This window comes from Saccostrea echinata, unplaced genomic scaffold (assembly GCF_033153115.1).
Source record: "Saccostrea echinata isolate AGI-Se365-2 ecotype Australia unplaced genomic scaffold, CSIRO_AGI_Sech_v1 ptg000013l, whole genome shotgun sequence".
NCBI classification, from domain to species: domain Eukaryota; kingdom Metazoa; phylum Mollusca; class Bivalvia; order Ostreida; family Ostreidae; genus Saccostrea; species Saccostrea echinata.
Window position 1 is genome coordinate 5,921,523 of NW_026889762.1, and position 288,358 is coordinate 6,209,880.

Genomic DNA, 288,358 nt, shown 5'->3' on the forward strand with positions numbered 1-288,358 from the left:
TAAAAAATAACTTGCATGGTAAGAAATATAAGACTCGGAAAAATCTTGTAGATTACGTGAACAAACCGCTAGGGAGCATGTCACGTGACCGCCTTGATCACGTGATTCGCGCATGGGCAGAACAATGGCAGATGTGCATTAAAATCGGAGAGGACTATTTTAAAAAATAATGAACACTGAAACCTCATTTTATTTCTTTTAAGGAAGTAATTCAATTAGTTCGCGAACTTTCCGATCACCCCTCGTATTGTCGTTCTGTACATATTGTCGTCGGCGACAATATGTACCTACCCTTCCTGCACACATTGTCGTGCATCGGTACATTTTGTCGCAGGAGACAATATGTACCGAGACGAGCCTTTTCTTCCTCTTGCATAATGGACGACAAAATGTACAGTAACACATCGGCACATTTTGTCGTCGGCGACAATATGTACTGTGATCATTTGCATATTTTGTCGCCGATATATTGCATTGAAGAATATTTACTACAGTCGTGAGAGAGAGAGAGAGAGAGAGAGAGAGATTGACACACAGACAGACAGACAGAAGGATAGACAAAGTGTATTGCAGATAAATAAGTAAACAAGTAGTATTTAGATAGCATAACTCTCAATACTGTAGGGAGAAAAAAGGTTTTGGTCAGAAAATTGTGTCCAGGATTGGTATACATCACTATGATATGTCAAGATACCATATTTCTTGATATATATGATAAATAAGCCTATTCTTTTTTCTCCTTTTTTTTTAATTGAAATTGAAATATTTTTTTTAGTTCAGTAGTAATGATTTTCTGGATATTATTTTTAGCGTATTCTTATACATGTGCTGATATAATTAGTGGTTGAGTTGACATTATTAGCTCACCTGAGCCTTTCTGATCACATTTTGTCCGTCGTCCATTTGTCCGTCCGTCTGTAAACTTTTCACATTTTCAGCTTTTTCTCAAAAACTAGTTCGTCAATTTCAACCAAACTTGCCACAAAACATTCGCGGATAAAGTGGAATCAAGTTTGTTCAAATAAGGCCCATGCCCTCTTTCAAGGGAAGTATAGATAAAAATTAGAGATTTTTAAAAATCTTCTCAAGAACCACTGTGTCAGAAAAATTGAAACTTACGTGTAAGCTTCATTATTAGGTGTTGATTCAGTTTTGATTCAATTTTATTCAGATCATGTCCCCAGGGGGGAAAGGGTGGGGCTACAATAGGTAATCAAAGTTTTTCATAGAATATATAGAAAAAAAACTACTGGGTCAGAAAAGATGATACTTATGTGAATGTTTCATTACATACTGTATGTTAAATTTAGTGTGTGTTGACACGAAAAAGACGCTCACTACTCAAAGGCTCTGAGTGCCGAGTACAGGTCTAGATTTGCAGCCCTCCACCGGCAAGTGGCGGAGTCTCTATATGAGTGAAAAATTCTGAAGAAGGACGTTAAACTACAAACAAACAAACAAAACCATAATCAATTATGTTAAAATCATGACCCCAAAAGGTAGGTTGGGGCCACAATAGGTGATTTTACCTAGAAATATATAAAGAAAATCTTTAAAAACCATCTGAAGAACCAAAGGCGGATCTAGTACCGGTGCACCCCCTTCGTTTGATTTTATGGTGGTGGTGGTGGGGGGGGGGGGCTTTTGTAAAGTCTGATTGTTTAATTGTATATATTCTCAGTTTAATCCACAGGTAAAGTTTCAAAATGAAATAATTAGATTAAAATATACAGTAACACACCTTCAAACACATTTGACATTTATTTAAAATACAAAAATTCTGAACCGCGCTTCCTCCCCCTTCTGAAATTTCTAGATCCACCATTGAGAACAGCAGTAGGCCCGTGATTAGTAATGTTTATATTGAAGCATCCTCGGGTAGTGTATATTCTAGTACACGTATCTTAAAATCATGACCCAAAGGGGGTAATGTGGGGTCACATTAGGCGATCAAAGTTTTACATAGGAATATGTAGGAGAATTCTTTAAATATCTTCTCAAAAAACAGGAAAGCAATGATTAGTAATACATGGAAGCATTGCCATGCATTGCCATAAAGGACGACAATATGTGCAGTGAATGTAGGTACATTGTCACCGGCGACAATATGAACTGGATGACAAAATGTACCGTCACAATCAGGCTGCATGAAATGGCATACGAGACATGTCAGTGTGATTCACACATGAAACAATTACTTTCGCAAAACTACCAGAAAACAACAACAAAAAAATCATTAAGCAACAATATCTATGAGGCGACGATATGTACAGTGAGCGTTAAGTACATAATGTTGCCAGCGACAATATGTACAAAACGACAATATATACCGTCATAAACCCCTATACTTCATTTGGCGAAGTGCATTTCTATTATGAAGATGTATTCCAGATATTGGGCAAAATATAAAGAGGAAGACCTGAACACTTTGTCAGAATGGATTTAGTGTTTTGAAAATACATTTAAGAATCCAGCCTTCCGTTTTCGCTAAATCGGAAGTGAAGAAATGCTAAGAAAGACTACATAAACATTTTATTATGGTTCAAGAAGTCAAGGCTTGTAACAATATCGTCTATGTTTGTAAGGCATATAATTATAGCTGTGTTTTAAAAGAAATTGGTTTTAGTTCTACATTTGAAAATCCAACTTATACTCACAGTTCACTTTCCAAGAATAAAACTCTTCAAACTCACATTTCAGTCCAATACTTTTATCAGTCAAGTCAACGGATCAAGGCCAAACCCTACCTCTACTCTGCACAAAAAAATAATTGCTGAAAAGGAGAAATTTCTGTCGAACTGCCGCCAAAATATGGCTGAAACACCACCGCCTCGGCGTAAAACAACAGATAATCAATCAATTAATAATGAGTCGAAATGTCCAACTGCATATTCTATAAATTGTATCAATCAAATGTGGATTATCAAAAACTTAATTGAACTTTTAGAAGTTTTAAAATTACGTTTTTCGTCCAAAAGGCTGTAACTTCAAAACGGATGACGTTTCAACATTCTATACAACCAATCTTCATGATAAATTGAAAACTAAGTTTTCTGATATCATAGCAACTTCTTCTTCAATTAAAATAAAACTCAGAAATTTCCATATCTTGTGAATGGTCATCAAAAAATAACAACATGAGTTTGTGAATCTCATGGTAGCTTATGGTGAAGGTTAAAGTTTCTCAATTGCAAGTCAAACTCCAAGGTCTAGTCAAGAGATCAAAAATATTGTTACCCAAAGAAAGGTCTTGTCTGAGGGAATTAGCTGTGAAATATGAAAACCCAAGCATCACTATTGAAAATTATGGTGAATGTTAAAGTTTTTTGAAAAGTAAGTCAAACATCAAGATCAAATGGTCAAAATTAATGGTGCTCAAGGCAAGGTCTTGTCATAAGAAATACACATGTGAAACATGAATTCCCTTACTAAGCATCAATAGTTCAAAAGTTATAACCAAGGTTAAGTGTTTTGAAAGTAGGTAAAATAGAATATGTGGAGATAACGAACAGTATTCGAGCTCAAAAATGCATTAAATATTACAAAATAGGAGCAAAACTGAAAGGTCAAGACGAAATGTCAAAAATATTGGTATTCAAGGAAATGTCTTGTCACAAAAATACGCCTGTTATATATGAAAGTCCTAGCACCAACTGTTTAAAAGTTAAGGCCAAAGTTAAAGTTTTTTAAATGTTGGTCAAACTCCAAGATTCAGGTCAAAGATCAAAACTGTCGATACTGTCGGTACTTAAGGGAAAGTCTTGTCACAGGGAACACAATGTGAAATATGAAAGTCCTAATAATAACCATTTAACAGTTATTGCGGTTAAAGTTTTTTAACAAGTCGGTCAAACTCCAAGGTTAAGACCATACATATTTATACTGAAGGAAAGGTCTTATCACAAGGGGTACACGTGTAAAGTATGAAAGCCTTAGCACCAACTGTTAAAAGTTATTGCAAAGGTTAAAGTTTGGTAAAATTTTTACAAAAGTGGTCAAACTCAAAAGTCAAGGTTAAGAGGTCAAACATGTTGGTTTTCAAAGAAAAGTTTTGTCACAAGGAATACATATGTGAAATATGAAGGCTATAGGTCGAATTAATTAAAAGTTATTGGCAAGATGAAAGTTTTTGTGGACAAACAGACAGACATACAGACAGCTAGACAGATGGATGCACAGGGTAAAAGATATATTCATAGGGCGTTTATATCTCTCAGTTGATTCGATACGTATGCTCTACATATGAAAAATTTATAAAACGAGGTACGTTATTGAAAAAAACAAGTTGATGAAACAAGAATATCAGCAGTCTCATTTAAAATCTTCATTTCGTAATTTTTTGGTCGTTCCAATGAGCTTATCAGCAAATACAATTTTTCATCAAGTCAAAAGCTGATTTTTTTTTTATTCTAATTGTTAGGGTATTATGTACACACTGAATTGTCGATGTATTTTTCCGTTTTTCCCGATCATGAGAAGGAGCACACGGCGGGTGTGACCGGTCGGCAGGGGATGCTCACTCCTCCATGGCACTTGGTCTCACCTCTGTTGTCTCGGAGGTGCGTGTTTAATCTGCTCCTATTTTGTTGTGTTTGGTGGACTTTTGAGCTCAAATACTGTTCGTTATCTCCTCATATTTCATTCCCCCAACCTTCAATAATAGAGTTATAAAAATATTTGTTATAACTAAGGCTTGACAAAATTGTCAATAATTCATATTCGAATATTCGGTAGGAGTATTCGAATATTTTCGAATATTCGATAAAATAAATAAATTCTATTTTATTGATCGTCTTACTGGTGACTAAAATGATAAGGCCTTCAAATGTGTTCTGCGCAGGATTAACAATTATCGGTCGCAGAAGAATTACCTTAATTGATATGATATTTGATAACAAAAACAAACACCTTGAAAGGCAATTTCGTTTCCCGATAATGATTTTTAATTAGATACATGAACATCTAAACAAGAAATACTTGCATTTATTATTTTAATTTATTAAATCGAGCACTTACAACAATACAAACTGATTATTGTTAAACAATTAATTCAAAAATTAATAAAATAAATTTATTTTAATAGATATTCCCCTCACGCATTTAAGATACTATAATAGGAATGTATATTTGTTTTACTACACCTGCTTCTGCAATTCTACATGTATTTCTAATTGTATTGCAAGACTGACAGGATTTTATTACAAAGGTATCAGAAAACCGTTCTGGATATACCACAATGTGTGTTCACACGTATCTATTACTATCCACCTTAAAATATCGTCAAACGTTTGATTTCGAGGGTATTACTTCTGAAACATCCAACACAAAGTAAAAATAAATCAAAATTGAGCTTGATTAATTCAATACTTTTCTAAAAAATGACTTTCCATATTTATTTCTTTTATGTAAGCTTAGAAAACTGAATATTCGAATCATAAATTCATGTTCGAATATCAACTCATCGAATGAATATTCGAATGTTTGAATATTCGTTGACATCCCTAGTTATTATGGAATGCAAAAATGCATATGAAAGTTTAGCATCATGTTTTGTTTATTATAAGAATGCAAATATCTCAAATTTGGTGTATTGTTGCAAATAGTTATAAGAATAATTTTAAGCATGTCCTGATTTATTTTGCACTCTTATCTGAATAGAATGAAATTTCAAGAAACATTGTTTACATGAATGTATTTAATATTGTTCACTTTACGACTGTTGTGCTCAGCCACGAAGAGGTTGTCCCTGGTGTCTACACATAAACCCCATGGGAAGCCTATACCACAGTTATCAATGTAACGGAGGAACTGTCCGTCTTGATCTAGGATGTGAATACAATTGTTAGTAAAGTCTGCTGTCAGGATCTGACTCCGGCTGTCTGTTGTGATGCCGACTGGATCAAATGATCCCTTGGTAGTAGAGGGATGACCAATGTATCTAAATTGGAGTTTTCCTGTCTGCTTAACCACCACTACTGCTTTGGCTTTATAGTCAGCCACACAGATATCCAGGTTCCTGTTCTCACTGATGAATTTAAGATCACCAGATGAAAACAGAGGTTCACCTTCACTATCAAACTGAAGGGTTTGTATTTCTGTGGACCCAGAGTAACGGACAACTTTTGACTGTTTCTCATCATCACTGTCCATGGTAACCAGGAGGTCACCAGAGGAGGTACTACAGACATAGAAAGGTTTCCACCCCTGTAGTATGATCACTTCCTGTATCTGTTCATTCTTAACTAAGTTTACAGTTCTTGTATCAGGGTCACTATAAACTAGATCTCCACACCTGGTCACTGCTATGTCACATGGTATGTTCCTAGATTTGGTTTGGAATGACTTCAGTAGTTTGCCCTGGAGGTTGTAGAGATTCATGATTTTGTCTTCTCTACATGTCCAGATTTCTTCATCACTGAGACAGGCAACCCTGTATAGATATTTATAACCAGTGTCTATGGTGGTGATGGGCTCTGGTTCATCAAGCAGTGGATCATATGGAGGATAGGATACAGCTTCTGGTGTCACCAATGTGTAGTCATGATCTTCTGTTGTAATGGATAATGGTGATATAGAACCAAATAACTGCAAGAAGTTTTCTTGGCTATGATTTCCGGTAAACACAGGAAACTTTTTTACTTTCAGTTTGGAAGGAAGTTTGGTGAATTTATCTGATTTTATATCATAGAAAAGAGATCTGGTTACTTCTTTAGATTGTAGAATTTCCCCAATTTCTGATATAGATTGTTTTACATCAGCAACAAGTTTCTTTATATTATTTAGATGTTTATTGAGGGCATCTCTGTGTTGGTTTCTCATTTTGTTGATTTCTTCCTTGTTTTTCTCTATAACTTTGTCAATTTCCCTGTGCCATTTTTCTCCATGTTTTGTGACCTTTGATGTAAGTTTCTCATATTTTCTGTCTATTTCAGCTAGCTGGGCTTCTATATCAGTAGAATTTTTTTCAACTCTTGATAAGACTGTTTCTTGCAACCTTTTTCTTTCCTTTTCAATACGTTCTTTCTTGGAGCTCATGATATCCTTTAAACTAGTGAAACGATGTCTCTTATGTTTCTTTGAAGTTGCACATTTGTGACATGTTGGAATTTTGCAATCTTCACAGTACATTTTACAAATCTCTTCAGAATGTTTTAGGCACTGAGGATAAAGAAGTTTAGATCTTCTCAAATCAGAAGGCACCACATCATGTTTTTTTGAGTTATCAGAAATGTGTTCCACCACACAGTCCTTACACAGATTCATTGGACATAAGTTACAGTACATTTGTACAACTCTGTCTTTACAGAGGTCACATTTTATGATGTCCTGGGCACAAAATTTGGGGTCCATTTTATCGGCGTCTTCAAAATTCTGTAAAATTTAGTTATCATAATTGAAACATAATCAAATCTAAAGATGAAAAAAAACATGCACTTTGAAAAAGTATGTAAAAAGGGGGAATGAAATAAGATTTTTACCTGCTAAATCTTTTGTATCAGTGTAACTGCATGAGCATGAAACTGTGACTGCAATGACTATTCAGTTGAGTTAAAACAAATCATATGACCTTTTTTATCACTAGATAAGCCATCGTGTACCCAGCTTACATAAACTTATATTGATATTAAAATGACACGTTGCTTCTGCATTTTATCTATGTTCTACTTCTTAAACTTAATTTGCCAACATGTACATGTAGGTACATCATTTTAGCTGAGTTGTTGATTTGAAATGTACTTTTTAGTATGTTTTTCTATTTAGTATGTATTCAACAAAGACCATGAATTCGCACAATTAAAGATTTTGTAAACAAAATTACATTAAATGCAATTTAATTCATTTTGACCAATATATCGTGCAGTTAATGTATATTGGGTAGATAAAATGAAACGTAAATTTCAATTTTCATTCATTTTTATTGTAATTTCACAAAAAAGTCAAGACTTTAAAAAAATTGCAAGGGTTAATTTTTCAAAAATAAATGTATATTATTTTAACGGAATGGAAGTTTAAAACTTTGAAAATGGTAGAAAATATTAAAACACCAGGCCCCTGGTTCATAATACTTAGATGAGCTCACTTTTGATCCCAATCTCACTTTTACAAAAGAAATTAAAGTGGAAAAGTAATACTGAGATTAAAAGTCAGCTCATCTTAGTTTTACGGCCTCATAGCCAGAACTCTTGTTTACTCAGACTTTGTTTTGACATGAATTCAAACTGAAAGGTTGAATTTAAAATGGTTTGTAACATGGATAACAATTAAGTATACTGATTCATTTTGTGTTGAGCCATATATGAATTATGTGTTATATCTATATGTTGACAGAGACTCGTTACTTTGATACAGTCCCTGAAGCGTTCTACTTTCCCACTTAAAAAGTGAGCGAACGGTGAACGAACGCAGAGCGAACGGTGAGTGAACGCTGAATGCAATTTGGTAAACGGTTGGTAAACAGTGAATGGTGAACGAACGCAAACGCGAGCGCAAAGTGAACGGTGATCTAACGGTGAATGCAAGATGAACGATTTATTCGGATTGTCTCTGATCTTTTCCCTGCGATATATGCATTCTATTTTCAGTACATAAATAAATAAATAAATAAAAAATAAATAAATAAATAAATCTCATGAATAAATGATATTTAAAGTGCCGACATTATATCGCACCACATTGATTTTTTTTGTTCTGAACATTTCCAGAATAAATATATAAAAATAAATAATTAAAAATAATTAAATAAATAAATTAATAGAGGTCCCCGCATTGTTCCTAGAATGATGATTCATGCACATTAAATATGTTTCTTACAGTATTCTCTGCACATATTTATTATGTTTAGTCACAGAAAAGCAATCGCTGTAAGAAACATTGTAATGATATCGAATTCTGTAATTACAATAGGGAAAATTATTCTGTAAAATAGATATGTGTATTCTTATTTGGTCTCTAAATTATACTAAATTTTGTAGAACTATTACAAATTTTAGAAGGGGAAATGTCCAATTTATAGGATAAATTACAAACATACATATATTTCCGTAAAAAGGCGATTCAGTGTGAAATATTAGAAAAAGGGTGTGTTCCCCGAACGTCTACTGGACAAATCTAACATCTAATTATCGCACTCAATTAAGGGGCCCTCTAAGGGGTACAAATAGAGATAATCATTACCTTTATGATCTAACTATATCTGCATTTATTGAAGGAGGAATTCTACACCACATTTTAATTTTTTTGATATTTAAGGCATCTCGTTTGAAACATGGTTTCAGCATTGAAAGATTGATAAAAAAAATGTTTATTATTTTACATTTTCAGAGGAAATTATAAATCTTGGAGATTTTATCAATTTGTAAAAAAAATACAAAAATAATGTGTTTTATTTACATAAATATTTTTTTGAATCAAAAATAAAAATAAAGAGCTTATTTGACTTTTCTTGACCTGTTTTGTTCCGTGCCTTCAATTATTTCAAGTATCTATTCAATAAATATGTCCTCTAGTTCTAGTACACATTTTTATTAGTAAATATTAAATTATTTAATCTAGACTACTTTATTAAATCAAGGTGACACAGGTAAACTCTACCTGGACCCCTTAGAGGACCTCTTAATTGTGTGTGATAATTACATAGTTGTTTTAGCGAGTAGACATTCGGAGAATAAACCAAAAAAAAAAAAATCACAATTAGAAATACTTTGCATAGGTCTATGGATGTGTCCCATAAATATTCATTTGTTCTAATTCCCCTTCCCACAATGCATGTATTGTATCAAACAAGAATTCTGAGTTGTATTTTTTTTTATATCAGGCAGTGTTATTAAACCATTCTTATTAACAAATCCGTTTGTTTGGCAGTCAGTCTTTTATAAAACTTTTTTGGTCTGCTTCAAGTTCACATGAAGTCCACGTGCTTGTCTTGTCAATCAAAATCATATGGCACTGTGTTGCTGTGTAAGTCTCGTCACTCCGAAGACGAAGTCCTAGTACTTCCAAGAAGTTTTATATATTTTCCAGATCATTTCTAGAACAGTATCCATCATTTAAAAAAAAAAAAGAAACTACGTTGTACATAAACACTTTCAATGATTAAGATGCATGAATTTCATACACACTTTATGCCCATTTCAAATACCACTGCAGGCACATGTATTTTGAACTACAATTCCCATATGAAATATATAGAGATAACGAACAGTATTCAAGCTCAAAAATCCATTAAACAATAAAAAATAGGACAGAGCAAACAAGGACCTCCAAAACATCAGAGGTGGGATCAGGTGCCATGGAGGAGTGATCATCCCCTGCTGACTGGTCACACCCGCCGTGTGCTCCTTGTCATAATCGGGAAATAATGGACAATTCAGTGTGTAAATAATGGCCTGACAATGAGTATGAAAAACGTCAGTCAGCATTTGACTCAAAGATTAATTGTATTTGCTGACAAGGTCATTGTATCGAACTTACGAAATGATTACTTTAAACGAGACTGCTGATATTCGTAAAATTCTTAAATAGATGTATGTTTCGAGACTGACATTTTTATGTCATAAAACTCATTGATTTCTTGTTTAATGTTAATTAAATATATACTACAAATATTGCGTAAGTGGCTGATTACAAAGAAAAAAGGGGGGTGGGGGCTCTTTATTATATCGAACGGCAAACATATATAGTTACAGTGTCGAAAAGTATTTTTTTTTTCTCTAATCATAAACTATGACTAAATATAAAGTAGAAAAGCTTATATCCTTTCAGTTCCGCCAAATCTTTGCTTTTTTCGTGTATTACAATTTAATTAATGTTTTTTAACCATGCTTTCTGTGTACATGTACGCCACAAGGTAGATATTTAATCCATAATGATATTTATAATTCTCAAAACTAGCTCTTACACGTATTTCTATAGTAACTGGAAAATGTGTTAGAAATGAATATTTTCGTAATTATGCTGCAGGATGGTTTTTCAATTGACTTGAATTATTATCTTTATCAATGATTTGTCGTCTTTGACATAACAACAAAATGTTGCTGCACCTGAAATATCCGTACATTACTGTATTTTAATTTAATCTTTCAGTATCGTTCTAATTAAAAATACTTACAACATTTATTTTGTATATTAAATTATTAAAAAAAAACATAATATTTAAGTTTATTAAAAAAAACATTTTCATAAAAAAGATGATTTTTTAAACACCATATGTCTTGCATAAATTTTGAAAAATTGTAGATGCTCGCATTCTCATTCTTTCTCCCTTTAATTGATAAGTCCTTTCACATCAGAGTTCCGAATGACAATGAAGACTGAACGATAAGTGAACGCTGAACGCAAGGTAAATACAAGGTGAACGCAAAGTGAACGAACAAAGAGCGCACACTGAACGCTTTGTGATCGGTGAATGCAAGCCCACGATGAACGCTGAACGCAACTGTGAACGGAGAGTGCACGGTGAAGGAACGGTGAACGAACTGGAAAATGGGGAAGTGGAACGTTTCAGGGACTGTATTTGCCCAGATGTGGATTAAACATAAGTTCATATCATGTTTTTCCTTCAACAAATAACAGCTTAAACAGATTAAATTTGCTGACATTAAACATTTTGTTACAAGAACAGGGAAGATGCAAAAGCAGTGCTATCACTTCTCAACAAATAAATAACTCAAGTAAAGCAAACATTCTAAGGAATCCTTATTCCTATTTTTGGAATTTGTGACAGGTGGATGTCTTTGCACCTGAACAGTGTTCAGATTTTGTATACTTGTGTTTATAGTGTAAGTTAAAACGAATGTTAATACCTTTACTCCATGCAAGTGATTCAGCTTTTAAGCAGACCTATACAATCCTTTCTAAAGAGGACTATTTAGTAACTAAATATGAAATAAATCTTGCAGTGGAGAAGATTAAAATTGATAAAAGACATAGCTTTAACTACGGCACCATTCCGTCAAGAAGAAATAAAAATAAAAGAGTTCAGTAGGGTAAATTTTGCACTGTTCTCCTCCAAAACCAAAACTACAAGGTAAAGGAATTCTCAGCCAGAGCTTACTATTTCAGCTATGGAGTACCTTATCACATTGGCCTCATAAATGTTACAACAAGTCGTTTATGATTACTTATTTTGAGAAATAAGCAGACTTGGTTTGATGTGTCTAGTATTAATGGCATTAACATGATGTCTTTGTGGCATTTTTGCTGCAGCACAGTCATTATTTCTTTTATCAAAAGAATTTCGAAATATTGTTTATACTTTTACATTAATTTTTATGTGAATGTATGTAGCCTCAAGATATTAACAATGCTTTCATTCTCAAAAGAGAAAATAATTTATTTTTCACTGTGTAGACATAAATGAGATAACCAAATGTACATATGTACATCCATTCATATTTTGACTCGATAAATTTTAGTGAACACGAAAAAAGTCTCCATAGATTTTTTAACCTCTATTTCTTGATTGGATGTTTTGCTGACTTTAGACGATAAGGACAAACTAATGACAAACGAGATGACCTTAGCTGTTCCATCGTCAGCTTTCCTTATTTATGCAGTAATTTTCCTCTTTCATGATCACCTGCATATGGAGATCATTTCCAACTTATTGGAACTATCAATTCTAAAACCCTGGACAGGCTACTGATAAATAAATTGATGTTAAAGGAATTTCAAAAAGTTCAACATTTCGTAAATTCTATGGTCGTTATATTGACCTTATTAGCAAATTTAACCTATTCATTGGATTGTATTCTGACTGACTTATTAAATTTCAGATCAATTGAAAGACCTTTGATTTTACATTGAAATTGACTATAGATTATTCCGTGTATCTGGTCTTACAAAAGGGTTCAGGATGGCTTCAACCGGTCGACAGGGGATGCATACTTCTCCTAAGTACCTGTTCCACTACTGGAATTTCCAGGGATTTGCATTTTATACCTTGCTCACAGATTTGCATTGTAAGTAGGTTTATGGAGATAGATAATTATTCCTTATCTAAAACTTTTATTTTGTTGGATTTCAGTAATTAATCTGCTAGCTTTTATTTTATTTATTGTTATAATTTTAACCATGGAAGAATGGGATGTGGATTAAAATCAAATTTTAATATTTTTTTTATTTTAAATTTAGCCCGAATCTCTTTTTTCAGAATTGTTTTAGCTGCAAGAAAAGTAGGAAAACAATCAAAACTTATACCATTTGCCCCTTCAAATAGGAAACCATCTGACGTAAGCGGTGGTTTACTACGCATATAAAGGTCTTGTTCACTGGTTTTGAAATAATCTCAAAATAAGCAGCAAGTAAGAAAAAGTCACTTCAAAAGTTGTTTTACATGTTACCCATTAAATAAGAACAGGTATGTTTGATTAAAGTTACTTAAAAATGGTACCTATTTTGTTAAGTTGCAGTAATGTGGAAAAAGTTTTAATGTATTTTCTTCACAACTAAGAAAAAAAACCCCTTTTTTGTATGTAAAAAGGTAATAGTCGATTTAATTGAAACATCTCTCAACAGCATACTTAAAATGGCATCTTATGAAAGAAGGAGTTTGGGAAACACGTCCATTGCTGCCGATTGGAATGTATCAAAACTTTACGAAGAAACGACACATAATGGTATCAGTTCATTTGGGTATTCCTTGCCAATAGGTGAAACTCTTCGGCAAAGCTGGAACGAAACGCAGAACATATCTTCTGAGAACAACTATTATGATATTTATGACACGTATAGCGCTGTATCATTCAAATTCTGTTTGTTTAACACCGATATAAGTGATCTGACATCAGAGATGTTTCATAAATCAATTGTGATACTGGGATTGATAATTGGAATCCTGGGACTCGTAGGAAATTTTGTCACCATCTGCAAAATTTTGTACGATAAAAAGTTCCATACTCCAACATTCGTGGCCATCGGATGCATCGGAATTCCAGATCTCCTCAATATAGCCAGTCTGTTTCTGATCAAACTTTCCAAGCTATTTTTATATCTTTTGGAACTTTATGTTTCATCCGAAAGTGTTGTCAGCTTCATAACTATAAAGTACCTGTACAGTGTATGAGACGATTTTCTATAGTTCAAGTGCACACATTGCGTTCCTTTCTATGATCAGATATTTATTAATAGCTCACCCGTTACAGAGTAAAATACGCCTTACTCCGGCAGTTATCGTGGGATGTTCTTTTATGATTTGGGTTTTTTGTGCACTGTTTTCAGCATTCATATCAATATTGTTATTTGTACCAGATAGAGATTCGATTCATGAACGACACATTGCAATCCTTTTAATAAGAATTACTTTTTCAGGGTTGCCTATTTGTACGATCTTTACTTTACAAATTATGAAGATGAAAGCCTTAAAAAATTCTTCTGCCCCTACCAGCATCAGCAGAAGAATGCACGTTATATTTTCTATTATTTTACTGTTTTTTTTCTGCTCTCAAACCTCATACATTTTATGCTTAATTTTTCCATTAATAATATCAATTTCAGTCGAACAGAGCTTACTAATGAGAATCGCTCATGCATATGAGTTAGAAATGTTTTTTTTTCTTTGGAAACCTGAATTTCTCTTGTAATCCCTATGTATTTTTCTTTTTTGCCTCAACTTTCTTTTCATGCAAATATAGCTGCTCTACTTAAAAAAAGTTCTGGTTACCAATTAGGAATTAAAAAAAAAATTAGAAGCTGGGTTACTTCCCCTCACATGCTAAAGGAATTATCTCAGTTGCCTCAGCAAAATGAGTATAAGTTTTCGAATATAGTGATTAGCTGTAATGAACTTACATGTAGAAGTAGTGAATTTTCACGTACAGTTATCCGTATAAATTTGACAATTGACATACAGTGCATTTTCTATTCTATTTTTTTTCGTTCTGTCATTTTAGTAAAGCAGTTGTTATGCAAACTCATCATTATCGTATGGAAGTTTGCTCGTCAGAATAAAGAGACAGATAAACCGTTAAGCAGTTAAATAGTTATATACATTTTTAATGGATCATTTTCCTTTAACGGGTAAAATTACAATTGTCATTTATATGTTTTGGAACAAGTTTTTCAATTGGAGATATTTTTCAATTTAGAATTGTGCTTAAAATTCATTCATTTTAAAGCGTTTGAAAATAAGGTTCTCCATGTTTTAATGTTTCTTATTTTCTATTTTTTTGCAGATTTTTATTATACATGTGTAAGCTTTCACATTACTTATAACTATTTTTTTTAAACATGTATTCCTGATCATATGATACATGTATATTGTAGAGCAGATTTCTCAGTGCTAGAATTTGACAGAATCTGTCCATACACTGAAAGCAATTGCATTCAAGGAATTGTAGAGGTGCAGGTGTATAGAGGACATAAAACGGTGCATGCGCAAATATATATTTAAAAAAAAAACATATTCAGAAGAGTGCTCCAAAAAATGCATGCGTCGCCTGCTTTATAGAATTATTAAATATGTAAATCTAAGAGTGGTTAGCTTTTTCTTTATTATTAGTATTATTGTTTATATACAAAAAAAAAATTAAAAAAAAAAATAAAAATCTTAGACCTTGATTTTTTGAATGACAATTATCATATAAAACCTGATAATTAAATAAAAATGATTTCCAACTCAAAAAGCTAAAGTGAAAAATGAAAATTAAATTATCTGATATATTTATTTATCTTTTTTAATTCATTCGTGTTTTATCTAACAATACCACAGATAATTAAATAAAAATATAACCCCCAAAGCTAAAATGAACTTTGAAGATAACAAACGGTAATCAAGCTTAAAAGTTCATTGGATCTATACAAATTTGGAGCAGAGCTAACGCGGACCTCTACAATCATCAGAAGTGGGATCAGGTGTCATGGAGGTGTAAGCATCCCTTGCCGCCCAGTCACACACGACTGCTACTTGCCATGATCAGAAAAAACGGAAAAATCCGTTGATAATTCAGTGTAAAAATACTGGCCTAACAATTTGTGTGAAAAACGTCAGTCAATGATTTATGAAAATTGATTGATTAGTGCTTAACACCAAGTCGGCAATATTTCAGCCATATTTCGGCGGAATTTATGAAAATTGAAATCATCAGAAATAATGATTTCTCATTTTATTCATACATGTTCAATCCAAATACCCGGATAGTCAGTCTACGATTTTACTTTTTTTTTAAATACATTGTACCGATCCCGATGTGTTTTCATATTATTTAAATTTCGCTTAATAGTATATATTATACAGTTTCAAAGTACAGTGTCCTAAGCTCGTAAACATGTATTATATATGCTTGTTGTTCTTGAAAATTCACCTATAAAAATTTAAAAGACAAGTTTCAAATTATCCGTTCGAAATATATTTGCAACGTCGATAGAACTGGCACACTAGAATTTTTAAAATAACTGATGATAAACAGAACACATACATGTACCTAATAACAAAGATTTACCTCTAAATAGTCAAAATAACTTGTAAATCAGCTCTGTGAACTATCCTGAAAAGCAAATCATAGGTCAATATCCAAAGTCACGAGTTGGCGATCGTGCAAAGCTGTATATAAGCAAAATATTAAATCCATACCGAGTACAGTTCTCAATATATAAGGTTTGACATGCGGATAGACCGACAGACAGACAGATACCAGGGAAATGTATCCTTATGTATCGCACTGCAGGCCACACAAAATGGATTTGCAGTAGCCCTTGAAAGCCATGTGAACGTCAATGTTTTCAGTACTGTATTATATTAAAAATATAAATTTATCATTCTTTCATCGAAAAAAGTACAAAGAAAATCTTGTTGAAATAACTTAAATAGAGAACTTTTAAAAGCTTAGCGTGTTTATCTATCTTATTTTTTTTTTAAAAATATTGCCCAACACAACAATATCAACAAATCCAGCTAATAACACCATATATAAAGTGTAAGAACTAACAAGAAAACACAAGATAGTGAATTGAATATAAGCACGTAGCTTTGTAAGAAGAACAACAAAAATAAGTAAAAGATTTTTGAATTCTCATAACCATCCCCATTGACAGGACAAAGAGTACGTTTATGAGGAAAAATATCAAATTATTATGAAAAAAATAGATAGCACAAAATTGATGTATAAAGATAAAATTGAGCACGATGTAACAATATTTAGCTTTCTTGGTAAAATAACTTAAAAATGAAGTAACAAACGTCCGTAATTCAAGAGTATCTCTCGTACATTTAAGAATTCTGCTTGAACATCTGCTTCCTTGGTTTTTTTTTGTTTTTTTGTTTGGTTTAAAACAGAGTTATTAACTTTTAAATAATTTAGTCTTTCAAAGCAGAAATGCTATCAACTTCTATTTTAAGCGCTAAATTTATGCTATTTTTTACAAGCCTGATTTAGGATTAACGTTTATAGCGGGGAATCAGATTCATATAATTTTCAACAGTGAAATAATGCAATTTTTAAAGGTAACAATTTTCACTGAGAAAATATGTCAACATTCTCTTTCCTTCATAAAGAAAATAAAGGAAATCGTCTGTAAAGAGAGCTAGAAAAATTCAATTATCCCGACACGGAATGTGACTGCTAAAAGTTTTTCCAAATTATTGTTAAAATCCATGTTTACAACTTTCAATCGCTAAGATATCATCCCTCATACAACCTCAACTTTAACCAAAACCTACAATATTACATTAAAAAGACAGGGCGAAAAGGAAAATAGGATCATTGTAATTAAAAGAAAGTCGAATGTTTGTTGTTTAATTCCACATTGAATATCTTATATGTCTTCAACATCGCATTTTTAAAGAGAGAATTACGCTTTCTACCACTTCTAGGAAGTCGGCAAAAATGCCAACACACTGATAAACTCTTCAGTGGATTGGTGTTTGAAGTAGATGGATGGATGGATTATTAGATGACAGATATATAAAGAGATAGATCAATACATATTGGACTCACGGCGGGTGTGACCAGTCAACAGGGGATGCTTACTGCTCCTAAGCACCAGAATCCTCCTTTGGATTTCCCGGGGTCCGTGTTTATGCCCTGTTCACAAAATTTGATTTGTTTAAAGATTTTTTTGAGATTGATTAACGTTTCTTGAATGATTATTTTGTGTAAAATGATACTCATCTTAAATTTTTCCTATCATCCGAAAAAAAAAAATTGGAACAAAAACCCACTTTTCCCTTAATGATTAAAAGATACGCAGTTAAATTCATTTGTTTTATTTATTTATATAAACATGGCTGAAATGTTACTTTCATAATCATTGAAAAATGGTTAATAATTAAATGATAATAAACCTTTCTCAACATTTCAAAATTCTCCATGTGTTTATCTACTGAGTGGCTTTAAAAATTCGTGTTATTTTAAAGAGGCAGTATTTTTACTTTTCTTACAGACGAAGATTTAAAAAAAAATAATTATAAAATGAGAGGTGTTATATGACACTGGAAATACTTGCCCAACAGAAAACTAACAAGAAGTATCTGATGAGACTGTGGCTCTACTGGTATACTTATAATAAAGAGATATCATTGTGAAGAGTGTTTGGAAAGATTTTTAAAATATTTCCATTTTTTATAATCATGGCAACATCATCTGTTGAAATCAAAAACCGATATAGAGAATAACACAGGAATAAACTCTGCCATTCAGTTAACTGAAAGATGACTGGAAAATTACTGAAAGGTGACTGAATGGCATAGCTCTGCCATTCAGTCACCTTTCCTGACCTTTCAGTGACCATTCAGTTGAATGAAATGCGCAGTTTCGTCCTGTGTAATGTCTCGGTATAGTCTACGTGTACACCAAAAAATTATAAAAATCACACCAAAAGTGTTTGTGGAGCAGCATCCCGGAGGAATTTTAAAGAAACTTCTGTTTTTAGTAACCATCGGAACACCATTTGTCAAATTAAAAAAAAATGTTGGTTACGATTATCTAAGTATAGTCTACTTGTATACAAATCATATCGAAACTAGATAAAAATTGTAGGAGGTATAGCGGTTTTGAAAAAAAATTCAAAAAGTTCAAGTGATCACGGCAATATTGTTCATTGAAATTTGAAATAAAGAAACCGATAAGCATAATTATGTATCTTGGTATCGTGTACTTTTTGAAATCGGACAAAACCTGGAAGGGTTTTATTTGGAATAAATTTCAAAGAAATTTCTAGTTCTAGTAACCATGGCAACATCATATGTCGAAAATGTTACTTTTGTATCCCAGTATAGGCTTATTGTGCACCAGATCGTATTGAATTTGACCAAAACTGAAAGAGGTGTAGATTTATGCATATTATCGGGAGTGTCCTGAAGATGTGCAAAAAGGTTTTAGAATTTAGATTTTCACCGTGAGGGAAAATCGGGGTCAAAAATAAGATTTTTTTAAATAACAAAAACCTGGGTCTCTGAAGTACCTTTATACTTTTAAAGTAGCCCAATCATATTTTGGAGTAAGTCTGGGAGTATCCTGAAGACGTGCACATGCTCAATAAGTTTTGGGACCCCGATTTCTACCCTAAGGGCGATTGGGAGTCAAAAACCAACTGTTTTGTAAATTATAGAATAAATGGGCATCTTCCACTGTTACCCGAATATGAAGGTGAGTACGTTTAAAGGGAAACACCTACGTGCTGGGGTTACTGTCTTATGACAGCATCTAGTTTAAAATTTAATTTTTAATACATAATTAGATTTTTTTCCCATCGATTTTTTTTCTTTCAGTCACAGAACATATTTTTTAAGAAGTCAGCAAAAGTCACAAAAGTTAATATAACTCATATTCTCTAATAAATCAAAAATAAGGGAAGACCACTGATGGTATAGAAAAACCAGTAATAAAATATATTACAACAAGAAATAGATTTGTTTGTTTGTTTTTATATAACGTCTCTCTCAAGAATTTTTTACTCAGATTGAGATGAGACACTACTTGCAATTGCCAGTGGAGGGCTGCAAATTTATACCTACATGTATACTCGGCACTCAGCACCATTGTGCAATGAGGGATCTTTTTCTTGCCAACACCTACTACGACACGGGACCTCACTTTATACAGCCTCATCCGAAAGACCTGTTCCCACGTCCCCCAGTGGATTTGAACCCGCGACGTAAGGACCAACCCACTACTTCGCGACTCTAGAGCAGCCGGTCTAACCATTGCCCCACGCGGACGTCTACAAGATATTGAATTAAAATCAAATCTATTGATAAACAAAAATATATTTTTTTAAATCCCTGTTATCAAATTTCTTTTTACGAGTTACAATGTATCTTTCCTGTTACCCAGGTCTCCAATTCACTGGTAGGACACCGCGTAGGTCATCATATTCCTGTTATTCATTATTGGCAACTGACAATGAACACAACTAAAGTGCAAACTATTTATCAATAATATACAATGAGATGTATATTAATCAGTCTGCAAAATAACTTTTTTCATAACAGACGTATCGCAATAAATTGGATTGATAAACGTGAATGCATAAATAAACAATTTTTTTTTCTCAAATATATATTCGTTATTTACGAATTATTTTAACTGCATACGTTTCCCTTGTCAAGCTGTCATCTCTTAATTTAAAAGCGTTTGCAAGACTTTTCTAAAGGCAGTTCCAGACAAAGCTTCAGGGCAAAAACTATGTAAAACCGGAAGTAAAATTGTTTTTCTCAATATACGTCACAAGCCAGGAGGAAAAGACCCTTAAATCGCTCAGATGGAGAAAACACACCCTATTCATTTTTTTGTATTTTGCATGATGCGAAGCGGTAATATAGGAAGCCATCTTGATTTGGTACACTGTATCAAGCATAAAATATTTTTTCTAGCATTATCTACATTTATTGATTAACGATCATCCGAACCTATAGCTATGTGTAAGCCATGCTGTTAATTTTTTTTTTTAAATCTTCGTAAGTTTGCAAGTTTATTTTCTGTTAACAGGTGTAACAATCTAGAAAACCTATAAAATTGAGTAAATACTCGGCTAAATATTAGCATCACTTGATGAAATTTCTAATAATACTTTTTCGAAGTTTATTTCATATCAGTGGGGCATAAGACCGTAATGTTTACTGAAATACCAAAGAAAATTCTGTTAAAATTGAGATTTAGTTTTTATTTCTTTTTTTGTCGAAAGATAGACATTTTTCTCGGTTTGTTCGCCCATCGTCTGTGTGAAGTACTAAGGATGAAAAAATTATTGTATTGTTTTACAATGTGAAATCGTTTTGACATTAAAATGCGGTTCCAAATTGACTGCTTGGACAAAAAAAAATTATGTAAGATATGAAAGTAACAGAAGCTACAAAAAGGCCTTGTGTTAAATGCAGTCTTCCTTTTTCTCCATCGTTGAACACAAAAGGAAAAAAAGACTATTTTTAGAATTCAAGAGTAGTGATAAATTTTCAAACAGCTAAATTTAAGCTTAGCTAGTGAAACATTTCGATCAATCAACTATCAACGGTTTTGTCTGAGTGATGTTCTCAGATTCAACTACACATTAATTTGTAGTTACTGTAGAAGAAACTTTAAACACTGTTACCGGAACAAGCGAAAGGAATGTATATCACGTGATATTTGCATTAATGTGCATTAGGCTGGGAAAGGTAAATTGAGTACACGCCAGGAAAACATCAACAGTTTATTATAATAGGAAAGGTCGATTGAATTTTTGCTTGCATTAAAAATTTCATTCGAGGGAAGTTTATCCCCCTCCCCCCGTTTACTGATTAAGGTTTTATAGAATACATACAGTGATCACACGAACAGATAGAAAAATAAACTCATTAGCGCCAATATTTTAAGGTCTTTCAAAAGCGGGACGAAGCTAAAAGTCAAAAGAAAGTAAATATAAACAATGTACTTATCTGATAATAAATTAACTTATGTGTCTTTCAAATGATCTTTTTTTTTTGATAAGAGAGGCATTACATAATGAAACATGTATCATGTTCTCTAAATGGATGGGAACCATAACACATTTTTTCACATTTAATATTTTAAATTTACGATGTATTCCCATCTTGTAAACTCAGAATTACGCACATTACACAAGTTTCGATGATTAAGTTCATGCAAAATTTATTATTAATGAGCTCTATAAAATGGCCCTGTCCATATACATCTTCCCAAGTCAAGAATGTCTGATCCACTCCGCTCGACATAAACCCTTGACCGAATATACTGACTTTGACGGGGTTAAAAATGCGTTCTCTGATTGTCCTCATTCGATTTTGCATAAGCCAATCAAAAACATTATTTTATCTAACCTGAAACTAAATCGTAAACAGATAAGCACGCCAGTTTTAATCCCAACGAAAACGTCTTTACTATTAAAAAACCAAGTTAAAGGATTGTCTCAGCTTTGGATTCAAAGTTATGCTGAATTCATAACCGACTTTCAATATTGTTTCGTATTCTCTATTTAAATCGCTTACCCTGATTGGTCAATAGAAGAGTTAAATAGAGTTTAGAATGTGTAATCACACTAGATGGCGCGATAGTAAACCACATCAAAGTCAGTCTATTCGGTCAAAGGTTTGTGTGGATAGGACTTGATCAGAAACCCTTGACTTGAGAAGATGATAATTATAATGCATTCTCCAAGAACATTTTCCTCCGATGGCAAAAGACAAGAAACTCACTCACAAGGTCATATAACAAAGTAGAAAAGAACGATAACCCTGTTCCGGATCTTATTACGTCGGAATCCACAAAACCAGATTTTAGACTTACCTACACTCCTATTCACGCAGACGCTTTGTTTGAGTGGGACAAGGAAGGGTTAATTCGTAGAGAAAATAGAAGAGTAAGACCCTAGCTTCCAGAATCCTTCTCAAAAGAAAAACCCAAGATTCAGAACAATAAAAACTTACAAAGCTTACCAATGATGGTTACCGGTGACAAGAAACGTAGTCATATTAGTCATATTGGTCATTCTGTGTATTCTCCCCCTCCTCCTCCAAATACATCTCTAGGCATGAGGGATCTTTTAACACCACCCAATACGCCACTTGGCCAACGAACTACCCTAGGAACAACCATTGATGAAGACTTAGAGAGTCGAGCAGACTTGGATATCCCTGTTGCCCCAAGAACTGCACCTTCATTTAATTCAAGGACTAATCACTCCTTGTTAAATTCGAAACAAAATTCGGAATTTGAAACTGTCAAATCTATCTCTTATGACGATAAACTAGAGAAGCCAGATCTTGCCCTGGTTTTAGCTGATCCATGCTCTCAAGAAATTTGGGGATCGTTTCACAAACATAAAGCTAAGTTAATAAAAAGTGGAGTAATTTCACTAAATCGATCAAAAACTGTGTACGCTAATCCGATCTCGTCACAGAAAATGTTGACACCAAGAGACCATAAAGCAATAGACGAAGTACAAAAAGCACAGATAGTTGGAAAAGGTATGTTTTTATCAATTACTGTTAACAAGTTTGTTAACCCAAGATTTCTATTACTTTTGTTAACCCAAGATTTCTATTACTTTAGACACCCCGTCATTTCATTTAAAGATATGCGCACATCTCCACATGATAAAGCAAGTAATATATACAGTCAGGGATCTGGAAGTTTGTTTGATAAAGAACTGGATTTTGCTAGAACTTATCTGAATTTTTTTTTTTTGCAATTTCTTTTATCAGGGCGTCTTCTTCTTGAACGCAGTTCCACTCGAATAAGCGTTGGTTTCTCGGACTTCCAAAAACAAAATTCATACCTTCCTGAATATGCCAAACCCAACACTGCTATTGGTGGTACAAGGGAAGTATTCCCGGAAGTAATAGGCTCTGCAAAATCTCGAGCCCGATCCGATATTATAGACTTCGAAAGGAAAGGTGTTCCTAAGTTACCACAAATGACAATAGAGCCAATCAGACAAGACACAGAATCTGAGATAGATATTCCCGATATGCCGCCATCTCCAACTGCATACGAGGGGCTGATTGTTGAAGATGAAACGCCAATGATGCGGATCAGAATCACGACTTCATTAAAACATTAATTATATGTTGTCCAAAAATTCAAACTATATGCGATTTGATTTCATATATTGTGTAATAAAATTCACATTCCACTTTCAAGCATAGCCAGTTTGAAAAAGTATTTGTAAATTATTCTAAACAAAGCAATTTTTCTCTGTTTTCTTTCGTACATTTATAATGAAGATGTAAACATTTTTTGGCAACAATAATGACAGAGAAATACAGAGATGTACATGTACATTGAACTGGTAAATCATGTTTATTTAGAAGGTACTATTAAAACACAACGTTTACCGATGAATGATACGTGCTATCACTTTATGTCAACCCATTCCTTTAATACAAAACTTGATATATATCGTTGATCGTAATTTTCCTCGTATGAGGCAGTTAGTTTAAATGGAAGAAACAAAGGAAAAACGAACCATATGTGTAGACAAAAATTTTCATGACCATGAACGAAGATCATTCAGGCAAATTCAAGGTCACTAGCAGTGTATAATGTGATTAATTATCCAAAACTTTGAGAGAAATAAACAGATGCAGCAATAAAAAATAAATACATGTACAATGGAAGGTTGAGGTCAAATTTGTTCAGCTTGCTCGCAGTAACTTTGGTTTGGATAGAATGTAGACACAATTTACCGAATAATCAAGTCATTTTTATAATCATTTGTCATGAAAAGATGACATTTTGTAAATGTATATATAAAGAAAATTGCTACTATTCCACAGATATCTAGCACAATCTCTTTTAATTAAGTTCATGAAGTCTGTCCGCACTTTGCCTGTGTAAGTTCTGGAATCTACCAGTAGGTCTGATATAGGAGCAGATGTCTAATCATTGAGTTTGTGAGAATGTTGTAATTTTGTAAATAGCCATGTCCAAAAAATTACCCTGGTGTGAAATATTTCATAGGTCAGTCTAAAATATATATGAAATAAGTTACTTGTGTCAAATTTTAAATTACATAAAGACATCCATTAGCAAGATGAAAATTGCCATAATTTTTTCTAAGATCAAGAAGTATGTTAGCATAGTGTACATGGAGAAATATGTGTGTATCATGTCTTGCATATGTATTTATGGTCATACTTATAAAACGCTTGAAGTATTGATGCACAGCCAATCAGTCTTTGGGGACCTAATTAGAAGAAAGAATACTAGCAATGAAGAATACAAGCAATAAGACTGCACTGCAATTTATTTTCAAAGATTGCAATTTATATTCAAAGATTTCAAATCCATTTTGAAAAAAGGATATACACTAGAAAACAATCAAAACCATTGAGCATTTAATGCACGAAACTATTGCCCATAATAAAGTGGATCGTCAAAAATTAAAAATGATGAAAAAAGTATTCAATTTTTTTGGCCCCACAGTTAAACCCTTATAATTAACCCTTGTATAAAGGAGTTGCAAAATATTATGAATATTGGAATCATACAGAGTACTTTTTCACAACCACTATAATGTCTGCATATAATGAATGTACGAAGATAGGTGATCTGATCATTACCTGCAGCTCAAAACTTAAATCAAATGAAATGCAATGAGATTGATTGATTCAGATGTGTACAGGGCTGCACTGTACATTAGGCCTAAAAAAAAATGATGTTTGTTTCCTGTAACATTCCCAAAAAATCAAGGGTCGGTAGGTCGAGATTTTTTTTTGCCTATAAATAATGGGGTCAAATATCCCCGGACTGAATTATCCAGGTGTTATATTTACAGTGGACATCAACATGACTACCTGGCGGCAGAGAAAGAACTGCAAAAAGTTGGGGGGGGGGGGAATTGTTGCATGTTACAATAATGATTGCTCTTTATAATTAAGGTATATGTAAATGTTGACTAAGTTAACATATTTTTTTTATCTCAAATAAAGATACAATTAATATCTTTTGAATAAATGGAATCAGCTGATTGATCAAACCAAAGAGCAAACGCAGATTTGGCAGAAAAAAATCCACCCGGGGGTAATTTGAAAGGGTTGGTCGGGTTATAGGAAACAAACATAATTTTTTTTAGGCCTTACTGGTTTTTACAATTTTGTTAAGTTAGCAGCTTAATTCAGATGACTACTGAGGAAGACTTTTAATGATGTATTTTCAATATATGGCCAAGTATACCCCACCATAAAGCCTTAATCACGGACCAAAAGAGTCACTGATTTCGCATTTATGTTGAATGTTTGTTTGTTTTTTGTTTAACGTCCCTTTCGAGAATTTTTCACTCATATGGAGACGCCACCACTTGCCGATGGAGGGCTGCAAATTTTGACCTATACTCGGCACTCAGGGCTATTGAGCAGTGAGGGATCTTTTTCTTGCCAGCACCTACTGCGACACGGGACCTCAGTTTATACGGTCTCATCCGAAGGACTAACCTCCATGTCCCACAGTGGATTCGAGACTGCGACGTAAGGATCTACATGTACTTACATTGTGACTCTATAGAGCAAACGCTCTAATTACTGCGCCACGCGAGCGACTTTATGCTGAATAATCACAGCCAATTCGTTTGTCGGCAAGTTTAGGTTGAAGGGAGATTAAACAATTATGAAAATTTGTCCTTGTTTCCTTTATTTTACTTTAACTCACATCAATGTATCAAAGTACATTTCTTTTCTTGTTTCAAAGCAAAATTAGTGTACCTTGGGTAGGGCATTCATGTGCAATGGACATATGTTTAATTTATTATTATTATTATTTTTTTTTTTTGCCATTGATTTTTAAATTTCTTTTTATATGTATGGAATATAATGTAATTGTACATAAAAACAAGGATGTGTTATAGCACAGAACCTAGAAAAGTAAAACAACTTTAACACAAAAGCTTTATCATACAAACAAATGGATGAACATTTTACATAATAATTTTTTTTCCTTATTAATGAAAATGATATATCAACCAAATAAAACAAATAAATTTAAAAAAAAACAAGAAAAAAAAAGATAATTACTCAAATAATTCCAATAAGTACAAAAAAAGTTGCTCTGAATATTACAAACGTTCTTAATTATAAAAGTATTCAGTCTTGAATTCCATTATATTTCAAGTTGAAGTCTACACCCTGCATTTCCTACAAATTTTCCTTTACTATTGCTTCTTAATTTGTCAACTATAAAGAAACCTTACAATTCCTAAATACTGAACACCAAAAACAAAATTTTCTTTAGTGTTCTTGCACATTCCCTTCTTACAACTTTAGTTCCTCTGCATTATTTATACATTCTTTGAAAATGACGACATAAAAGCAATCATTTTAAAGGCTCCTAAATTTAGGAAGCCCCGATACTTCATTTGGCTACAGAAGTACATCTCTGTTGTGGAGATGAAAATATAAAGAGGAAGACATGTACACTTTGTCAGAATAGATTAAGTGTTTTAAAAATATATTAAAGAATCGTATTAGAGAGTTAAAATGCAATGTGCGAACCATCTATCCTTCCGTTTTCGCTAAATCAGAAGTGATAAAATACTTAGAAAGACTACATAATAACTATATTTTATTATGGTTCAGGCAGATATGGCTTGTAACAATATTGTCTTTGTTTGTAAGGCTCATAATTATAATGAAATTGGTTTTGATTCTACATCTGGAAATCCAACTTATACTCTGAGTTCACTTTCCAAGAATAAAATTCTTCAAACTCACATTTCAGACTAATACTTTAAACAATCAAGTCAAAGGGTCCAGACCAAACTCTATATCTACTCTGCACCAAAAATGCTAAAAAGGAGGAATTTCTAACTGCCGCCGAAACATGGCTGAAAAACCGCCGACTCGGCGTTAAACAACAGATAATTAATTAATTAATAATCAGTCGTACTGTCCCACAGCATATTCTATAAGTGGCGTCAATCAAATGAGGATTCTCAAAAACTTAAGAGAACCATAAGAATTTTAAAAATTACATTTCCCCCCAAAAGTCAGTAACTTCAAAACGAATGACATTGCAACATTCAATACAACCATTTTTCATGATAAATTGAAAACTAGGTTTGTTGATATCATAGCAAAAGTTTTTTTTTTCAATTAAGGGGGGCGACTGGGGATTTCAATGCGCAATACTTTGCCCAACATAGTAAAATAAAGCGTATTCACTATTTTGAAACAATTATTTTGATATAATTTAAAAAATTAACAAAATTAGGAAATCTCAGGTTAAAAAAACTAATTGCATTTTTAAATAACTGATTTTTCAAATGATGGGTAGATAGACTTTTGCGAGAAGAGCTGACTTTTACAGTTGACATCTTACTTTGACATTTAAACCAGTGTTATGTATGGAGGTACGGAATTGAAAATAGATAAGAAAACATTCATATTGGTTTTAGGTATGGTGTAAAGGGCGCTAACATGATTTACCGGTATACAATCAGCAAATGAGATGATGAGAGGCAGAATAACATAATTTAAAATGTAGTATTCGTGAGGGTTAGTATCTCCTTTCAGTTTCATTTGCCGAAGAAAGTAAATGAGGAAGAAAAAAATTTCGAAAGGAAAACTTGACAGGAGTTGGTCAAGGTGGAAAGGGAGGGGGTTGAGTATAGGGTTGTTGCAGTTCCCTTCCTAGACAACGTAATATGTGCTTTGAAACGGCCTATTATTTCGTTTTAATTAATTGTTCAGCTAAATATTTATATCGCAAAAGAGATTCCGTATATTGTCCTCGCAGGTATGTTAAGGCTTTACTCAGATATCCTACTTGCCTGTACAGTATGACGTCATAGTAAGCTGAATTACGTAAACTTTAGAGATAATGATTCCTTCATATCTATATTCAAAGTTTAATGTCAGGTCCAAGAAGTGAATGGAATCATTCAAAAGCATAATATAAATTTTGTCGTTTTTGGAGGGTATAAATAGCTAAGTATTTATTACGGGGATTAAATACCAAACCCATGACGTCATAACTATTGATCAAATATTTGCCGAGTGAAAATTAAACGTGACGAGAATTCATGTAAACAAATGTATGAAATGGGAGTTTTAAAGCATATACCGTGAATGTAATGTCTGGTTCATAAGGCACTAAATATTAAGATTCAGATACTCTGATTTACACTTATCATGTTTTCTTATAATGAACACAGGCCTTGTTTTGAAATCCCGATCAGCCTTTCCTCTGTCGTTCTATAACAACAAAGATGCAAAGGTTCAACACTACGCCGCATACTTTGAAACATAATTTTTGTTTGTATCGAAAGTATTTTATAGTACTTGGAAAGTACTGCTAGAATCGTGTGGTTAACATGAATTGATGACAATTCCTTGATCGTATGTACAAAATGTGAAAATTTTGGTAAGGTTTCATGCGAATCTTTGGAATATTTATTTCTGTTTCGGAAGAGTAGGATTCTAGCAGCACTTTTCATGGCCCAGTGATGTTTTTACATAATTCTTTTTACAAAAAGAAATAAATTTTCCCCGGGGTAGTGTTGAACTTCTCACTTTTTCGTTAAGGCAATTTTTATATTTATAGCCGTTCACGTGATGACGTAGTAGTGGAGTGCTTCTTTTAGCCTAAGACTCAATGACGTCTATACAATGGATAATAATAATAAATGTTTTATCTATGGCTTTTCCGATTTATCAATGCTACCTTTTACGAAAAAAAATCTAATTTCGCCGAAAAATGATCTGGGTACTGCCTTAATATACCTGCGCTAATGCTAAAGTAAGCCGTCGATTGTAAAAGTCGGTGCTTTTCGCAAAAGTCCAATAGTGAGTTTTTAACGTTATGAAAAACAGAAGTTCTTTAAGAGGGGTCATTAATTATGTCATAAAATAAAAAGTGTAGAATATTAGCTCCTGAAATTTTACACATAGGAAATTGAGAATCTCACAATCACTTTTACTATTTTTTATATAAATCTGTGGTATCTGTCATATTTCGTAGTACTCCATGAAAAAACAAACAAACAAAAAAACAGGAAACATCATGAATTTTGACATTTTGAGATGCTCCCTCTGGAAACCAGACGGTAGAAGTTTGTGTTTCTTGCACAAAATGTACAATATAGTATTACTAATCAAATAATTTAATTGAGCAAAACGTCTATTGTAGCATTTGTATAATTTGCTCCGAATTACGAAAAAATGGTATCTTTCTATATAATCCTATAGTAAATGTACCTGTATTTTGAGATAGTCCCTAAAAAACAACCAGACGGCAGATTTTCCCTAAACTTGGTATGTATACCGTAGACAATGTAAGATACATGTGGTATAAAATTAAAGAGTTTCTCTAAAGTAGTTTTCACACAATAAAACCCCAGTCGGCTCCCTTAAAATAGAACTCAGAAATTTCCATATCTTGTGAATGGTCATCAAAAAATTATTGATAATAAAAAGATGCTGGAGTTCTTCGTTTACAACATCAACCAGGTCTTCAAATTGTGTTTGAAAATCTCATGGGCACTACTTGGGTGTTTTCCTGACTTAAGACGATAAATGCAAACTAACGACTAAATTGTATGACAAACGAGATGACTTCATCTTTTCCATCGTCAGCTTTCCTAATTTATTTAGTAATATTTCTCTTCCATGATCACCTGCATTTGGAGTTCATTTCCAATTTATTCGATACACAGGAGCTTATTCTGGGTACTATCAGTTATTTTCAACCTAGGCAGGCTACTGATGAAAAAATTGATGTTAAAGGGATTTCAACAAGTTCAGCATATTGTAAATTCTATGGTCTTTATAATGACCTTATTAGCAAATACAACCTATCATTGAGTTGTATTCTGACTGACATATTTCATATCAATTGATCAACCTTTGTTTTTATATAAAAATTGACCACAGTTAATTCCGTTTATCTGATCTTACAAAAGGGTTAATGGCTAGTGTAACTGGTCGACAGGTGATGCTTTCCTAAGTACCTGATTCCACTATTGGAATTTCCAGGGATTTTGCGTATAATACCTTACTCACAGATTTGCATTGTAAGTAGGTTTATGGAGATAGATAATTGTTCGTTATCTAAAACTTTTTAATTTTGTTAGATTTCAGTAATTAATCTCCTTTAATTTTATTTATTGTTATAATTTTAACCATGGAAGAATGGGCGGTGGATTAAAATCAAATTTTGATGTTTTTTGTTTAAATATAGCCCGAAACGCTTTTTTCGGAATTGTTTTAGCTGCGAGAAAACTAGGAAAACAATCAAAACTTATATCATTTGCCCCTTTGAATAGGAAACCATCTGACGTAAGCGTTGGTTTACTACGCATATAAAGGTCTTGTTCACTGGTTTTGACATAAACCCAAAATAAGCAGCAAGTAAGAATAAGCCACTTCACAAGTTGTTCTACTTGTTACCCATGCCTTAAATAAGAACAGGTATGTTTAATTATAGTTACTTAAAAATGGTACCTATTTTGTTAAGTTGCAGTAGTGTGAAAAAAGTTTTAATATATTTTCCTTACAAATAATCTATGAAAAAAACTTTTTTATTTTGTATGTGAAAATGTAATAGTCGTTTTAATTGAAACATCTCTCAACAGCATATTTCAAATGGCATCTTATGAAAGGAGTTTGGGAAACACATCCATTGCTGCCGATTGGAATGTATCAAAACTTTACGAAGAAATGTCACAGAATAGTATCAGTTCATCTGGGTATTCCTTGCCAGTGGATGAAACTCTTCGGCAAAGCTGGAACGAAACGCAGAACATATCTGCTGAGAACAACTATTATGATATTTATGACACGCATGACGCTGTATCATTCAAATTTTGTTTGTTTAACACCGATGTAAGTGATCTGACATCAGAGATGTTTCATAAATCAATTGTGATACTGGGATTGATCATTGGAATCCTGGGTCTCGTAGGTAATTTTGTCACCATCTGCAAAATTTTGCACGATAAAAAGTTCCATACTCCAACATTCGTGGCCATCGGATGCCTCGCAATTCCAGATCTCCTCAATATAGCCAGTCTGTTTCTTATCAAACTTACCAAGCTATTTTTATATCTTTTGGAACTTTATGTTTCATCTGAAAGTGCTGTCAGCTTCATAACTATAAAGTTCCTGTATGAGACGATTTTCTATAGTTCAAGTGCACACATTGCGTTCCTTTCTATGATCAGATATTTATTAATAGCTCATCCGCTACAGAGTAAAATACGACTAACTCCGGCAGTTATCGTGGGATGTTCTTTTATGATTTGGGTTTTTTGTGCACTGTTTTCAGCAGTCATATCAATATTGTTATTTGTTCCTGATAGAGATTCGATTCATGAACGACACATTGCGATCCTTTTAATAAGAATTACTTTTTCAGGGTTGCCTATTTGTACAATCTTGACTTTACAAATTTTGAAGATGAAAGCCTTAAGAAAATCTTCTGCCCCTACCAGTATCAGAAGAAGAATGCACGTTATAATTTCTATCATTTTAATGGTTTTTTTCTGCTCTCAAACCTCATACATTTTATGCTTAATTTTTCCATTAATAATATCAATTTCAGCTGAACACAACTTCCTAATGAGAATCGCTTATGCATATGCGTTAGAGATGTTTTTTTTCTTTGGAAACCTGAATTTTTCTTGTAATCCTTATGTCCTTTTCTTTGCTTCAATTTTCTTTTCATGCAACAAACGTAGTCAAATAAATATAAGTAAATAGCTAAATCAATAGTTTTTTTCTAAGATTGTTGTACATGGCATTTTTAAAATATAGGTGCTCTACCGAAAAATGTTCTGGTTACCATTCAGGAATAAAAAAAAAATACAAGATGGGTTAGTTCCCTTTCAGATGCTAAAAGAAGTATTGTCTTAATTGCCTCAGCAAAATGAGCATTAGTTTTCGCATATAGTGTTTAGCTGTAATGAACTTACATGTACAAGTAATACAGTTGCCCGTATAAATTTGACAATTGACATACAGTTTATTTTTTTTCTATTTTTCTCGTTTTGTCCTTTTGGTAAAACAATCGATATGCAAACACATCATTATCGTATGGAAGTTTGCTCGTAAGAGTTTTTTTTTTACAGAATAAAGAGACAAATACATGTACACTGTTAAGCCGTTAAATAGTTATTTGTCCGAAATATCTGACGTTTTCCTGGATTTTCCTGGATTTTTACGATTTTGATATTTTACGTGCCAGGAAAACGTCAGAACCGGCGCCATTACGAAACCTCGCCTTCTCCAACCGGAGTTGATTTTCGATACTTGCAAACCGAATTAAATGCCGAACTCACAATTTGTCGATAACACAATGCTTCTAGTACTCACTAATATTGATGAAATGAATACATCACTCCACATTTCGATACAGGACTTGTAAGATTTTAAAATGCACGAATTGAAAACAAATATCAACAGTCAGATAAAATGTTTTCATCGGATTGTATATTTTATAAACGAACCATAAAAACGATGTTGTTGAGTACTATAAGTGTTGTACTATTGTAAGTTTGACATTCAATTCGGTTCGCAAAAATCGAAAATCAACCCGAGAATGCCGCCTCCGGTTGGAGGCGGCGAATTTCCAGTTTTCTCCAATGGCGCCGGTTCTGACGTTTTCCTGGCGTATAAAATATCAAAATCGCGAAAAAAGCCTGGAAAACTTGAGATATTTCGGACTAAATAGTTATACACATTTTTATGGGATCATTTTCCTTTAACGGGTAAAATTACAATTGTCAATATGTTTCAATTGGAGGTATTTTTCATTGTACAATTTAGAATTGTGCTTAAAATTCATTCATTTTAAAGCCTTTGAATGTAAGGTTTTCCATGTTTTAATGTTTCTTATTATTTCATTTTTTGGAGATTTTTATCATACATGTGTAAGCTATAACATTACTTATAACTATGTTTTTTTTTTTTTACATGTATTGCTGAACATATGATATATTGTAGAGCAGATTTCTCAGTGTTAGAACACTGAAAGTATTTGCATTCATAGAATTTAAAAGGGGAGAGATCAAGGTGCATGCGCAAATATATATTTAAAAAAAAAAACATACTAACTAGAGTGCTCCAAAGAATGCTTGCGTCGCCTGCTTTATAGCATTACTAAATATGTAAATCCAAGAGTGGTTAGCTTTTTCTTTATTATTAGTATAATAGTTTATATATTTGCCAAAATAAAAAAAAATCTTAGACCTTGATTGCTTGAATGACAATTATCATATAAAACCTGATAATTAAATAAAAATGATTTCCAACCCAAAAAGCTAAATTGAAAAATGAAAATTAAATTATCTGATATATTTATTTATCTTTTTTTAATTTATTCGTGTTTAATCCAACAATACCCCAGACAATTAAATAAAAATATGACCCTCCCAAAGCTAAAATGAACTTTAAAGATAACAAACAGAATCAAGCTCAAAAGTTCAGTACAATTGGATCAGTATAATTTTGGAGCAGAGCAAACACGGACTTCTACAATCATCAGAAGTGGGATCAGGTGTCATGGAGGTGTAAGCATCCCCTGCCGACCAGTCACACACGAGTGCTTCTTGTCATGATTAGAAAAACGGAAAAATCCCTTGATAATTCAGTGTGAAAATACTGGCCTAATAATTTGTATGAAAAACGTCAATTAATGATTTATGAAAATTGATTGATTAGTGCTTAACGCCGAGTTGGCAATATTTCAGCCATATTTCGGCGGAATTTATGAAAATTGAAATCATCAGAAATAATAATTTTTCATTTTACTCATACGTGTTTACCGGTAATCAAAATCCTCGGATAGTCAGTCTACGATTTTACTTTTTTTGTATACATGTTCAGATCCAGATGTGTTTTCATACATGTAGTATTTTAATTTCACTTAGTGCATGTATACAGTTTAATTCAAAGTAAAGTGTCCTACGCTGGTAAACACGTATTATATATGCTTGTTGTTCTTGAAAGGTGACCTCTAAAAATTCATAAAATTCAAATTATCCATTCGAAATATATTTGCAAAGAGGGTCAAAGTCGATAGAATGAAATATATGGTGATTACGAACAGTATTCAAGCTCAAAAGTCCATTAAACAATACAAAATAGGAGCAGAGCAAACACGGACCTCCAAAACATCAGAGGTGGTATCAGGTGCAATGGAGGAGTGAGCATTCCCTGCCGACCGGCCGCACCCGCTGTGCTCTTTGTCATGACTGAGGACTGTCACGCTGGTAGTTTAATAATATCGTATGACAAACAGAACACACCCATGTACTTAATAACAAAGATTTACCCCTAAATAGTCAAAATAACCTGTATATCAGTTCTGTAAACTGTTCTGAAAAGATCATAGGTCAAGTTTCAAAGTCACGAGTTGGCCATAGTGCAAAGCTGTATATGAGCAAATATTATATCCATACCGAGTACAGTTCTCAATTATAAGGTTTGACATACGGATAGACGGACAGACAGACAGACAGATGACAGGTAAAGTTATCTTTAAGTATCGCTCTGTTCTGCAGGCCACACAAAATGGATTTGCAGTAGCCATTGAGAGCCATGTAAACAATTTCAATATTTTCAGTACTGTTCTATGTATATATAAAAAATTTATTATTTTTCCTAGAAAAAGAAAGTTCTGTGGAAATAACTAAAATAGAGAACTTTTAAAAGCTTAGCGAGTGTGTCTATATCTTATTTTTAAGAATATTACTCAACATCACAAGAACAAACCCAGCTAATAACACCATATAAGGTGTAAGATAACAAGAAAACTCAATATAGTGAATTGGATATAAGCACTTAGCTTGCAAAGAAGTTCAAAAAAAAAAAAAAATAAATAAAAGATTATCGAATTCTCGTAACTATCCCCATTGACAGGATAAAGAATACGTTTATAAAGAAAAATATCAAATTATTATAAAAAATAGATAGCAAAAAATTGATGTATAAAGGTACAAGTGTTCACGATGTTACAGTATTTAGCTTTCTTGGTAAAATAACTTAAAAATGAAGTAACAAGCGTCCGTAACTCAAGAGTATTTCTCGTACATTTAAGAATTATGCTTGAACATTTGCTTCCTTAGTTTTTCTTTGATTATTTGGTTTAAAACAGAGTTATCATCTTTCAAATAATATGTTCTTTCAAAGCAGAAATGCTATCAACTTCTATTTTAAGTTAAATTTATGCTATTTTTTACATGCCTGATTAATGATTAACGTTAAAAGTGGAGATTTAGATTCACAGCATTTTCAACAGTGAAATAATGCAATTTAATCGTTGAATATTTATGTATTTTTAAAGGAGACAATTTTCACTGTGGAAATGTGTCAACACTATCTTTCCTTCATTAAGAAAATAATGGAAATCGTATGTGTAGATAGCTACAAAAAAAATCAATTATCCCGACACGGAATGAAACTGCTATCAGTTTTTTTTTTTCCAAATTATTGTTAAAATCCATGTTTACAACTTTCAATCGCTCAGATATGATCCCTCACAACAGCTCAACTTTAACTACAACCTACAATATTACATTAAAAAGACAGGTCGAAAAGGAAAATCGGATCATTGTAATTAAAAGAAAGTCTAATGCTTGTTGATTAATTCTATATTGAACATCTTATATGTCTACAACATGGCATTTTTAAAGAGAGAATGATGCTTCCTACCACTTCTAGGAAGACGGAAAAAATGCCGACGAACTGATAAACTCTTCAAGGGATAGGTGCTTGTAGTAGATGGATGGATGGATTATTAGATGGCAGATAGATAATTAGATAGATCAATACATATTTGGCTCACGGCGGGTGTGACCAGTCAACGGGGGATGCTTACTCCTCCTAAGCACCAGAATTCACTTTTGGATTTTCCGGGTGTCCGTGTTTATGCCTTGTTCACAAAATTTGTTTTGTTTAAAGATTTTTTGAGACCGATTAAAGTTCCTTAAATGATTAATTTTTGTAAAACGATACTCCTCTTAAATTTTTCCTATCATGTAAACTTGAAACAAAGACACACTTTACCTTAAAAGATTAAAAGATACGCAGTTAAAATCATTTATTTTATTCATAAAAATATGGCTTAGTTGTTACTTTCATAATCCTTGAAATATGGTTATTAATCATATGATTATAAACCTGATGAAAATTTCATAATTCTTCATGTGTATGTGTTTATTTATTGAGTGGCTTAAAAAATTCGTTCTATTTTAAAAGAGGAGGTATTTTTATTTTTTTTCCGACTTGATTGTTTAAATCTGGTACAAGAAAAGGACCTCATTAAAATAAAAAAGAAATATTTTGATTTTTTTTTTGTATCTTTTCTTTCCTTTGGGGGGGGGGGGGGTTATAAAAAAAATTCTAACTTTGTCATTTACGATGGAAAAAATACAAAAGTTATTTTGAAATTGATTTCAAGGAAAAAAATTCTTTTATCTTTACTAAAATGCATTAACAAAAGGAGCTATGTTCTCACCGCTTTTTCGGTATTATCCTTAAAGGGTGTCTATAAATATAAATGCCCTTGCAAAATATGTTGATCATAATATTAATGTTTCCAAACCGTATGTATGGATACCATAATTTTTAAATTTAAAATCTGCACTTTCAAGAACCATTTATATACTTTTTATCATTTCTGGTCTGTCCCATTGATTCTTTAGAAGAAGACAATTTTAAAGAGTTTTCCCACATAATAACATGTAAAACTCAGTCTGATCCCTTACCAAATCCCTTAAGGTCATGATTTGGCCATAAATTTAACAATGCACAATCTATACAATGTCAAGATGCTTTTTCTTATTTTAATATGCAATCTCCTAGTGGCTCAAGAGGAAGACTTTAAAGAATTTGAAGATTTTCTTCCTTATATATTCCCATGTAAATATCTGATCTCCTATTGTAGACCCCACACCCAATCGATGGCACATGCTTTGAACAATGTAGAAATTACAATAAAGAATTTGCTGAGATAATAACATTCAATCAATTCTTGCCCATTTGTTCCTGAGATTGTTTTAAAATGACCCTCCTCCCGTTTTTGATTATCTATATTTCGAAATTGGGCATGATCTATCATTTGAACCTTTTTTGAATTTCCTTTCCTAAGGATTCTTTATTATAAATACACTTGGCCCATTTGTTATAAAGAATCACACTTTTGTGATAAGTTTGCAGACAGACAGTCGGACAGCTGAACAGAAAGAGACGTACTGTAAAAGTGGTTATTTACACTGGTTGTTAAGTACGCGTTTGTGACTGTCAAACATTACGCGTGGGTGTAATATACGCGGTCGCACAAGTTACCGAGAAAATTTACGCGGCCATCGTTACTAACATCGAGTTGTTCCTCTTTGAAAAGGTCAAGTAGTCTACACACATGAGTAAGAAAAAAATAAATTAGAAATAATTAAAAACAAACAAAACAAAACAAAAAGAATTTATACGGCTGGTCATCGATATGTGCATGTTTCTTGGATTGCTAAATATAACGGCGATCTGGTCAATCAAAAGCGGTGAAGTGTGAACAACTGGTGTACGCTTTATTGTAATTATTTACGCAAGCTCAAACTTCAAAGTGAAATGTACTTACTTGTATCTGCGTGGCGACTGTTGACAATTAATTCAATAGGTATGTTGGTAGTGACTGTGAGCTTGTGTAACATTTTGGACTAATTATTTGAAATTAAGAGGGTCGTACATAAAAAGGAAATGAAAATGAGTGTCGATGTTTATAAGCCTTAATTGCGTGACGTTTCTTTAAAATATTTGACTGTTTAATATGAAGATGCATTTTCATTGCACAATTAAAGAAAAAAAAAGAACGGTTACGTTTTCATCACTGTTTGTGATGTATTTATCTACTTACGCGCGTTCAATACCACGATTAATATACGACTGGTTCGACCGGTCTAACACTATTATAGTAATAGTCTAGAGTGATTCCAGAACTTTGAAATTTTGTGACCATACGCGCGGGGGTATTTTACGCTGTTCTAAGCTTACCGCGTAAGTAGTGTAAATTTCCCCCACGCGTAAATAAGCACTTTTACAGTAAACAGAAGGACGTCAGAAAATGGATTATAAGAAAAATTTACATGAGCTTAAAGCTCAGGTGACATTAAAAAATCAAAAGGAACAAAAATTCACATTTTAATACCAAGTATTTTACATCTTTGCATAATTTACCAAAATTTCAATTAATACGCAAAAGCCTATTTTAAAATATCTAAAACGGGGGGGGGGGGGGGGGGTTTCCAAGGTCACTTTTAGTTGGTTTAGTATATACACTCAATAACTTTCCAAATTCCAGGGGAGGGGGGTCCGGATCCCCCCTCTAAATCCGCACATGCCATATTTGGTAGTAGCCAATTTAAGTGTTGGATTTCATTCCTGAATTATACTCATGAAATTTCATTGGCCAGTAAGTTTGTACCCCCCTCAAGTAAATCTTGTTTAACCGATTTTCCTCCCCACACTGATAGCAATGGGCACGGGCCCATTCCTATCAGTGCGGAAAATTTAACTCTAACAAATTACCAGCTGCCCGTTGTCACCACTTGAAATATCTGCCATTGCTTTTTCATTTTCCTAATAAATTTATAAAACCTGCGTTAATCCTTCTCCTGTGTTAGTATAATAAAAATTGTATTGTATTTAGCGTTGTGAGCAAATGAAACAATATAAGACTGTTAATTTTCATCATAATTAAACAAGATTCCTTTGATGTGTTTTAAAGAAAAGTCTTTGTAAATTAAAAAAAAAATGTTGAGAAATCAATTGATTTTCATTCAAACAAAGCATTACCACCACCACCCTTGCATAAAGGGCAATAATCAGCATTTAAGGAACATAGTATGATCTAATGATTAAGGCTCTGATGCAATTGAACTAACAGTAAACGACAGTAATAAATAATAGTATGATAGAACATGAAGTTTCCAGAACCCCATCTCTCTCCATATTTCTTTCAAATGACTATAAAAAAGTGTGATACAAAACAAGATTTCATTGGATTCATTTTAAACATTTTGAACGGATAATCAAAAGCTAGTACATAATGTATTGATTTCTTACTGTCTTAGCGATTAATATACTTAAAAAATATACATGCATGTATCTACATGTATCTACACATTTCAACAATCTCGCTTTGCATTAGTGAATTCATTTAAATAGGTGTATGTGCACTTTATCTTTAAATCAGTTTCGGTACATCAATAACCCGGATCTATATATAAATACAGAATTTTTTTTGTTTTTGCCTTTGGTAATTACATAAAACATTCGAAATACAAAAAAGATCAGAAGAACATTTGTGCTATATTCTTTATGATGTTTTTTTTTTTTTTTTTGACGAAAATGCATATTTTTGTTGTTTGTCAAAAGGAATATTAATGATGTTTACATCATTTGGGAGGATTTGATTGACTTAATTGATAATATGCTTAGATAAATGATAGTTCGTACAAATACAAAACAACAAACGAATAACCGATACTAAAAAAGTTGCAACTAATTTGTTCACATTCAAACTAGACTTGTTTCACTTTTTGACCATTAACCACTTTAAATGTGCTTAGACACGTATTTGAAGTTAATATTTACTCAAAATTTCTGTATAATTTCATGGCTTATATGTTGCTATAGCATTCATACGAAAATCTGATAAAATATTATTTTATCTGGAAGTTATTGAAACTTCGAATTTCTGGACGCGTTTGATAGACACATCCTTGCACTTTCACAAATTTTAACTTTATCCTTATTACTTTAGAAAAGTAGCAATTTTATTGTAAGTTTATTAATGAAAAATATTAAAACTATAATGCAGAAATTCCAGAGTAGAAATGTAGAAAGTAAAATCCTCTCACCAGTATTGTCAGTCCGTGCTCAGTGGTGTGTGCAGAGGTTAACAATTGAACACACCCGGTGAAACGTAAACATTAACAACAACAGAGCTCGTGCCCTATTTACAAAAACAGTTTACGTTTCACTGGTGGATTCAATTTGTTAAACTCTGTACACAACTACACAACACTGAGCACGGACTGACAATACTTAAGTGAGTGTGTTTTGCTTTCGCACATTTTACTCTGAATTTTCTGGATTATAGATGTAATATTATTCATTAATACACAACAAAATTGCTACTTTTCTTAACTATCAAGGATAAAGTTAAAAATTATGAAAGTGCAAGGATGTGTTAATCAAACGCCTCCCGAAATTCGTAGTTTCAATAATTTCCAGATTAATTAAGTTTTAAATTTTATTTTCGTGTGAAATGCTATAGCAATTAACATATAAGTCGTGATATTATACAGAAAATTTGAGAAAATATAAACTTCAAAACTGTGTCTAAGCACCTTGAATCCTTCACTTGTTAAGTTTTATAGCACCATTGTGCACCTCCTATTTTACTTTTTGATCGAACACATATTTTGGGTTTCCCATGATAGCAAAACATGGACACTGCCATTCTTTCTACATTATTGAAGGGTACCCATCTATTATCCTATACCACTGATTAATGATACTTTCACAGATTCTTTACTTCATAATTACATTGTGCACCTCCTATTTATTTTTTGATCCGACACTTATTTCGGGTCTCCCAAAGCAAAACATGGACTTTGCCATTATAAGCATATGGGAGGCGGGGGTATCATTTTGTGAGCTCAGTGCCCAAAGTACCTCTAGTTTCCTTTGTAATACAAAATGAAATGATTTCGGAAAAAAAATTATTGATCGAAGAATAGGGTAAAACAATTCTAACATTCTAAACAAGGAACTTGACCTCGCAAGATTTTTTTCGTTATTACAAGCATGGGTACGAAAGCCTAGAAGGGATAAGGAAAATTTAAAAAAAGTCGTAATAACGACTTTTTGTCTCGTAATTACCACTTTTTATCTCGTTATTACGACTTTCTTAAGTTGTAATAACGACTTTTTATCTCGTAATAACGACTTCTTATCTCGTTATTATGACTTTCTTAAGTCGTAATAACGACTTTTTATCTCGTTATTACGACTTTCTTAAGTCGTATCGTTCACGGTAGCTAAGTCGGTAGGGTGCTCGCTCCGTGATCGGGAGGTCATAAGTTCGAATCTCGGCCGCGACTGACCCAAGTCGATAAAAAATGGGTAGCAACTGTTCCTTCGCCAAGCCCTCGGCACTTTGAAGTGAAAGTTGCGGGTCCTTCTGATGAGACCTTAAAAACCGAGGCCCCTTGTCACGGCACGATAAAGATTCCTCACTGCTCACTGGCCTTGAGTGCCGAGGAAAGGTCAAAATTTGAAGCCCTTCAACGGTATGTGGCGACGTCTCTATATGAGTGAAAAAATCTCGAATGGACGTAAAACAACAATCAACCAATCAATCAATCATTTAGATTTGCAGCTTTCTATCTATTTAAAACATACCGTAGTACATCAAACAAAGGAATCTATTCGTCTTGTCAAAAAATGTTCCACATTTTGAAACAATCCTATCAGGTTTTGCGTTTATCCTATCATGAAGACCGTTTATCAGATCTTTCGTGTTATGCGTTTATCGTGCTTTGCGTTGTTCGTATTTTCCGTTTATTGTATTTTCCGTTTACGTATCGTGCTTGTATCCTATCGTATCGTGCGTGTCTCCTATCGTATCGTTCATGTACATGTATCCTATCGTATCGTGTATCCTGCAGAGAATAAAGATGCGGGTACTGTATATACATGTAAAAGATGTCAAAATCCATTTACTATAGGATCATCACGTTTTATAATGATTGCTTTTCAATGAAACATAAATCAGTGCAAATATCTGCTCCACGTAAAGATTTGTTTCCATTAATAGCCTCATTTGAAAATTTCTTAAGTACAATATGAATTCGAATTCGTAAACAAACTCCTGACTGTCAACTTAAAGTTATGTTTGCTCAGAGTACGCACGCGTCCCAATTTTCTTTCTTTTTTTCTCTTTTTATTTTTTGGTTGGAGCTTTTTTAAATAAATATTTATTGATGTAGGTGTACATGGACTTTTTAGCATATTTAAATTTGTTGAAATAAATGTCATAGATTGCACTTCTCTCATGTTTATACAACCATTACTTTTAATTTTTATTTTCGTAAGTGTTAATCACAATTTCTCATGACACTTACCTTGTCACAGAGTTCTGTCTCAATCATGTCAATAGTATATGCAGATATTTCCAATCAATCAATTTTACTCATTCTTGAATCAAATACTATCGTGCTGTTAAATTATTGAAACAATTGTTTTAAAGTCCAAATGAGAAATAAAAATCATATTGAAAATGAATAATCAACGTTACAATGAGTTCCTTTGGATTGATTAACGTGTTTTGTTTACCAAATCGACTGACTACAAATTTACATGTATTCATACGTAATCAGAGAAAAACGGAAAAACCCACACAGCTAAACATTTCCTACTGCATTTGTCAAGTACGTAAATTTTACGAAACGTGAATTGTCTATAACGCGGCAGTAAACCATTCATTCGGAGCAGTCGATCGGGAGAAAATCACAAACGCCAAAGTCGACTATTGTGCAGTTCAAAAGTATAATATAGGAACATGTCTACTGACCAGGAGGAAACAGGGCGTAAGTATACTGTATAGCTTATCAATAAGGTTTTTTTTAAGATTCCTTTAAGTGATTGGGCTTCTTTTTGCACCCCGCTTTCGAGATAGCGAGAGGACATTAAATCTCATTCGTCTGTCAGTGTCCGTCTGTCACAAAAATTTAACCTTGGTCATAACTTTTGAATGAGAAGAGATAGGGCTTTCATATTTCACATGTAAATTACTTGTGACCTTTCCAAATATACTATGGATTTTGACCCAGTGACCTTTGACCAACTTTTCAAAACTTTTAACATTACTTTAAATTGGTCATTACTTTTGAAAGAGAAAAAATAGGGCCTTCATATTATACATGTTTATTACCCCTGACAAGACCTTTCTAAACATACTATGATTTTTGACCCCGTGAAGTTTGACCTACTTTTCAAAAATGTTATTTTTTCTTATAACTTTTGATGGAGAAGAAATAGGGCTTTCATATTTGACATGTGCATTGTGACAAGATGTTTCCGAGCATGCTTTTATTTTTGACACCTTGATCTTGACTTCATGTTTGACCTAAGTTTGAAAAATATCAATCATGGTTATTTTTTCTGAATGACATTTAATAGGGCGTTCATATTTAACACAATGGCATCCCATCCACTCAAACACCGAAAGCGGAGGGCCATAATGTCTTTGAATTGTGGGACAATAATTAAATGGGGGACAATAATTAAAACAGCTCTGTGGAGAACTATTGTATTTGATTTAAACAATATTTATTCAAAATAATGAATAAATTGGGCAACAGGCAATGGCTATAAATATCCTCTCTATACAAGAATCAAAGTTACAAAATACTATTGTGTTTGTAAATATAATAATTTTATCAGTTGGTCCGCCTGGAGATCTTGTGATAACATCCATCGGTTTCAGCATCTCATCTAAGATTTATCCTTTTCTTTACTATTCACGATTCCGTACATTGCGCACGTGTCTTATTTGTCTGCCGCCCTAATAACAATGTAAATATAAAGAAAGCAAAATGATTATTAAGAAGTATTTCAAGCGTTTCACAGGAAAATTTAACTCAGTTAAGACATTTCAATGTAAATTAACTGGGGAAAAATGAATTAATTTCTTGTTTTCAATGTGGGACAGATAACAACCCGTTTACACACCAATGATGCATTTAGATTGTAAATTTCCACAAGCTCAAGTGACACATACTTTGCACTGTCCATTTCATTTATTAAAGAAAAAATACATATGTCTATATTTCGACAGCATACATGTACTTCAGCATGTGTACATGTATTCTTATAAACATTTTCAAAATTTATTTAAAAATAAATATTTCTATATGATACATTTAACCAAGGAATGCATGTTGTACACTGTAACAGATTTTTCACTTGTTTCACTTTTTAAATTTATTTTTTTTGTACTATTTCAATTGCATGCCATATACATGTAGTTATATTTATAGAGAGGAACTAGTAAGTTGTAAGAACTTGTTTCCAATCCTTTTGATTTATCCAATAAAATATGTTCAATACAAAACTGTAATATTATATCTTGTCTGAGCTTTTTCAGGCCATGTGTGACAATAATTAAAGAATTTTGAACTGCGCATAAGAAAAAATAAGTCATGCATGGAGGAGACGGAGAGAATCCTTAAATAGTTGTAGATAGGTCGAGACCACTAGATTTTCTGAAGTCAGCATAAATTTGCATGTAAATTAGCTATGTGTTTACTTTACCGACTGTTGAATGAGTCGCAATGCATTATATAATTATGGGCTACTACAAGCTCAGTTGTGTTGAAAATAAAGGGCAACTTGAATTGTTCTTTTGAACCTCATTTTTAATTCTTTTTTGACATTTATGAAAGAAATATTGAAAATGATTATAATCTTTCATTTCTATGCTCACATTTACAAAATTTGCTTTATGAAGCCTTATATCATCTTGACATAAGTACCGGTCCAAAAATATAAAAAAAATAGATAAACCTGAGGTTTTAATGCATTTTATATGTGATTTTATGGCCAGATTAATTTATGTGTGCATTTAGAGGGAATTTGTGGCCTTGTATATTTTATTGAAATATGACACTTTAGTGTCACTATTACTATTCATAGGAAATGGACTAGAAAGAAGAAATTAAAATAAAAAAAATCACTCATCCGGGATTTCCTCACAAAAGCGGGGTGGGTTCATAGGATGAATTGTAGCTTGAAAATGAGGTGGTTGAGCCAGTATCTCTTGCTGTTTAGTGGTATATACAGGTGTTTGTCTGCATTTTATGTGGTAGCGTAGGGCATTAGCACGGCCTGGAAGCTGTTGCGGATCTGGCGAAAAGGTGAAAATAGGCTAAATTTTCATGAAATTTTGAGACTGTCCCTGTGTCATCATTTGGGCTCAATGTGTAAGTTGTACATGTTTTATTCATAAAAGCTTCAAATTCCTCAAGGGACTAGACCATACTATTGTTATATGCAGAGAGAATTTAAATTATTTCAAGTGCATTTTATAAGCAGCTCAATATCAAGGAAAACGTTAGCCAAACGTTCTGATTGAAAAAAAAAAAATCTGCCATCTTCGCAGCTTAGATAACTCGTGCGTTGATTTATATATCTCTGCATATCCCTGCTTCATTGACTTTGTTTCCCTATGTTTGATATGTATATTTGAAGTTTTCTTTGTTGGTGTACTTTATTTCTTCTTTTGGAGACACATAGTTTGCTAAATAAAAAGAATATTTGACAGAGAGGATTTCAGAATTATTTTATTTCAACTAAACAATCAAATGGTTTCGTTTTTCTTAGTCCGTGAATGAACATAGCAGCTGATACTTAAAAAAAATTAATGTAACATGCGTGAAAATCCTTATTTTTCTGCCATGGCTGCAATCGTTTATTCCGATACAAACAAACAAAGACATTTTATTGTTTATATCTATATACATAATTATGAAAGTATTGTGAATAATAACGTAAGTTTTATTGATTGAAAATTACACTTTATGTTAAGAAATCTATACCGGTTGCTTATAAAACGGTTTTAGCAGAGGCCTGTTCAACAGAGCAAACGTTCCTGAGCGCTCGCCAAAGTTCCTTAAGAAATGAATTTAATTTTGGAAAATTCATGAAGACACGAACTACGACTGTTTACGCCGTCATATTTCCTGAGGTGTGTTAGCAAGTCATATATTACATTAACATTATTTTTCTGATGTGTTGCCACAAATATCGCCATTCAGTTGTCATTTTGAAAGAAAAACAAATTGCACTATAGTTCTGTCGTCAAGTACGGTATTAGAACGTAACAATAAAGATACCCATGCTCATTCTTGGTAGTTCATGAGAAAATAAAATTCAGTAAAATACAAGATGGATGTACATATATCAAATTGAAGTCCACTTTGTCAAATAATACAATTATAATGTTCGTTATTTCAACTCACAGCTATTTGCAAATTTCAACCACATAACATGGATTAATTTTCTTTGCATTTCTCGTTCGCATTGTTTCATATCTGTTCGCCAATAATCAAAAAAAGTATTTTGATAAAGTCATAAACTGCCTTTCTCTATATGCTTAAAACTCTTAATTACAGGATAAAATTTGTGATTCATGTCGTCAATTCAAGAGAATGAATTAAAAAAAAAACCACTCTACGCCAGTGGTTTAAATTCAGGTTTATTCAGAGTTGGTCATTGGAGTAACGTTTAAAAAATATGCGGTGAAAATTTGTCATAACAGAGGTTTGGAGACTTTCTCGAAAGCATCAAAGCTTTTCTTTTGTAAATATATCATAAAGCGGAATGAATATTCAAAATTTTGAAAACACATCTGTTAAACCTTTGCGGAGGGGTTTTATGGACTTCTATGTCCCTTGTTCTTGTCCAAAAAATGTTTTATTTTTCGCTGGCATTGAATTGGTTGATAGCGGACTTCCGTGTTATTAAGCTTTGACAATATTCAAGCTAGCTTTTTCTTTACATGCTTAATGTATATCTCTTTAATTTATGTTTTCCATTTGCAAAGGAGGGAATCCTTTGTATCGTTTTTGAAGAAGAATTCAAATTACAAATCTCTTATTTATTTCTAGGTTTGCTTTACTTATAGTCTGTTAAATGCAATTCCTCAGCTCTATATACATTGTACAAAATTCAATTTCAACGCCTCTTAATTTGCTGAAAATGTTAAATTTTCTATCGATCGTCATCACTTCTCCAAAACTTCCACTTTTATATAAACGGACGTAGATCCAATTGCATTATACATGTACATGTAACACTTTCTCTGACTTGACCTGTCTTATCAATATAACACTCGTGTTGATAGGATTGAAAATATTGTTTCCCGCATTTATATACATGTACAATTAAGGAATATTTCAAAATGAGACGAAAGAGTCACCTTAAAAACCCCGGAGGAAGTTAACTTCTGCATATCTATCCTTACTTAAAAGTTTGAATCCTCTTTGTCATTATTCGAACATTTGTTATTATAATTTAGGGTAAGGAAGAAACTATTTCCCCTTACAATTCTTGTAGAGTAAGAAGTTTATATACGGTGTACCTATATAAAAGTTTCACCCACTTTTGTGGTCACATGCCAGCCCATGTGGGCCATGATCAGAACATATATGGATTATACTCTCTCTCTCTCTCTTTCAAATGTCCAGAGTTAAGTCATCTTTAATTCTCTGCACGTTATTTTTATGTAAATGATTTTAGAAATATATAATGAATAATACCTAATTCAAATCTTTTTTAAGCAAAACCGTCATATAACCAGTCAGCATATCCCAATACTCAGCCTCAGCCTCAGTATGGATACGGGAACCAGTACAACCAGTATCCAGGAAGTCAAAATCCGCAGCCAGGTGGCCTTCAGGGCCAGTATTCCGGTCAATTTCAGCAGCACAATGTTGTGGTCTGTCTTTTTCTGGTCTGTCTGTTTGCCTTGGGTTTTATTGCATAGAACACAGATTAAAGCATAAAAATACAATCGGGTTCACCTTAGTCACCTATGTTACATGGTGCCGTGCCTGGTCCGTCGGTCGTAAACGTTAAATCAGCATTTCCTTTCTTCTACTCTTGAATGGCTGAACCAATGTCAACAAAAAGCTGTGCAGTGTATATCGCATTTTGGGGGTAACGGGGAATAAAATCCGCGAATTTCACAGCCGCTGCCTACGTTGACTCCGAGGTGTGGCCAAAACCATCAAAATGAATACAATCTTCAGAATTGATTTTCTTTACTCATAAAACAGGTACATGTAAACTGTTTGTAATATTTATGCAGAAAACAATGAGTCGTTTATTAAACTTGTGAAATTTTTTTACCAATCGGTTCAAAGTTTATCCCCCAGTTTGTGGCTACATGCAAGTTTATCATAGATTTAAAATGCATATGAAATTTAATTAAAATGAAATTTTCTATCTCGAAAGTTCTTCTTATATCCCCTGTATAAATGCATCCCTCTACAAGAGTTATCTTTCCATCTTCAGGAATTATTTTTCTTCAAAATGTTTTTTAAGAGAGAAAATTTTGCCTCTGATACATGATTAATTCCTGTAACAATTAAAAGAATTATTTGTTAAGAGATAGAAATGATTAAATTTATCAAATAAACTGAGTACATATGTTTTAGGTAATCATTATTAAGAAAGTATTAAAAATATTGACGATAGAAAATAGAAATCACGATTTGTAACATAGTTCAGATTTGATTAAATGGACTATATAATGGTCCTCATTATTAAACTCTGGTAGGAAAATTCATTGGATTGCTCGGAAAAATTTCCTTGGAAAGTTATCCTTCTTATTAGAGGGACATTTCACCTTAATCTTTAACGTTCATACAGCTGTAAATGTTGAGACAACAAGTAAGTTGGTTGTTAGTACGGGAATTAATGTCGCAGCTGTTGCAGAAAAAATGCATAACCCGCGTTAGCGGGTTATGTAATTTTATTCTGCAATAGCTGCGACGTTAATTCCCGTACTAATAATCAAAGGAAGATATTTTATTGTTTATATTTATATCTGTAGAAATGATCAATTAAAGTAGGATTAAAAGATTAATTATTATATTATTGATATGTACGTCATTGTACGTTTCATTGATGGAACAGCCACTGATCAAGAAATCTGTACAGGTAATATGTCTAGTGTTGTTCATGAAGTGATAAAATGCAATGGTTTCCTTTAAAAATAAAGGAGAAAATATTCAGTGGATGTAAATACAACTATATAAAAATCTTAAGCTTATCCATTACCATCTAAGTTACATCGATATCATTACAAAGAAGATAAAATTAAAGAAGATGAAATCTTTCACAAATAAAACAATGATTGTGAAAAAAACCCTCAAAATTAATATAACTTTTAGAAGAATTCGTTATTTTTTTTATATACTGAGCTTATATATTTCAACCATAGTGAAAACTAGGGGTAATTGAAATAATCTTTCCGTGTGTTTACCTATATTGTCTGCTATGGAAAGAACTGAATTCTAAAAGACTGGTAAACTATATTATTTGGAGGAAAATAAATGTTGAATGCAGACATAAATGTGTTGTCCTTATTTTCCAACCAGGTTGCCCAGCCCGGGCCTACAATGGTCGTAGCCCAGCCCCCTCAAAAGGACTGGATGGTGCCCGCCATTTTTTCGTGTTTCTTCTTCTGTCCAACTGGGATTTTTGCCATCCTTGCCGCTTATAAAGTAATTACAGTTTTTGCACAATATTCTGAAAATTTATTTTTGTAGGCTGTTTTTGAGAGAGAGAGAGAGAGAGAGATTGTTTAACGCCGACTCGGTTATATTTCGGCGGAGAGAGAGAGAGAGAGAGAGAGAGATTACTATTTTTTTTATAAGCTGTGTTACATGTATCTGTAAAGATATATCTATTTTTCCATTCTCATACATTTCATATTTCTTAACAGGCAAAACACGCAGCTGCTGTCGGTGATGTAGCGGAAGCACATGGACATGTAGGACTCGCGCGCGCACTTGTCATCGCTTCCCTCGTGATCGCAGTTGTTATCGCACTTTCTGTGATACTGGCAGTGGTTCTTTAATTACGTAACTCACATTACTGAAACAATGATACTTTAATCACATGACTTTATAGTGAGGGCTATGTAAATATTAAAATCATGAGTGTGGCATGTTTTATCCAGATCCTGGAATATATTCAAGTTCATGTATGCACTGTATCACCTTTTATTATATAGCTATTAAATAGTCTATAATAAAAAATACAAAAAGTCTGGAGAACTTTTGCGTTCAATATCTTGGGGTTTTATTGAACGCCGAGTTTGTATTTTGTATATGACTCAGAGTATGCTCGAAACATTCCGAATACGGGCGTTCAATATCGAACGCCCGTTGAAAACAAAATGTCTGGTCAACTCTCAAAGGTAAATTTATTATAGGTAGTGGCACCTAGGTAAGTTGTGTTTATTTTCAAACAAAATTGAATTTATTAATTAATAATTTAGTGCGTATAAGCCTCTTTTAAACCTCTGTAAACAAAGCATAACGCTTGGAAGGGTCATTGGAATGATGCGATATTGAACACTTGCAGGACGGACGTTAATTTAAATATGGATACTATAAAAAATACTTTTGAATTTGAGTTGATTAATTTAAAAATGATATAAATTAATGGGATATGTTTTAGCTATATAATAAAGGAGTTATTGAACTTATATTGAAGAATATTGGCACTCGTTGGCTGTACAAATGCACTCACAAGCTTGTGCATTTCAACAACCAACTCGTGCCAATATTCACCAATACATGTATAAGTTCAATAACCCTATAATATGTTGAAAAGTTAAGGAAGTGACATACTCGGGTAATTTCTGAGGGAATTTTTTCATACTCCAAACATAATTTAACTAGCTCACATAGAATGTATGAAAAAAGTTATGGTCATCACATTTTTTCACTAGTGCCACTTAAAGTTGGGGGTACAGTCAGACCAACCCTCAAATGGCAAAATCAGCTTCTGATGATTCATATTAGGCTATGTATAAAACAAAAAAAGAAGGATAAGGAAAGAATTATTTATGATTATTAGACTTGAATGATACTTAAGTATACATAAATTTTTTTTTTTTCAAATGAAAAAAATCAAAAATGTAAAGTTGTATACACTATACTAATGATACAATTTACCTCAGTTGTATATTCCTGAATGTCAATTTTTCACGAGGTAAATGTTTAGTTTCAAATATTTTCAAAAATATTTGGCAAAAATTCAAATCAGCAATATTTATGATAAAACAAATGATTTTATCTTTATTTACATTGAGAAAAATTATATGTCATCATATTCATTTAAAAGTTATGCATGTTTTCACACGAGAGCAGAAATTTGACCTTTTTGCACTAAGATCCCTTTTTTGAATAAATGCAATTTTCAAATAAATGGATTAATAAAATCATTTCTTTAAAAAAAATATTCAAACTTTAATAGAATATTCTACTTCACAATTCACAATTCAAGTTTTTAATAATTGGGTTGCCATGGCAACGTGTTGCACGCTAGACAGGCAAAGAGCACAAACAGCAAAGTATTTGTGACCGAAACTTGGCTTCCATCATTCTTCGTTTTTACTGAAAGTTGTTATAGGTAAGACTAATTTTTGTTATACAGGTATCATCATACTGTCTACATGTGAAGAATAATCCATTATCAAATCTGACTGAACACTAAAATATGGAATTTTACATTAGAATTCAAAATATACCACTCTTCAGGCTTATTACAGACCCAAAATAACATTTACATAGAAGATTTTCTATGGAAATTGAAGAAAGTCTACATATGGAATCGTCTATTTCCTCACTCGACATATTACTCACATGTTATATTATATAGAGAATTTATAGTCATATGGAGCAGCCAATTACTGTACCTGACATAATACTCACAAATAAATACATATACTTGAAAATAAAAGAAAAAAGTCACATTTAGAGCAGTCAGTTTCCGCAGACGACATAACACACACAAATCAAATATACAAAAAAATGAAGGAACAAGATGTGTTTGTGAAACACTGATGCCCCCGTATGGCAGCTTATGGCGAAGGTTAAAGTTTCTTCAAATGCAACTCAAAATCCAGGCCAAAAGATAAGCAATGTTGATACCCAAAGAAAGGTCTTGTCTCAAGGAATACACCTGTGAAATTTGAAAGACCTAGATACAACTGTTCAAAAGTTATGGCGAAGGTTAAAGTTTTTTAAATAAAAGTCAAACGTCAAGGTCAAGGTCAAAGTGGTTGGTGTCCAAAGGAAGATCTTATCACAAGGATTACATTTGTGAAGTATGAAAGCCCTAGCACCAACCATTTAAAAGTTATGGCCAAGTTTAAAGTTTTTCAAAAGTAGGTCAAACTCCTAGGTCAAGGTCAAAGGGTCAAAGTGGTTGGTACCCAAAGGAAGGTCTTGTCACAAGGATTACATATACGAAGTATGAAAGCCCTAGCATCAACCATTCAAAAGTTATGGCCAAGGTTAAAGTTTTTCAAAAGTAGGTCAAACTCCTAGGTCAAGGTCATAAGGTCAAAGTGGTGGTTGATATCCAAAGGAAGGTCTTGTCGCAAGGATTACATTTGTGAAGTATGAAAGCCCTAGCACCAACCATTTTAAAGTTATGGCCAAGTTTAAAGTTTTTCAAAAGTAGGTCAAACTCCTAGGTCAAGGTCAAAGGGTCAAAGTGGTTGGTACCCAAAGGAAGGTCTTGTCACAAGGATTACATATGTGAAGTATGAAAGCCCTAGCATCAACCATTCAAAAGTTATGGCCAAGGTTAAAGTTTTTCAAAGGTAGGTCAAACTCCTAGGTCAAGGTCATAAGGTCAAAGTGGTGGTTGATATCCAAAGGAAGGTCTTGTCACAAGAAATACACATGTGAAGTTTGAAACCCTAAGCACCAACTGTTCAAAAGTTATGGCCAAGGTTAAAGTTTTTCAAAAGTAGGTCAAACTCCAAGGTCAAGGTCAAAAGGTCAAAGTTGTTGGTATCCAAAGGAAGGACTTGTCACAAAGAATACACATGTGAAGTTTGAAACCCCAAGCACCAACTGTTCAGAAGTTATGGCCAAGGTTAAAGTTTCATAAAATTTTGCAAAAGTAGGTCAAACTCCAAGGTCAAGGTCAAAAGGTCAAATATGATGGTACCCAAAGAAAGGTCTTGTCACAAGGAATACACATGTGAAATATGAAAGTCATAGCTCCAACCAGTCAAAAGTTATGGGCAAGGTTAAAGTCTCATAAAATATTGCAAAAGTAGGTCAAACTCCAAGGTCAAGGTCAAAAGGTCAAATATGATGGTACCCAAAGAAAGGTCTTGTCACAAGGAATACACATGTGAAATATGAAAGTCATAGCTCCAACCAATCAAAAGTTATGGGCAAGGTTAAAGTTGACAACAGACAGACAGACAAACAGACAAACAGATAAACGGACAAACAGACAAACAGACAAACGGACAAACAGACAAACAGATAAACAGACAAACAGACAAACAGATAAACAGACAAACAGACAAACAGACAAACAGACAGACAGGACAAAAACAATATACCCCCGGGATCTTTCGATCCGGGGGCATAAAAAATTAACATATGGAGCGGTCAAATACCGCAGACGGCATAACACTCACAAATCAAAATATATACAAAAAAATTGAAGTACAAAAAAAATATAGAGCGGCCAATTACTACACCCGAGAAAATCCAAAAAGGCCCAGTTATTCTGGAGAAGATTTTTAAAGATTTTTTTCAGGTATTCCTCTGTAAAACTTTGATCGTCCACCGTGGCCCCATCCTACCCCTGGGGGTTATCATTTTAATAAACATGACTCTACACTACCTGAGGATATTTCAAGATAAGTTTCACCTGGTCCAATTGTTTTTGAAAAGAAGATTATTCAAAAGATGCCATTAATTTTTCACTTATTCTTAATTATCTCCCATTGGAGGTAGGCGTGGCCCTCTCATTTGAACAAACATGAATAATCTTTTTTAATTACCCAGGGATACTTTGTAGCAAGTTTGTTTGAAGTTGGCCCATTTGTTCTCGAGAAGAAGTCGAAAATGTGAAAAGTTTACGTACGACGCACACCCGCACGACGACAGACGAAAACAGATAGCAGTAGGTTACCTGAGTGACTCAAGTAACCTAAAAACAAACCGAGAGACCCATGAGCAACATTGCTCATATGAGTCACTATAGCCCTTCTTTTCCCCATCATCAGATTTTCTCCCTATATTATCTTATGTAAGATTTTATCACATATTGTGGCCCCACAATACTCCCAGCAGTCATAAATTGAACAAATTCTTTCTAGACTACCTGAATATGCTTCCATATAGATATGACTTAGACATGTATATTTGTTGTTCTTTTAGTAGACTTAAAAAATCCTATATACTTTGATTGCCCATTGTGGCCTCCATCATTATTTGAACAAACTTGAACATACAATACCCGAGGATGCTGAATTTTATTCTAATGCAAAACTTTGATCGCTAATTATGGCCCCATTCTACCCGGGGGCATCAAGATTGATGATATTCAAGATTGAACAAACATGAATCAGTCATAGGTTTGGTATTCTTTTAGAAGACTTAAAAAAAATCATATATACTTTGATAGCCCAGTGTGGCCCCCATCATTATTTGAACAAACTTGAACATACAATACCCGAGGATGCCGAATTTTTCCCCTTTGCATTCTTATGCAGAACTATTATCGCATATTGTGCCCCCCCCCTCCCCCCTCCTCTACTCGGGTACATCAGGATTTTATAAAACAAACTTTAATCTACACTAACTGAGGATGCGATCACTTAAATTTTAACTTTTTTGGCCCAGTGGTTCTTGAAAAGACTTTTAAAATGCCTTTAATTTTTTACAAATTTTTATTTATCCCTCCCCCCCCCCCTTGGCAGAAGGCTTGGTCCTGTAATTTAAACAAACTTAAATTCCCTTCACACATGAATACTGAGAATCAGCTGAGCGAAAATATCAAATAGGCAGACATTTGACATTACCTTTACATTTATTTTGATGATTTATAGAAGTCTCCCTCTTGTGTATGAAATTTCAAAATAATAAGCTGAAAACTGTTTGTATCAACAATTGATATATATTCATATATATATTTATGGACAGACAGGCAAAACGATATAACTCCAGTTTATAGATGCCGTACTCTCATACATATGAAGTTAGAGAGAAACTTTTCCAAATCGGCTCACCTGAACACTAAACTTCGACCGAATTTATAAGTCCCGGCAAAATTCTTGACAGTTCTTTACACATAAATTCTCATAAATCCGACCGCTCCTGAAAACGGACACTTGTCCAAGAACAAAAGTTAAGAAACATAGGTAATTTCCCATCATCATTCCGGTCACTTTTTGAGTGCAAAAAATATATATAACTGTCATTGGCCAGTAGGGTAATAATATCCAGCCAGAGGTGTGAAAAATACCCACCAGAAGGCAGAGGTATAAAAAACTTAATCTCAGCGAGATTCGTAGGGACTAAAAATTTTGGTCTGGTGTCCCAACGAATCTCAGTACAGTGTCACACAAAGTGATTCGGGTTTTCTTGCCCCAACTTTGACCGCTTGTTACAAAACGGGCTGAAATGAATTAGCTGCCCGCTTCAACTTTTTCCTTTGGACATCCTTTTAAGTCTCTATCACTATAAAACTTTCGTTTCTTACCTTTAAAAGGTTTAAATCCAATAAAATATAAAGTTGTTGATTTTTCATAGGAATATCCTATTCGTTTAAACCTCCGATGCTGAAGAGTTCCAGCAATAGTCTGCTTCAAATACTTCGTAGTATGGTTCATTTCTATAGGAAATAGTAGTAGAACGAAGTATTTGATAATATTCAAGATTGAACAAACATGAATCAGTCATAGGTTTGGTATTCTTTTAGAAGACTTTAAAAAATCATATATACTTTGATAGCCCAGTGTGGCCCCCATCATTATTTGAACAAACTTGAACATACAATACCCGAGGATGCTGAATTTTCCACCTTTACATTCTTATGCAGAACTATTATCGCATATTGTCCCCCCCCCCCCTCTACTCGTGTGCATCAAGATTTTATAAAACAAACTTGAATCTACACTAACTGAGGATGGTATCACTTTAATTTTAATTTTTTTGCCCAATGGTTCTTGAAAAGACTTTTAAAATGCCTTTAAATTTTTACAAATTCTTATCCCCCCCCCCCCCCTTGGCAGAAGGTTTGGCCCTTTAATTTAAACAAACTTAAATTCCCTTCACACATGGATACTGAGAATCAGGTGAGCTAAAAAAAAAATCAAATAGGCAGACATTTGACATTACCTTTACATTTGATGATTTATAGAAGTCTTCCTCTTGTGTATGAAATTTCAAAAAAATAAGCTGAAAACTGTTTGTATCAACAATTAATATATATGCATACATATATTTATGGACAAACGGGCAAAGCGACATAACCCCAGTTTTTAGATGCCGTACTCTCATACATATGAAGTTAGAGAGAAACCTCTCTAAACCGGCTCACCTGAACCCTAAACATCGACCGAATTTATAAGTCCCGGCAAAATTCTTAACATTTCTTTACACATAAATTCTCATAAATCCGACCGCCCCTGAAAACGGACACTGGCCACCTGTCCAAGAACAAAAGTTAAGAAAACATAGATAATTTCCCATCATCATACCAGTCACTCTTTGAGTGCAAAAAATATATATAACTGTCATTGGCCAGTAGGGTAATAATGACCAGCCAGAGGTGTGAAAAATACCCACCAGAAGGCAGAGGTGTAAAAAACTGAAAATGGCCTCATAGGGTTTTCTATTGTTTAAATGTCTTGTGAAGGGGTAGTAATCTTGCCAGCTTAGGTAAATGGCCGGTCTAAGTAGCGTACACATGATTAAGCATCAATTAAACTTAAATCAATAAAATACATGTTCTTGTGTATGATATATGTAAACAATTGAATGTAAATGGTTCAAGTTATTGCATAAAAAATCTCGGGAAGGTACAGTTCAGATTCATACAGACAAAGTTAAATGACATGATAATCTGTAGGTGTCTTACTCTTATATCAAAGTTCTTGTGTACAATGGGTGATCAAAAAGTTCGCGAACTATCTCTATATTTACAAAACCACAATTCAGATCAGAATGAAATTTGGCACACAAATAGTCATACACATGTTCTATAAATAACATATGTTAAATAATGTTTTGCTCCGTGTTTGTGACGTCACAATGTGAAAATGACGTCAATATGTAGGTCACTTGTGACAAAAAATGGTTGACTCAGTCGTACTCGAGCAACGAACGGCTGTAAAGTTTAACGTATATCTTGGAAATTCCTTTGCAGTAGAATATGATAATTTGTACAAGGTTTATGAAGACAAAAGACTTACCAGAAGTTCAATCATTAATTGGATTGATTGTTTAAGTAAAGACAGGGAGACGGTTAAAAATGATGTTTGTTCTGTTGCCCAGCGAAAGCAAGCCGGGCAAAAGATGTGTCCTTAGTTGAGCAATTTTTTATGAAACATCGTCAAGTAACAATTAGAATAATGGTTGTATATCTTAACAATAACATAATTGTTAAATCTCTAAAATATCGTTTACTTTAGACTTTAAACATATGAGATATGATAAAAAGAAGGCGCCCATACTTTATCCATATTGGAAAAACGACTCTCCCGAGACAGAGGACTCGGGTTGTGATGGGTCACCATACTAATTGTGGGAAGGGATATCCTTATCCACCCATCCTATTGCCGAGATTTGGCCATTTCTGACAGATGGACTGTTTTTGTTATAAAAAATAACTTGCATGGTAAGAAATATATGACTCGGAAAGATCGTTTTGCTTCTCTGAACAGACTGCTTCGGAGCATGTCACGTGACTGCCTGGATCACGTGATTCGCGCATGTGCAGAACAATAGCAGATGTGCATTAAAATCGGAGAGGACTACTTTAAAAAATAATAAACACTGAAACTTCATTCTGTTTCTTTTAAAGAAGTTATTCAATTAGTTCGCGAACTTTTTGATCACCCCTTGTACAATAGTTTCATTGAAAACTGAGTTAATGTGACAAAAGTGTTGAAATCAAATGAATGGATGGACAATGTGATCCCTACAGGTCTTCTGCATTTCATGCAGTGCCCATACAATAACTGCAGTGTATAGGCAATATCAGGAAGCTGACCCAGAAACAAAGAAGTCTGTAAGCAAATGCTCACTAGCAATACAACCGCTCTGATGTGAATATACGTTCTCATGTGAACAGTAAAATGAGAAAACTGCGGCAAAAATTTGGTACGGACAGATACACGGATAAACAGAAAGTTGACTTCAGATTTGTACAAAAATGAATCCCACCGTAAGGCATGACGAAACTAAGAGTGTGCTAAAATTTTAAGCATCAACGATGAGAAGTTACTGAGAAAACTGCGACAAAAATTTAGTACGGACAGACGCACAGATAAACTGGAAGTTGAAATCAGTTATGTACAAAAAGGAATCCCACCACATCATTATGACATGCCTAAACAAAAAGTTCTAAACCTTCAAGCATCTGCGATGAGTAGTTGCTGAGAGGAAACTGTGATAAAAATTTGGACAGACGCACAGATAACACACAGACACACAAGATTTAAACAATATACCGCCCCCACTCCGAGGGGGTATAATGATGACCTGAAGGCTGCTGGAATTTTGTTTTAGTTAGTGCTGCATCCAGTTTATTACTTTTACAGTTACCAGATTTCAGAGCAAATGCATTCTCTTTGTTTTCAAAGATCGTTCTAAATGCATGGTATTTCATAATAAATATATGTGCCTATATTTTAGTGTATTGTTTTGAAAACTTGGACAACTAAAGCCACTGATATAATCTGATCAGAATTCAGCATACATTCACGTATAACCTTGCTCTTATTTTTAACTTTATACATAACCTTAACCAATCAGACTTTACTGGAGTAAGCTTAAATCTTACATAAATCATCCCATAGCACCTTATGACGTATACCTATATTTTAAAGAATCTGTGAAGAAATATGGAAGCTTTTATTTTTGTGTTAGCCAACAGTTAAGAACATCTCTGGTTGCTTGCATATTAATAGATAAAACTATTCGTGGACCTTTTATGTGATTTTGAAGAATACTTTCCAACTTAACAAACTTGAACCAACATCACCTGAAGATGTGTAATTATGGTCTTCCTCTTTTTAATAAATTAATAAAAAATAATAGAGTAATAAAAATGGATTTTAAAAATATTACTCTTTATATTCATAGGCGGAACCTTTATGTCCAATTGTGGCCCTACCCTTCCCAGCCACCGGGGACAATGAACTAGGAAAAAAAATCAATTAAATCTACCCTACCCGATCTAGAATATAAGTCATTGTTTTGATCTTTTAGAGCAGAATTTCAGATTAATTGGTTACTTGTACTTGAGTACTCGTCGAAAGGTCCAGGTATAAAATACTAATATCAGTATTCAAATATTTAGAAGAAATAAAACCATGCAGTATTTCTTCATTTTTATAGTAATTTGTCAAACGCATTCTATGTATCATTTAATATCAAATCATGTTTTGACAACAATTTAAGTCATAAGCTCCCAAGTCAGTGTTAGTGCATCATTTTGTTTATAACCAGGGATACATCATGTTTGGATATCACAGTTCAATTTAATTCAATAAAATATAGCATTTTCTCTTTTTTTATTCGTAGCAAAAATGAATTCATTTCAAAGAAACAAGCAATTAAGTCAACTTGAAACTGAATTTACTTACATGGGAGGGACAAATAAAATGCTAAATCATAAACGTACCAACCATAGTGATATTGAAGGAACACAACAACAACTGTTTTAAACTTATTCAATTATCCACAAAACAAAAAGTTTTCTCACACTCAATCTGATGATTTAACGCAATCCAAAAACTTTACAGTTTGCGAATGGTCAACAAAAGGAACATGAAATGTATTATTGTTTGACTTGATATCGACAATCATTCCAAAGTTCAATTAAATGAAAATTGAATATTCATTATCATATTAAAGTGTATTTATATTTATTTAAAATATTTTAATTTTATGTTCTTCTTTTCACTCTATATAAGTCGACATTAAGATCATAATATTATGTTCATTGAAAAAGATCATAATATTATGTTCATTGAAAAAGATTCATTGAAAAAATAGGATCCTCTTTTATAGCCACAACCTTTTCCCAAGGACCATAATTAGGACAGACTTAAATCTAAACTACATGAAGATGCTTGTGCAAGAATATGACTTATCACGGCTTCATTGTTCATTAAACAAAGATTCTTAAAAAAAAGATTTACCATAATACGTATTTTCCTGCATTGTAATACTATATCCTCATATTCTAGTTCCTTCCCGCCACCACGGGGCCGGGGCATAATTTGAACAAACTTTAATGTTTTTTTTTTTTTTTTTTTTTTTTTTTTTTTTTTTTTTTTATCTGAGGATGCTTCCATATCAATAATTCAATTCAATAAATATGGCAAATCATCACTTTGCTATTCTTGAGAATGCTAGTTTTTTTTTTTTTTTTTTTTTTTTTTTTTTTTAGATCCGTTTAATTATGCGTAACTCATTCAACCCATCCCCATCAATCTTTCACAACCAATGATCCTTGATTAATATACATTACAGCAATTATCATCTTGTCAGTTGTCAAAATCATGCCAACATTTGTGGTGTTTAAAATGAAAGTTGAATGGTAGTTAATATCAATCCCGATCATAAACAAGACGATGATTGATTGTATTTTGTTCAACGTCCCATTTGAGAATTTTTCACTCATACAGAGGTGTCACTGTATGCCGGTGAAGGGCTTCAGATTTAGACCTATACTAGGCACTGAGGGCCATTGAGCAGTGAGAGTTTTTTTATCTTGCCGAAAGACCCGTGACTTTCACTTCTAGTGCCGGGCGCTTGGCGAAAGAACAGTCACTACTTTTGTTTACGTCTTAGGTTTGACGCGGCGCGTCGAACGAGAATCGAACCAGGGCCTCCCTATCACGAAGCGAGCGCCCTACCACTAGGCTACCGTGACCGAAATCAAGACAAAGAAATCGAGGCAGGGGTAAAAAGTCGGGGTGGGTGGTGGCGAGAAATTAGGATTTTTTTTTATTATGGCTTAATCCAAATGTCCCTCCTACATTTTATATCAAATCTGTACTTGAGCTATACATTTGTCCACTTGTATAGGATTCTCAAAATCAATAAAATGCATGTCGCCGACTTACCTATCCTACTTTTATTTGGCAATTAACCAGAAACACACAGTATCTTTTTATTTGGCCTTATCCCACGGGGGTCATAATTTGAAAAAAAAAAATGAATATTCACTTTGTAATGAACCTTTCACATTACTTTCATCTTGTCTTGGCCAGTAATTTTTCATAAGAAGACATTTGTAACCGTGTAGTTTTGGGTCTAAAATAATATGTCCTTGTACGGGTAAGAGGGAATGTTGGCAGTGAAATTAGTGGCGCTGCAGGCCGGAAGTAGAGTGCCGTATTCCTAGGGCTCTTCCCGAAAACACATATATATGATAAGTACAAAGTAACGACTAACCTGGTTTCCGAATTTATTAAAGGTTTGAACGATGGACAACAATTTTAACAATAAAGAATTAAATGCAGGGACACAGACGGAAGTGGTCGGTAATGATCTGGCCTCCGAACTGACACATAGAATTCAGAGTATATAAAATAAGTTCCTTGACAATAAGTGAATTGAGTAATAAAATGACAAGTGTTGAGTATATTACAGTGTGTGAAAAGCTTTGATAAGATGATAAGATTAAAGGCATTGTCATTAGATACAGCCTTACTTGAAGGACAATACGCATTGCATTTGTTCAAATAAATAAACCTCGTATATGACCCGTGATAGTATACACAAACCTGCTTTATATATATATATATATATATATATATATATATATATATATATATATATATATATATATATATATATATATATATATAAACGGTATTGTTTTTGAAACACTTTAGAAATACACATCCTGTGAAAATGCTTTCGGTGGATAAAACAGGAGGTGAGTAACTTTTATTTCGTCAGTTTTTTTTTGTAAATCAATTTTTACCTCATAATAGATTAAAGTGCTTTAATGTGCGCGTATATTAATGATTTGAATTAATTCATTTCTATGTTACCCCAAGAGTGTTGATGTCTCCTGTGTTAGTACAATAAAAATTGTATTTAGCTTTGTGAACAAATGAAGCAATACGACTTTTAATTATCATCACTATCAATCAAGATTCCTTTGATTTTTATGCCCCCGTACCGAAGATTCGGGGGTAGTTTTTGCCCTGTCCGTCCGTCCGTCTGTCTGTCTGTTTGTCTGTTTATTTGTTTGTCTATTTGTAGGCAAATACTTTAACACTGCCCATAACCTTTGATTGGTTGGAGCTATGGCTTTCATATTTCACATGTGTTTTCTTGTGACAAGACCTTTCTTTGAGTACCACCGTATTTGACCTTCTGACCTTGACCGTGCAGTTTGACTTAGTTTTACAAAATTTTACCCAACTTTGACCTTGGCCATAACTTTTGAACAGTTGGAGCTAGGGCTTTTATACTTCACATGTGTAATCCTTGTGACAAGACCTTCCTTAGGATACTAACAACTTTGACCCTTTGACCTTGACCTTGGAGCTTGACCAACTTTTGAAAAACTTTAACATTGGCCATCACTTTTAAACGGTTGGTGTTAAAGCTTTCATACTTCACATATGTAGTTCTTGTGACAAGACCTTCCTTTGGATACCAACAAGTTTGACCCTTTCACCTTGACCTTGGAGATTGACCTACTTTTAAAAAACTTTAACCTTGGCCATAACTTTTGAACAATTGGTGCTAGGAATTTCATACTTCACATATGTAATCCTTGTGTCAAGTTCTTCCTTAGGATACTAACAACTTTGACCCTTTGACCTTGTCCTTAGATTTTGACCTTCTATTGGAAAACCTCAATCTTGGCCATAACTTTTGAACCGTTGGAGCTAGGGCTTTCATACTTCACGTATGAAATCCTTGTGGCAAGACCTTCCTTTCGATACCACCCTATTTGACCTCTTGACCTTGACCTTGGAGTTTGACTTACTTTTGGAAAACGTTAACCTTGGTCATAACTTTTGAACCGTTGGTGCTAAGGCTTTCATACTTCACATAATTAATCCTTGTGACAAGACCTTCCCTTGGATACTATTATACATAAAACACAGCTCAAAAAACTTTTTAAACTAACAAGTTTTGTGAACTTATTAAATGCACATTTTGAAAATATTGCTAAAAAAACAAAGCCACAAACAGCAGACATGATAAATTTTGCAATTCTATTTATGATTTAACCTTTTTAATTGAATATATATTTGAAGTGCAAGGTTACTCCTTTTTGTGGGAATAACAACGTTTATTCATTCATACATTTTTCAATCTAAGTTTTTAAAGACCCTCTTTACAAATTAGCAACGTTCTCGCTAGAGAACATTCCACATATCTATTTATTGATAAGTTATTTTGCATGTTGCCATGCTGGCATGCTGTTAGTTAGATCCAGTTTTCTTTTTTTTTCCTCCCTAAATTGTTTTAATTCAAATATGAATCAGGACTCTTCCAAGAGTGTAAAAATGCACTTCATCTGAGAAACCATGTTGTGCCTTTTAAATTATGGCTTCCTTCTATATAATACATACAAATCACTTCTGGGAAATTATTAATAAGTACACAAGTTACCTACATTTTTCAGTATCTCCTGATTAACGCAGGAGAGCTTCTAAAACGCAGTGTATTTTCTACACTAAAACAGCCCAAAAGCAGTTCCGATTGAAACTCAGATTAAAACATTTACGGTAAAATTTAAGATGGAATAAGAAGACTTTCGTTTAATCATGCCAACGGCTTAAAAAAAGACATATGGAAGATATTTCAACCTTTAGTGACATTAAGGCAGTAATTCATGCAAAATGGGAAGAACTTAATAATAGTATAGAAAATTTCAATAATGAATGTAAAAACTTGTATAAAAGGCAAAAATTTTATCTTTATTTGCGCCTTTGCTGTTTCGGATCTTATTACGTCGGAATCTACAAAACCAGATTTTAGACTTACCTACACACCTATTCACGCAGACGCTTTGTTTGAGTGGGACAAGGAAGGGTTAATCCGTAAAGAAAATAGAAGAGTAAAACCCAAGCTTCCAGAATCCTTCTCAAAAGACAAACCAAAGATTCAGAACAATAAAAACTTACAAAGCTTAACAATGATGGTTACCGGTGATAAATAACGTAGTCATATTAGTCATATTGGTCATTCTGTGCATTCTCCCCCTCCTCCCCCAAATACATCTCTAGGCATGGGGGATCTATTAACACCACCCAATACGCCACTTGGCCAACGAACTACCTTAGGAACAACCATTGATGAAGATTTAGAGAGTCGAGCAGACTTGGACATCCCTTTAGCCCCAAGAACTGCACCTTTATTGAATTCAAGGACTAATCAATCCTTGTTAAATTCGAAAATATATTCGGATATCGAAACTGTCAAATCTATTTCTGATGATGATAAACTAGAAAAGCCAGATCTTGCCCTGGTTTTAGCTGATCCATGATCTCAAGAAATTTGGGGATCATTTCACAAACATAAAGTTAAGATAATAAAAAAGTGGAGTAATTTCACTAAATGGATCAAAAACTGTGTACGCTAATCCGATCTCTTCACAGAAAATGTTGACACCAAGAGACCATAAAGCAATAGACGAAGTACAGAAAGCACAGATAGTTGGGAAAGGTATGCTTTATCATATACTGTTAACAAATATTTTTACCCAAGATTCCTATTACTTTCGACATCCCGTCATTTCATGTAAAGATATGCGCAAATGTCCACATGATAAGGCGAGTTATGTATACAGAAGTCTGGAGTTATTTTGAATAAAAAATGGAATTTGCTAGAATATATCTTTTAAATGCTTTTGCAATTTCTTTTAACAGGGCATCTTCTTCTTGAACGCAGTTCCACTCGAATAAGCGTTGGTTTCTCAGACTTCCAAAAACAAAATTCATACCTTCCTGAATATGCCAAACCAAATACTGCTATTGGTGGTCCAAGGGAAGTATTCCCGGAAGTAATAGGCTCTGCAAAATCGCGAGCCCGATCCGATATTATAGACTTCGAAAGAAAAGGTATTCCTAAGTTACCACAAATGACAATAGAGCCAATCAGACAAGACACAGAAACTGAGGTAGATATTCCCGACATGCCGCCATCTCCAACTGCATACGAAAGACTGATTGTTGAAGATGAAACGCCAATGATGCGGATCAGAATCACAAGTTCATTAAAACATTAATTATATATTGTCCAAAAATTCAAACTATATGTGATGTGATTTCATAAATTGTGTAATAAAATTCACATTCCACTTTCACGCATAGTCAGTTTGAAATAGAATTTATATTAAACAAAGCAGTTTTTTTTCTCCCCCCCCCCCCGTACATTTATAATTAAGGGGTAAACATTTTTTCAAAAACAATGATGACAGAGAAAAACAGAAATACAATGAACATGTACATTGAACTGTTAAATAATGTTTATTTAGAAGCTACTACTTGTGTATTAGAGAATGACCGATGAATGATACGTGCACTTAATTAAAGGATTGTGGTTGAGGTTTTGCTATCACTTTATGTCAATCCATGCCTTTAGTCCAAAACTGGATATATATCATCTATCGTAATTTTCCTCGTATGAGGCAGTTAGTTTAACCGGAAGGAACAAGGAAAAACAAACCATCCCTGTAGACAAAAATCAAAGTCAAATTTGGTTTACTCTTTCTTGGTCGTTTTCCTTTTTAAACTTTTATCAGAGTGACAATTTGCAAAATGTTCACACCTATATAATATACATTTCTGAGCCCTGTTAAAGTTGAAAGAAATTGCCGAAAGAAATTTTTTATTGATCAATAAAAATTATACGCAGTTGACAGAAAAGTTGCGTCTTGTTAAACATAATGTGACAAATACATTTTGTATATTGGATATTTAATTCATGCAAACTTATGACTTGAAGTTGTAATGTTCCAAGGATATCATAAGTGTCGTGAAATGCCTTCCCAGGATTTACATGTACATGCATTTTGTATAGGGTCGAAGACCTGTATAGATCTATATATGTTAACTTTTATGCTTCTATTATCATGTATTAGACATTGAATAAATTGACAGACATTCCTGATCGGTTGAAGGAATCTTTCATTAATAACATAATGCAACTTTGCCTAACTATGTAAACGATGGTGAGGGTGTTAAATATTATTCTACGATATATTACTGGAATTAGACATTTCAGTGAGGTATGTTGAATATTTTCCTGTTTTTAACGAACATTTTGGCTTATTAAAATTCATGAATTTCTCTATTTAAAGTTGAGCGAAATTTACATCTTGAAGCGAGCTATCGTGTCAAAACCGGAGGTTATGTTGATGATTAATATCCGTTGAAAAAGCGTTTAATACACTGGTAGTATCAAACCAAACATTTGAGATAAATGTAATTTTTAAAGTTTACTATGGTTTGCTAATATAAAATCATACTGAATATTCTTATGACATGTTTGTTAAAATAAGACTATTTTGGCAAAGTAATGAAACATTTTGGATCTAGTTCAGTCTTTCTGGACACGACATAGCAAAAAACAGGATTGCAACATGAAGTTTTTGTTATCAAAATGACGTAAGATATGTGTCTTAATCTATATTAAACGCAAAGGAAAAAAATAAACTGGCAAAACCCCCTTCTTATCAAAAAAAAATTGAAAAGTAATTAAATTGTGAAAATGAAGAGATTACCATGGACTTATGCGTTCAGTATTTGTGTGTATTTGCTTTTGTCCACTTAAATGAATAAAATATATGTCTACAAGTAATTATAACCCCAAGACAAAGTCTTGGGGTATTTAGGAGTATTCTTGTCTGTTTATCTGTCCGTCTGGTCATGCAATCATGTTCGGACCATGACTTTTCAATAGAGATACGTGTATATTAAAAACTCATATTTGACACAACGATTGCTTATGATCTCAGAGTTTGTCATGACCATGATGACCTTGAACGATTTATTTGGGCAAATTCAAGTCACTAGCAGAGTATAACCTAAGTACTAATTATCCAAAACTTTGAAAGAATTAACATTAGATGCAGCAATCGAAAATATATACATGTACAACGGAAGGTTGAAAACTATTGAGCTTGCTCACAGTAACTTTGGTTTGGATAGAATTTAGGCACAATTTACTGAATAATCAACTCATTTTTATAATCATTTCATGAAAAGATGACATTTTGTAAATGTATATATAAAGAAATGTATACATAAAGAAAATTGCTACTATTTTTCAGATGTCTCGTACAATCTCCTTTAGTTAAGTTCCTGAAGTCTGTCCGCACTTTGCCTGTTCAAATTCTGGAATCTATTAGTAGGTGTTTTATATATGAGCGGATGTCTAATCATTGAGTTTGTGAGAATGTTGTCATTTTGTAAATAGCCATGTCCAAAAGATTTACTCCGGTGTGAAATATTTCATCAGTCAGTCTAAAATATATATGAAATAAGTTACCTGTGTCAAATTTTTAATTTCATAAAGACCTCCATTAGTAATATGAAAATTGCCATCAATTTTTTCTGAGATCAAGAAGTTTTTTAGCATAGTATACATCAAGAAATTTGTGTGTATCATTAATGTCTTGCATATGTATGTATGGTCATGCCTACAAAACGCTTGAAGTATTGGTGCACAGCCAATCAGTCTTCGGGGACCTAATTAGAAGAGAGAATACTAGCAATAAGGAATAGTAGCAATAAGACTGCACTGCAATTTATTTTCAAAGATTTCAAATCCAATTAAAAAAAATTATACACTGGAAAACAATCAAAACCATTGAGCATTTTCTGCAAAAACTATTGCCATTAATAAAGTGGATCGTCAAAAAAGAAAAATAATGAAAAATGTACTCAAATTTTTGGACCCCACAGTTAAACCCTTGTATAAGGTGGTTTCAGAATATTATGAATATTAGAATCACTTACAGAATACTTTTTCACAACCACTATAATGTCTGCATATCATGAATGTACGAAGATATGTGATCTGATCACTACCTGCAGCTCAAAACTTAAATCAAAGCAATGAGATTGATTGATTCAGATGTGTAAGGGCTTCACTGTACATGTTATTGGTTATTACAATCTTGTTAATAAGTTGGCAGCTTAATTCAGATGAGTAGTGAGGAAGACCTTTAATGATGTATTTGCAATGTATGACCAAATATACCCCACCATAAAGTCTTAACAACGGACCAAAGAAGCACTGATTTTGCAGTTATGGTGAATCGTTAAATGATAACAGCCAATTCCTTCGTTGGCAAATTTAGATTAAAGGAATAGATTAATTAATTAAATATTTTACTTTTAACTCACATTAATGTTTCAAAGTACATTTCTTTTCTTGTTTCAATACAAAATTATTGTACCTTGGGTAGGGCATTCATGTGCAATGGACATATGTCTCGGTTTCATATTTTTATTGAATCTTTCAAGTTTCTTTCTATATTTACTTACGAACTATAATATAATTGTACATAAAGACAAGGATGTGCAATAGCACAGAACCTATAAAAGTAGAACTGCTTCAAGACAAAAACTTTATCATACAAACAAATGGATGGACATTTTAGATAATAACTTTTGTTCCTTATTAATGAAAATGATATATCCACCTAATGAAACAAATAAATTAAAAAAAAAAAGAAGAAAATTTGAAAATTTCTCATATAATTCCATTTAGTACAAAAAATAGTTGCTCTGAAGATTACAAACGTTCTTGATTATAAAAATATTCAGTCTTCAATTCCATTATATTTCTAGTTGAAGTCCACACCCTGCATTTCCTACAAATGTTCCCTTACTATTGCTTCTCAATTTGTCAATCATAAAGAAACCTTACAATGCCTAAATACTGAACACCTTAAACAAAATCTTCTTTAGTGTTCTTGCTCATTCTCTTCTTACAACTTCAGCTCCTCTGGACACATTATTTATACATTGTTTGGAAATGAAAACCTAAAAGCAATCATTTTAAAGGCTTCAAAATATAGGAAGTCCAGTGACGGTAATATTGTCGTTCGGTACATATTGTCGTCGGTGACAATATGTACCTACCTCACTGCACATATTGTCGTCCATTGGTACATATTGTCGACGGCGACAATATGTACCGAGACGAGCCTTTTCTTCCTCCTGCATAATGGACGAGAAAATGTACAGTCACACATCGGCACATTTTGTCGTTGGCGACAATATGTACGGTGAACATTTGCACATTTTGTCGCCGATATATATGTGTTGAAGAATATTTTCTACGGTCGTGCAGAGAGAGAGAGAGAGAGAGAGAGAGAGAGAGAGAGAGAGACTTATACTTGGAAATTGAAATATTTTTTTAGTTCAGTAGTAATGATTATCTGGATATTATTTTCTCCTTATTCTTATACATGTGCCGATATAATTAGTGGTTGAGTTGGCATTATTAGCTCACCTGAGCCTTTCTGATCACATTTGGCTGTCGTCCATCTTTCCGTCCTTCTGTAAACTTTTCACATTTTTTTTCAAGAACTAGTGGGCCAATTTCAACCAAATTTGCCAAAAAGCATCCGTGGATAAAGTGGATTCAAGTTTCTTCAAATGAAGGCCTATGCCCTCTTTCAAGGGAAGTAGATATGAATTAGTGAAAATTTAGTGACATCTTTTAATAATCTTCTCAAGAACCTCTGTGTCAGAAACATTGAAACTTATATGAAAGCTTCATTATAAAGTGTTGATTCAGTTTTATTCAGATCATGTCACCAGGGGGAAGGGTGGGGCTACAATAGGTGATCAAAGTTTTTCATAGAATATATAGAAAAAATTCTTTCAAAATCTTCTTCTCAAGAACTGAAAAGATGATACTTATGTGAATTCTTCATTACATACTGTATGTTCAATTTAGTAGGTGCTGACATGAAAGAGACCCTCACTACTCAAAAGCCCTAAGTACCGAGTACAGGTCTATATTTGCAGCCCTCCACCGGCAATTGGTGGTGTCTCCATTTGAGTGAAAAATGAAGACGTTAAACTACAAATAAGCAAGCAAAAACATAATCAATTTTGTTCAAATCATGACCCCCAGGGGTAGGATTGGGCCACGATGCGTGATCAAAGTTTTACATAGGAATATATAAAGGGAATCTTTAAAAATCATCTCAAGAACCAAAGGCGGATCTAGTACGGGTGCACCCCCCTCCCCCGTTTGATTTTTTGGGGGGCTTTTGTAATTTCTGATAGTTTAATTGTATACATTCTCAGTTTAATTTACAGGTAAAATTTCAAAATGAAATAATTTAATTAACATATATAGTAACACACCTTCAAACACATAAGACATTTATTTTAAATAAATCTGAACCGCGCTCCCTTCCCGTTCTGAAATTTCTAGATCCACCACTGAGAACAGCAGTGGGCCCGTGATTAGTTATGTTTATATGGAAGCATCTTCGGGTAGTGTAGATTCTAGTATCTTTAAATCATGACCCCAGGATGTAGGGTGGGGTCACGATGGGCGATCAGTTTTACGTAGGAATATTTAGGAAAATTCTTTAAAAATCTTCTCAAAAACAGCAAAGCAATGATTAGTAATATTTATATGGAAGCATTGCCATGCATTGTCATGCATCATGTACTAATGGACTACAATATGTAGGGTTGGGCAATAATACCGATATTCCGGTATATTGCGGTATGTTGACAAAAAATACGTTTTTGTAATACCGATATACCGGCAAAAAGCTTAGACTCAGGAATTCTATCATAAAATATATAGAAAAGTTGTCAAAAAGGTTTGCAATCATCCAAACAGTAAGAAAAAAAAGCTGTTGTATGAGTGTATTCAGCTGTAATTCAATCATTGGTTATTTATCATAGTTGTGTACTTCTACATGTAAAAGGAAGTTAATATAATAAGAAAATACCATTTAAATTTTTGTTGAAAATATTGCAATACATATTGCAATACAGTTAAAAATATCGCAATATATCGCAATACGAAATCTTTAGCCAATACCCAGCCCTAACAATATGTGTAGTGAATGTAGGTACATTGTCACCGGCGAAAATATGAACTGGACAACAAAATGTACCGTCACAATCAGGATGCATGAAATAGCATACAAGACATGTCATTGTGATATCAAAACAAATTACATTCACAAAACTACCAGAAAACAACAAAAAGTCTTTGGGCAACAATATCTTTTGGCGACCATATGTACAGTGAGAGTAAGGCACATAATATGCAATTGTGTAACTTTTCAGCCGGCGACAATATGTACCGATGGACAACAATACATGTATGCGCAGTGAGGGTAACTACATATTGTCGCCGACGACAATATGTACAAAACGACAATATGTACCGTCACAAGCCCCGATTCTTCATTTGGCAACAGAAGTGCATTTCTATTATGAAGATATATTCCAGATAATGGGCGAAATATAAAGAGGAAGACCTAAACACTTATTCAGAATGGATTAGGTGTTTTAAAAATAAATTAAAGAATCGTATTAGAAAGTTAACATGCAATATGCGAACCATCCATCCTTCCGTTTTCGCTAGATAGGAAGTGATATAATACTTAGAAAGACTACATAAAAATTTTATTATGGTTCAAGCAGACAAGGCTTGTAACAACATCGTCTTTGTTCATAAGGCTCATAATTATAACGAAATTGGTTTTAATTCTACATCAGGAAATCCAATTTATACTCACGGATAACTTTCTAAGAATAAAATTCTTCAAACTCACATTTCATTCTAATACTTTTATCAGTCATGTCAACGGGTTCAGGCAAGACCCTATCTCTACTCTGCAAAAAAAATTAACTGCTGTAAAGGAGAAATTTCAGAAGTACTGCAGCCGAATTATGGCTGAAACTCCGCCGACTCAGCGTAAAACAGTTCAACAGATATCATTCAATTAATACTCAGTCGTACTGTGTCAAAATATATTCTATAAATGGTGTCAATCAAAAGTGGATTCTCAAAAAATTAAGAGAACTTTTAGAAATTTTAAAATTACATCCCCCCCCCCCCAAAAAAAAGTCGGTAACTTCAAAACGGATGACTTTTCAACACTTTATACAACCATTCCTCACGATAAATTGAAAACTAGGTTTTTTGATATCATACCAACTGCTTCTTCAATTAAAATAGAACTCCAGAAATTTCCATATCTTGATATTGGTAATCAAAAAATTATTGATAATAAAAGGATGCTGGAGTTCCTCGTTTACAACATCTATTTAGTCATTGGAAACCAGGCCTAAAAGCTCTGTTGGAAAATCCCATGGGCATTAATTGTGTTCTTTTATTAGACCTGTTTTTATATTCCTTGAAGAAGTTTTTCAAAAACGTCTACATGAGAAAAAGAAAACGCCGTGGTCGTCAACTCGATCTTTAGATATATCGAAGGTGTTTTGTCAAAAAACAATACATATAATTACTTCCATTCATATTTCGACTCGATATATCCTAGTGAACACGAAAAAAAGTCATCACTGATTTTTTCACCTCTATTTCTTAATTGGATGTTTTGCTGACTTTAGACGATAAGGACAAACTAACGACTAAATTGTATGACAAAAGAGATGACTTCAGCTGGTCCATCATCAGCTTTCCTTATTTATGCAGTAATATTTCTCTTTCATGATCACCTGCACATGGAGTTCATTTCCAACTTATCTGATAATCAAGAGCATTTTATAAGTACGATCAATTTCTCAAACCGAGACAGGCCACTGACAAATACGTTCATGTTAATGGAATTTCAACAAACTCAGAATTTCTTAATTTTATGGTCGTTACAATGACCTTATTAGCAAATACAACATATCATTGGGTTGCATCCTGACTCACATGTTGCATATAATTTGACAGACCTTTGTTTTTATGATATTAAAATTGACTTCAGATTATTCCGTTTGCCTGATCTTACAAAAGGGTTCATGGCGGATGTAGCCGGTCGAAAGGGGATGCGTTTTATACCTTGTTCACAGATTTGTATTGTAAGTAGGTTTTTTGAGATAGATGATTATTAGTTATCTAAAACTTTTTCATTTTTTTTAAATTTCAGTTATTGACCTGCTACCTTTTATTCTATTTAATTTTAACCAGGAAATAATGGGCGGTGAATTAAAATCAAATTTTAGATGGTCTTTTTTATTTTAAATTTGGCCTGAGTCTCTTTTTTCAGCATTTTTTAGCTGCGAGAAAAGTAGGAAAACAATCAAAACATATCATTTTGCCCCTCCTAAAAGGAAATCCTCTGACGTAAGCGGTCGTTTACTAGGCATACGCATATATTGGTCTTGTTCTCTGGTTTTGACATTAACTTAAAATAAGCAGCAAGTAAGGATAAGCCACTTCACAAGTTGTTCTACTTGTTACTCATTAAATAAGAACAGGTATGTTTAATTAAAGTTACTTAATAAAATAGTACCAATTTTGTTAAGTTGCGGTAGTGTTGAAAAATAAAAGTTTTAATGTGTTTTCTTTACAACGTGAACTAATCTAATAGTAAAAAACTGTCTGATTTTGTATGTAAAAAGATAATGGTCATTTTTATTGAAACAAACATTTTTCAACAGTATACTTCAAATGGCATCTTATGAAAGAAGGAGTTTGGAAAACACATCCATTGCTACCGGATGGAAAGTATCGAAACTTAACAAAGAAACGACACAGAATAGTATCAGTTCATTTAGGTATTCCTTGCCAATGGATGAAACTCTTTGGCAAAGCTGGAACGAAACGCAGAACATATCTGCTGAGAACAACCATTGTGATCTTTATGACACGTATGGCGTTGTATCATTCAAATTCTGTTTGTTTAACTTCGATATAAGTGATCTGACATCAGAGATGTTTCAGAAATCAATTGTGATACTGGGATTGATAATTGGATTCCTGGGGGTCGTAGGAAATTTTGTCACCATCTGCAAAATTTTGCATGATAAAAAGTTCCATACTCCAACATTCGTGGCCATCGGATGCATCGTAATTCCAGATCTTCTCAATATAGTCAGTCTGTTTCTTATAAGAAGTTCCAAGCTATTTTTATATCTTTTGGAACTTTATATTTCATCCGAAAGTGTTGTCAGCTTCATAACAGTAAAATACCTGATTGAGACGGTTTTCTATAGTTCAAGTGCACACATTGTGTTCCTTTGTATGATCAGATATTTATTAATAGCCTATCCGTTACAGAGTAAAATACGCCTTACTCCGGCAGTTATCGTGGGATGTTCTTTAATGATTTGGGTTTTTTGTTCACTGTTTTCAGCATTCATATCAATATTGTTATTTGTTCCTGATAGAGATTCGATTCCTGAACGGCACATTGCAATCCTTTTAATAAGAATTACGTTTTCAGGGTTGCCTATTTGTACGATCTTGACTTTACAAATTATGAAGATGAAAGTCTTAAAAAAATCCTCTGCCCCTACCAGCATCAGCAGAAGAATGAACGTTATAATTTCCATTATTTTACTGGTTTTTTTCTGCTTTCAAACTTCATACATTTTATGCTTAATTTTTCCATTAATAATATCAATTTCAGTTGAACAGAGCATTCTAATGAGAATCGCTCATGCATATGCGTTAGAGATGTTTTTTTTCTTTGGAACCCTGAATTTCTCTTGTAATCCTTATGCACTTTTTATTGCTTCAATTATCTTTTCATGCAACAAACGTAATCAAATAAAATATAAGTAAATAGCTAAATCGATAAGTTGCTTCCTAGGATTGTTGTATATCGCATTTTTAAAATATAGCTGTTCTACTGAAAAAAATCCTGGTTTCCATTCAGGAATAAATTTAAAAAAAAATACAAGCTTGGTTAGTTCCCCTTAGATGTCAAGAGAATCATCTTAATTGCATTGACAAAATAAGCATTAGTTTTCGCTTATAGTGTTTAGTTGTAGTGAACTTACATAAACAATTAGTGCATTTTCACGTACAAAGTACAGTTGTCCCTATAAATTTGTCAAATGACATACATTGCATTTTCTTTTCTATTTTTTTTTTTTCCGTTTTGTCCTTTTGGTAAAACAGTAGATATGCAAACTCATCATTATCATAAAAAATTTTGCTCGTAAGAATTTTTTTTTTTTTTTTAGAAAATAAAGCAAATGTAACTATTTAACTGCTTAACACTGTTAAGCAGTTAAATGTTACATTTTTTTTAAAAAAAGAAAAGGTTTAAATTTCAAAGTTTTTTTTTATAATTTAAAAAGCCTTAATAAATGATTTTCTTGTATTTTTTTTTTTTACCTAGATTACATTTAAATGAGTTACCTCTTATATGATTTTTTTAAACTTGTGCACTAGAAGTTTATTGATACATATTAGATATAACATATATAAAATACAACATAAAAGGGATAAATGAATGGTTTGGCAAAAAAAAATCTTATACACGAAATTGTTTATAACATTACACACAACTTAGATAGACTCCGAAAAAAAATGTTATTCAAACCTCTGATATTTCCACTGATAACTAATTAGTCAGCACCCTAGAAAATCAGATTTCTTAACCGACTTTACACCAAATGAATTGTGCAAATATGAAAAGTCACTGCGGAGTAATAGTACACTTACTTGTTTAAATATCTTCAGATATGCATGATTGATTTATTTTATCTTGTTTTACGTCCCATTCGAGAATTTTGCACTCATATAGAGACGCCTCCATACACAGGTTAAGGCCATTGAGCAGTGAGGGATCTTTATCGTGCCAACGACTATCGTGAAATGACCTCAATTTCTAAGGTCTCACCCGAAAGACCCGTGACTTTCACTTCTAATGCCGGACGCTTGGCGAAAGGAACAGTCACTATCTATGTTTAAGTCTTAGGATTGACGCGGCGCGAGAATTGAACCCGGACCTCCCGATCATAAAGCAAACTCCCTACCACTAGTCTACCGTGACAGGTCTCAGATTTGCAAGAGGGTGAACTGAACGTAAGTGAGTACTTATTGATTTATAATAATAGTAACTTGTTACTGTTATAATAAATTTATCATTCGTTATTTATGTTAAATGAGAAAAGAAATTTTGGATCATTCTACACAATATTTATCTAAAAATAACACACATTTTCAAGGAACTGTTTTTGAAGAAAAAAAAGTAGGAAAAAAGTTGTATACGCTGTGTACTTCGTCATCAGTTACCTAAGTGTCGATCCGGAAAGTCGGGTTACACCGTAACGTGATCGCTTAAATGAATGATTCAAAGTTGGGTATATAATGAATAAAAAGGAAGAAGAAAATTGTTTTTAGATTTGCATCTGGTTAGTTCTCTTAATATTTTATATGAAAAGTCTTCAAATGGATTTTGGTTGTTTGGCGATCAGACAGCTTCGATTGTCTCTGGCCAGATAGCTCACTTCGTAGGACACAACTTATTCGTGATTAAAGTGGCCAGGGTTCGAATCCTGGTCTGTCTGTGGCTTTTTTTCTCCTAAGTACCTGATTACATGATGAATTATTATAAGGATTTTAAATTATTTATTTTACAATAGAGTAAAGCAAATCATCTTTGACTTAAAAATAATGAAGTGTGGTAATATTTTTCACGTTTGAAGGCATTTTTGTCATAAATGTTTACGCTTGCTTTTGATATTCTTGGTGTACTAAGACTGCAGTAATAAAATTTGTCATACGTGATCAGGTTGATTTAATATATATTTACAGTTAATATGGCATGAAATCGAATAAGTATATAACTTGAGAATGACAAGAACTGTAAATTGCTTACTAGGTTTGGTTTGGAATAAGATTAAAAACGCTTAATAAACAATAGCTTTACTGTGTTGGCTTTTTATATTTTCATTTTTTGCCATAATCATCAAAGTGTCTTCAAAGTGGTTCGTGCATTAAAAGTGCATTCAATGAAATGAATAAATAAATACTTTGTTTCAATACAATATGTTCTTAACCATCTTCTTTTAATTCTACCCTCTGTTATAAACAAAGTTATTCAGTGAACAGGACGTTATGAATAGCAATTGCTCTTCTGGCATATAATTGATGGAGATTTATCAGCAAATTCACCTAACTAATACACTTAATTTCATATGAATCACATGCCATATTAACTATATTTCTAAACACCATTTTACATACCTATTTACATGCCCTCTAAGCCTACATTTCATTTTCAACCTTCAAATTTCATGAACAGTTACGATGTTATCATTCGAAGTATTTTACCTCTGTGACAAATAATTACAGCAGAGGACAAGAATGTAATGTTTTTGTTTTAATTGTTTTTGCATGTTTTATTCATTTTAGGTTTTCAAATAAAATTTCAAATGTAAATATCCAGAAAACGCTGTAAAGTTCATATCATATGCTCGTATTACTGTGACGTCATTTTGCTGGGTCAGAACTGATTATATACATTTGTAAAGATTTTTTTCCTTTAACGGGTGAAATTACAATTGTCAATTATATATCTTGGAACAAGTATTTTGATTTGAGGTATTTTTCATTGTAAAATTTAGAATTGTGCTTAAGATTCATTCATTTTAAAGCGTGTGAAAATAAGGTTTTCCATGTTTTAATATTTCTTATTATTTTATTTGTTGGAGATTTTTATTATAAGCTATAACACTACTTATAACTATGTTTCTTACATGTATATCTGAACATATGATATATTAATTGTAAAGCAGATTTCTCCGTGCTACAGTTTGACAGAGTCTGTGCATACACTGAAAGCAACTGCATTCATGGAATGTAAACGTACAGGTGTATAGAGGACATAAAACTGTGCATGCGCAAATATATATTTAAAAAAACATACTAACTAGAGTGTTCCAACGAATGCATGCGTCGCCTGCTTTATAGTATAACTAAATATGTAGATCCAAGACCGGTTAGCTTTTTCTTTGTTATTAGTGTTATAGTTTATATATTTGCCAAAAAAATCTTAGACCTTGATTGCTTGAATGACAATTATCATATAAAACCTGATAATTAAATAAAAATGATTCCAAACTCAAAAAGCTAAAGACACAGATGAAAAATAAAAGCCCTAGCACTAATCGCTCAAAAGTCATGACCAAGGTTAAAGTTTTTTCAAACGTCCAAGGTCAAAAGGTCCCAACTATTGGTACACAAGGGGAGGATTCCATACGTGAAATATAAAGGCCCGAGCACAAATCGCTCAAAAGTTATGGCCAGTGTTAAAGTTTGGAAAAATTCTGAAGAATTGGCTCAAATCTAAGGTCAAGGTAAATATGTTTGTACCCAAAGAAATGTAACAAGTGAAGAAATACACATGTGAAATATGAAAGTTCTAGCTCCAACTCATCTAAGGTTATGAAAAAGGTTAGTGTTTTTGCGGACAAACAAACAGACAGACAGACAGACAGACAGACAGAAAGACGGATAGGACAAAAACTATATTAGTGCACTTGAAAGCAAAGAAACATCCACAAATCTTGTCAACATTGTATCACAATTTCTAAATACTGTAAAGGTACTTTTTCCGCACGGTGTCATAATAATCCGCGGAATCATAATGTCGGTTTAATCTGCCGGTCCAAATATTTCGAGGACTTCTTGGATTGCAATATGATATTTAGTTTAAGTATCCTGTGATATTTGAAATTCATTAAATATTGTTTTTAACTTTGCTCAGGTTATACAATATATCCTGGTTTGAGGCAATCAGCAAAGCGGATTATGAATTATGAACTGCCTAAATCCTGGTTATATCGTATAAACTGCGCAAAAATGAAAAATTACCATTTTCATTTAATTGAAAGATAAAATATAATACATGTATTATTAAAGATAGAATTAATTTATTTTTATATAAAATTTTAATTCACAAGTTACATTTACACGCGCATGGATGTGGATAGCAAGCCAACTAGGCTGACAGACATCTTGTTATGTTAAGAGATTTCAGAGTTATTTTTTTAAATTGAAAACACAATTATAAAAATTGGAGTTTCCCAAGAATCCTGCTGAGAAAATCGAAAATTGAAGGGAAACTGTTCCAGGATTGGATGATGAGGTGGAAATAGAAACGTGAGGTGAAATGAAATCAATTCACTGGTTTTTGTTCCTGAGCCTGTCTGCCATTGCTGATCCAGGAATATACTCTGGGCTACAAGTAGAAACAATAAGTCGGCTACAGGTTCTTTTGCAAAGAGGAACGTTCTCTGTTATTGTTTCGCTCTTGATATAAATTTAAATTATGTACCGTTTTTCAGTTTTTAATGATTAACCGTTAATTTTCCTTTAATTATGGCCTTTTTTTGCACAATCAATTATATTCTAGACCTCTCCGGACCTTACGCATGAATGTTAAGAGACAAGCCCCCTTTTTTACACTTCCCGGTAATTGCAAATGAAATTTTCAATACCAATTAAGAGCCATTCTCTGTAACGACTTGAACTTTTATATAGGAGCTGTGGCACGCATAGTCTCAGAATTTCTCCAAACTCTCTATGATAAAAGTCTTTTATACTGTAAACTCAAAGCAGGCAGAAAATGGTTGCTACGTGTCATGGTTACCATGGCAACATGTCCTACAGTTTGATAAATGGCATTTTTCAACATGTTCAGAGTCCCACAGTTAACGTTTGCAGCAAAGCGAACAAGTGGCAATGATTGTTTCTGAAAGTTGAAGGCCTGATGTCTTAAATGCATGATAAACATGTTTGGTAAATCAACTATTACATTCGTTACTATGGAAACAAAGTATTCAAAAGTAATAATTTTGCCCATTTAATTTTATAAAATCATACACTTAAGAATAAAAAAATTATAGGTTGAAAGGCAAGCAAATAATAGACAAAAGATCCTTGTAACGTATACCAAAGAAGAAATATGATATTTTTTATAGGATGGCAATAGTTGCCATGGTTTTAATACCAAGAAGGGATTTTAAATTTACTCTCTTAGTGTTTTAATCTTATCCTATCCTTTTAAAAAGCATAGTTTTATATAACTAATGATCAATTTTTAAAGACGTTCATGTGACCCTAATTTTCACATTTCAAAAAATTCAAATTCAATTCTTTAAATAGTGCTTTGCTATGGAAACAAGCCGAAAAAATATGCATAAAAATCTGAAAAATATTATGTTTCCTTGGATACGTACCCTTGTATGTAGATTCCCAAAACTTTTATGATTGATAATTATGAACAACTAAGCTGACTTTCAATTTTGACTACCACCCAATCTCTAACTGGATGCAAAAAGGTGGCACATAGGGTTTAATACTGATATAAAATTAACAAAATTGAACATTTTCCCTTCGTGGTTACCATAGCAACAGTGTTGTATTTTTCAAGAAACGTTATCAATATATGATATTCAACTTTAGTTCTTCCAGATAAGTACTATTCAAGGTGAGTCAAATAATATGTTTCTTGATTAAAACGTAAGTAAATTCCTAAAGCAGCAAAAAAAAATATCACTTTAAACAACTGGTACATTGTTTCCATGGTTACACTGCAAAGTAACAATTAATCCCAATTTTTCTTATGTTGTCGGTGTTGCAAGGTCCTAAGGATGTATATGTACCCGTCATGAATTTTATCGTTTTTCCTGAAGATAGTAGCATTAAACCAATCTTAGCAACATATTTTGCATGGTTACACTGTGTTACCATGGCAACCATGAAAGTTATTTCTAGAATAATATTGCCAATACCTAATTACTTAAGGTCAAATATTTTTATTGTTTTTTCTTAGGTTGTTGATTGAGTTTGATCATTTAACACCTATCATTAGTGAATATTGAGCGTTTTTCTGCATTTTTCAGCATCTAAAATGTATTCCAAATGTACCCATGGTTACCACTTACTTAGAGATAAATTCTAAATAGTTTCTTTATAGCATAAGTGGCAACAAGGTGTCAGATTTTTGTGAGAATGGTTTGTTTGTTTTTCTTAGTCTTTATTAAGGCTTAATAAAGATTCAAAGTAGCTGAAAATCTCAATTTTTCCAACTTTTCTGGCTGTTACCATGGCAACCAAGACGCATAGCAACGAAATTTTATTTGATATATGTTTCTGGTGTCAAGTTGTAATAATGGGCAAAGTTTCATCAAAATCGGTGACCATGCGTGGCAAAGAAGTTTAAGTGGTTACAGAGAATTGCTATTAATAAATAACTTAGCTTTAATATAGATAATCATGTCTATGAAATTGTATTGGCACTATGATTCAAACATCGTACGTGCATCGTAATCATGTATTGGTGTAATGTTGAAAAAGTAACGATAGATCCATCAAAATCGTATTTTATGTCTCTACACTGCTTAAGCGTCCTTTAGATGAAATATGGAGATAACGAACAGTAATCAAGCTCAAAAGTTCATTGAAACAACACAAATCGGAGCAAACACGGACCTCTAAAAGCATCAGAGGTGGGATAAGGTGCCATGGAGGAATAAGCATCCCCTGTCCACTGGTCACACTTGCCGTGTGCTCCTTATCATGATTGTGCAAAATCCGTAGAAAATTCAGTGTGTAAATAATGGCCTAACGATAAGTATCACTACTGGCTTTCAAACCCCCTGTCCGTTTGAAAATCCCCTGTCTTTCTCTGTAACCTACAGCATTTCCACAATTATCTACGGTATATCTACAGTGTGGTACGGTATGTCTCCTCTGCATATACAGTAATTCTCAGTATGCCACTGTATGTATCCCCAGCATGCCACAGTTGCCTACAGTAGGCTTCAGTACGCCTACGGTAGGCCCCAGTATGGCTACTGCTTCCTACAGTGACCTACGGTATGTCACAGTATATACCCCAGTAGGCCCCTGTATTGTTCACCGAAGCAAAACGGAAGAAGTATACACACTTCCAGAGGCGCTGTTTATCTAAGATGTGAGGTTGTCAGTTCAGTACACTGGATTATTTCCTTATTTCCTGAAGTCAACTGATACGGGTCTCGTGATCCACATTAGGCAAAAACTTCACGCATATGTTATTGCAACAAAGAAAATATCGAAATGGTCAATAATGTTGACTGATCTGAAGTGTACATTTCTTGCTGACAAAATAACAAAAATACGCTATAAACATTAAAACTGTTATAATTATTAATTTATTCGTACATTTCATTATGTTTACAATTGTTAAGAGACTTATAGGGTTATGCTGTAATTCTGAAAAGTTTACAAATCATTGCTTCAAAAAAAAAAATTCATCAATTAATGATTTTTATTTATTATTATTTATTTATTCATTCATTCATTTATGTGTTTATTTATTTTTTTAGTTTATTCCTTTATTCATTCAAAAAGATATTTAATTTAAAGCATCAAATTGGGAAGGGCATGCATTACGACCAATAATTCTGCAATGAAGATTTTATTCACTTATAGTACGGCTACATTACAGACCTAAATGTATATACTAATACGATTATATATGCTCCTGGCTATTGGCTACATGTGCTTGTAAAATATATTCCTTGGTGTTTTAATAAACTTGAACACGTTGTGTAACTAATGACCTATATCCTTAGTACAATGGTTCCTGGTGTAAGTAAATCTCACCGATGCAAATATTTGAAAAGCAATCCGCGTCAATACAGGAATGTAAAAATTAAATTATTTAGTTTTTCTGCCTGCTCAGCGAAAATAAGTCTTTTAATCTTGGTACATGTAACCATTCAAATAAATGAACGTAGCTGTATACGACAGCAGTGATCTAATGACATGGTATCTTTAGGTAACACAGCTCTTTTTCTTTATTGTCAACCGATTAATTTTTTTTAATCGACCTTTTTTCATTATCTTCAACTTTTACATTTTTTTGACAATTATATTTTACATATAATAACATGCCGTCCAGGCGCAGATCCAAGAATTTTTCAAGGAGGGGGGGGGGGATATTCCACCCCAATTCCAAAAAAATTAACGCAAATTTCATTTCCTTAACGTAAAAAAAACCTATTTCGTGGTGGGATCCACGCTTACTGGGGGGGGGGGGGGTTCAAAGTCATTTTTTATTTGCTTCAATATAACTTGGTTCGTAATGCCCCCCCCCCCCCCCCAGGTTAGTGCATGCTCTCAGTATTAATTTTAATCGGAGAAATTCAATATTAAACGTATAATACAAGATCAGTTTATGCAAAAGAGGCACAAGTAAATTATATGTAATTGCCGACGGACAGTGAATTGTATATCTGTATAAAAACTGTAGACATGATTTTCTAACAAATATTGGCATTTCAAATTTACAAAATAACGATTTAAATGTTCTATTCAGATATCTTTTAACTCATTTCCCACGTCAAAATGCGAGTTTCAAATATATTGCATATAACGTACACTGTAAGACAAAGAAAAATCCCACGCATGTAATTAATATATATTGCTAAAAGTTATTTATAGGTCCGATGGGCCGGGTGTTGTACATATATGCTTATTTGTCTAATGAACGTAAAATTATTGTACATTGTATACACAAGTCACTATGTATAATAAAATATTTACTTACTTACTTATTTCATATAATTTTAAAGCAGAATTCATTCGAAAACCCTTTCTTTCTTTTTTTCTGTCTTTTTTTTCCCTAGGGGGACAAAGCAAACAAGCCACCAATTTTTTTTTTTTTTTTTTTAAATCTGACGTTTTGTGTTTAATGAGGGAACAAGTTTACTATTAAACTGAGATGAATTACAAATATATCGAACCTATTTAATTCCAGCTTGGTTGACAAGAAGTGCGACATCTATTTTGTACATGGAAATTTCTGGGTTTTTTTTTTTATTTTATACAATGGAAAAATTAAATCGAAAGTCAAATATTTAGTACCAAAACACGTTTACTTAGAACAACAATATTTGACAGACAGGAAGCTCATCTTGAGTTCCCCCTACGAAATATATACGTTTAGAAAGGTACGTGAAAAATTCACCAGAAATGTATGTGTTAACCAGCACGAAGAGGACTAAGTAAGTAAGTAAAAAAGCATCAAAGGGTTGATTATTTTAAGCATCGTTTTGATTTTCTTAAAAATATAGTACAACTACATCACAAATGTTTCATCATAATGTTACGGGATCGAGATCCGGAAAAACTCCTCAAAAGAAATCGCAAGAGGCTGACCTTGACAGATGAATTAAACGAGGACGCATTTTTCTTCATAATCATCTTTCTGAATGTATTATAGTAAGTTCAAGCTGTAGTGTGTGTTTCTAATACTGAATCCTAAAGGTGCATTTGTCATGATTGTGCGGGACTTCTTTACTTTTTTTTATTACTCAGTGGACACTGGTTATCACAGGATTTCGCAATTTTATCAATAAAGTCAATAGAATCACTCGATTGACAAAGCATGAGCTATGCGTTCGCATATTGGCTGTGCTAACGCATACATGTAGCTCATGCTAAGTCAATCGATGCTAGTTCAATCAAATGATTTAACTTTATTTATAAAATTAACTTTATTAATAAAATTGCGAATTCCTGTGATTGAGGCTGTAAATAATCTGGTAATACAACTTCCATTATCAATAACGTACGTAGTAATTGTCAGTGTTTTTTTCCCGAAATCCTTAGTAGGAAGACAATCCAGTAAGATGACAGCTTTTCCATGTAAGCAGACTTAGCAAGCCACTTGTTCATGCTATAAAACAGAAAATGGTATGGATTCTCTGTGATCGGGGTGGTGACAGTGACGATGCAAATGGACCTGATTAGCTGTATTAGTCTAACGTAATAGTGTACAGTGTAACAGTAATACTTTGTTGTGACTTGACTTCTACATTTTGATCAATGTGAATGGATTGTGTTTACTGTAGCATGACATATTTTTAGATTAATGGAAAAATCTTTAGTCAAAACGAATTCGTTATTTGTGTCAGTGATTGTGATGTTCATATTATGAAACACAATATAGGCCTATAGCTGTGTTAAAAATATATTGAACATGTTCGACAATTTCAAGAAATGAAGACCCTAAAAATTATTTTGCCATGTCTGGCAATTAAAAAAAGTTACTCAGTATTTGATATTAATTTCTTTCTTTCTTTTTTTTTTTTTTGGGGGGGGGTGTTATTTCTAATTGTCAGGGATGAATATACATATATATGACGTGTATATACTAAAAATGCATGTTTACAAAAATTTCTTTTATATTTGTTCATCTTAAGTTAATTGTAATTTAGAATTTGTGTTTCCATTCTCTTTGCAGTAAATCAGCACGTAACATTATAATAAGTAACTAGATCGAAGAACAGTCTTCGTTTACTGTTCATAGTGCTAGCTGTCGATACTTATGTCTAGAATAATGATAACGTAGTAAAGAGCAAGTAGTTCGTAAAGTAAGCATTTTAGATTGAGGATTTAGGATATTACGATATTTATCGCATACTGTTAGACGAAGGATAAATGTACATGTATCACATTGACATGACATTGACAGGTATTGGTGGGGAAGTCCTTTCCCCAGCATTGTCGTGCATTTCATACCATGTGTCAAATAACGAATGCGAACAACTCCGTTTGTTTTGGCGTTTTTTGCATTGTAGATGTATGTATACACGGAAATATAATTTTTAACCCCCCCCCCCCCCCCCCGAAGCAGCGTACATGTTAAAAGATTTCATTCACTCTTTATATATATATATATATATATATATATATATATATATATATATATATATATATATATATATATATATATGAAATAAATTTCTTTTACAGTATAACAGGATTTAATTCTTGTTTTCACTGTTTAGTTCAATGAATTCTAATAAAAGATAATTCAATTATGCAAGGGACTTTAATTTCAATGACATTTGTCCTTAATTACAGATCAAAGAATTATATCAGACTTCGATCTCGCTTAGCTTGCTTTGGTGTTGAGAAAATTGATAACCCACTCTAACTTATGTTGAATAATCAAATTATTGATTTTAAATGTTTGATTATTTTGATATTACTGTCATGTCTTTATTTAATTACATGTATTTACAAACAATATAAACTTTTAAATCTTCGGGCCAGTCTACATGCCGGGAGAATCGTAATTCATATTCGCACGTGTCACAATTTTCAATTTTTAAAGGACAAAAAAGTGTATGCATCTGCAGTGCCTTGGTATTTATAATGGAGTCAGAAATTTATCATCGCAGGTCAAAAACTCTTCGGTGTTTTATTTCTGAGAATAAATTGAAAATAACATGCTAGTTCCTTGCGCTGATTTGCATACCGGACCTTAATCTGATCAGGAGCCCGTGGACTGTGGAATCATGTACATGATTAACAGAATTTATAAATGTTGCTGATTTCTGTAATGCAGAATAGACCATGGGTAAACGTTATCGTTTTCTTTTTATTTCTAACCCCGACACTTAGCATCGTTTTGAGGGTGAGGAAATGGGGGAATAGGCTTTTTAAAAAGTCAAATTTCTTTTTCTTTGACGCTCTGAATTGTTTAAGAAAAAAATAGTCATGCATATTTCCGTGCCCTGTCTTGTGTCTAAGTATGTTCTTGAGGTTATAGTCAGAAAGAATGAGTTTGATACGAAACAATTTAAAATAATTTTTCAAAATAAATGATACGACTTATAGCATTTCAGGAATTAAGAGCCATTCTCTGTAACGACTTGAACTTTTATATAGGAGCTGTGGCACGCATAGTCTTAGAATTTCTCCAAACTCTCTATTATAAAAGTCCTTGATACCGTGAACTCAAATCAGGCAGAAATTGGTTGCTACGTGTCATGGTTACCATGGCAACATGTCCTAAAGTTTAAAAAATGGCATTTTTCAACATATTCAGAGTCCCACAGTTAACGTTTGCAGCAAAGCGAACAAGTGGCAATGATTGTTTCTGAAAGTTGAAGGCTTGATGTATTAAATGCATGATAAACATGTTTGGTAAATCAACTATTACATACGTTACTATGGAAACAAAGTATTCAAAAGTAATAATTTTGCTCATTTAATTTTATAAAATCATATACTTAAGAATAAAAAAAAATTATAGGTTGAAATGCAAGCAAATAATAGACAAGAGATCCTTGTAACATATACCAAGGACGAAATATGATATTTCATACAGGTTGACAATGGTTGCCATGGTTTTAATACCAAGAAGGGATTGTAAATTTACTCTCTTAGTGTTTAAATCTAATTCTATCTTTTTAAAAAGCATATTTTTATATAACTAATGATCAATTTTTAAAGACGTTCATGTGACCCTAATTTTCACATTTCAAAAAATTCAAATTCAATTCTTTAAATAGAGCGTTGCTAAGGAAATAAGCCGAAAAAATATGCATAAAAATCTGAAAAATATTATGTTTCCTTGGATACGTACCCTTGTATGTAGATTCCCAAAACTTTTATGATTGATAATTATGAACAACTAACCTGACTTTCAATTTTGACTGCCACCCAATCTCGAACTGGATGCAAAAAGTTGGCACATAGGATTTAATATTGATATAAAATTAACAAAATCGAACATTTTCCGTTCTTGGTTACCATAGCAACTTTGTTGTATTTTTCAACAAACGTTATCAATATATGATATTCAACTTTAGTTCTACCAGTTAAGTACTATTCAAGGTGAGGCAAATAATATGTTTCTTGAATAAAAGGTAAGTAAAAACCCAATCTTAGCAACATATTTTGCATAATTACACTGTGTTACCATGGCAACCATGAAAGTTATTTTTAGAATGATATTGCCAATACCTAATTACTTAAGGTCAAATATTTTTATTGTTTTTTCTTAGGTTGTTGAGTTTGATCATTTAACACCTATTATTAGTGAATATTGAGCGTTTTTCTGCAATTTTCAGCATCTAAAATGTATTCCAAATGTACCCATGGTTACCACTTACTTCTAAATAAATTCTAAATAGTTTCTTTAGAGCATAAGTGGCAACAAGGTGTCAGGTTTTTGTGAGAATGGTTTGTTTGTTTTTCTTAGTCTTTATTAAGGCTTAATAAAGATTCAAAGTAGCTGAAAATCTCAATTTTCCCAACTTTTCTGGCTGTTACCATGGCAACCAAGACGCATAGCAACGAAATTTTATTTGAAATATGTATCTGGTGTCAGGTTTTAATAATGGGCAAAGTTTCATCAAAATCGGTGACCATGCGTGGCAAAGAAGTTTAAGTGGTTACAGAGAATCGCTATTAATAAAGACTTAGTATTGAATTATCTTCTTCTTTTTTTCCAAAGGTTTGACAGATATATCCAGGTGTTTTAAATTCCGAATTTTTTCACATCAATTAGCGTACGATACAAACTGCATATAAAGCAGGGTAAATTTAAAATTTATTTAGTAGATTTTGATATAAAACTGACGAAAGATTTGGTTCATGTACGGACCCTTTTTTATCCTTATTTCTCAACTGTTTTCGCTGACCTTTGTTTAAAATAAATTCTTATCCATTTATTTTGCATAATCTAAAGTGTAATTATGTTTCTCTCTCTCTCTCTCTCTCTCTCTCTCTCTCTCTCTCTCTAGACTCGAATTATTTTAATGACTGCTTATTTCAATATACCAGTGAATAAGAGGATTATAGGCATTCGTGCCTGCTTTTCAATGCATTTTACATTACAAATATATGATATTTTTAAAAAAGAAATTGTATAGCCGAAACTTATATTTTTAATTCATGCGTTTCCCCCCTTAAAGAAGCGCCTAAGAAACAACATCGATGTTGAAAGTATTGGCAAGGATACAGTACAAATTAGCAGTAATAATTGTAAATATATTGTTTTTCAGTGTTCATTTTTTTTTAATTAAAGTTTTCTAGCATATCTATACTATAAATTAAACTGATATTTCATAGTGAATGTGAAAACAGTCTTGTTACGAGTGGTCAGCCAGTTGTTTATTTAGTCCTAACACCAGTGGTCGGACGCAGACAGAGAACAATAGGCAATTAGGACCTATTGTTAAGCTGACCACTGCAAATTACATTAGATATATATACTAGAACCTACTCTGATTCTGCCTCAGTGCATACAATGAAATTGATAAAAGAAAAGCGCGGGGCTGATCAATGATTCTTAATCATAAGTGGGTCTGAAAATTGAAACTAGATGATAGAGTAAATGAAATTATTATTAAATTATAAATTCATTTCATTTTAAGCAAAATTAATTCTGTATCACCATAAGAACCATAAGAGCATACTAATTAATTTTATGATCGGAAATCGGAAAATGTTGTTCTGATATGGTCCAAATTATGCAGAATTTCATCACGATATTAAACAAAAAGTGACGTAAAATTAATGTCTAAAACTGTGTACAAGTAATCAGGCCCCGTTTTTAGCGTATTTTACGGAGACAAGAGGGGGTGGCTTATAAACTTAATAGCTTTATACAGTCCTCCAATTATAAATAGTATGAGCTCTCAGCAGTTTGAAATATTTATAAAAGTTGCGTATAAATTAAAAAAAAAATGATTGATCGATTTCACAATCGAAACTCGATTGACTTTTTGCAGAATATTACGTAAATCAAAACGCAGATTAGGTTTCGTCAGAAATGCAACAAAAGGAATGGAAAATTACATTCAAATGATTTCTGGGCCGTTTTAAAATAACGAGAGAAAAAAAAAAGAAAAGGATAATAACATTTCATTGCTGTTAATAATTGTTTCTGAATTCATTACATAAATACATAAAAATTAAATATTACATGAATACCACTTATAATTCAATTTTATCAAGTAAGCGTCAGGAAGAATAATTTGTTATCACGTCCCTCAGTTCATTAGCCACTGTCATTTTTATTAATGGCATCATTTTTAACAATATTTATCGGGAATTATGCTCCTAGATAAAAAAAAACCTTCTTTACAAACATGTTCATTTTATCTGATTGAAAAACACGCGGGCTAAATACGAACTAATTCTTTATAATAAGTTCGAAGAAAGTCCAAATATGTTCATTCAACGTGTCAAAACAGACTGACCTTGTTGATGATTCGATGATTCAAAGTGATATAAAGATTCTCAGCCACTTACAACAGGACAGGACCTTTTTCTTGAAATAATAGTGATTACTTATCGTTATATCTAATATATTGACAGTAATCATCCCCGTCAGAAATAAATCTATTATACTATTTTTTTTAATTTTATTTGTTACAACATAGCAAGTATATCATTACTCTAGAGATGTAATGTACAAAAACAATCCTATAAATCATCAAAGTCTTCTTCATAAATAATTTTTAGCGATGAATAGCTTCAACTGCAGAAACATTGCCTCTTAAAACATTGTGTACTTCTACCGTTTTACTTCGGTTAACAATACAGGGGCCTACTGGGGCATATACTGTGGCATACCGTAGGTCACTGTAGGAAGCAGTAGCCACACTGAGGCCTACCGTAGGCGTACTGGGGAATGCTGGCGATACATACAGTGGCATACTGAGAAATACTGTATATGCAGAGGAGACATACCGTACCATACTGTAGATATACCGTAGATAATTGTGGAAATACTGTAGGTTACAGAGAAAGACAGGGGATTTTCATACGGACAGGGGGTTTGAAAGCCAGCTGTGTATGTAACACGTCAGTCAACATTCGACTTATGATAGATTGTATTTGCTGACAAAGTCATTGCATCGACCATAGAACTTGCGAAATGTTGACTCCAACGAGACGGTTGATATCCTTGTTTCAACAACTTGTTTGTCAATAGTTTGCCTGCTTTAGACATTGTTCGTACGTAGAGCATGCTCTTGTGTATCGAATCAACTGGGAGACATAAACTCCATAGGCAGATGATAAGGATTTATTGCTAAATAAATAAGGGAAGCTGACGGTAGAAAAGGTGAAATCGTCACGTTTATTATAAAGTTTTGTTGATAGATTAACGTCTTTTTCTAGTAAAATGTCCAAATATATGAAACAGATGTGTCCGACTCTGTGGTTCCTTTTATTTCAAGTTCAGTGGGATACATCGAGTCGACTTATGAATGGAAGTAACTATTGTTAAATGATGATACGTCATCGATACATCTAAATGTCGGGTTGAAGGCCACAACAAGTGTTATTGATAGATTTTAAGGAAAAAAAGGTTGCCGTCACTTTTACAGCTAATACCCCTTTAATGGCATTGGTAAGGCACAGTTTCTGGAGAAAAAGGTGAAATACATAGGTTTCAGCACTCATAAAACTGTCCATGAGTGTAATATCCCGTGTAGAAGGCAGTGAAAATCCAATAACGTGTATTTTACTGAGGTAAACAAGAAGTAATGTGCTTCCTTCAACGGGCAGATTCATCTCTACAGCAAGAAAGATAAGAATGCTTGCTAAGTTGTACGCTATATTTAGGGGACAGAGAATCAACAGATCAATATTGACCATAGTTATGCTGGGAAGGGCGAAGATGTGACAGATGCTGAGAACAGTTGTCTGTTCAAGAAGCAAAATGTAGGAACTATGAAAAAAATAAAACCATGCCAATATTTTTCTGACAATATGTTTTCAACAAAGGTTATTTCTTAAAGGCAGTGAAATATACCACAGAGTTATGTTCTCTCTAGTAATGTAGTTGTACTGTATTGCTGAAATTAACACTGTTAAACATTTATTTATTATAAGTATTAACAAATATAAAAAATACTGGTACACTGATTATCCTGAATTGTTTTAAATGACCATCCAAATTATAGGGAAGATGTACGAGAATATTTCATGATTGGACATCTCATCCTAGGTCACAGCACTATTTTGCATCCAGAACATATTTGAAAAATGAATAATATAAAATTAGTACATGTACACCACCTTGCATTAATTAAGGATAATATGCATTGGAATTTTACGATTCATAAACGGACATAATGTTGATCCTGTACATCATGCACAATTATGCCTCTAGAGAAAGAGAGAAAGTTTTATTAATACCACAACTGCCTGTTCAGAAATAAAAATACTTAGCAAATCTGTTCTGTGAAACAAAAGTCACTCAGCGTTTAATGCTTACTAATAAGCACACATGGTACTTTTAAATAGTTCTAAGCAAAGCTTAAGTACATACTTAAAAATAAAAGAATAGATTAAAAATATGAACAACATGAATGCAATGAATAACATACATATAATTGAAAAGTCATTTTTAACAGTACTAAAACAATGCTGGGAAATATATTTCACAGTGTTATTTTGTTAAGTGTGTAGAGATTTAGAAAAAAATTCCCTGCTTTAATTATAAGGGGGGGGGGGTTCGATAAGGCCGCTCAGCGGCCCACTTTTTTTCATAAAAATAAATTTCAATTTATTTTTTCAAGACTAGTTTAGAATTCAAGATAAATATGTTAACTTTTGTTATTTTTATTTCAAAAGTTAATATGAGATGAATTCACACCGTAGCTGATACATACTTAGATGTACCCTCAAATCCGTTAACATTAGGCTTATGGGAAAATATAAGAGGGTGGCATTTATAAATCGATGTTTAGAATATGAAGTGCATGAGGGACACTCACTTAAATTTGTTCAGTAATTAGATATACTCTGCATTCTAATTTCTTAAAATATGATGAGTGTCGCGTGTGCACTTCATATCCAAAAATTGAAAATTGCATAAAATTTGCATATCTAAAATTAGAAGCTCCTGGTTTCTTGATCTGACTCTGTATTAAAATACCAAGCCAGAATTAGCATATTTTCTTTTAAATCAAAGACGATTCTCGATTATTTCAACAGTAGAAAACATTATCGTGTCCTATCTTCATTTCGATACTTTATTGTCGCCAGCGTATAACGTTAACGTCACATTTTAAGCTCACCTCCTCGAAGTTGGGGAACTTTTGTAATACCGTCGGCATCCGTGTTCCAGGTTAAAGTTTTTGATGCAGATTTTTTTTTTCAAGTTTATCTATGCCCTATATTAATCAGAGGCACCTGATCCAGCGTGTTTCCTTGTCACCAGTCAGGTTTCAGATGCCGCATTTTCAGCCAAAGAATGTCCAGGTAAACGTTTTAAAAGCAGGTTTAAGTTTTCGGAGCAGAGCAGCTGTAAACACTTGTTGACCAGACTTGCTTCATGATGCATCTACGGATGCACACTACTAGATTGCTTCAGATGCTGGATATGACCTACATTTCCTTAATGAGTGAGCAGGTTAAAGATTTTGAAACGGTTATCGTTCTTACGTAACTATTAGCCCAATCGTGACCAAACTTGCACTGATGATGCATCTAGGATTGCTCACATCCAGACATGGTTCAGATGCTGCATCTTTCTTACATTTTCCGACTGATTGAACAAATATGTATTTTCTTGTAAATAGAAATCCACGCTCCAACATGCTAGAGAAGTGCCCATTTATTTCCGTATGGTTGATATAGGGAACGTCGATTGTTTTAAGTCTGGATGTCTAGGTGCATATGTCTGCCTGATTAAGGATTAAATACGTATCTTTGGCGTATACACATGTATTTTGAACTGCGCTCTGGTCTAGCAAATCATAAATAATGAATTCTAAAACTCTCTAAATGAGAAATGACTAGAATAGGTGAAGCAACTTAAGTATCTATGGAGAGTTTGGAAGCGAGAGGAAATTAGTCCTGGCTGGGATTCTCTCAGTTATGCTGAAAACATACAATGTATAATGCTGATCTATGTGAGCAAATACTTCTAAGTTTCATAATAAAAAGAAAACACTCAATGTATTATAGATTTTTCCATCATTTGGCTATTCACATATTACGTTTAATGATAAAATATTTTTGACTGTAATTAATATTATTCATATTATCAAATACATTGCAATATACTGAAAGTGCTAGGTAAAAAAATGTATTATCTGGCGGCCGCCAAGTTTCTAGCGCCTGCCATTGAAATATCAGGCGACCGCCAGATAAAATTGTAGTGTTTTTGCCAATCAAGTTGTAGCACCCAGTGATGTACCTAAATGCACCTGACTGACAGAGGTACACAGACCAGGTATTTTTGAAGGCGGTGCTTAAAATCTCTGCCTTTAACGACATCTACAACTTCTGTTTGTAGTCAAATCTGGGAGTTTCATGCAAAGATCAAACCTACACTTTATACAAAAATTCACTTCATAAAGTCTTCATCACATAACTTTAAATTTATGTTTTATTAGATTACGTCTACACCACAAGAAACTTATTTGTCGGCTTCTAGTTATTTATGTGGCGGCCGCCAGATAAGTTTCTGGTCACCGCCATTTATTTATGTGGCGGCCGCCAGATAAAATATTTTCTTACCTTGCACCTATAATGTACCGGCTTACGTAGCAATATGATGCTTTTAAATTAACTTTTTATTTGTGTATGTATATAAAGTTGCATTTATTGTTTAATCTTTTTATTTCAAAACATTTTATTTAATTTCAATTTTATGATATTAAGGTATATTTTTATAAAACATGTAGTTGTATAACCTCATTGATAAAAATGTATTGCATATACCTGTATATGACGTTTTTACATTTACCTATCTTATGTCTACACATCTTTTCCATTGCATTTTTCGTATGGGAAAATGTTAAATATTGATTATAAAGTTTATGTATAAACTGTCGATTAATTATGATGTTAAAACTTTCTATATAAGTTTACGTTTTATAAGTCAAATTCATCCTGCTTTAAAGAAAAGTAACATTTGACACACCAGAAAAATATCACACCTTAAAAAACATTCGCATAAGAGAATTACCATTTTCCGTAAAAAAAAGAATGTTGAAATTGGTTAATTTATGGCTTTATTCATATTTATCCTATTTCATTTACGATTTTGACAGTTAAAAAGATCCACTTTCCCCTTATAAAAATGTCTACTCCAAAAATATACGAAAGGGGGTATACTTGAATTTTTAATTATCACGTGACCGGAAAATGCGTAACATAAATTATTTTCATATTTTTAGGAAGATAAGGAGTTTTTCTACAAAATATCAAAATTTCATAAAATTTCGTGAGGGGCCGGAAAACGGCCTTATCGAAACTCCCCCTTTTACAATTGCTTTCCTTGAATGTGCAAGATACTCCACATTCAGTGTTCGTGAATGCATTAAAAAACAAATTATTATTTTGACTTTCAGCTTACCTGTTTATATTATAACTTAGAAAACCAAGTCAATTTAATAATAATATGTCACTTTTATATATGCATTGCCCTCTTTGAAACTTGTCTCGTCATACTACAGACGGGAATTTTGGCATAGAAGGAAAATTGCATGCAACATGGAAATAGCAGTAAATATTATTTTTTGATTTCATATAATTCCATTTCATAAATCTGCAATAGCATACAACTCAATGTCTTTAATAGTCATTTAACTTCTATATAGACGGGATCTCGTTTCCAGAGATGATGGTATCCAAGCATTTTAATGGCCACCTCCTCCCACGAATGACCTAGTTCCAGCATATCACACACCCAATCGTATTTCTGCTTCTTGGCTATATATGTCTGTACTGAAGCCCTTAGTCTCTCTTCTACAGATCTACCACCAATTATCATTTTCTTCTGTTTGATGTCCTCGGATGAAAGTGATATTTTCTTAAGATTGTTTTCTGCCTTCATGAATATAGACATGAGATTGTGCTGATTGGAAAAGCGCAAGGGAAATAACTCTGGAGCAATTATTTTTAGAATGAGAAGCAGGGCCAGTGCTGAAGATATTATTTCTAGAACGTCATCTCTAACCTTCGTACCTGATAAAGAATGTTAAAATATTCACCATTAGTTTTACGATTTAGGGAGAAAAACATATTTTCAAATTTAAAAAAAAAATGCAGGGAATTGGCATAAAACTAAATCTTAAATCTTAAAAGGAAATTGATAATTTAATAGAATTCATAGCAAAAACAAAAGCTGAAAAAAGAGCATGACTGGGAAATGAAATACATCTATCCCATAGTATGTCAGATTTGCTTCTCCAAAAAAGCGAATGGTTCTTCCATCAAAAGTAGTTTTAAATAAGCAACATTCTGTATTATGTATGCTAAATTTTCCTTGTGTTCATACCAAGAGAATTTAGACCTGCTCCTTGGAGGATGTCCATGCATTTTTTGACGTCAATTCCACAAGTCTCTTCTAAGTTTGCACCGAGTTTCCATAAATTGTTCTGTTGTTGACAAAGGTATTACGAAAATAAACAAGCACATGTCAAAATTGGGTATTTAGACTGAAGAATGCTGTTTAAGCCTACTATGAAGGTTAATTATGAAATTGCAAATAATAATTTTTAGGTTTTAAATGCAAATTAAAAAAAATCAGACATATAACTAATAAAAATGAAATTGAAAGGGACATTTTTGTTTCATAGGTTGAATGTGCAGTTAGGAACAAACAGAGATTTTCAATTAACTACATGCAAGTATAATTGATGTGTAAAATTAAGTGCAAATGCCAAAAACATTACCTCTTGAATATTAAACATGGCTTGTAGTGAGGATATATTCAGTCTTGGGGTCTCCTTAAGAACGTAGCTGACGGAGGATCCAATACCATAAGTGTTTACATCAAAAGCTGCCAATGAATTAAGGTTTACAATAAATGTTACACTGATGTATCAATGTCATATTCAAATCGAAAATGCATTAATTTCCTATTTTTAAAATGATAAACCGCCTCGCCACCCTTCTTCATTTGTGCTTCTCTACATAATTATTTCTTTATTATAGCCAGTAATAAGAGACCCAGCTGGGCCTTAAGCATCGTCTAAATCGCCTTGGCCTCTATATCCATCAGAAGGTTAATTTTTTCTATCTCTCTGTATTCTCATATGAAATTATTATCCTATACTGTGGCCCTACCCCAGTACCAAGAGACCAAGTCTTAACCAAACTGAACAATCTTGAAGTCATGCTAGATGGAAATACTGAATATCAATATGATTAACAATGTTCCTGCAGCTATAGTGAAAATTTGAAAGGATTTTAGCTACATGTCATATAAAATGTCATATAATATCTGATCCCCTATTTTAGTTTTACAACTTTGAATCTTTATGACTGGAAATGGTTAAATATCAGTATAATATAGTAGGTCTGCTACTCTTGAGAATATATAATTCATATTTTTTAAATTTCCCAAAATATATTTTCTGGTAATTTTTTTTAATGGACCCTGTTGCTCTGGAGAAGATGAAAAAAGTTAAAAGTTTACATACGATACATTAAAATAAGATGGAGGTCAACAGACACTCGTCGATCAGAAAAGCTCAATTAAACTTTGGTGACATAAGAATATTCCTGCCGAAACAATTTTTCTACGCAATAATGAAAAAAAGAATTTACCGTTGTGTTTTTCTTACTTACAAGGAAAACATACTTACATTTCTTGTCATAACTTGCCGGCAAAGCAGGCAGTCTGGAAGTCATTGGAATAAGCTTGACGAAAAAAGGTATATCGTTGTTCTTCAATTTGATAACATTTGAATTTCTTTAGCAAAGTTCATTTTAATTATATTCTTTTTGTTTGAAAATTTATTTTCCCGAGCTATTTCAATCTCATTAGTATTATTCTGTCATAAAATAATAAGTGCACAATGATGTATCTTTTCCATATGAAATTAATTGATGATAACCATCGGTTTTATGCAATACCTTTGCTAATTATATTGGCTGACATTTTTTATACCGATTGGTTGAGAAGTGAAGTTAAACCAAAGAAGCACAGAAACACAAAATACGTGTAGTTTTATTTTTTTTAAATAAACACTCATTCAATTAGAAACTACAACTACAACCATGAAGTTATAGTATGTACACAGAGTAAACCCAGCAGAGTACCTTAATATAGCCTGGTGTTATAGTTATAATCACAGTACAAAATATTCTTATCTAATGCGTATATATTCATTTATTATTTACAATTTCAATGACTATTTAAAATATAAAATAAAATATTCATGAAAAATTATTGCATATTCTTTCATTCAGACCGATGACCTCTCAGTCACATAAGTAATAAATTAGGTGAATAATCAAAGGGGAATGACTTCTTTCAAAGTAAACATTTCCTTATAAAGAGCCCTGAATAAGCATCAAAGTCCCTGAAAAATTGGTCATTCAAGTTCAAAATATGGTAAAAAGCATCCTTGCTCATAACAACTATGTACTTAATTTACTGTTAGATGCCTAGGAGCAGAAAATAGGAGAGTAAAAGAGAGATGAGTCTTCAATATATACTTGTCAAAAATTCTAAGTCCCAACTTTTTTTATTTTAAAAATTAAAAAAACCCTTAAATCATTCTATAAGTAGCTTACAATTTTGACTGCAATTTACAATGCTTACCTGTCAAGGCCAAAAAAATGTGATCGAATGTGAAATAACTCTACCGTGAACGTTCTTGTTAAAAAGCATGAAGTCCGAGTTCCACATGTTTCTCGGTGTATTTTTCATATTTTTTTTGTTTCCGTTTGTTCTCCACCTTTAGTTGTTTACCAAAAAAAAAAAAAAAAAAAAAAAAAAAAAAACAGAAAAAAAGATTGATTAAATGTGGCGCATGTCCGCACAAAAATGTGCAAGTAAAGTTGACATAGTCCAAGCTGGGTGTAGTTAACGAGAGGTTTATTTTCTCTCACTGTATGTGTTTATTTTGCTTACAACCTTTAAAAATACTGTCAGGAAGACCATCATAGCTTACTTCAAATCCTTACAATTATTAGAAAAAACTTTAGATTTTTACCAGACACCACATAATCATCCTAGGGTTTATCCGAAAAATCAATGGAACCGGGACCGGAAGTGTAGACCTTCCTCCATGGCCAAGACGTAGTGTAACGAAACATCAACAAGACTACTATATAAGAATTAATCACTATTGTGGAGGACCCTAACTGCATGTGAAACTGCACGGAACACATTAAAAAATCATGGAAGTCTCCTCAGTGTCCAAATTGTACAGAACAAACTGGAGGAATGGGGAATGCGTATAAGGAGACGTTATGTACTGTAGGCTTGATATTGCAAGGTACAGACAATTTCAGTTAGCCCCCTTGTCATCCACGTCTCAACCCTAAAGAGCATGTCTGGGATAAGATAGACCAGAGAGTGGGACAGCTTTTCCAGCCACAGAATCTAGTGGAAGCAGAGGGTGACCTAGTCAACACATGGACTAACCTTCAATCAAAGATTTTTATCTAATTGTGTGAACTCTTTGAGAAACAGATGCCCTCTGTTAATTCGTTTGAATCGAGGATAAATGCAGTATTGGATGTTGTGAATTTTGAATTCTACGGTTCCTTACACAAGATGAAACACTTCTTTTAAGCTCGGCTTAATGGTTGCTTATAGGTCCTTAATGATGGCTTAATGGTTGTCTTTAAGTCACCATTATCCACCTTTAAGCTATCTTTAAGTAATAAATACTCACTATTAAGTTATTATTCAGCCATCTCAAAGTCCTTAATGGGTGCTTAAAGATAGCTTAATGGTGGCTTATAGGTGCTTAATGGTAGCGTCTAGACAATCTTAAAGTCACCATTAAGCCACCATTAAGCCAAACTTATAGGTGCTTTATGTTCAGACTACATTAAGCTACCATTAAACCACCTTTACGCCACCATTAAGTCACCATTACGCAGTCGATATAACTGCTTTTATGGGTAAAATATTATTTTAATAATGATTTCTTCTCTCAAATTATAAATATCAAGTTTACACATTTGTTAATTTGGCAAAAATAATGTAAAAAAAAGAAAAGTTAAAAAAAAATAAATAAAAAAAAGAGAGAGAAAAACCGCCTTCAGCAGGATTCGATCACACTGCCTTTGCATTATAGGGCGAACGCTTTAACCACTAGGCTACCGGGGCTGTTAAATATAGTGGAAATATAAAACCTGTATTTTTAACAAAATTTGCTTTGACTGGTACCTGTATTTTTTTTTAAATGTTTATATTTATTAATAAGTAATATAAATAATTATATATATATTGAAAAAAAAAATTGTATTACGTTAATATTTCTTAACCGTGGAGTTAAGTGTAAAACAACTTTTTGATTTATGTTATGAATTCCTTGCTCTGTTATTTGCAGTTTTATAAGCATGAAAAGATTGAAATTCAACAGATTTAACACAATTTTGTTAAAAAGTGAATATATCTTCCAATAAGAAAGATGGAAAAAAAAAACAGATTATAGTTCTTATAAATATGCTGGGGATATTTAAGGTTTTTGGTGTGACAAATAATTGACAATCTTCGCGTTACATTTATGTAAACTTATAAAAAAAAAATTATCATATCATCGTCAGTATTAAAAGTGATTTGGATTGGCTAAATTGTTCCGGAGAAGAAGCTGAAAATGTTCACATGTTAATCGACTACAACGGCCGACGCACGAAAACCGAATGCAATAGGCCACCTTAGTGATTCATGTCGACTAAAAATCATTTTAAAAATTGTCAAGCCAATTCAGGATCAGAAAATGTCTAAAAGCTTCTGACCAAAGCACAGGAACAGAAAAAACAATATTCAAATAGACTCAAAGAGTTCATTTTCTTACCTGGCTGACAGTGCTAGTCTTCTTTTTCTCTTCATCAGCTTCCTTTAGCATGTGCTCCATTTCTTCTGGACTCATTCTACTTTTGGCATTACTAATCTTTACTGTACATAAACATAAAATTTTCTTAATTAATTTAGAATATGAATACATAATGAAACAAAATGCAAACAGAGGAAAATCTGTATACAATAAGGGGTTCTAAAGAGATATGCTTGTAGTAAAACAAATGATTTTATTATACTTTATTAAACTCATTTTAATACACGCAATATTTGATTGGTCTTAACAGTCAAGTGACAGAGAAAATAAAACGTCGTGTCTCTCGGAAATAAATATCGTATCCCACTCCTTTGGAAACCTTTCATGTTTTCCTGTTGGAATTATCGTTCTACCGTTAGTAGGTTCAACAAATCTCCTATTTACTAGACACAAGAAATTCAAGAATACTTAGAAAAGCCGAACATCTGTAAAATTTTTAATTGAAAGTCATAATTTTAGAGAGGCACTAAATTTATATGTGTTTATTCTAAAAATATTGAATTGATTCGCAGCTATGTTAAGGCTGTCCGAACGCTTAATATGCACTAAAATATACATTTTATTTTGAGCTTGATTTTCATTTCAATTTGTAATCTATGTATGAATTTGCAGTCAACTTGTGATGAGAGTGTAATCAGGTATTATAATAATGCATTTTTGTGATGTCACATGACTTTGTTGATCAAGTGACGGACACTTATAAATTCCTGAGTGATGCAAAAAAAATCGCATCGGCACAAGTGCAAACCAACATTATTAAGAAAAATTTGTCACAATTTCCATATTTATATTGGATTCCGAAACTTCATAAAAAGCTTGATTTTCATTTCAATTTGTAATCTATGTATGAATTTGCAGTCAACTTGTGATGAGAGTGTAATCAGGTATTATAATAATGCATTTTTGTGATGTCACATGACTTTGTTGATCAAGTGACGGACACTTATAAATTCCTGAGTGATGCAAAAAAAAATCGCATCGGCACAAGTGCAAACCAACATTATTAAGAAAAATTTGTCACAATTTCCATATTTATATTGGATTCCGAAACTTCATAAAAATCCTTACAAACAAAGATACATAGTGAGTTCCAGTAAATGTTCAACCAAGCCTCTATCTTTACTCCTCACTAAGATATTAACAGTGGTGAAGGAGAAACTTCAGGAGTACTGTGCAACAATATATTCGAGAAGTGGTGTAAATCAGATGTGGATACTTAATAATTCCAAGGAACTTTTGGAAAATTTGAAATCACAAGATTTTACCAAAATCAACAGCTTAAAAACTTACGACTTTTCAACTTTATACACAACCATTCCCCACGAAAAATTAAAGTCCAGGCTTTTTGATATCATTTGACAGCTGCTTTTTCAATAAAAATGGAACTCGTAAATATACTTACCTTGTCATTGGTCATTTGCAAAAATTATTTTGTTAAAAAACATTCTGATTGTACACACAAGTACTCTGAAGTTGACATTAAAAAGATGCTTGAGTTTCTGATTGACAATATCTATGTGGTTTTTGGAGACCAGGTCTTCCAACAATCTATTGGAATTCCTATTGGTACCAATTGCGCCCCGTTATTAGCTGACCTTTTTTTGTATTCATATGAGGCAGAATTTGTCCAAAATCTCGTACGTGAAAAGAAGAAAACACTTGCTGTGGCGTTCAACTCGACATTTAGATATATCGACTATCGACGACGTATTGTCAATTAACAATGGCTATTTTCATTCTTATGTCGATACGATATATCCTGGTGAACTTGAGATAAAAGATACCACAGAGTCTGACACATCTGTTTCATATTTGGATATTTTACTTGAAAAAGACGTTAATGGTAATCTAACAACCAAGCTTTATGATAAACGTGATGACTTTAACTTTTCAATCGTCAACTTCCCTTACTTTTGCAGCAATATACCTTCATCACCTGCATACGGGGTATATATCTCTCAGTTAATTCGATACGCAAGAGCATGCTCTACGTATGTACAATTTCTAAAACGAGGTAAATTATTGACAAATAAGTTGATGAAACAAGAATATCAGCTGTCTCGTTTAAAGTCATCATTTCGTAAGTTCTATGGTCGATACAATGACCTTGTCAGCAAATACAATTTATCATTGAGTCAAATGCTGACTGACGTTTTTCATACTAATTGTTAGGCCATTATTTACACACTGAATTGTCGACGAATTTTTCCGTTATTTCCCGATCATGACAAGGAGCACACGGCGGGTGTGACCGGTCGGCAGGGGATGCTCACTCCTCCATGGCACCTGATCCCACCTCTGATGTTTGGAGGTCCGTGTTTGCTCTGCTCCTATTTTGTATTGTATAATGGACTTTTGAGCTTGAATACTGTTCGTTATCTCCATATATTTCACATAAGTCAATTCATCATGATCTTTGGTACATATAAAGTGCTGGGGGAAAGTTACTTCTTGTGAAAATATTCCACGGGAAATTCAACTTGCCTACATACAAGGGGACATTTTTCACCTTTTTTCGCAATTTATACAAAATAGGATAAATTTCGTACGATCCCCCAGCAAAATTCAGTTAGAGGACATACTTCTCTAGTAGATTCACACAGAATATCTTCAATGTATCCTTATTAATCACTTGTGCCAGTCAAATATATACACGATTTTTAAATTCTAACTCTGTTCTCGGACGTGTAAGTCGGGGGGGGGGGGTGTTTCACATTCAATTTTTTGTTATTGTTTGAATATATGTATATCGGACAAGTTAAAGGAATAATGATATTCAATTGCAAAGGTTCAACATCATAACATCACACTTCAGCGTAAAGAACAATGCAGACACTTGAATCAAACAACAACGCTAAAAAATCCTTGCATGTCATGTTAAGGTCAAGATCTAGTAAATGAAGAGTGCCTACAGATTTCTCAAATTTGAGAAACGAATTCCTTTAATAATCTTTTACAATTATAGCTTAATAAATTAAGGTGTATCGTAACATATTTTTAAGATAAACTCAATGGAAAAACATATTTTAAACTGCCCTTTTCAATGAAAAATGAAGAAAATCAGGTGTAAAAATAAGAGTTTTCTCCATCTCAGACATAGGAAATGTGTCTATATTGCCTACAGACTCTCAGAAAACGATTATTCATATCTTTTTGACCTCTACTTTAAAATAATATTAAACTGAATATAGGTATCGGGGTTCCTTTTTACATGGTTTCAAATTGAATTCCATGAATGCGTCATTTTCTACATAATTCTGTTATAGCTGTAAAGTACGGGAAAAAATTAAGTTTAAATCAATTATGACGTCATAATGGATATAGTACCAAAAACACAGTCAAACTCATTTACTAGATCTTGACCTTAAAGGAATGTTAAAGTTATGTCACTTTCCCCGTCAAGTATGCAGTGACATATGCTATTATGACGACATATCTAGGTACATGTAGTTCAGAGAAGTTACTTTAGTTGGAACAGTTTGATATTTTACGGACAGCCGTATCCTAGCCGCGTTGGTTATTGATTGCTTGATTGATTGTATGTTATTTTACGTCCCGTTCGAGAATTGCACTCATATGAAGACGTCACCATATACCGGTGAAGGGCGTCAAATTTGGACCCTTACTCGGCACTCAGGGCCATTAAACAGTGAGGGATTTTTATCGTGCCAACGCCTGCTGTGACACCGGGCCTCGGTTTTTAAGGTCTTATCTGAAAGACCCGCAACTTACATTTCAAAATGCATAGCACTTGCCGAAGAAACAATCGATACCTATATTTTTTATCGAGTTTGAGCCCACGAACTTCCGATCACGGAGCAAGTGCTCTACCGACTTGGCTACCGTGATGGTGATTCGTTATAATAAACTATTCATTGCAAGTTATTTTTGAAATATGATTTATTCACCCAAGGAAAATCTTTTTCCACTCAGGCTTTGCAGCTGATAAATCTCCCTGTCTCCCTCATATGAAGGGAAAGACTCTGATACTCTGTCAGAATCAGAAAGCGTTTTGGATATATATTAAAGAATCGGACTAAGACAATAAAAGGACAAAATGCAAACTGTCTATCCTTCCGTTTTCAGTAGAAGTGATAAAAGAATTAGGAGGGTTCCATAAAAATATGTTTTGTCAACTGATAAACTTGTAACAATATAGTCTTTTTTGGAAAGCTGCATCTTAGAAGAACTCTGTTTTAATTCGACATCTGATAATCACACCTAAACTCAGAGTCTCCTTTTAAAAAGATGAAATTCTTCAAAATCGCCTTCAGTTTTAAAAATTTTAACATTTTAACAAGTAAATTTCATTTACAGCACCTATGCTGGATTCAAAAACTTCATAAGAATCATTATAAACAAAGATATAGTGCAGGGTCCAGTAAATTTCCACCAAGTCTCTATCCTTATTCTTCACCAAAATATTAACTGAAGGAGAAATTACAGACTTATTGTGCTACAACATTTCAAAAAGTGGTGTAAATCAAATGTCGATTCTAAAAAAATTTAAAAAAGAACGTTTGAGGAAATTAAAATACCAAAACTATTTAAACATCAATAGCATCAAAACAAATGACTTTTCTACGTTTTATACAACCATGGAAGTCAAAAATATCATAAAGTCATAAATCTTGTGACTGGTCATCTATAAATTTACTTTGTAAAAAATCAATCTGATTCTACATACTTTTTCCACGGGTCAAAATTCCGCGAAATCACAATATCTGTGAGTACGCGAATTTCTTTGATTGCCTTTGTATGCCTTAAATGCAATTCAAGTAAGCTGTGACAAAATTTCGCAGAAAATATATGAGACCGCGTACATAGCGTTAATTAATCCCACGAGGAAAAAAGTACGTCTATAGTACTCTGAAGTTGATATTAAATTATTTTAAAAAATGCTGGAGTTCCTCATTAACAATATCTATGTAGTCTTGGAAACCAGGGCCCCGTTTTACAAAAGAACTTATGACTAAGACTAAAACATTTTAGAGAATTATTGTCTTCGTAACATCAATTTGAAAAATGTATATAATTTATATTTCTAAGAATTTAGATATATGATTATAGAGACAAATATCTTTTTAAATACTAAATTTGACTTCCGACTTCAACGTATATCTGATCAATACATAAGGCGGGTTTAACCGCTCAACATGGGATACTTACTCCTCCTAGGCACCTGATCCCACCTCTGGTGTTTCCATAGGTTGTGTTTTTGACCTGTTCACGATTAGATTTGTTTACTGGATTTATGAGGTTGGTCACTGTTCGTTTTCTTCACCTTCTACATTATTTTGATAATTTTATAAAACGCACTATTTGATTGCAATTGGTCTAGACATTCACTTGACAACGAGAATAAAGGGTCGTATGTCTTGGAAATAAATAACTTATCCCACTCCTTTAGAAACCCCATCATGTTTTTCTGTCTGGAATATCTTTTTCCCCAAGACTACCAGTCGCATTCTGCCGCTTGCAGGTTCACAGTTCTCAGTGAGTAAAAAATCCCCAAAGACAAAATTCTGCGGTAAGGTGTTTAACGAACTTTCAAATTGAAAGTGAATATTTGAGGTGCACTGAATTGGAATGTTAATGTCTATTCTTGGATTATTTCGTTATAATTATCATTTTTGTACTTATTTTTGAGATCTGAAGATTTATAAGCCAAGGAAATTTTCATTTTCCTCGGGCTTTGCACTCAGGAAATTATTTTCTCGGCTGATTAATCTTTATATCTCAATTATTATCATGCAATAAATCTATAATATTGACACTCAATTTTGTTAGATTTCTCAAAATAAATGTTACTAACTTGTTTTGATGATCATGAGAAAATAGCAAACATTTGCGATCGATATTTCTCTATAACATGAACATGCAGAAAAAAATCTATTTTTTCTAAGTTTTCCCAAGGTCACAGGTTATTAAATGTGACCACATCTCATGACCAGTTAATGCCCACACTTTGTAATGATACTATATTCATCTGTGTGTTTCAGGTTTGTCTTGTAATTAATACGCAAAACAAAGCTCTGGTCCTTAAGAATAATTTTTTTTAGTATTTCTACTATTGTGCATTAAAACAGCTCAACTTTATACATTGAGAAGTTGTCAATTGTGTTGAATATAGAAAAAACGAATTTTTTCTAATCTTTTCCTCTTTAGCTTCATCATACATTCTGAATGGATTCAGTGTCTTTTCTCATAATTATGCATTTCCTCATAATAAATTTTAAAGTCTTTTTGAAAAATAAATACTTTACAAAAATTTCAGAAAATACACGATCTACTCTATCAGCGAGACATGGTTGACAAGGCAAATAGTCTTATGCCAACACAAATTTATAAGCATTTTCAAGTTTCTTACCCAAAACGTAATGCCTAAAATTCAATCGAAAGAAAGGCACATAGTGAACTTCTCTCTGGTGAAGTTGGATGGTCGGTATAAAAATACAACATAACTTTTTGGATCTTACTTAACTATTAACGCACTGCGTTCAATTTTAAATTGTCAATAAAATGGTAATAACAGTTTTAGTTTTTCATTTAAAAAATCGTTTCCTTCAAAGAAAATCCTTTTCCAATCGGACTCTGCATGTAGCAGTCTGTCCGTGAAAAAAAAAATACTGTTACTGGAGAATTGGATGTTACATGTTGTATTGAGCCTTGTATTGGGATATGTATTGTACTTACAGAAATAAAAGTGAAGTCCCTTAACACCTGGGTCAAAATATACTATGACAGTTATTATTCCGTCGATATTAATGGCAATGGTAACTTCTATCCAATCCTTTCCACGAGAGGAAGGCAAAATATTTCTCTATGAAGTAGAAAACATATAATTATGCTGGATCCATATTCTTCCTTGTCAATCTTAATAATTTAACCAATATTCCTAAATCAAAATTAGAACTAAAATATTTCAGAAGACAAACAAATGATAAAAGTATTTAAGATACATTTAGTAAATGGTCACACACATCAAGAAATCATTTCAATTAAAACCAGTACCGCAATTAAATGTTAATAGTATGCAAAAATTTACATACAACTTGAATTTGTCCTAAGAAGTGGTTTCGTCTGGCTTCCTTTAAACATCCTTTATAAACATTGACATCTACGCTGTTCTGTTTGTCATCAATACAAGTGAACTTCTAAAACATCAGAGATATATACGGGGGTCATTACAAAATTTGTAGACAATATAGCTCTTCATCATATTATTTTTACAACATTTAAGAGCAATACATTTTGAAAAGTAAAATTTTTTTTGCCATTGTGTGAAGTTTTCATTCCACTGGATTAAATGGAATTTTAAATCAACATGTTTATCAACACTCGTAACAAAATGGTACGTCAAAAAAAAAAAAAAAAAAAAAAAAAAAAAAAAAAAAAAACGTCGGGAAAGTTACTCAAAATTACTCTCCCTCTTCATTTCTCACAGGGTCTGTAGCGCCTAATGCTTCATTTTATTCAAATCATTTGGATTTATTGTCAAAATATGTCCCTTGATTTTGGTTGTTATATAACGTTAAATAACAAGAGACTCATGGGTTACATCACTCGCCTGAATCAATAGGGCATATTTGCTCTCCAGCAGGAAATTTCCTATATTTTTCCTATGTTCTTTGATGACTTACCAGTATTATGACCCAAACCAACAAACAGGGATAATGAATTGGACAAAATTTAATTTACATAACCTGTGGATGCTTCCATTTAAATACTACTAATCATTGCCTTGATTTTCTTGAGAAGATTTTTTTAATATTTTTTCTTTGTATTCCTCTGTATATCCCATTGAATTCGAAGTAAAAGATCAGCGTCTGACACAACAGCTTTATATTTGGGTGTTTAACTTAAGACAGACATTTGTGGCAAACTGACAACTAATCTTTATGATAAATGTGATAACTTCAAATTTTCTATCGTTAACATTTCTTATTTATGTAGAAATATGCCATTATCATCTGCCTATATAGTTTGTCTCCCAGTTGAATTGATACATAGGAACAAAAAGGAGCACAGGAGGGTAGGACCGGTTGGCATGAAATGCTTACTTCTCATGACACCCCATCCAACCTCTATTTTCAGAGGTTCATGTTGGCTATGCTCATAATTTGCATTGTTTAAATAGATTTTTGAGAATGACCATTGTTTTCGCCATATTTCATGTAAAACTTTGGTCGCCGATTGCTGACAATGCCTTGTTGCATGTGGTTCTGGAGAAGAAGTAAAAAAAAAAAAATATGAAAACTTTTTAGACAGACGGAGAGAAACAGACGTACAGAATGTGATCAGAAAAGTTCACATGAGCTTTCAGCTCAGGTAAACTAAAATGCAAAAGACGAATTTTTTTTTTCTTCTGCCTTCACCAACCTGTTTTGATATATTTTCGATATTATCAACAGTTTGCACCAAGATTTAAAAAAAAATATCTGTGCATGAGAATGAGACCAGAGATGTAGATGTTGTTTACAAAAAAAGCCAACAAAGGCCAGCACGAATAATATACATGTAATGTATACATAAAGATAACTTTATAAATTCATTTCTATAATTGGCCTAGAACAGCATTCTCAAAATGCCCTCAAGTTAAAATTTACATTGTAGATTAAGTTTATTACACTTTTAAAAAGAATAATGCGTCAGTAATGTTTGCGACTCTTTTTATGAAACTTCATTACATAAAATCTTATTTAAAAGAACCAAACCTGTTTATTTTCACATGGAATTTTGCTGTCCCTTGCAATAATTACACAGAGATTTCCCTCGGCATCCTCCAGCCCTATATGAAGAGGTGTTACGTCCAACGGCGATCGTGGCTTATTCTGAAAAAAAAAACACCAAATGATATTTCATGAATGGATTTATAGTATATACAGTGCAGGGAACTAATTTTGTTACATAAACCAGCATCAGCATAAGCATTAGTAGCATCAGGATCGAGCTAGCATCAGGATCAGCATTTAAAAAACAGCATTACCAGGATCAGCATCAGCAAGCATAGGATAAAACCAGCACTGACCTACATAAAACCAGCATTATCCTACTAGCATCAGAAAATCAATGAGTTTTAATTCAGTAAAAAATTAAAAAAGAAAGAAAGAATATTGGTTAAAGTATTTACATTATTGATACATAGTGAGATATTATGATCAAATAATTGTAAAAGGCACTTCATTGCTTTAAACGGCAATGCTGAAGTTCATTATCTACTTCCGGTAGCATGATGCTGCTTCCGGTAGCATTGACCTAATTATAAAACAGCATCAGGATAAGGATTACTAGCATTAAATCAGCAAGCAAAGGAAGCATTCAAATCAGCAAGCAAAGGAAGCATTCAAATCAGAATCGATGCTGTAACAAAATTAGTTTCCTGCACTGTAGCTGCAAAAATAAAAGAAAACCCACAGTTTTTTTTAACTTCATCAATATTTATTTAACTAGTAAGGATTTTAAATTTCTTTTTTGTAGGTTAACTTGGAACATTTACATTATATACACAAGAATTTTTCCTCCATTCAAAAGACGAAATATTAGAATTATGAGCATAAAATACAATGAATGTTCGTATATTTTGGAGCCTTTGGAATATTCCTTTCTGTGCCAATTCATCAACAATTGTTTTTATTTTCAAAAGTTTGCTTTCTTTATTCGTCTGCTGATAAAAAGCGCATTCATTTAAGAAATATATAAGCTAATTAAGGTATCCATTACAAAAATGTAATATGTTAACTATTATAAACTATAGTAAATACTTTGATACTTTGATTTACTATCAAAACTTTCTCTACTTTTTGGGGATTTTGAATCTTTGAATCTCTTTAATTCAATAACAATGATGTAAAATTTGAAAATGACATGTGAATATGTAAGTAATATTTCAATTTAACATAAAAAAGGAGCATGTATGAATTGGGAACACAAAATATGACATATGTTATACTTATTAAAAATAATTTCATATCCTAAAGTAAAGCTTTGATTTACTATGGTAAAAGCTTTCATAAAATAAAAAGCTATATTAAACTACAGAGTATTTTTGTTAGGAATGTCCTCATTCTTTTTTACACAGGTATTCCTCATGAAGTGCATTTGTACTTCATGAAAACTATGCATAGATGAAAGTGTCAGATCCGATCCCTGTGAATTTTAAACCTAATTTACATTATTTATATGTTCATTTCAACTAATCATTCATTTTACACAAATATTCTGTAATTGACTTACTGGTCCTCTCCTATCTTGATTTAATGTAGTGATGTCTGACGTAGATATTACTCATAGCTGATTGTAGTTCACTAAGATTTGAAGCTTTGGAGAGCCAAAATGGATAAAAGGTAGTTTCAGAGACATAATGATGCAAGGCAATTGCAATATTTTTCAGGTTTAATGCCAGCGAAAATATCTCACCATTTCTCTTTGTATTTTTCTTTCCGGCGCCCTTTTTGTACAAGTATCATCAATAAGTAGTTCTTGCAGAGGCTCTTCCTTTAGCAGCAACCCGGCCTCCAAGCCTAAGGAAAAAGAAGAATCAGTATGGAGGGCTTTCTTACGTATTTTTTTGGCTTTGAAGGTGTGTTGTTGAGTTTGGGGTTCGCATACTTAAATAATGTGTCAGAAATTTTTTTAGGCGATGACATTTTGTTCTCCCCCCCCCCTTTCATCAATTGATTTGAAAAATGTTGTTATTGCAAAATGTAATGTGAAGTTTATATGCTTTACAGTTTTACGCGACTAGGATAAGGCTGTCCGAAGAATATCACAGTGTATCAGCTTCTCTGAACTACCTAGATATGACGTCATAACGGCATATGACGTCAAGTCACTGCAAATTTGAGCAGACTTGAAGGGGAAAGTGTCATAACTTTTACATTCCTTTCACATCACATGTAGAATTTTTTTTACGTTGATGTTTAATTCATGTGTCTGGATCGTTGTTTTAAGGCTGTTTTGATGGTGAATATTAGCAGTATAATATCTTTATTCCTTTTTCTTGTCTAACGTGTACGTATTCAAATAATTACAGAAAAGAATGTGAAATGCGCCCCTTACACGTCCGTAGACAGAGTTAGAATTCTAAAATCTTATATATATAAGACTGACACAAGTGAATAAAAAGGATTAATTGAAGATATTCTGTGTGAATCTACTAGAGAAATATGTCCTCTAACTGAATTTTGCTTGGGGATTGTATGTTATTTGTCCCATTTTGTGTAAATTGCGATGAAGTGTGGAAAATGACCCCTTGTGTGTGGGTAAGTTGAATTTCTCGTGAAATATTTTCTTAAGAAATAAAATTCAGACTTGCCCCCAGCACTTTATATATACCCAAGAATACGTTTAATTGATTTATGTAAAAAGCCGTTCACAATAATTTTGTTTTTCACTTGTGCCGATGCGCTTTTTTGGCAACATTTAAGAAAATTTATAAGTGTCCGTCACGTGATCAACACAGTCATGTGACATCATAAAAATGCTTTTTCATAATACCTTATTCAACTCATTTTACAACTTAACTGTGTATGTATACATAGATAACAAATTGAAATCAAAACATAGCTCAAAATAAAATAGTATAAATCTTATGCATATTAAGCCTTCAGACAGCCTTAACATAGCTGCGTATCTGCTAGTCACCAAAGAATGAAATCTTCACAATGATCTAAAAGAGAATAGGAATGTATCAGTCAGAGAACCTCACGTCAAATATCTAATATGTAATTTAATTATTCATTGAATAAATAGAAATTCTATGTTTTTTTTTTTTATAGCTGGATATGGAGTTTATTTCACGAGTGGGACAAAATTTATTGATATTTTTACGAGTGCGAAGCACAATGACCCCCCTCTCCCCCCTCCCCGTAAAAACAACACAAAGCCCCTCCTAACATATAGGAAAGCAGAATGTTCACGAGAACAGAAAACTTTTGTCCACAAAATTTTTTTTTGGTGGTTCAGGCATTGTTGTTTTTTGTTTGCTTTTGTTTGTTGTTTGTTTTATTGTTTTTCTTTTGGTCTTGTTTTTTTAATCTCTTTTTAGTCCCTTCCCAAGGAACAATTCCTGGATCCTTGATTTTATTCACTCAGTTACATATTTAATGGTTATTCAATGAGCCAATAAAAATATTTTACTCAGAAACATATTAAGAATTTAACAATAGTGTAACAATGCATCACATCGGCTACTGAATGGATCGTTTTCTAAATATCAATGGACGATAAAAAAATGTTTGTGGATAGCTATATAAATGTGCTCATCATTCTTTATTTGTATGTTTACGTAGGAATGTTGTGATTAATGCTTGATTAAAGTAGCCTCTTTAAATTTGCAAATAAATACAAAAAGAATATAGATTGATGATATGTTGTATGTGCTACCGTTCGGGAGAGCGCATTTGCTTGTTCACGTTTGACTTAAATCCACCTCTTCAAACTACACGAGTAATTTGGAAGGTCTAGATTATGACATTACATGACATTGTGTGCTAATTGCATTCCCATATGGAAGTCTGAAATGTGCAATCTTTTAACAAAGAACGTTTTATGTACCATATATATGCAATCTTTTTTAACGTTACTGCAAATGAATTTTGCAGCGAGATGCAATTCGCAAAGGATTGAGGGTCCAGACGTTACTACAGAAAATCAATGTACATAGTCCTACTTTCCCCTTCTCCCAGGTGTTGTCGTAAGAACTCGCAGTGAAACACTGCGCTCGCTATTAGTCGATAGAAATTTGACTTGAAAATGAAATGCAACATTCAATACATATAAAAGTGCAAAAGAATTTAAAAGGGTTTGATATATAACTTTGTTTTTAGAGTATTTTTACTTCACTGATATATGTATCTTATCTATTCATGTTACATTTCTATCTATTTCTTATCATGTTTCATATTATAATCATCTAATCGAATCCCACTGCTAGACTTTGAGACCGATCCTTCGGATGAGACCTTCTAAACCGATGTCCCGTGTTGCAGTAGGTGCTGGTACGAAAAAAAACTCCTCACTCAAAGACCGTAAGTGCCGAGTACAAATCTAAATTTGAGACCCTCTACCGGAAACTGGTGGCGTCTCAATATGAGTGAAAAATTCTCGAATGGACGTTAAACATACAAACAAACATACATTTTATAATTATCAATATTTGAACCGTAATCCAACGATTTTACGTCAAAGTCGCCTTTGTAATAATCCCATTTAAGTTAGACATAAGTAACAGCGGCAAGGAGATTGTAAAAATTAAAAATTCCAGATTATCATTAGGAGTCATTTTCGTAAATTAACACAGATATTTGATTTTTCCATACAGTAAGCAACTGGTCATCTTCTAAAATGAAAAAAAATGTCGCTAAATTACATATATTTTTTTCGCATCTTCTTTTTATCAAACAGTTTCTAACATTATTACCTGATCGAAATTAAGGGAAATAAGATGAGTCGACCTAAAACCTTTCTATGACAACTGCTGGGAATTATAGGAAGACAGAATACCTTTTCTCCTTGGAGCTGGAGGTGAAGGTGGGGGTACAGTGTCCTTAATTGTTAGTCTTTCTCTCCTTGGAGGTGGAAGTGAAGGTTGCGGTGCATGTAAAATGCTCCCTCTTGCCTTTAGTTCGCGTCTTCTTGGAGGTATAGCTGGTGGTTCATTGCTTTCTTCCTCTGAGAGTTTATCAAATTTATGTTCGACAAAAGCATGTTTTGGAGGTGCTTCAATGCTAACTTTCAAAGGGGGTGCTGAAGGGATTGATGCATCTTTAGATGGTGTTGCTCGTGTTATTTGAATAGGAGATGGAGGGGGAGGTGGTCGTCTTCTGCATATTGAAGCTTGCGACATTCTAGTAAGGAGCGGGGGAGGTGATGGGGAAACTGAGGCTCTTTTTTGGGGATCTTCAATCATTTGATTTTTCTCTGATGAAGGTTGTTGTCCTCCTACACGAGGAGATGCTCTGATCATTTGCCTTGACATTTGAGGAAGCGGTGGTAGTGTTTTACATGGGAAACCTAATAACGGTACTCCAGACTTTTGGGGTTGGTTGTTCAGTGGTACAATAGACTGAAAAAAACCCATTCATTTTTAAAAGACCAAAAGACTTCAAATTTTACTTAAGTCATCTTATTTTGGTAAATGATAAAGGAAAAGCAAATGAAATGAATAATACAAATACACATGTAAGCACTAGAGAAGGGATACTGTAATTAACATCATAGAATACTTCCAGATTACCTCCTTCCCCTTCTATAACATTAATCTCAATATTGACAAAAACAGAAAACTGACTGGTCAGCAAGGGCTATGCTGAAGGTTTGGTGGGGTTGGGTCATGTGAATATGAAAACTAATAATGGAAAAATAAAATACATTTAGTTTAAGACTAATGCTTTGGCAGCATAGTTATGACAATAACTTGTTTTAAACATACAACTTACATGTACATCAGTATATATACTGTTTTTTTGTATCTAATTACTTGAAAGGAAGAAAAAAAGTACAATATCAAAACGTGAAATAGTTGTTCACAGTTGTCCTTAATAAAACTTAGCTCTCAATCTTTCAGAAATTATTTAAAGAATGATAGATTAATTAACAATCGTGGTCTTTCTCTATGCACTTGAATTAAAACTGGCTGACATCAATAACAAGTTTATAAATAAAATCATAGTAAAAAATAAGAATATATATCTCGCTTTAAATTATAATAATTTGCACTTTTTTTCTGATCCATTTCTTAAAGGACAATGAAATAATAATCTAGAATTTTTTATTTCTCTTACAATCCATACTGATAGAAGATCAACTATTTCGTTAATAAGATCTAAGTCCACAAAATGTATTTATATCCTCACAGTTATGAAAAAAAAACTATAAGAAAACAACGATTTCTCTTTTAGTTTGATATTTGAAGAATTGTTTGATTTAAGAGAAATCTTTAATTTGAATTTTCATGAACGTCTTTACTAAGGAAACTACTCGAGATCCACCCGAAAGCTGAAAAATGAGATAGACTGACGATCAGATGGGGAAGTTTACTCATGACGAATACTACTCTAGCCCCATTAAGCGTGACTGTTTATTCTAGCGTCTTACTGAGCAATATGAAAGTTCGATGAATTACAGATTATTAACAAAAATAATGCTAAAACGTTAATTTCCATTAAATGTTGTATGCACATGTAAACACGGGAATAGAGTTATTATATCTTTTGGATGCTATTTTTATTTGCTTTTATTCGGTTTTACAATGCAAATGATATACTTAAATCATATTATTGTTGTTAAAAATGTTGTGTTTCCTTTAGCTGAGCTACATTTTCTCCATTATTTACCTATTAGAGTTTCCTATTTTCGATCATGACCTTTTTCTCAGTTGTGTTTTCAGCTATAAATACTCTGTATAGCCACGATTTTTGTTTTTTCAACGTAGAGCAAACTTACAAAAATAACTCGTTAGAATGTGATCGAAAAAAATCTAAAAGGGAGAAAAATATTTTGAAATCATATGTATACGACATATATTACTGGTTTAGGAGAAGGTGCTGGGTAAGGGGCTGAGGGTTGATTCCCATCATCTTCCAAATCATCATACACTTCCTGTGTCTCACTTGCCTCAAGTTCATCGTAAGTATCCTGCTACAAAACAAATGCACTATCAGTATTCTGGAACTCAACAATTCATTATAAGGATCTTAAGAACTGCGAACGATAGTACTGTTCTCCCGCCTACCTCCAAGTCAATTTTCAAAAGTTAACATATTTAAATGATTTTTCATAAAGATATTTATATGAGTTTTCACAAAACATTATTTCTTTGGGAAAACAAAGAGAGATAACTCGACAAGTTTCGTAAAACTTGTGTTTTTCACTTAAGAAATCAACGGAAAACGGAGAAAATTTTTAAAACATCTTTCCTCCCCGTGAAACAAAAAATCTTTTTCACAGGTAATATGGACTGTAATTTCACAAATTTATGCCAAAGCTTTTTGTGTTTCACTGGGGGGGGGGGGGGGGCATATGTTTGCAGGCAATAAAACCTACAAAAATGCTTATTTTTCACCAATTTTAAAGGGGTTTAGAATAAAAACATTGTATTTTATTAATAATATATGTTTATTTTTATATGCTTAAAACACAAGAAAAGATTTAAGGAACATTTATTCATATCCAAGAATATTTTACAATGTAGTGATGCTTTAAAGCCCAATTTCAATGGAAAATATCATCTACCCCGTTATTTAAAGAACTGGAATTAGGGATAATCAGCTGTTTATCACTGGTATAAAAATTATCAGTCACTTACCATTGAACTGTTCTTTGCATTCAACAAAAATTAACTGCCAAATTGCCATTAGTATTGAATTAAAATGTAGGCGGGAATCGAGAGTAAGCGTACGTAGTTCTTTAAAACATATTCCTCGTAAACATCAGATTCTAAATGATTTCAAATGAACCAACAATAGCCGTAAATAACTTTTTTAAATCTGAAAAAAAAGCTTTTTCCTGTGGAGTAGGATGGCTGGGGTGATTGGGGGATAGGGATTACTAGGTCATTTTTCCTCACTTTGACATAGAAATTTATTAACTGAAAAATGTCCGGAACCCCCACCCCCCATTTCCAGATTCCCGAATCCAAAGTAAAGTGAAAACCATTTAATTCATTAAATATACACTGAAACAAAATAAATTCCTAATGTGATGAATCTATATGCAAAAGGTTTGACATAAGTATCTGCATGCAAAGTACTTTTATATTAAAGTGTAAGCCTGGTTAAAAGGTATTCAGAATATGTTTTCCCATTCAAAACAAATTCAGCATATTAATATGTAGTATCAAATCCTTAGTGCAAATTCGCTCTGGTAAAAAAGAAATACAATATGTGTGTAATTTTTTATTTGCTTTCTAAAAAGAAACAAATCCAGCTACACACAAACTTGAGAATATTTTTTATCAAACATAATGTTCCTTTTTAATAATGTCTCATTATCTTCTAGTTTGGCTAATTTTGTATATACATGTACCGTAAAATAGATCAAATTCAACAAAATCGTGTCAAATAAGCAAAGAAAAGGGGAAAAACCAAGTTGAAAACAGTGGTTTTTCTTTCATTTTGATGTTCTTGTCAAATATAGACACAAACCTGTGAAAACATGACATCAAATTCATCATAATTTTCTTGCTGAAAAATAAACATTATACACTGTCATAAATCATATTTAACTTGGTGCTTGTAAAAGTACAAAATCAATATGCAATAATGACTATCTTCTTAGGACCTCAGATCTGGCATGAAATGTCATTTTAGTAAAAATCTGAAATTCCCTTTTCTTTGGGCTTTACAATTGATGAAATATCAAAGTACAGAATTTATGTTAGAAAGAAACCACATATTTCTAGGTGTCCCATTCGTCTTTATATGAAAAGTACTTAATGGGTCACATTTACCCGTAAATATATTTTAAATGCATTTGTTTTTTTTTTAAATATTTATTTATTTTCTCCTTAGTTACCTCCAATTCATCTTGAATTTCAAATGTTTCCTGAAGAGGGAGAGGTTCTTGCCGTCCACGTGTAAACTGAAAATAGAGATGGAACGTAAAAAAGGAATGAGAGTGTCATTCTAGCCCATTTAAAGTGACTGTCTCAATGAGAGTCTTATTGAATGCTCGATTTTATCAGTATACCGGTATATCGTGATTTTTTATTGTGCTATATTTATCGTGATACGGGGACAAAATACCGGTTTTTAGTATGTAATTATATATTCCGAAATAATTATTTTTTTTTTTTGTTCAAACTTTCGAATTACAATTACCGGAACTGAAAAAAAAAAAAAACGCGTAGAATAATAAAACACAACTCGGCACACCTGGTAATGGTAAAACACAATCTCTCCAAATGGCAATCTTCGGCTGACTCCGCTACGCTTCATACAAACCTCGGATGTGATTGGTGGAGGAATATGCATCAAATCGATGCATTCCTCCACCGGAAATGCCTTTTCACTCATTTCATTTTTCGCTCTGCATAAAGTTCTGCATCTAAACACTTTAAGAGGGTTATTATATCTTTGGGATGCTGTTTTTATTTGCTTTTATTCGGTTTTATAATGCAAATGATGTACTTAAATTATCATATTATTGTTGTTAAAAATGTTGTGTTTGCTTAAGTTGAGCTACATTTTTCCATTATTTACCTACTAGAGTTTCCTGTTTTCGATCATGACCCTTTTTCTCAGTTGTGATTTCAGCTATAAGTACTTTGTATAGCTACAATTTTTGTTTTCAACGTAGAGCAAACTTACTAATATAACTCGTTAGAATGTGATCGAAAAAATCCTAGAATGGAGAAAAATATTTTGAAGTCATATGTATATGACATATATTACTGGTTTAGGAGAAGGTGCCGTCGGAGGGGCTGAAAGTTGATTCCCATCATCTTCCAAATCATCAAACACTTCCTCTGTCCCACTTGTCTCAAATTCATCGCAAGTATCCTGATACAAAACAATTGCATTATAAATATTCTGAAACTCAACATTCCATTATGAGGGTCTTAATTCAATACATATTCTTCATAAATACCAGATTCTAAATGAATTCAAATGAACCAAAAAATAGCCGTAACAACTTGCTCAAACCTAAAAAAGCTATTTTGTGTGATTTAGGGTAGGTGGTGGTCTTTGGGATAAGGGTTGTTCAAAAGGTTTGTCATAAGTATCTGCATGCAAAGCAAATTATATATTGACGTGTAATCCTGGTTAAAAGGTACTCCATTCAAAACAAATTCAACATATTGACACTACGCAGGTAGGTTAAGGCTTCCCGTAGAATATGACAGTGCACTCTGTGCCTTCACATCTCTACCAAAACTACCAAAATATGACGTCATAATGGAAAATGCCGTCAGGTCACTGCAAACCTGAGGTGTTATTACGGGGAGAGTGTCATGAACTTTACACTTTATTTCAAACTGCATGTAAAATGCTAGATAGCTATTGCAAAATTCACGGGTCCTTAAAGGTTTTTTAAGTCTTATATGTCCGAATATTTTAAAAATACACCGCTTACCTACCCTTGATTGAAATTCATCATTTTCAAAATGCTTATGAAAAATATACTTTTGAAATGTACTCTGTTTTACACCCGTGGTTGGAGGTAGAATTTATTTTGTGTGTATAAAAGAGTCTGGCGCAGATGATTAATGAGGATTAATCTGAGAATTTTTGTGGAAATCTGTAAGAAGAGGTTGTTCTCTAACTGAATCTTGCTTGGGAAAAATGTGTGTTGGCTTTGTTTTAATACACATTACGATATTGTGTGGAAAATACCCTCAAATCTGTAGGTAAGTTGAATTTCTCAGGAAATATTTTGTACCCATGTAATACTATGACTTTTCCCAAGCACATTTCGGATGCACAAGGATACGATGAGTTTATTTATATAACAAAATGATAATAATTATTGTGTTAATCAGCTGCGCCGAAGCGATTTATATGTAACACTTCAAAAAATTATAAATGACCGTCAGGTGATCAACAAAGTCATGTGATATCATAACAAATATGCTAATATATAGCCGAGAAAACCCTTTATATAAATTGAAAGTACCAATGTTCAATACTTATAAATTAAAACCAAAACCGACTTCGCAATGACATATTAAGTTTTGAACGCATTTTAAAGCATCGCGAAGCCTTAACATAGCTGAGTATACAAATTCGATCTGGTACAAAAGAAGTTCAACATGTATGTAATTTTATTTGCTTTCTAAAAAGAAACAAATCCAGCTACACAGGGACTTTGGAATATAAACATTTCTTAATATTCCTTTTAATTAATGTCTCATTATTTTCTAGGTTGGATAATTCTTATATATATATGTAACGTAAAATAAATCAAATTCAACAAACTCTAATCAAATAAGCATAGAAAATTGAAAAAACCCAAGTTGAGAATAGTGGTTTTTCTTTTACTTTGATATTCCTGTCAAATATAGAAACAAACTTGTGAAAATATGACTTCTAATTCATCATAATTTTCTTGCTGAAAAATAAACATTTTACACCGTTATAAATCATATTTAACTTGGTGTTTGTAAGCGTACAAAATCAATATGCAGTAATGACTATCTTCGAAAGATCTCAGATCTAACAAAAAATATCATGTAAGTAAAATATGAAATTCCCTTTTCTTTGGGCTTTACAATTGATAAAATACGTAATTAAGGGGGACCGACCCTCTGATAAGAGAGATAACTTTCCAAGTAAAATATCCTAGTATTACTCACAGTTTACTTTATCAGAGTTTAATTATCAAGACCTGGGAGCAGTCAATTGATCAAACTTAGCATATGTTGGAAACATTACCTTATATTTCCTTTGACTGTACTTTTCAAATTGTTTTTTTATTTTAAAAAACATTCAAATCCAGTTTTAAAACCCTTAAAAATTGAATAAGTTCTATCTTTTTAACGATCATTTTAAAAATGGTTTAATGTATCAAGCGCCAAATTTAGAATTTTTATTAGTATTACATTTTTTTCCAATGAAAAAATATTTATAAGAAAGATAACTCTTGTTAATATATGTATTGTTTTCTTACAACCACATATAACATTGTGATATTCTGACTTAGGAAGCAGCGCTTCATTATAATTTCTAATATGAATTTAGTAGGTATGACACTAAATATTATTTTCATATACACTGCTTATTTCTAATTTTATGTTGTGATAATAAATTATTACACTTCCTAATCTCTGTGTTAATTTTTTTTCATATTATGATCTGAAATAAAAATCATTTCTGAAAAAATAAGCAGCGCTCCATACCTTATACTATTTTTCATTTGATTTTGATGCTATAGCTCTTGATCAAAATCAATGCTGGGAAGTTTAAAAATTTGTCGTGAAATTTGGAGCAGAGGGTCATTAGTCCTTAAAGAATTTGTGTTAGAAAGAAACCACATATTTCCAGGTGGTCTATTCTTTTCATAAGAAAAGTACTTTATGGAACTTAAAAAGGAATAAGAGTGTCATTCTAGCCCATTTATAGTGACTGTCTAATTGAGAGACTTATTGATCGTGTCAAAGAATCAATAAATACAAATAAATGCAGTGCTACACACAAATCTAACATTAAGATCCATTATATGTAACAAGCAAAGCCCCCTCTTTAAATTCATATTAATAAAATTTTGTCTGAAATACTGATTTCATTTTAACGAATTTAAAATGTAAACCATGTACTGAAATAATAAATGTATTCATCAAATTATTTTGTTGTACATTATTGAGATTTATTGAAATATTGTAATGTATTCCATTTTATTTTTCCACTATTCAAATTTATTTCTGCAAGGGTTTAAGAGCCTATAATAAGAAAATATAAATGTTTAATCGAGAAAAACAAGTTTTTATATATTTATTCTTATTGTCTCTTATCTTTATGCCAAGTAAAATCAAGGAAGTTATTAAAAAAAGAGAAAGTCATTAATTTCATTCTTTTGATAAAAGATGTATTGCTTTTTACTTTTGTAACACTTTGAGTCTTGCATGTCAACTAAATATTATTTCGAAGATTGCATTAATTTTAATTGACATCGGCATATCCCTCTACATGTAATCCCTGGGAGGCTTAAATCATGAAATTGCAAATTTTTTTTTATCTTCGAGTAACATTTTTTTAAAAAAGATTACACTAATTCTTTTGGTTTTTGTCACATCCCCCAGGCCCCGGGAGATAAGGATAAGGAAATTTACAACTTTTCTTAATCTTTACTCATAGATGCTATTTATTAAGAATAATAAAAAAAAAATAAGCTGTTCCAGTGAAGAAGCTAATAGGATCAAATGTATGTTCGTTATCTTCTTATTTCATGTAAACAACTGACAAACAATACATGACGACAGAAAAAACAAAAAGCAAAACGTCACCTGAATGACTAAGGCGACCTAAAAGCAAATAGTCTTCGCATTTCAAGTACACATAGGTTTTGGTCATTTGGAATATGTTAGTAAATCAGGAAATCATTCTTAATTTAGCAGTTTGCATACAAGGTTACAAGCTCTTATGAATTGTCTTGCAGATAAAGCAATGTCTCCTTCTTTACCTGAGATAGCAGTTTGGATGGTTGATCAGGAACCTCTGGTTTCCTCTTTTAAAAAATATAAAATTATTTCATCAGGGATCGCTCAGAAGTTTTTTTTTTTCATTCATGCATATCGTACAAAACATAGAAGAAAGAAATGCATTTTTAAAAAATATTTATTTAACTTTATAAAAATTTTCTTGATCCACCTAAACACTACCTACAGAAATACATAGGTCTTCAGGAGGTGGAGGAGGAGGCAGCTGCCGTCTACTTGGAAACTGAAATTCGAAAGAGATTTACCTTCAGATAATAAGAAACCACTTTCAAATGTTATATGTAAAGACTCTTCTTTACTTAAAACTAATAGAATTATTATATTTTTGAGATATTGATTTAATCTTCATGTTTTGGTAATGTGAATTATGTACTGTAATGATAAAGTCATGTCAGATATTCATTGTTGTTTTTTTTTCACTTTTTTTTTTTTTTTTTTAACTCTGCTCTCTTTTTTTTAACAGCTATAGCTTCATTTTATTTACAATGTATTAACCTATTCGTTAATCTCTTCATCAACCTTTCATACGACGATTTAATGTAAAAAAAATTATTTACATAGTTAAGTATGGTCGTTTCAAAGAAATGTAATGAAAACCTAAAATAACAACGCTCAAAAGCCCAATTAAAAACTACATATTAAGAGCACAACAAATACAAATCTCTGACACTACAGATGTGAGATCATGTACCATGAAAGAGAAAGCATCCCCTGTTGATAGGTCATTTCCGCCGTGAGCCCTTTTTCTGATCATTAAAGGGAGTAGTCCGTTAAATATTCAGCGTGAAATAAGTGCTAACAGTTGTTTTTGTGGGTTTTTTTTAATAAAAAAGTAATCAATAATTTCATAAATTTTTGATTAATTATTCATGTTATTGATAAGTAATCAATACGAGTTAACAATGCCTCTTCTGGACAGATATGAGTTTATAAAGAGAATTTATGGAGTTTTACTATATTATCAAGAGAGCATCAACCTAACACTAGAACCCCTAACCCAGGAGCCATGAAGTTCAAAATTTTGGCTCCCTTGTACATCATTACATACACTTACTTTGATTGTTTAAAGGTGCTTGGACACAGATTTGAAGTTAATATTTTCTCATATTTTCTGTATAATTTCATGACTTATATGTTGCTATAGCATTTCAAACTAAAATATAATAACAATCTTATTTCATCTCGAAGTTATTAAAACTTCGAATTTCTGGACGCGTTAGATTGACACATCCTTGCGCTTTCACATATTTTGATTTTATTCTTAAAACTTAAGAAAAGTGGCAAATTTGTTGTGTATTAATGAAAAATATTAAAACTGTAACCCAGAAAATTCAGAGTAGAAATGTTCGAAAGCAAAACCCACTCACAGTATTGTCAGTCCGTGCTCAATGGTGTGTGCAGAGATTAATAATTGAACACACCCGGTGAATCGTAAACGATAACAGAGCTCGTGCCCTGTTTACAAAAACAGTTTAAATTTCACGGGTGTGTTCAATTTGTTAAACGCTGTACACATCACAGAGCACGGACTGACAATACTGTTGAGTTGGATTTGCTTTCGAACATTTCTACTCTGAATTTTCTGGATTATAGATGTAATATTTTTTATTAATACACAACAAAATCGCTTCTTTTCTTAAATATTAAGGATAAAGTTAAAATTTGTGTAAGTGCAAAGATGTGTTAATCAAAGGCGTCCCGGAATTCGTAGTTCCAATAATTTCAAGATAAAATAAGTTTTAATTATATTTTCGTGTGAAATGCTATTGCAATATATAAGTCGTAATATTATACAGAAAATTTAAGAAAATATTGAGTTCAAATCTGTGTCTAAGCACCTTTAATACCCATGAGCAGAGATTAAGATTTTCAAAGAATTTATATATTTTCACTATATAATCAATAGATCCCCCTAACACCAGGACACCTGACCAAGGGGCCATGAATTTCACAATATTGGTAAAGGATCAACTCTGGTTTAAGCCCCACCCCTCGTGCCCGAGAGGGAAGGGATCGTGAAATTCGAAATTTTGTTTCCCTTTACCCTTTGATGCCATATGCTAAAATTGGCTGTTATTGGTTCAGCGGTTCAAGAGAAAAAGCTGTAAATGTTGAAATGTTAACACACAGCACACGACGTCGGACATAAAAACAGATAGCAAAAAGGTCACCTGAGTTACTTAGGTGACCTAAAAATTATATTAAGTGGAAGGCGTGACACATGAAATCTTTGAAATATCGAGTATAATCACACCTCAATGAAGCCTTCGGCTGGAAGATTCAGACTAAAGTGATCTGTCATTTTAAAGTTCTTACTCATTAAGCCGTTGTGTTTATGTAACTAAAGTAAGAGTTTGATTCATATGAAAGTATATGTTAATAAGAGTAATTATTTCGAGTACTAACTTTTAGGATATTTTTTTCTTTGTTTTTATTTCAAAGTTTTTGGATATACATGAATTTCATTTCAATCATTGACTTAAATATAAAATGTACAATAGATAAAACAATGTACTACACAAATGAGACATTGTTTTTTTTTTCTACAAGCACCAGCGAAAAAGTCTAACTGGCAGTAAGTTAAAATCTATTCTTAAGGTATAAGGACCTTTTGATAGGAGAAATAAGTTCCAAAAAATGTTATCCAAAAATTCTCTTTCTCAGGTGTTACTTATTTACCAAATGTTTTTTCATTAACAGTACATGTTTCCTCTGATCTGGCCTACTTAATTTTTAAATGACCATAACTCATGATTTCCTTTTCTTCATAATCACTCCATTGAAGGGGCAGGCCTTTCTTGGGCTATATTTCAGTGATGTGCTAGTTAATACCTAATAAACGCTGAGTTATAAGTAATTTCATTTGTAGATTTGCAAATGAGTCACATTTGATATCCACCTTCCTTTATAACGAAAATCAAGCTAGAAATAATATGGAATCTACGCTTTCGGCTGGAATTCAATGGATTATAATAATTTAGAAGGAGTTCAACAGATGGACTCTATTATAACTCTATCTATGTTGATAAACCTCTGAGTTATCTGCAAATATAAACAAAAATGCGCTAAGAAATGGTAATGTCATGTAGAAAAATATTATTATAAGTTCGTTGATGTACAAATGTGTGTGTGTTTTTTTTTTAAAAATTCAAGTTAGAGCATTTCTGTCCGCTTTTCTGTATGTTTGACCGTTTATGAATACTGTCTTTTATAAATTTCAAATCATACCTTACATAAGATTTTTGAATTATCATTAGTTTTGGAAATTTGTAGTTAGAAAAGTCAAAAAAAAAAATTTAATTTACCTATTTTTCCCAGAATAACGCTTACCAAGAATGCAGATAAATAATATCCCTGTTAACATGCGGCAAATCAGGGGTTACATTCTATCCACATGCATTTTATGTTCATGTCAGTGTGACGTTTCCAGTGAAGGTCATAAATAAAACATGAATATAAACTAATCCGTATATTTTAAAACATTTTAAAAGGAACTATCATCACAATGTGTTTTACTACAAATGTGTCTTTTATATTAACTCATACTTGCAAAACAGTTATATACAATTTAGGACCAAACGGATCTGTGCACATAACTATTTAACATTTAACCTCAATATTCTACAGCTACAGTGTATATATAAGTTTATCATAAAAATATTATCGTTAGAAATTCTGTTTTTTGACAAACATATAGCATTGAATTTTTGCCCCTTCTTACTCCTACAATGATTAAGAACATGAATACGTAAAAAAGTGTAGGACAGTTTAATATCTCACAAATTTATTATCAACAACGGTAATTTTTGAAATATTCTTAATATGCAAGTAGTCTTTCCTATATATACAAAAAAAAATCACGCTTGAAAATTAAGATAAGTGAAATATAAAGGATTTGAATTTCGTGGTTAAATTACTTTCATTTACTAGTGTAAAAATGATTTACCATCGTTAACTATAATAAACTATAGTTAACTATAATAAACCAAAGGTTATTATGGTTAACTATAGTATTTTTCACCAGAGCTTTAGACTTCTTTTGAACATTTATAAAAGATCTGCCAAAACATTTTTAATTTTTTATTGAATTTAACAGTGAATCTTATGTCTCAAATTCTGTTGAAAAATGTAATTTTAATGTTCCTTGTATGTGATATGAAACGTGAAAGCTTTAGAGTAGACTACATCTATGATTATTGAATATAACGAGTTATATGTACTTGGATCTCCAGTTTTATAGAAAAAATGTAATTTTAATGTTGACTGTGATATGAAACGTGAAAGTTTAGAGTAGACTATATCAATCAAATGTTACATACAGAATTTGAGGCATCGTTGTCATGACACTCTGCTGGGACTGGTCGAGGTAGTCGTCGCCCTTTAGTCTTTAAGCAGGTACGAAAAGGACGGGGTGGGACTGATATAACGGACTCTAATTCAGTCTTAGGTAGGTCTGATGAACTTCTCTGGACAGTAGGAACAGGTAGAATCCTATGCTGAAAAATGTATATACATGTACTGGTTAAATAACAAATGTGGTCTCGTGTGTCTGCAAATGATAAATGAATGGTTTTTTATTCTTCATACAGTGAAACAGTTACGACTTTTATTTCTTTAACTGCCATAAGAAGATATCTAATATCAATTATTATATGATTAAACAATTCTAAATTGTCAAAACCTTTGTTTCTTTAGGTAAAGGAGCACGGACTGGGGTTGGATCATTATCTACATCTTTATAGAAATTCTGCAAAAGTAAAGGCATAATCTTTATTGCTTTGAAATTACTTTAACATCATTTTGAATATAAATGATAAGAAAAAAGCTAAGCTGAAGATATATATTAGAATTTTAACAAATGATAATTTACATTTCCAAAAGTCATCTGAGCAAAAGTTTTCCCTATAAGTATCCATTAAAACAAGCTGTTTGTGGATCTATGTACCTCCAGCCAATCGGATTGAGTGGGTGGAGATTCAACAGGTTTAGGAGGAAGCTGCGCCCCACTTCTGATGAGAAGTGACGTATGTGCACTGTCTGTGTCATCGGGGTCTTCATATTTAGGCTTAAATACAAATAAAATAGGTATATGCATTAAAATAAACAATAATCAACCCGAGTATATGCATTTAAATAAATAAATTGTACTTTAAGATATATACATGTTGACTTTTTCACAAGGTAAAATATTCAAATAAAAATGCTTTAAAAGACCTTCAAAAACTACTGGCTACAGAAAGCCCAATTTTATATTGGAATCATACATGAACTTTTCACAGTACTTATGGACAAGAACCATTTGTTTGTACTTTACCTCATCATTAGTGACCTTAAGAGGGGTTTTCCTCGGGGGACGGGATGTTGGAAGTTTTCGAGCAGGTGAGGACATCTTCTCTGGTACCTCATAGTCAGACTGGAAATTTAAATCGATTATAAGAGAATGTAATGAACATATAATATTAATAGGAGCTGTTTTTCAAAGATTAAACAAACGTATAGGAATCAAGCTTAATTGCAAAAAAAAAAAAAAAAAAAAAAAAAAAAAAAAAAAATCAAGTCCTGTATGTAATAACAGTTGACTTTTTTTTTTTTTTTTTAAAAAAAAAAAGATGCATGATGCATACATACTTGACATGTTCTTAATTATTTTATAATGAGCAACACCCATGTAATCAAGAGTTCATATGACCATGACCACTGACTATGTTTCTATTTTTTTTTTTCATCTCGATTGTTTCACTCTGTAAGATTATGTATTCTTAATCTTGTGATTTTTTTCAAACTGATTGTTAGGCCATTATTAACACACTGAATTGTCGACGGATTTTTCCGTTTCTTTTCTGAACATGACAGGGAGCACACAGCGGATGTGACCGGTCGACAGGGGATGCTCACTCCTCCATGGCACCTGATCCCCCTCTGATGTTTTGGAGGTCCGTGTTTGCTCTGCTCCTATTTTGTTTAATGGACTTTTGAGCTCACCTACTGTTCGTTATCTCCACATATTTCATTTTCAAAGTTTTGTTTTTGCACTCAGCAAATCAATAAACAGCACTCTTTGGCAGAGAAATCCAGTGAACGGTTTTCATAAATTAAATATGTATTAGAACATCATCACTCAATCCCAAGAATATCAAATTGTATTGCCAGACTTTAATACTCTGTACAAAGTTTGTTTGCTTTAGTCTAGAGTGAAAATGTAAATCTTAAAGATGCCTTCTGGTAGTAATTTATTGTGTTAAATAATAAGAACAACACAAAATTTGCTTTCTACATTGACATAATACGCGTTGAAATAATGTTAAATTACGGAATAAGGCAACAACGCACAACCAGCTCCCAACACTTTTCAAACTGGTAGGTATAATAGTCACACGTCTTTAAAAACTCATAATTTATAGTGAAGCGGATATCGTTGATTTTCGAGGGGCTGTGCCTGTCATCCTAGTACGTTACTGTATAAGTTTGCCTTACTGAGGCTATATATGAGGTCTGTACAATTTCAATTTAATTAGGCCATAAAATATTGATTAATACAAGAATATGTCGCCATTTTAGTCAGATCACGCTTGTTTCATTTTAATTGTCATATTAACAACCTATAACAATAACTTGATCCACGCCTCAAGTACAGAGAAACTGCGTATCAAACTAGTCAGTGACGTCATTTTAGTCAGTGTAGCGAGATCAAAGTGGCTTTCATTCTACATTCAAATAGTGTTATTATGGCAAGATAAGTTACACATCGAATTATATTTACATTATTTATGAGAAAAGACTATTTGAGTATGTAAGAAAAAGAACATTAGTATCTAATCGCCGAGAATCATTTATATAGTTTAACGTGACGCCATAATCGATTTCCCGAACCTCTACATAGGCTTATGTAAGTATGGGAGTCCTTAACCTAGCTGCGAATTTGCCGATAGTAAAAAGATCAGACATTATCCGACATTGTAGGGATTTCAGTTATGATAAATCCGAAATCTTAAAATTGAAAATACTCATTGCCTCGCTTATTGAGGACATATTTGTTTCGTTGGTTTGTGGACAGAAATTCTTCAAGATCAATCTGAAGAACGCTTATCTGCAACTTGAAATAGAACCAAAGAAGTTTCTAGCAATCAATTCATATCGAGGATTATACCGTTACAACCGACTCCTATTCGGGGTAGCGTCAGTACCTGCAATATGACAACGCACTATTGACACAATATTGCAAGGAATAAATGTGCATTCTGGATAAAATGGTTATTACGGGAAGGAATGATGCACATCATTTGGAAAACTTACGTCAAGTTCTACAGAGACCGGAGGACTATAATTTAAGAACGAATAAATCCAAATGCCAATTCTTTCAGGATCAATTCGAATAATGTGGACATTTATTTGACGAACATGGCTCAAACAAGACAACAATAAAATAAATTCTGTGTAGGACACTTCTGCGCCAATACAGCCTCTTGCATTTCTATGTCTTGCAAATTACTATCACAAATTCATTCCAAATCTATCATCCATTGACCATCCGTTACTCAAACTCCTGGAAAAGGATGTTTAATAGCAGAATACCAAAGTATGTCAGGAAACTTTCGAGAAAGCAGAAAAATTGGTAACTTTTGATCAAGAATTATGTCATTCTGATCCGAAACCTACAAATCAGGTTAATGTGTGGTCATCTTTTGGATTAGGGGCAGTTTTGTCGCATGTGGTGTAGGACGGGAGGTAGCACCCAGTAGCTTTTGCATCAAGAACTTTGAATAAGGCTGACAGGAATTACAAAATTCTCATCTTCGCTAGCCAAGGGTTTCCGATCCGAAATGTACTCTACAACCGTTGTAGAGTAGATTTCGGATCAGAAACCCTTGGCTAGCGAAGATGCAGAATTCTTTTTTGTAAGTATTTGCAATTATATCTCAACTCTCATCTTCATTTTCCCTGTTTATTGAGTTGGCATTAAACCACATTAAAGGCCTCTTCGGCTGGGTTATGTTGTGGATATCTATTTATTTATCATTTATTAATTCTTTTAAAAAAGAAGTCTATGTAACTTAGGAAATGTTGAGAAGATGGAACAGTGATTTGAGGCTGGAAGCAGAACGTGAACAAATACGAAAACTAAAAATTCTTATAACCAATTAAAAATTTATCATAGTAAGATTAATAAAAAAATATATTTATTTATACAAATTACAAAATGAAAATATTTTAGTTTTTGAAACAATATCTCCATCCAACAACGTGGAATGCTATTTACAAAATTGAAATTTCTATTTACAAAATTCCCATCCAAAATCTGGTATCTTAGCTACAAAATTGACTCTAATATTTTTTTATGTTAAATAACAAAAAGTTTTTGCAAGGAACTTACAATAGATAATTAAATGTTCTTTTAAGTACATTAAGCCAAATACACACATTATACAAGAAGACTTTGAAAAATTTACCTATTAAAGTGCCAATTGAGTAAAATTCAGAATTTCTTTCAGACGTAAAAGGGAAAAAAATATCTCAAGAGGAAGGTGTGACACAGGAGCATCTGTGAAATACCGTGTATAATCACACCTCAATGAAGCCCTCTGCTGGAAGATTTTGACTAAAGTGATCTGTCATATTAAAGGTCTTACATATACTCATTAAGCGGCTTTGTTCATGTTACTAAAATAAAGAGTGCAATTCACATGGAAATATTTAAGTTAAAAGAGGTACTACATGTATTATGAATTTTTACTTATGTTTTCATTTCAAAGTTTTTGCATTTACATAAATGTCATTTCAACATTGGCTTAAATATAGATTTGAACAAATGTACTACACAAATTACACATTTGTTTGTTCTATAAGCACTAGCATAAACGGCTAATTTTGCTGTTAAGTAAAATCTAAAATTTATTGAATTGAATGGTTGGCTACATTAAATAGCAGAAATGCCAATTGCACAAAACACCAATCTTTATCTGATCCTAAAAAAGGAAGCCAATAGGCCGCAATGTTCACCTGAGTCACCAATAAATATCTAAACATATAAAGGTTCATACTGTCTATCACAATTTTTTTGCTAATCACAAGGCTGTATATTTCCGTGTAAAATAAGAACCTTTGCTGTGGCTTGTATTTACCCAATAAGACATGCTTAAAATAAATAAAAACTTTGCGTTCTTGCCAAAAGCCTAATTTTTTATTATTATTATTGAAACAATACAAATCCGAAGCAGTTAAATTGAATTTCGTAGTTACATGAATTTCATTTATTTTTGTAAAAAGCTTTCATTTACTATACTTCACTTTAATAAACTATAATTAACTATAATAAACTAAAGCTAATTAGAGTTAACTTTAGTATTTTTGCTATAGGGTATAAGATATTTTAGAACATTTATAACAGATCTGCATATATATATTTTAAAATAATCATTTTAACAAGTAATACTTAGGTCTCAAGTTCTATAAAAAGTGTGTTTTGAATGTTCATTGTTTGTAATATGAAACGTGAAAGCTACATCACACTAATGTAAAAATACTCTTACAGAATTCGAGGTATCGCTGTCGTTACACTCTACTGGGACGGGTGGTGGTGGTCGTCCACGGGCTGGGACTAATACAACAAAGTCTGATACGGTCTTGGTTAGGTACTGTGAACTTTTCTGGACAGTAGGAACAGGTTGCATCCTATGCTGAAAAAGTATGAACTTTATAAAAAAACAAATGTCTTTCGTGTATCTGAAAATAATGAATGAGTGATTTTCATGCTAAAAGCAGTGAAACTTTTCTTCATCAGTTGCCATAAAAAAATTTAATTTCAAATATTATTTGATTAAACAACTCTAAACTGTCAAAATCATTGTTTTCCCAGGTATAGGAGCAGGGATTGGGGTTGGTTCATTATCTACATCTTCAGAGAAATTCAGCATAAGTAGTCGATATACTTAATTGTTTTGAAACCGACATATTTTATATAACTGATAAGAAAAATAGGCCCAAGGGCCTTAACGGTCAGCTGTTGAAGCTATGTTACCCAAAAGGAAGAGATATATGATCAGGAATGAAAAAAATAATAAGTGAAATATTCACTAACAAATCTATTTCCTTGCCTGTACTTGCCACCGTTTCTCACTATCACCATGCAGACAAAACAGTAGTGCTTTAGCACTGTTAGTTAATCAATCTCAACCCCTCTCACATTGCTCTCCTTGGTCTTTGAAGAACATTTAATGTACCAAGATGAGGTATTTTTGACTCATTTTTATTTATGAATTATTTACAAGTCTACCTGGTAAGGAGTTGATCTTTACGGGTTCTAATTCACTGTGTGACATAGAGACCGGTCCTTCGGATGAGACCGTATAAAGCGAGGTTCCGTTTCACAGTAAATGCTGCCACGAAAAAGATCCCTTACTGCTCAAAGGCCGTAAACGCCGAGTAGAGGTCTAAATTTGTAGCCCTCCACCGGTGTAACGACGAAAAGGGACCCCGGTAAAATACTGACCTGGGGGTCAAATTTCTTGATGAAAGAAAAAAAAAAGATTTTTTCCCTTTTATCCTAAAACCCTTTCATATTTTTAAACCTAGCTCGTATCGCATATCAAGAACGCTTGAATTGTGTACACGGGCACCTGAAGAATGGATAGTGTAACCCCCCTCCTTCCCCCCCTCCCGCTTCTGAAAAGCGGAAAATGATATCAGATATCGAAATATAAGTATAATAGATTAGGAATTCATGTATTTTTTGTAAGTTTTTGTATCAAATAAAAGGAGCGGGGGGCGGGGGGGGGGGGGGGGGGTGTTGGTGTTACACCATCCATTCGTCAGGTGTTGTAACTCATTGTGTTCGAATCAAGTATCATGCGAGATTCGTGTTAGCGTATCTATAGTGGCGAGTTTTGAGGAGAGGAGGTTACGGAGTTGTAACCTACTCTTAACATGTAATGCTAGCCAATAGAAAAAAAATCTCTTCTGGGCATGTACAAAGACCTCTTTTTTTATTAAAGCAATTTTTTTATGTGAATAGCTTCATTTTGTTTAGGCTTTGTTGGCACTAGTAAACGACAAAAGACATATATTGGTAAAGATTGTGAGCTAATCACTTTTTGTGTCCCTAAGATCGAAGATCAGAGGCATTTTGATTTAGTCTGTCTGTTATTTTTTCACAAATTTAATTTTCCCTACGTTTTTTTAGAAGAAGTTTGAAATTATATTCATAGAAAATCAAAGATATTTATGAGATTTAATTTTCTTAACAATTGCCTATTACATTTCACGCAAATTTACTTGCGTAAGGTTCAAAAACGTTAACATTTCTTATTACTTTTGATGAAAAAATCATTTTAGATCTTATTTTGATTCTTTGCACATTATTTACCGGGAATAAAATCAAAGAGGATTACAATTATCGAAATTATATTTTTTTATTAATGTGCTTCTCTTTCTGACACCAGCTAAGAAAACGATTTTAAAAATAATGACAACTTTGGAAACTTATTTATAAAAGTTGATAAAACAAATCTAAATATTTACATTTGCTATGTTTTCCTATTAAGTCAACTGTAAAATATATTTGAATGCCATTTTCGTGTATACTCACGCGTTGAAATATGCACGGAGAAACTCGCGCTAAAGTGACGTCACAGTAAGCTACAGAGACATTTATGAAAATGTAATGATAAAGGACAGCCAATAATTCAAACATTGAGTGCATTTTTGGTGCTTTTGAACATGTAAAATGTAAATATAAGGACTGTTTTTAAGTTTAGTGTGAATTATTGGTGTGTAAATCACAGAGACTTGCAGGTAGGCATATTTTTCATGAAGCGCGCTAGCGCGCTTCATGAAATATACCTAGGTGACAAGTCTGTGTGATAAACACACCAATAACTCGCATAAAACTTAAAAACATTCCTTAAGAATGCACGTTTTGCTACTCTTATAGTCACAAAACGTCATTATAGCCTTGTTATTTGTTTGTAATTGTGATAAAACATCTTGTGTTATTGATGTAAGGTATAACGTTTCAACTTTGTTATTTAAAGTTTAAAGCTTTAAGAGATAAACACTTCATATCATATGGCTGTGTGATTTTACCCCTATGTATTTGCCTAACAAGAATATTCCTACCAAAACCAGTTTTTTGTATCAAAAAATGACTCAGTCATTTTTCTACGGGGTCATTTTTCTACAATCCACACGGAGAAAACTGACACCAAGGCCATAATTTTTACGGAAAAGTGGGTCATTTTTCTAAATAGAATATTGACCATGGGATCAAATTTCTACGTAGAAAAATGACCCCGGTCAATATTTTACGAGGATCATTTTTCGTCGTTACACTTGCAGGTACTGACGTCTCCATTATAGAATGGACGTTAATCAACGAACAAAGAAACAAAACAAGTCTACCTGAGCATTAAAAACTACGAAAGTTCTCTTTGTATTATTTTGTATCACCCATCGGATATTTCTTTCATATACCACTGCTGTGACATCACAATGGTTTTTGTGTGAAAGTGATGAAGTAAAATAATGTTGATTCATGTATAAAAACAGTGTAACAAATTGATAGTGATGTATCAAACATGTGATAAAAAGAGTCCCCCATTATTTTTGGTTGGGTATGATTTTTATTCAACTAGGTATGATTTTTATCAAACTCGTCGTGTTTTTTTATCCCCTCGCCAAGGTTTAGGGATAAAAAAGCACACAACTCGTTGGATAAAAATCATATCCAACCACAAATCATGGGAGATCCTATATACATGTATATATTTAAATATATATTACAAAAGTTCTTGTGTAATTCTCTTATTCAATTGATATTTCAATTACATTATTTAAAGTGATGAATTATCGTGACTGAATACCAAAGGGGAATAACGTCTCTCAGAAAAAAAAAAAACGAGTTTATCGCGTCCAGCCCTGCACCAGAACACTTCACCAAGTGGTCCCGAATTTCGAAAACCGGGTAAAAATATCTTTGCTTATTACAACTTTGTACCAGGAGTAGAAAAGATTTTCAAAAGAAATAATGAGTTCTCCCTCTAGATTAAAGATAGCCAATCCCTTATTCCAGAATCCCTGACCCAGGGGCCTTTCTATTTAAAATTTTAGAAGAGGAACACTTGCTAATCATAACTATATTGAAGAAGATTTTCATACATTTTCACCATATTTTATACTAGTATTCAAAAGAGGCCTGCCCAAAAACCAAAACCTTGATGTAGGGAACATGAATTTAATAATTGTGGAATAAAAATCCTTGCTCAAAATAACTATGCATTTAGTTTGTTTGCTTAATAGCCAGGAGCAGAGAAAAAGATTTTTGGAAGAGGCACCCTAGCTCATTATAACTATGATTTTAGTTTGTTTGCTTAATACCAAGGGGTAGAGGAAAAGATTTTTTAAAGAAACTTTCACTATATGATCTACAGAACCCTGCCCTAGCAGAAGAACGCCTGGACCATGATTTTCTCAATTTTTGTAGGAGATTCAATGCTTTTCAAAATCATGTCAACCGTTTGACTGCTTGATGTCCAGGAGTAAAGAAGATTTTCGAGGATTGTATTGGTTTTATGGTGTTAACAACGCCCCTAAGGCCCTGGAAGGGGGGGGGGGCAGGGGCCATGAATTCCATAATTTTTGTTTCCTTTTATCCATAGATGTTATATACCAAATTTGATTGAAATCTGTCCAGTAGTTCCAGAAAGAAACCTGAAAATGTTTAAAGTTTAGCACACGACGTACGACGACAGACGAAAAACGGATAGCAATGGGTCACCTAAGTGTCTCGGGCTACCTTAAAAAACTACGATGAAGGTGTAACAAAAAGAATTTTACCGTGTAATATCTTTCATTTCCAAAAGTCGTTTGAGTATATGTTTTCCCTATAATTATCCATGTAAAACAACCTGATCCTATGTTAATTACAATGGTTTAATTTGTGGCTGTATGTACCTCTGACCAGTCAGATTGAGTGGGAGAAGGTTCATCCGGTTTAAGAGGAGGCTGCTTCCGACCTTTAATAGGAGGTGATGCAGGTATATTATCCTTTTCATCGGGGGCTTCATATGTAGGCTTAAATACAATAAAAATTGGTATATGCATTAAATTAAACAATAATCAACACCGATTATATGCATTTAAATAAACAAATTGCTTAATTTTAAAATCTATGCGGGTAGATTGTTTTCATTGGGTAAAATATTCAAATAAAAATGCTTTAAAAGATCCTACGAAACTACTGGCAACAGAAAGCCAAATTTCATTGGAATCATACTTTTTGTGTCGCCTGCAGCTCAAAGCGGCAATTAGGGATCATTTTACCCGGCGTCTATTTGTTTGTCCGTCCGCCCGTCTGTCCGTCTGATAAATCTTATATCTGAAGAACTGGGTCGAGGCCTTTGCTGGTGGACTGTTACATGTAGTCGCCGAGGGTTTCTACAGCCCAGTAGCCAAGTACTTCGGTACTAGCTTGAAAATACGAATATATATTAAATTGCTGTGATAAAATTCAGTAATTTTATTTCAAAATTAAGGATTATCTCCCTCATGCCTAGCTCTGATCCTTCGATGTATTTGGCTCCATTCTTTGGCACCCCTTTTTCAGCTGTTTAAATTTTTATTTAAATACAGGTGACTCTCGATGGCTCGAACTCCGATCTCTCGAAGTTCTCGATCTCGATCTCTCGTAGTTCCTCTATATAACTAAGCAAATTTACTCCTGATCTCTCGAACTCCCGAAGTTCTCTATCTCTAACCAAGACCTGGATCCCGTTACACAGATTTCATTGTTTTTTACTCTCTATCTCTCCAAGTTTTGATTGCGCTTGTATACACGTCGATCAAGCGTAAAATTAATTCAGCTTGGACTTATCTGGAAAACAGTGAACGCCTGGGGCTGGGATGGACGGGTTAATTGGTTGTTTACATAGATGATACTACACCTGTGAGTCGTCCGAGTGTTAATAAAATTAATTGGTCAATTGGTAAATTATAAACAAATCGCTTCACAACTTATTTTGACTGGACGAGACGATAAGTTTGAGAAAATGATTTAGGGACGTGTCAGTAATTTTCCATAGATTATGAACTTTAATATTATTAGAGTTTACACAATCCCAGTTTGGCAAACATTGCACAAGAAATCCTATCTCAAGAATTGTATACCGATTACGAGCAATCTTCTGAAGGACCGATCAAGCCCGCGCACGGGGGTTAGCAAAATCGACAATTGCTACTCAGGTTTCATGTAATCATGAAATGACAACAAATAAATATTGAGACTAAAGATAATCATTTCATTTATTCGAAACACGATCATTGCTGTTGAAATCAAGTGAATTACCTGTAAAATATGAATGAAAACGTGTAATAACATACAGTACCAACCAGACCAAACCTGACACAAAGCAGTCCCAGAGCAGTCCCGGGGACTGCTTTCTGGGACTGCTCTGGGACTGCTAAAGCAGTCCCAGAGCAGTCCCACAGCGATCCCAGAGCAGTCCCAGCGGTCCCAGAAAGCAGTCCCAGCGGTCCCAGAAAGCATTCCCAGCAGTCCCAGTGGGCGGGGTTAATTAATTTAATGGGCGGAGCTTACTCAGAAATGAGATTACCAATAAACAATGTAACTATAAAAGGCAGTTGAAATTGATGATGCATTTCTTTCTGAGCAGTGTCAACAAATGTTTACAATTCTAATGCGACAGTTATTTCTGAACTGTTAAAAAATAACACTAGGCGTATAGAAACAAATAATATTGAACAAAGAAGACGTTCACACCTACTAATAACCTGAATATTTAAAATCAGTTATGTGGTATATTAATTTTTCACCCAAATAAATCAATTTCTTAATTTACTGTGATTGATATTGGTTTCCATATTTATTTATTTTTTTTTATAGAAAATTAAACTTGAGTTAATTATTTTCTATCAGAACTAGCTTTAAATAAATCTTATAATTATAGAATAAGGCCGATTCCCGTACTATACTCTGAATGCATTTTTCTTAAGTACTGGAGCTTTTGAAAAATTCTTTGTTAAATTTTGCCGAGTATTATATTTCAGTTATGATTATTTTCACTGACTTGCCAATTGTATTATGATCGTTAGATTCTCTATGTAACAGAAAACAATAACACTCTTATTATATAAACGTTCGAGTGTACATCTGTAAATCACGCGAATGGAACCCTCAGATTATGTTCAAAATAAATTAATCCCGAAATAAATTTATACACATTTATTGAAACAAAGATTTTTTGAAGTGCATAGATTAAAATTAGTGTCATTGTTGACCAGCGTGTTCAGTGATGTGTAACACTGATACCCAATATAACATGCATTGACTTTCTGCTAATCATGCCCAAAGGCGATTGAAACCTCAGGTGTTGACACCATTTTATACATCTGTATTGCTTTTTATTATTTGGCCAGGAAAACACAAACAAAACAAATAAGAAATAAGTCACAATTCCCAATAATTTCAAGTGTTTATTTTTTTTTTTTTAATAAATTTACTATTTTAATAACTTGTTTATAAATCAAAAACAAATTCATAAATAAATCCCCCAATAATTGTTCACATTGTTTAAATGACTAAAGAATGGTAGAATAATTTTACTTCATTGTCATTTAAAAAATTATTAAGATTTATTTGAGGGCGGTAAAAAAAATAGCCTGCTCTTTTTTAGCATGGTTTTAGCCTTTTCAATTTAAAAAAAATCCAGTACAGTATGTCCCTCTGAATATCTTACTGTAATGACAAGTTTGTTTGTTTTCTAAATAGTGCTAATGCAAAAATTGAGTACATAATTTGACAGCATTAATTAATTAAATAGGCCTAATTTTTTTTTAAAACACCTGTATTGAAGTTTTAATTAGCATTAATTAATTAAATAGGCCTAGATATTTTTTTCAGACACCTGTATTAAAGTTTAATTTAAGGAATAAAAGTCATCTCCTGACTTCCCTTTTTAACTACTTTCTTCCCTTTTTAACTACTTTCATTTTTTTAATTAATTCTAGACTACAATTGTGTAAATTTACAGCCCCTGAAGACATTTAGTAATTACATGTAAATCTATCTCTACTTATTAAAAAATTTCTAAGAAATCCTTGTTTTTTTTTAAATTCTTTATCTTAAACACCTCTCTGCTGAAAGTACACAAAACAACAACAGGGAGCCTGCAAATTCAGAATACACAAGGGGCGGAGCTATCATGTCATTCAGAACCTTTTTCATGCATGAGTGAACAAAGCAGTCCCAGAAAGCAGTCCCAGGGACTGCTGGGACTGCTGGGTCTGCTTTCTAGAGCAGTCCCAGAGCAGTCCCAGAGCAGTCCCACAGCGGTCCCAGAGCAGTCCCACAGCAGTCCCAGAGCAGTCCCGGGGACTGCTTTCTGGGACTGCTTAGGTGTCAGGTTGGGTCTGGTTGGTACTGTAATCAACATATAATTCCGGTATGTATAATAGTAGAACAATGATGATCGGAACTGAAAATTCCGGATTTTATTCACTTTCTATCTCTCGAACCCCCCGATCTCTCGAACTTTTCTTACGGTCCCTTGAACTTCGAGAGATCGAGAGTCACCTGTATTTCGGATTTCTAACGTTTAGGCATAAGCATCACTGAAGAGACATAATCTGTCGAAATGAGCATCTGGTGCTTCAAAATTGTTACCGTATATGATTTACACTATGGGAGGTATTGATTTGATATTCTGCACAGATATTGCTTGTCACTTTGACTTTTTAAAATATCATGGTTACCGATCTCATGACCATTGAACTTGATCTTTGTCCTACTTTTCAAAATAGTTCATTTGCATATACAGCATATCTTTGATATTTAAGAGGTAAATCTATGTTATTTAGCATGTGCACAGTTTGCCACAAAACATTATGAAAATAGTAGCGTAACAGTCCACTTGACGTTGACCTTTGACCTACTTTGCAAATATACGGATGATTAATTTTTTCTTTTATTTTGAGAGGCAAGGTTTTGATAATTAGTATTTATATCAAATGTTTATGAGCTCATGAGACTGTACTTTGAAACTGAAGCTATACAGATAGCACAAACTGAAATTTAAATACTATAAAAAATACGTCGGGATCGGCATACCAAAAGGATCGTTGTAGACTGACAATTGAAGTAAAGAAAGACTGGAATCTCTTTTGGAGGATAGTTGTTTTTAAAAATGACAAATAATTATTTCTAATCATTTCACCATATTTCATTATTCTCTTTAGCTTTGAGGGTTGGGGAACCATATTTCTATTTGATTGTCAGATTTTATAAATAAATAAATGCTATTCTATCGGTCTTACTATTTGTGGGTTAAGGTCCAAAGAAAAACTGCCCAAACTTGAAAATCCTACTTCGCGCGCGGGGGGGGGGGGGTGACCGTTAACTTTTCCATTTTCTTAATGGCGAAATTGGTCTTTAGTTCGACGTAGAGCAACAAAAAGTGATGGAAGGGGTAAGCAGCTTCCAAATAAAAATTTACATAGTAAAACTACATAAAAAACTACTGTAAGAAAAGGTGCTCCCTGTGTGTTATGCTTCTCTGCATTTTTCTTTGTTATAATGCTAGTAACATATAAATATCTGACCACCCTTAGATTTATTTCAATTTTTAATGATGCTATAAAGCAGGCGACTCATGTATTCCTTGGAACAATCAAGTCGTAGTACTTACGCATAAGATCCAATTATTTGCAACTTTACCTCATCATCGGCGACCTGTAGAGGGGGTTTCATCGGGCTACGGGACGTCAGAAATTTTAAATCAGGTGAGGACATCTCTGGTACTTCATTGTCCGGCTGGAAAATTGAAATCGATTATAAAAGAAAACAAGATGTGTTTGTGAAACACTGATGCCCCCGTATGGCAGCTTGTGGCGAAGGTTAAAGTTTCTCAAATGCAAGTCAAACTCCATCTTGTCACAAGTGATACACATGATATTGAAATGTGAAAGCCCTAGAACCAAACGTTCAAATGTTATGGCCAAAGTTAAAGTTTTTCAAATTAAAGTAGGTCAAACTCCAAGGTCAAGGTCAAAGGGACAAAGTTGTTGGTATCAAAAGTAAGGTATTGTCACAAGAAATGCATATGTGAAGTATGAAAGCCCTAACACCAACTGTTCAAAAATTATGGTCAAGGTTTAAGTTTTTCAAAAGTAGGTCAAACTCCAAGATCAAGGTAAAGGGTCAAAGTTGTTGGTATCTAAAGGAAGGTCCTGTCACAAGGAATGCATATGTGACATATGAAAGCCCTAGCACCAACTGTTTAAAAGCAATCTGATTAAAATCATATCCTTTGATCCGCTCACATAGATCGCTACACAAGGATCTGAAGAAACCCAATTCAGAGTCATCTCCTGGTGACTTTTCAATTATCAATCAAACGTTTCTTGTAAAAATTTTGAAGTATCTCGGAATTCGGTTACAGAAGTGAAAGCGCCGATGATACACGAAGGGAAAAGTTTATGTTTAATAAAAGTTATGGGCAAGGTTAAAGTTTTTGCGGACAAACAGACAGACAGATAGACAGACAGACGGACGGACGGACAGGGCAAAGACTCTATGCCCCCGAATCTTCGATTACGGGGACATTAAAAGTCATCTGATGGATTGTATAAATTGATATGTTTAATGTCATAATATATGTATTTAACTTTGCTAAATTGATTATTTAATACTTATTTACGCAGTTTTTAATAACATTCTGAAAATAAGGGTATAATTTCATAAAGTCAAAAATCCTTTGACCGGTATTTTTCCATTAAAATATAATTCATGTATACATGCATATATTTTCAATTTTAAAATATCACAATTAGCTTTCGTAAACCTTTCTCCCTAGATATGTAAAATATGAATTAACGAAAACATAAGTGCTGGGATCAAGCATTCTCTGTTGAGGATCTTATTTATATTAAGATAGTATGAATTTACTCTCAATATGTCTCATATTTTCTCAAGTTCACCCCCTCTTAGTGCCAAGAAATAAACCATAAGCTGTGGCAATTACTTCCTCCCAAACCTAAATTAAGGCTTTGACTTTCTCTTCCTTCTTAAGTTAAAGACTGTAACAATCTTTTCCCCACAAAAATTAACAAAAAATAAAAGGATTAAATTATAACAAAGTACAAAATGTATCAAAGTACAAAGTAATGCTAATTGCAATGGGAGATAAAATACTCAGCTTAATAATATTGATCTTTTAAACTGTCAGCTAATAAACTGTAAATTCCTGAATATTTGCATTGCTTATCAGATAAGACAAAATGCTTATAAATAGCTATATAGATCCATATTCATTGATGTGGGTAATTATCCATATATGATATTTATGATACTACAGACATACCATAGAAGCAGTCTATTCTCTTTAGCACTGCCGTAGCAGATGATACAAATCATATTATTAGCTTTCCAGTCATTGACCTGGGCAACTGTACATATATAATTCTAATACATACCATAGCCAAAGTCTTGCTCCTTTCTTTAGCACTGATTAATGATTTTGTTTTCCCATCTTCTCTGGATTCCTCTACTGAGCCATCCCGGAATTCTTCTTCTTCTAACTCCTGTGAAAAAAGTACAGGGCTAGATCATTATCTGTATCATGCTGAATTTTTCTTACTGATATATTCCCTTACACTGTAAACTTCAACTTCAATTCATTGCCTAAATAGAAAATCCAGAAAGAATGATGCTCAGTGGGGTACAAGGTGATGTGATCTGATTTAAATATAAGCCCAGTTATGAGAACATTTTTTTTTCAATTTTGCATGGTAGATATCTTGCTATTTTGTAAAAGAGCGATAAGAAGACTTCAAAAATATAATCCTTCCCCTACATAAATACAAAAGATGAAAAAAAAATAGATGGGTTATAATTAGTATCAAAATTCTTTTTTTCTAAAACATTGTTAATACTTTGCAAATTACAGATACACTGGTTAAAATAACAAAATTTTGAATTTGATTAAGCATAATCCCTTTTCAAGTACAAAATTTTATTAATGACAATCAAATCTAAATATTTTGACTGATTTTTAATTAAAAAATTGATTATACAATCATTTTTATTTTATTCGCAATTATCAAATTAATGACATGTAAACAGATATGAAGTTTCATTGGGATGTCTTTAATAAATATGCCTCTCTAGAAGATTCAAAATACTAACACTAATCTCGGGGAGAATCACTTCTCAAAGCTAAATCGAAAATTTTGACAATCATTTCCTCCAAAAACTAGAGGCTATGACAACCTCTCTCTCTCTCTCTCTCTCTCTCTCATGAGCTGTAACAATCACTTAAAAAAGACTTCTCTCCTTTCCATATCCTGTGAAAAAATCAAGATAACGGACTTTGGCCATATCTTTATCAGACAGAATCTCTCTTATTCCTTACAATGCCTTGTAATCATAGAACAAAAAATGGATACAGCCAACTTACCGTGTCTTCCTCGTCAACATAAAAACTACAAGATTCTGAAATTATTGCACTTCTGCTTCTTCCTGAACGTTCCACCTTCGCTGTCTTGCTTTTTTTGTACTAAGAAGATAAATATTTATGACATGGGCAACATTGACCATCTGTGGTAATAAACAACCGTAAACAAATGCGCCATTTTTCGAGTGACGTAATCAACTACAGTGCTCTAATAAGAATAATACGTCCTGCGCAACAACCAAAGAAAGGATATTCGTTAAAGCAGATTAAAATGGATGTGTCATTGTGAAACGAATTTTAATCTTTGACAGTCCAAATATATAAAAAATAGGAAGAGGTGTAATAATAAAAAAAAGAAATGGAATATTTTTGCTTTATCAGCTGCTTTTGTTTTATTAATCAAATATCATCATTATCATCAAATCTAACCCAACAGAAAAGAATTCAGAAAAACAGTTAATAATTAATTATAGTAATTAGTTTTCAAAAACTAATGTGAGAACTCTCAAATTAATGGGTTATCAACATGGTCGCCATCAAACGCGAACTTAATTTGTAAAAAATCAGTATAAAAGCACGGACTTGAAACTAGCTGATCGCATGTACTGTACCATCTTTGCTAGCCAAGGGTTTCTGATCCGCTACTCTCCTAACAAACCCTTGGCATGTGGTTTTAAAAAGTTTGGATTTTTTTCTCGAGTTATGATTGGAGTTAATTGATATCGTTTGACCAATCAGCAATTTTTTTTTTGAAAATGACGATATCTGCATTCGGAATAAATCTTGACTCTTCAGTCTCGGGAATACAAATAAACAACGATTTTAAGATTACATGCCATTCTATAAATAGCTATGGTGTCTTCCAATCTTAAGTTGATGGGCATATAATTTGATGAGAAATATATACTGTAGATGAAGATTTGCAACCTAAATAACAAATAAACATCGCTCTATACCTCATCGTTAATTAGTCTCTAAACACTTTAATTTTTAAATTCGTTTTTTTTATTTCTGTCGATGACGAAATTTCTATGTATGTTGTAAGATACGAGATCACGTGACGAAAACAGTCCCGACTTTTGACAGCACCATAGGCCAAGGGTTTCTGAGGAGAGTAGCAGATCAGAAACCTTTGGCTAGCGAATATGATACTGTACAAGTACACAGCAAATAATAAGAGTCCGACTGGAAGACATTAAATTATCACCAAATGTTAGTGTTTAATAACTTTTGTGAAAATAGATCTATTTACAGGAAATCAGTCCCTGTACATGTAAGTCACCAATATAAAAAGACATACCAAAAATTATCTCATCATCTAGAGGCACAAGAGGCACAACAAGAAAAGTCCAGAAAACAGTGAAAAAGTAAAGATTTGCAAAGTCATGGGACAATAAAAAAAAAAGGTCAATTGAAATGAAACACAAACTTGTCAATTTGTCATAATAAAAAAGAAACCCGCCAAATGTCAGCTCATAATCAAAATAAACATGCTTAAGGACCCTCTATACACTAGAGGAAAATATTTTTTGGACATGGAGAAAATTATAGTGTGTAAAGGTGTAAGTATTGAGCTTATCTATCACATTTTCAACATAGGTTGCCTTGCATTCAACCCCAGGAAAATGTTCAAAGACAATGAAGTACTGATGAACATAAATCACAGTTATTTACTTAAGTAGGCAATATACCTGCAAATGAAGTGTTCTATCTATTCATCTTGGCCTATTAAAGTGTTATGAATGCTTGATTTGATCACAAATTAAGTAATAAACTGTACATTTCAATTTATTTTATTCTTGATCAAAGGGCAGATCACTCTATCTGCATAAAAATACCACAAAATCAGACCTCTCTAGTGTGCAGTGTATAGAGGGCTCTTAATCAAGGACCAGAAACAACAGTTAGTAAATTAAAATATTCAAAGCTTTAGGGCAATATTTTTCATGAAAGTTACTGTAGTTAATTGACATGAATCTTATATAAGCAATCAAAATAAACAAAAGCATTTCAATTTTATTCCAAAGCGTTTGATAACCATGACAAAGCACCTAACATTTTGTACATCATGATAAGCTAGGGACTCTAACAACTGTTATTCTTTACCCTACTTCTAAACCCTGACCGTTAGGAAGTGACATCATCATAAGTACAACAACTGTGCATAATTAGAAATCAGTGGTCATGCAACTACAATAATTTGTCATGTACCTCATCTTCCCCTTCCCACGATAAATATTTTAGTTGATCAAGGTCCTCATGTTCCAGGAGGGTCCAAATATCTGGAGCATTCTCAGGTACCACCTCATCCTGCAAATTAAATGCAGGTCTTAGAAACAGACTCTTTGAAAAATGAGAGCAATATTAAACATAAAGGAGAAATCTTATACATGCATGTGTCCAATAGGAAAGATAAACACTTCGTAATTTACAGCACAGAGTATTATTGTAAAATAAATCTTTAAATACTAGCACTTTGTAAAATCATATCAACCTTTAGGTAATCCCAATAGATTTTAGACACAAAACGTTTTGATATTTCGGTTTTCAAAAGTCTATATGTGAATAATGGTATTTTAAAAATGATCACCTTTTCTCGTTTCTCGATGGCGACAAAGCTGGTAAGTGATGTAACGATGGTGTATTTTTTACTCAACTCTATAATATACTGCTTCAGATTCATTTTCTTCACCTGATGATTCAGGAAAAAAAATATTTGATCCTTTTTAATAATTTAAATCAAATTATATGTCTGTGAACCAATTTATATATTCCTAATTATTTGTTAAATACAAAATGGATTCAGGATTGACCTCATCTGATTTCACAAACAGAACGATGTTTCGTGAGGTTATTAAATGTATTAAATTATTCAATGTGGTGGACAAATCCTTTTCTTATTTACTTTCTTCATATTATGAATTCTTAAGTCCCAGTTTTTATATACTCTATACATACACACACTGTATTAAATGTATATGTATGAACATTGTTTTTTTTTTCATTGAAGATTAGAGATGTCGAAAAACAGGGTTCTCGATTAATTGTGAATGAGGTTTAATAATATTAAATAATATTTTTATTATTATTAATAATAAATTAAAAATATATATTTTTAAGTTTAATAATATTGAGGTCCGTTAGAGATCAGACTTAGTATTATGTTTGGCCCTAACTAGAAGATGATTCATTGTTTTCACTATCTTTACAAACATTCAAAGTTAAAGTTGTTACTTTTTTTATTGCCACAACGGGTCATATAGGTTTCTCAAATATATATGACAGCTCAATGTTTCGGTGACTTGATGTCATTTTCAATGTGTCATCATATGTCTGTAGTTCAGAGACAAAGTGCACTGTGATATTCTATGAGGAATCCTATCAAAATCTGCAAAACTAGTGATTGTAACATTAAACGGCCCCTGGAGAAACCTGTTACATATAAGATTTTAAATAAGAAGGTCGTCAATGCTATGCATATAGGAATGTAAGTTACAAATAGAGAGATAAAACATTTTTTTTCTGAAAGCCTACACGTTGTTAAAAACGTAATCCACAAAGTATTTTGGTTCTATAACAAATCCTACTCTTGTTAATTTTACCTCATGCCCTGTTCTATCAGGGGAAAGAACTCCATCTTCCCAATCTCTTATTACTCCTTTGGCAGCCAATCTGTGCAGCATCTTCAAAGAAACAAAATCTACGACTGATGGTCGTACATGTACTTATTTGTCCATACATAACCCTAAGGAATTTATACGAAGATAAGATAATCATCAGCAGGGTTATCTTATTATGTAAAAATTATTTTCAACTTTTTTTAACGATTTGTTAATCATAAATCTGTCCTTCTCTATTCATTTTTCACAACTGAGGTAAAAGTGTACATATTGCACTGTAAATAAAAGTTATAAAATAAAAGGCTAGTGGAAGTTAATATTTGCTAGAAAAGACGGTCGCAAAACTTGAATGATGTAGGTTTACATAAGGTTTTCAATTATTTTATGATTACAATACACGCACGATGTTTGTCTCACAGTGTCAGTGCAATTTTATAGACATGGTTATCTACAGTAAAACTTTACGTAATCAATTGGTTTTTTAAAAGTTTCATTTACAGTTTCAGAGAAGTGTTAAAACAAATTGCCTGTCTGTTTTCATTCATGCATTAAGTCCAATAGGGATCTAGAAGATGATTGTACAATCAAAACAATGGGCCCTAATTTGTTTGGTTGATTGTTTGTTTGTTTAACGTCCCTTTCGAGATTTTTCACTCATATTGAGACGCCACCACCTGCCGGTGGAGGGCTGCAAATTTTAGACCTACACTCCGCACTCAGGGTCATTGAGCAGTGAGGGATGTTCTTCGTGCCAGACCTACTGCGACCTTTGTTTATACCGTCTCATCCGAAGGACCGGTCTCCACGTCCCGCAGTGGATTCGAACTCGCGACGTAAGGATCAACTCCTCACTCAGTGACTCTAGAGCAAACGCTCTTACCACTGCGCCAAGCGGGCGACCGGGTCCAAATTAGAATTAAGTAACGGTTTAGCATTAGAAAATGAAAACGGTACATTATTAAGAGTTTCATTTTCAGGTTTATAAATTTATACATTTATGTTTCTGTTCGATGACAATCTTACTGTGACGCTAATATTTTACTGTGGCGGTACTATGGCGTTGATTTTTTAACTGTGGTGCTAAGGAATTTAACTGTCGCGAGGCCGCTGCGTTAAACCCCCATGGAGAACCACATTTACATTTATTGCATTAATTCAAAGTGTACTATCGTAATTTGCTGCACAGCTGCAAGAATTTTGGATCAATTCCAGCATCATATTAAGATGAGTATTTCAACTTATTTTACATGTTGAAGAAGTTTAATGATAGTTGTTGTTGGACTGACCTTGCCTTTTGTGACATTAAGGTCAGAAGTTGACACAACTGTTGATATCTCTTGACCCTCGACCTCTGCTTTCAGAGTTGCCTAAAGTAGAAACAATTTAGTTACAATATTAATTTCATACTAGATAAAAACGTTTATTCTTATTGAAAAGTAATCATACAATGTAAAACTTTTTTATCTTTTTTGTGTACAACGCAATTTTCAATAAAATTAATTATAAAGTTAATTACAATTCAGATAAGAAATCATCCCATATCAAGGATTGTTATGTAAAAATACTACAAACCATGTAACAGTTGTCTACAAAGCCGTAGATGACTTGTCGGGACCCACTGAACAGAGCTGATATTTGCTGCGGAGCTTGGATGGGAGCTGGGTGTTGGTCGTCATGGCGCCAATCAACAGACACAGAGGTCAGTACGGGTTGGGCAGCTTTCTGTAACTGGGACTTGATCTTAAAACGGACAATATATGGGTTAATTAGAATGTTAGAGGTAACGGGATAGTGGGAAATTGCCAAGAATTAAAGATTAATCTATTTAAAAACAGTTTTTACCTTCTCCTCCCATTTCGATTTTAATTTGGAGTCGTAGAACTCAAACGACCCTGCTCCTACTCTAGCTACGGCTTTCAGAAGGTGACGATTGGCCACAGAGCTGTGAATCCAATGAATAAATAAGCAACGAACTTCTTATTATGATTATACGGAAGGGTATGCAGTTGCTGTATATAAGGGGTGTAACGATATGGCTGAAGGGTATCATGATATACTAAAGCTATATCATGATACCTTTCATAATATTTCACCTCTCATATTTTCTAATACAATTTGTGTGTTACTTATCTTAAATGAGGAATTCTCTATCACAATGTTTAAGGACAAATGCTGTAGATTATTTCATGAACTTCACAAATACATTAAGTAACATTTAAAAAGCACTAAACACAATAAAAATACAGAAGTAAATAAAGAGAAGCACATTTATTAGACTATTTAACTAATAATAACATAGATTGCTTTAAATGTTACATATCATGATACACAGGTATACTGTTTTTGTACCGCGGTACAATTTTGTGGATTGCATGTATATGAAATAAGTTTAAGTTCTAAATCGTTTAATAAACTACTGAATTTTTCAGCCGTCCGCAAAAAACACAGTGTACTTGTTGGGACCTGTTTCAGAAAATTCATATTTTCTGGTATTACCTGACCCCTAATGTAAAGACCCTAGTGTGTTGGTGATTTTGGGCAATTCTGGAGAGAGCTGCCTCCTCATTGTTGATATGGCCATCAGAGATAAGGAATATATTTCTGGTGTAACTCTCTGGTTTTAGAAGATAGTAAGAGTTCAAAGGTCGACAAAGTTCTGTGTTACCCTGATCTGCTTGTAGCTTCTGAAACAGACCAAAAAAAAAATATAAACAAGCCCTTTTTTCATTTTCACTAGTCAAGGGCTTAGAAATTCCAATTTCGTTACCTGTATAAACAATTTTGCTGCTTGTATGTTGAATTTACTGGCTGTTTGACTGGATGGAAATAGCTCTAGAAAAGCTGAATTATACAAAAGTCAAAAAAGATGACTCAAACTCCAATTGTAACAGCATTTCTGAATAATTATATTTTAACTTAATATCATACAAAGTACACATGCATTATGAGGGCACTCTTTCATAATACATTACCTTCTGGAACCCTTCCATCGCATCTTTTTCTCAACATAGTATAAAAAGCTACTACTTTTATTCCCCAAAAGTACCTGTTCCAAAAGACACCACATTAAACCTCCAACTGGACTCCATGAGGTGAAGAGTGAGGAGTGCAGCTTTCTTGGCTTGTTGGAGGGCGGAACCTTTCATGGAGTTGGAGCTGTCAATCATCAAAATGACCTCGACCTCTGACTCCTCCTCAGCATCAAACTCAGGGTAAAAGGTCAGCATACAGGCCTGGTAATAAAACCAGTAAACATATCAACAGTGACTTACTGAGAGAGAATAAGACTCAGGGTAAAAGGTCAGCACACAGGCCTGGTAATTACACCATTAAACTTATCAACCCAACTGTATAAATCTGCTAGAGAATTGCTGAACATTTCTGTGAACAGCTTTATTGTAAATTTAAATTTAAAGTTCAAACAAGCGAAATCGCCCTGTTAAAGCTTAGTCTAACCTACAGTTATATGCAATACTGGAAAGGAAATCCAAAGCAAAATATACCATTTCATCAATCTATTCTGCATTTTTTTAAAGCAGCAGCATTTTCAATTTCCATTCTAAATGAAGTCCAAGTTCAAAGGCATATATTATAAATATTTTGGTAAAAATACACATGTTTATGTACATGTATAAACATGCTTATCAAGCAATAAATTTATTCTTTCAAAATGATGCAATAAGGAAAACATTGATGATATAAATATTCCTGCACATCACTCAACAGGTAAATACTTAATGGTACCTGTGAACCTTCCAGTTCATCCGATTCCACCCACATCCGCGGCACGTGGATCTCCGCTAGACCAATCAGCAACTGGAAGCCATCTTTTATTATCTGGTCCTCTTTCATTGATACAGTGGCTTTAGTCGCAGTTTTCTACAGAACAGTAAACCTAAAATACGTACTGTGCTACAACATATTCTAGAAAAAAGTGTGAATCAGATGTGAACTCTCAAAAAACTCCAAAGAACTTTAAAAAAAGTAAAATCGCCAAATTTTTCAAAAGTCAGTAACATCAAAACGTATGACTTTTTTACACTTTATACAACCATTCCTGATGATAAATTAAAAACTAGGCTTCTTAATATTACAGACAGGTGCTTCCTCAATAAAAATGGAAGTAGGAAATATTCCTTTCTTGTGATTGGTCATCAACAAAATTACTCTGCTAAAAATCACTATGATTCTACACACAAGTACTCAGAAGTTCTTATGAAAAGGATGCTGGAGTTCCTCATTGACAACATTTATTTAGTCTTCGGAGACCAAGTCTTCCAACAAACTGTTGGAATTTCGATTTAATTGCACTAATAGTGCTCCTTTATTAGCTAACCTGTTTTTTATATTGATATGAAGCAGAATTTATTCAAAAACTTCTACATGAGAAGAAAACACTTGTTGTGGCCTTCAACTTGACATTTAGATATATCGACGACGTATTATCAATTGACAGTAGTTACTTCCAATCATACGTCGACTCGATATAACCCAAATAAACTTGAAATAAAAGATACCACAGAGTCTGTCACATCTGTTTCGTATTTGGATGTTTTACCAACTAGCAACTAAATTGTATGTCAACTTAGATGATCTCAGCTTTTCAATCGTCAGCTTTCCTAATTTATGTAGTTATATCCCGCTATCATCTGCATTTGGTGTTAACAAATTTTTATTGTTTTTTTTTTTTTTAATTTTTTTTTTTAGATCGATCATTGTTCGTTTTCTTCATCTTTTTCATTTTCACACAGTATAATTCCTAATTGTGTTCACCACTCTCCTGAAAATATTGCTCCTAAAATATTTTATTACACATCATCATTCTCACTTTAGTGTTTTTTTTTTTTTGCAAAATATTACACATAGTGCATGTATGTAATTTGATAACACAATCTCATTAAAGCTTTTAGTATTTATGAAATAAGATATCATTTTTAGAGTTTCTTTGGGATTTGACATGAAGTTGGTCACGTGTTCAAATTCTGTAACGTTAGTAGTAGATTTGAACACGTAACAACTTCATATCATATCCCAACGAAACTCCAAAAATGATATCTTATTTCTTATTTTGATTTGTGTCACAAGAAAAAGAATGCACTTTTTAGACTCTGTTATGGTATGGAAATTAAGCAACACGTGACGCCAAAGTTTATACTTTCCAGATTTCTCGCGCAGTTTACTTTTCATACCCAAGAAAGTCTGATCATGTGACTAACTTCATGTCAACAAAAATTGAATGTCAATTTCGTTAGTATTGTAATATTAGGAAACACATTGACAGATGTAAATATTTCTATATAAAATAGGATACTCTCACGCAAAATTTTGTATCTATCGAATTACCAACTTAGTTTGTGTTTGTTGATATTACAAGAAGTAAACTATATAATTGACAAAATGTAAAAGGCCTAAAGTAATGTACAACTATTTTCACTCGTTTTCATCATTACTTAACACTAACAATTCATTTACCTGAGAAATATAATGATGGTCTTACCTTTACTAAAATTTTGTGAGTTGGACATTCCAGACTCCTGATGTCAAAAGGCATGTCCACGTAAACCTGTACACTGCAGTCAGTGTCTGCAACCTGTACCGTGTCCCAGTCCTGAGGAGGAAAGTCGTGAGTCATTGCATGACATCTTAAACTTCATACATGACACTTTAACACTGTGTTTCAATCACACAAGGATAGTGTATCAAAACATGAAACATGACCAAGTCATACCAACAAGTCAAAAACATCTGAAGAACATTCTCTATCATTTCTAAATTTCTTTTAAAAATGTATTATAAGAACGTTATTTTTTTAGAAGATTCAAATATTTCTCCTGACAGATGAACTTTTAGATATTTCAAAACTACAAGTTTGATGTCTTTACTTCAAACACACAGACCTTGTCTTTGAATTCTGGAGCGTCGACATACTTCTGTTTCCATGGCGCCACGCTGCCTGGGAGATAGAAGTTGATGAGTTCCCCCTCTGCCTGAAGCTCTGTGACATAGGTTATCTTAATGATGACCGTAGCTTTGGGGGGGAAGGTTTCCTACACTCACTGTAAACATCTCCTTTAAAGCACACCAAAGAAGAAGCTAAACTTAGAATGCAATTTAGCTTATACAGAATTAGCATTAAGTATTACTACGACTGACACTTTCTTCTGAACCTACATAGATATAACCGAGCTAAATACAGTTTAACATAATACTACACTAATTAAAATGACAGAAAATCTAAGGTATTTATATCCTCCCCCCTTTACCGGAGTTTCCTGGTCTTGGTCCATTAGGTAGGCCCCATGACCTTCCTTTATGGCCTTTTTGTATTCTTTATGTGCCGTCTCTTTCTCCTTCACCTCTCCTATGATGTGTTTACCATTGATGAAGGCCTCAAACCCGCAGACAGCTGCCATATCATCCAGAGGGAAGACATACTTGGCTTCCAGAGCTTTGTCTCTGTTGTTGTGATACTCTTGTAGAACTACAACCTGTTATTATCAAACAGGAGAATACACTGCATAATAGACTTGATAGATTGATTTCATGCCTGTAAATAGTCATATTTGATCTCAAGTGGTAGAGAAAAATTCATGTATATTTAGATAAGGGATACTTTAATATAATTTGACAAACAAGGAATTTCAACTCTCTGATGGTTTACTATTTGTCATTACATAAAACGATCTCAAGAGACTTAAACAAAAGCTTATTTTTATGTTGACTTCTAGTATAATTCTTTCACTATCATAGTTTATTTGAAAAATATACGAGAACAAAATACTGTTTGTTATAAGATATCATTAAAATCACCAGAGTGACAATCCACTTGACCTTGATCTTTGACTTCCTTTGGTATTCCTTTTAACGGCTAATATCAAAAATTGCCTTTTAAATTTTGAGAGGCAGAGTTTCGATAACTAGCATTTATATTTCACATGCTAATTATACTATAAACAGTTACCACACAAAATGAAATTTAAATACTATGAAAATACATCGGGATTTGTATACCAAAATGGATTGTTGTAGACTGACAATTCTAGTAAAGATAGACTGAAATCTCTCTAGTCACTAATCTGGGGGATTTTGGATTATACAATGAATAAAATAAATATTTATAATAATTTCAATTTTATTATTCATTTTATCCTTGAGGGTTGGAGAATCATATTTTTATTTGATTACCACATATATGATTTCTATCCTTGGATGTTTTTTTTCTTTGCATGAAAAAGCATCAACTATAATACAAGAAGCAGATAAATAGCTGACCACTCATAACTTCATTTACATCTTTAATGATGTTTAAAGCAGGCGACATATGCGTTCCTTAGAACACCAGTATTTCATTATACATCAGCTTAGGAGTTCCATTGTCTGAGGACCTGACAAGTGTAAATTTTTTTTTTCTTTGAATTACCTCTCCTGCTAAATCAATTAATTTTGCTCGAATGTGGACCTCTTTGAGGAATACGGGCGTTTCGTCATTGGATACCAGTCCGACCTTGACCTTTGTCAGAGGGTCTGCCACTTTCTGTACATCCCTGATGTCTGGAAAATCACAGAAATTTATACTGTTTCTTAGTAAATTAAGCACAATATGTATTTGTGCTTTAAATTAACTTGTGCACTAATTCATGATCACTGACCAAATATGTTCTAAATAACGAAGAAAGGATTGCAGTCACCATAAGTCTATGATAAGATGAACTAAATTTTTGAATGCTTCTAAATAAGTAGCAAATAAAGACAATAAATACATGCATACACCTATTAACAAATTAACAAATTGCTAAATAATTATTGAGCAGTCAGATAAGTAGAACTCCCATAAAGTTCATAAGTTCATAGGTTTTGAAATTAAACCTTTGACAGTGTTTATAAATATACCCTTTGGAAGTGTCAAAGACATTATTGTGTGCCAGTTTATGAAAGTGGTTAAAATAATAACAAACGTTTGTACTGCAAGGTTCTCATGGAGGCCATGACACATTCTATGTCAAAGAAGGATTCAGACAAGGCTGCTTACTTTCACCATTTATGTTTTTACTGTTTGTAAGATTGAATATGAAAACAGCAACATCAGAAACAAGAAATGGACACAGATGACTTGGAATTTGAAGACGTACTAGCTTCTAATATACGAAATAGAAATGCAGGATAAAACAAACACAATTGCAGATCTATCTGCTCAAATTGAAATTAACATACACTTAAAAGAAAGAAGAGTGCCTAAAATCAACACTATTAATGCTGAAGCAATAAAGCCTGAATAAGAGCACCTACACAGGATAAAATTACACCATTTAGTAGACTGAAGAGAAATTGAATGCCCACTGAAAGGTCAATGAAAGGAAACTGTCAGTAACCTTGATCCATCAGTTACCATTCAGTCGACTGAATGCCAGATAGATTTCTGTGGCCTTTCAGTTATCTCTCAGTTGTATCTTTAATTTAATTATAACCTGCTTATTTTTTAACTTGCAATTTTATTTCACTTTTTCCTGTTATGATGGAATCAGTAACCTTGATCCATCAGTTACCATTCAGTCGACTGAATGCCAGATAGATTTCTGTGGCCTTTCAGTTATCTCTCAGTTGTATCTTTAATTTAATTATAACCTGCTTATTTTTTAACTTGCAATTTTATTTCACTTTTTCCTGTTATGATGGAATCAAATATATCTATTTTCGAATTTAAGAAACTGAATTAAAGTGAATATAGAAAAAAGCTTGACAAAAACTAGAGTCGAATTGGGTTCCTCCAACATATTAATCCACAGCCTTATCTATTACGCCACGGCGACTTATACATGTATACATGTAGGAGGAATAATATCAATACATTTGTAGAAATCGAAGTTGGGCACCTAAGTCTTTTGTTATATTGGGGAGCTTGGCGATTTATATATATCTTGTATACAGCTTGTATATTCTACATGTATATTAATTGCGCGGATATTTGGAGCAGACTAATTATCACATTCCTCTAATCGGGATAATAACAATTATCGTTCACGGGTACCTGCTTTTCAAAGAAATGATTCGAGATAAATATTCACCTCAGAGAATTTTTTTTAAAATTTACTTTTAGAAAATTATGATTTTAAAATGACTTAAAAAAAATCTTTTGATGTCAAGAGTTAAGAAATAAAATTTACTATATGAAGTATCTTCCACAAGAGGCATGAATTTATGATTCTGTTTCTGCTTCCATTCCTAAAAATTCCATGAAAAATAACCGTGATGGATGGGCATAAGAATAATGCAGAAAATACATTAAAGCTAGAAAATAGTATTTTTAAAAATGTAATTTCAAATATATCCTGGGAATTTTTTCACGTATGGTTGATTTTTATTCATTTAAAAACTTTTTAGATTAAATTAGCTTGTGAAAATATTTATTACAGTGTTTAGCGATTTTACAAAAAGAGCAAACTCTTTATCCAAAAAAAAAAAAAAAAAAAAAAAAAAAAAAAAAAAAAAAAAAAAAAAAAAATCCAATTCTGACACGAATACTGAATCATTATATTTTTTTAATTAAATAATTTTTCTTTGTTAAAACCAAAATCTTTCAAAGACGTTGAAGATGACTGGAGCACACTTAATAATACTTTAAATTTCTCAGAGAAGGCATTTATCTATAACTCTTTTAGCAAAAGAACGACAGGCTGACCAAAGACACCATCGAGCAGGGATTTTGAAACAGAAAAAAAAAAAACAACTAGGGCACTTGGAAAGTGCTTGGAAAGAGAGCCTAAAATATAGATGATGGAGAAATCCTGTAGGTGCATGGCCTATACCCCAGAAGGGTAGCAAGCATATGTAAGTAATAATTCTTCCTCTAGAAATTATGAAAATTATAAATTAAATTTATCATAACTTTAATCATACAATGTATTATAATAGCTCAAAATAATGAACTGACCAACATCAATGTCTGAGTCAGGCGTCTTTCCCTCTAATTCCTCCTCCATTGACAGCTCCACTGGTAGTTCCCCTCCCACGGTAAACTCCACTAAATAACTCAACATCTGCTGGTTTGTATTGTACACTACATATTCATCATCCTGTCATAAAAAGTACATGTTGATGTACTTCAAGTAAACAAAGTATCAGAATTCATTAAATCAGAAAATGAATGCCTATTTTGATTGACGTAATCTTGTGCATAAAACTGACTTAATCAATCCTGAATATCATACACATTGGTTTCCTTAGTTTCTAAGTAAAACCACATATACTCAGTATGTTTTACCACTAAATACTTTTTATGGGGTTGTAGTGGTGTTTATTTGACTTCTTTTTTGGTTTTTTTCGTTTCTTTTTCTTAATATTTATTTTTTGCTAGTAATACCCTCATTTTCGTTCTTGTGTAAGAAAATCTTCCTTAAAAACATCCATCACTCCATTGATCAAGAAACACACAAGTCATTCATTCACTACATGATTATTATCCCATCAAACTTCATGTACGCATAATACGAGAATATATAATTGTCTCACCTTAAAATCAGATTCTACACCCTCACTAGCCGCCACTCCGTGAACACTGTCGTAGCCACTAGGTGGAGCTGTAAGGTCCCTCTGATATGTGTAGACGTCCATCGTATTCCCCAGCGCCACCAGATTAACTAGCATCATTCGTGTGTTCCTCGTTTTACTTGGCTTCGAGTATTTTATGCTTGTGCTTGACAAAGGATAAAGACATGTTACTTAATATTTCTTGAACAATATTGAACGTAACCAATTACATGTATTTACACACATAAAATTTATTTTACAATATATATATATATATATATATATATATATATATATATATCCAAAAGAATAATACCACATAACAGTGACAACCTGAGACAAAACTAAACCATAAATAAGAAATAAGACAAGACGGAGAAACACAGGCTATCCATTGAAATATATACACTGTACATGCATTGGAAAATTTCAAATTATAAAGATGTTACGTCTTTTAATCATACATTTTTCATTAATGTAGACTAACCTTGCAGAACTGGCAAAATAAATGCCATTTCCCAGCATTCCTGGGTCAGTTCTCTTTCCTCCGTAGTCATAAACAACGACCTTTGGCATCAGGAGACCCCTGTATCAGTTACAAAGAAGAAAGTGTGCTCAGTTGTTTAATAAGGCGGAATAACATTCAAAACTAGTTTTTTTGTCTTACATAACAAGAACTAAAAGTTAACAGTAGACAGAAAGGTTTCCATGATTTTCCATGTTTTGGGAAAAAAGAGAAAAGGGTATATTTAATGGAATAATCCACATTTATTGCTTCTTTTAATTACTGATCTACTCTCCTTTACCAAAGCTTTACTTTGCTGCAGATAGACGTGCAGCAATTAAGCTGAATGTTTGCAGCAAACGTAATTGTTTGCAGCTGGAAGAAAACATTCTTGTTTGCGGATGACTGCGACAAACCTTGCAGCACACTTGCAGCCAACTGAAAGGAACTCACTATGTTTGCAAGAAAATGCAAGAAAAATACATGCCAAATTGTTGTTCGCAGTAAGTTTTCAAGAAACATGTATAATCTGAATGTTTCCATGACCCTCGCTTGAACAATAAACAAGGCTAATCAGCCAAGGAAATGGAGATCGTGCTAAGGTCAACACAGAATTTGCCATTTGAAAAGTTTGAATAAAATGTAGATTTTTGGGTGTTGTGTAAGGAAAATTTATTATTTTGAATGTGTACAAACGTCTGTCTCGTATGAAAATAGAAGTATTTTGGCACAAACAACTTCCGATCAGGTAGGATTTAATATTTAATTTATTAAAATATGATACTTCAATACTCTCTTTATACACTTTAAAGAAACTGATTTATGTATTATGGCGTAGGTTCCAAATCAATTATAATAAATACCTTTATGTGTTTTTCAGATAGATAAGAAATTAAGCATAAGTTTAGTTTATAATACATTCATGTGCAAAATCTTCTGTTGTAGACATGTATAGGCATATACATGTCAGAGCATGTTATATTACATAGCAGTTATAATAAATATTGGAACATTTTCTAGGAACATAAAGATACATGTAGAATATTCATACTTCAAAACACTTGCATCATAACACATGCTTGTTTCAAACATGTGTGATGAATCAATCTATATAATTCAGATCAGGTCAAAAGTTTTCTGCAAACAGGCTGCTAATTCACAGGAAAGATAAAAATCTTCACTGACACGCTTGTCACAAGATATAACTAGCAGAAATATTTAGCAACAGTGTTTCCATATTGGGGAAATCCAATGTTTGCTGCAGACTTCCAGCAAACCTAATTTGGATGCTAAAATATTTGCTGTAAGCTTGTTACATACTTGTTGCAAATACATGTACATGTATATATGCTTTGCATAGGCTGGCATGGTTTGTCTAGGTTCCTTACCGCAAGTTTGCAGCAGATTTGCAAGTGATGTTTGCAGGAATATGATTGTTTTGGTAAGGACTGTCCTACATGTACCCCTACATTACTGATACAAACTTGACATAACAGAAAATGTATCTATGATAAAATCCCAAAGCTTTTTAGATGATTGTGGGTTGTTTACCTAGAAAGGATTCCAACAAAATTCTCCACGTTGGATGCATGAAAGAGAAATCTATGATCCAGGTCTGACCGGAACACTTCACCTTCTCCAGCTCGATTAATGGAGTAAACATTCTCTACGTTCATCTTATCTTCACTGAATATCAAAGTACATAAACATTATGTACATATGTGACATCAAACAATTTGCTGACTGTGAATTTCAAGTGTATGGAAGAACCTTTTAAATATTTGATACCTTATATACTGGTACATTAATGATATCCATAACTGGTTTAGGTAGACTACTATATAATCAAAGTCAACTGATAACATCAGTTAAGAATTTTTTTTTTACTCTTTTGCTCTTTAATATAAAGTTTCCGTTACTTCTCAGAAAAACATTTATCTGTGTTCATTGGACTATCTATGTGAACCTCCTGGTTACTACATGTACTTATCTTTGATTGTTTTTAACAGGCTAAAGAGCATATCTGTATCCGACTAATTTACGGGTTTGTACTTACTCCTTAAGAATGAGGACTTTTTTAACTGAGGTCGGGAGACCCCCGGGGACGTGTGATATCTGACATCGGAGGGCTTTGTACTGGGCCTCTGCGTTCCCCCGCGTAGACCAGTCTGTTGCTTCACTAGCTGACACCACATCCTTAATAATCTGAAAGATGAAAATTAAATAAAAATATCCGACGTATCTAATTTAGTTTCATGTATATGTATGTACTGAAGTTGTTGAATTATAGCTTTAAAAATTTGAATGTAACACAAATTTTATTTAAAAATTTTTATCACACCAATTCAGAAATGCAAAAAACATGCAAAAATAACTTCTACTGTTGCCTTTTCCTCACAAATTGAATAAATTCATCAAGAACTTTATTCAGAAGTTTACAACATTTTCAGGGTAAAATTGCAGTATACATGTATGTAACTATGAAATAAACTGTTATATGATATAACAAAGAAAAAGCCTATAAAGTATTTAGTTCAAATTTCGAATTGTACCTGACAAAGGTCCAGTTTCCTGGCAAGCCACGACATGGTGAAGGTCATCGTCTTGTGCTGGGGATTGTGTGGGAGGGTGGAGTAGAATTCTGTAAACAGACTCTGTAGCTTACTCTCATGTGATTGATGTGCCTTCATCTCTGACAAAATGGCCATCGCCTTCTCCACCTACAAAAAGTTAATATATTCTGCTTTTAACCGATCGCGGTAGCCTAGTGGTAGGGCGCTCGCTTGGTGATCGGGAGATATTTTGTTCAATTTTTGTTCACGGCACCACGCCAAGTATAAGACATAAATATAGTTATTGAATGTTCCTTCAATAATCACCCGGCACTTGAATCTCTCGGATGAGACCTTAAAAACCGGTAGCGTTGACATGATGAAGAACACACACATCTCACTGGCACTGAGTGCAGAGTAAAGGTCTGAATTTGAAGCCCTTCATGGGTATATTGCACAAGATGAAACTCTGCCATTCAGTCAACTGAATGGTCCCTGAAATGTCTTAAAAGGTGACTGAATAGCAGAGGTCTGTCATTCAGTAAGCTTTCAGTCACCTTTCAGTTAACTGAATGGCAGAGTTTCATCCTGTGTGGAGACGTCTCATGTGTTTGAAAAATTCTCGCAAGGGAACAACAACAACAAAATATCAAATAATCATGCAATTGTTTTATCAAAGTATTTCTTTCAGGAGATTTTGAAAAATTCCGAGCATGAAAAAATAAAATTGTACTCTTGATTGACAATTCAAAGATTTTGTATTACAGATCAGCCATCGAGGACAGTTAAAACAAGAGGCCCATGGGCCACATCGCTCACCTGAGCACACTGGCTAGGCAAAAGCACAAATCAGTTCAGTATTGAAAAGATTACCTGGGGGTGGGGAAGGGGGGGGGCTTGAATTTTAAACTACCTGATGATGCTTCCATGTCAATATAACAAATGGCTTTATTGTACTTGAGAAGATTTTAAAAAAATTTTCCCATATATTCCTTTGTAAAAATTTGATCCTCCATTGTGGCTCCTCCCTGTCCCAGGGGTCATCATTTGAACTTGAATCTACACTACCTGAGGATGCTTCTCAAAATGACTAATCATGGTTTGCAGTACTTCAGAGGAGGATATTTTCCTATATATTTCTATTTAAGACTTTGATCCTCCATTGTGGCCCCATCCTACCCACGGGGATCATGATTTGAACAAAATAGAATCTACACTACCTGAGGATGCTTCCACATAAATACATGTATGATCAATCAGGGCTTGCTGTTCCTGAGAAGAAGATTTTTAAAATTTTTCCTATACATTTCTACGTAAAACTTTGATCCTCCATTGTGGCCCCGCCCTAACCCCGGGGGTCATGATTTGAATAAATTTGAATCTACACTACCTGAGGATGCTTCCATATAAATATGAACAATCTGGGCTTTGCTGTTCCTGAGAAGAAGATTTTTCCTATATATTTCTATGTAAAACTTTGATCCTCCATTGTGGCCCCGCCCTACCCCCTGGGGTCATAGTTTGAACAAATTTGAATCTACACTATCTGAGGGTGCTTCCATATAAATATGACTCATCATGACTTTGCTGTTCTTGAGAAGAAGATTCTTAAAGATTTTTCCTACATATTTCTATGTAAAACTTTGATCCTCCATTGTGGCCCCACCCTACCCCCTGGGGTCATGATTTTAACAAACTTGAATCTACACTACCTGAAGATGCTTCCATATAAATATGACTCATCATGACTTTGCTGTTCTTGAGAAGAAGATTCTTAAAGATTTTTCCTATATATTTCTATGTAAAACTTTGATCCTCCATTGTGGCCCCGCCCTAACCCCGGGGGTCATGAATTGAATAAATTTGAATCTACACTACCTGTGGATGCTTCCATATAAATATGAACAATCTGGGCTTTGCTGTTCCTGAGAAGAAGATTTTTCCTATATATTTCTATGTACAACTTTGATCCTCCATTGCGGCCACGCCCTACCCTTAGGGGTCATGATTTGAACAAACTTGAATCTACACTACCTGAGGATGCTTCCATATAAATATGACTCTTCATGACTTTGTTCTTGAGAAGAAGATTTTTTAAGATTCTTCCTATATATTTCTATGTAAAACTTTGATCCTCCATTGTGGCCCCGCCCTACCCCCTGGGGTCATGGTTTGAACAAACTTGAATCTACACTATCTGAGGATGCTTCCATATAAATATGACTCATCATGACTTTGCTGTTCTTGAGAAGAAGTTTCTTAAAGATTTTTCCTATATATTTCTATGTAAAATTTTGATCCTCCATTGTGGCCCCGCCCTACCCCCACGGGTCAAGATTTGAACAAACTTGAATCTACACTACCTGAGGATGCTTCCATATAAATATGACTCATCATGGCTTTGCTGTTCCTGAGAAGAAGATTTTTCCCATATATTTCTATGTAAAACTTTGATCCTCCATTGTGGCCCTGCCCTACCCCCGGGGGTCATGATTTGAACAAATTTGAATGTACACTACCTGAGGATGCTTCCACATGAGTTTCATCTTTCCTGGCCCTATGGTTCTTGAGAAGAAGATTTTTAAATGTTGCCATTATTTTTTCACTTATTCCTAATTATCTCCCCTTGAAAGAGGGCATGGCCCTTCATTTGAACAAACTTGAATCCCCTTTACCCAAGGATACTTTGTGGCAAGTTTGGTTGAAATTGGCCCAGTGGTTCTTGAGAAGAAGTCGAAAATGTGAAAAGTTTACAGACAGACAGACAGACAGACGGACAGACAGACAGACGGACAGACAGACGGACGCCGGACAAAATGTGATCAGAAAAGCTCACTTGAGCTTTCAGCTCAGGTGAGCTAAAAAGGAATCAATAATTGATAATGCAATTTACAGATCCTGGGCTTGGTGATGAGATAAATTTAAGCCTTGCACCAATTAGCGAGATTGAAGTATTTGATTTGGTGAACGGGCTTAATGTAATAAAGAAATCGACAGATATTGACTTCATTGGACCTCATCTGCTAAAACTATCAGCTAGCGTCATTGGTAAATCACTCACTCATTTAACGTAGGTGTGACAATATTAGGCCTAACTTTTACTTTTTTTGTATTACATTTATGAACTTGCCTTACATGTGTGCCATTCAAACATTGATATGTTTGCTGATGATGTAACTCTGTATGTTTATGAGAATAGTATAACGTGTACTAATACAGCTCTAAATTCTTACTTTCACAACTATTGACCTAATCTGACTTCACAGTTTCATTGACTGACCTGCTCCAGTTTCAGTGACTGTAGTGACCTACTGGTCTTATCTCGATGACTTTGTGACTTACTGATTTGGTCCACTCTCAGTGACTCTAATGACCTATTCATATGGAAAAGTTTCAGCTCAGCTTTAGTGCTGACCTAGTCCAGTTTAAGGACTAGGGTGGAAAATTTACTGGACCAGTTTCAGTGATTTAAGCGGTCTTCTGATCTGGTCTTTCTTTTTATCTTAGTGTCTTATTGACCTGATCCAATATCAGCAATTGTATTGACCAACTAACTTGTTCAAGTTTCAGCTATTTTAGTACTGAACCAGTCCAGTTTAAGTGAAGGTACTGACACTTGATCCAGTCAAGTTCAAGTAGTTTTGTAACCTGGTCCAGTTTGATAGACTATAGTGACCTACTCACTTGGTCCAATTTCAGTGGCTCTAGTGTTCCATTGACCTGGCTCTTTTTCAGTAGCTGTTGTAACCTACATGTATTGACCTGGTCCCGTTTTAGTTATTGTAGTGACCTACTGACCTGATCCAGTTTTAGTGGCCATTGTGCGCTATTGATCTGGTCCAGTTTCAGTAGCTGTTGTGACCTGACCTGGTACAGTTTCAGCTACTGTAGTGACCTGCAGTGTACTTACGTGGTCCAAATTCAGTGACAGTGACACACTGACCTGGTCCAGTTTTAGTGACTGTACTGACCTACTGACCTGGTTCAGTTTTTAGTTTCAGTTACTGTAGCAGCCTAGCCAAATCAGTTACTTTTACTGTAGTGGTCTTGTTTCAGTGAATGTAGTACTACTATCCTGAACAAAATTCAGTGTTTCAAGTGTCTACTGAACTGGTCCAGTTTCAGTATCTGTAACGCCCTACTGACCTGGTTCAGATTCAGTGATTCTAGTGACCTACTGACCTGGTCCAGTTTCAGTGACTGTAGTGGGCTACTTAAGATTTCCTCTATCTCGCCCCCAGCTTCCTGCCAGATGTGATGCATCAGCTCCCTCACAGGGGTAGATAACTCTGTATCCTCCATACCATACTCCACCATCATCTGAATATTATGGGAGAGAATTTTGTTCAAAGATTTAATTATATCTCATATTTTTAAAATGAAAATCATCATTTCACTGAATAAATTTACTTTTGAAAGTACTTATTGTTTTATTTTTCAGAAATACTTATAAGGTGATATGTTCATAAAAGTATTGTAAAATGATACAATTGCAGTGATTAGAAATGATATCAAAATGTATGATTGTTTTAAGAGATATATTGTATACTGTATCAAAAGCCCCAGTTTATCTTTACCTTTTGGAACTTCTTTGTTCCTATATGTTGACATGGGGGTTTCCGACAGACGGTCATGCCATTTGGGGACTCCGTCATCTGTTTATAGAGGGCGCTAAACATACCCAGGGCTTCCTCTGATGTCTGTACAAAACGGAACTCTCTAGTGCTACCTTCAGACAAGTCCTATAAAATCAAAAAAAAAAAAATACCTGTTTAATCGCCAAATTCTCAAATAGTTGTAATAAAATATCACACGTAATATGTTCATATTCGCATGCTACACACCTGTACTTCCTGCACACTGCCCAGGTGAGAGCAAATACAGAACCCAGGGGATTGTTCTTTGTTGTCAAGGGCAATAACTCTTTTTGATGCAAGAATCTCTAACACACAGAACTGTGTTAATTGTGTCTTCTTGTCATACTTCTGTAAAATATATACATATCTGTAAGTAACCTAGATTATGCATAAAAATAGATCAATTTGTCTGAGGAATAATTAATATTTGTTTAGTAACAATTAATCAGACATGATCAGACATTTAATATACAAATAAACATATATAATTTAGCTGGATTTAATATAGAAAACTATCTTTATGCAATTGATATGTTTCTATGGTAATTATAATTTAAAAATACTAGGGATGTCAACGAATATTCGAACATTCGAATAGTCATTCGATGAGTTGGTATTCGAATAAATTTAAGATTCGAATATTCGGTGTTTTATACATTTTCATAAAAAGAAGTACAGAGTCGCCCGCGTGGCGCAGTGGTTAGAGCGTCTGCTCTAGAGTCACGAAGTAAGGAGTTGATCCTTACGTCGCGGGTTCGAATCCCACTATGGGACGTGGAGACCTGTCCTTCGGATGAGACCGTATAAACCGAGATCCCGTGTTGCAGTAGGTGCTGGCATGAAAAAGATCCCTCAATGGTCAATAGCCGTAAGTGCCGAGTATAGGACAACATTTGCAGCTCTCCACCGGCAAGTGGTGGCATCTCCATATGAGTTAAAAAATCTCGAGAGGGACGTTAAACAACATACAAACAATAAAAAGAAGTACAGTAACTGTGATTAATAAATTTTGATTAAATATAAACTTTCTTGGAATGTCTAAAAGACGTGAAGAGCATACTTATCAAAATAAATTTAATTGATCATTGAATGAGTGTCTGATAGAATTCGTCTGTAATTAATATTGTATAGGGCTCAATTTCAGAATAAATGTGTAAATTACTTGATTATCTCGGGTTGTACATAATCCCGAATTCTATATTCATTATAGGTAGATTAATTAATTACTTAGGTAAATTGTCCATGGAAATATTTGTTTATATTTTAAAAATATTTTATCAAAGATTATAATCATATCTCTTATTAGACTGATAATTATAATTAATTACACGTATTGAAATTTAAACAGTATACGACTATCCTGCCTTTGGTAAGACCACTGATTCCTGAGTTGGAGCTACTATAAATTTATTAAATATGTTAAAATCATATTTTTCTACATTTAAATCAATCATTTATTTCAATCATTGACAAATATCAAAATGGAATTCCTTATTGTACCAGGCGCGGATCCAGGAATTGAAGTTAGGGGCGCGAAAAGTAGGAAAGGGGTCTGGGGGCCGCCTTCAGGCCCCAATTGGGTCCAGGGCGAAGCCCTGCTGGTGGTCCAGGGGGCGAAGCCCCCGGAAGCTCCTGGATTCTTAAGATTTTGTTGGCTAAAAATGAGATCTACCGAGTAGACATTTTTACATTTTCTCTACTAAATTATGATTTACACTAACTTTGACAATTTTAGGGGAGGGCGCACGCCGGGTGCGCCCCCCCCTTAAATCCGCCACTGTGTACACCAACAAAAAGCCTTCACCCAATTTTACTTCCAATGTAAGAATACCTACGCTTAACATTTCATGAGAGCAGGATGATGCATATTTAAAATACACCAGATTTTTTTTTTTTATTTTATCGAATATTCGAATATATTCGAATACTTTCATTGAATATTCGAATATGAATTATTGATAAAATTGACATCCCTAAAAAATACCATATAAATTTTCACCCATACTAAAAAAATCGTTGGATATCTACTAACAGTAATTAACTGACCTGCAACAATGCATATTTAGCCACCTCACTCTCATCATCAAACTGTGGTATATTCTTATCTTTTCCCTGCCAAACCTTCACCGACTTTGGATTAAAACTAGAAGCCATTTTCTTCTTCTTTCCCTCAGATTTTGGTCGGAATTTTCCACCTTTTGAAAAAAAGGACAGGATTTTTTTTCCATTACTTTACCAAATTAATTATTTCTTTGATAGAGAAATGGAAATAATTTTGTAAAATAAAAATATCTAAAAAAAATTTCTTTCTCTCTTTTTTTTCTTTATTTACTTTACGGTATTGTTATAAAATTTTACTTTCAAATAGTTTTATGCTTACTTGTGAACATTCATGATAAGTACCACAATTAAAATTTTAAAAAGATAATTAAATGACTGAATATATTTTCCATATATGTTCTTGTTTATGTTCTTGTTCATCAATAGCTGATCAGTACACGGATAGAACCCTATTTATACCTGTAATTCAAGAACCACATTAACATGATAAACCTTTATAAATTTTCCATATTCTCCTAACTCTTTCTTTATAATGCATTATATCTGAAACACATTTTGAATTTCCCTGATCCTTACCCATAATTTTGCCTCTGCTGAATTCTAGTCCCTTCGTTTTACCCACCAGAAGATAATCGTCTGTGTTGAGGTGCTTCCCCTGGTCAACACAGTCAAAAATAAAATCTAGGGACACCACGGGGATTCCGAACTTCTCGGCCATTTTACATTTGTAGCTGACATCAGCTTTCTCTGGATCATTGAGCACAACATGGGTACTCTGGAACAAAAGTTGGCATTGAAAATGTAAAAACCTCAGTAGCCGTCTTTCCTCGGGGCTCTCAATGGACCACGGAATTTTGCCCCATTTCCAATGAAAAAATGTTACTCGATTCTTAATATCGAATGGTATTATTTTTCAGTTGGCTAAACTACTGTTAAAGTTTCTAACAAAATGCAAGAAAACTAAACATGATAATTGTTTGTAAACATCGACTTTCCCCAAATTTCTGGAAATGATGGTAATACGTTCTATTTCCACTATGGAAGAGTTATACTTCTTAGTGCGCTCTTTTGTGAAAAAGTCGGAAAATGTACAAATCTCGCGGGATATCTGGGACAAACGTAACATAAACATGTAAACAATATGTTGAATGTCGATGAACAAATCCTAAGAAAATGCTAATGTAATATTTTATTGTTGTGAACTTTATATACATCAAGAGTATGAATGACAACGATATCAATTTATATATATTGTTGATCGTATGATTCTATTTATCGTATGGTACCTCTAAATGCAATACACAGGCTTCGGAGATGTCATATTTTTTGTTAATGGATGATAAATTTAGGGTTCTCGCTATCTTACATATGTCTTTTAGTTCTTCTATTCTTTAATTGAAATGACAAATACATTTAACATTTAAAATTGGATTGAGATTGGCATGTTTTGTATTATCCGCAACGCCATGCTGTCCCAGTCAGAAGACCAAACGCGCCTCTAATTTTGAAGAGTTCACTAATGGAAATATAACGTATTTTCCAAATTTTAATGGTCCTAGCTCAACTACCATAAAGAGATGAAAGAACCCAGTTACTTATATTAATAAGATCAAAGTTTTCCATTGACAAAAGGCCCACATGCAACAAAGCTCACCTGAATCACTTTGAAAACAGTTTGAAAGCTTACTTGAGCTTGCAGCTCAGGTGAGCTAAAGGTTAGTGGGCAGAAGGTACGAGGAGGAAAAAAATATATAAAAAGAAGGGTAAGAGGATATGAAAATTAGTTTTATTTAAAGAATACGACATGGTAGCATTTCCACGTATTTTTTGTTAATCCACACACATTTACAAATCTAAATACTTTAATCTTATAGAAACATATTATAAAATACACCCTCACCTTCTTTGTGACAATATACGAGATAATGCCGCCATTGTTTGTGATCGTTTTCCTGACTTCCTGTTTCTTCTTGAAACCGACGCTGGTGCTGAGGTCAAGGACAACTTGACAACCAGCAAAAATCTTCTCTGTTGTCATGACAACTGTGATAAAGACAAAATTTAGATGTCACTTCTTTTAATTTTTCTTTTTGGTTGCCAACTTCCTTATAAATTTGTTAGAGGAAAAAATAATAACAATAATAATAATAATAATAATAAAAACAATAAAAAAGAAACAAACAAAAAAAATATATAAAATTAAAAAAAACAAACAAACAAACAAAACAAAAAACAAAAACAAAAAAACAAACAAACAAAAACAACCAACTGTACATTCAATATAAGATATCGTAACAGTATACATGAGATTTCTTTAAGTGCATATTCTCTTTCACTGAAAAACTACCACAATGTATACTGGACTGAAAGATAACTATTTTAATATTTAGATTTAAAGAGTGAGAGTGCCGTTCTCAGATCTTAAATTGAAAGGATTGTCACAAACTGTTCAGCACTGTTAACTAGAACGAAACTTTGCGTTGTTTTCATTTACCTCTCAGAAGGAAAAGTTCTTCAAAGTTGTTCACCTCTTGGTATGAAACTTAACTGTGGCAATTTATTACATTGGCATTTGGGATTTGAAATACAGGAGAGCGAATGCAATTCTTTTTAAATGTTGATATACAGAGGGTAACAATGTATTCCTGATTATAAGATTCTGGACTAGGTGTTGTGGTAAATGTCATATTATAAATCATTTTAAAAACATTTTCATTTCATTCCATGTTTATAAATATGATTGAAATATATTTTGAAGGCTAGATGGTCAGTAAAAAATGAACTATAACTATGTTGTCTGAAAAGCATTACACAAGACTTTATTTTCTATATTTCTTTCCAATTTTATCGTCTCATAAGAACGCTCCTCCACCATCTAGCATTTTATGTTTTCTTGAGGTGTACCACAAAAACAGTTGATTACCGAAATTTTAATTATTTTTAAATACATTAGAATTTTAAAGTATTCTACAGACGTGCAAGTCACAGACGTGGAAGTGCATGGTCAGTATGTCGTGATTGAATGCATCCATTGTCACACAGAAAATGCAGGAACAGAAAATTTCGTATTAATGTTGATCTGTGCAATTTTGTGAATTTCTGAAAAATCAAAAATGCTGAATTTTAGTTGAAAATTTGTTAAATTTCACTTGGACCCTTGCATATCAATTAAAAATGACGTAATTTTCTCTCTGGTCCATGTATAATGACGTCCGGAATTGCGTCATTTACCTCAAATCCTGAATTTTTTTTTTTAAAATGGCCAAAAATTTTAGCTGTTTTTCAATATATTTTGCATAGCCCCCAACCTCTGATCTAAAATGTTTAATTATATAATGAAAGAACTGTGTCAGAAGATTCTTATCCATGAAAAATTTTTTGGATCGCGGGGTGGGCTCATATTTTTATTTTTAGGTGGAGATGCTCAAATTCCATTTTCTTCAAAATTCAAGAATAATGCATTTCGCTAATCTCATTTTTCAATACCTGAACTCTCAAAGGAAACTTTTTTTATATAAGAAACAAAAGCACTAAGTCTCTACTTTATATTGATGTTTAAAATGGAACATTGGGACTTCGGCAGTTCATTGGTATAGGAACAGGGCAATTTTATGGAGTTAGTGAACCTAGCTCTTTCTGGTACGTGGTTCAACATTTCACAGTAACTGCTTTAGTTTATAAAATTTTAGCCATTTAACATTTTGTACATGTTGTTTATTTACCAGATTACAAAAGACTGTCTAATGTTATTGCTGACAAAGACACCAACTGTAATAGGGAAAGACAAAACGTGACGCACACTCTGGAGATGAAAATACTCCATGCCCTTTTTGTCCCCCGCTTTCACTGAAAGTGGGGGATATTAATTTCGGTTTGTCTGTCCGTCCGTCTGTATTTCTGTCTGTCTGTAACACTTTCGTTTCAGCGCGATATCTCAAGAAGCCTTTGAGCTTTCGCAATGAAATTTCACATAGCATCTCCCTGTGACCTAAAGAAGAACCCTATTGACTCTAAGGTCAAAAGGTCAAAGGTCAAGGTCATAAATTCTGTCGGTTTTAACACTTTCGTTTCCGTGCGATATCTCGAGAGGCTTTTGATCTTTTGCAATGAACTTTAATATGACAACTCCCTGTAGCCTAAGGAAGACCCCTATTGATTTTGAGGTCTAAAGGTCAAAGGTCAAGGTCGTAAATTCATACATTCTGTCTGTGTGTAACACTTTCGTTTCCGGGCGATATCTCAAAAAGCTTTTGAGCTTTTGCAATGAAATTTTATACCATAACTCCCTATGGCCAGCTCTCGCCCCTCTCAAAGTGTCCCTCCTTGTTTTTTTTATTGTATTAAAAGTCGCATGGCATTATATTTAGCACAGGAGCATGTGGAGAGTTATTACATATAAAACAGGTTATCGGCGGACTTAATATTCTAATTATATTTATTAGGACTGTTTAATAAAGGCTAAATTAGACACCATGTGTTGTGTAAAATTTTGACAATATCAAACGTGAATATAAACATGTATATGTGACATACATGTAATGTTTGCATTTAATTTGCTTTACAAAAAAGCGCCTCATTGGTCTAGGGGAATGATTCTTGCTTAGCATATGAGAGGTCCTGGGTTCAAATCAAGGACGCTCCAGTTTTTTTTTTTGGAATTTTTTTTTTCGATTTACTAAATAATAGCATTCAACATATGGAAGGAAGAAGTTATGTCTGGCGTGTACAAACTTCTCATAAAATCATTATTGCATTGTGTTGAATATTTTATATAAAAAGAATATTCTATACACATATTAAAGAATAAGCAATCAAATCTATATATCCATAATGGCGTTTTTTATTTGCTTAAGTCAGTGTGAATGTATACATTTAATAATTCTGCAAATCCAGGTGGGGAGCCCCCCCCCCCCTTTTAGATCTGCGCATGCTCTTCTTTTTATCTTAAGCGGGGGACACAAATTCTCTGAATTAGCTTGTTATTTGCTTAATATTGATGCAGCATCCCTCTCTACCCTCAGACCGAAATATAGTCATTTGATTATTCATACTATCAGCAGGATTAATTTGAAAAATTTCTTCTATCAATTCATTATTTTGAGTATGACTGGCAGGGTTTTCAAAGAATAAATGTGTGTCTAGAATGATGGATATCATTAGGCACAAAATACGAAAATAGAAAAGGTTTTAAAATGTTCAAGTACCTGAATAAATAGAATCTGAAGGACTTACCCTGTAGATGTCTGCCTCTTAAAAGCACAAAAATTATATTTTCCACGGAAATTGGAAGGGGCTTTCCCTCTGCCTTACCGATTTGTCTTTTAAATTTTGATGTTGTTCCGGGTATCGTACCTGAGCAATTGACAAAGACGACGTAAATAGTCAAAAAGGAAGTATAAGGGTTTAAAGAATTTAACGTGATCATATTACACACATTTTACTAGATAAACGTACAAGAATATATCACGGTTCATACAGGTGATTCTGTATAATTGGTTTTAATTACTTTGAAAATATTTGTATGAATATTAAAACAATGTGAAAAGTTATTACGTTAAAAAAATATACAACAAATACCGGTACATGTACATTGTTGTTGAATAAGTATACTACCAGTAATAAACATTTAGTTCACCACTTTCCGATTTCCTTCAGAGGTGTTGGAATTCAACTTAGATATATATAAAAATTGAAATAGAAAATGAATCACTTCATTTTATGAATTATCAATCACAAATTGTTTCCGAATATATCTTCGTATACTGTTATACTCTGGAAAAAAAATCTTGTACAAATTAAAGTAGATCTCATCAAAAAAAAAAAAAAAAAAGAAAAGAAAAGAAAAAAAAAAGGATATTCTGTTTATTTTGTATCTGTTTATTTTGTATTTTTAGGGGTGTCATTAAGATAAGAAAATATTTGAATGATAACAAATAGGTAATAAAGTCTGAAAATCTCATAATTCTTCATGTGTATATTAAGTATAGGACTTTTGAAATTCACCCGTTTTAGCAGAGGGAGTGTGTGTTTACTATTTTAGTCTTGGTTGATTCAATCTATAACACATTAAGACCTCATCAAAATAGAAATATTTTGTTTGTTTGTATGTTTGATTTATTTTTACTTTTTTGGGGAATATTTTTCTTCTCCTTTACTTTTCATACATTGTGCGTAGCGATTGAAATTGAGGATAAAAGAAAATAAACATAAAATTTGTTTAAAAATACCAAATTTTATAATTAATTGTAATTAAAAATCAATTGTAAATTCAAAAAAAAAATCACTTGTTTCGAGAAGAGCAATATCCTTAATTCCTTATTCAGTATAAACAGTAAAATAACGTGCTACAATCTATAATTTCTATAAATTTTACAAGTTTGTCAAAAATTAGTTTGAAACACGTTTTGATTACACATCCTTGGAAAATACATACTGGATTGCAGGTCAGGAGAAAGATGCCTTTTTCACAGGTTATTTTTCAGTTTAATTCAACATATTATGACTATTCATAACTATGTAAACACAACAGTGTTGCTGTCTCCTGTGTTAGTATGATAAAATTATATTGTATTTAGCGTTGTGAACAAATGAAACAATGACTTTTAATTAAGAAATAAATAACAAGTTTAAAAACTTCCATGGGAATTGAAGTGGGTCGGTCACGTGATCAAATCCTGTGAAGGCCGAAGGCCTTCTCAGAAGATTTGATCACGTACCGACCCACTTCAATTCCCATGGAAGTTTTTAAACTTGTTATTTATTACTTATATATACATTTGAGACGGACAATTGAATGTTATCGAATATAAATATTGCACTAACCGCACGTCGTAGATTTTGACAAATTACGCTAGGTGTAAATCGGCTTGAAAAGCGGTTACGCTTCAAATTCATCTGGCAAATGATTCTGTTTAGAAGGGAATATTCTGTGAAAGGCTACTTGTGATCAATTATAGTGAGCATATTGGTGTCTGGGAATATTCATGAGAACCCATATTCGATGTTAAAAAACACAAGAAACACGTCCGATGTTTGATAATAAAAAGTTGGAGGAATTTCGGTCGAAAAGGGATGGATGGAGACACTTGTCCGGACCAGATAACTTGAAATCAAGTACAAAATTTGATCAAAAACAAAATCTACGATTTCAGTAAGGCATATTCATTAATTTATGATGTTGATATGGAGACACGACAGCTTACATTGTTAAGACAACGTCACAACGATCTCGATGATGGAGGTGTGTCTACCGAACTTCCAAAGTGCAGTGTTTGTCAGCTGTTTGTGGCGTGATTGCATTACATTGATATTTTTCAACAGATTTTCAAATTTATTGTGAGTAAAGTTTAATGAAAAAAAAAATATAGCATTCAGAGGTCTGCGAGAAAAATAAGGGTAAACGTTGAAATATGCAGCTCAGACATGAAACTTCTAACACGTAGTTTTCTATTCTCTATATAAAATCGATCAAGAACTGTATTAAATACTCGTTTACATTGTAAATAAAATGATTATTATTTTACTTCTTGCGTATTTTGTACATTTTTATGCATGAAAAACATGCTATATTGCTAAGTGGAATAAGTCTTTTTATGTATAGATATTACTGCGCTGTGTGATTAGGTCACGTAATGACCTATGACCTTCAAAAAACTTCATACAGGTATGAAGATATTTGCTCTCTGCATGTTTATATAATAGAGAGATACCACAAATGTATATATTTGTTCATAAATAATCAAGATTCCTTTCATGTTTTTAAAAAAAAAACCTCTTTGCCAATAAGAAATGTTGAAATCGATTGGTTTTCAAACCAATAAGGCATTTTATCGATATAATAATCCACCCCTGCTCATAGGTTAATAATTAGCATTTGTAGAACATAATTCTACATATTAAGGCACAGATGCAAATAAACTAATTCAGAATAAACGTCAGTAACAAATATATTTCATAATAGTATGAAAATCCTTCTTGTTTCCAAATCCCCATCTCTCTCCATCTCTCCATAATTCTTCCGAATGACTTTAAAATAAAACTAATGTGATTCAAAACAAAATTGCATTGGATTAAATTTTAACATTTTGAACGGATTATCAAACGCCACTATCGACTTTTCACTGTCTTAGCATTAGTTAACATAAAAATATACATGTATGTACCTACACATTTCAACAATCTCGCGATATTTTAGTGAAATCATCATGTACTTTAATTTGAATAGAAAACGTTAAAGAGAATATATAATTTATAGATGTATTGTACTCGTTCTACAAATCTATTGAAATAAAATTCTTTTCAGGCAGCGATATATACCCTAAATGGTTCTTTCGTGCCTGCTGCAAGCCTTGTTTATTGAACAATGTCCTTAGAATATGTCATTAGATGCAAAATAAGAGATTTACGAGTACCTTTATCAATATCGTCAAAGAGCATTGACAAGGATGAATGAAATCTATAGAAGCACAAAGCTGTGCCTGCTAGGTTTATAAATTGTGCATTATTTTGCTATTGCAGTAACTAAAACAAAATTTGATGGATTCCAAAACTGTTTTAGAATTGGAATGAAATTTTACATTGAAATGTATTAAAAATATTTAACTTTTCAAACAAATGACATGTAATCCTTCTAAAAGACATTTTTTATTGTTATCTATACCAAGCAAAAACATCCCTTGAACATCCCTTAATGGATGGTCCGTACCCTAGCAAGTAACCTCTTCCCCCTCTTGGGACCAAGTTACTTTAAGTTTGAGCTATATTTACAAATTGATAACGATGTTTACAAATGATCATACTATAATGCCATCTTGCCAACCATTTTGGTAACCATTTATTTTTAACAAAGACGATGAGGTATTAACTATAAAACTATGACAAAATTACGTTATCTTTATCAAAGAAAAAATTATTTATATATTTTGAATTTTTTTTCGCATTATGACTGGTAAAAGCAGATTAGAGAGTAAGTTATTCTATCCCATTAACTTAATTATTGGCCGCTTTTCATTCATTTTACATACGTGCAGTGCAAATGCACTTTATCTAAAATCGGTTTTGGCACATCAATTACTCGGATTCATGCAAATACAAAGCACATTTATGAGGTTTTTTGGCCTTTTTGTCATTAAATAAAGCACGTCAAAATACAAAATAAGACAACAAAAGTAATTGTACCATATTGTTTTTTTAGATACAAAAATGTATACTTTAATTGTTTATCAAAAAGAAAAAAAATAATTTAGAACAGTTTGATTGACTTCGGTGATATTCACCCATTATTAGATTAATAATGGCACGTACATTTATTTACGTACAGCCAAGCTGACTGTTAATGGACATGCACTCCCTCTGTCTGTTTGTTTGTTCTACTGTCTAGCTGTCTTTCGCTCTCTCTCTCTCTCTCTCTCTCTCTCTCTCTCTCTGTAATGATGATCTGTTTTAATACAAAATTTTGAAACAAAACACACCAAACACAAAAATTAAAAAAAAAAAAAAATCAAATATTTTTTAAATATTACAGATTATAGATAAAATACAGCTCCAAAACATTTGAAACCAATAGACTTTTGTGAACTAATTGAATGCACATTTTGAAAAAAAAATATCATATTGCTACTAAAGAAAGGCACAGGCTTGATGTTTTGCAATTCTATTTGTATTGATATTTTTCATTGATAATATACTTTGAGGTACAAAGTTACTCCTTTTTTGAGCAAATAACGGTTTATTCATTCAGATGTTTTACAAATTAAATATGGAAATAACGAATCGTGATCAAGCTAAAAAATCTATGAAAACAATACAAATCGGAAGAATAGAAAGCACGGGCCTTTAAAAACATTAGAGGTAGGATCAGGTGCCATGGAGGAGTAAGCATCCCCTGTCGACCGGTCACACCCACTATGTGCTCCTTGTCATGACCCGGAAAATGAAAAAAAATCTGTAGACAATTCAGTGTGTAAATAATGGCCTTACAGTTGCTATAAAAAAACGTTAGTCAGCATTCGACATAATGATAGATTGTATTTGCTGACAAGGTCATTGTATCGACCATAGAACTTGCGAAATGATGACTTTAAAGAGTCTGTTGATATTCTTGTTTTATCAACTTGTTTGTTAATAGCTTTCCTCGTTTTAGAAATTTTTGTACGTAGAGCATGCTCTTGCGTATCGAATTTGGAGACATAAACCCCATATACAGGTAACAAAAGTATATTGCTACAAGTAAGGGAAGTTGACGATAGAAAAATTAAAGTCATCACGTTTGTCAGAAACTTTTGTTGTTGGGTTACCATTAACGTCTTTTTCTAGTAGAATATCCAAATATGAAACAAATTTGTCAGATTTTGTGATTTCTTTTATTTCAAGATCACTGGGATATACTGAGTTGACAAACGAATGGAAGTAACAGCAGTTAAGAAGAAACTGGAAGTAACTGTTGTTAATTGATAATACGTCGTCGATATATCTAAATTTCAAGTTTAAGGCCACAGCTAGTGTTTTTTTCCCTCATGTATAAATATTTGAATAAATTTTGCTTCACACGAATACAAAAACCGGTCTGCTAATATCGGGGCGCAATTGGTACCCATGGAAATTTTGACAGATTGGTTTAAGACCTGATTTCTTAACACTACATAGATATTGTCAATCAGAAACTTAAGCATCTTTTTAATAACAACTTCAGAGTGCTTGTATGTACAATCAGAATGTTTTTAACAAAATAATTTTGACAAGGTAAGTAAATTTACGAGTTCCATTTTTATGGAAAAAGCAGCTGTCTATGGTGTCAAAAGTCTTGACTTTAATTTATCGTTGGGAATTGTTGTATAAAATGTTGCTATTGATTTTGGTAAAATATTGTGATTTCAAATTTTCCAAAAGCTCCTTTGGGTTTCTAAGCATCCACATTTGACTTACATCACTTCTCGAATATATTGTTGTACAGTACCCCTGAAGTTTCTTCACTGCTGTTTCATGTAGAATTTTAGAGAGGAGTAAAGAAAGAGGCTTGGTAGAACATTTATTGGAACGCGCTATGTATCTTTTTTGTAAGAATTTTTATGCAGTTTAAGAAGTCCAGTTTAGATATGGTAATTCAATTTCATTTTGATTGTTGGGAATATTAAAAATACTTAAAACTGATATATGATTTTGAAGAATTTCCTCCTTAGAAAGGGAGTTATGTGTATAAGTTGTATTACAACTTGCAGAATTAAATCCCAGTTCCTAAAAAATACAATTAAAATAATGAGCCCTACAAACAAAGATAATATTGTTACCCGCTTTGTCAGCTGGGACCATACATACTGATCGTGTAATCTATCTAGTTCTTTTTTCACTTCTGAATTACTGAAGAAAGAAGGATAGATGGTTTTCATATTGCCATTAATCACTTAATGTGAGTTTTCAAAGACGCTCTTTTGCAATTAAACAATGTTCTCGCTAGAGTACCATCCACATTTCTTTTTGTTAATAAGTTGTTGGCATGTTGTCATGTTGGCATGTTGTCAGTATTGGACCCGAATTGTTTTTATTTGTGCTTGAATCAGATCTCCTTCAAGAAAATAGACGTGTAGAAAATATGCTTCATCTGAGAAAGTTTTGTGATTTTTGAATTATGGCATCCTTCTCTATAATACATACAAATCACTTCTAGGAAGTCCTAAGACGTTACGATTGATGTTGGAGACGTAAAACGTTAGGCTTTAATGGCGCTAGGGAAGTATTGACGTAATGCTTCTAACAGTGCTACTTGCATGACTGGTACCCTATCGCTATCTCTTTGTACTTGAAATAAGAGTAAAAATCATTGACTACTTGTAAGTAGTTCAATTATATCAAAAATTTCCTTGATATTTCGTCTAACATTAAAATATACTTTATGTAAAATCTCTATAATTTGCAAAAATCCCTCAAAGATTGAAATTATTCGTCTGTGAAATATTAGACACACACAAAAGCGGGCAAAAAGAGTCATTTTCTCATACTATAATACTATTTTTCGATATGAGTGGGTCTTCGCTCCACCTTTTTGAAAGTTAATCCTCAAAGTTTGCATAAAAATAAACATTTTTGGATACCAAAAATATGGAGCAATGACCCACTATACCTTAAAAATATACTTTTATGATATAACTTTCGCATCTTTTCGAGATATACTCGAAGTCCATTAAGTCAAGGGTCATATCACAAACATGATTTAAATGCCACTATTCATCAGGACTTGGGTTAGCGTGCTAGTCTCGAAAGAAAATAATACTCAGGATTTTTATTGCTAGGGGTTCGAACCCCACGAATACCACATTAATTTTATTTTAATAAAAGAATAAATTTTGCCGAGAAAATTTTCCCCAGAAAAGTTTTGTTTATCATAATTTCATAAATTTCAATAATGAGAACTTTACTCTAAATACTAAATTCACAAACTGAACATGAGTTTTATATATCTGAAGCTATAGGCTGCACGCTATGTTCGCCCATCTCCATTCTATATTTTGTATGAAATCTATTTAAGGTCAAGATCTAGTACATGAAGAGTGCCTATAGATTTTTCAAATTTGAGAAACATATTCCTTTAATAATGTATTACAATTATAGCCTAATAAATTGAGGTGTATCGGGGCGTAATTATTAGAAAAACCCAACGAAAAAACCTATCTTAAACTGCCCTTTTCAGTGAAAAATGAAGAATATGATGTATAAAAATGGGAGTTTTCTCCATCTCGGGCAAACGAAATGTATCAATATTGCCTATAGTCTATCAGTAAACGGTTTTTCTTATCTTCTTGACCTCTTCTTTAAAATGAAATCAAATTGGATATAAGTATCGGGGTTCCTTTTGACATTTCAGATTGAATTCTATGAAAATGTGTCATTTTCTACTTAAATCTGTTATAGCCGTAAAATACGGGAAATAAGTAAGTTTAAATCAATTATGACATCATAATGGATCTAGCACAAAGACAGACTAAACTCATTTACTTGATCTTGACCTTAAGGGGGCCGACTGGGGTTTTCATTGCGCAATACTTCGCGCAGCATAGTAAAATAAAGCTTATTTAATCTTTTAAAGCAACTATTTTTACATAATTTATAAAAAAAATAACAAATTTAGGAAATACGATGTTAAAAAATCTAATTACGTTTTTAAATAACTGATTTTTTAACGATTTTTTAAATGATGGGTAGAAAGACGTCGTAATAGTGTGTTTTTGACGTTATGAATAACCGAAGTTCTTTAAGCGGGGTCATTAAGTATGCCATAAAATAAAAAGTATAAAATATATGCTCTTGAAATTTTAAACATAGGAAATTGAGAATCTAGCAATCATTGTTATTATTTTTTAAGTAAATCCGTGGTATCTGTCATGTTTTGTTGTACTCCATAAAATCCGGAAAATATCATGGATTTTGACATTTTGAGATGCCCCCTCTGGAAACCAGACGGTAAAATTTTGTGTTTTTTGCACAAAATGTACAATATAGTATTACTCATCAAATAATAAAATTTGAGCAAAAAGTCTATAGTAGTATTTGTATAATTTGCTCCGAAGTGCGAAAAAATGGTATTTTCCTATATAATCCTATAGTAAATGTACCTGTATTTTGAGACGGTCCCTCAAAAATAACCAGACGGTAGATTTTCACTAAACTTGGCATGTATACTGAAGTCAATGTAAGGTATATATGGTATAAAATTAAAGAGTTTCTCTATAGTAGTTTTCACACAATAAAACCCCAGTCGGCTCCCTTAAATGTTATTTTCTGACTGGAATCGGGTAGTTCTATTCAAAACCTAGTATGGATTCATATCAAAATTACCCATACTGCGAGTATCGTTTTGAAATCACAGGTGGGTTAAAAAGGCCTGGTACTAAAATTGTGATTGATTGTATTTTGTTTAACGTCCATCTCGAGAATTTTTCACTAATGTGAAGACGCCACCACTTGCCGGTGGAGAGCTGCAAATTTTGTCCTATACTCGGCCTTTACGGCCATTGAGCAGCGAGGGATCTTTTTCGTGCCAGCACCTACTGCGACACGGGACCTCGGTTTATACGGTCTCATCCGAAGGACCGTTCTCCACGTCCCACAGTGGGATTCGAACCCGCGACGTAAGGATCAACTCCTTACTTCGCGACTCTAGAGCAGACGCTCTAACCACTGCGCCACACGGGCGCTAAAATTGTGAAATGGCACCAACATAGCACGTTAGGCTTGAATAATTAAGTGCACAAGGTACATGTACTTACATGTACATCTTTCAGTATCTCCTGATGAGGACAGGAGAGCTTCTAAAACGCAATTTGCATTTTACTACATTAAAACAGCCCAAAAGCAGTTCCGATTGAAACTTAAACATTTACGGTAAAACTGAAGATGGAATAAAAAGACTTTCGATAAATCATACCAACGGCTAAGAAATGAAAGATACTTCAACCTTTAGTGACATTAAGGTTGTTATTCGTGCAAAAGGGGGAGAACTTAATAGAAAAGACAATTTCAATAATGATTGTAAAAAATAAATGACAAAATATTTATCTTCTGTTTGCGCCTTTGCTTAGAAGTAATATATTAACTTTTAAAATGTACATTTAATTACGTCACAAAACATGAAAAGTTAGAACGTGTTTCGAGTTGTACGTGTTGGAAATTGGATGAAATAAGGAAAGAGGATATAAAAGACCTGTAATATGTTGACAGGGAAAAATATACAAAATACTACATGCAGTATTTATTTCAACATAACCTACCATATACTGAAGAAAAGATTATCCAATATTTTAATAAATAGGAAACATTAAAGGCCTTTAGAGATTTCCGAAAATACTCAAGCAGAGAATAATACATGTCAGTTTGTATTTCTATTTTTAGTGTCCGAGTGGGCCTGGTTTTTGACATCCCATGTCCGTAAAAACAAACAGAATCAGGAGTCCCAAAATTGATTATTATGGTCAAATTTTTTTGATTTCTGCCAATATCTCTAAATATTTCTGTATAATATGTCATATTTGGAATATTTTAGGTATTCAATACCTTGATTTTGCTGAAGAAAATATCTTGCTACATAAAAAGAATAGATTAACGAAATCGAATCCTTTGAATTACGTCATTTTTATGACTATAAAGTCTGTGTTTTATTTTTAGGTTCCTGTGTTTTTGCGAATAGGTAACTAGGTTTTTTAAAGATGGGTGGACGCTAAACAAAAAAATTTGGAATGACCTGATGTGTTTGACTCGGGGGAGAAAAGGTACCTGTGCATCTAAGGGGTTGATCAATGATGTACAGTTTACAGGCCTAAATAATATTCACAAATGTAACAGATGTATAAAACCAACATATGACAATGTATGTGGTATATCTCTCAAGAAACATCAAAGTAAAAAAAAAAATACACCATTGGAGAAATAAGTAAGGTCAATTCTTGTATGCATTTGAATCATTTATAACACTAAATTTTATTTAAAATTAAGGCTAACAATAATTGCAAAGAACAATATAGCCTTTCGCACATAAGTGCAATTTTGCATTCATTCCTCTTTTGCAGTAAATGAAGTTCATTGGCAAGTTGTTAACATTGTTTTTACTGTCGTTAATTGCTTGAAATGCTAATTTTTATACATTGACTGATTCATTCTTTTTAGATAGTGCACACAATTGAATCTGCTCAATCCAGTGAAAAGAATCCCATGAAAGCAATGGTATTACAGAATATTGCAAAGCTGGAGGAGTTACAGTACAACAGGCAGGCAAGTACTTTGTACTGGGAATGTTTCGCCCCTGTTAAGTTCGATTTTTTTCTCATTCTGCCCTCGTTACAAGTGGGTGAATTTAAAACAGGGCAAATTCAAAGAGGGCAGCATTATGTCTTAAACACAAATGTGCCTGATAGGGCAAATAGGGCAAACATTTTTTTTAAGGGTGAAAGAGGTAATATATTAAAAATTAAAATGGGGTGAAAATACCCTTGTATACTATTCAGTTTGTATGCATAATTATGCATTTCTCTTTTCCTTAAAATGAAAATAATTTTTTTGTGTGAAAGGACAAATTTTATTCTGCTTTTCATGTCAAAATATTGATAAAATTTGATGAAGCTTCAGATTGTATCAAATAAATAATTATTTGCCAGATTCATTACTGATTTGGCAGGTACCTAAATTATCATCAGTTGTGCATACAGCTGTGCAAAAATTCTAATGTCATGTTACAGAATCTTGCTTATAAATACAGGTATATGTCTGTTCATCTGGTAATCTTAGGACATAGCTAGATGATTTTGTTTAAGAAGATTACAGAGTTAACTCACTTCCAATCTGTTGGGTCACCTGTCCTGATATTGTTAAAGGTAAGTGGCCCTTTAAGAGAAAGATCTGACAATGCAAAGGCTTACTCATCAATTAAAGAATTCTATTTACCAATAGGTAAATTAATATGAATTTCTGAATATTTGAAAATTTAATGATATGAAGTTTAAAAAAAAAACAAAATATTTCAATCAAAATTATTTTTTATTTTAGTACTTAGTAACAGTGTAAAGACAAGGCTCTAAAATACTGCATCAGAGATCGATCTAAGTTATTAAATCTGAGGAAAACAATAAAGCATCATTTGGAGGTACGTATGTTTCTGCGTTAACAATTTGACTGCATATGTAACTAACTAAGGACAGTGACCGGTTGTACCTATGATATCTGACAAGGCATTCTGAAAAAAAAAACAAAAAAAAAAAACTTCAGTAGCACTCATCACTACCTGCGTAGAAAAGAAAAGTTCACGTGACTTTTATATCTATCCTTTTGCACTTCATCTGGCTTGGAATTTCAGTAGCCTTTAACATCTATCAAAATTTAATAAAGAACCATTTTGCAGGTGTAAAATTTTTTGAAACAGTTTGCTTGTCCTAAATGAAACAACAATGTAAACTTTTCACAAAACCGGGAAAACATCAGATTGAAAGGAGCATCTACAAGAAAAACAGTGAACACTTTGTTGAATAGTAACAGTGACATAATATGCCCATTTCCATCCTTTATATACACTAATTAACAAATTTAAAAAAAAATCAAAGTAAAAAATAATTAACAAATATTGTTGGCACATAACAACCAAATCACAGAGAATTATATACAAATTTGTCCTTATGTGTATTTATAGAGTATTAAATTGATTTTACTAATTTATAAATCTTTATTTTTTTTTTGCAGTCATTAACATTTACAAATAGAAGTACATATAACATAAAATTATAACATATTTAAACTTTATTAGGGTAGTGGTAAATTGTTATTTCACAAAACCATCGCTAACTGAGCCTTCCCCTTGATAAGCAATGGTTTTCAAGGAGTAACAATTTCATGTTACCCAAAATAAACTTAATATTTCTCTCGTTATACTGAATACATGAGAAAGAAAACTCAAGGTGAAACAAACGTGCAAACATTCTGCGCAGTTAGCAACTTATTATATAGGTACCCATCGTCATGCATTTTCATCCATTGGGATGTAATGTTTGGCACGCAGTAGGATAATAGTACTTGTTAACAAATGTTTATAAACCAATCAAATTTGACTATTTAACATGAAAGTTTACAACAAATTTTACTAGCATTATAGAGCTGTGAGTAACCATGATATTTGAGCTTGTGTGAATTATCCTGAATTATTAAGTTTTGAATATTTTAATAATGAAATATGCACCCAAACTTTAACCTGTACTTTAACCTGTACCTGATTTAATATGGAGTTCCATCATTAACTACTTGGAACTTGTCACACTCTTCATGAGTATAATAACTGTGGGATCTGCCTCATTTGCATGGATAACGCTTACACTCAAAGTACTGTCCCTTGTGCGGCCCTGTAATATATATGACAAATGGGGAAAATGCCTATTTCTAATCTTATCTCAAGAAAAAAAAGGTCTCATAATTGTAGGAGTATATTAGAAAGGGGGCATGAAGCTTGGTAGTTAATATGTGTATGTGAAAGAAATGCCTTCTTCTTTGTAGACTTCAGAATGAGCTGATCTTTTCTTTATTTACTGTATTAATCATATAAATGCAATATTATAAATAAAAAAAAACTAAAAAATGTGTTTTCTACAAGTATCATACCGTTTTATGGACGTGGTAATTAACTATGTATTCCCGTGGCCCATGCATTTGATAACATCTATTTTTTATTTGCTTTTAATGACTTCGCATTCAATATCCCGATATCCCGATCTCATGTATACCTGTCCAATACCCGAAAGTAGACCCTTGTAATCTAAATCAATGCAATAAATTTATGGAACCAATCTGTAGTCAACCTATCATTTTGAATATAGACCATATTAGCATAAAACGATTTAGTTTTCCCTTTATGCTTAAGTATGATGGCTAATCTTTTTATGTTATGGAATAGCTTGTGTTTACGTCATGTAGTAAAAAAAGCTGTAAAACACTATTTACCTGCATCTGTCATTCTATTTTCTTCTTTTCTTTGCAGAAATCTGGAATCAAAACAAACTTCAAGTTTTATAATTCCACTGCGATGCTTACAACCAAAAGCGAAAGAGTAATACATTGTCTCCAAGAACGCTCATGTACCCGGAAATTATAAAACGAAAGTGAAAGTCAACGAGACTTACAGACCCTATTACAGTCATTTCCGAGTCAAGTTTCTCTGATAGCTGATTCTCATAGGCTTTCGAATGACTTTGTTGCCCCTAGTCCCTAAGGTTAAATCCTCTTTAATTAGTATTCAATATCAGGATATACTGACTTTCATGTATATTTACAAAATCAGCTGGAATCTTTTTCGTCTTTTGAACGTTAACAATTTTTTTTTCTGGATGCAGGCGCGGTTCCGTGATTTTTTTTTTTGGGGGGGGGGGGGGGGCAGAGTTATCAGTAAACAAAAATTTCATCTGAGAAACTTGTTGACAAGCTAAAAATCGTAATGGAATCTTCGAGAAAGATATTTTTTTTTTTAAAAAATCCTACTTGGTTTAACGTTGAGTTAAAAAATAATTTTTTAAGATATAGATGTTAACCAAACTAAAGAAGATAACTGTGCTTTTGTGGAGAAATTACCCCCCCCCCCCCCTCCCCGAAAAAAGTATGTTGGGAAAAATAGTTTTGATGTCAAAATTATGACACAAAATGTATATCGTAAAGTCGATTTACAATACCTCATACTCAAACTACAACAATCAAAAGTGTTTTACTGCAGGATTGTCAAAACTTAAGCGATGGTGTTAAAATGAATCCCTAATAAGGCAATCTTTTATGAAGAAATTTATTAAAGTAAGTTATGTAGATAAATACTGCATATCAAATCAGTAAAATCGCTTTATTTTATGTTTACGCCGGTGTAAGGACGAAAAGTGACCCCAATAGAATATTGACGGGGTCATTTTTCTACGTAGAAATTTGACCCCCTGGTCAATATTCTACGTAGAAAAATGACCCACTTTTTTGTAGAAATTATGGCCTGGGGGTCATTTTTCTCTTTGTGGGTTGTAGAAAAATGACCCCGTGGAATAATGACCCTGTGTCTTCTTTTTTTTTAATACAAAAACTGGTTTTGGTAGGAATATTCTTGGTAGGCAAATACATAGGGGTAAAATCACGCAGCCTAAGAGCTTAAAAGTTTAAAAAAGAAAAGATTATTACTATACCTTACATGTACATAAATAATACAAGGTGTTTTATTCCATTAAAGGAAAACAAGTAACTAGGCTACTATAATGTTCGATGACTATAACAGCAAAAATACACGTGTTCTTAGATTTGTTTTTTCACATTTCATAAAATAAGTTTCCACAGTTGTCATTTAAAAAGAAACAAGATTATTTACTTAGCTGGTGTCAGAAAGAGAAACTTATACATGTATATGAATAAAAAATGCATGATTGCTGTGTATAATTGGAATGATCCTCTTTAAATTTTATCCTGGGTAAATAATGTAAAAAAAAAATGAAAATAAAGTCTCAAAAGTTTTTTTTCTTCAGAAGTTACAAGAAGATTAATGTTTTTGAACCCTACCCTAATAAATTTGCCTGAAAAAAATGGACAACTGTTAAGAAAATAAGATCTCATATATATCTTTGATTTTCTAGTATACATGTTGATTCGATACGCAAGAGCATGTTCTACGTATTAACAATTTCTAAAACGAGGCAAGCTATTGACAAACAAGCTAGTTGACGAAAAAAGGATATCAACAGTCTCGTTTGAAGTCATCCTTTCGCAAGTTTTTTTTTCGGTCGATACAATGACCTTGTCAACACATACAACCTATCATTGAGTCAAATGCTGACTGACGTTTTCCATACTAATTGTTAGGCTATTATTTATACACAGAACTGTCTATGGATTTTTTACGGTTTTTGTTTCCCGATCATGACAAGGAACACACGGCGGATGTGACCGATCGGCAGGGGATGCTCACTCCTCCACGGCACCTGATCCCACCTCTAAATTTTGAGGTCCGTGTTTGCTCTGCTCCAAATTTGTATCGTTTCATTGGACTTTCGAGATTGAATACTGTTCATTATCTTCATATTTCATTTATACAACTTCTCATAAAAATATAAGGAAGATTAACTTTGTTGAAAAATAACAGACAAAACTAAACTAATATTCCTCTGATATTCGATTTCAGGGACATAAAAAATGGTTAGCTCAAAATCTTTACCAATGTCTTTTTCGTTTGCTAGTGTCAACAAAGCCTAAACAAAATGAGACTTTTTACATAAAAAAATGATTAATTAATAAAAGAGGTGTTTAGTATACTAAGAATTGACACAAGCTTATACACAGTAGTACGCATTTCCCCTTTCTAGTTACATGTAATAATTTTTATCAATAGAAAAAACCGAATGTTGCATTATGAAAAAGTATGATTGGCAATATTAGCACAATTGAAGTTGCGTTTGCAAAAAAAAAAAAAAAAAAAAAAAAAAAAAAAAAAAAAAAAAAAAAAAAAAACAGAACTGTGCCAAAATATTTTGTAACACATATTGTGTTCAAATCAAGTTATTCGTGTCAGCGGTATTTAAGTTTGGAGGGTGTGTTCTCGTTTTGCACACATTTGATAATTAGGTATAGAACAATAGGTGTGAAACATGTTTTGATAGCAATTTTAGTCTGATCTTCGTCTGGGATTTACCTGGAATTACCTATATTTTACCGATGCATTATACACTAGACAAAATTGCTAACGCACCACTTATTATTCTTATCTGTGAATTGATCATTTTCCTGATTGGTACTAGTATATAAAATATGCCATCTTTTCCAAAACAGTTGGATTGACAAATGTCTTGGTGTCTTGTCAAGATCCTTAAAAAACCTTCTTGTCCGAAAACCAGAGAAATGCATAATCTTTGAATTGTTTTAATTTTTCACAAATTTCTTCAAAGGAACCCCCTGCAGACACCATACTGGCTGCCTTAGCACGCTCTTCTAGAGTCAAACGCCGCATACGGTGTAACTTTTTTTCTGAGTTTTTATTTAGTACAAACATAAAGAACACAACCACAAAGAAAAAATTAGAGAAATGTATTCCACCAAAAAATATGGATATGATTTTATTTTTTTCTATGAAGTGGTTACGCTTCAGTAAACATTGCTGTTATTTATCAGTTAAAACAATTAAATTTCTCATTTTTTATTAAAGTAACATAATTATATACCAAAAACATCATAAACAAGTTTTGAAAAGAAAAGTGTTAATTTATTTAGGTGGTGCGTTAGCAACTTTGTCTAGTGTAATATTTATATTTAAAAAAAATAAATTTTGAAAATTTAGCTAGTCGAATCCATCTGAAGATGAAGTTGATGATATATACAAGTATCCCTATCTCATTTTACCCTGTTTTTTTTTTTATTTCAAAAAGATAAAATGAACGAGTAATTGAATTCATTGATTTACAAAATTTCTTCCTATTTAGTATTCTTTCTGTAGATTCTCTTTCTCAAAATACATGCCTATGATATAGACTATAGCAATTAAGTAATCGTCTTTCCTGGACAAATTCCCGTTTTGTACAATTTTTTTCAATACCTGAAATTCAAGTGTGTGCAAAACGGGAACAAACAGTTTTGAGGGAGTGGGTATCGAGGATGTAACCCACTCTTTAAATTTGCCAGACTATAGAAAACAAATCTGGCCATGTCTTTCCTTTTCACAAATTAAGCGAAGGGCACCCCTAACAAAAATTTATTATAGTAAACTAGAGTTAAATATAGTTAACTATAGTAAATACTTTGAAAATTTGATTAACTATGAAACTTAGTTTGGAACGTTTTTAAGATTTCAAAACTGAAACTTTCTTAAAATTGATATCAGTAATGTAAAATTTTGGTATGATATGTTAATAAACAAGAAATACGAGGGGCAATCAAAAAGTTCGCGAACTAATTGAATTACATCTATGAAAGAAAAAAACATTAAGTGACTAACCTGATGAGGCTTTGTTTTTAGGGATTTTTGTATAATCGTAAGCAGCAAAGTTGCTTGTATATTAGGTGGAATGTATTTTAAAAAGATTTGATTTTGATGAGGATAAAACAGGAGAAAATTCGAAAAAAAAAACCCGGAGTAATGGAAGTAAAGGTGAGGTTAGCAGTGTTCAGCCGGGCCCGCAGGCATCACTGAACGAGGCAATAGGACAGGCAGAGAGTGCTCTATGGAGAAAATAATTATGACCAAGGTGAATGTGCATTTGACGAATTGGAATCAGATGTTTCAACAATACTCATTTCTTTAAAATCTTTCATAAAGTCAATCGAAACCAAACAAGAAACTACAAACAAAAAGTTGGATGAAATTTCGTTCAAACTAAATAAACTCGATCGTATAGAGGGAAAGTTGAGCAGTGTTGAAAGCAGAGTGGTTGCATTAGGAATACAAGTTGACGCATTTGAAAAGAAAAATGAAGAACTCGAGAATAATGTGTCGTTTGTATCTTCAAGATTTGACGCTGACTCAAAAATGATGGAAGGGTTATCACTTGAAATTAGAAAAAGATTTCACGAACAAGACAAAACTGTACGAGAAATAAATGATCAGATGAAAACAATGAAAAATGAAAAGGTGAATGTAACAGGAGCGGAAAAAGACATCTTGAAACTCCTCGTCATAGTAGTCTGGTTCATAAAGTTGACCTTTGACGTAAAGTTTATCTCTGACCAGCTTGACTGTGTCTCCTTGATTGCGGATTTTTTTTTTTTGTTAGAGACTATATATTAGTGTTTTTCATATAGCGATCCTGATACAAACACTATATATACATTGTAGTGTTTCATAGTTAACGTTATTTAGATACGTTCGGGTTTTCCCTCCAATACAGATGATATAATTTTGCAGACAATAAATGCATTGTAAGTACATAAATTACAGTGGAAACAAGAAATATATGAGCCAACGCTCTCTAGTGATACCCCACCCACACAGACAGAAGGACAAGATGTGTACCAAAATGAAAAACCCTGAATAGCATGCCGAACCAAAGAGTGTGTTAAATTTTAAAGCATCTGCGATGAGTCGTTGCAGAGAAAACTGCAACGAAAAAAATTGTTTCGGACAGACACACAGACACAACCACTCACCCCCCAACACACACACACACACACATAACAGAGAGATTCGCAGGCTAAAAGGTATATACCCCCATTTCCTTCGGAGCGGGGGTATTGATATTCATGTACATATATATATGATGCTAGTATTGAGAAGTGGTGTTAAGGGGGGGAGATACTTTGCTCCTCCCAAATATACATTTGAAAGAAAAAATCAGGAGACTCTAGGCCCTCACCGACCCTCCTAAACCTCGTATAAACGCATATCACATCTCATTTCTAAAGATTTAATCATAAAATATAGTGGACAAGCTAATTTAGAGAATTTGTGTCCCCCGCTTGGGGGAAAAGAAGAGCATGCGCAGTTCGGGAGGGGGGAGGGGGGGTCCGACCCCTGGATTTGTAGAATTATTAAATGTATACATGTATATTGAAGCTAATAAAAATTGTCAATATGGATATAAAGATTTGAATGCTTATTCTTTAATATGTGTATAGAAAATTCTTTTTATATAGAATATTTATCACATTGTAATAATGATTTTATACGTTTGTACAAGCCAGATGTCATAATTTTCATTTCACATCCTGAATACTACCATTTAGTTAATCCAAAAAAAAAGAAAAAAATTAAAAAAAATAATAAATAAATAAATAAAATAAAATAAATAAATAAATAAAATGGATCGTCCGGGATTTGAATCCGGTACCTCTCACATGCTAAGCGAGAGTCATACCCCTAGACCATGGAGGCACTTGATTAAACGGCAAAATAAATGCAATCATTAGGTCACATATAATGTTTATATTCACGTTCGATATTAAAGAGGTTAAGCAGATGACCGTGTACGTTTACGTGTACCTGTAGCTAGGGAAATCCACTAATTTACTGCGATTTACGTCATCAGTTTTGCATACCGCGTAATTCTACAAGTTGTACACAATGTGTAGATTCATAAGTACACGGAGGTAAGGACGTGTAGCTTCTTTAACTTAAGTTATAGAATATATATTTTTAGGTGGTGTTTGTGGTGATGTTGAGAGTTTATTACGTAAATCTTTGATTCTGGTTTTAATCAAAGTCATATAATTATTTGATAAAAATGGATTGTAAAGCGACTTGTTGAAATGACGTTTTACACGTACCGGTACACGTACAGTTTGTTAAACAGAACATGATGTTAGTTACGCGTTCTTGTAAAAACACTTCTAGGTTTACAAGTACACGTAGACGCACACGGTCAAATGCTTAACCTCTCTATTATCAAAATTTTACACAATACATGGTGTCTAATTTAGCCTTTACTAAACAGTTCTAATAGATGTAATAAGAATATAAAGTCCGCCGACAACCTGTATTATACGTAATAACTCTCCACATGCCCCTGTGCTAAAAATAGTGCCAAGCGACTTTTAATACAATAAATAATAATTTAAAAAAAAAAACGGGGCGGGACACTTTGAGAGGGGCGAGAGAGGCCCTAGGGAGTTATGATACAACATTTCATTGCAAAAGCTCAAACGCATCTTGAGATAACGCCCGGAAACGAAATTGTTACACACAGAGGGAATGTATGAATTTACAACCTTGAACGTTGACCTTTTGACCTCAAAATCAATAGGGGTCTTCCTTAGGCCACAGGGAATTGTTATGTAAAATTTCATTGCCAAAGCTGAAAGGATTCTCTAGATATCACGCGGAAACGAAAGTCTTAAAACAGACAGAATTTATGAATTTATGACCTTGACCTTTGACCTTTTGACCTCAAAATCCATAGGGTTCTTCTTTAGGTCATAGGGAGTTGCTATGCAAAATTTCATTGCGAAAGCTCAAAGGATTCTCGAGAGATCTCGCGGAGACAAAAGTGTTAGAGAAAGACAGAAATACAGACGGACGGACAGACGGACCCAAATTAATATTCCCCACTTTCAGTGAAAGCGGGGGACAAAAAGTAGGGCGTCAGATTTGTATGGGGGTTATTTTTCAACGTGTGTGGAGTCGTACATGTAGAATTAACGGCCTGGAAGGGTTTTTTACGGTCGAAAAATGACCCTATTTGCCGTAGAAAATTGACCGGGGGTCATTTTTCTACGGAAAAATTTGACCCCCCCCCCCCCAGGCAATATTCTACTGGGGTCACTTTTCGTCGTTACAACGCCGAAACGTACGCCTACCCATGAGTAGACGTAAAATTTTGGCCTAACTTTAGTCTAGTGTAAAGATACGGTATTTAATGAAACGCAGATCTTTGTGCTAGTCCCAACTTTACGCCGTCGAAGCACTACGACTGGGCTTATGACCTTTGTTGAAACGGGCCCCTGGTTCGTATCAATATCAGGCAGTTGGTGCTTGTTTGGGATCAAAAATAATACTGTGGTGAGATTCATTTTTGAATTAATTATGCCTTATCCATTTCTTTTCGGTTTGTATTGACAGATAGTAATTTCTATAGGTAGGAATTGTAAAAAAAAAAAAAAATATAAGCTTTTTAAAACTTTTTTGTATTTATTATTTCTAATCTGGATTTTACACACTTTATTATATATAATGCTATCAGTATATACGTGATCATTTTTGGCATATGTTATGTAGTATTCAAATTCAGCAATAAAGCTTAAAATTAAAGTTAAAATTATAGCTTCATATCTTTAAGCATCAAACAAACTTTACAAGTAAAGCATCTCAATAGAAAGCAGTCTTCAAAACGTTAAAAGGCCATATGTAAACCGTTTATCCTTCCGCTTTCACCAAATAAGAAGTGATAAAAAGAATACGCAGCAATGTTAAGGCTGAAGCTTTAAATGTGTTCAAAACATAACACTGCATTGCAAGGTCGATTTTTATTTTTATTTGTAAGTTATGTACCTAAGTACGGCCAATTGATATAGAGGGTTCTCTAGACTACATATAAATGTATTTGTTACGATATCACATGACCTCGTTGATCACGTGAAGGTCATTTCTACTTTTTTGAAGTGTTTCACATAAATCGCTTCGGAGCAGCTGATTAACACAACTATTATTAACTTTTGTCACATAAATAAACTCGTCGCATCCTAGTGAACCCGAAAAGTGCTTGGGAAAAGTTATACTATTACTCTGGTACAAAATATTTCACAATAAATTCAACTTACCGACAAATTTGAAGGTATTTTCCACTCAATATCGTCATCTGTATTAAAACAAAGCCATCTCACATTTTTCCCAAGATAGACTCAGTTAGGGGGGGGGGGGGAACTCCTCGAACAGATTTCCACAAAAGAACTCAAAAAAATCCTCATTAATCACCTGCGCCAGGCTCTTTTATACACATGTTCTAAATTCTACTTCTATCCAAGGATATAAAAAAGGGTAAATGTCAAAGGTATATTTTCATATATATTTTGAACACGCTGACTTTTCAACAAGAGTAATAAAGCAATGTTATCTAAAACATTCGGATATATAAGATTTTTTTAAAAAAAAGAATAAAACACGTTCATTTTACACTACCCATCTGACACTTTATATGCAGATTGAAATAAGGTATTAAGTTTATGACACTCTCTCCTTCATGACAGCTCAAGATTGCAGTGACTTGACGTCATTTTCAATTATGACGTCATACATTTTTAGTCCAGGGAAGTGAAGGCACAGAGTACACTGCGATATTCTCTGGGAAGCCTTAACGTACCTGCGTAAGAAAGACTTTATGAACATTTTGGTATGATTCTAGCAGACAAGGTTTGAAACAATGTTGTCTTTGATTGAAAGACTCATTATTACACAATGTGTTTTAGAGAAAAAAAAAAACTTGGTTTTAATCCTACATCTGGAAATCAACCTTACTCTCATAGCTCACTTTCTAACGATGAAATTCTTCAAAACCACATTTCTGTCTTTCATACCTTTAACATTTCAATTAACGAAAGTAAATTCAATTTACCACACCTAAACTGGATACTTTAGCTTTATGAAAATCCACTGAATAAAGATAAATTCCAGGATCCAGCAAGTGATCCACGAAAACCCATGTTTACTTCTCACAAACGTATCAATTGCTGTAAAGGAGACCTCAGACGTACTCTGCTACAGCATGTAGACTTCAACTCGAGATTTAGATATACCAATAAGCAATAGTTACTGTCCTTCCAAAGTCGACGCGATAGATCTCAGTAAACTCGAAATAAAAGGCACCACAGAGCCCGCCACATATGTTTCATATCTGGATGTTTTACTAATGTGTTTCATATTTTGATGTTTTACTTACTATAGATGATAAGGGCTAATTGATAACTAAATTGTATAACAAACGAGATGCATATTCCTTCAACTTTTCATTCGTCAAGTTTCCTTATTTATGTTTGTAATATTTAACTACCACTTCCATAAGGTATATTTAGTTCCCACCTTATTCGATACGCAAGGGCATGCTCTGAATTTTTAACCCAGACAACTTCTGACAAATAAGTTTATGATACTGGGATTTCATCAAATTAGTTCAAATCAGTATTTCGAAAATCCCATGACCGTTTTAATGACCTTGGTTACAAACACGCCCTAAAATTTGGTCAAGATTTTAATGACGTTTCATATACCAATTGTTCGGTTATTGTATATTGTATGCATAAAGTTTGAGTGAAAATATCTTTTGTTGAACAACATTGCACTCATGTTTTCTACTCAAAGGATTGTGATTTTGAATCTATCAGTTGACTACATTCACATAGGATATACCTCTTTTAGATCTGTTATGAAAAGATAAAATAAATGAATAATAAATTAAATGAATAAATTAGAATTTAAATAAATTAAATTCAATGAATGATAAATTAAATAAATAATATGTCACGTGATTCCATAACGTCACAGGTAAATACTTTTGAGGTGTGTGTAATTTTCTTTAAGAAGCTACACATCTATTTAAACAAGGTTCTAGCTTGACTTTGTTAATCTAAAATATGTTGAACTTTGACGATTTTCTAGGAATGTGTTCTATTTTTATGTGTGCTTCCGCTTTTTTTCTGTTCATTACAGACAGCACACGAATATAGATGAAATAATACCAGAAAGTAACAATTAATTTTTCCAATTCAAACTTAATATAATTCACTACTAACCACATTAATACCAAAAGTAACCTTAAACCCTTTCCAAGCTTTGGGGCGCATATGCTCTGGAAAAGTCTTGGAATGTAAAACAGAACAAAAAAGATATTAAATCCGATATACAATGAGTTTGAATTCATTTATCAAAGTCGAATTACTTTAAAAATAAAGAAATAACCTGTGTAAAAGATAGCCAGTTCCTATTATTCCAACAAGTGTCATCACATCTAATTTAACTATTGGACGTATATGTATATGTACATAACATGCAATACTTATCGAAGAAATAATCGGAATATTCATTGCAGCAATTAAACCGAAACTTTTGTCAGCCCTTCCTTTGCAAACGGTGCTGTGTTGATGTGTGTTATTCACCGTAAATCAATATCCTCCACTGCAAACTCACACACTGCTACGAATGTTTATAAAAGATAAAAGAATAATAAAAAAACTATAATACTTTTAATAGAATTCCATCCAAATTTAGATAAAAATAACATTGAGGGATTTTTTTTTAAATGCGACCAAAACATAAAGATTGAAAAGACGACCACCCCGAGTTAACAAGAATAATGTAAAACGAAATTAAAAGTAATCATTTTTCCTTAACTTATTTGTTTTATCTCATTACGTTTACTCTGAGTGACTTTTTTTTATAGTATCTAATTCAAATGTCTCCACCCAGCATTCCTATTTAAGAGAAAAACCGCAATCTGTTCTGGAGAAAATGTTCCGGAGATTGAAATAGGTGTTTAAAATTTGCTTGTCTTTTGGTATCCAAAATCATTCATTATGATTGTACAATATTCTAATAAGAATACTAGTAGTAGTTTGTATGGTTTCCCCGTGTTTATTTGGTAAAATAAAAGCAAGAAAAGGGACGACGCTACTATTTTTCTAAAAATACTTAAGTGGACAACTCGTTTGAATATAGACTATTCCCTCTACCTGATCAATACAAAGGGTCAAAAGTGTGACCAGTCGACAGAAGGTTCTTACGTGCACTACTCCTAGGCATCTCATCCCGCCTCTTGAATTTCCGGATGTCCTTTTCTATGCCTTGTTCACTTTGTATTGTTCGTAGGTTTTTTGAGATTGATCACCGTTCATTATTTTCCATATTTTCATCCAAATATGATTTTCCCAGCATACCCAACTCTATTAGATTATGACAGTATATGTTCTGGATTTTCTACTGTAATCTGATAATACAAGAGGCCCATTAGAGAAATGATTTTCCGATTTTTAAAATAGGGATTGAGCATACATATGGTAACATTTGCATGTTTTATGGCCGATAAATTTTCATAAACTGAAAAGCTGAATTTGTGCTGAAAATACCTTTTTGAAATATCTTATTCAAATAAAAAAAGATATATGGAAGCAAGTATCGATTGAGCCGCAACTGTTCCACCTGCTGACCATGGTATCTTGTATCTATGTCACGTGAGGATGCCAATGATTTCTCTAGGCTAAATGCTACTGCAGGCTGAATGTAAATTGTCCAAATATATATCGTTTTATCTTGTGCATTTTTAGAATATTCAAAGTAAAATATACAACAATATATCATCTTTTCTATGTTATTCTTTTCTTACTGTAATTATCCGGAACTCGCATTTAGTTGCTTTTATTCAAGCAGACTCCCGTTCTTTTAAAAACTGTGTGATTACTTTTTAAAGTAAAATTGGATACAAAATAAAAAAAAATCGTATTAATAACAGCAGTTAAAACATAATATAGCAAAAAAAAAAATCAAATAAATTATTTATAACTTTTGTGCATGTTATTAAGGAGGTAATTAATGTTATCAATAAGGAATTCGAATTTAATCTGAATTTTTTTTTTCCAAAGTGTACCCTCAAACCCAATCACAAAAAGATCGGCCATTCGAATGAACCAAAGAAATAAATAAAAAGATAATATTTGAATAAAAGAAGAAAAGAGAGAACTGACTTTATCAATTGAAACATTTTTTTTTGAAAAATGACAGGTTTACGAATAAACGTATTAGATTCATTATTACGAAATTAGTATACTCCACCCCAAAAATAACTTTAATTTAATTACTTTATTCAATTAAATTGTACTTTAGTGTAACTGTAATATAAATTGTAAATGAAATATCTTTTTTTACATGTATCTGAAGGTCTCACAGCCTGGACAGACAACTACTATTGTACCCCAGGTTCCTCCGAGAGTCTGGATGGTTCCCGCCATTCGTTCTTTGTTTTACTGTTGTCTAACTGCCATTTTCGCCATAATATCTGCCAAAAAGGTATAAATATTATATTGAGTATATTCAATGTCTGGTAGTAATGGTTGTATTGGGACTTATTTCAGTAGAGGGGCAGGATTTTTGAATTTCTCACAAGCACGATGAGCGTATATAATAATTACCAGGATTTCATTCGCAAAAATTCAGTTTAATATAGTACATAATATGTAGGTCTAAATTTTCCTTATATTTAATTTGTTTAAAACTTGATATTTTGTTTAAAAATATGTGTAGACTCTGCTCATTATTTATATTGTTGATGGACTTTTAAGAATAACCACTCTTCGTTATCTTCAAGCTGTAATATTGTAGCTCTCTCCGATTATTTTCTGATGTTTTCAGGAGAGGGCTACAATTCCACAGGATCTCAGAGAAATGGTACAAATATATTTTTTAGATACTGACGACTGCAGGCAAAATAAATTGCTTTTGTATTCAACTTACTTTCAGTAAGGTGTGATTTTTCACTATCAAAAACCTAGCCCTATATACGCTAAAACCAGGTAAAATAAAACCTTGTGTACATGTATAACAGTCGTTTTCCTCAGCTGCCATGACAGTTCTTGCGGTATGTACTGAGACCTGTCCTTAAATTTTAGAGTAATGATAAAATAAATGTTGATTAACGATTGTGTTGTATGGTATCACTGAACAGTGTTAAATTAAAACATTCCATGTAATATTTGTTTCATAAACAGGGATATTTATGCTTACAATAAGAAAATTCCTACATAGATCCTTTCCCTAGATCACGAATTCCCATTGGCTATATACAAACTAGTGAACATTCCTCTTTAAGCAGCCAATTTTAAACATGTCATGGTTCTCCATCATTTCAAATTTAACTGTGGCGCAAGACTTAGGTGAAGTGCTAATATTCGCGGTCATTTCGCGACCGAATTCGCGAAGGAACCACGAAATAAATTGAAACACACACAGCCCCAATGAATAGTTTAATACACAAATGGCTTTTATTATTTTGCAAATTGATTAATTAATTTAAAAATAAAAGCAATTATTCGATATCGATTAAATATAGTGTAAAACAAAAATTAGGATGTTTAAAAAATATATGCATACTGTGAAAAAGACACCCCCCCCAAAAAAAAAAATAAATAAATAAAAAAAAACATACGTACTTACAAATAAACAAATATTAGCTTATAGAATCTGATAATAAAAGAACCAGTAGCAACTAGTTTTAAGCATTAAACCCTATTTAAAAAAAAATAATTTTGTTTACAAAAGGTAAATTATACAGTGTTCATTAAAGGACAGAGCAAATTCTGGTAAGTCACACAATCACGCTAACATCTATATATATATATATATATATATATATATATATATATATATATATATATATATATATATATATATATATATATATATATATATATATATATATAGATAGATATAGATATATATATATATATATTTCCAATTATCGGTCTGAAAACTGAACTACTTGAAACTTGTGAATTTAAAAAAATTTAAGAAGCTTTAAGTCATAAAATAATATTTTGGTAGATCTATCGTTAATTTTTCAACTTTACAAGAATACATAATTACAATGCACGTACAATGTTTGACACGCCGTGCCAATGCAATTTAAGAGAAGTGGTATCTGTTAAACTATTAAAGCATGGACTAATTGATATTAAAAATTTCATTTGCAATTATCGCGAAGTGTGGAAAGAATGGCTTGTCTCTTTTCATTCAAGTGTCCAGCGAGGCCTAGAAAATAATTGCTTGTGCAAGCCAAACAATGGGCCCTAATTTATAATATTAGAGTAAATTAACGGTTTAGCATTTGAAACTGAAAAACGGTATATAATTTGGAGGTTTATTTGATTTATAAATATATATATTTATCTTAATGACGACGACGATCTTAATGTGGCGCTAATATTTTAACTGTGGCGGAACTATGGGGCAAATTTTTTAACTGTGGCGCTAAGGAATTTAACTGTGGCGGAGCCGCCACGTTAAACGGCCCATGGAGAACCCTGCATGTATGGCAGAAATATAAGGCCTAAAATCTCTAAAGTTATGAATTAAAGGAAGCTTATATGCTTAAGAAATTCTGTGTTATCTTCCCCACTATACCCAGTACGACAAGGTTAAATTGGTCACAAACTTATAGTCCAAACAAGAATTTTATACGTTTTCTGCCAGTGACCTTGAACCTTCCAATATACTTTGGGTGAAGTAAATGATAAACTCGCTGGTCATAAGTATTCTCTGTACAAGGTATGAGCTTCCTGTAATTCTCCATTAAATAAAGAATTTTCCACTATTCTGTCGATGATATTGAACTATTAAAAATAACCTTTGGTTAAAACACTCGAGATACACACTTGGATCATCAGCAATTTATATTCCATGTATGGACTTCAAGTGATTTTCCATTACAAAACCAAAGTTATAGCTCAGGGAAGAAATTAATACTTTTCTGCCAGTAACCTTGAACATGCAGGAATGCCTTTGTACAAGTTCATAAAACACGTGGGTCATAAGCCATCCCTGTACTAAGTATGAGCTTCGAGTGATTCTCCATTGCAAAGTTATAAATCGGAGAACAATTTTATACATTTTTTGCCAGTGACCTTGAATTTGCCGGCATGACTGTGTCAAGGGCATGGCACACTTTCGGGACATAATCAACCTCTGTACCTAGTATGAGCTTCCAGTGTGTTTTTCCATAACGAAGTTACATGTATAAGGACGGACGGACGGACAGACGGTCAAGGTAATTCCTAGATACCTCCCCCCCCCCAAAAAAAACAACCTCGTTCCCTTGGAATAAGGAAATTTGTTGCAATGTACAATAACATAGAAGGTTGAACAAAAAGTAAAACTTTAACCTTTGATGCCGACACTGACACCGACGCGGAAGGTATTACATAAGCTCCCCCCAACTTCGTTGAGGTGAGCTAAAAAACTTTTATATATGAATGTGCGGGTGTACCGATGAACAGGGGATGCTTACTCCTCCTAGGCACCTAATCCCACCTCTGGAATTTCTGGGGGTACGTGTCCTAGCCCTCTTCACAGAGTTGCATTGTATATAGATTTTCTGAGATCGATCACTGTTCATTATCTTCACCTTTTCTATTTATAGGCGAAAGATGTGGCCCTTGTTGGTGATATGACAAAAGCACGAAGGCAAGCAAGAGAAGCACGCGGACTCACCATCATCTCTTTTGTGATCGGGATCGTCTGTATCATAATATATGTGGTATTTCGAGTGACGTTCATTTTACTCTCGAGAGTGACTTAATATTCAATCAATGAGCAATTTGTAACATCCAACTTTACTATAGAATTGCTACGTACATTAAGGGAATCTCTAAATCTGTACATACCCTGGACATTCAAAATGTCTTGTTTCAAAGCACTCTGTTTGGATTACTTTTATCATCTTATTTTACATGTTCTGTTTTGGGTACTTTAATGACAGAATTTTAAAAAAGATACGTTGAATTTCTATCTGTACGAACTGAGTAAATTCTGAATATATATATATATATATATATATATATAGAGAGAGAGAGAGAGAGAGAGAGAGAGAGAGAGAGAGAGAGAGAGAGAGAGAGAGAGAGTCCATTTTGAAATAGAAATTTATGTATATTATCTCCTAATAACGATATTTCTTTTTTCGCTATAAAGAGAAAAGATCATGTTGAAATAAGTATTAAAAGAAAAGGAAGATAATTGTTATACTTACATCCACCGAGTATTTCATGCAAACCACTTTCATTAATCATTCCATTTACACAACCCAAGTAAGAATCGGTGTTTCACCCTTAAGAGAGATTAATTAAGCAGTGGGTTCTTCCATCAATGAAACATATATTGACGCACAAATCAAGAGTACAATATTTTTTCTTTCTTAACCCCACTTTATATGATTTTTTTTTTTTTTTTTTTTTTTTTTTTTTTTTTTTTTACAAATATGAATATTTGAAATAAATCTTGTTCAAACGGGATTAACGGTTGCAAACATTGCAGAAGATTAACAAACTTGTAGCATTTTATTATTGAAATAACGACAAAAGATATCATAAGAATTAAGAAAAATGGATTGTAATGATAAAGTTGAATATAACAAACAGTGCTCGATCAAAAAAAAAAATCTAACAATAATACTGATCTATGAACAGGGCATAACACATTAAAAACTCCGGAGGTGGGATCAGGTACCTGGTGGATGTAAGCATCCCCTGTAAACTAGTCACATCCGCCGTGAGCCCTATGTATTGATCAGGTCAGCAAAATATTCTGAAGTTAATTTTAATATAAAAATGGCCTAACAATTGGTATGAAACGCCAAAATACGACCCAAGGATAGGTAATACTTGCTTGCAAGGTTGTTATAAAGACCATAGAACTATGGGAATGATGTCTTTAAACGAGGTTGCTGAAATCCCTGTAAAAGCATCTTATCTTACAATAGTCTGTCTCGGTTTAAATATTGATCGTGCTCTTGGGTATCGAATAAGCTGAGAGACATAAAGACATTACGCAAGTGATTAGGGAATATCACTACATGTACATAAATAAGGAAAACTGACGATGGAAAAGCTGAAGATACCTCGTTTGCCATACAAATTAGTCTTCAGTTGGCCCTTATCCTCTATAGACAGTAAGACATTTAAATATGAAACAGATGTGGCAGACTCCATGGTGTCTTTTATTTTGAGTTCACTGGGATATACAAAGTTGAAATATGAAAAGAAACAACTATAATTGTTAATTGATAAAAAAAAAAAGTTGATATATCTGAATGTCGAGTTGAAGACTACAGCAAGTGCTCAGGTCTTCTCATGTAGAAGTCTTTTTTTTTTTTTAAAATAAAGTCTGCTTCATAATAATATAACAACTGGTCAACAAGTAAGGAAGCACAATATACCTATTGGAATTCCAAGGGTTTGTTGGAAGACCTAGCCTCTAAAGACTACAAAATGTTGTCAATGGGGAACTCCAGTATCCTTTTAATATCAACCTCAGAGTACTTGTGTGTAGAATCAGAGTGCCTTTTTTTACAAATTAATTTTATTGAGTTCCATTTTTATTGTAGAGGCAGTTGCCTATGATATCAAAAAGCCTTCGTTTTAATTTAACGTGGGGAATGGTTGTATAAAGTGCTTCATATTTAACCTAACGTCTGTCATGATCTTCGACAGAATTCATAATAGATATAAAGTTCTGTCACCAATGAAAAGATCGGAGCTCACTGTATTTAGGACCTCTTAAGATAATTGCTTTTCGGTCGTCATTTTAACCTAAATTATCATCATCGCTAATGATGTGTCCAGCAGGATTGTAGTTGAAAGAAGAAGAGCAAGAACACTAAAGAAGATTTTGTTTTGAATTTTAAATATTTAGGCACTGTAAGGTTTGTTTATAATTAAAAAGCTGTTTTGTTAAGTAGCTCATCAATTTTTTTTCTTTCTGACGTATATTAATAAGCTCACAGAACAACATATTTAATTTTGTAATAAGTCAGTAAAAGTCACAAAGTTAATATACGTTAACTCATTTTTTCTAAGACATGAAAAATTAGGGAAGACCACTAATGGTATTAGAAGAACCATAAATAAAATAAATTACAACAAGTAATTGAATTAAAATCAAATCTATTGATATACAAAATAATTTTCAATATCCTTGGTATCAGATTTCTTTTTTAATACGAGTTACAATGTATATTTCCTGTTACCTAGGTCTCAAAAAACATTGGTAAGACACCGCGTATATCATCATATTCCTGTTATTCATCATTGGCAACTGATAATGAACACAGCTAAAGAGCAAACTATTTATCAATATTATTTTATGAACATACAATGAGATTGGTATTAATCAGTCTGCAAAAGTAACCATTTTCATAACAGATATATTGACGTATCGCAATAAATTGGATTGATAAGCGTGAATACATTAATAATCAAAAACTTTTTTTCTCATACATATATCCGTTATTTACGAATTATTTTCAATGCATACGTTTTCCTTGTCAAGCTGTCATCTCTAAATTTAAAAGTGTTTGCAAAACTTTTTTAAAGGTAGTGACAGACAAAGCTTAAGTGCAAAAACTATACGAAACCGGAAGTAATTTTTTTCAATATACGTCACATATCGGGAGGGAAGGACCCTTAAATCGCTAAGATGGACGGAGAAAACAACACCCTACTCTTTTTATAGTATTTTGCATGATACGAAGCGGTAATATAGGAAGCCATTTTGATTTAATACCTAAAATAAAATATTAATTCTAGCTTTCCCTACGTAGAGGCAGGGTTAGCACATCGTTCAGATCGTAGTTATACGTAGAAGCTACTAAGCCGCTAAGGTCTTGAATGCACTCCAGATAACTTTGCGAATACTCAATACCAAATTTCGTCACGTGCCGTTTAAGGTAAAGCGATCCATATGCTTCGCCAACTGAGCTATTCGGCAATATTGTTTGAACACGTTTCTATTATCAGACATTTGTTGATTAACAATCATCTGTACCTATATTTATGTGTAAGCCATGCTATAAATTTTGTTCTTTAAATCTTTGTAAGTTTGAATTCTTTTTTGTTAACAGGGAAATACAATCTAGAAATCCTACAGAAAATAAGCAAATACTCGGCTAAATATTGGCATCACCTGATGAAAGTTTTAATAATACTTTTCCGAAGTTATCTCCTATCAGAGAGATATTACCGGTCACGGTAGCTTACTGGTAGGGCGCTTGCTTCGTGATCGGGAGGCCCGGATTCGATTCGCGTTCGCCGCGACGCGTCAAACCTAAGACGTTAACACAGGTAGTGACTGTTCCTTCGCCAAGTGCCCGGCACTAGAAGTGAAAGTCACGGGTCTTTCGGATGAGACCTTGAAAAACCGAGGTCACGTGCCACGGTAGGCGTTGGCACGATACAGAACCTTCACTGCTCAATGGCCCTGAGTGCCGAGTATAGGTCTTAATTTGAAGCCCTTCACCGGTATATGATGACGTCCCTATATGAGTGAAAAATTCTCGAAAGGGACGTAAAACAGCATACAATTAATCAGTCAATCAGAGGGACATTAGACCGTAATGCTAACTGAAATACCACAGAAGATTCTGTTATAATTGAGACTTAATGTTTAACTTCCTTTTTTTTGGTCGAAATATAGGTAATTTTCCCTTTTTGTTCGCCCATCGTCTGTGTGAAGTAGTAAGGGTGAAAAATAATTATTTTCTTGTTTTATAGTGTTAAATTAATCGTTTTGACATTAAAATTCGGTTACAAGAAAGTAAAATAATGTAAGATATGAAAGTAACATAAGCTACCAAAAAGGCCTTGTGTTAAATGCAGTCCCTTTTCTCCAACGTTGAACAAAAAAGGAAACAAAAATATTTGACTACTTTTAGAATTCAAGAAAAGTAATAAATGTTCAAACAGCTAAATTCAAGCTTAGCTTATAAAACATTTTGATAAATTAACTATCAACGGTTTTGTCTGAGTGATGCTCTCAGATTCAACTGCATATCAATTTATAGTTACTGTAGAAGAAACTTCAAACACTGTTACCGGAAGAGGCGAAAAGAATGTATATCACGTGATATTTGCATTTATGTACATTTAGGCTGGGAAAGGTAAATTGAGTTCACGCCAGGAAAACATCAACAGTTCATTATAATAGGGAAGGTTGATTGAATTTTTGCGTGTTTTAGACATTTCATTCGAGGGAAGTTTATTTCCCCCATTTACTGAGTAAAGATTTATAGAATACATGCAATGATCAAACAAATAGGTAGAAAAAACTCATTAGCACTAATGTTCTTAAGGGTTTTCAAATGTGGGGTGGGCCTAAAAGTCAAGAGAAAGTAAATGTAAACGATATACCTATCTTATAATAAAGGCAATATATCTTTCAATTGATCTTCTTTTAATAAAAGTGGTATTACATAATGGTACATGTATCAAGTTCTAAAAAAGGCTGGGAGCCAATACACATTTTTTCACATTTTCTATTCAAAATTTACGATGTGCTCCGATCCTGTAAATTCAAAATTCAGCACATCAAACAAGTTTCGATGATTAAGTTCATTGCAAAATTTATTATTAAAGAGCTAGGTTTACTCTATCCATGAAATGGCCGTGTCATATGCTAACATCTTCCCAAGTCAAGGGTTTCTGATCTACTCCGCTCCACATAGACCATTGACCGAATAGACTGACTTTTACGGGGTTAAAATTGCGCTCTTTGATTGGCCTCATTAGATTTTGCATGAGCAAATCGAAAAAAATATTTTATCTTACCTGAAACTAAATCTTAAACAGAAAAACACACCAGTTTTAATCCCAACGAAAACGTAAACCAAGTTAAAGGATTGTCTCAGCTATGGAGCTAAAGTTATGGTGAATTTATTACCGACTTTCAATGTTGTTTCGTATTCTCTTTAAATAGCTTACTCTGATTGGTCAATAGCAGAGGTAAAAATGTGTAACCTCATTAGATGGCGCGATAGTAAACCCCGTCAAAGTCAGTCTATTCGGTCAAGGGTTTATGTGGAGCGGAGTGGATCGGAAACCCTTGACTTGGGAAGATGATATATTAACTGACCAAACCCCAATGTCCCATTTCAAACATTAATATAAGTAGAGACTTAGTGCTTTCATTTCCTATAAAAAAGTTTCCTCTGAGAGTCTAAATATTGAAAAACAAGCTTTGTGAATTTGCAATGTTAAGAAAATAGGTGTATTTGAGTACCTTCAGCAAAGAATCTAAAATATTCACCCCTTGATTACAGCTAACAGCAGGTATAGAGGTAATCGAGCATTAATGAAAGTACATGTGTAATCACAAATCAAACAGTTCTCTTGCATGAGAGATGGGCATTTAAAATTGCCGATATGATTGACAGAATTTTATAGAAGTTGACAAACTGTTTCTTTCTTCGCTGATAAAAGAAGATACATGTATATAACATAAAATGAAAATGTTAAAAGTGACCTACTATAGGTACTTTTAAAAGAATGTCTGAAATGAAAACTTTAAGCATGTATAACATGTAGAGGAGTATAAGAATCTATCTCCGATTAGTCTAGAATACAAATTCATATACCTGAAAGTTAGATAAAGTGAAAAGAAGCAAGGTGTCTGTTTCACAGGTACTTGTGGACAGGACCCCACCCCCCCCACCCCTCCAATAAGCCCCACAGGTCAAAAAATATTTTTATGTATTTTTTTCATAAATTATTCTTCTAGTACACATTTACAATGTATTCCATAAGAAAAATCCAAAAAATAACGCAGAATTAACGTTTTACTAAAAAATCATACCCGCGGTATTATAAAATAGAGAAGGTAAGTCACTTCCATTTGTTTACACTGGACCCCTCTTGGATATCAGGCCCGAAATATCATTTACCTAATACATGTCACCGAAATGTGTCATGATATCTTGTTTCGGTAGATATTTTTGTCTTTAATCGTGCTATTTAATTGCCCAGGCATCCCATAATAATCCGAGTATTCATCGTCAAACGTGAAAAATGCTACAAGATTTGGAAATGTCAGAGTAGAAATTACGGAAGTGATGCAAAAACGACACCTAGCGTGTAACTCTCGAGTTCCGAGTGTTATAGAACTAAAGGAAAAGTCAGAGGTCTACGAAAAAGTTCGGGAAAATTTTGATAAAGAAGTCGAAATTGATTCATTAGAATTAAATTCTGCTTAAGATTTTCGAGATGAGCGAGGGTAGTCGTCAATATTCCCTTTAAAGGATGTTATCATTGATACCAAGTAGCGGTTTAAAAATCGCTTAAACATTATAAACTTGACATGTAAACCCCCCCCCCCCCACTCCACCTCGGCCGCCTTCCCCATCTGCGTGGACATGGAATTTTCATTAAATTGTGTCTGCGGAAAGGTGGATATCCGTTAAATTAATGTGGTAGTAAATATAATATTTAGAATGATAAACTAGTTTTAAAAATAAGTAAAGACAGAAATGTGATTATTTAAAACTGTACAAAAAAATCTCTTTGTTTCCCATTTGTTATGAATTCGCTACATGTATTTAATCAATATTGATTAATTTGGGGACGGGGGCTGTGCAACGTCATTACAAGTTACAGTTTTGGAGAAAAACAAATTGACCGGTTGATGAATGGTTGTACAACCCATGCAATATTTAAACGTCAATTGCTACGTAATACAAGTTGCAATTATCTAACTATGACTGTTAGAAAAGGCGTACCTAAAGAACTTTTTAAAAGTCTTTATTTTATAGAAGTTAAGCTTCCGTTTGTTCAATTAAAATAATAGCAGCTTGATATATATGTAATCAAGGCCAGAAATAAACTCAGCAGTGCGACGCGAAAGTAAAGAAGAGCATGAAAATTATTTTTTAAACAAAAAAGGGGTTCTGATTTTCATTCTTAAGAATTAATTTCGAAAAGACTCACATTTAAATTCCTTGGCAAATGATAATCATCGCATAAGAATATTAAAAAAATACACATAATTATTAAGCTTAGTATTATCGGAATTAATTGCAAACATGTCCATGTAGAAGGGGAAGGGGGGTTACATATCTTGTATGTTGTAAATAAATGTTTAAGCGATTTTTAAACCGCTACTTGGTATCAATGATAACATCCTTTAAAGGGAATATTGACGACTACCCTCGCTCATCTCGAAAATCTTAAGCAGAATTTAATTCTAATGAATCAATTTCGACTTCTTTATCAAAATTTTCCCGAACTTTTTCGTAGACCTCTGACTTTTCCTTTAGTTCTATAACACTCGGAACTCGAGAGTTACACGCTAGGTGTCGTTTTTGCATCACTTCCGTAATTTCTACTCTGACATTTCCAAATCTTGTAGCATTTTTCACGTTTGACGATGAATACTCGGATTATTATGGGATGCCTGGGCAATTAAATAGCACGATTAAAGACAAAAATATCTACCGAAACAAGATATCATGACACATTTCGGTGACATGTATTAGGTAAATGATATTTCGGGCCTGATATCCAAGAGGGGTCCAGTGTAAACAAATGGAAGTGACTTACCTTCTCTATTTTATAATACCGCGGGTATGATTTTTTAGTAAAACGTTAATTCTGCGTTATTTTTTGGATTTTTCTTATGGAATACATTGTAAATGTGTACTAGAAGAATAATTTATGAAAAAAATACATAAAAATATTTTTTGACCTGTGGGGCATATTGGAGGGGGGGGGGGGTGGGGTCCTGTCCACAAGTACCTGTGGTCTGTTTTAGATCTCGCAGCACGATCAGTCCCAATATTCATGAGGTGAGATAACCAATGAATATGTGTTCTAAATGTACTAAATTGACCACTTTTTATAAGTGTTTTCTATAACTCTATAGGAAAAACTCCTACATAAACAAATACATGGGTGCAGACATTTTGGACACCCAAAGTTGTGCAGAGAAGAAAATGCTACCTGGCACGTGATTGGTCATTAAGAGAAAAGACTAGTTATGTATTTGACAAGTGAAATAAAGGTGATAAAAATCTCATATCAAGACTTAGGCTCCTTTGAGATATGTAGGAGTTACAGGTAAAAGTTTGAAGGGAGGGATGCACTTTGGTTAGAGATTTTCATTTGGTGCTGAATGCACCTAGTTGTAAACAAATGGAATTTGAAAGTAAAAGTGCCGCGGCACGGTATATTTTTTCTGGCATGTTTTGTTTTACAAGATCTCGAACTTTCACGGCAAGAAAGTCATTTGCCCAAAATTCAATATATGTATCAGTGACAGGGGCTCAACTTTGTATGGAAGTCTATGGGAAAACATTTGGTGGTGTTTGTCCACAAAAATGAACAGGGAACGTGTTTTAAATGAAACAACGAAGATCAAGACCCCATCCTTAAGAGGAAACAATTTGGCCAATTACAGTAAGTTAACCGACATGCCAAACATCGGGTGAAAGTACAATATCTCCTTCTCCACACCCCTAACTCAAGAAATACAAGTTTATACATGTACATGGACTTAAGGGTCGATATACACAATCATGTAGAATGATTAAAAACACCAGTGATAATTTGCTGTTTATTCCCCAAACAATAATTAAGGTAAAAGTCTGATAACTGTTTTTCGTTGCTTTTCAAGAAATTAGTGCTCGACTGTGCCCCCTCCAAATATTAACCGAAATTGCCCCCTAAATCCTCTAAGTCCTCAACATGGCAATTCTGGAACGACCTGGCATAATTAGCAGTCTATTTTGATTTTGCCTCTTTGACAGAACAGGCTGAAGCAGATCGAAGTTTACATGTGGCAGGATTACCAGAGTATATCCCCTTAACAAGCTAGTAAGGTACATTCTGTAATGGTAATACATGTACCTCTTAATTAACATCGATACTAAAGCACATGTATATGAAGTTCCTCTGACTGTTAACCGAGGCACAATTAATTCTCCGTATGACCCTTGATATAGCTAACGACATTTGGAATTACAAACGTCAAATACAAATTCCATGGCCTTGGGGATCTATACCATTGACTATAATCTAGACCTCTTATAATGTTGAAGCTTTGATTGATATCATTTTGTGGAAAACTTGTACATGTTGTATTGAAAGGAACCAAGTTTTCATGAAATTTATTGTCTTGAAAAATAATAAATCTTGCTGCAATTTTGTTAGAGAAAAAATGAAAGATTGTGAACATGCTTCCAAGCGCATTCTTTGTAAGATTTTTAGTTAAGGTAAATAAAATCCCTTAATGTTCTTTAAGGCCATTTTAAAAAATCCGTATATAGTTTTTTGTACGATTCACAAACAGAGCCCTCGTAAGCATGGTAGGAGAATAGAACAATAATGAGAAATCATTAAGAATGGGGCGGATTCACGATTTTTGAAAATAAGGGGCGGAAAAGTATTGACGTAAGCAACCCCCTCTTCCCCACTTCCCCTTCTTCCATCAATGAAAAAAAGCGTATTTTCTTAGAAACATCAGAGAACAAAATTATAAAAAAGAAAAAAAAATATAGTAAAAATATCTTAATATGCCTGAATCTTGGCTTTTAGTATAAGGGTGGATTAAAGTTAACGCAGTGTTAACACATGGTTAAATGCTAACAAACTTTTGAAAAGCACTTTTCCATGTGGTCAAATTTAACGCACAAGTTAACACCGGTCCATGTTAGGGTTAACAACCTTTTGAAAAACTGGTCCCATGTATGTAATACGATCAATTAGGTAAAATACAGGGAAAATATAAAACCTTTGTGTTTCATTGCGGGGGGGGGGGGGGGGGGGGAGTAATGTTTGATTTTATTTTAGCATCCCTAGGATCGGGTTACATTTTATGTATGTGTACTTATATGATATGATGACCGTCAAGCGAAAACCACCCTTATGTGCATTGTGACGTTATCGAGAAAACGAGCGGTAAAGTTGATGTCATAAATGTTTGCCGTATTTTGCAAATAAATGCAGTGTGAAGACGCATCATTAATTAATATATTTCTTTATAAAGTAAATGCCTAGACTAGACAACATAATGAGTAGTCTTAAGTGTAATTATTAAAGCCTACTGTTTAGTATTAAAAAAAATAATTTTTTTAACAATTTATAGCAAACTGAAGGTGAAAATCTTTCGAAGTAGCGAATGCACGATCTTCGACCTTGTTTTCATTTTCAAGGAGCATTTTCTTTTTACTTAGAACTAAAACACAAATATGGGGAGAAATCGCACATTATCTTGAGGCAATAACAAAAAGAATATAGATCTACTCTTATTCAACATGATTTTTTGTCACTATTAATTAATATTTCTATATTTATAATAAAAATCACAGAAACCCTAATCAAAGGGTAAAGCCAAGGTGTTGGATTTTATACAAAGGTATGGAAGTTTATTTGCATACTAAACAGCATTATGTACCAAAAATCAATAACAAGCTTGAAGGAACTGGAAAGGGGGGGGGGGTTCACAGGAATATGATTTATCAGTATATAATTTAATTTGGGAAACAAAGCTATAAATTTACGGTTGTGCACCCTCGGTACAATTTGGCCGGTTTATACTATAACAAATGAAAAAGTTCGTTTTGTTTTGCTTTATGCTATTGCTTGTCAAGAATCCCCGTTCTGTACTGTTTTGCTTGCCAAGAATCCTCCCCCCCCCCCAAAAAAAAAAAAAAAATTAAAAAAAATTGCTTCCTACGTGCCTGAAATAATCTACATGGATGTTAACAGAAGGGAAGTAACCTGCATTATAATTATTTATTGCTACCTGGCAACAGGAAGCGTTCAGTATTCACCACTTCCTCCAAAGATTTTTCGGTATCTGTGTATATTTTATTTGCATGTTTATCGATATTTAGAGGGGAAAGTATAAACTGTTGATTGTTCATTCTATAAAATAGTTGTTAAAAAAGAGTTTAAAACAAATTGATATTTTAAAATTTTTAATCTGTTCATACTCTGAAAGGAATAATACTGCAACATTATGAATCCTTCGATCAGTTAATTAAAGACAAACACAACCTACATGTTTTGGGAAAAGATGAGAAATTATCATGAAAATGAAATCATTTAGATCTAAATTCTGTTATATCCTAAATGGAGATAATACTAGTAATACATGGTTTAAGGTGGGTATAAGCAACTTTAAATTTGATGAGGTCATAGAAATAAAATTAATTAAATTGATTCAAATAAAACTTGAAACTGATGTAACATTTAGCATTTGGCGAATAACTATTTAAGCTATTTTAATGTGTCATTTAATCGACCAATCAAACCACAATTGTACAACTGTGTTAGAAACTTCTAGGAGTTAGCGTGCTGTCGGGTTATTTCCCTCCTTCTACCGTGCAACCACGGAAAAAAGAAGTTTATTCTAGTACGGTCTCGCTCAAGACGCTCAGCCAGCAGGAAATAGACATGCAGTGGGATTAACAACATTCAAGGCTCTTTGTACAACCCGCTGCACCATTTTCAACAGATTTATGACAGGTTCATTATGCACTGGACTCTTCTTAAGCGCTCTCAATTCCGCACCACGTACATGTACATGTATGCCAAGTTGACCTACTGTGTTTTGGAGTACATATTTGGCCATACATGGTACTTAGTACATGCAACGCTCTCTCTCTCTCTCTCTATCAAAAAAGGAATTGTTTTAATGCTGCATTTTTGCATTTTTCGTCTCATGCCACTCTCTATCTGCATAAAATCTGTTCAGAATTAATGTGCGAGGATCGTATGTTTTGGTCTTTTTTTCCGATGGTGTATTTCAGGGAAAACGTCTTAGATTCTAAAGGCGAAATCAGGTGTTATTTAAAAGTGTGCTTGTGACAATGCTTCAGATCTCATTTCTTTTTAATATAAAAATGTATGTCACGTCAGGAGGAGGGGTGCACGAAACGTGTGCTTAAAAGAAAAAACAGTACCCCTCCCTCATGACTGGTCTCTAAATTTTACGTTTTAAAAACTTTATTTTGTGCGGAAATCTTCATCCTGATAATTATTTTTTCATCAAAAATATGGACCCCAGCCACACTGTAAATTACGAATTCACTTCTGGTAATGCATTTTTATCTGCATAGCTGAAACAAATAGGCAAGTAGGTCAGGTATTAATTGTCTTAATTTTAGCAAAATTGTCGTCTACAATCAAGCAGGAAAAAACACATTCAATTTGTCAATTATTTTCAAATAATTAATTCTTTTCCTAAAACAGATATTTATTTATCATGAAGACTTGCTATCAGTTAAAAACTTTACTTCCTATGCAAGTCCTGTACTTTGATAAGAGGTGGTGGATGTTGGACTTCCTTTAATACGTAAGCTATATAGGCGGAGAGAAGTTGATTGATTTGTGAGCTTGCTTTCTACCACAAGGCGTGAGAAATGCACATTTTCAGCAGATAAGAAAGGGGGAACTTCCTTCCGTTTACTGGAAAACGAAGTTCAGTACCAAAAGTTTCACTTGGTAAAAATTATATTACAGCGATATGTATTATATGCATATAAATGCAGTGTCTCTTCAGCAAATCTTGTTCATCTGCTTCCGGTAAAATGTGTAGCTGCGGCTAGAGAGGATGATTTCCTTATAAAGCTCTTAGGGCCATTTGTGAGAGATTAATAGAAAGATGCAATCGAATCTGCTCCTCAAACTGCTCCAAAAAAAAGAATAAATTCTGGAACAAAATCATCATTTGAAAAAAACAAAAAAAAAAAAAAAACAACGAAAAACACCAGGACAGTCTGCACAGATGATACAAACAAACTTTTGTCAAAAAATTTGATAATAACAACATGAATCGTGTTTATGTAAGTAAAATGAAAAAGTTTAACCGTATAGTTTTTAATATTTCATTCAAAGTTTCACAAAAATGAGATTTGAAGTGACAAAAAATTATATAGATTATGAAGTATGGTTGCTGAAAGGTACACTGTACAATTTTAAACAGAAGGTTTACAATTTCTTGATATTTTAGAAATTTATTATTTGCATCATTTACCATTGAAACAAGCCCAAAAATATATGCCAATCCAAACATCCATTTTTTGTTTGTATCATCTGTCCTTAAGGACAGAAAGTATTTTCGACGAACGGCTTGATTTAATTTATATGTGAAATAATATATTGATCTCTCTCTCTCTCTCTGGAAAATGGTGGGGCCTTTTGTTATCAGAATGCCCCTTATTAGCAGACCTAATTTTTGTATTCATATGAAGCCGAATTTATTCAGAATCGTACACATGAGAAACAGTAAACACTTTCTGTGGCCTTACACAATTAGATATATTTCGACAACGTATTATCAATTAGCAACATTTACTTTCATTCATATGTCGACTCGACATATCCTGATCATGAAATTGTTCAATTTTCGATCATAAAATAGAAATTAAAACTCTGAAACAAAAAAGCATACAAACCATCTGGGCATCAATCTGATCTGAACTGTGTAAGTTTTTTTTTTGGGGGGGGGGGGGTGAGGGGGTGCAAAAAAGTCTCTAGCATAAACCATATAAAGGCACAATAAACCCCCTCCCCCAAAAAGAAATATAAACTGAAAAATGATTACAAAAGAAGAAACAAAACATCTCGTGTCTCCTTTGTAAAAAAAAAAAAGGGGGGGGGGTAACAGAAACCTGATTTTTCTTCTAAAATGCTAAAATTATCGATCATAAAAAGGGACAATAACAAAGTTATTAAATAAAAATCACATATGTAATGTCATTTGTAGTCCGGGGTGATTTTTGTTGTGCAGTTTTTACAACACAACCATGGAAATGTGAAAACAAAATAAATGACGTTTTCCGATAAAACACCACGTCATGACATAGAGTATGTATTTTTTATTTTAAATTGTCACTTATTTCTAGCTTATAAACAATGACATGTTATATATCATTTGAAAGAGGAGAAATTTGTCTATCAGGATCGCTAAACAACTCGAAATGTCAAATTTTTGACTTAAGGGTGGTTTTTGCTTGACGTTCATCATATCCAGAAGGGGGTAGGTTGTTCCTGATATGTAATACATGTACTAGCTACTAGTTTGTACATGTAAAACAATCTGTTAAAATCCATTTATTATAGGATTGTCACGTTTATTACTTACTGTTGTACAATGACACATTTATAGGTGACAAATATCCGCACTTCATGCTTGAACGTTTTGTTTTCGTGAATAAGCTCATTAAAAAAATCTTTAGAACAATAAAGGTTCATTCGAATTTGTAAACAAACTAATGACTGTCTACTAAAATAAAGGCACATTTTTTTTATTTTGTGCTGAGGGTACGCACGCGTTCTTTACTCTTTTTTTTCTTTAAATTCAAAATTTATTGATGAAAGTGTACATGGACTATGTATTAATTGCATGCAATTGATTTTACTTTCTTGAAGTAAATTTCATAGACTGCTTTTTTTCACAACCGTTGCTTTCCCCTTTTATTTTCTGCCTCTATAGACTAGTATATGCAGATAATTTCACACATACTTACAGACACAATACATGTACCGTGGTTAAATTATTGAAACATTAACATGTCTTAAACAGTGTTAAAGGTCCAAATTAGAGAAAGATTTTAATGAGAATAAATTATCCCTGCTTAAATGAGTTCCTATGGGTTAATTCATGATCACCAAACCCAATTGACATCAAATATATTCATACGTAATATCGGTGAAAACGGAAAACCCACACCACTGCTATAAACATTTCGTAATGCGCTTGTCAAGTGTGTAAATTTCTGAGGCGTAAACACCTCTATAACGCGGGAGTGAACCATTCATTCGGAACAGTCGATCGAGAGTGTACGATATATAACATAAACACTAACGCCATCAATAATTGTACATCGCAAAGTATTTTAAATATATTGGAATATGTCTACTAACCAGGAAAAAACAGGACGTAAGTATAATATAGCTTATTGATATAAGATTTTTGGAGATTCTTTAAATTGCTTCTTTTTACCTCTAATCAGTCCACGATGCTCGAAGAACAAGATTCTTGATAACGATTGAAGATACACAGAGCTGCTCGCTTTTCTCTATGCGTATTTCAAGAATGCACGTAAATTTTGAAGGAAGGCAATAATATGAAATTCAAATAATTAAAACAGATCTGTAGAGAACTATTGTGTTTGTGAATACAATAATTTTATCGGTTGGTTCGCCTGAAGATGTTTTGATGCCATCGATCGGTTTCAGCGCCTGACCTAAGATTGACCCTTTTCTTTATTATTCAGGTTTTCCGCCCATTACACACGTGCATTATATGTCTGCTGCCCCAATAACAATGCTAAAAACAAAACAATGATTATTAAGAAGTGCTTCAGGCATTTCACAGGAAAATTTGAAGCAGTTAAGACGTCTCAAGGTGAATTAAAACGGGAAAATGAATTACTCTCTTTTTTTCAATGTGGAGAAGATAACAAACTGCTTTAAACACCGTACACCAATAATTACATGACTCTATCTAGCCATATTTAATCTGGAAAAGCTCAAGTGACGCACATCACACAGAATTTAAGTCGGTGTCGTTTTTCGTTTCCTAAAAAATAAAAAAAAGAAGGATCTACATAATTATGTCTTTGTATTGACTACAAACTTCGGTGAAAAATAAGATAAATATTTTTAGAAATTAATCTATATCAAAATAAATCTTTTTAAGACACATATTCAAAGAACATTTATCAGCTGTTGATATGAACATACAATATTCTGCTTGAGTTTGTTAACATAACATTGATTTAAAAAGTTTTTGAACTGCGCATTAAAATTACATGTAGTCATGCATAGAGCAGACAAGATTAGAAGAACGCCCAGAGACAGGCCGATAGAAATGGGCCCCATTTAAGTTAACACAGAGTAGATTATATCTGTTCGAAGCGGTTCGTACACATGTCACCCGATAACTGCATAACGAAATCAATTCAGTAAAAATGTCTTTGATTTTATTCTGTTCCAAATGTCTTGGTACATGATTGTAGGAATTCATTTTCCTGTTTTTTTAATTAATTGAATTTTTTCTATCAAAATGGGAACGGTTAAAAAGAATATATGATACAATTATCCAGCCTAAATGAAATTCGTTATATATCACAGGCGTTTGTTTCATACAGTACGCTAGTTTTCTACACAGGTACCTGTGGACAAGACCCCCCCCCCCCTCCCGATATTCAACCCCGGGCTTGTTAGACATTTTTTTCACAAATTATATTTATTGCACTTATTCATCATGTGTACTATAGGAAAAAAGCCGTGAATACCCCAAAATAATCGTTCCACACAAAAAATACCCCACTATACATTATAAGACTAATGTATAGTGTGGTATTTTTGTGTGGAACGATTGTTTTGGGGTTTTCACCATTTTTTCCTTTGGTACACGTGATGAATAAGTGCAATAAATATAATTTATGAAAAAAAATGTCCAACAAGCCCCGGGGTTGAATATTGGGGGGGGGGGGGAGGGGAGGGTCCTGTCCACAAGTACCTGTGGTTTTCTAGTGTACAATTGTATACTAGAAAACTAGCGTACTGTATGAAACAAACGCCTGTCAGGCTGTGTTATACATGTATATTACCTTTTTTGCGTAGTCGTGCGTGAATAGTATATCATTTTCTCCCGATGGAAAAAAAAAATCCTTGGGTGTTCCGAATCAGGCAGCACGTAGTCAGGGGGGAAAAATCAAGATCCTTTGAAAAACTTTGATAAAAAAAAAAAAAAAAAAAAAAAAAAAATTCTCTTAACACAAATATCCTATTTCGTGTAGGGGGGGGGGGCAAATTTTCTTCATAATACTTTATAATCCTGATTTTGACTTTTTCACAACCAAATTGTCTACATTCAGTACTACATGTATATAACCCTGATTTTGACTATGCAACAAAAAAAAGGAGGTGGGGAACTACACTCATAATGAACATTATATATAGTAAAAGCTTTTCTTTTTGGAAAAAATGAGGACGGGACCCCCCCCCCCCAACCTGATACTACGTGCCTGCGAAAACAGTTATATAAGTTCATAACTCGTCTTAGATTGTGTATAATTTACAATGTATAAGCATAAATTCTGGGAGAATGAAAAAAATAAGACTTGTTTGATAGGTATTATCGTGATAAACGTATGTTTTAGCAATATTTAACCCTGTACAATGTGTTTTTACAGAGATCTATAATTTTTTATGAGAACCTTATGTCCTTACGTTAAGTACCTTTGTCTCTTTCTAAGTACCATATCATATTTATGAGTTTATGATTGTTAATTTACAAAAGGTTTGCATTGTTTTTGCTTAAAATTATCAAGTGACTACATTGTAATTTATTTAGATCAATGACGGGTTCCGTTGTTTATATTCACCTGTTGATACGAATTCATATTTGTGATACTCGATACCTGACACCAGATACCCACACCTGTTGCATTATGTGCACAACATTCCAAATAAAAAAAAGAAAGAAAACCCATCATTCCCTTAGTATTTACATCCACTACAACATTTCCTTTCTTTAAAATTCATAAACTTCGGGCAGAAACTACTTGTATATGTCGCCGGATACACAGATACATGTATGTGAATATCGGACAATGTATGAGGTCTCAGTAGCAATTGGTTTGAGCGTGACATAGTACGCCAGAGAACGTGGGTTTGGGGTTTTTTTTTCATTACAAGGCAATGACAACTACATTATATTACCAGACACATCAAATTATCTTACATGCATGTATCAGGCATATTACAAACAATTCCAACAAATAAATATGTTTTTTTTTTAATTCTTGAATTTAGGAAATATATTTTTACAACAACGTACATTTAAACCTAGCTTAACTTTAAATTGGATGATTTATGTACATGCAGAGACGAGTAAACGAGTACTATGATAAGAATTCAATTGTATTAATACGTTTTTACTTTCGAATTATTATTAATTTTAAAGATTCCATTAATATCACCCATCATACCTGTATATTAAGCAATGCTAGTAATTGGCTAATGTTGAAGTCTTCAATTATAAATTTTGAAAAGTAAATCTGATAAATTAAATATGAGTACGACGCTTAAGTGATGATATAACTTTTAAGAGGGTGGAATACTACATTGTACGATACACTTAATTATTGCTCAGAATGGAGGAGTATGTCCGTCGATAGTAAGAAGGGATGTGAGTAATTTCATATTTTCCTTTTTGCATTGATTTATTAAATGTAATTGTTATTGAAATGGTTTGGGACATTTCAAAATTAGTGTTATAATTTCCAATCCTGTATGTAAAAGAAAAAACCTTAATTACCATTTTTCGTGTAAATATCCCACGCTTCACACTATCCTGCATATTTCTGTTTAAAAGTTTGGGAAATGATAAAATAATATATACTGAATTTAACCGCTAAATTGAGTACAAAAAAAAAAAAAAAACAAACAAAAAATCAATCAAACAACAAGCAAAGGAAAACGGATAATTGAAATGTAAGTAAAGACGAGCGCCACCCCCCCCCCCCAAAAAAAAAAAATTCTTTGAAAAATCAATGTTTAGAGTGTCCAAATTGGAGTGATTATCCATATTTTTCCTCCCAATTTCTCCTTTCTGTCCTTCCTCCCGTTTAAGCTTGATAAACTTCAAATGTTAATTTAATGAGGAAAATTATAACATACAATGTAGTATACAATGAGCATTTCATAAAAAAACAATACATTTTGATGATACTCATTAACTCACACATGTACATCCATTTCCCCTACATGTGTAAGAGTTACATGAGCTTTTTTAAAATACATAATATAAAAAAATGTGTAACAAAAAATGGCATAATTTTCATGATTATCGAAAATCAATTAGTAAACGCATTTGTAACTGATACAGACTGGTTTAGAGAGATATATACTAGTATTCTGCTTTGTTGACCGTCTTTCCTTATGTTTGTCGTGTTTATTTTTATTTGCTGGTGTTCTTTATTTGTTTTTGTTTTTGTTTTTTAAGACAGTTTACTTGTTAAATCAATAGAATATTGAAAAGATTTAATTTTAAAAATATTTCGTTCAATTAAACAATAAAATGCTAATATCTTTGATAGTATGGGGATTATCATTGCAGCTGTTGCAAAAAAAAAAAAAAAAAAAAAAAAAAATTAAAAAAAAAATAAAATAAAATAAAAAAAATAAAAAATGCAAAACACGCGTAGGCAGGATATGTAATTTTTTCTGCAATGGTGCAATCATTCAAACAAAGAAATGCATTTTATTATTTATTGTTTATATTAATGTCTGTATAAATTATCGTTTAAAGTAGCTTTAAGTATCATTGATACATGTGTCTACGTCACTGCAAGTTTCACTGATAGAAATCTATGCAGGTGGCTTGTAAAACGGTTCCAACTGGTGTCTACTGAATGATGAAAGAAATGGTTTTCATAAATATCTTCAGTGCATGGATGTATTTTTTTCAAAATGAAGTCTGTTGTGACAGATATCAATAATGTTCGCTATATATACTCATAGCTAAATGCAAATTTTAACCACCGAGAATAATGAATGACATATCAAGTGTCATAACATACATGTAGTACTTTAAGGGGAAATATAGAACTAAGATATTAAATAATCACAAGATAAATGCACAAAGATGAATGCACAAAATCGGAAATGGCAAAATCTTTACAAGGTCTAGTAAAGTGCGTTCCACATAGTCAATTAGGGTCAGATGAAAATCGCTTCAATTACAGTGAATAAATAAAAAATAAAGATTTTGCTCGAGCATACCGGTGTTTAACATGATATATGGCTGTATGTCTTGTACATGGATTCATTTTCTTTGAATTTCCCATTCGTGTTTGTCGATATTCAAAATAGTGCATGGCGCATTGGTTAGAGCGTTTGCTCTAGAGTCGAGGCGTTGTTCCTTACGTCGCAGGTTCAAATCCACTTTGCGATATGGAGACTGGTCCTTCGAATGAGAACGTATATAAATCAAGGTCCCGTGTTGCAGTTAGTGCTGGCACGAAAAAGATCACTCACGATCAAAGGCCGTAAGTGCCGAGTAAAGATCTAAATCTGCAGCCGTCCCCTGGTAAGTGGTGGCGTCTCGATGAGTGAGAAATTGACGAAGTGACGGTAAACAACCAAACAAACAAATGTCAGTGTGGTTTAAATTCAGGTTTAATTTATTCAAAATTGACCACTGTAGTAACGTTTCAACGTTTTATGGGCCCTGGAACAGCGGAACTCTTGATCTCGTCAGAATCTTTTGTTTTGCGTTCTCATCGGAAAACTGCGATTCCCTGCGAAATTAAGGCTTTGACAATATTCAAGTTTGCTTTAACTTATCTCTATGATACGATTTCCATTTGCAAAGATTCCCTTGAATCGTTTTGGAACAAGAATTCAATTAAACAGCTCTTATTCATTTCTGGATTTGCTTTTCATCAAGTCTATTATACAATGCTTCAGTACTTCACATGTATAAAATCATAATTTCCACGTCTTTTAGTGTGCTGAAAATTAATGTTTAAATTTCTGATCGTCATCACTTCCTCAAAAATTCCATCTTTAAATCAACGGACATAATTACATTATTAGAATTTCTCTGAAATGACCTTTCATATCAATATATGACTTGTGTTGACAGGACTAAATATTGTTTCCCGCAATTCACGAGGAGGAAGGGTCCCCTTAAAGTCCTGGAGGAAGTTAACATCTGCATATTAATCTCTACTTAAATGTTTGAACCCCTTTGTCAGGATTCGAACATTTATATCCTTAGATAAAAGTTTGACCCACTTTTGAGGTCACACCCCAGCCCATTAGGACCATGATCTGAACATAATTTGATTCTCTCTCTCTTTCTCAAATATCCATACTTTAGTTATCTTTCATTTTCTCGCATACTAGGATTTTTATGTTAATGATTTTATTTATAATAAATAATATTAATTTAATTTTCTAAGCACCACCATCATACAACCAAGCAGCATATCCCAATACTCAGCCTCAGCCTCAGTATGGATACGGGAACCAGTACAACCAGTATCCAGGAAGTCAATATCCGCCGCAAGGTGGCGTTCAGGGCCAGTATCCCGGTCAATTTCAGCAGCACAATGTTGTGGTAGGTTATCTTTTGGTCCGTCTGCCTGCCTGAGGTTTTGTTGCAAAAGGTACAGATTTAAACATTATATATCTAATAGTTGGGTTCACCTTAGTCACCCAGGTGAGCTATTATTGTCCAATTTTGTCCGACGTCGTGCCTCGTCCGTCGGTCGTGAACGTTAAATTAACGTTAAATTTCTACTTTTGGATGGTTTATCCAATGTTAACAGAAATTGTTGCAGTGTAGATTGCATTTTTGGGACGGGGAATAGAGCCATTCAATTTCACGGTCTCTGCCTACCTTGAGCCTGAGGGGTGTGGCTCTGACCATAAAAAATTAATGCAATGTTCAAAAATGTTTTTCTTTATTCATGGACATAAAGCAGGGAAACTGTTGGTATAATTCATGCAGGAAACTGTTTTATGTACGTTGATCATATATTGAAAATTCATATTAAATTAAATTAAAATACATGTAGATATCTTAGAAATTCTTGTATATTCCCCGTATATCAAGCAATGAGGCCTTTACCAAAATTTGTAAAATTCGTTACCTCTGCGTTAAGGGTTCAGGCCTGTGGCTTAATTGTTAACGTTAATACACCTGTAAATATTGAAACTACGAGTAAATTACAACTATATGAAAACATTATTCACTACCATCTAGCAGGTAGACAAGTTCCATCAATATATCATTGTAAAAAAGTTGAAACTAAAGGAGTTGTAAACTTTCACAAATAAAACAATGATAACGCAATTATGACTTTAAGAGCAGTTTGTTTAAATTTTTGTACCGAGCTCAATCCAAATTAGCTCCCCGTGCATTTACTTATTCTGTCTCCTATTCTTATAGAACTGAATGCGAAAAGACGGTAATCTAGATTACTGGGGAAAAACTGTGGAATGTAAACATAATTTTTTTGCCTTTATCTTCCCATTAGGTTGCACAGCCCGGGCCTACAATGGTCGTAGCCCAGCCCCCTCAACAAGACTGGATGGTACCCGCTATTCTCTCGTGTTTGTGCTGCTTCTGGCCAACGGGGATATTTGCCATCCTTGCCGCTAATAAGGTACATTTTTTGGTTATTAGGTGTTTTTGAGAGAGAGAGAGAGAGAGAGATTATTTATCTATATATAGAAGCAATGTTATCTGTAAACATATGTATATATCCATTTTTCATTCTCATACATTTCTTATTTCTTAACAGGCAAAAAATGCAGCTGCTGTTGGTGATGTAGCGGAAGCACAGGAACAGTCAGGACGCGCGCGCACACTTGTCATCGTTTCCGTTGTGATTGGAGTTATTGTCATTGCACTTTCCGTGATACTGCGAGTGGTTCTCTACTCTAGTTACTCACGTTACTGAAACAAAGACGTCGTAATCACATGACTTCATAGCGAGGGCTATGTAAATTGTGACATGTTTAATCCTGATTCTGGAATATTCATATACACGTATATCACCGTATATGTTTAAAGGTTAAAGTGAACAAAGTATGTACAATCAATTTGATATAATAAATCATGTTGTAAATTGTGTTGTTAGGTATACTTGTGGGTAACTGTCTGCTTTTTAATGCCAGAGAAAACTTGACATTTTTTAACAATATGCTCCTAGTTTGATACATGAAATGTCTTCTTTTTCTCATTATGTATTGTATATTACATGTTGCATGTTCTTCCCTTAGACAGATTTTCATGTATGTATATTTCTACATTTTATACAGTGAAAACATATGCTGATAAAGGCGAGAATATGGTATGCTTATGTATGCCATTACGAATTTAGCATATTGAAAATGTTAGATATTGTACATGTAAGTGTATTAGCTCAGTTAATTTTAGGAGAGTTTATTAATTTTGATAATACAGTTTTATTGAACTCATATTGTTGAATATTTGTACAAGTAAGCCGTAAAATGTTTTACAGCCAATAATTAGCTCTGTAAGTCTTATACTATATCCTAATACATGTAGCTAATACTTTTTTCTTGTTGATTTTCATTGTAAATTGATTTTTTAAAATTAAAAAATACAATTTAATGAGGATTTTTAGTACATTTTATATCGCCAGTATAGGCGTGCAATATCTGCATCTCTTCTGTAAGTGTTCAATATATGCAATTCTAAACATCCTATCATGAATTATGAGTTTCTTGAATATGAAGGGCTTCCTCAAGGCCGATACACACTATATTATTAGTAAATAATTAAAAAGAAGAAAAAAACCCACATATTTCATCAATCCGTGCCGTTAATATAAAACAATCCCATAATTATATATTTTGTTTAATCTGTGCAGCTTTGAAAGGTCATTTTAAGGCTAAGCTATAGTGCAATGAATCGTTGCAGAAATAACGCTGAAATACTGTATAATTATAAATAAGATTTTTTTTTTTTTTTTTCAGGTTCAAAATGCTTAAATCGTTAATCTTAGATTTGTATTGAAGTGGGATAAAGTACATTTTCTAATTAGGAATAACTTCCTGGAAAATGCTTAAGTTTTAGACACCTGTCGTATAATGTTTCGAATACTTATCAATATACTCATAGATTGACAAAAGACCACTTGAAAATGACAGAGTATTTTCTGTTGCCTTTTTTTAAATTTTAGATGAAAAAGTGTCCTTCTTAAAAGATAAATAAATTAGACACAGGGAAAAAATCTTATACTTATCAATGATAGGTACGAAAGAACACATTTGAAAGAGATAGGGTTTTCAAATTTTGACGTTTCATCGAAATAAGGTTAAGTTTCTTAAATTAAAAATAACTTCCTCTAGAACTTAAAAAGAAAAAAATTGAAAAACGCGTTGTTGATTTAAATTTAAGTAATGCAGACCAGGAAGAATTCGATCCTTTTGACACAGGGTACTTGAGAACTGGATTAGTTAGTCAAAACCTCATTGGACGAATCGTTAAGGACGTAATACTGCGCAGTAGAACGCAATTAAAGGGTAAATTATTGGGAAACCCCTATTTTTAATTTGTTTGTTTGTCAGTTATGCTACAACTTAATGTCAATAAACAGTCTTTGTGAAAGTGAACATGACTACATTTTATTCCTTAATACTGTCTCGTGCTCTCCATTCGAAACACACATTAAACACTACCAAGCTCACTGTTCAAAACATTGAAAATTATTAGAATATGTCTACTGACGGTAAAGCAGGGTGTGTGTATTTTTTTTTTTACTTGCCAAGCTTTGAAGAGGCATTTTAAACATATTTTAATTACTGCGAATCAGTGTGTTTTTTAAATCACAAAATTATATTGGGTGTCACAAGTGTTTATTTAAAAGGTTCTGAATATTTAAATACTTCTTTATTTAGTTTCTGTCCTCGTTTATTTGTCAAGATGTAATATTTATATCGCTCATCTTTGAAGTATCCATTATTCATTATTTGCTGCCGTCTCTCTCCCAGAACATAGAGGTGCATCTAGAGTAAAACTTGTGTCTGTGTGTTTTATTTAAAATAAAAAAAATGAATATGTATCCCAAAAATAAAAGTTGACCTGCAAACCAAATCAACAATCAAAAAAAAAAAAAATAATAATAATAATAAAAAAAATAAATGAAATAATAATAAAAAAAAAGAATCAAAAGAGGGTCTATGTGGGAATGACAATGGAAGCTACATGTAATAAGGTACAGGAAATCCTCTCTCCCTCCCTCCCCCCACCCATTTCTCTACATTGTTGCGATGTACAAATTATAAAGGAATAATACATGTACATGTATACAAAACATATTCAATTATACACAGAAGGTAAACAGAATGTAATTTCATTTCATCATGCATTACGTTATTTTTGAGTTCCTGGAACTCATTAACACCCCTACTTATGTGTTCGGAACCTTTTATTTTTCGGTGTTCTGCAAATTATAAAACCCGAGGAGTTCGCAGTAGCTCTGGAAGTAGCTCTGTCGAGATTTAGCGAGACTACAGCGAGATAAGGCAAATTATTCACGGAAATGTCGATAGGAAGTGACTAGCACGTGGAGACATGGTAAACAGAGAAGTTATGTTGCGTTTCAGTTTTCACCATTGTATAATATCTGTAGAAATGTACTTCAATCTCCCTTGAATTCATTCAAACTTCAATTAGTATTCTTTATGTCATTATATTCTGCAATGTATTCTTTTTGGACATACTTGCACGGGAACTGGGACTATGTTTTTTGCGTCATATTAGCAAATGAGGTAGCAGCTTGAAACGCGAGTTTTCTTAACTTTGCACAGCCTAAGTTTTATTATAAACAATTTCTAGTTAAAACAGCGTGACAAAAAATTACAAACACCCGTGAGATCTTTTATAGTTTCTAATGTTTGTATTTTTTTCATAACACATTTTGAAACACAAAAGGTTTTGGCAGTCTACTGATTGACCTGAACCACGTGTTCGAAGTAAAATATAAACATATAGTTGTTCAGTAAACGTTGCTATTCATTCAACGTTTTGCCAATTGTTCGCAGTAAGATCCTCTGTGTGCATTAATAACAATAGCCATATAAGGTAAACAAAGGTTTGTCATTGTAGAAGACATATTACACTTTTTTCCTACCAGCGTTTCGGGCGATTTTGGAAAAATTGTCACAACTAAGCTCCAATTTTCGCCGTAAATTATCAAAAAAGCGAAGATTAAGCAGATTGTGATTTTTAATCTACCCACTTTTCTGTTTAATATCATGGAAATCTTTCAGAAAGGTCTGGAAACACATTTTTCATAGGGTATGTTTTTAAAAGAAACAGGCTATAGCAATTTCCTGTTTACTGTCAATTTTATTTATAAAACCACTTCTACCCCATAACCTTTGAATGGGTCAACCTACATCACGTGTGTTGAATTTAAATCACAATAACATTAGTAAGGGTGATTAAGAGATATGAAAATGCGACTTGATTTTTGCGAGGGTTGACAATACGGAACGTGGATATGGAATTGCCAGGGAAAATACATAATTGAGGAACTTTTTAAAAAAGCAAATAATTTTTTAAAGTATCAAACACTTTTGTTATTTCAATTTAATATGTAACACCATTTTGTTTTCCACAATAGTGTAAAAGAGATATAAAAGAAAGTTGACAGTGTATCGGGATTTTCCTGCATAAAGACAAGGTAGTTTTTAACAAAGAAAAATACTCCTACAACGTTAATCATTTTTAAGAGAGCACACATCTTACAGTTTCTCTTGGAAAATACATACATAACAGTATAATCTAATAATAAAAATTATGAAACCAAGCCCATCTAATTTTGATGGGATAACAATAACTCGCTATGTTAATTAGAAATACATTTTTTTCAATTGTTTAATGTTTGCAAATATGTCTTACGAAATTATTAATAGCGATTCTCTGTAACCACTTAAACTTCTTTGCCACGCATGGTCACCGATTTTGATGAAACTTTGCCCATTATTACAACTTGACACCAGAAACATATATCAAATAAAATTTCGTTGCTATGTGTCTTGGTTGCCATGGTAACAGCCAGAAAATTTGAAAAAATTGAGATTTTCAGCTACTTTGAATTTTTATTAAGCCTTAATAAAGACTAAGAAAAACAAACAAACCATCCTCACAAAAACCTGACACCTTGTTGCCACTTACGCTATAAAGAAACTATTTAGAATTTATCTCTAAGTAAGTGGTTACATTTATAATACATTTTAGATGCTGAAAAATGCAGAAAAAACGCTCAATATTCACTAATGATTGGTGCTAAATGATCAAACTCAATCAAAAACCTAAGAAAAAACAATAAAATTATTTAACCTTAAGTTATTAGGTATTGGCAATATTATTCTAAAAATAACTTTCATGGTTGCCATGGTTACACAGTGTAACCATGCAAAACATGTTGCTAAGATTGGGTTAATGCTACTATCTTCAGGAAAAAGAATAAAATTCATGACTGGCACATATACATCCTTAGGATCTTGCAACACCGACAACATAAGAAAAATTGGGATTAATTGTTACTTTGCAGTGTAACCATGGAAACAATGTACCAGTTGTCTAAAGTGATATTTTTTTGCTGCCTTAGGAATTTACTTACCGTACCTTTTATTCAAGAAACATATTATTTGACTCACCTTGAATAGTACTTATCTGGTAGAACTCAAGTTGAATATCATATATTGATAACGTTTGTTGAAAAATACAACACTGTTGCTATGATAACCAAGAAGGGAAAATGTTTGATTTTGTTAATTTAATGTCAATAATAAACTCTATGTGCCAGCTTTTTGCATCCAGTTAGAGATTGGGTGGCAGTCAAAATTGAAAGTCAGGTTAGTTGTTCATAATTATCAATCATAAAAGTTTTGGGAATCTACATATAAGGGTACGTATCCAAGGAAACAGAATATTATTCAGATTTTTATGCATATTTTTTCGGCTTATTTCCATAGCAACGCTCTATTTAAAGAATTGAATTTGAATTTTTTGAAATGTGAAAATTAGGGTCACATGAACGTCTTTAAAAATTGATCATTAATTATATAGAAATATGCTTTTTAAAAAGATAGGATTAGATTTAAACACTAAGAGGGTAAATTTAAAATCCCTTCTTGGTATTAAAACCATGGCAACCATTGCCAACCTATAAGAAATATCATATTTCTTCCTTGGTATATGTTACAAAGATCTTTTGTCTATTATTTGCTTGCATTGCAACCTATAATATTTTCTATTCTTAAGTGTATGATTTTATAAAATTAAATGAGAAAAATTATTACTTTTGAAAACTTTGTTTCCATAGCAACGTATGTAATAGTTGATTTACCAAACAAGTTTATCATGCATTGAAAACATCAGGCCTTCAACTTTCAGAAACGATCATTGCCACTTGTTTGCTTTACTGCAAACGTTAACTGTGGGACTCTGAACATGTTGAAAAATGCCATTTTTCAAACTTTAGGACATGTTGCCATGGTAACCATGACACGTAGCAACCAATTTCTGCCTGATTTGAGTTTACAGTATCAAAGACCTCTAACATAGAGAGTTTGGAGAAATTCTGAGACTATGCGTGCCACAGCTCCTATATATACATGTAAAAGTTCAAGTCGTTACAGAGAATGGCTCTTAACTCTTCTGATCAGAGAGATAGAAAATCGCCTTTATTTATGATTTAACTGCATGTAACATAACGACTTATCTTTTGTGTAACTCTCTTAATTTTAATAGTATGAAAGCTGAAAATATTACATGTATTACTTAAATATACACATCTGTGAGTCTGACAAGGAATTTGTCAAAACAATGAAGTGTTAAGATTTTTTTTTGTATAGACAAGACAATGTGAAATCTTCCGACTTACAGGATCCACCCATAATGCCTGTTATGAAAATGTCTGTGTGAAGTGTGCGGGTGGATCTAAAGGCTGGGCGGTTATTGCTTAATACCTTGTTAAAAACAATACTACTAATAAAATATAAACAAACCAAAAAAGTAAATAAATAAATGAAAAAATAAAAATAAAAAGCTTTAATTTATTCAATTATCTAAAAGCAGTTTTTCTCTAATTATTGTTGATTAAATTATTCACTATGAAATCTACTACAAAAAAGATATAAATAGTACATCCAAAAACATAACTATTTAATTCAACCCTACTTATGACATCTTAAATGTTCTCAAATACTGTCTTGTATGTTATCATTTTAGATTTATTGTAAGGATGTTAGGATGGGATATGTTCATTTTCCTATTTGCCGTAATTTTTCTGTCATATTTTACTAAAAGCCATGACATTGGAGAAAATTTGAAAATGATTCAAATAATGTAATTATTCTTTATGACAAAGATATTTTTCAGGCTAAGGTCCATTTAATTTATGATATGAATGTGAAAGAAAGCGATGGCCACTTTGTGAGAAGGCAACACTCATATAAACTATTATAATATAGTTCATATATAATGCTAGTACCTTATGTAAATAAGTGCTTGATTACATACATGTACATATGCTGAAGTATAATTTTTTTTTTATTAGAAAGCACACACCTGTCTTTGATTTTTGATTACATATTCTCAGATAACAATAAAATCTCAGTTCATGGTCTGGAGGTCTAATTTTTCATTGAAATAAAATAAACTGAATCTTTATATGTTAAAAATAACTTAATGAGAAGGAAGAGAAATAGTTACATGATAAGGGGAAAAAATCAGTATTGTTAGGAAAACTTTGAATGAAAAAGTCGTATGGACCAGGATATGTTTATGCAGAAATCGTATGGACCAGGATATGTTTAAAATGAGGATGATTCCTGTTGACACGAATACCTTAGGACTTAATTAGAGATGAGTTCATTGTTCAAACTCCACTTAACCAATTTTGAAAAGCATATTTTTGCACAAAAGAAAACCAGTGGGATATATACATGTAATTTTAAGATAAATCGTGAAAATAACTGATAATGACCAATCTCATAAACCAGTAAACAAAACAAATCGTGAACAGGAAAAAAAACACGGACCCCTGCAGGAAACACTGGAGGTTGAACTAACATGTTGAGCCTTTATCTTTAGAATAATTCAAGACAAAATTGACTAAAAAGACTTAATTTTATACTGAAAAATTCAATTAAGTGACGTCCGATTATTTTCATGAACTTAAATTACTCTGTTCGTCATGATGCTTTATATATAGTTTTAAGTTAAGTTTCTGGATTCTTTCAGCTTTCTTTATTCTACAGAAAAAGGAAGTTTAACTTGAGCATGCCAAGTAGCATAAAAAAAATACCAGGAGTATAGTGAAATATTATGTACTCAAAATAACCTAGTTTATCCAGAGAAGATAAACTCTATTATTATACCTCATAAAAATAATCATTAGTGAAATACAATCTGAATGGCCGAGACGGTCACGTGACCGTCGTGTTTGCCCTGCAACAAAACTTCGTGTTTCACGATTGTGACGTCATAATGCGGCTACTGAGATGATTACTACTGTTTGTATCGTTGATTGATTGTGTTGATTCAAACATGTAAAATGTTAATATTTGGATTTTTTTTTTCTTGTGTTGGGTTTTAATGTAACTGGTGTGTAAATTACACTAGTACTGACTTTTCACGAAGGAATGATTTTTTAAGAAGCACTACTATTGGTGTAACTTACATCTGTTTCATATTGTTCAATGTTTACTTTATTCATTGGATTCTCTGTATATTTCCTGCACTGTGCTTACTAATTGTAATTCGGTATAATAAACAATTTATTGCATGAATGTTCGGGAGACTTGAACATTTCTTCGCCCATGAAAAATCATATTCCCCTCGGGCGTTGCCCTCGGGGTATATGATTTTTCATGGGCGAAGAAATCTTCATGTCTCCCTCACTATCATGCAATAAATGTATATTATTTGACACCAACTCTCCCCAGAACATAGAGGTGTATCTAGAGTAAATCTTATTTCTGTGCATTTTATTAAAAAATAAAATTTGATCTGCAAAACAAATGCAACAATAATAACAAAAAGTATTGGTAAAATATACAAAATATATTCGATTATAAGTTATGTAAATTTCATCTCATCGGGTTATTTTGGAACTAAATATTTTTTCTTCCATGAAACTCACTAACCGACATTCACATACCAAAAAAAAAGTTATTTTACTTTTGTGATGGTTGACAAAAAAGAAGCTATGGAAATGTCAGGGAAAATGCATAATGAAGAAAAGTTTTTAAAAAGCAAAGAAATTTTTAAGATATAAAGCATTTCTAAAAATTTCAATGTTTTTCACCATTTTTTTTTTCACAGAGATATTAAGGGAAGTTGACAATATCGTTGGTTTTCGCTGTATAAATGAGATGAAGGAACTACATCGTTTTCTATATGTGTCACGCAGTATTCTTATCATTGTCTTATTCTGTAGCTAACATGATAATAATCTCCAGTATTACAATTCAACAAAAGAATATACTCATAGATATACAATATATGCACAAAATTATTCAGGAATCTCAATAATTTTCTTTACTGTAAGTATCATGAATTGACAAAATATTTTACGACATAAAAAAGGGAAATTACTCTTACAACGTTATTCACTTTCGTAAGGTCTTTTTTTCTTTTGACAACAACATATAGTTTAATATTAAAAATCATGAAACCAAGTCCATCTGATTTGGATGGAACAATAATGGCTCAGCAATGTTAATTAGAAATAAACATTTGATTTTTTTTTATTCTTTAACATTTACAAATGTCTGAGGAAATGAATGAAAAGTGCATAAAAATTTGTTGAACACAGATATAGAATTTCGTCTTTATTCATGATTTACCCAAGACAGCGAATTATCTTTTATGTAACTATTTAATTCATAATAACATGAAAGTTTCAAATATTACGTGAAATACTTAAATGCACATATCTGTGTGTCTGGCAAGGAATTTATCTAAACAAAAAAGTGGTGAGAGTTTTCTTAAGAGTTATAGAAAATCTTAAACCTAATGACTTACAGAATACAACCATATACGTAATGCATGTAAATGTTTGTATGAAGTGTTGGTTTTTTATGAAGTGTGGTTATTTTTCATGTATTACAGAGATTAATATTTACACACATTTGCTGAAGTAGAAAATCATTTTTATTAGAAACCATACTTCATTCTTTGATTCTAGTTGCATATACTCAGATCACAAAACAATTCTCAATTTATGAACTGGGAGTCTAATGCTTCATCTAATTAAAATAAACTGAAACTTTATAGGTCAAATATAAGTTCAGTGAGAAGGAAGAGAAAGAATTCTATCATAAGGAAAAATCTCAGTATTGTTAGGAAAACATTTAAATGTAGAAGTCGTATGGACCAGGATATGTTTATGCTGAGGATGGATCCTGTTGACACGTATACCTGAGGACGCAATTAGAGATGAGTTCATTGTTCAAAGTCCCCTCAAACAATTTGAAAAAAAACATATTTTGCACAATTGGAAACTAGTGGGATATAAAATGTTACGGTAAATCGTGAATCGTGGTTACACCCGTCGTGAACACTCTGTATTAACCAGGTATAGAGAGAACTCCGTAGTCAAATTCAGTATAAAAACAATGACATAAAAATGGTTTCAAACATAAGACAAAATAAAACCCAACAGTAGGCTGACATTATAGGGGGTTGTTGAAATCATTTTAAAATCTACTTATTCGTCAGAAGCTTGCCTCTTTTTTATAACTTGATCGAACTCAGAGCATGTTTTTGTGTATATTATCAGTTAAGAGGTGTAGAGACCATATGCAGGTGGTATTTTACTACATAAATAAGGGAAATTGAGATGGGAAGGTTAAGTGATCTCGTTTGTCATACATACAATTAAGTATAAGTTAACGATTATTGTCTATAGTCAGTATAAATCCTAAAAATATGAAACAGATGTGGCAGATCTAGACTCTGTAGTGTCTTTAATTTCGAGTTCACTGGGATATATTAAGTCGACATATGAATGAAAATAACAAAAAACAAAAAAAAAAAAAAAAAAAAAAAAAAAAAAAAAAACAAAAAAAAAAAAAAAAACAAAAAAAAAAAAACAAAAAAAAAAAAAAAAAACAAAAACAAAAACAAAACAACAACAAAAAAAAAAAAAAAAAAAAAAAAAATTATAAAACGTTGTCGTTATATCTAATATCGAACTGAAGGTCATTGAAAAAGTTTTCCTTTTTTATGTAGTAGTTTTTGAATAGATTATGCTTTATAGAAATATAAAACAGGTCGACTAATAAAGGGGCACAATGAGTGCCAATCGAAATTCCAACAGATTGTGGGAAGATCTGGTCTTCATAGATATTGTCAATATCAAGGAACTCAAGCATCTTTGTAATATTAATTTTTAAGTACATTTTATAATGAAAGAAAAGAATGGATTAACAATTTAATGGTCAATAATTCATGATTATTTCTGCTAAGGCAAAAAAAAAAAAAAAAAAAAAAAAAAAAAAACTAATTTTTAAATTTGATTTCAATTTTCCTTTAAAGCTATATCTAATTGATGCATTACAAAATTTCTCGATTTAATTCTGAGATGAAGACTAGTGATTTTGACATGAAGACTATGGATTTGAGATTGGTTCAGAGGTTAAAACTTATTAATAAACAGAACTGAAAGGAATTCTACTAAATCAAATCATTTGAATAAATTCCTTGTCACACTTGTATTTTAAACAGTTTATCACCATTTCATCAAAATTATCAGATATAAAACGAAAGCTAGTACAGTTTTTAAAACGTATGTTCACAAGGAAAAAAATCATTTCCGTTAATTACAAGATAACCAGAAGAAAATCACTTTCCTGTTCTAAATTTTGTGCGTTGTTGATTTTCCAGCTTATGTACATGAACAGTTGCGGTTGATACATGTGGCAAAATTTGCGCCTCCTCTTTAATTTTGTGACTTGTCAGATGCCGTTGAAAGTCTTGTTTATAATAAATTTATATGTACTCCTAGCAGAATTATTGTATTTCATGAGTTTGTAAATGCGTTTTATTGTATTCATGGTATATTTAAACTTTTTAAAAGTTTGAGTCCTATCCCGGAACCCCCTCCAATTTCAAACCCCATCCTTTTAATTTGCCCGATTGGAAACATAAATAAAAGATTGAAGTGTATAAATGATTTACTTCTACTGGGGATAATTTCACCATTATTTTTTCAAAACATAACTGACAAAAACTTTCCTTCACCACGTAACGAAGAAGTACAGTTGCACACAGAGAGAGAGAGAGAGAGAGAGAGAGAGAGAGAGAGAGAGAGAGAGAATTTTTTTAAATTAAAATTTTCAGACGATAGTTTGTTTACAGCTTATTTCCCACATTCTGAAAATGTATATGGCGCTGATCTAAGAAGTCTTAATTAGATTGCTTCCTCCACAGCAGGAATTCAATATTGCGTGCGCAGTTTCGGCTGATCATTCAATACTTCCGCACGCTGGTGATGGTTATTGCGTATTGAACAATTCCAATATGTCTTCGGAGGATAAAAGAGGGCGTAAGTATGCACATATTATTTTTTAATATTGTATATTTTTGGGATTTTAACTCTCTGTATTTTATTGTTCCTTATATAACTTTTTGTCTGTATCAAAATCTAAGATGTGAACAAAACCTGAGTATTATAATTATACACACGTGGTTTCGATGAACCCTGTAATTCACTGAACATTAAAAAAATGGTTTTCGGCATGCAAAATTATTGTCATGACGGCAAAATTTCACTTTATTTTCCGTTGGCATTTATCTTAAGACTTCACAAGTGCATTTCAACAAACCATGTCTTATGTATGACACATTTTCTGCCATGATAACTAGAGTATTGTAGAATGTTCTGGGAATATTGATTAACCCCATACTATACTGATGAATGAAATAATATCGAGGTCATCGTCGAGATGGATCGATAAATCGAGCTTATTTGAATTATCGTTCCAACCTACAATAATGTCGTTTATTAATCATTGAATAATAAATTCATATGAGTAAACGACAATAAAAGGGTGACATTCTATAGATGGACAATGAAATTAACATGTCAGATAAACAACTTTGTTATAAAAATCACCGATAAATCTTTGTCGTGGTCAAGGTGCGAAAATTACCTAATGGGATTTCCTCTGTTTAACGCCAATTGATAATTTGATGAATTCAAAATGGTTCTCGTGGAATGTTAGATATTTTGCTAAACAAATAAAGGGTTAGAAAGCTTTCATAAAAATTATCACAAATCGCAGCAAGAATAACTAAGTAACAAAACAGTAATTAAAATGAATGTGAACATTTAAAATCTTGTACTTTTTCATCACGACAAATGTCGTTTACTAATTATTGAATTAGAAATTCATATAATAAGGACATGACAGTTATGTACATACATGTGAAATGATTGTGTATTCAAATACAGCAACAGTCACACATTTTTGATTGCAATTATATTGGGATAATAGGATCTCGAATATTAAATGTTATGTTAAAATACAGTTTTTGAGAAGAAAATATGCATAGCTTTAACAAAGATATCTTTTTTGCAGCCAGAAATGAATTAAATATCACAGTAATGATAGATCCTGGTGCTGTACTCGTGTAAGCACTTAGACGAACACATTTAATTATGAAAAAAGACATTTATATCATCGTGCCTTTTTTTTTTTTTTTCTCTAAATTATGGCTATCCATCGTCAATTTTTTTCAGTAATTTATTGTGGACAGCAGAAATTCTAGTACTATAATATCATCAAAATAAAAAAAAAGGTTTCTGTCGAGGCCTATTGATATGCATTTAGAAAATGAATCCAAAGGCTGATGACCTGGACGTAAGTTTTTCTCTGAACAGCCACTTGTTCAAGATTTACTGACAATTGTATATCAAGGATACGATTCACATGAATTATGCCTTTTTAAAATCAATCCTTGCCTAGTGATCCTTGTATGCCGACTCTTGGGTGTATCAGCCGAAAAATATAATACAGTGATCACTGCTGGAATTTTATGGCTTCGTTTTAGAAACTTTTCTCAGACACTTTGAAACCTAGGTTTAACAAACTGTGTCAGTAAATGGAATTAGATTGTGACAAGATCAAAATAGGCCAAAACATAAATATATTTAATTGATCAGGAATTCCTTTCATAGTTGTAAATCATTTTAGAATGAATTGATATCTTGGGTCATTTAACCTTATTTGATGCATCGTAAGTCCTTGTCAAGTATCTACTAAAAATTCGTAACGATGATATACTTTTACTTTCTTTATTTTTCTTAATTGTCAACAGTTTTCTGCTGAACATCTTAACTACAATTAGGCTTTAGGTTCATCAAACCCTAAAAGTTCGTTCATTTGTTACCCAGCGCTATGTCAACACAGCAGTAGATTACGGTCACCTACCGGTACTTTATGAATTTCTTGTCGGTCGACGTTTAGAGCTCTATATCTATTGCAAACTATTCTGCTTAAAATTCCCAGCCTTGTAAGTTGATTTATTCAAAAAAATAAAATATATCAAAGTGACCTTCTTTTGGATTTTGTGACTGTAAGACGTTACACTCTCAATTTTTTTTACCAAACTTTGCAGATAATATGAGCCCTAAAATCCCCTAAAATTGTTCTTTGATACATCTTTTAATATGAAAGACTGACAGCTAAAAAATACTATGATCCCAGTTCATGAATTTGTGACCACATGAAATCAAAAGTCAGGAATTGCAAGTACCTGCGTTTACAAAGACTTGTAAGTTGAGGTAACTTGGAATAAGTTTTAGTATAACCCAAAAGTAGGCAATTTTAATAGCTTTATTTGTTTTTTTTTTATCTGGTATAATTAATAAGTAAGATTCCTTTTATGCTTATTATGAGGTATATAGGAACAAAGAACTCTGCCAACTGACGAACGTTAAAGTTTCTAAACCTATAGGACTCTTGTTGGAGGACTATAAGAGTTTTATGGTAATTTTGCAACATCGATAAAAATTATATTTTTTCGTGATTAGCTCCCCCTTCGTACGACGAAGTAACCAGTCCTAGTTCCCAGCCTTTGTTTTCACAAGAGAACCAGTATAACCAGTTTCAACCAAAAGGTGGCGTTCAGGGACAGTATCCTGGTTACCAATATCCACCAAAGGGTAGTTCTCCTGGTCCTTATCCATATCAACACGTGCCGGGTGCGCCACCAGTATTAACTCACAATGTTGTGGTAAGACTTTATTTAAAAAAAAAATCAGAAATCAAAACTGTATGATGATATACCAGTATCTATACATGCATCTTTGATTCCTTATCAGGTCAATCAGCCTGGTTCTGCTACCATGGTGACATCACGGCCAGTCAGACAGGACTGGACAGTGCCGGCTATTCTGTCTTGTTTGTGCTGTTTTTGGCCAACAGGAATTTTTGCTATATTTGCTGCTTGTAAGGTAATTGATAATATACTGTGATGTTTAATGTTTTAGGTCCTTATGTAGGAAGCACCCTTTTATATAATTGAAATGTTATCAGTCAATGAAAACCTAGGAGATATTTGTGTAATTGTACAATATCAATGTAGTTAACCAGGGTTTCTTTGGCGGGTACCTGCAAAGTGCAAAACTAAATCGAAACGAAATGAAACGAATTTAATACGAAACCTAACGAAATAAAACGAGACGAAACCAAATGAAATGAAACGAAACTGAAATTGAAACCAAATGAAACAGAATAGATGATAAACGACCTTCAAGTTTTATATATTCGTATTGCTATCTAGCACTATAAAGTTACATCAATCTTGGAAGCAACTCTGGGTTCACATTATTGTTTTTTTTTCTTAAATTCTCTCTATCAGTTAACTTGCCAAAACTACAACACAATTAATAAATGAATTATCAAGTGTATATTCTATAGGTATTCATTCTACAATATATTTTTTTCTATTTACAGTTTACATTTCATGGGTCGTAAGGGACTTTTTAATGTATTTAAAGAATCGAGAGATAAAAATTATAATTTTATTCTATATTTTTAAGACGAGTCATTTATTTTGGATTTTTTTCTCTTTAAAGTACAAAGCGCATTTAATGCATGAATGTAGTTATGGGCATGAGGGAGGAGAATTACTGACAACATACATGAAAAATCTTTGTGAAGCAAAAAAAACAAAAACAAAAAAAAAAACAAAACAAAACAAAACAAAACAAAACAAAACAAAACAAAAAAAAAAAAAAAAAAAAAAACAACAAACAAACAAACAAAAAAAAAAACAAAACCCCAAGAAATCAAAAAAAAAAAAAAAACAACAAACAAACAAAAAAAAAAACAACAAAAAACAAAAAAACAAAACAAAACAAAAAAACAAAAAAACAAACAAAACAGAACAAACAACAAATAAACAAACAAACAAAACAAAACAAAACATCCATCTTTCTCTACGAAAGAAAGTTGTTTAAAAAAACATTTACATGTACAGGATTTGACTATACTGCAACGATACTATGTATGCATTAAACGTGTTAAGTTTTTCACAATAATATATCGCATATCTACGTATTAGTATTAGAATAAAACCAATGGCTGCATTCCAAAGGATAAAAGTGCATTTTTTATTATTAACTGTATTGGAATGGATACATCCTTCAGCAGACTTTAATACATGTAGTATTTTGACAAATAATAATACGTGCAATGCGTTGACTTATCAACAATGTAGACCAGGGTTTGGTTAAATGCTTTGTCGTACCTATGCAGTCAGTAATTTTAACTGACTCTCCTTCATTACTTTGAGCATTCCTTTTACAGAAGAGTAAAACATGTATAATACTTTAAGCTTACTTGTTCTCGTTTGGTTTCGTTCGTTAGGTTTAGATTTTTGTTTCGTTAAGAAAGGTTCGGTAAGAGCATAAAATTGGCCTCGTGAAAATCGCACAGAAGTTCTTTTACTTAATTTTTCATCTGCTTTATACTGTTTTGTTTTTTTTTATGTTAGCATATTTTAATTTATAGTGAACACTGAGATCAAAAAGAAATATTCAGATTTCTTTTTAACGTCAGTGTTTACTTTTTATTAAAGTATGAAGTTAGATTCAAAACATCCATTGCAAATTCATATTACAAATGTAACGTAATTATCTGTAAACCTATATTAAAATTAATTAAATCACATTACATGACGGTTTTATATTTTCTCTAGATTGACAGGACTAGACATATGTGCATGTACATTTGTAGACCGCTCGTCTTTCACCTGAATTTTATTTTATTTTTGAAGGCGACTTTATATTCGACAAAATCATCATATGTTTTAAGCTGCGGCTCAGGAAATCGCAACTTACATAAATTAGAATTTACGTTTCTTGATTCACGATAAACTGAGAGAAAGGGAACTCAACTTCATTCTGACGGTTAGAAGTTTATAAAATTAACGTACATGTATAAAAATGTCATAGATTTTCTAATATGTGTCTTTACGTTATACAGGCTAACGCTGCAGCAGTAGAGGGAGATGAGGTGGAAGCGCAAGCGCAGTCAAGACGCGCACGTAGTCTTGTCGTAACTTCCGTTGTTATAGGAATTTTCATCATGATACTTTCTGCAATTTTGCGAACAATTGTTTATTCTAATTACTCGCGTCATTGAAAAGTATTGGGCAGTTTTTAGTCATTAAAGACTTTATCAACAAGTACATAGTGGAATTCGATGAATTTAGATGAATTTGTTTTACAACTGGACTGTAAAATTATCTATTGTGAATTTATATTCAGAAGATTGTTTTTTCTGTTTCATATGAAACTGTTATCAAGATGCTTATACTATTATATGTCTGTGTGAATTATTCACACAAAAGATTACTTTTTTATGTACATCTGAATACCTATATCTAGTCTGTAATGTTCCTTATCCTCAAACATTATACTGTTAATTTAATATCTTATCATTGTATGTGTTCATTCTATTTAAACAAGCCATTCAATATGTTCTATAACTTCGAATACTATGCATTGCTAGATCATTTGTTTTTGTACATGTATTAAAATTGTTGTCCCTGAAAATATACTCTTTGTAATATATCTGAATTCGCTGACTTTGATAAAATAGTACATTTCATTTCTTTTTATGTAATTGATAAAAGATCATGGTTAACATGCATATATTCACTTTCAAAAAAAAAAAGTAAATATCTCATCTTCTTCCCTGTCTGTGTTCAAAAAAATAATTTTAATATGTTCTTTCTAGTTTCTTGAATTCGTAACTCGAAATATTAGATGCAGTTATACTTCAATTATCTTTATAACATGTTTTTGTAAATGCCGTACCCTTTTTTCTCCTTGTTAAGGTCTTCCGTCACAACGGAAGACCTTCTACTGATTCTGATGGTTAAGATTATTATTCTTTTTTTTTTTTTTCTTCTCCTTTCTAGACGCCAACTTTGAGGCCTCATATCTCGCTCATTTCTCAACGGATTTTGCTCAAATTTGCAGGGATTGTAGACGTTACAAAACTCTATCAGAATGCTGTCAAACATATCAAAAATCCACTTCCGCTTTTGAGTTATCTCCCTTTAAATGAAAAAAATTTAGGACTCTTCATTTCCGGATAAAGGCTCCGAGACTACAAAAGCTGGAGTAGAAATTTTACCGAATTTAAATAATAGAAGCATTGAAGTTGTGCACATCTATTTTTGTTTTTTGATTTCTGTGTTCAAAATGGCGCTTGATAGGGGTCAAAAATTAGAACGACTAAAAGCGCGAAAATTTACACATATTTTCCTATGTATCTTTTAAACTAAAAATATTTTGTTAAGACATGTTGAATAAAAGTTGTGCACAATTTTAAGGTCTTTCATTTGGCACCTCCAAAAAGGGGCTGGTCCCTTAAATTAGGGATCTAGGGTCCTTGAAAGTTTTCGTTTTATAACTCAAAAACGGTAAATATTTCAATATAGCTGTCGCTAAAAAAGTTGTTCTTTAACATATTATTGATCTCGTGAACTTGTTATTTTGTTCGAGTCTTTTTTAATAAATGAGCTAGAAGCTTGACCCATATACAGGTAACTAGTTTCATTAGACAAGTGAAGGTGAAATCCTTATGCGCATAACTGAAATAAACTTGCTATAAATGATAAACCTATCCAAAATAAATACTAATACTACTTTAAAATAAGTTTTTACGTGTTCTGTGGTTTCATTCCAAATTATTGAGTCACACATTTTCAATACGTCTCGGGGTTTGTTTTTGTTTATAATTACGTAACCGGCCATCCCCCGATCACGCGTGACCTAGATCCAGTGATCAGTGGCCATACACTAAACAGGCATTGCCGTTCTAAATCTATTTTGCAAACTCAACTATGTACGGATAATTGTTTTTTTTTAGTCAAATCGGATCTTTCAAATTATTTCATCTTATCTATGTTGGTCATGTTGGTGATATACTTATTAAATTATTGTGGCCGAAATTACAAGAGATCCATTGCGTGTGAACCAGTGACCTGCGTTCGTAAACAAAACATCTTTTCGTCGTTTAATGTTGACACATACACTATATTAAATTTTTAAAAAAAAAGTAAGCAAAAAATAAATCGGTCTTTAACTGCATTTAACTGCGTTTCACATATACCCGGGTTTTGTGTTTGTTTACAATTATGTAACCTAATTATGTAGCCGAGGAAGCAGCTATTAGTGCTTATACACAAAACATTGTCGTTCTATATTCATTTTGCTGACACAATGATTTACGGAAAATTATTTTTTAAATCATACCGGATCATTCAATTAAATCATTTATTCTTATCTTAATTTGATTTAATTTAAATCCAAAACATTTTATTAAGGACGTATAAAGGTCCCCGATTTCATGAATCCTAATCTTTAAACTGCATACATGTATTTAATAAACGATTTATTTCTCAATTATGTGTTATTATGTGTTTAATTTCGGAGATTCATTGCGTGTGGTTAATTCTGCAGATAATTCTAACTTGACACACAAGGTTTGTAGACGAAGAATTCAAAAGAGATATATTTTGAAAACAATAAGACGCATTGCTAAACACTTTTACATTATTTTCTTTTTAAAATGGCTGTCTTTATGATTACACCAACTTTTAACATGCTGTGTGAAAAACTCTGTCGACTATAGTTTTGTAACTCCAGCATATGACAAGTACATGTGCTTTTTATTAAACGTCCAATTTTCCATTAACGCCCACAAAATCTACCTAGCTTAAGATCGATAACATACCCCCCGACAATCATACAAAAATAAAACAATGGCTGCTGATTTGATTGACAGGTCAGCAACCTGCGCTACCTGATACTGTAGTCTGAGTTTGCATGTTTTGAAAGCAATTACACGTACCTGGTCACGCGTCAAACGCTTTCATGTACTGCTTGAAAAGTCGCTTTGTATACACTCTGGTAAAAACTTATATCTTTGTTGGTAATTATGTTTCACAAAATAATTGAGAGAAGAGAATTAAACTTTGAGTTCATTATTTTTATTTTCACTGCTGTTTTGTACACTGTACTTGTACGCGATATGTCGTCCAAGACAACTGTACAGCTTTCCGAAGAAAAAAAAAAAACTGGCGGCTATTCGAGCCCCTTTTCGCCTTCAATGTCCTCTTCAAAACACACCTGTTTACAGAGAAGAGATCATAATATTCAATAAAATATTTCATATTATATGTAATCTGATTTTCTATGTATAAGTATCTGAAAGGCTATATTGTGCTGAATTTTTTAAAATACATGTTTTATGTAATACATATTTTTTAGCATACGATAAAATATCGCCAACACTATAAGCTTAATTATTATATACCGAACTGTTTGTCACTCAGTTTTACTGTTGAATTCACACAATCACGTGACGATGTGATCCGACGTTCCGGATCACCACACTGTGGTTTTCTGAATCCATATCACCCCTCTCTGAAACTGATGACGTAGTACACAGATAAATGACGTTTTTATTCTCGCGCATCAAAATGTTCCTTGACAAAATGGTTTGTTTAATGGACTTAAGTTCTGTAATTGATCCAAAAAGTTTCCTTTTTATTATATTTTGCTAGTTGTAAAGGGGTATATAATAAATTTATCATTATAACAGTAACTTGATCCGAAGAGCCGTATCACGTCAAGTTGACAGGCGCGGATCATCAGATCAAACTCGACGCTTCGCGTCTCGTTTGATCTGATGATCCGCGCCTGTCAACTTGACGTGATACGGCTCTTCGGATCAAGTTACTGTTATAATAATATATATTTATTTCTAATGTCCAGAACTGTGTAACGTAAATGCCATGCATTTAAGAAGTATGTTAACTTTTTATAATTTAATTACACTTGCACACACGGTTCAAAAAAAATGTACAAGGAGTACATATACATGGACTTGAATATAACAAACTTATTAGCACTTCTAATGATGAAAATGAAAATAATTGATAATACACTTTTACAACTTCATTTCAATGATAAGTTATTCTTAAACTTTACTTCAAATGTCAGAAAGGCAAGCACAGCCAAACTACTGTTAATTGTCTCTGTTTTAATTACAATGTCAATCACAATAACTTTTTTCTTTAGATCCCTTCATTTCTTATTTGTACATAGTTACATGAAATCCATGCACGGCGCTACACCTGTCAATCAAAACTGTAAACTTCTGGTGCCACGGAAGCATTTCCCCTGTGGTGTAAAATATTCTTTAAGTCAATTCTAATTTTACGCTTTTATAGATACAGTGTAATATTTCGAAACAACGTTTTAATTAAGGCTGAAGATGCATGCTGTGAATTTATCAAACCTGCAGTCCTAATTGACGATCCGTTCTTACATGTATATTATAATTAATCAGAGAGTCCAGTATTTGTGACAAATTTTGATTGAGATTTCACTTTCCCTTTAGGATAAAACGATTCATTAAATAGATTATGCATATGAGATGGATAGCTGTACTACATATAAATGTATACTTTTCACTTTGTAACAAGAATCTGTCATTGACAATTAAAAGTGAAGAGTTTAGGTAAAAGACTTTGACAAATGACAAGTTATTCCTTCTTAGTCACTATATAGCTTAAAGCTATATGGTCGTGCCGAACCCCCCCCCCCCCCCCCCCCCGCAATTATGTTTTTATCTTTATTATTTTTTTTTTGCTTAGATATAAAAAAAATTTGATTGTTTGTGCCCCGTCCCAGAAAAAAATGAAATTGCGTTCTACAGGCTTAAGTCAGAACATGATTTTCATAATGATAATACATTTATCAAAATGTTTCTACCCCTACGATTCGTAGTTGTGGTTTCTAATACCACCACGTCGCCCGCGTGGCGCAGTGGTTTGAGTGTTTGCTCTAGAGTCGCGGAGTAAGGAGTTAATCTTTACGTCGTGGGTTCGACTCCCTCTGCGGGACGTGGAGACCGGTCCTTTGCATGAGACCGTATAAACCGAGGTCCCTTGTAGCAGTAGATGTTGGGACGAAAAAGATCCCTCACTGCTCAATGGCCTTGAGTGTCGAGTATAGGTCTGAATTTGCAGCCCTCCACCGGCAAGTGGTGGCGTTTCCATATGAGTGAAAAATCTCGAGAGGGACGTTAAACAACACACAAACAAACAAACTATTCCACTACGGGACGTGGAGACTGGTCCTTCGGATGAGACCGTACATGTATAAACCGAGGTCCCGTGTAGCAGTAGGTGCTGGGATGAAAAAAATCCCTCACTGCTCAATGGCCTTGAGTGTCGAATTTACAGCCCTCCACCAGCAAGTGGTGGTTTTTCCATATGAGTGAAAAATCTCAACGGGGACGTTAACACACAAACAAACAAACAATTTCACTACAGAACGTGGAGTATGGTCCTTCGGATGAGGCCGTATAAACCGAGGTCACGTTTTAGCAGTAGGTGCCGGCATGAAAAAAATTCCCCACTGCTCAATGGCCTTCAGTGTCGAGTATAGGTCTGAATTTGCAGCCCTCCACTGGCTAATGCTGGCAGCTCAAGGGACGTTAAACAACAAACAGACAATCAAACAAACATTTTTGTGTCGTCTGCAGAGCAGAGCAGCACTTAGCGATCAATTTACCTGGCGTCTGTCTTGCTGTTCGTCCGTCTGTCACACCTTATATCTCGAGAAATGTAAGAGGTATGGGTTTGATAATTTGCACATATAGCTTGACACTATGGCTTTTGTATTTTTCCATGGCTTCCGACCTAGATATCCTTGAACTTGACCTTTGACCTACTTTTCAAAATAACCAATAATGCCGATATACAACTTCTTTTTGATATTTATGAGGTAAGTCTATGCTATTTAGAGTGTGCACTGTTTGTCATAAAACATTTTGAAAAATACCAGCGTTACAGTTCACTTGACCTTGACCTTTGACCTATTTTGTAAAATATACTGCGGAGGGTTAAATTTAACTTATGTCTTTTGAAATTACAGAGGCAGGGTTTAATAATTAACAATTATACATGTTTATGATCTCATGACAATGTATTTTGACACTGTATGAAATAAAGAAACCACAAAAACTGAAATTTAAGTACTATGAAAATAACGGGATCGGTATTCCAAAATGGATGGTGTAGACTGACAATTGCTGATATGAAAGACTGAAGCCTCTTTCGAAGGATTGTTGAAATCACGTACTTAAATAATTTATATATAATTATTTATAATAAATTTATTCAAATTTCATTAATATCCATTTTAGCTTTCAGGGGTTAAGGATTTGCATTTCTATTTGATTGTTAGATTCTATCGCAGTCTTACTATCCCTGGATTGTTTTGTTTTGTTTTGTTTTTTTGGCATGAACTATTCAATGCCTTAGCAAATAAATAGCTGATAACTTTTAGACTTAGTTACATCTTTAATGAAGCTAAGAGCAGGCGACACATGCGTTCCTGGGAACACTCTAGTTCTGTAAGAAATCAGCAAAGATAATTAAGCAGAGATTTTTGATGAATAAAATGGGTTTTTTTTTTTAACCTTTTTTATAACGCTGACTATATATACATGTATGGTCTGCGTTATAAAACATGATGTGATAGGGTAACGTAATGCACCTTGTACACGTACTCAAAGATGCCGACGTTTTTCAATATCGAAATTGGACATAAAACATATATACAATAAAATTTGAAGCCAGCGAGTTAAAAGTAATAAATTACAACTATATGGAAACGAAATGAAAAAACATGTGTAAAATTGTCAAATTGGAAACACTAAGAATGGGTATTGTTGGTATCATACAGACTGTGTCATGGCCTTGACTCAAGTTCAACGTCACTAAGAACAAGATGCTTTTACTGGATGTGTGGTCTGAAAGAAAATGTGTTAACTTGTCAAGTCGGTAACACAGATAGGTTTGCGTCATAACCAGAGTGTGTCATGGCTTGACGCAAGGTCATCTGGACAAGTTCAAGGTCACGAAATAGAAAGTGTACATTATTTTATTGTCTTTCTACTGGCGAAGCATTGCAAGTTGATAGTCCCTTAAAAGATTATTTATCATCTTAGAATATGGCATGACCTTGACTCAAGGTCACTGCTCCAACGGAAGACCTATTCGTTGCTCTGCAACGAGCTCGGCTCTAGTTTTCATTATTTTTCAAATTTACTTAAATAACTTAAGATAATACACGAATCCTTTTTATTTGGGAAAGAACCCAAATATGATTGATGCCAATGGCTAGGGAGTATTTATAATAGCTATATTTTTGGGATAATTTCTCGAAAATCATCACTGAGGAGAGATATCTGCTGGGTGGATATATACATGTTACAAATATTTATTTACGGTACATCGTCAACCTGCAACACCTTGTCAAGAGGACTTCGGGTTTATCACAGGCGCTTGACGTTTTTAACCTTTCTTTCCATAAATAAAAAATCCACCATACTATAATAATAACAAGGTTCGTCACGGTCGCCATCTTGAATTTTTCAGTTCAGCTACTTCGCCTCGATTTTTAGTCTACAATGTGTTTAAAATTAACGGATGCAACCGTTTCCGTCAAGTACTTACTTTAACTATGCCTCCACTTTTGGGCAATTCAACTCAGATCACATTAAATCCTCTCTAATTCTTAAAATGTCGCTTCAAACTCAGTCTACTGCTACCGATTCCGTAAAACTTAGAAAAGGGAGGCCGGAAGTTGATGTTAGAACGTCACAATCCGGGAAAGCCCTTTTCTGATTGGTGGATATCTTGAGAGTTATATTAATATCTGCTATAATCATCATCATCTTCTTTAGTTAGTTTCTTTTCTTTTCTCTTAATATCGACATGTTGCTACTATCAATTTTGAATTTCTTCTTGTGTATGTAATTCTTTACTTGTATGCCCCGAGGGGCCCCAAATTGGGATCAATAAATCTTATCTTATCTTATTAATATTAAGAGCTGTTTAAAAATGGAGCTTGAATAGTTCTAGACTACTGGTACGTATTTTATAAATAACTTAGTAATATATATTGATACATCTATAGTCCCCAACTGTTTGCAAATAAATATATATTTAGCCTAAAACTGTGTACTTTTTCAACTGCTATTTAAGAAACACTGAAATATTTAGGCTGAATAGTATACACTGTATTTTACATACAGAGGCATAGTTACACACCTGAAAGTAAAGGGGGGGGGCTTAAATCCAAATAAAAATTCAATTATACTGTCAAAACATAAAAGCGTTTACAATTTAATTCTGAAATTTAGGGGGGGGGGGGTCTGGCAGATTTTGAAAATAAATTTAATTGTCCTTCACTGACATGGAAATAAAGCTGGGGAAAAATTGCCAGCCCAGTCCCCCCTCCGGAATCAATTGGTCCTCCCTTAAAAATAAATGAATGGCAATATAATCTGTGAGGCCATCCGTAGGTCTTAGGCGAAGCCTTGATTGGGGCGGGGGGGGGGGGGGGGCTCCTGGCTTGTACAAATATTTCAATCACATTCTTGCAAGGAATAGCATGGTATTTGGCTTTTCTTATGAAAGACAAGACAGTAATATTGTTTTCAACACGAAGTTTAACTTTCTGGGAAACTTATTGTAAATGTACTTGAGGCATGCAGAATCTTTTACCGCTACATTTGTATCCTCTGCTCTCTGTTGTAATATGTATTAATAATGTTCAGCAACAAGTATTTTAAATGTTGGTAACAAAAATAATTTTAAAATCATATACTACAGTGGCGGATCCAGGAATCTTGAAAAGGGGGGGGGGGGCAGTTTGGGGTCAGGGTAGGGGTTCACAGCCACACACAAAAAAATTGCTTTATTAAATCTTGTGTATATTTTGGACATAAAGGGAGGGGGCGGGTCCCCTGCTCCCCTCTAAATCCGCCAGTATACTATTTGATCAAGCCATTTGACGATAATTAAACTTAATTTCTCAAAGGTCTTATAGAATTATTAATGTGTTATAGAACACTTACTATAGATTAATGATTTATTTGGATTTGGCAATGATTCAATAAAAAGATTTCAAATAGACGTAATAATATAAAATTTGATTCGAAATAATGACAATAATTTGAAACAAAAATATTTGCCGGATGATGCTAATATATTTTTTCCTCTCAACAATTTCTCTCTCTCTCTCTCTCACTCTCTCTCTCTCTCAGACCTAGATTTTTTTTTAAAACGATGTGTAGTAACGCACTTGCGTACTTGCAAAGACAGCTTCGCGCCTGTAGAAAGAGGGGACATGGAGGTTCAGTGATCTGGGCCAGCTCACCACTGTGATGAAAAATAAAACATACACATATCTATCCTTCTTTTTTATAATTTTCATCGCTTCCAAACACTGAAAATAGTAGCATTATAGGGAAGAAATATTTATGCCATAATGCAAGGGGTCTGGTTTACACGAGAAATTAGTAACCAGAATTCCAGGACCAAGCATAATTTTTATTTCCTCATGATTTTTTTTCTTCAACAAAATAAAAGAAAAAAAATATTTCACATATTATTTCTGATGATTATGGAAAGCATCGGCCTACCAAGCATTCAACATGTCGAAAAAGATTGTTACTGTCTTTGTATGATTTTTCCCGCGAAACGTCATATTTCTTTCAACCAATGAAATTTAAGTAGAGGGAATTCTCATTTACATAACAACATCAACTTCCGGCCTCCCTTTTCTAAGTTTTACGGAATCGGTAGCAGTAGACTGAGTTTGAAGCGACATTTTAAGAATTAGAGAGGATTTAATGTGATTTGAGTTGAATTGCCCAAAAGTGGAGGCATAGTTAAAGTAAGTACTTGACGGAAACGGTTGCATCCGTTAATTTTAAACACGTTGTAGACTAAAAATCGAGGCGAAGTAGCTGAACTGAAAAATTCAAGATGGCGACCGTGACGAACCTTGTTATTATTATAGTATGGTGGATTTTTTATTTATGGAAAGAAAGGTTAAAAACGTCAAGCGCCTGTGGGGTTTATCTACTGTGCACATCTGCTTAAAGTTGGATGACACCATAGCTATTGATAGAACGATCTTATATTTATAGAATGTTGTTTACTTAGTTGGATGACACCATAGCTATTGATAGAATGATCTTTTATTTATAGAATGGTTATTTGCATTTACTTGTATTTGCTCGAGACTAAGGATTCAAGATATATCACGAATGGAGGTATCGTCATTTAGAAAAAAAAAAAAACATTCGCTGATTGGTCGAAATATTGATTGACTATATACACAACTGCGCCCATCAGCTGTAATTTTTGTTAAGATTTTATGCTCGTTTTAACCCTGTATTCAATTTTAGTTTTGGCTAGTTTTCTTATTTCCCAGCTACGACCTTGTCTACAATACTAGGAAATCATTAGAATTCGTGGTGGGACAATATTCTGGAATTATTCGGACCCTGCATCCATGATTTCTCACCCTCAATGAATTAATAAACTTGATTTTAACAGTAATATTTCCTTTTGTAAATCTGAGTGAATGCACGAAATTACGCCCCCTCGAACCTGTAAAATTGAAGCAATCCATGAAAATTGCCCCCAGGAATTTTTTCTTATTCTACAGTATTTGGCCAAGATATACATATATGTAATAAGGAATCTTTATTGGGGATATAAATCTGCACCAATCTTAACAAATACCTGCTTGTTAATTATTCTGTAAATACTTTTATTATTCAAACACCTTTTTTTTTTTATTTCTGACGATGACGCAATCTGTGTGTATGTGGTAAGATTCGAGATCACGTGTCCTAAACAATCCCGAAGTTTGAAATTCTATGGTTATTTTAATGTCCTTGTTAGCAAATACATTCTATCATTAAGTCGTATTTTGGCTGACGTGTTTCATTCTAAATGTTAGACCTTCATTTTATACTTAATTTGGCTATGGAGTTTTCCATCTACCTGATCAATACATAGGGCTCACGGCGGGTGTGACCGGTTGACAGGGGATGCTTACGCCGCCTAGACACCTGATCCAAACTCTGGAATTATAAGGGCCCACAGTGTCATCTTTTGTGGCATAACAAACAAAAGAACAGTAAGTGCAGAAAGAACAGTAAGTATATACATGCAGGGTTCTCCATGAGCTGTTTTACTGTGTGGGCCCCGATCAGTAACGATTCAGATTTTATGCGTGCGACACAGTAAAATACCGGTAATTGCGACACAGTAAGATCTTTGATAATCCGAAAATCAGAACATAAACTCTCTCTAAAATCTCAAACAAATCTACCGTCTTTCATTTTTTTAAAACATCTCTTAATTAAGGCAAATTGTCTTGCTTCACCTTGCATTATCAATTATCTCCTAAACCCTCGCTGGACTTTACGCATGAAGGAAGGACTAATAATTTGTTTTCACACTTCCATATAACCGTATAATGGCTAGTTGGATTTTTTTAAAAACTAATTAAATATATGACTTTACTTCAGAACCACGTCTCTAGAATTATGTTGGCACTGTGAGTGAAACATCGTGCCGTAATCATTTACTTGATCAATGTAAATGTTTGTTGAAGAATTTAAATGCACCCCCTTAAAGTATTTTACTATTCTGAAGTTTATTTTTTAAATTCAAATACTACATGTAAGCAGTAGTTCGATCAAGTGACAAAAATCACGGCAAAGAGCTATGTTCACTTTATGCATAAAATGGCCCTGTAGATATACCAATTTATTGACTAATACCCCGTGTATCGTTTTCAACATAAATATAAAGTAGAGACTTAGTGCTTTCAGTTTATATAACAGAATTTCCTTTGAAGAGTCCATGCATTGAAAAACAGGTTGTGTGAATTTGCAATGTCATTGAATTTTGCAGGAAAAACAGGTGTTTTTGAAAACCTTCAGCAAAGAATTAAAATATGAGCACACCCCTCGATCCAAGAATTAATATATGTTTTATAATCTTCATTAAAAGTTCTTTTCTAATATATTTACACATTTTGGATCGGAGGTTGTGCTGTATACGAAATATTGAAAAATGGCATCATATTTTGTCCATTTTTGAAGAAATATTCAGGATATGTGAATAATGACGCAATTCATGACGTCATAATGCATTGACTAGAAAGAAAATTACGTCATTTTCAGTAGATATTCATTCACCAAGTGCTCAAGCATTTATTTATTGTCTTGCTAACTAAAACTAAACAGTTTTGAATTTTCAGAAATTCACAGGGCCAAAAAAGACCCTAAGTGGCTCTTGCTCTTTACTTTAAAAGATGAATAAGTAGTTTGATTTTAGCGACCAGAATTTCCTCTGCTCTTTAGTGCATGTGTAAAATATAAAGTTATAAAAAAAAAATGTACACGTACAATAATATACACGTACAACTTGTAGATAGTGATACAAGTATAAAATATAAGTTTTTTTTAATCGTAGTTATTTTTCTAAGTTGTTTGTGGGGGGGGGGGATTTCCAGTTGGTTTGTGTTATAGTAAAAACATTATTATATATTGTCTTCAATATCCATTAATTTTTTTTTTTTATTAATTTGTACGACATTAATACCACTTGTGTAACGAATTAGTTGTTCAAAAAGTTTGTGTGTGTATGCTTTTGTAATGATAATAAATAGTGGTTCAGTAAGGAATTTGATCGCAAAAATACCACGAATGTTAGCGCTTCGCGTTAAGTCTGCAACACAGTAAAATTTCAAATGATGGAGAACCCTGTACATGTGATTTTATATTCCTATGAAAAAGTTCTATACAGTAAATTGTGATTCTTTATTATATAGAATATTTTATATTTAATATTTTATTTGTATTAATATTAGTGATTACTTGAAAAAAAGCAAATTTCAATTTAAATAATACATAAGCAAACAATTATGAATTAAAAGCAAGTTTGAGTCTAAAGATTATGTACATGTGCAGTCGAAATCACAACACAACCCTAAATTGTTTAACACAAAAATCTCATTCTAGATCGCCATTTTTTTTAAATGGTAAAAGAAAATACCAAGGACAATTGCATAAAAAATGACATTTGTGGAACATGCACCATATTTTGATGTGCAAATATATGTATATGTATAACTCTATCAAACAACTGCTATAAAGGCAAACGCAAAAAAAAAGTTTTACCGTAATTTATGTTTATGAACCAAACGTAAACATTTTCACAACGGTAAACCTTTATGCTACAGTAAATGCTCAAAAAGTTTGTTTTTTTTTTTTGTTTTTATTTTTCAAAGTAAAGTTTACATGATGCTGTTGTTTTTAATGTTTTATAAATTCTTATTGCGATCAATTTAGAAATTAAGAGCTATTTGGCGGTAGAAAATAGATAGTACATATACTATACAGTTAAAGTATATCATTGAGGGGGTTAGCAAGATTCCAGTTCTCCAAGGCCAGGACTATTTTGAAGCCGAGAGAAATAGTCCTGGTTGAGGGGAACTGGAATCTTGCTAACTCCCGCAATGATATACTTTTAACTGTTTTATTATACCGACACAAACATAAAATTTAGAGGATTACGATAGCGTGATTTCAAAGCAAAGATTAGCTCACTGAACTAACAAACAGGGATTAGTCCATTCACATAACAGACCAATGTCAAAGTAAAATCTAGAGGATTACGGATAACTGGGAATTAGCTTTCGAAGCAGGGATTAGCTCATTTGACTAATGCACAGGGATTAGTCCATTCATAACGATTTCTAGGGAATAAGTCACATCTAACGATCTAACATCTAACGTTATATAGGGAAAATATCAGTAGAGGTATAATAATCTTACCTAAACAATACAGAGATTACAACATTACATTACAATATGTTATTTGTCTTATATATGCATACATAGAAGCTGTGGCACCCATTATCATAAAAATATTTCAAAACTCGTTCAGATGAAAGGATCTCATACTGAATCAAGATTTGTTGCAATGAATTTTGGTTACCATGGCAAAATATCTTAAAATTGGTAAAAAAAATAATAAATATTTTCAACAATATAATAAAGTTTAGTAAAGATGAAATAAATGAAGATCTACATTAAGTATATTTTACTATGTTTCTATTTTATATTCTTTCTTTTTCCCTTTTTCCAAGGGAAATAACGTTTTATGTATAGAATCACAAACCTATTTCAACATATTTTAAAAGTATTGCAGCTCAGAAAAGAACTTTCTAATTGTCTCTTGAAGACTAAGTGGACTCTCTCTTCAACAAACACATACGTATTTTATTTGTATCAATTTTGTGATCGTTTGGCCCTATAAAATGTTTTGGACAAGACATCTCCTGGAAATTTCCAATTTCTTTGACAATTTCAGACTCTTTCAAAAAGAATTTTTCATCCTCATCTGTGATTTTTATGTCTCTACATGAAAAACCCATATCATATATGATTCCCCTGTGGAAGGTTTCTGTTATTTCCTTGATCAAATCCTCTACTGCTTTTCTAATCTTCTTGACGCATTCTTCTTTCACTGTTCCGTCACGTCTTAAAACTTGCAGTTGGATAGACGTTTTGCTGACGGCGATGACAAAATAATGACCAGCATCTTTTGTCTTGTAAAATGCAGCATTTTTGAAAAAAGAATCTCCATCGCAAACTTTCCATTTCTTTAAACAGTTTACCACTAATCGGAAGAAGAAAAAATGGGGTAAATAAGATTTGAAAAAGTACACCATCAGGGATGATTTTTGTTTTTGTTTGATTGCATCTTTTTTGTCATCAGGAAGGTCGGTTCGGTTCATACTTGGAATGTAATACATCTCCTCATCATTACCTACATCGTATTTTGTTTTTGTTTGAATTTTTGTTATCAAACCAAGTTTGTCCATATATTGTAATATGTCAGTTTTGTGTTTTTTATAAGATAGCCATACGAAATCATGATTTTTATCATTTTCACCATTGACGTTCTTATCAAAATGTTTTACATCATGATTGTCTCTTGATCGTTTCCATACTTCTTCCACGTACTGTCCAGTAATTTTCCCGGTATTTACTAGTGGGTTCTTGTTGTCTATCCGACCAAAATGCCTTTTGTCAGTTATGATGTACTTGAATGCATCAACAAACCACTGAACATCAATGATAATCGTATCCTTGAGTTTATCTACAGAAAAGTATATGATTTTTCCTATTTCATGTAAGAAACGGAGAACATCATTGAGATCACCTTCGTCAATAGAAACAGTTTTTACCATTTCTTTCAATTGTGACCTCTTTAAGACTTTTTCCCCATTTGCTTTCTCATCATTAAGAATTTTCTCAAGTTCAAACCATTTCAAAGGAACTTCTTCTCCCCACTGTGGTAGCTTTTGTACAGTTTCCACGATACATTTCTTAACAAAGTTAATTGATTTTTGCTGCTTTTGAGTCAATGCTCCTGGTGGACATTCTACTTCAAAATATTGGAATGGTGATATAAGCCTTTTCAAGGTTTGTTCTTTAGATAAACACGCTTCCAATTCGCTATAAAATGTGTCCGACGTGTTAAAAGTACTGCCCTATTTAATAACAAGGAAAAGAATTAAAGTTATAAAAAATAAACTTTACAATATTAACTTGCGAGATTAATTCCTGCTTTGTTATTGAAACATTTAAAAAAAAAAAAAAAAAAAAAAAAATCCAAAAAGGATAATCCTCCACATTACATGTGGCTATCTGAGAAATATATGAACGATCAGCATCCTTGACCTTGTAGAGATGGCCTTAATTAGAATCTGTTTATAAACATGATATGTTTTTTGGTGGTGAACAGAAAGGCCGACAGAAATATGCAGACACAACAGATGAATTGATGTGACGTTTCAAAGTGATTTGAGAGGGGGGGGGAGGGTATTTCATTTCTTTAAAAATCATTCTGATTCCACACACAAATGCTCCGAAGCTACTCCTTACAGAAGTATCATGGGTAACAATGCGTACTCGATTCACTTTGGTCCTGCTGTTCTTCATCATCATTTTTTTTTTATTTTTATCCTTTAATTTCATAATAAAATACCCCATAGCATGGACCAAAGTATAGCCGTGAAGGAGCTATGATTTTATCAAATAGAAACTATACAACATTGCCTTGTTTCAGAATAAATATGATCAATAAAACCCCGTTGTTCTAGAGAAGATATTTTCCTTTACATGTTTTATATACAATTTGAATCTCCTTTCTCCAAGGATCATAAAGTAGTGTAAAAATCCACACTTCTAAGGTATGCTTGCTTATTGCCTAAGATAATAACCTCTCTCTTTCTTCAAAATCATTAAAATGTTGAATTAAGGTCATTTTCTGACGATGCGTCTATTTTACGACGTAACAACTTAAGAAAATGTTTACTGATTTAAAGTTTGCATAATCCTGGCTTAAAATAAACTTTCAGGTTCCCTTATTTAAGTTTGATTTTGAAATATTTTCAATTACTAAATGTGGTCTTTTGAATCAATACAATTTAAGGATGCTTTCCTCTCTTAAGAAGACGATTTTAAAGATTTATCTCCTTTATATTCCTATAATTTCTGATCATCTACTGTAGTTTTACCTTACTCCAAGGGATAATGATCGGATGGTTATATAAATATGAGTTAACGTAGCTTGTCTGATTATCGGGTGTTTTCAAGCAGTTTCCCCATTATTTCCGTATGTTCATTTTTAAAACATTTCTCACCTATTATGGCCCACCCTATCCCCGAGAATCATGATCCAAACTCTGTCGGAAAGTACATGTATTAACATTGCTTTCATTTTTTCATTGAAAATATCCATGAAGTTTTCAATTGCAAACACTCTGAGAGAATGTCAATATGAAACGGAATGATTTCAAAATCCCCACAGAGTCTGACAAATCTTTTCTGTACTTGGATGCTTTGAAAGAGAAATGCATTTATGGCAGACTAACAGGTAAACTTTAAAAACCTGAGGAATACGTAGCAATATACAATTATTTTCTGCATCTTATTTAAGTCTTGTAATCGAACTGATACTCAAGAGCATGATCAAGTTAGTACGGTGTAGTAAATCTTCATATCTTTTTACATGTATTAATGTAATAACAAACATTTTTTTTCTGAGTTTCCAATAATTCGTTTTCCCCTTAGGGTTATTTTGTACGAAAGCCGGATAGGCTCAATTTTGACAAGATAAAAAAAAAAAAATTAACTCGTTATAACGAGATAGTTATCTCGTTATAACGAGTTAAGATCTCGTTATAACAAGATAATTATCTCGTTATAACGAGTTAATTATCTCGTTATAACGAGTTAGTTATTTCGTTATAACGAGTTAGTTATCTCGTTATAACGAGTTAGTTATCTCGATATAACGAGTTAGTTATCTCGTTATAACGAGTTAGTTATCTCTTTATAACGAGTTAGTTATCTCGTTATAACGAGATAACTAACTCGTTATAACGAGAAAGTTTTCTGAATGAAAATGGCTGTAGTTTTTAATGCCATTGAATTGAATTTTTAGCTAGTAATTATCAGTCAAATTTAACTTGAACAACTTATAAATGGTAGAAAATTTAATTTGCTCTGGGGTTTTCTTATAATTAAATCTTGAACTCTCTCGCTGTCAATGATCATATTTTGATAAGTATAGCAACTCTAAGGCGAACACATTTACACATTAATTCTGAACGCCTCCTCAAATTGTTCAATGGGACGCGATATTTTTCTTAAAATAATATTGCCAAATATACTTGCTTCAAACTTTGGCAATTTATTTAAGACAACCATTTCTGATGAATGACACTATTTCGACATGTTTTGGACGACTTATACACTTTCATATATCAATTTCTATTCCGCTAAAATTAAATATCAGAGACAATATAAGTGCAACATATCGCAGGCGTTTATGCAACATATATATACGATTACAGTGCGATACATATGTTGTTTTTGAGATTCAGAAATGTTTTGAAGAAGGGGTATGGTGAGACATCAGCAGTTAAATCATAGGCGTAGTAATAGGGGGGCTTATGCCCCCCCCCCCCACCACTTTTGAAGAGGGGGCGGTCAAGAGTATTTTTGTGCTCCTTCCTTCAGAATTTTTTTACCTGAGTAAATATCTCCCGAAAATAATGACGAATACTCGTAGTTGGAATATCAAATCTCTTTTTTTTCTTTTTGCTTGTCAAATATTTTACTTGGTTTACCCCCCCCCCCCCTCCGAACTTTGTGACTAAGCTTATGCAGCTTGTCCACGATGATGAGGAATGATGAAGCAAAAATGATATTACGTCCTTTTAAGTAATAAGACGTTAAATCTGATCTGCTGATATTGACATTTTATCTAATATTCTGTCATGATTCACTGTTTATATTTTTTGCGGGGGGGGGGGGGGGGTTCCAAGCTGTGGAGATTCACGTAGACCTATTTGAGATTCAGGTTTATTTGGCGGATCCTATGTTTACCACATGGTGACAAAACATCAAACCAGAGTTTACAACAAAAAAAAAGTTTACAGAGTTTACAAAGCCAGTTCACTTTTGTAATCTTTTTAATTAGGATTGATTAACGAATAGGACTAATACTATAAATGTATATTATTAATAAAACATTGAAGTAATGTCGTTAATTATTTTCCTCATCACAATATCACAATATTTATTATGTATACTTTGCATGCAAGCATATAATTTTTTTTTTCAAAAAGAGATTGATGATTTTTTTTTTTTTTTGGGGGGGGGGTATAAATAGAGGATATTCAATGTTTTGTAGTTGATACTGAATTTATTTCAAGAGTGGGACAGGATTTTTTTTTTATATTTTCACGAGTGAAAATATCAAAAATCCTGTCTCACGATACAATACATATTTCTAGGCATAATTTATGCTTGAAATACACCTTAATTAATGCGTATCATATTATAAACTTTAGATATTAAACTTTCATTCTATCACAAACATGTCATCTGTTTTTACTATTGTCAAAGTGAGGCATGTGAATTTCCTACATGCACTACATTTCGGCCTGATGACCTTCATCTTTTTATTGTGGCTTCCGTAGAACAAAAAGTTTTTTTATTCTACCACATTGATATTAATGATATTAATGACATTAAAATGCATATTGTACATGAGATTTCATGCCAAATTGGTAAATTAAAATGTTTCTTTCTTTTAATAAACAAAAGAAATATATAAATTATTAAGTGATAAGTGCAGTATAAGTTCTTGAAATTCATCAAATTTATTATTGCGGGGAAGGAGGGATAGATGATAAAAACAACGTGAATTTATTTTTTTGTCAGACATTGAATTTTGATCTTGCCCTGCCCCTTTAAGACGATAAAAATGAACTGGTATTTCTTAATTGTTAACAGGCAAGGAATTTTCAAAATATGGACGTTAAAGCCTAACAAATGGTATCATATCGACATTAGTAATTCGGAATATATAAAATAATGGGATTATTTCTATGCATTTTTTATTGCGACAAATATTACGCAAAATTGTCATAAATTTAACATAGTCAAGAAAGCTTGAACAGGCCAGTTAGATCAGCCAGAATATATCATTTTTTTCTGATCTCCTTGTACAAGTTGACAACTTTTGACGTTATATCCATTCCATTTGAAGATGACACTAATTCTATTTTGCAATTTTAAGGTATAACACAACAACATGAGGCGGTCATTAGTTTCCGTATATTTTTCTTTGGTCTTTTCAATGAACAATACTAATCAAAAGCATACCACAAAAACTAGTATACTGTTGTTCCGTAAAATATTTATCAGGCACACTTCAAACAAATTTGATCGACTCGCTTGTTTATTTTCTATAAATAATAGTACATGTATATTCTTTACTTAGATATATCAACTCTTTAGATCAATTTTTATCTCGAGATAACTAACTCGTTATAACGAGATAACTAACTCGTTATAACGAGATAACTAACTCGTTATAACGGTATAACTAACTCGTTATGACGAGATAACTAACTCGTTATAACGAGATAACTAACTCGTTATAACGAGATAATTATCTCGTTATAACGAGATACGTAACTCGTTATAACGAGATACGTAACTCGTTATAACGAGATACTAACTCGTTATAACGAGATAACTATCTCGTTATAACGAGATAACTAACTCGTCATAACAAGATACTATCTCGTTATAACGAGATAACTAACTCGTTATAACGAGATACTAAGTCGTTATAACGAGATACTAAGTCGTTATTACGATTAATTATCTCGTTATAACGAGTTAAATATTTTTTTTGTCTTGTCAAAAATGAGCCTATCCGGCTTTCGTTATTTTGGAGGATACAAAATAGAAAAAAAAATGTTACAAAATGAGCTATGTTTGCATTTGCGCTATTGGAGCGTTAAAGAGTACTGAAGCAAATTTTATCAATAATCGTCGTGAGCAAGCTAAATTGTAATTGTTTGTCTGGACGGAATTTTTTGATTATTTTTTTTGTATGAGAGATTCAATCAATCGATAACGTTGATAAAATAATAGTTCGAGAAATGAATTCGTGAATTCAGACGAAAAAGGAAACCCATGAACATTGGTCCCTTACGAACAATGATAATTCCACAGTATATGGAAACTGGCATCACAAACACATCATTGTTATTTTTATAAGATTTTCTTTTAGGAAAAAAATCTATTTCTGATGAAAATCAGTGGACAAATCCAATAATGGTTAACAATTGTAATTAAGATAACTTAAAGAGAATTTTCATGTATGACTGAGGGTATTAATCTTTCATTGATTCCTTATCTGCATTCTATTATGAGGGTTAAACAATCAACCCTAACAAAAATTTACTATAGTTAACTAAAGTGCAAACTTTGATACATTGATTTACTATGAAACTTTACTCTGGAACTATTTTTTGAGATTTCAAAGCTTAAAATCTCTTAAAATTGATAAAAATTATATAAAATTTGGAAATAAAATATTACTTTCATTTAATATAAAAAATGTGCATGTAGCATTTGAAGAACAAAAAATTTTACAATCTTAAATCAAAAATAAAAATATTTTGGTTTACCGCATTAAAAAACTTTGATACTACAGTAAACTGTAGTTAACTATAGTTTTTTTTTTTTGTTTTTTTGTTTTTTTTGTTTTGTTTTTGGTTAGGGTTGTACATGTACTGTCTTAAGTAGAAATACTCTTTACATCGTGTCATATTTGCTACGTAACATTATTGCATGAATACCAGTTAAGTTTCATTCAGACTTAAAAAAGACATTATACAGGGTGTCCCAAAACATATGATACCATTTGAAATAACCACCAGAAGCACATGCCTTGACCAATGCCTTTGATTTTTGTCTCAGTTATTAGCTGAATTAATACAATTTATAGCAGCAACATGTTGCGGGAAAATGTCTCGCTTAATTGGAATTGTGATGTCACAAATTTACATCATAATATTGCTAAAAAAATGCCTTTGAATAAAAATGGATTGATCGAAAGAGCGAGCTACCCTCATTGTAAACTATATTACCAAACCCAGTCTCCATTTACTGTTATAAGAAAATTAGGAAGATATTTTCCATAAGAAAAACGAGTTACTAAGCAGCAAATATTAAGAATAGTAAGAAAGCTTGAGTAAACAGGATCTATTCAAGACAACAGACGGAGCAATGGAAGCAGGCCAAAATCAGTGAGGATTTCAGAGACAATTCAACAGGTGCAACAAGTCATAGATGAAACACCACAAAAATCTGTGAGGAAAGTTTTAAGTGATGTGAGTAACACTATGTCATGTAGCCGATCCAGTGTTCACAGAATTTTAAGATTTGACCTACACTTAAGAATATCTGCAATGCAGCACCTTAAGCAAAGTGACATTGACAGCCGTCTTATTTTTGCGAAATGGACGAAGGAGCATGACGATATAGTCAATGACATTTGGCTTTCCGATGAAGCTCATTTCGACTTACTACGGGATAGTAAACAAGAGAAGTTCTCGATACTGGGGTAGCGAAAAACCAAATCTTTATCCGCAGAAACCTGTTCATGGAGAAAAAAAAAACGGTTTGGGCTGCCATGAGCTCTAAAGGTATAATTGGGCCTTTTTTCTTTGAAGATGAAGTAGAATCTCAGACTGTTAACAGGACTCGCTATCTCGAACTTTCGAAGAAGTTTCTGCCATGTTTAATTCGAAGGGGCTTTAAGTACAGTTCTTTGTAAAAATCATGCAAAATAGGCATGTAGGTGGTATATGAGGGTTTTCAGAATTTGATGATTTTCCACACATAGTTTTCTTTTTTTTTGCCCTATGAACCATGTAGGCAAAAAGAAAAATGTTTTGATTCACGGTTACCATGGAACATGGGTAAAGAAATTTCCCTAGCAACCAGCCAATTTTCAGTTTCGATGGACTAAAATCGCTTATTTTTCATGCTCAAATTAAATATAAATACTAAAAGAATTTCTTTCTCACGGCTGTTATTTTCAAGATAATGATCTTAAGAGTTTTCACAAGCAAAAATATAGAAATAAGATTTAAAGATATATCTGTGGCAGATGTGGGAATATATGCATGTTTTCCTTTTTACAGACTAAATATTTTCCTTCATTTTGGAATTATTTAATGTCTAATTACTCCAGCGGTGGACCTCATACAGACATCCTGTGTATATAACATAAAAGCAGAGGATTTTGTCTTTTAGAATTTGAATTCAGAAGCGTATAATTCTTAAATATCCCTATCCGTTGCCTAGCAACAAAAATGGATGTTTTGATGAATAAAAAGAGAAAAAAATGTAAAATGCTAAAGTCATAAATCACATAACTTGTTATCTTTGAATACTCAAAGCAAATTTTACAATACATTGAAAATTTTGAGACCTCTCTGCAAACTATGGAAATGTTTTACAATTTGTAATCTCTATGATAACAGCAATTTCCCCCTAGCAACACATCAAAGAATAATAATTTTAGCATGTTCACGTACCTTTTGTTCAGGATTCTTCAAAGCATGCTATAAAATTGTGATTAGTCAAATTATACAATGCAATTAGCATCTTATAAAATTCTATTTTTCATTTGATTTCCCCATTGCAACGATTCTGAGCACACAGCAACCAATGTAACCTATGTGGAGTTACAAGTCATTCTCTGTAGGAATTTCAATTGTCTTGATATTCAGAATCAAGAGTACAGGACATTGTCATGTAAAATCATTGCTGGTACAAAATATACATAAATATATACATTTGCAATTAAGATTTAAAAATTCAAACTAAGAATGTTACCATGGTAACGGGTATAAACATTTTTAGCTCACCTGAAGCCAAAGGCTCAAGTGAGCTTTTCTGATCGAAATTTGTCCGTTGTCTGTTGTCGTTGTAAACTTTTTACAATATCATCTTCTTCTTCAGAGCTAATGAACCAATTTCAGCCAAACTTGGCATAGTGTATCCTTGGGTAAAGGGGATTCAAGTTTGTTCAAATGAAGGGCCACGCTCTCTTCCAAGGGAAGATTATTACAAATTAGTGAAAAATTAGTGGCATCTTTTAAAAATCTTCTTCTCATGAACCACTGGGCCAGCAAAGATGAAACTCATGTGGAATCATCCTCATGTAGTGTAGATTCAATTTTATTAAAACCATGACCCCCGGCAGTTTGGTGGGGCCACAATGGACGATCAAACATTTACACAGTAATATATAGGAAAAAAAATTAAAGATATTCTTTTTAAGAACAGCAAAGCCATAAGTATTCATATTTATATTGAAGCATCCTTAGGTGGTGTATATTCAAGGTTGTTCAAATCATGACTCCGGAACCAGAATGGACGATCAAAGTTTTACATAGGAATATATAGGGGGAAAAACAAAAATCTTCTTCTTAAGAACAGCAAAGCCATAATTAGTCATATTTATATGGAAGCATTCTTAGGTGGTGTAGATTCAAGGTTGTTAAAATCATAACCCCCGAGGGTAGGGTGGGGCCACAATATTGGACGATCAATGTTTTACTTAGAAATATATATAGGAAAGATCTTCTCAAGAACAGCAAAGCCATGATTGGTTATTAACTATTAGGAAGTATCTTAAGGTAGTGTAGATTCATATTTGATAAAAATCATGACCCCTTGGGGATATGTAGATGTCACAATTGATGATTGAAGTTATGCATAGGAATACATAGGACATTTAAAAAAAAAATTCTTGTTCTTAAGAAGAGCGAAGCTATGATAAGTCATATTTATATGGAAGCATCCTCAGATAGTGAAGATTCAATTTTGTTCAAATCCTTACCCCCCCCCCCCCCCCCTTTTTTTTAGGTGTAGGTTGGGAACACTTATGCAATATATCAATTTATGGATTAAGTAACAAAAACAAAATAAATCAAAGAGACAAAGAGGATACTTTTATCAGTCTGCTGTACATGTATAGCTAAAACAGACTAATGGTACTTTTGTATAGTACGAGTTACTATCATAGCAAGACCCCGATACACCCACATTTAGATTTATTGTCGTATTATCATTTAACAAAAGTTACTTTTGTTCATACTTTTGTTCATACGTCGACTGCATATATCCCAGTGAAATTGATATAAAAGTTACCGCCGAGTGTGAGACCTCTGGTTCATATTTGGATATTTAACTAGAAAAAGACGTTAATGGTAGCAACAAAATCTTTATGTATACATGATGACTTCAATTTTTCCATCGTCAATTTCCCTTATTGATGTAGCAATATACATTTGTCGTCTGCATATGGGGTTCATATCTCCCAGTTGGTTTGATATGCAGGAGCATGCTGCATGTATGAACAATTTTCAAAGCGAGACAAGCTATAGAAAAACATGTTCATGAAACAAGGATATCAACAGTCTCGTTTAATGTCATCATTTTTTTTCCAGTTTTATGGTCAATACAATGACCTTGTCAACAAATACAATCTATCAATAAGTCGAATGCTGACCGCTGTTTTTCATACTAATTTTTAAGCCATTTTTTAAACACTGTTTTTGTCTGATTTTTTTTCTGTTTGCTCGATCATAACAATGAGCACATGGCGGGTGTGACTGGTCGACAGGAGATGCTTACTCCTTCATAGTACCTGATCCGACCTCTGATGTTTTTAAGAGGTCTGTGTTTGCTCTGCTCCAAATGTGTATTGTTTCAATGGTTTGTTGGGATTGATTATGGTTCGTTTACCTCGTATTTTATACGATTAACAAATGCATATCCATAAGACACACACAAACACATATTCTCTAATATTCCAGACTACTTTGAACCCATTAGATATGGGATCCACAGACGACGCTAGGGATGGGTATCGGCAAAAATCAATATTTTTTCCAAAAAATATCACAATAAATCGTGATATTTTTACACACAATTTTTATAACAATTTCAAATGAATTTCCATAATATTTCTTAAAAAATAGCTATAAAAACATTACTTTTTAAATTTTTATTTATTTAATATAAAGCATGTGTGGATGCCGTTTAACTGTTTTTAACATTTTTTTAATACTTGTTTTAATTGTCATTCAATTGTTTGAACAAATAAACAAATAATAAACAAATAAATGAATAATTTTCGGAATTAATAGTATGTAACAAATACCGATATTTTAGTCTCCGTATCAGGATACGTATCACGCAATAAAAAATCGCGATATACCGGTTTACAGATAAAATCACGCATCCCTAGAAGACGCTTGCAGTGCTTAACAAACAGACTAGAGAAAATGAAATTAACATATTCTACAGATCGATGCATGCTGAATGTGCTCCGAGTATCTCTAAATGACAACGGCCATCATCTGTCCCTTTTTATAGCTCTGTGATGTTTCTTGCTGATGTTTCTTCTTTTTACAGGGAAACAAAGTAAAACAATGTCATGCAAACCCTGACATATTGTTTGACAAAAACATTACGATAACAAACCTTGTAAAGTTGACGACAAAGATCTGATGGGAAGGGATTCATAACATTTGTAGATGTTAATATATCAAAGTAAGGCAAGACACGTCTCTTAAAAAGACTTTGAAACAAGCACATTTCTAGAAGATCACAAAAGCGTCTTTAACTGTACATAGATCTTTCTGATGAGCACATCATCAAAGAATACATTGTAGAAAGAGTCACTATGATTAGAGAGACCTACCCCAAATTCTTAAAAGTTCTCAGTGGTGAACAAAAACACTTCAAAACAAAGAAATGTAAGACAAAATAGTTAAACATTTCCAACAATGAAAAAAATCCAATTAACCATAACCACCTCAAACTACTTCTTATTTTCTTTTTACACTGTTTAGGGTAGTGCCGTAGAAAAATCGCTTGACCTTGCTTGACGAGAAGTGTCTTCAAGAATGATCGATGGTATTAAGGAAATCTATAATTGACGCAAGCGGGAACTGCAGACCGAACCGATACCTTGGCCATCATCTCCACACTGGCTTATTTTTGAAGAGAGGAAACCATCTTGAATCATTTTTAAGTTCATAATGCAACTGATATCAAGTAAGTATATGAACGCTAAAACCAAAGGTGAAGAGCTTATTTTAACTCTAAAAATATTTGCTATCTATGACTGTAAGACATTTTGCTGGAAATATTGAACTTGTGCCTATGGTGAAACAAGTTTGCTCAATCCTACACCAGGACAATGAAACTGGAAACAGCAATGTGTAAAGCAGTAAGGACATTTGAAACAGTGTTTCCACTATACATCTTTTCTGATAACAATTTTATGTTTCAGGTGGGTTCAAATTTTTCTCTAAACATAGAGTCTCCGTCAGAGTCATAAAAAGACACTCTAATCAGGGCATCTTCTTCGAAGCGGTTTTTGGTAGGATCAAAACTGTATCTACGGAAAGTCATGCAAACACTGAAGTCTGGTAGTGGTACAGTCAAGCCAAAATCATTTAATACTAAATCATGTTATGTCAAAATAAATCTTAAAGCAAATTTTCATGAGGGAACCAATTAACCAGAATATAGCTTCGAGACACCTTTAATGGTTCCTCTGCAGAGAGGAAGGGAGTATAAGACTTGCTTGACTTGAAACTAAAACATTTCTGTCTTTTCAGGATGGTTACCAATGATCAATACATGTGATGCAGAAGTTAACATTAAATCCATCGTGGAGTATATGCCGTCACTCAATGTATTCATCAGAGAAATTCGACAGTTCAATACATCGTAGACACTTCTCCAAAGCCAAGTAAAGAAGATGAACAATCAAGTGCTTATGTGAGTTTGTGACTTTGACAAAGCCGTTACTATGAAGGCCTGTACTTTGGTCTGGCAGCACGTAGTCAAATTCTAAAAAGACATTGCTGGTCAGGATGGGAACATTCTATACCACCTGCCTCAACATTAAATAAAATCATTAAAATTCATGAAAAAAGCTGATAACAAATATAAGTATCAATCATCTGAAACTCTGATATATTTGAGTAGAAATTAAACCAAGACATGGCATCCTTGATGTTACCTTGAAATTATTTTAAGGTTTGAAATCAGTATTTGATAGGTTAAGGTGTTTAAGAATATATATCACTCACAAACGCCAAAACGAACAATGGTATCATTGCTTAAAATATTTCTTATACAATGTAGGTTAAGGTAGAATTGATCTACAAAATTCCCTCCGAGACGGTAACAGACAAGATTTTGGATACGAAACTAAAAGTAAAGGAAAGGTAAATACTTCACAAAACTCTTTAATACGCTTAAAAATGGACGTGACCTAAATATAGTTATTTATTCGTGATTTTGTTTGGTTATGTTTATTTAAAGGGAGAGGGTCTTGGAAGAAGGTGAGAGGATAAGAAGAATGGAATATACTCGTATGACCAAAATTCATATGATAATTTTCTACGTAAAGAGTATGCTAATTTTACGCAAATGTATATTACGTCCGTCGAAAACAGAGGGCACATTGTTCTTACCAGCTGGTCTTTATGGGAGGCAATAAGGATTACTGGGTGAAAATGGATATTCTCCATGGCGTCTTTGATAGCTGTAGTGTCTTTCGGATCCCCTTGTATTATTCCTTCATTGCAATATGTATTTATAGTTTGCAGCCAAAAATGGAAGTAGTCTTTTAAAAAAAAAATAGATAAATAAATATATTTTCAACGAAATTGATTTGAATAATATTTTATTCAAAAAAAGTTACATATTCATGAATTGCCTTTCTGTTACTGGCTTGGTATGAAGAAGATAAGCAATCATTACATATTGTGATAGTAGTTATATCTGCTTATTACTATTCACGTAATCACATAACTATCATAATAAAATTATTCCCTGATCTCTTTTTGAAGCATATGAAAAAGAAAGTGCAATTCTGAGATGGAAAAAAATATAATATAATGTTAGGTGATTCTTTCTGATGATAAAACATAAACTGATAATAATTATAACATTTGAGGAATTATACTCGCTTGATTATTATCATCTTTGTTTATCCTTTTGAATAGGTGGCTATTCAAAAAAAAAAAAAAAAAAAAAAAAAAAAAATGGTCAGTTGGCAATATGGTATCAATATTTTCCAATCATCCTTAATATTTTCCTTACTTTAACCTAAATTTTCTTTCTTGTGTTTCTTTTTTGAGATTTTGATGTACATAGTTCATTTTTCACTACGGTGTTAAATTAATTGTGTAAATTCATCACCCTTTACATCGAATTATATTTTGTAAATACAGGTAAGATACAGTATAACATTTACAATGTTATTGTTTCTTGTCGTACTATTCATTGGCATTGCTTGGGGAGTGTCAAAATGGTTTTCTTTTTCAATGTTTACAACATACCTCGTTAGCAAAGATTTTCACACAGCCCCTCTGCAAAATACTTATTTCATAAATAGAAAAGACAGACACACGAAAAAGAGATATTCCTAGCGGTAGGGTTTATGATTTCACTAATTAAAAAAAAAGATACGTAAATTTTAAATTTCTTTTGTTATTTCTTACCTTAGAAAATATAATCAAATTAATTAAAATTTATAATTGTTCTTATTTAGGTAGGGAATCGGACCAACTTAATTAAGGACATCTGAATCTTTTAAAGCTTAATTATTAAAGTGTTTTTCACCTCCATAAGTCCAGGAGTGAAATAAGGATCCAGTTGGGTCATGGCGATCTGTGTCATGCATTCGACTTTCTTCCTTAAGATTTTTGGACATGTCGATTACCACGATATAGAATGCTCTCCTTGACAGGTAAACCTGATGACATGCATAGTACGCCACTTGTCCCGCAAAGTCTGTCATGCTTACCACATTGTTGTCAAGATATTGGTTTTCACTATTTGCCTTCCTGGTACTAAAATCTGATTGAGGACAGAAAAGCAAAAACACATAATTCAAAAATAAATAAATAAATAAATAAATAAATAAAATAACTTACTTAGTATATGCATGACAAAACGTCTTTAAACGTTTCAAGAAACTTCATTAATAAGTTTCAACTTTTTGGTCGTAGGTCGTATATTTCCTTTTAGGCATCCACAGTTACTTCATTAAAACATAACTGATGCTAAACGGTTAAAAAGTGGTGGTAGAACGCAATCATTGTTTTAAAAGTTGATTGCGGTCACCTCATGTTGCTTTCAAGATTCTTGAACCAACGTACAAAACGTATAAACGAATGAATACACACAGGTATACTGTACAATTATCAGTCATTTACAGTAAAAACAAAGACCAATTTACTGACTTTTCAGTCGTTTCAGTGGCGAATTAGAACCCTGTCGAACGCATTCAAATCACATAAGAGACTGTTTATGCATTTTTCCAACGTAAAACTGGGATTGTGCACTAGTTGGATAGCGTATAGTCTTTTGAAATTCAGGTCTAGAGGATATCAACAAAGTAGAATAGTTAATTATTGGAAGATTAGCATACGAGTTCTGTACATTAGGCATGCAAACACATACCTACAGTACACTAATTATCAACTTATCATCGTTCACTAGGCGAACTCCTTCGTCCCTAACTTCCTAAACAAATTTCTAACAAACTTCATTACACACCACCGATACTAAACACATTCAAAAAACTGAAAACGACAAAGAAGAAAGGAGGGGGAATCGATTGAAATAATCGTCGCTGTATGATGCACGTTAGTACTATTTGGTAAGACCTGTCTCTGTTATACGTTTTACATAAACTCGGAAGATTCAATTTTTGTGAGAAACGAAATATCACCTATTAACTTGTTGTCTTCGATAACAAACAAATCTTCATGGACCTCAAGACCTATAGTTGTCTCAGTTTGCTTATCTACATCTGTTTTCTCTCTTCCTTGAAGCCTTCTAAGAAGAGTTGTTTTTCCTGCTCCTGCACACCCAACTATCATACCTCTGGCGCGAAACATTTTCACGCTTTCTTGCTTGGAGTTCTTCACAAACCTTTTTCTAGCATTGATATCCCATCTTAATACTTCTTCAGGTATATTTACTGGATAAAAAAATAAATGCCACACTTAACATTCTGCTAAATGTTTATATAAAATATTATGAGCAGACAAATGTCACTGCTTTTTAAGAGTGCAAAATAATGAGCAAACAAATGTCACTGCTTTTTAAGACTGCAAAATATTCAACTTCTAATTTTTCAACAATTAAAACAAAACAAAACAATTTAAGTAATAATAATACATTATACATAGAATCACTTTTTGACGAATGAGAAATGGCTTTAAAATGTAATAATACTATTCATATAAATATGTACGAGCAATTTTATTAAATCTACATAATATTGCATACTTTCTAGACAGAAATCAGTAAATTGAGATAAAAAAATGTAAAACTACCAAGAAGGTCAAGATAAAAATTTTGATTCAACTTTTATACCAAGTTGAAAATAAAGCGTGGTTTGCTGTTGAATGAGAAGAATATTGGTGAACATGCCATAAAATATGAACATAATAAAAGAGAAATATGAGTGGAATTTGAGTTGTGTGTAAATCAAATAAGGTACCAATTTTAATGTTCCAGATGCGCATTTCGACAAATTATGTCTCTTTAATTTATTCCTATTTCCTTTCTACTTCCTGCTTAGTCAGTATAATGATGCAGTTAAAGGCCGGGTTAAATGAATTTAAATCAATGTTTTAAATGTGTAGTACATGCTCACGTTAAATGCCAGAAAGGTTGCCACCAACAATCCATGAGAAATTTACATGTTATCTATGCGAAAAGGCATTTAAACAGTTAGGTAGAAAACATGAAGGGGCATCGTGAATTGTTTAGAAATCGACCTGCTACAAAAGTATTATATCTTTCTGATGTCTTAATCTTTATTGATGTCATAATTGATTGATTGTATGTTTTACGTCACGTTCGGGAATTTGTTACTCATCTTGAGACGTAACCATATACCGTTAAAGGGCTTTATATTTAGGCCTTTGATTCTTGGCACTCATGATCAGGGCACTGAGCTGTGGGAGATCTTCATCGTGTCAACGCCTGCCGTGACACGGGGCCTAGGTTTTTTAAGTTCTCATCCGATAGACCTGAACCTTTCACTTTAAAGTACCAAACTCTCGGCAAATGAACAGTTGCTACCTATTTTTTATTGAAAGATTATCAAATATAATTTGAAACATTAATAAAAATAGGTTCAAAACATAACCAAAGATTGAATGTTTTATTTAATGACTTGAATAAAGACCAGTCATCGGTTGACGCTTTAAATATTGAAAGAGTAAAACGACTAATATACCCTATGAAGACCAGTAAAAATCAGACAAAATTAGTATGATTGTTTGTTGTTTGATATTTGACTTGCAATCGACTTTCACTTAGGCAAACATATATAACACTGAAGAACATGGAATCGGGAGGAGGAGCAGGGGGTGGGGGGGATGCTGGGGGCTACCCCTGTCTATACTTTTTTCTGAACGTATATTTTAAATTTTCACTTTTAGTTTAAGAAAAATAGGTTGCCCCTTTTTCCTTTGACTTTAACACCCCCTTCCTCCTCCTGTCGAAATTAACTGAATTTATGCTTTGGCGATTTCTCCTCTCCTTTTTTTGGTGGGGGAGGGTGCTACTTAAAGATATTTATAAAAATTTATTAAAACAGGTTATGTAAATTCTCCGCTTCTCTCATCTCGTTTGGATAGGAATTCAACAAATGTAAAGTAAGATGGCATGGCATTATCGAGCTTGTGTCATTTAATCGATGAATCATATAATGAAACAATCGTTGCTGTTTTTTTTCCCTTCAATACGATGTAGCAATTGTTTATTTGAACCTCTAGGATATTTTCCTTTTTGTGCCATTTTACAAAGGGTATAACTTCAGATACTTTTACTGTTTTGTTTGTAAATAGCTTAATTTTGACAAGAATCTCGATCCGATTTCGCTGTTTTAAATTCTGAATAAGATTATCATGACACCTTGATAATTTTTAATGCGAACTTAGTGTAAAAATATTCCTACGTAATTTGAATATAATATGACGTTAAGTAAAAACGTTATGACAGAAGTTCGCAAGCTTTCCGAAAAGCCCTCACATCTGAGATGCTCAGTTGAGAGTAGTACATGTATAACATATATTAGTGGAGATATAATAAGGTCATATGATTACATTATATAATGACTTTATAGGGAAAATATGGTGTTGTGAATGTGTAACGATTACGAGGGGTGATCAAAAAGTTCGCAAACTAATTGAATTACTTCCTTAAAAGAAATAAGATGAGGTTTCAGTGCTCATTATTTTTTTAAGTAGTCCTCTCCGATTTTAATGCACATCTGCCATTGTACTATGTTCTGCCCATGCGCGAATCACGTGATCCAGGCGGTCACGTGACATGCTTCGAGGCGTTCTGTTCACGGAAGCTAAAAGATTCTTCCGAGTCTTATATTTCTTACTATGCAAGTTATTTTTTATAACAAGAACAGTCCATCTGTCAGAAATGGCCAAATCTCGGCAAAAGGATGGGTGGATAAGGACATCCCTTCCCAGAATTAGCATGGTGATCATCAAAACCCGAGTCTTCTGTCTCGGGAGCGTCGTTTACCCAATGTTGATAAAGTATGGGCGACCTCTTTTTATCATATCTCATATGTTTAAAGTCTAAAGTAAACGATATTTTAGAGATTTAATAATTGTATTATTGTTAAGATATTCAATTTTTTTTTCTAATTGTAACTTGGCGATCTTTCAAAACAAATTGCTCAACTAAGGACACATCTTTTCCCCGGCTTGCTTTCGCTGGGCAACAGAACAAACATAATTTTTAACTATCTCCCTGCCTTCACTAAAACAATCAATGCAATTAATGATTGAACTTCTGTTAAGTCTTTTGTCTTCATAAATATTGTACAAATTGTCATATTCTACTCCAAAGGAATTTTCAAGATATACGTTAAACTTTACAGTCGTTCGTTGCTCGAGTACGACTGAGTCAACCATTTTTCGTCACAAGTCACCTACATATTGTCGTTATTTTGATGTTGTGACGTCACAAACACGGAGCAAAACATTATATAACACCTGCTATTTATAGAATATGTGTATGATTATATATGTGCCAAATTGCATTCTGATCCGAATTGTAGTAAATATAGAGATAGTTCGCGAACTTTTTGATCACCCCTCGTACTTTCATTTAATTTACGTATGTAGAATTTTAAAAAAAAATCATTAATTTTATTTCATATATAATTAATTATTGCTAGTCATGACTTTTTATGCTTTATTGTTTATGGTTGTTTAATATGTTTTTTGTATTCTTAGAACTGGAAGTAAGTTAAGAAAGTCTAATTCATCTAACAGATTAAGAAGGTATAATTATATAAGATTTAATAGAGATTTCAGTTATTTGTGTAAACGAAGGTTAAAAGAAAAAGATAAGAGAACAGTTTGTACGATGACACAAATGCAACAGGTCAGATTGATATTTAGGATTATGATGGAATAAGAGTCAGTTCTACGGTTTGGTCACTTGATAGTAAATCTCTGTAAATATTTTTGATGTAGAATACATGCATATGTATTTCGATATCTGTTAGATTTTTCTATGTGACATTCTTCCTTTGTCTTTTTTTCAGTCTAATGTATTTGTATCGTGTTATTGATGTGTCTGTTTATCAAATGTGAAATCAGTAAAGCAGAGTTCTACATGTATCGTCAGAAAAGGATAAAGCACAGACGCCACAAATGCATTGTTTATAGCAATACAGCTGTAGAAATACAAACAAGTGATTGTAAGTACTAAAATACATTATTTAAAATGGGTACTATTTTCTTCTTTTTTCATCTTCTTCTGATTTATTGTAACATTATCAAAAATTGATATATTTTTACTTACAGATATAAATACTTACAACGTTTACTGATACTATCATGAATTCCCCTGTCAGACACGGTACAGTGTGTGATGATGTCCAGCTGTAGTTTGTCTATGAAGTGGTTATACATCTTCTTCGGTCGGTCCGGTACGTACAGACATCTCTCTCCCTCACTCCTCTTATAATTCCAGGACCTGCAGTATTCTGACACCACACAATATGACGCCGTTGTCAGGAAAAACTCCAGATCACTGTCCTCCACCAGACACTCCGTCACAAAGGCATACATGACGTCATGTCTGATTTTTGCGGAATCAATCTTCATAAAACTTCCCTTTCTATCAATAATTCCCTCCGTAATACGGTTATCTGTTAAGTTTATTTCGTCACTTGAAGGTAGGTCTGTGTAATACCTTTTTCTCATTTCCTGGAACAGTGTTTTGTGAGTTTGTTCATTGATATCAAGAGTATAGTCGTCAACCAACAGAAGACAGTACAGAAGACATCTTATATCAGATGGATAGGTGTGGTATTTACCTGAAAATTAAATTAAAAGAAAACCCACTATTAAATAAATATTTAGCATTTTGTATTATTTTTGCAAAATAGAATTTAAATGATGAAATTTCTATTCTATTTGGAATTTTTTGAGACCCACCTACAACAAGAGTGTTAGGTTTTGTTTTTTTAGAGAGAAAATATTAAATGAAAACATTTCACATATTAAATGTGCACATAACAGGAATCATAATCACATGTTTTATTACGCCTATTTATTTTATATAAATGAACATGTACATGTCTGGTGAATTGATTTTCTTAATATACTTGAATCAGTAGGTTGATGTACATGTATCATGAAAATTTAAAGACATTTATCTATGGTTGCGGGTAGTATAATTTGTCTGGACGACGCGTCCCCTTTTTCTTTATGCTTACATGTGAATATGCTTTTTATCTACAACTAGAACACTTTTAAAAAGTAGTTTGACTGAAAACCATGAAAAGCTATCAATTAATTTAAGTACATTGATCCATACGCAATACATTAGGCTGCTAAAAGTTAATTCGACGTTTAACTTCACCCGCGCGAGTAGAAAAACAAACAATTCGGAATTTTAAGTATCTGTTCCGATTTGGTTTTACATTCAACGTTGTTTTGCATCCTGTAGTGAAAGAAAATGTGCTGTGAAATCGCAGTCGGTGTGTTTTAAGAAGAAACTGACGTAAACAGCATGCAATCATAAAATAAAACATGGATGGTTTTATATTGAAGTTTATGAAAATGTTTGGTGATTGCTTTTTGTCAATAGTCAGATACTTTACTTCTGTCTAATTGATCAAAAAGGTTTAAATTACATACAAATCATAATTACCCATTTTAACAGCATAATAAAATTCTCAAAAATGCAGCGCATATTGCTTTAAGAGAATAATTTATTAATGGAACACTTAAACTTGATAATGAAATGACCACGTAATTTAAATATACTGTGAAATTACCGATAGAAAATCGCATGAAAATAAACGCTTTGAATAAAAGACCTTTACAGTGCATTTAATTTCATATAATGTTGATGTCCCTGCTTTTAAATTTAATGAATGGAGAAAAACCAATTGTTTCTCTTTTTTTTGGCAAACTTTAATTAAGATAGCTCTTATTGAAAAGAGGATACTACAATCATGTAAAAATGTTAAGGTAAGTGTAATTTAAAAAAGGCAAATAAAGATATTTTCTTTTTTACCCCGCTCATGTTAAGAAGTCAAAGATATCTACGAAACATCTGCGAGAAGACGTATAAACCGAGGTCCTGCGTTGCAGTGGGTGCTGACATGAGAAATATCATATATTATATACTGGGCACAAGAGAACAGTAGGGGCCTAAATACATGTAGACATGCATATCTTATTGTCTGACGTCATGGCGTCAGAAGTACTAGATTTAGCCAAGGCTTTTTGGTCAATTCGTTCAATAGAATTCTTTTGATTACTCCATCTTGGAAACTTTATTCTTACTTAACTATCAATTGGAGATCATGGGAATTAATGGAAACATGATAAACAACCAAGCAAGCTATAGAGCATTAGACCTATTTATTACCACATTATACATTACAAAACATTTGACCATTTTCGAATACACCATTTATCATTCATCAGTGAATCTCCAGCAAAACATCAGGAATGAAACTGGTCAGGTCAACACTTGTCGAATATCAGATTAACAAATAGATATTTATTTTCAATGCATACACAGTCTTTCTACCTTTAGAATTTTTAAAGTCTAAACTGAGGTATTCCTAACTTTGCAGACGTCTGATTTATTCATAGTTTAAAAATAATCCAAGTGAAAGATAGAGGATGAACAATGTTTTTACTAATATGCAAAGATATTAGATCATTTATAACAAGTTTATTATTTAAAAAAAAATCATATTTATCCAAACTGTTCACCAAATGATGTTTTAGATTTTTATGTGTTGTTAAGTTTTTCTTTCAAAAGCAATGGTTATATCTATGTATTCATGAACAGGCCATGAGAGTGGAAGAAATTTCACCGGGAGGGGGTGCACAACCAAAAATTTTCAGTTGGGGACACTATCAAGAAAAAAATTCCTTATCAAGCAAAAAGAATTTATTATGTTTTATTATTTACATGATTTAAGGGAAAAGTAAAAAGAAGCTATGTTTTCTGAAGCATTTTATTTATCGGCAAAATATTGGTCCAGAGTCGTCACCATCCTCTCCCCGGTTTCAACGGCTATGAAAATTACAAATTGGAAATCTTTCCAGTCCACAGTGTAACAATGTAAATGTGATGGGACTTTTTAACCATACACAGAGACGTAAGCGTAGTCATGGGCATCGGTCTTACAATAAACCTTTAATACACGATGTCTCTTTTGATTCATTACTACCTTACGTAAATCAACAGTTAGGTCTACATCATATTCGCACCAAACTTTACTCTGTCCCTTTGAAACTTTTAAATAGTCTTCTTGAAAAGGTCAAGGAAAGTCCATTTTTTGATTTCTCGACACCAAAATATAGGCTTGGATCTGTAATTATGGATATTGCCAATCATAGGCTTTTTAAACCCCCGCGTTTTACTGAAGAAAATGCAGCTAAAACAATCCGTTTTTTTCCTTAAACTTCAATATGCCAACAAAGGAATTGACGCAGTTAATATAAGTAATATTCTTAATCACAAAAGGGTCCAGTCTTGTATTACACCATATTTCAAGTTAAAGACTCCACCTTGTATTTCCTACAAATATATAGTGTACATCGACCATTGCTTCCAAACTTTTTAATTACAAGAAAACTTTACAGGGCCTTGATATCGAGTATCTGAAGCATAATCCTCCATCGTGTTCATGTTCTTCTTCGCCCTATAACTATAGTCCTGCTGGACACGTTATCTTTGGTGACGTAAATATAGTTAATAATGAGGACCTTAGATCACTTATTTTAAAAGATCCTAAATTTAGGGAACCCAGATCCTTCAACTGGCGTCGGAATTTCATAAATATTATGGATTCTGTATAGGACTACGCCAGGCGATGGACCAGACATGAAAAAGAAGACCTTGACACTTTGTCAGAATGGATTAAATGTATCAGATGTATGTTAAAATCGCGCATTAAAAGATTGAGAGGCAATATGAAAACCATCTATCCTTCTGTATTCAATAATCCAGAGGTGAAAAAAGAATTAGATAGATTACATGATCAATACGTACTGGTCCCTGCTGACAAAGCATGTAACAACACTGTCTTTGTTTGTAAGGCTCATTATATTAGATGTATTTCAGAGGAACTTGGATTTAATTCTACAAGTGTTAATCCAACTTATACTCATAGTTCCCTTTCTAAGAAAAAAATTCTTTAAAATCATATGTCAGTTTTGAATATTTTTAATATTCCAAACAACCAAATTGAATTTGAATTACCATATTTATATTGGATTCCGAAACTTCATAAAAATCCTTACAAACAAAGATACATAGCGGATTCCAGTAAATGTTCAACCAAGCCACTATCTTTACTCCTCACTAAGATATTAACAGTGGTGAAGGAGAAACTTCAATAGTACTGTGCAACAATATATTCGAGAAGTGGTGTAAATCAGATGTGGATACTTAAAAATTCCAAGGAACTTTTGGAAAATTTGAAATCACAAGATTTTACCAAAATCAACAGCTTAAAAATTTATGACTTTTCAACTTTATACACAACCATTCCCCACGATAAATTAAAGTCCAGGCTTTTTGATATCATTGACAGCTGCTTTTTCAATAAAAATGGAACTCGTAAATATACTTACCTTGTCATTGGTCATTCGCAAAATTATTTTGTTAAAAAACATTCTGCTTGTTCACACAAGTACTCTGAAGTTGACATTAAAAAGATGCTTGAGTTTCTGATTGACAATATCTATATAGTTTTTGGAGACCAGGTCTTCAAACAATCTTTTGGAATTCCCATGGGTACCAGTTGCACCCCGTTATTAGCAGACCTTTTTTATTCATGTGAAGCAGAATTTGTCCAAAATCTTGTACGTGAAAAGAAGAAAACAATTGCTGTGGCCTTCAACTCGACATTTAGATATATCAACGACGTATTGTCAATTAACAATGGCTATTTCCATTCTTATGTCGATACGATATATCCTGGTGAACTTGGGATAAAAGATACCACAGAGTCTGACACATCTGTTTCATATTTGGATATTTTACTTGAAAAAGACGTTAATAGTAATCTAACAACCAAGCTTTATGATAAACGTGATGACTTTAACTTTTCAATTGTCAACTTCCCTTACTTATGCAGCAATATACCTTCATCACCTGCATACGGGGTATATATCTCTCAGTTGATTCGATACGCAAGAGCATGCTCTACGTATGTACAATTTCTAAAACGAGGTAAATTATTGACAAATAAGTTGATGAAACAAGAATATCAGCTGTCTCGTTTAACGTCATCATTTCGTAAGTTCTATGGTCGATACAATGACCTTGTCAGCAAATACAATTTATCATTGAGTCAAATGCTGACTGACGTTTATCACACTAATTGTTAGGCCATTATTTACACACTGAATTGTCGACGGATGTTTCCGTTATTTCCCGATCATGACAAGGAGCACACGGCGGGTGTGACCGGTCGGCAGGTGATGCTCATTCCTCCATGGCACCTGATCCCACCTCTGATGTTTGGAGGTCCGTGTTTGCTCTGCTCTTATTTTGTATTGATTAATGGACTTTTGAGCTTGAATACTGTTCGTTATCTCCATATATTTCATTACAAGTAATTCAGTGTATATAGAATATACGATATTCCTGTCTGAGTATGATGTTGACGCCACTGGATTGGTCAGTATTGTGTCTTAGAAAAATAATATATTTCTGACTCACAGTTATGTTGGTTATGTTGTATTTAACTTTTCTTAAAGTAATAGTTCAATAATAAATTTGCTCACGTCAGACAAACGTTTTAAGAAAGCCAATACTTTCCACACTAATAATCACGGTCTTCAACAGTTGATATTACTTATCGTGCTTGCACTCTGTAAAGGAGAAAGGCCAAAAACTGTCCATTCTGTGAGAGAAAGAACTAATCGAGGGCCGTAGACCCGAGATTAGTTCTTTCTCTCATAGAATGGACAGTTTGAGGCCTTTCTCCTACTTAAAACATGATTTCCTTTGTTTTGAAAATTAAATATAAAATGTACAAAATGACAGGTAGCATACATACAATGGCAAGTTCATTGTTTACGGAATGGACAGTCACAGGTAAGCTAGGGATGCAGAGCAATTTGTTGAATAAGCCATTGTGATTCCAGATGCAACAACAAAAGGTTTTTGTCTTAAGAATGGACAGTTACAGGTGGATATTGCAGGATACTAGTATTTATACAAGTATGCGATGCTTCAAAATCAGTTTACAGTTTGCATTGTAAAGGTATACATGTTTTCCTGTGATGGAGAGAGTATATGACAGAATCAATATCTTAAAAACCAAAATATGCACAAAATTAGTGATATTTGGATCTGGAAACAGAAAAGGAAGATTAAAAGAAATATTAGCCAAATTTTGACCCAAAAGTGAACTTCGACAACAGAAACAGATGATCAAATTCAAATCAAACCTGGAAATGTTTTATTTGAATTCTATTTCTGAGGATATATTAACTGCAGCAGTGTAATGGTGAGATGAAAGTTGTGTTCTGAGTGTTGGATTAGTCATGAGTCAATCTTCGACCTGAAATGTTTTTCAAATCAAATCGGGAAATGTTTCATTTTTATTTATTTTCTACCGTAATTAATATTGACTGCAGCAGTGCAGTGTTCATGGTGCAAACTGTTTTCCGGGTGGAGGATTTAATATTAGACGTACTTCTATCTGAAAATGAATTCTCCTTGAGGGAATGATTTTTCCGAAATTTAAATCAAATGTGAAATTGTGTCATTTAAATTCAAGTTTTGTGAAAATTAAGTTTTGGGTATTGAAATAGTGTGCATCATTCATGGATTTAAAAGAGTAAAATCGAATGGATGCTGTGTAGACATTGTGATCTGGATTAACTTTGGTCTCCGCATTCTTTTTGTCATTTACATGTAAATCAAAAAGTATTTAATATATTTCTTTTTGTTTCCCTCTTGAACACATTCCAAAGTTTACCTGTAACTCTCCATTCTGTTTGTTTTAACTGTCCATTCTTTTTAAAAAAACTGTCCATTCTTAAAAGAATGGACAGTTTTCCAAAAAGAATGGACACTTACAGGTAACTTAATGGATTGTTTGAGGAGTTAGCTCAACATTAAGCTACAGAATCGACAACACAAACAAAAGGTTTACGTCACAATCATGTTTTAATGTATGTGTAAGACCTTGCCTCAGGATCATGAAACATACCCAGACTTTATTCAAAGGACGAGTGCACTTAAGCAATGCTTAATGGGCCCTTTTTCAGTGCCGTTTTACTTTAGAATATATTACCAAATTGTTCTTTTTTGGTAATAGTTAAACACAAGTGGATATTTCTAATTAAAACCACGTTAAAACATCACCTAAATCAGCATGGATTTGAAACAAATGAAGATTTTTAAATGCCTATAGATACCCCAAATCCGGAAAAGTCGTACCGAACCTATTTTGAGTTTCATTTATTTAAATCAAGGGGAGGAGACATTTAAATCGGACACTTGAACAATCTGATGGTTTACCATTGACGGGCGCGTTTTCCGAATGATAATCTATTTGACCTGAGAAAAAAATCAAATTAAGTTGTAGAGATGCCTGTAGCCATAGTGATCAAACTAAGAAATTTGCACGCTTGCATTTGAAATAATACAATAAGTATTTTAATTCAAAACATTAATTTCTCTAAATTTTAAAATGAAAAAAGTGTATTTAGGTGGCTTTCATTACCGGTACCATTGTCTTGCATGAATGTTAAAAATGTTTGAAGCTTTCATGTATGATGACATTTTGACAGCACTAAACTCTCCTAACCCTCCCGTGTTCATAAAACCAAATACATACAAATTTTTCTATGCGGCACGACTTCGATATAATGATACAAAACAAGGCTATCTTTTACAGTGAGCACCTTTGAGGAATGTTTACTTGGGTAGAACTCATGTGACTACCGGTATTTTAAATAATTTATTCCACGGGTGGGTTCAACAACGCGGCTAGGATAAGGCTGTCCGATAAATATCACAGTGTACCAGCCTCTATTACTTCTCTGAACTACCAAGATATGACGTCATAATAGAATATGACGTCAAGTCACTGCAAACTTGAGCAGTCATGACGGGGAAAGTGTCATAACTTAAACATTCCTTCCCATTGAATGTAGATTTTTTTTCGACGTTGATGTCTAAATTAGGTATCTGAATTGTTGGTTAAGTTTCTATATGCTTTTATGATAGTGATTATTTGCAATACAATGTCGTTATACCTTTCTCTTTCTGATAATATACTTATACAACCAATAACAAAAAAATGAATATGAAACGATCCCCCTTACACGTCCGTAGACAGAGTTGGAATTTATAAATCATGCATATATTAGACTGGCACAAGTGATTAATAAAGATAAACTGAATATGTTCTATGTGAATCTACTAGAGAAGCGTGTCTTCTAACTGAATTTTGCTGGGGGATCGTATGTAATCTATCCTATTCTGTATAAATTGCGATGAAGAGTGGAAAATGCCCCCTTGTATGTGGGTAAGTTGAATTTCTCGTTAAATATTTTCTTAAGAAGTAAAACTCAGACTTGCCCCCAGCACTTTATATATACCCAAGAATACGTTTAATTGACTTATGTAACAAACTGTTCTCAATAATTTCGTTTTTCACTTGTGCCGATGGGAGTTTTGTGCAACAATTAGGAAAATTTATAAGTGTCCGTCACGTGATCAACACAGTCATGTGACATCACAAATTTGCTTTTTCACAATACCTTATTTAACTCTCTTCACAAATGTACTGCACATGTACACATAGATTACAAATTAAAATCAAAATCTAGCTCAAAATATAATAGCGCATTTCTAATGCATATTAAGCCTTCGGACAGCCTTAACATAGCCGCGAAGGGTCATACAGGTAAATAGCTCTCGCTTGCTATAGGAAAAACATTGAACTTTTCATGCATTTTTAAAATATTTTAAGTACAAGCCTAATCTTGTACAAATTTCCTACTTTCACTAAAGTTTTATAGATGTATAATGCGTCTTTAGTCAATCGCACAAGTTTGTAAAACGTTAGGCTGACAGTAAACAAATGCTTTGAAATGAATGACCGTCCTCGATTTACTATAGAAAATCACGAATGTCGGCTGACCCCTACCACATTGTATGGCTTTGCTCTTTGTATATTCTTGAATTTCACCGATAAAATTTGGTGAATCTTATGGTTTAAATATCAATTAATGATCTGAGATGAAAAATTATGCTTAATTTGATTCTTCATTTTTTCAAATTTTACCGGGGTCCGTAAGTGCACTCGTTCTTTCCAATCGCCCGTAAGATGTTTTTTACTTTTAAATTAATCTCCTAATTTGCAGGTAACAAAATTTCTGTGACACAATATTAAAAAAAAACATTTTAATCTTGGACTACTTAACTTCTTCAATATTTTAGGACAAAACAAAGATTTTGACTTAAGCTTAAGATGTTTCGTGATCCAGGTACATTGGGTGCCAGGCTATGTAAAGAATTTGTGAAAAAAAAAATGATGATTCAGCCCATTCATAAAAAAATTCAACAAGACTTCGTAGAAAAAACAGGACATTTTCATTATTATATCTGAGTATACAAGGCTTATTGACACTGATCATGACAACGATATGATATACATCATGTGACTAAAATCAAACCCCCCATGAGGTGCACGTTTTGAATTAAGAAAGTTAGGAATCACTTGCTCAATATTAATTTAGAAATTAAAAATTCAGCTGATGGTTATCTTTTTCATAGAAGAAAAAATGCATGATTGATTTTTTGTTTATTCTTATTAGCTCCAAAATCGTCATGAGCCAGATTGAATTTACCTAAAATCATATAAAGTAAAAATTTAGCATAACTAAGATATTCAGAATCTAAACATATCACAAGTACCCTGGATATTTGTAAACGAGAAGTTCTTTATGGATATTAGCGTCAAATCTCGATCTTGGGAAATCCTAAAGTAGTTTTTAGCTCACCTGAGCTGAAAGCTCAAGTGAGCTTTTCTGATCATATTTTGTCCGGCGTCGGTCTAGCTGTCTGTCTGTCCGTCTGTCTGTCTGTAATCTTTTCACATTTTCGACTTCTTCTCAAGAACCACTAGACGAATTTCAACCAAACTTGCCAGAAAGTATCCTTGGGAAAAGGGAATTCATGTTTGTTCAAATGAAGGGCCACACCCTCTTTCAAGGGGAAATAATTAGGAATTAGTGAAAAAATAATGGCATCATTTAAAAATCTTGTTCTCAAAAACCATAGGGCCAGGAAAGATGAAACTCATGTGTGGAAGCATCCTCAGGTAGTGTACATTCAAGTTTGTTCAAATCATGACCCCCGGGTGTAGGTAGGGCGGGGCCACAATAGAGGATCAAAGTTTTACATAGAAATATATAGGAAAATTAAAAAAAAAAATCTTCTTCTCAAGAACAGCAAAGCCATGATGAGTCATATTTATATGGAAGCATCCGCAGGTAGTGTAGATTCAATTTGTTCAAATCATGACCCCCGGGGGTAGGGCGGGGCCACAATAGATGATCAAAGTTTTACATAGAAATGTTTAGGAAAAATCTTTAAAAATCTTCTTCTCAAGAACAGCAAAGCCATGATTAATCATATTTATGTGGAAGCATCCTCAGGTAGTGTAGATTCTATTTTGTTCAAATCATGACCCCCATGGGTAGGATGGGACCACAATGGCGGATCAATGTCTTAAATAGAAATATATAGGAAAATGCCTTCTTCTGAAGAACTGTAAACCATGATTAGTCACTTTGATATGGAAGTATCCATAGATTCAATTTTGTTCAAATGATGACCCCCAGGGGTAGGGTGGGGCTCAATGGGGGATCGAAAGTTTTACATAAGAACATATAGAAAAAAAATTTCTTCTCAAGAACAGAAAAGCTATGTTTAGTCATATTGATATGGAAGCATCCTCAGGTAGTGTAGATTTAAGTTTGTTCAAATGATGACCCCTGGGATAGGGAGGAGCCACAATGGGGGATCAAATTTTTACAAAGGAATATATGGGAATTTTTTATAAAAATCTTCTCAAGTACAACAGAGCCATTTGTTATATTGACATGGAAGCATCATCAAGTAGTTTAAAATTCAAGCCCCCCCCCCCCCGCCCTCCTTTAATCTCTTCAGTACTGAACTGATTTGTGCATTTGCCTAGCCAATGTGCTCAGGTGAGCGATTTGGCCCATGGGCCTCTTGTTATTTTTTCTAAATGAATTACCGATAAAGAGGTTTGAGTGAATGTATAAACAAAATATGTCATTTTATCAATAATTAATCTTCTAATAATCAATGTTCCAGATTTATCTGCCAGTTCCAAAATGGCAAATTGGAGCCCCCCAAATTCTTATTTAACATACGCTTCATATATGCATCTATCATGAGGATGACACTCACAGAGTTCAAAACTACCTTTGCTACAGGTAAATCTTACATATCAGGTGAGATAATCAACTTTGAAAAGAAGTTTCCCATGAGATAAATGTTCCTGCAAAGAAATTAAAATTCGTGATGGATATTATCAAAATCCTAAAGGATTCAATCATTTTTGCAGGATATTTCAGAATTCCTACATGAATTAATCTAATTATCCAATGTGAGAATTTAGTCTTCAGTAAGAATGTCACCTCCTATAAGAGAGAGAAAAGGTCCCTTAAAAAAGATTTCTCTAAGGATTTCTTAAATTTCTATAAGATTTCGTTTATAGTAAGAAATTCCCATAAAGATTATGTTATTGCTATTGACAGGTTTTCTCGCTCCTAACAGAGAAAAATATCCAGTAAGAAATTTTAAATTTCTATAGGATTTTTTTATCGCAATTTTGCGTTAACTATTTATTCACCTGTAGTCATTTCTTACCACATTAGTACAAATATCATTTCTGCTTGAACTTTCAGTAAGGCGTGACAATCTCGGCGATACATAATTAGCGTCTCTCAAATGGTGACTTAGATTCTCATTGGTTAAGAAATTAATAGCATTAGCAACTTTAGATTGTTGATAACATACAATGAGATGGCATAAGCCACACCTCTTTACTGTAAGAAAGGATGTAATTGGTTCCTTGTGGAACTCGTTGACGTCTAAA

General features: G+C 32.9%; 7 protein-coding genes across 9 annotated transcripts; 4 read left to right on the forward strand and 3 right to left on the reverse strand.

The window, feature by feature from the left end:
* Positions 1-5,667: 5,667 nt before the first annotated feature.
* Positions 5,668-7,350, reverse strand: LOC133186286 (uncharacterized). Its single transcript, XM_061321507.1, has 2 exons — positions 7,134-7,350; positions 5,668-6,671 (listed from the first exon to the last, which is right to left on the reverse strand). Exons 1-2 carry the CDS (start codon positions 7,348-7,350, stop codon positions 5,668-5,670), a joined length of 1,221 nt encoding a protein of 406 aa, XP_061177491.1.
* Positions 7,351-22,590: 15,240 nt separating this feature from the next.
* LOC133186287 (uncharacterized) lies at positions 22,591-23,991 on the forward strand. Its single transcript, XM_061321509.1, has 2 exons — positions 22,591-23,395; positions 23,633-23,991. Exons 1-2 carry the CDS (start codon positions 22,867-22,869, stop codon positions 23,989-23,991), a joined length of 888 nt encoding a protein of 295 aa, XP_061177493.1. The 5' UTR covers positions 22,591-22,866.
* A 19,438-nt stretch (positions 23,992-43,429) lies between these two features.
* Positions 43,430-226,360, forward strand: LOC133186392 (proline-rich transmembrane protein 1-like). 3 transcript variants are annotated; one of them, XM_061321650.1, is made up of 4 exons: positions 43,430-43,509; positions 48,262-48,419; positions 50,086-50,211; positions 50,433-50,759. In XM_061321650.1, exons 1-4 carry the CDS (start codon positions 43,482-43,484, stop codon positions 50,565-50,567), a joined length of 447 nt encoding a protein of 148 aa, XP_061177634.1. In that variant the 5' UTR covers positions 43,430-43,481; the 3' UTR covers positions 50,568-50,759. The 3 variants fall into 3 exon arrangements, with proteins under 3 accessions (XP_061177634.1, XP_061177633.1, XP_061177632.1); XM_061321649.1 differs by lacking the exons at positions 48,262-48,419; positions 50,086-50,211; positions 50,433-50,759 and adding exons at positions 224,178-224,335; positions 225,258-225,386; positions 225,525-226,360 and having other exon boundaries at positions 43,440-43,509; XM_061321648.1 differs by lacking the exons at positions 43,430-43,509; positions 48,262-48,419; positions 50,086-50,211; positions 50,433-50,759 and adding exons at positions 218,029-218,137; positions 224,178-224,335; positions 225,258-225,386; positions 225,525-226,360.
* Positions 62,628-66,049, forward strand: LOC133186459 (uncharacterized). The gene is made up of 3 exons (XM_061321702.1): positions 62,628-62,653; positions 65,343-65,409; positions 65,613-66,049. Exons 2-3 carry the CDS (start codon positions 65,346-65,348, stop codon positions 65,969-65,971), a joined length of 423 nt encoding a protein of 140 aa, XP_061177686.1. The 5' UTR covers positions 62,628-62,653; positions 65,343-65,345; the 3' UTR covers positions 65,972-66,049.
* Positions 101,100-171,470, reverse strand: LOC133186203 (protein mono-ADP-ribosyltransferase PARP4-like). The gene is given in 46 exon segments (XM_061321438.1): positions 101,100-101,108; positions 101,232-101,332; positions 107,967-108,093; positions 109,988-110,104; positions 111,690-111,793; positions 114,777-115,338; positions 116,802-116,912; positions 118,418-118,456; positions 118,788-118,853; positions 119,666-119,773; positions 127,746-127,922; positions 128,108-128,173; positions 128,372-128,491; positions 128,741-128,839; positions 132,954-133,100; positions 137,371-137,490; positions 142,148-142,243; positions 143,905-144,012; positions 147,096-147,194; positions 147,475-147,576; positions 148,487-148,567; positions 149,791-149,871; positions 150,077-150,244; positions 150,347-150,446; positions 151,001-151,188; positions 151,272-151,345; positions 151,551-151,737; positions 152,249-152,383; positions 154,002-154,112; positions 154,402-154,542; positions 154,544-154,573; positions 154,768-154,992; positions 155,925-156,055; positions 158,433-158,574; positions 159,011-159,194; positions 159,516-159,614; positions 161,085-161,219; positions 161,590-161,738; positions 162,086-162,253; positions 166,268-166,405; positions 166,663-166,827; positions 166,930-167,070; positions 168,769-168,917; positions 169,360-169,558; positions 170,684-170,826; positions 171,410-171,470. Coding segments are annotated over 46 exon segments (6,003 nt in total).
* A 10,889-nt stretch (positions 226,361-237,249) lies between the features above and the next one.
* On the forward strand, positions 237,250-242,594 carry LOC133186391 (proline-rich transmembrane protein 1-like). The gene is made up of 4 exons (XM_061321647.1): positions 237,250-237,317; positions 239,808-240,010; positions 240,099-240,230; positions 242,266-242,594. The coding sequence occupies exons 1-4, from the start codon at positions 237,293-237,295 to the stop codon at positions 242,422-242,424; spliced, it is 519 nt and encodes a 172-aa protein (XP_061177631.1). The 5' UTR covers positions 237,250-237,292; the 3' UTR covers positions 242,425-242,594.
* Positions 242,595-256,430: 13,836 nt separating this feature from the next.
* Positions 256,431-277,885, reverse strand: LOC133186288 (probable serine/threonine-protein kinase pats1). The gene is made up of 6 exons (XM_061321510.1): positions 277,882-277,885; positions 276,542-277,042; positions 272,405-272,656; positions 271,291-271,527; positions 270,138-270,289; positions 256,431-257,744 (listed from the first exon to the last, which is right to left on the reverse strand). Exons 1-6 carry the CDS (start codon positions 277,883-277,885, stop codon positions 256,431-256,433), a joined length of 2,460 nt encoding a protein of 819 aa, XP_061177494.1.
* Positions 277,886-288,358: the final 10,473 nt, after the last annotated feature.

What these genes read in the sequence shown, in the direction of transcription:
- LOC133186286 (XM_061321507.1), bottom strand. Translation starts at nt 7,350, where the DNA reads ATGGACCCCAAATTTTGTGCCCAGGACATCATAAAATGTGACCTCTGT. An exon ending in AAAACATTCTGAAGAGATTT is followed by an intron (nt 6,672 to 7,133) that starts GTAAAATGTACT and finishes ATATAAAATCAG; the next exon opens with ATAAATTCACCAAACTTCCT.
- LOC133186287 (XM_061321509.1), top strand. Translation starts at nt 22,867, where the DNA reads ATGATGGTTACCGGTGACAAGAAACGTAGTCATATTAGTCATATTGGT. An exon ending in AGCACAGATAGTTGGAAAAG is followed by an intron (nt 23,396 to 23,632) that starts GTATGTTTTTAT and finishes TTCTTTTATCAG; the next exon opens with GGCGTCTTCTTCTTGAACGC.
- LOC133186392 (XM_061321649.1), top strand. Translation starts at nt 43,482, where the DNA reads ATGTCTACTGACCAGGAGGAAACAGGGC. An exon ending in TGACCAGGAGGAAACAGGGC is followed by an intron (nt 43,510 to 224,177) that starts GTAAGTATACTG and finishes TAATTTTCTAAG; the next exon opens with CACCACCATCATACAACCAA. An exon ending in CCATCCTTGCCGCTAATAAG is followed by an intron (nt 225,387 to 225,524) that starts GTACATTTTTTG and finishes ATTTCTTAACAG; the next exon opens with GCAAAAAATGCAGCTGCTGT.
- LOC133186459 (XM_061321702.1), top strand. Translation starts at nt 65,346, where the DNA reads ATGTTGACACCAAGAGACCATAAAGCAATAGACGAAGTACAGAAAGCA. An exon ending in AGCACAGATAGTTGGGAAAG is followed by an intron (nt 65,410 to 65,612) that starts GTATGCTTTATC and finishes TTCTTTTAACAG; the next exon opens with GGCATCTTCTTCTTGAACGC.
- LOC133186391 (XM_061321647.1), top strand. Translation starts at nt 237,293, where the DNA reads ATGTCTTCGGAGGATAAAAGAGGGC. An exon ending in TATTAACTCACAATGTTGTG is followed by an intron (nt 240,011 to 240,098) that starts GTAAGACTTTAT and finishes ATTCCTTATCAG; the next exon opens with GTCAATCAGCCTGGTTCTGC. An exon ending in CTATATTTGCTGCTTGTAAG is followed by an intron (nt 240,231 to 242,265) that starts GTAATTGATAAT and finishes TACGTTATACAG; the next exon opens with GCTAACGCTGCAGCAGTAGA.
- LOC133186288 (XM_061321510.1), bottom strand. An exon ending in CGAAGACAACAAGTTAATAG is followed by an intron (nt 271,528 to 272,404) that starts GTGATATTTCGT and finishes GTCCTCAATCAG; the next exon opens with ATTTTAGTACCAGGAAGGCA. An exon ending in CCTCCCATAAAGACCAGCTG is followed by an intron (nt 257,745 to 270,137) that starts GTAAGAACAATG and finishes GTTATTAAATAG; the next exon opens with GGCAGTACTTTTAACACGTC.